Here is a 288,358-nt window from a genome sequence, read left to right as displayed (position 1 = left end):
TTAAAAAAAAATAAAAAACCAAGTAGGTGGCTGAACTCTAATGAACATTCATTTGCAACAGTAGGCAATGACCCAGTTAGCTTGACCTCTGGGCTCAGCTGCCAGAGAAGAAGCAGTAGAAAAGCAAGATTTTAAAAGAAAAAATTAAAGAAATTTTCAAAATTAAATTCATTAACACTGATTAGTAGTACTCTAATTGTTAAGCAAAAATAGTAAAAATAAAAATAAAATCTCAAAGTATAGACACATTACAGTATTGCTGCAAATTTCAGAGAGAGATGACTTATAAAACGGTCCAGAAAGAGAGTGTCTGACTTATACAGGAGGCTGATTCCACTGAGCAACTTTATATCAGCCTGGTCATGCCCAGAGAAAATGAAGTCCCACATGCAAATTGCCCACCTAAATTTAAATTTGAAACCAACTAATTATCATTCCAAATGGAGATAAAATGAAATCAGTTTATAATAGGGAAGAAGGTTAATAGAGTTTAACATTATTGAACATACACGAAAATCTATAAAGCACAGATTTCAGCAAGAAGAAAGTTCAGCACGTAATGAAAGAATGAGATAAAAATATACACAGTTGGTTCTCATTATTCAGAGTGGTTATGTTCTATTAAGTTTCTAAGAACATTGAATTTGTGAATACTGAACCACTGCTCCTAGTGGCTGTGTGTGTGTGCGCACGTGCGTGTGCACATGTGGTTTATAGTCTATATCTATGTCCATACAGTGTTAAGTCCTAAGACAAACTTATCCTAATGGATTCTACCTTTTTTTTTTCATTTTGGAAAACAGAAAGGAAGGTTAAGAAGTGTCTACTAGCTTGTCACCCCAAGAATGTGAGTACAAGCAAGAAATCAGACTCAGTCCACCTAGCCTGGGAGCTAGCAACTTTCTGCAACACAAATACTAACCTGACCATCGTCCTGGGGTCTTTCCTACTAGAGAGCTGAAAAAAGAAGGCAGGGCCCATCTTGTTTGGCCTCAACAGTGAGTGTACTTATTGCTAGGCTCCAATTTCTCCCTATCCTTTGACTGCTGCTGCCAATGACCATGAAAGTAGTGACAGAGCATTTTAGAGCTCCAGGTACTTTCTAGCAAGCAGGCAAGTTACCAGATTTGACATCCTGATATAACGAGGCACAACTGTGTAATGACCCACTTCCTTTGGTATCAATATACCTTGCTGTGATTTGAAAGATAAATATTATGTGGTACATTTTGTTATTTTAAAAACACAAACTTCAATTTTCAGGACGAGAAATGCAACAGAGGCTCATTGTGCCTGAAATATGGGCCTTATGACATTTTAACTTCTGGATCTCCCCGGAGACTAAATTAGAGATATCAAATTATACAGAAAAGTTAACCTAATAGGCCAGGGACTGTTATCCTTAGACCCTTGTAAGGTGAGCTCTTTGCCAGGGTCTGGGAATACCATTTCAGGAAAGTTCCCACCATTCCGTAATTGATAAAATGACTCGCTGGACCGAAAGGATTTGTGCAAACAGTGGTTTATTCTGAACACCTGCTTTCCTTCTGTTAAGTCTGCGATTTTGTCTCAGACTAGGCAGAGGGCACTGGGTTTCTCATGAACCTATGGTAAACATCATTGCACTCTCGTGGCCAGAACTTAATGCTGGAGGATTAGGTGACCCACTGGGAGGAGGCTTGGCAGCATGTGCCCTGCTTCCTCCAGAATGTTCCAGGGTATGCTTCCCGGAGCTGATTTTCCTCTGTGATGCTTTCGCTACAGTAACCAATAGAAGAGAGCTACGAACAGGGCTGCATGCTATGCGCTGTGAGTTCCCCTTCCGTGAACTGCAAAAGCCATCAGTGTTTTTGAATCCGCTACACAAAAAGGAATTGGTCACTTTATTCCATCTTCACCAGGAGGCTGGGGCTGCTGCCTGCAATGACATGGACGAACCTGAAGGAGGGGCTAGGGAGCCCGCTCGGGGGTTAGAAATGCTTAATACTTTGGCAGATCAGAGTTTTCTCCTGGTACATACAGCTTACAAATACCTGTAACTCTAGGTCCAGATCAGACACCTCTGGCTTCTGATACCTCCACTCACATGCATTTACGCACACTCGCATGCATGCACGCATGTACACACACACACACAGGCTTAAACATAAAAAATTTAAAGTATTTAATTTTTAATAGATTATGTATTATTTTGAAACAGATTTTGTCCTCTGCAGCTCAAGATGCCCTCCGACCCAAGATTCTTAGGCCTCAAGCACCTGAATTCTGAAACTACAGATGTGTGACAATTCTCTAAGAGCCTCCAGAGTCTACCATTAAAATTTCTTTTTTATACTTTTTCCCTTCTTCTACTGTCTGTTTAATTGGCAGTTATATTTAATAGTAATATAAAAATTATATTGACACTGATTTTTAATGTACCAATTTATAGAATTGCAAGAATCAACTCTTCAGTGGCTTAATACCCAGCCCCTCTCTTGAATGATGATTTTAAGTATTTGTTAGAATATTTACAGAAATTCTTAAACAAGATACATATTTAAAATGTCCAGAACTTTTTCCAAGTCTGATTTCTCTTCGCTTTTTTTTGTAATTGATAAAAATGAATATTCAAGGTATCATTAAGACCCAAAACCCTGAAGCTAAATTTGAAGATTCCAAAAATACTCAGAGTTCCAAAAACTTGGAGCCTGAATTAAAGAATTCTTGTTTTACCATATTCTTCTTAGCATCTGACTGGTTACCAAATCATGAGAGTTCCATTCTACACTCGATGGTCCAGGCAGATTAAGGTCCTGACTGCATCATACCCCTTAACCCAAGTACACTTTGCTTATTTGAAGAGGAACTCTGTAAAATTAGTCTCAAACACAAAATATATTAAGGGCAGTACTGTTACAAGAGCCCTGAACTGTCACAGTGCTGGAGGTTAAAGAAAACATTATTACTTTTAAGACAATAAAGGACAATAGATAAATTCTGTTGCAATGAAAAATGGCGGTCATGTAAGTAACACCAGCCTGTTTAAAGTGTAAATAGAAAATTTGATTCTAAGCAGATATTGGTTCCTGTTTTCCAGTTCTAAAAATCACTAAAAAGAATTCCCAGTTTCATGCATATGCAAGAGAAGAGAAGAGAAAGTGAAAGACAGAGATGGGAGAGGGAGGTGGGGGAGGGAGGAGGAGAGGGGGGGAAGAGATTTTTTTATTTTTAGTTATCTATTCTAGTCACAGCAATGCTCACTGGCAGAAATACTTTGATTTAAGAGGACAAAACATTCATCACCAGGCAATTCCATTTGAGATCAAACTGTTGTTCTATATTTAATAAAAACATTAACTCACTGGAAATAAAATACATACTCTTAAAATTGTAGTTGTAAAGCCACCCTGCCTCAGTGAACAGTGTTCAATAGAAGAGGGAGAGAAAAATGAGGCATAGAAGAAAAGCTAGAACGGTGTTAATGTTGTCCAAGGAAATGGAAATCTCTTGGAAAGCGTATCTGGAGCTGGTGAGACGCCTCAGAGTGAAAACATGTCCTGCCCAACCTCAGACTCTGATTGGTCCCTGAGCCCCACATGGTAAAAGTATAGCACAGACTCCTACAGACTGTCTGACTTCCACAAAAGTGTCATGGCCTCTGCACCATCCACACACATGCACACAAACACGTACAGACAAATGAGAAAATACACAAAGTGTAAAAATAAGAATTCAGGAAGCCAATCTTTTCGTGGTAAGTAGTCAGAGGCACAGTGAGCTCCCTATCTGACTACTTGATACATTCTAAATAAAGTTTTTTTTTCTTTTTTTTAACTGTTAGCTCCTTTTTCCCATACATGTCATCTCTGTTTGATGTATAATCTGGGCTCCCTTCACTGCCTTAATAATTCCATGCATAAAGTGAGATTCTGCAGTTTCTGCCAGTCTTCCTCCAGAAGATGGACCCACCAGCAGTTCTTTCCATATATCTTCCCATACAGGCCAGCTCTTCCATTTTGAGTTTTCTACACACACACACACACACACACACACACACACACACACACAAACACACCACACACACACGTGTTTTTAAAGTAATACATATATGCTGTTGGCCTTGTAAGTCTGAAGTGCAAATATAAGAAAAAGTTGGCAACCTATTCCGAGGACTCCTCTTCTATACCTCTAAGTTTTTTCAGCTCTTGTAAATTTGACATTTTAGGGTTGGAGAGACAGGTCAGCAGTGAATAGCACTTTCTACTATTATAGAGCACTGTGACCCATTTCCCAGAACCACATAGTAGCTAACAACTGTCTAGAACTCCAGTTCCTGGAATCCATCACCCTCTCCTGGCCCCTGTCAATGTTGCATGCTTGTGGTGCACAAACATAATCAAGCAAAACACATGTATACATATATTTTTTTAATTTAACTTTTGACAGAAATGATGGCATCTTATGACCATTTCTGTCCCTTTTGATCCAATATGCTCAATTAGTTTTGTACGTGTTAGCCTATTTTCATATGATTTTCACAGTTCTGTAGTAATTCATAGTGCCCTGTATTTGTCTATTACATACTCTTACTCTTTGTTGTGGTCTGCAAGAATCATGCAGTGAAATTTCAGCTGATTGATAGAGCAGAAGGCTGATCCACCAGAATGAATGTGTTCTGATGGAGAGAAATCTGATTCACAAGGCGCTGGACCTACCACCGTTTGTACATTGGCGGATACTTACAGTAGATCTCTTGTAAAGCCATAAGCATTCTTTCTTGGTGCAAAATTCAGCAGAGTATAAGTATTAGACACAATGATTTCCCATGTTCTGGTATATTGGGCCATCCTCTCCAACACTGTGTGAGACTTCCAGTGGGAGATTTAGCCATGCAGTCAATACTCTTCATTCCCACAGTCTAATTCCTGCTTATTCCCTGAGACACATTAGACGCCACCTCCCTGCAACTGTCATCCATTTGGCAGGACATGCAGTCAGGAAAGGAGTCTTTCATATAGACCACATTTGGCCTTCAAGGATAAAGGGACGTCTAAGCTCAGAGAATTGCCTTTGTTTTACAGAATTAAAAAGAACAACGGAAGAATAAAGAAACTGATGCAGAGAAGTAAATAGTGGAGAGTTTATTTTCTCCCTCAGATCTAAGTCCCATGCTTGTTGTGAGTCTTCTTCTAAACCCTGAGGGAACACTGAGGCTGGCACTCTGAGGTCCCCATTATACTTTACAAATTTGTATCCACTGTGTTCTCATTAACTATCACTTATTCCTTGATGTCTATGGACCTCCTATAAATTATTCCTTTAAAGTAGTGAATTTGGGCTGGGGATATGGTTAACTTTTCAGTGTCTTAACTCACATGCACGAAGCCCTAGCTAGATCTCCAGCATTGCATAAGCCCAGGTGAGTTGGTAAAATCTGTAACTCTAATCTTCAGGATGTAAAGACAGGGTGATCAGGTATTCAGGGTTATCCTCAGCAACACACAAAATATATGGTCAGCCTTATCTACGTGAGAGCCTGCGTCAGGGAAAAATGTAACAAACATAACTCATATGTATACTTATGATATGACCAGAATCTTAAACACATCCTACACAAAACTGAAATAAAGAAAATTCCTTATCTTGAAAAGATCTCAGGCCATTTATAACCTAGGCTGATAATTTATGGTGATACAGATTTGTTGAACAATAAGAGACTTAAATATCATTTGAGTTTTTTTTTTATCGTTGAGTATCTCTACAGTTGGGTAAAGCCTAAGTTTTCCTAATAAATGTAGCTAAAGAGTTTTGTATCATTAGCACACCACTTTGTCTTTCTGTCCTCTGTTTCTTTCACTTAACAGGTTTAATTAAAAGCAGTTTTGGTCCATTGTTGTTGGTTGTTTTTATCCTTTTACTCTTGAATTTGGAGGTGAAGGGCTTGTCACCCAGCTCCCAAATAAATCACGCATGGAGGCCTATTCTTTCGTATAAATGCTGGACTTTAGTTGGTTTGTTTCCAACCAGCTTTTCTTAAATTATCCCTACTACCTTTTGGGCATTTTCCTTTTCTTATTTCTTTCTTACTTTCTTACTTACTTTCACTTACACTTGTTGGCTGGCTGTTTGACCTCTGATATCCTCCTCTCTTCCTCTCTTGTTTTTTCTTTTTTTCCCAAGATTTTTCCTTCTATTTATTCTCTCTGCTTTCCAGCCCTACCTGTCTTTCTCCTGCCTTGCTATTTGGCTGTTCAGTTCTTTTTTAAAGCAGCCAGTATTTTTGAAAACAATCACAGCTTCACAGAGAGTTAAACAAACACAGTATAAACAAAAGCAGCACATTTTTACATCATTAAACAAATATTCCAGAGCATAAACAAATGTAATACACCTTAAAATAATATTCTACAACAGTCTAGGACTTTCTAGGATACTAACCCGAATCTTGCTTATTTTCTCACAATGATTTGTATCTGCTTGGTTCTGAGGATGAATCTTCCCTCCTATACTTTAGCCTTCTGAAAGAAGTTTGCTTTTTCAGCATTTAAAGTTTCAACTTACAAATTCTGTGAAAAGTTGTATTTTTGCTCTTTCTACCACCTCTAGCATGAGTTGTGGTGACATCTTGTTTTTACAGATCAAGCTTGCTTGAAGATTAGAGGGCGGAGCTAGCCACTAGCTAACCAGAAAGATCTAGAGGTCTGTGTAGACAGACAGGAAGTGAGATGGCTGGGAGGAGAGAGGAAGTAATAGGGCAGGAGGAGTCAGGAACTCGTTCTCTTTTTGGCTGGGAAGTTGAGAAGTAAGGTTGCTATGGTTTTGTTCCTTTGTCTCTCTGCTCTCTCAACATTTTCCCCTATATCTGACTCCTGTCTTTTATTAGTAAGACCTATTAGAACTAAGGCAGAAGGAGACAGGAACTCTCTTTTTGAATGGGAAGTTGAGATAAGGTGGTTGTGATTTTGCACCTTCATCTCTCTGATTTCTCAGCATTTTCTCCTATATCTGACTGCAGGCTTTTATTATTAAGACCTGTTAGAACTTGTGCTATAACCAGTTCATGCACTTCTTGTAGGACACTCCTTAAAAAGGAAAATGATTGGCATTTTCTGTCCATCTTTTGGATTTGTCCATAGTAACAAAGCACTCACCTCCAGAATTATAGGGATAGCCTCTGGCATCCCAGTCTTTACTCTCTCAAATCATGCCTGATCCTGAAACATGATTTTACACATGGGTGGGAAAAGTCAAGCTAGGAGAAGCTATGAACTCTAGGTGTTTTGTCTTGGCCTTCCATGTGGTCCTGCAGTTTACATAACTACCTAGTCATTAATGCATAATTATATAATATTAGAAAATATATTGTTATATTTATTAATAATATATTTTAGGTATAATAGTATATATTATATATTAATGATATATTATAAATAATATAATATTTTATATTTATATATCATATGATATAATAGCCATATAATACCATATATAATTTTATAAGATGTTTGCAAAGTGCCCTTTATCACTGGTAATGACCTCCTCAGCCATGACACACTCACTAGTCTCCAGTTCCTGGAGCAGCTATCACCACCATCAACCTAAAGTTATGTGTCACCAGATTCATTGAAGAAGTAGAAAATTTGGCTCCAGTGGGTTAAATGAGACTAAGTTCTCATGTGTCATGATCGACTTTGCAATATGTAATCTTCCGATAATTTCTTGGATTGATCATGCAAGAATTTATCCAGAGTCTAATCATGAGGTGAAGCTTGATAGAAGAAGGTTGTATAACCAGCCAGTTAATAGTTTTTCCTATCTCCCTTTTCTCTGTAGTACTCTTTAATACACGGTCCATGTACTGTTCTTCAACAAGCAACAGTGATACACTATTCAATACATTTTTAAAAGATTGTATGTTTTTGAGGTTAGAAATCCCGCTTGTTGAGCTGCTCAGACCACATTCCCATCACTTTCCACTAGTCTAAACAAGAGTCTTGAGTCTACTATTTGTAGTATCACTTGTTCAGATAATGGCTTCTATTGAGTGAAAAAAAAAATGCTTCAAATACCAAACAGGTAAACATTCAAGTAATGACTAACAATGAAAGCACTGGTTCATTATCCTTCTCCCTCAGCATGTACTTTCAAGACCCCAGTCTATTCTGTCTCCCTGCTTCCCTAAGACCTCATCTGTTATACTTCTTTTCGAAGGCAAAGACTCACATGTGAATCAAGAAACAGTTCTCCACTAGTCAAACATGGTCTTTTGTTTTATCACACCCATGGAAAAATGGCAAAGAAAAGTCACATTAGTTGCTAGAATATCCATTAAAAGAATAAAATGTGGAATGGTTATGTATAAATCTGCTAGCTTAACCAGTCAACAGTGTTGTCTACAGTACAAGTTCTCAAAATTAATAATTAAGCAACCTTTGCAGAAGATGATTGCCTGAGGCTTCATCTAGCTACTGATGAATGTATGTATTCAAGTGTCCAAATAAGCACAAGTAATTATATGTAGAGATAACACTGAGATTGAATAAACTGAAATATTAGTAGAAAATCAATTATTTATGATGTTATCAAACTTTGTCTTTAATACATTTCTCAGAATTTTCAATTTTTATTGAAATAAATAAAAAATGATAGTATTAAAATACATCTTGTAATATAATTTTATAGATAACTTTGTACAAATTTCAAGTCACTAGGGATGTAATAGAGAGAAAGAAATATTCCAAGTGAGAAACTATTTTCCTGCAAGTATATATTCATGTATGTATTCTGTGAATATACATGTATATGTAATATATGTGTGTATAATGTAGACATACAAGAAAAATCCTCATACATTTAATATCTATAAATATATACTTATACATATATTTGTTTCAAATTTCTCATTACAATTGTAAATCATGATACAGTCATTTCTCTAGGTTAAGAATTTTGTCATTTATTAAAACTCAAATCATTTCTCACTTCCTAAATTTTTATTCCTTAATGATCTATTTATTCTGTGTCTGTGAATGTTTTGATTCCATGTCACATACATACAAGGGTAGTATACGTGTGTAGATGCTTGTAGAGCCCAGCAGGGGACATTGGAGCCCTTGGAACAGAAAGTTAGTTACATATAGTCATGAGCATCCACTCACGACTGAAGGTACTGGGACTGAAGCACCTGTTCTCTGCAAGAGCGGAATGTCCTTTTAACCATCTCTCCAGCCCTTGGATTTTGTATTCTTTAGCTAATAAATTTATGATCTCACAGTGAGTTTTGCTCTGTGATATATCGATTAGCTTCTTTATTCTGTTAATACTGTTTTTCTTTTTCTCCACTGAACTTATTACTTGTGTGCTATGGAACAATCTTTGTACACTGCAAATATATATTACTCTCATTGGTTAATAAAGGACTGACTGGCTTATAGTCGGATAGGAAGAGATTGGGCACGAGAATCAAACTATGAGGATTCTGGGAAGAAGGGTGGAGTCTAAGAAAGAGCAAGCAGGATGCAGAAGCAACATGAGAAATCATAGATGAGGTAAACAAGCCTCAAGAAAGCTCAGAGATGAAAAAGAAATGGGTTAATTTAAATTTGTAAGAGCAACAAGCCAAATCTATCAGCTGAACATTTATAATTAATAATAAATCTCTGTGTAGTTATTTGGGAACTGGCTGTGGGTACTTTTTGGTATTAATACTTTCTGGCACATTTAAATGTAAAGTAAGAATTTACATGGAAGGGCTGAAGAGATGGCTCAGTTGTTAACAACACTAGCTGCTCTTTCAGAGGACCCAGGTTCAATGCCCAGCACTCACAACTGTCTGTAACTCCAGTTCCAAGAGATCTGACATCTCACACAAGCAAAATACCAATGAACATAAAAATAAAAACAAACCATTAAAAAAAAGAATTGATGGGAAGAGAGAAAATACTAAGAATTAGGATGCCAAGGAAACAATGAAACTACTCAAAAATGCAATGGTCCCTGAGCCTGCATGGGGAGGAACTAGGAAAAGAATGCTTCCCAGAGGGGCAAGCTGAAATAGCATGTTCAAAAATTCTGTTGTGCTCAGTAGTAGTTTCAATATTTTAAATTCATAGCTTTTTATGTGTGGTATTTTAAATTCCAACATAAAGGGAGATAAAGCTTATATACTAACTCTGCCTTTTATCATCATGGGTTTCTGAAGCTAGGTGTTAACTATGAGTTTCTGTAGTTTGTACTATCTGCACATTTGAAAGCACTTCCATCTTATGTAATCCCTGACTTTCGGGGTGATTGCTAGCTCTGTAGGAGCACAGAGGTCACACTGCGCTCTTTAGTCTTACTCTGAAGGTTGGTATTATAATGTGGTTTCAGATAAGATCCCAGTTTATTCAGGGTATGTAATTAGAAGAATGAGAGAGGACCAGGGGCTGTATTTTCTGCATCAACAGAAAAAAATGTGGTTTTATTTTTACAACCAACTCACAAAGCCCTGTGTGAATTACAAAAGTTCCTACAGTTAGCATAAAAATAGTTTTGTAGATGCATTTAATGTCCTCTTGGCAAGTGTCTTCTTGATATCCTAGTCTATAAGAAATGAGACTAAGAAAAACAAAAATGATATATGTTCTGAGATGTCATGGGACAACTATTATTTGTACTGAGCAAACGCTTATGCAACCTCCCATCAGGCCAGTGTTCTTTTGTTCCAGTTTATATAGGTTGTATAGATTAACAAAGGTATTGCAATAGGCTTGTATTTGCACCCATAGAGTGGTTATGAGTCAAAGGAAGACACTACTCTTCACTGGCTCAAACATCAGAAACCTGGCATTCAACTTCTGGGGATAGAACACATGAAGAAGAAAAAAACATGGCAGAGGGTTATCAGAAGTCGTAAGTTATGTCAAGACAAATCTTTGAACATACTTGACACCTCTACCCATCTGTTAAATTACTTAAACATGCTTTTGGAGATGAAGGTTACCTTGATGAATTACATTTTGGGAAGACACTAGGTGAAGAGATTTTTTTTCTCTTAAACACCAGGGATCGTATTAACACAGTTGTAGCATTTATAAAGGCACATATTTCTAAGGAAGTACCAGCTTTCAACAAATCACCTAAAAAATAATCTTTAAAGACAAACTTTATAAAACAGGTGTATTAACTCTTGAATAATTTTTATTTCATTTTACAAATGGGTTTTCCAGATTTTAGGAGAAAACAATAACCAAGATGCTGAACAATATTTTTAAAGTAGATAAGCAAGGAATCTGATAGATAGCATGAAATATTTGAGATATTGATAAACTAGAATGGTAGTCACACATCTGAACATTAAGAGTGATGGTATCTGAAATCCTGCTTTCAGAGATTAAATAAATAAAGTTTCTTTAAACAAATGTCACATCCTGGCATGTTTGGACATCTACTACAGACAGTTCTCTATGGGGCAGCTTTCACATTGATAATTGCAATGAAGTCGGCAGTGATATCATTCATTGCAGTACAGATATGTATACTCATTAAACACTCTATTTTCTAAATGAGGTGTGATATTCTAACATTCCAGGTTGTGGTTACTAATGGTGACGAGGCTTGCCAAACTAACCTGAACAAAACTTCAAAATATTTATCTTAATAGTTCTTTTCCTGAAGAAACATTAATTCCAGATTAACCTCGTAGATTCAGATCTGTGTCAGGATATCAGCTATTGCATCAGCCTAGACGTGTGACTCTTTGTACAATGTTAAGGTTGTTAAATCTCCTACCAAGTAGGATCAATACCTCAAGGAGTCCTAGACACGACCCACTCTCCTGGATCAATGAACTCTATGCATTTGTTAATTATTGGGTCTAATTCAATTCATATCACCACACTCCTGTGTCCTGGCTCCCACAGATATCATTTTTTTTTCAGCTAAAGAAAATAGGAAGCAAAACTAATGTAAAATGATGAAATGAAATGTCTTTAATTCAGAGAAACTTTGAAGAATCATAGTAGAAGATATTAAGATTAACCAAATAATTTAATGACTTAGTCCTGTATTGCCCTACATGTAAATAAGTAAACAGCCCAGACCACCAGGTACATGCTACAGATACTCTGAATAATAAATCCTACTCTTGAGTCACAGCAGCCTGGAAGATTCATAATTACCCTCATATATAGCTTGGCTCTTAAAGAAACTAGGCACAGTATCCTGAAGGGATTACCACAGTATTTATCTCCAGATGCCTTCCTTTGGAATAATGCCAGTTCCGGAGTGGCCTTGGAGGCGCATTTTACCCCACATTATCTTCTATTTGAAAATACTGGGGTCCACTATATCTGAGGAAGTTACTAGAACACACCTTGGGGTGTCTGATTCAGTGATTCTGAAACTAAGACAGCTAACAGGTTAAAGATTCCAATACGGTTTCCTCCATCTTCCTCCTGGCTGTCCCTATGTTAGGCTGGAGATCCTGAATTCTCCATATACAGGATGACCAGTGCATCACCGTTGCTCATTCAGTTGTGCCTCTGAAGCAAATCTCCTGGTGCGTATAAATATCACTTTTTCATTGTTTTTGATTTTTATGCCTAAGGGTAAGTTACTACAAGATTGGCTGAATAAGCAAATTCTGTAAACGAAAATGAAGTTATGCTAGATATATTCCTAAAACAAGAATATTTGCCTATCTGTTGTGACTCAAAAGTCCACATCAGTTTTTATGCCCTCAATCTACATGATCTCATGGGTAAAGGTAAGAACAGAACCCAGACTTCAGAGATGAGCTTACGTTGGAATCCTCTTACCTCTGGCTTATCATGTCACATTGAAGTATCTTGAGATCATCCTCATTTTATTTACCCATGAAAAGGAATATCTATAAACACTGAATATAACAAATTTTACCACATTATGATTTTTCAAAATTTTGATAGAATATTTGAATACCTAGCAAATCTTACTAATAAAAATAAAAAAAAGAAGACAATGACATAATATACAATGGCCTAGTGAGATGGGTCAGTGTCTAAGTGCTCTTGCTACTTTCACAGAGGACTTAAGTTCAGTTATCAGGATCAAACATAAGACATCTCATGACCAGTTGTAACTAGTTCCAGAGGAACTGGTATCCTCTTCTGGCCTCTGAGAGTACTTATACACACATGATACAAATGTATACATACTCAGGCACACATGCATACTTATAAAATATTTTTAAAGCTGCATATACTGGTATCAAAATAAAAAGATTTCATTGTGAGAGGTCATGTATATGTCAATTACATAATAGTAAAATTTGTAAACGACTTTGTGCTAATAATTTTGATAAGGATAAAATTGCAAAGTTCTTGGGGAGAGTCAGACTATAGATCCCTGAAAATACCTTGATCTAGTCTCATATTAATTTTCCTCTGTTATTGTAGTTTAGAGCACGAGAACATGGAACCACAGAGGTGAGAAAGAAGTCTTGAACTTAGCTAATACTTGTTGTTGATATTTTATGATGTGTTCTTCATTAATTTCATAAACTTTCTCTTCTTGTTTTTAAATTTTATTAAAGTGATTGCTATGTTGTAATTTTTCAGGATTAAATGGCATAATCAAAAGTTATTAGTATCGCAAATCTTGCTTCTATATTTATTAGATATTTACATTTTTAAATTATACTAATTTATTCACCCATTTTGTGTGTACATGTCTATATCTCTACATACAAGCTATTGGGCACATATGGAGAAGAGAGAGGTTGTATGTTTGGAGGTGTGGAGACCGTAGCTATTGCTTCTGTCCCTCCACCATGTGGGTCCTGTGGGCTGGACTCAGGAGGTCAAGTTTGTAAGCAAGTCCTTTAGGCAGCTGAGCCATCCCACCAGCCCCAATTTATTAGCAGTTGAAATGGTGTTTACATATTTGCATACATGAATAAAATACTAATTCCATTTGCAATCACATTGCCATTGGGATCATAAATCTTAATGAAACATTCCTTCCTCCTCCTCTGCCTTTCCACCTCTACTTTTTTTCACCTTCCTCTTCTTCTTCTTCCTTCTCTTACCTCCTATTTCTCTTCTTCATCCTCATCACATGGGTTCTCACTATGCTGCCAAGGCTTTGCCTCCAGAACCCAAAGGTTCCTTCTCCCTCCGCATCCTCAGTAACAGAAACTACAGATCCATATTTCAGGGTTTTAACCTCAATAAAGCATCCCTTGGCATGGGTTCATTTTTTTGCATATCCTGTGAAAACCCTCTTAAGCTTCACAGTTTTTAAATGCACTCCTTAGTTTCAATTTTCAAACATTTTAACAGAATTTTACATTTCTCTATCTAGAAATGAAATCAGTATCTTGCTCTGCTAGTATACAAGATATTGGAATTATATAACTTCATCAAATGAACTCAAATTTCCCATTTTTATGTATATGGCCTTATCAAGATGAAGTAATAGAAGGACTGCTGAAATAAATATAGATGAGAATTTATTGTGTGATACGGGTGGCATTTATCACTGGATAAATAAATGTTGTTGAGCAAATAATGTTGCAGTAAATAGCAGTCATGAGAGAAAAGTCACTTCACAGCTAATGTTTTCCAGTAAAGCAAAGATTTAAGTGTATAATAAAGAAGACTATAAACATCCTAGCAATAGACATGGAAGGAAAATAATATTTTTTCTATCTCTTTATCTGAAAAAGGGAAGTCAAAGTATGACAATGTAAAGAGTAATATTAAATTAAATTGGAAAATTTTATCATATAAAAAGGTTGCATAGCAAAACTTCACCTTCATGAGTTAGGACAAGAAAAAAAAAAAAATCCCTCAAGCCCAGTAGGAACTGGAGCTGTGGGTTAGTGACAATCAATAGTGATATACCTGATTTCAGATGTGTTTACTGGAGCAGGAAAACAAGGAATAAAATGTTTCAACCTTTTTCCCTTGCTATTTCAAACAGTCATGATTTTAAGATAGGCCTCTATGAACTCTTTATTCAGAATTTTGTATTCCATAGAGTGTTTTCCTTTATAATTGTGGGCCAAAACCTAGTAACTTTCCTGTAGCCAACAGTACACTACAAAGATTTTGTGTATAGATTGGAAAAGACTGTAGGCAGCTCTCTGCTTCCCTTTCGTGATGTTTGCTGCTGATGCAAGATGCCATGTTGCAAAGATAGGAAAATGAGCTGAAAGAAAGTTATAGATGACCACCAAAGATGAGTGAAGGGGTTCTACAAAGAATAAACCCTGCCAACAATCATATAGAGTTGGAAGTGAATCCTTTTCTAGGAGAGCCATCACATCTGGATAGCCATCATTCTCCTTCTTAGGGTGGAAATCATCAAAAGGCAACTATTGGCATTCCTCATTGCTGAGGCCAGACTTGCAACTTCAGAGGCTTATAACTGTAGACCCCGAGAACTAGAAACACAAGGCTCTGAGTTCTCAGAGCTAGAGGAGTATAGCTCTAAGTGTTCGGACCAGATCAAGTTCTAGGTGTTAAAATTTCAGCACTGTACCCCACAGCTGATATTCCAATCCCCAAGATCTAGCTGTGCAGACTCTTCATAACTTTATAAACTGTCCTCAAGGTCAGCCAGTTGGTGTTAGACTCTAATGATTTATACAGGCACAAATCACTAGATCAGGCTCTAAGTAGTTAGGGTCTAGTTGTTAAGGAAGTGGGCTGTTTTGCTTTTTTGCCCCTCCCTTTTATTTTGGGTCTCCTTTGTCTCTACAATGCTCCATTGACAGATAGTAAGGTCAAATCATTGTCAAAGAATGAAGATGTGTTTGCTGTGGAATTGCCTCCAAACTGAGAAAAGGGAGTTGCAAAACTACCAAGAGGGCCTTTGGAAGGCAAATGCATGAAGGATCCCTTGACTTCATAACCAGGACATTGCCTGACTCTTCATCTCACATCTGAAGGTTTGTGGCCCTGCCACATGAGAGTATCTCTATGTCCAAACCCCGATTCAAGAATTTCTTTTTTTTATAAAATTGCTTTTGCAATGAAGGAGACTAAGATTACAGCTGATCATGAAGGCAAGGTTCTTATTTTAAGATTATACCCTGATATGGGGGGAGGTCAAATTACATGTCTGTTCCTAATCTATGAGTGTTCCCTGAGAAAAACAGAATTCTTATATCCAGGAATAGGACTGTCTTAGTTAGGGTTTCTGTTGCTGTGAAGAAACACCATGACCTCAACAACTCTTATAAAGAAAAAATATTTAATTAGGTGGCTTACAGTTCAAAGGCTCAGTCCATTATCAGCATTGCTGGACATGGCAGTGTGCAGGTGGAGGGGTAGCTGAGAGTTCTACATCTTGCCTAGGCAGTAGGAAGTAGTCTAAGACACTGGTCATTGCTTGAGCATATATGAGACCTCCAAGCCCATGTCTATAATAACACCCTCCTTCAACAAGACTATACATACTCTAAAAAGGCCACACATAATAGTGTTTCTCCCTTAGAGAGCCTTTTTTTTTTCAAACCATCACAAGGCCCATTAACAAAATACCTGGTTCCCTGCACTCAAACTTTCAGCCTCCAGACTTGGGAGAAATTAAAGGTGTATTGTTGACATCACCCAGACCCAGCAGTTCTTTAGAGCAGCCTCAGTAGATGAAGAAATAACTCAACAGGCTTCCAGCATTGCCTAACTCTCAAGTGGTGACCTAGAAGGGATGCATACCCAAATCAAACTACAACAACACCAGGCAAGCCCAATGAAACTATCAGGAAGTGAAGAATTGTGAATATGAATACTTGGTGGAGACAATCTGGCGTCCCATGTTCTCGCCTGAGACCGTTTTCCCTTTAGTGATACAAAGGGTAGCCTTTCTAACCTGCCAGGAACAAGGATATTTGAAGAAGGCACTTGTGACTCTTTCCTTTGCTATTAGACTATTGAGAAATGGACCCCAGGAAAATGGAATTTCCCCAAGAAGTTTTTCCGCTGGGAGGAGGAAATGGCCAGAACTCTGGTGCCAGCCAGAGAAATTGCTGGGTCAGAGAAAGAGATTCTGCTTTTCTGACAACTTACCAAACCCCTCCCTTCTAGGATGCTGCAGCCTAGCCCAAAATGGACCAGTGATGGGTGAGACTTCATCTTACCAGGATTGCTTTGTTTTGCATGCCTCCTGCCTTCCATCTAATGTCAAACCTTAGCCGGGTGATGGTGGCACATGCCTCTAAGTCCTGTACTCAGGAGGCAGAGGCAGGCGGATCTCTGTGATTTGGAGGCCAGCCTGGTCTACAAGAGCTAGTTCCAGGACAGGGTCTAAAACTACAGCAAAACCCTGTCTCAAAAAAACAAAACAAAACAAGTCAAACCTTATATCAGTACCCTGAAAATAGACTTTTGTGGGAGGGAGGTCACTGAGGTCTTTGTTCCTCTTTCTAATGGAGGCATATTGAATAAACCCCGTTCACTGCTTTTCGCTAAACCTTCCTGTTTAACCGGTCTGTGACAAAGGCCAAGCCCAGCTTGTTAGGGCTGCAAGGGCCCAGGCTCTGACCCTAGTAACCTCATTGACAGCCCAGACACAGCAACAGATGCTGTATGCAAGGCTTTTCTCACCTCTCACAGACTGGGGATTCACCTCACTCAACAAATAGAAAAGCTGAGAAGTTTAAACCTTCCTTGGAAGCTGAGAATCTCTGAGTCCAGAACAGAAAACGGGGCTAGGATGGAGTCAGGAGAGGCAAAGGAGACTCCTCCATAAATAGTGCCCGACCAAAGAAGTGTGCCCAGCCTGAGAACACACTGGGCAGCCCAGTGTGTGCAAACTCCTCCCATTCCTCAGGAGGCACCAGCAGTGAATGCTGAGCCCCTGCTATGGCAGGTAAACTTCTGAGAGTAAACCTGTTTTGGGCCACAGCCTGAGAGACTGGGCCAGAGACCACACACAATTTGAATAAATAAAATATTCAAAATGAGCCTCCAAACAGAATGGACAAATGTCCAAAAAATAATAAAAATCACCCAATTCCAAGAACCAAATATTGAAGGAAAAGTTATAATTAACTGATGCTAAACTCGGACAAAACAGATGATAAATTGTCTGATAATGATAATAAATGATCATCATAAAAAGGCTCCAACAAAGAATTACAAGTTACAGTGACCAAATAAAAAAAGAAACAACAGAAAGTTATAAAACATTAATATTAAGGGACTAGAAATAATAGCACATTTTTTCAAAACAGCTGGATGAATTCAAAAATACAGAGAATAGAGTTGTTAGATAGTTAATTAGATATAAGCAAATTTGAGGTTCACTGGGACTATAGGTGGAGTTTTCCTGAGGCTTATATTAATTATGAATGTGTAGCCGATAGCTAATACTTGTTACTAACTAGCTCTTGCAACTTAACCTATTTCTATTACTCTATGTGCTACTCCAAGGCTCATGACTTTCTCCTCTATCCCATTTTGTGTGTCTGACCTCATCCTGCATCTGGTTGGCAATTCCTCTCACTCTGCTCTTCCTCATCCCAGTTTTCTGTGTCAGGCTCCCTCACCCAACCTATTCCTGCCTGGCTATCAGCCAATCAGCTTTTTATTAACAATGAGAGCAATATATGTTTACAGTGTGCAAAAGGACTATTCCACAGTATGGGACTGTTGCAGTTTGCTCTCTGCTTAAAACCATCACCAAAAACAAGTTGGAAAGAAAAGGGTTTATTTGACTAAGAGGTTGCCATCCATTGATGGAGGAAGGTCTTTGGTTAATAAAGAAACTGCCTTGGCCCATTTGATAGGCCAGCCCTTAGGTGGGTGGAGTAGACAGAACAGAATGCTGGGAGGAAGTGAGGCAATCACCATGCCTCTCCTCTCTGAGTCACACACGATGAAGCTCCTGCCCAAGATGGACGTATGCTAGAATCTTCCTGGTAAGACACCATCTCGTGGTGCTACACAGATTATTAGATATGGGTTAGTCAAGATATTAGAGTTAGCCAAAAATAGGCTGAAACTAATGGGCCAGGCAGTGTTTAAAAGAATACTATTTGTGTGTTGTTATTTCGGGGCATAAGCTAGCCAGGCAGACAGGAGCCAGGTAGCAGGAATACCGCCCGCAGCTCCTTCCATCACCCAGGGAAGCCAGGGCCGGAATTCCAAATCAGGAACCTGCAGCAGAGACTATGGAGGAACATTGGCTTGCCCTAAGGCAGGTGCTCAGCTAGTTTTCTTATACAGCCACGTCCACTTACCTGTGATGGTGCTATCCACAGTAGGCTGGGCCTTCACATATCAATCAGCAGTCATGAATGTGGCACACACATGCTCACAGGCCAGTTGGATGGAAGAAATTCTTTCAGTTGAGGTTCCCTCTGCCTGGTCAGCTCTAGGTTTGTGTCACACTGATGGCTAACGCTCACTACGATAGAAATAGAGCCTTCTCTCATCATCAGTAATTAAATATAAATGGGATCTCTGGTCCTGGGCAGAGATGTGACATTCTTATCTGGACATGAGAATATTATCTAGCCAGAGACACTCTGATAAAGAACAATATACATATCAATGTGCCCTCCCCTCAGGAGTAACTCATATGAGCCCACCAATCCACCTAGACAGGAAAGCACTTTTGGAGAAGCTGTTTCCTCCAGATCTCAGAAATGACATGAAGCCTGTGGTAGTTTGAATGTAATTGGACCCCATAATCTCATAGGGGGTGGCACTATTAGGAAGTGTGGCTTTGTTGAAGTGGGCATGTCTTTGTTGGAGGAAGTGTGTTACTATGGGGACAGACTTTGAGGTTTCATATACTCAGGACACTGTCCAGTATGTCAGCTGACTTCCTGTTGCCTCTGAGTCAAGAAGTAGGACTCTCAGTTCCAACACCACCTCTGCTGGCACACCACATGTTCCCTGCCATGATGACAATGGACTGAACCTCTGAAACTGTGAGCAAGTTGCCTCAATTAGAGTTGCCATGGTCATGGTATCTTTTCACAGAAATAAGAACCTTAACTAAGACAATGCCTGTTTTGAAAAGAGGTGCACACATAGATCTCTTCAGCCGTTACCTTCTCTATCCCCTGGAAGGTGCCTACATTACTCTGTCTCGTGCCTACTACAAACTCACCTATCTTCTACAGTAGGTTCTGTGCAGAAATCACAAGACTTAGAAGCAAACAAGGATGCAGAGGGTGAGACCACAAACTAGGTAATGGAAAAGAATTAGTGACATTGATTTTAATGGAACACAGCATATCAGGAGACAAAAGAAAAAAAAAATAGCAGAATCCAGAAAGCCTGAAAAAATGGCAGAACATCCAAGGCTTGTATCACTGGAGACCTAGAGAGAGAAGGAAGGGACAGTGTGAAAGGGGCTGAGGGAATGTTCAAAGAAAAAAAGTCTAATACATTTAGCAGTAGATATGAGCCTACTGATTTAAGGAAGTAACAGATGACTAATAGGCTAAGCCAAAACAAATCAATATGAAAGCAAATCTTAATTAAACTCTTAAACCGGAAGGACATGAAGAATAAAGAAAATAGAGATAGCAAAGATGAATTATCTTCAAGAGAACAGCCAGTGGAGTCACAATTGACTTTTTATCCCAAAGAGAGAAGGTGCAAGCCTTTTTCACGTGATAGTAGTGTAAGCAAGCGAGTTAGGAATATGAATGACACAGGTCTGACCGCCCAGGCAGCAGAGGAAGTTTGAATCTGAGGTGGACAGAAGCTGATCACTTTGGCCAAACATGAAAGCAGTCACAATTAACAGAAGAGGAAGAAGAAATGTTTAGGTGTCACTTAGCAGCTTAGGACACCAATATTCTCTTAGGAGACAAGTAAAATACCAAGGTAAGTAAGGAGAGATGAAGATGGAAGCTTTGTCTATGTGCATAAAATACAGATCGCAGATGAAACCCCGGAACTAGTGGAGCATCATCATAACCAAATGTGGTGAGAGAAAGCAAGAAAAGGAGAATATAGCAGAAGTAACTCGAAAGCCATTCTTCCTGAGAACACTGTGTAAGCAAGAGAAGGAACAGTGAGTGTGACTTAGGGGAGAAACTTTAAAGGGCCCCTAGCCCCTGCTACCGACCTGGGGAAGATATAAATGCCTCTCTCTCGTTCTTATAGCTCAGATGAAGCCCTGAAAGGTCAGGGAAAACAGCCCTTCCTGTAATGCTGCTCTTATCCATTCCAGTCACACACCTGCCTGGTCTTAAGTCTCAAGAGCTCAACGGAGGAGAGTGCCACCCTCTGTTTACTTTGTGCAATAACAGCCTTCATCTGTCAGTCAAGGGCTGTTTGAAGCCCAGGTTAACAAATATAAAAAGGAATATGAAAAGGTAAAAAGGTGGTGCATAGATTCATGCTCTGGGGATAATATCCCTGGAAAAGAATTCATTCCTTCCTATGTGCCCAGGCAAACTAAGCTTTTTATTCAACAAATTTAGTCAATAGCATATCAATCTTCATCCTCTCCAGTGATGACTTCGTAAAATGGTATTTTTAATAGAAAAGCAGTGTGCTAATTATTTGTAATAAATGAGGATATTATTTAAGATATCATGCCATATCACTAAATTAATAATAAATATGTATTTGTAAAACACATCTGATGATTTTCTGAAGAATTTGAAAATGCTGGTAATAGAAACTTTTATTACTTATTAACTACTTTGCTGAACTAAATGCAACTGATGTAGTCTTTCAAAGACGCTGGAATGTATGTAACATGATTCTCTAACATGGAAATCAAATTTTAAGATAGAAACAGTTTAATAATGTCTTAAAATATACTAATAAGTACAAAATGAGAAGCTTGTTAGTCAAATATGTAGAAAAAGTTTCTGCTTTTATATACAGATTTCACAAGAAAAGGAAGTTTGGGTTTTTTCATGATAATAAAAGAAGTATATCTGCTAAAACTGTAAAGCAGTTATTTCCAACTAAAGGAAGTGGTGGTGTCATAGCCTGAAAATAATGAAAATGAGGACTGAACAGTTAGAATTCATGCACATACACACACAACACGATAAACACATGCATACACACAAACACATGCTTTGCATACACACATGCATACATACACATAAGGACATGCATTTGCATGCAGACAGAGACAACCATGCATTTGTGCTCTCACACAAATACATGCATTTCACACAAATGCATGATTTGCACAGCACAGATTTTAGTTAGGTTGATGATGCTGTACTTGGAAAATAGACAAGAATGAGTAATTTTCATATATATTAAATTGACTCACTCTTATTGAAAGCATGCGGTTTAGATAACATATGATTCATACAAATCAAATGCATTTGCAGATGCCAAAATGAAAGCAAATGACAAATCAGAAATGATACTTTTCAAAATATTCAATTAATGAAAATCCAAAAGTGTACAAGCTAAGCACCATGTTTTCATCATTCCTCAATCGAGTGTTTACCAAAACCCCCACTCTGTGAGAAGTTACTGGATTAGATATGTTAGCAGATACTTAGCAATCTCATAGGGAACAGTGCAGGGAAGCCAGCTGCTCTGGATCCTCCTTAGCTAAAACTACAAAACACATTAAACTGGAGGGTCCCCAGCACCATCTCTCACAACCTGAAGACTCTGTTCAAGTATCTGTTTATTCCTTCCCCACACAAGGCAGGCCAAGACTGAGAAAGGATCCTGGTGGCCCATCCTAAGTTCTCCAGGGTCCTTCCTGTGTTGGAGAAAGGCTGCTTGTTCGTTTCCCGGTTGCTCGGCCCAGAAATAATCACACAGAAACTATATTAAATCACTGCTTGGCCCATTAGCTCTAGCTTCTTATTGGCTAACTGTTACATATTAATTTAACCCATTTCTATTAATCTGTGTATCGTCACGTGGCTGTGGCTTACCAGGTAAAGTTCCATCCAACTCCAATGGAGCTACATGGTTTCTCTCTGACTCCGCCCCTTTTCTCCCAGCATTTAGTTTACTTTCCCCCTCCTGGCTCTGTTCTATCCTATCAGGCCAAGCCAGTTTTCTTTACTCATTAATGGTAATACAGCATACAGAGGGGAATCCCTCATCATTCCTGTGCCACTGACCACTCAGCTGGAACATTAACCCCAACCGTGAGGTGCTAAAGACAGAAGATGCTGTGCTTCTTCAACGGTTGTCTAAACTGAGAGCCCTGGTGGTTTGCTTGATATTCATTTTGGTTTTTTTAGTTTGTTCTATCTTGGGGGTTGTTTTTTGTCAGTCTCCTGTGTTCTAGGCTGTCTTCAAACTTGCTATTTAGCCGAGGATGACCTTGAATTTGTAATTCAGTTTACTCTATCCCCAAGATGTGAGATTACAGAAGTATTCCCCCATGTCTTCAACATACTTTTATGTATATACATAATATCAATTATTTTTCCTAAAAAAGCTTTATTGGATACTTTGATCTGTTCTCTTTAAAATCTGATTTTTAAATTGCAGTAAATGGAACACATGGGGATTTGTCTTTGGAATAAGCAAGGATTATAAATTGAGAACCAAAAATTATTTCAAAAAGTTAAGATTATTTAGTGTAAATTTTTATTGTTTAAGAAAATAGGTGGCTATGAGGTTGATTTTTAAAACATATTTATGATTTAGAAAATGATTTTTTTCTTGTCGGAATAACAGAAATAACTATCTGTTACAGTTAAGTATAGCATGACAGCAATTTAATTATGACAAGCAACCAGCCCTTCTTAAGGCATTCTGCTAGAAACCAGCATAGCTAAACACTGCTGAAATGTTAAGTCCATGTTCAAGTATTTATTGTAAGCACTTCTGATGTTTCTACTACATAAAGCACTTAGCCTCTACAAGAAACTGTTCCATTCACTGGGCTGGTTTGCCCTGAGTGTAGAGCTGCCAGCCACACCACCAGTGGCAACCAATGATGGCGCTGACCAAACCTGGTCGCTAGAGCCACTGTAGCAGATGCTGTTCATGATGAAGTCAGCACTGCTTGTGAAGCCACTGTCCTCTGCTGCAGAAGACCTTGATCTACTCACAGTGGTTACTCCAACTGCATCAGAGCCAGCAAACATCAGATTTGTCATCCTTCAGTGCACTTTGGGTGACCACAGCTCCTCTGGACCCAATAAAAGGAGTTTTCACCCACTTAATATAATAATTTCAGATTTACCCATTTTCTTGCAAATTCATCTTTAATTGTGTCTGATTACATTACATTTTGTATATACACCACATTTTTATTACCCAATTAGTGATAGACATATGGGCTGTTTCCACTTCATTGCTAGTTACAGCTCTTGTTTTCAATAGAGCAGCAATAAGCACAGTGACCCAGGTGTCTCTGGGGTGGACTTTAGAGTCCTTTTGGTGCATGCTTAGGTGTGCAGTATGTGGTCATACGGTAGCTCTAGGGTCAGCTATGTGAGAGATCCTCATACTGGTTTCCATAGGGCTGCTCCAGTTTGTAATTTTAAAATCCATTCTCGCATCAATGAGATGGAATTCAAAGCAGCTTTATTTTCATTTCCCCACATGGCTAACAACTTTAGAACCATTTTCCCTTTTTGTTTCTTCTTTGGAAAACTGTCCTGTTCAGCTCGTTGACTCATTTGCTGATTGACAGCTTTAGATCCTTTGCTGTTTAATTTTTGAAATTCTTGCTTATTTAATTTTTGAGATTATAATACAATTGCAATATTACTCCCTTCCCTTTCTTCAGATGACTGAGGAGTTCCAGAGAGCATCTGAGGAAAGACTTGAGGAAACCATGCAGGTCATGGTGGAAGTTTAGAGGCTGGAGACAATGGAGAAACTCAGGGCACATGGAAAAAGAGGCTTTGGAGAGCTAAACATGGGAATCCAGATTGCAAGGGCTCAAAGTCTCCATCACTGTAAGAGCTCTGGAGAGCTTAGTCCCCACACCCAAAAGCTGGGGAGCTGTAACTAGTGGCTGGGTATTAGTTTTCCAAAGTTGGAGCTTCTGTCTTGAGAAACCAGAACAGTAAGCCTCTAGTATTCAAAGTTTAGAGCGTCAGGCTTCTGGATTTGGAAGCCCACCTTGTGAGCCTCTAGATTTCCTAAGTGCAAACATTTTTCTCCTATTCGTGCGGCATGATTTAAAAGCCATCTTCATTTTATCAACTTGCATAGAACCCAGGTGATTAGCTCTGATGGACATACACAAATAATGTTTTTGTGATAATGGCTGTACTATTTCATCCTTGTCAACTTGACACAAGCTATGATCACTTGAGAAGAGGCAACCTCAAATAAGGATGGCCTCTATCAGACTAGCCTGAGGACAAGTCTGTCAGTGAGCGTTTTCTTGATTAGTGATTGATGTGAAAGGGCCAAAGGCCACTACGGATAGTGTCACCCCTGGGCAGGTACACTGAGCTGCATTAGAAAGCAGGCTGAGCACCACATGGGAACAAGACAGTGAGCTGCCTCCCTCCATGGTCTCTGTTTCTGCTCCTGCCTCTAGGTTCCTGCTTGAGTCGCTCTGCTAACTTTCCTTGATGATGGGCCATAATTTGTAAGGCACAGTAAAAGCATTCTACCCCAGGCTGGCTTCCACTAGTGCCTTATCAGAGTAGCAGGTATCAACCTACGACAGTAGCGTAACTTAGGGCTCCCAACCAGTGGAATGTTCTACTTCACCTCCTGCTTCCTTATATAATTACACTGCATTATTAATGGTTGAGATGAAAAAATTTTAGTCAACTTGCAGTAGCCGAGAACCTATAAAGTAGGAAAACAGGAAGGGAGAGACTTAAAGATGATGAAAGAGCCACAGAAGGTTTTAGTTCAGGCAATGTTGTCATGGGAATGGGGATCTGAAAGGGAGGGAGGAAGCTCAAAGGGTCTTCTGAAAGTGTTTCTCAGTCTGTTTCCTTGTTACACAGAGAACGCTCAGCTTTGCACAACCATTCAGATGTGTGCACAGTGTGGGGGCTTTTTGACTGTGTGTGTTTCACTCAAGTGTCTAGGGGATAACTGTGTGCTGTCTGGGAAAACGTATATATTATCATCAATCTGTTTTCAGTTTTCTGAATAGAGTAATACTTAGGGTGTCTATTAATTTCACAGTCAAATATAATTTTTCTTATCAAAGAAAAAATAGTTCTTTGCTGTTAAACTTGTGTGTGTGTGTGTGTATGTGTATTTACAATCCCTAGGATTTGGAATAGATAAAACTAACTTGGCTAAGAGCACTCAGATAATAAAGGGCTAGATACAAGACTGAATCCCACATTTAAAAGCAAAGATCTACTCATATATGAATCAGTGTGTGTTTCTTGTTGTTGATTACTTGTTTAGACAATCGTTTCACACTCATCTGATGAGACGGTAAAAAAATTCAATCTTGTTTTTCATATAGTAGAATCAACCCATTCTTATGCTTCCTGGAACATTTTGCTTCCAAAGTAGCTGGCTGTTTTCTTTGGGTTTCAAAGTCAGTTCTACAAATTATCAACCACATCTTTGTTAGCAAAAGCCCAATTGCTCTTCATTTGGAAGTAAGCTGTACTTTTCTTGTGTCTGGACCATGTAGAGTTAAGCTGATGAGTACAAAGATAGAGAAAAGAGAGTTGACATCTTGTATCTGCTGGAGGAGACGCAGAATCCGAGACCAGCTCAACTTTGCTCACACTCATCTGCTCACACTGAGCAGAAGTATCCATGGTAGCATTCCTCTGCTGTTGTATTAGGTTGAACCATTCGCCCTTGCTGGTGCTATCCCCACTCATTATAAATTGCTTAGCAACATCCTTGTCCTCTATGAACTAGATGCCCTTATCACTTCTGCTCCAAGAAGGGACAACCAATATGGCTGGCTTTTGTCATTATCACATGCTTCTTAGGCAAGAAAATCCCCTTCATCCTCACAGAGAACTAGGGAATTAAATTGTAATGCTGCACACTGAATTAATATACAAAGAACACAGGGAATAAATGTCCAGAGTTCAAAGCTATCCCCTCTACCTCAGACTTTGATTGGTGAGAGGCATTGACAGGAACTATAAAACAGTCTCACAGAGTTACGTGGAGACAAGGGTCTCGAGTCTGTGTAAGTCTGCATTTGTAATCCTCACATCAGTATAACAAGGTCTGTGTGGTTAGAGACAGATTAAGTCTCATATGTTATGATTTGTTCAACAAAAACTACAGAAATGTTTTATATGTTATGATGCGAATTTGTGCTACATATGTGTTTTTTTTTATGTTACTATGATATCAACACACAACAAATAACCCAAAATATTAAATGTGCTGGTATCATCTCTAGTTTGTATTCAATGACTGTCACAAAATAAGCCAAATAAATCATGTAAAGATCAAAAGGAATAATCTCTCTCTTCTCTGTTCTATATAACAGTGTTAATCTGTGAGCATGACTAAATTACTAGAATATCTGAGTGTTATCATATCTCCTCACAGCTTAATTTAGAAAATAAATTAATTAAATTAAGTTATTCTCCACTTTAACCATTTCAGGATATGTGGCAATATATAATTTAGAGAATTTTTTCTTCCTTCCTTCCTTCTTTCTTTCCTTCCTTTCTGTTTTATTCTATCCCTTGTTGCTAAAGGGTTTGTTATTCCTCCCCTCAATGCTTCCCTCTTTATTACTTTCTTTTTTCTTCCTATCTTATAGTCAAGATCCATAACCAAATATTAGAAGCTACCAGATACCCGAGTGTGACTTAAGGTACACAGATTTTTCGGTGTTAAAAACATCCTGCCCCCCCCACACACACACCAAAAACCAAACACATAAATCAAACAACAACAAAAATCAAAACCAAAATTCCCAAATAAATAAAGGTAGTTGGAGAAAGCATCACAGATTTGATCTCAAAATTTAAAAACAAATAATTTGTACCAAAGCAAAATAACATACATTTCTACAATGATGATCTGACAATTGAGCCAGGATCTCATCCCCAGCCTGGGTCCATGTTCCATGTGTCCGTACATGAGCTTTCAAACATGCAGTGTCAAATGGTCAGTCCTGAACACATAAATACAGTCAACACTACTTGGACTAAGCAGGTTATATTTAGAAATATAAATGTGTGTGTGTGTGTGTATAGATGTATGCACATACATGCATGCAATAACAATGAGTAAAAGAAAAAGTCTATGGATTTAAAGGAGAGAAGGGAGGAACAAATGAGAGTGGGTGACTTAGAGAAGGGAACAGGAAGAGATGTAATAGTTAAATTATAATCTCAAAAATAAAAAAATTAAAATAATCTTACAAACCCAAACCCAAACTGTGCAGTTCTACAACTCTGTCATACCTGGTCATGGCTCAGCCCCGACACCTTTCCGACAGTCATTGTGCTTATTGGTGTTCACTTCACTAGGCAATTTCCTTCCTATGTAGAATCCAAATTGATTTCCTCCTAAAAGAAAATTAACAAGTTCCAACTATCAGTTGCCAATTCTGTCATAACATTTAATCTATTATTTGGTGCATTTTTCCTGTACCCCCTTCATGTACCTAATGCAGAATCTCTAAGAATAACTGAATTATTCATCATGACCCACATGACCCTTTGGTTGAGCACATCCAAATTCCATATAGAAAAATCTTTATCAGACTCTTTAAACCAATTCTAAAGGCTCAACTATGGCTCATTTTAAAATTTCCTTTTAAATATTCTAAAACCTCATTTGATCAGAACCTCAATCTCAACATCCCTTTCCAGTCTCTGAGGAAATTGCTCTTTTGTTAACTGTGAGAAGTTCCAAGTGACTCTTTCACTGCTATTTGCATGTGTGTGTGCTGTTTTACATTATTTTTGTGTTTGTCTGTATTTAGGTAGTATCATATTCTACATGCTCTGCAATATGCGACTTTTAGGATCATCTGCGTTGGCGCCTGTGAGTTGAGTACTTTAATTCACCGACAATATTCTACTAACTGTGCATTCCAAGTTAGACTTAAAATTCTCTCTGAAAAATACTGGGTTGGTTTTCAATGTTTTGATAGACCAAATAAAGCTACATTCCTTTGCCTTCAGGCATGGACATTTAGAAGTAGAAACCCAAGGTCACAGGCTCAGGAAATTTATGTTTAATTATACTTACAAATTTCTGCCAAAATTGAATAAATTGATGTATTCATATTCTAAAAACAGCTTAGAAAAGATCTGCATTCCATGCATTATTATGCTTTCATTACTAGACTTTTTTCATTTGTAAAGGAATGAAAAATAATCCATTTTGTTTTCATATGCATTTCCTTAATTAGAATAACTTGGAGAGGATAGAACATTTGTGTATTGGTGAATATTGCCATTTATGAATGCAGCACAGTTCTGTATTGCAACCTATTTGTATCATTGAGCAAATTTCTATTACTTTTCCATAAAAGTCCCATGCTTTTTAAAATTCATTGTTATTTTAGCTGAACATGTTATTGTTCTATTATTATTGTAAAGAGACTCTTATTTTTAATTTAGTTGTTAATTTTTATCAGTGGAGAGCAGAAAAAGATAATTTATTATGAAGGATTATATCCAGCTAATCTGATAAAATCTTATTAACTCTATTGCTTACTAGTTGATACTTTTAAATATTCTAGGAAGATTATCTGATAACCCTTTTCTAAATTAGAACTGTTTTTCCCATTGTAGTTTGAATCTCAGTTTATTGTTCATTAACAGAAATGATAAAAAGGTATTCAGCTTGTATTTTTTTGCATTAATGATAATATATTCTAAAATTTAATTACTAAATGTGGTGTTTGAGTATGTATTTTATCATATATTTTAATGAATTAGGGAATTAGTTTTCTATTTCTCAATGTTCAAGGGTTGTTACAATGAATACATATTAAACTTTATAAAATTATTACTATCCATGAAAAATTGTGTAATTTCTCCTGTGGTAAGATAAAAAGGTAGATTATTGAATATACTATTAAAAAGCAAATACTAGTTTTAAATGTTTTTACATTGGATTGGACTTCTGTGTATTGTGTACAAATTTTGTATATTGATATAAATTTGAGATTAATTTTGTTAGAACATACTGTGCATTCATTTCTACTCTTATTTAAGATATTGTACCTATACAACTTATTTAGCAATATAATACAAATTTCTGGTCCTTGAGAATTATTATTATAAACTGTTTAAGATAATAAGGAAATTCAGGTTAATAGTTAATCATCTATTACAATTGAACTTGTAGTCACATTAGGTATGTTTTCAAGGTCATTTTAGACAGATAGGCCATCTTCAAACACTTCAAAGATCTACAATAAATGGCATTTAAGATCTTTTATCAACATAGATTCTTTTCTTTATGACAGTAAGACGTGTCTACTCCTGGCAGTACCAATCTACTTCACGGAAGGTGATGGACAGTGAAGAAACTACACATGAAGTTTACTTTCTTTGTAGTAAATGTAAGTCACTGGGCAAGAAAGGGCTCTTGTCTTGATTGATGATAGTATGCTGTCCTAATGGCACAAGCAGGACACAAAAGAAAGTGACTGCAAAATCTTGTCCAGACAAGAAGGGACAGCCCTTCAGAATATCCTGATTTACAGGAAAGTCTGCTGGCTATGTTAGGCCTATAGGCCAAGGAACCCAGTGCTGCAGAGGAACTTTGGGTGACTGTCTATGCAGCCAGTTGTTTCTGTCATTTCTCACATATTTTTGGAAGTTACTTGCTTGCACGACCTGCTTACTCAGTTAATATTTCCTTCATGGGTCTCTGAGGGAGTTGAAAATTAGGTAGTTATATAATTTTCTTTGTTTATCTGATGCAGAAAGAAAATTATGATAGAAAGTAAATTAGGTACAAGACTTTGGACTCACTAAGATAGGATTTTCTCTGAATTTTTCAAATGCAAATGAAGTAGACATTGTTGATATATTTATTGCCTGTATATATTTTTTATAGTTATTGTACTTACTGTATGTAGTTTTCTTGTATTAATTTTAGCCTTCCTTCTATTTTAAACAAAAAAGGGAAATGTGGTGATATTTCATTTGTGTTTTAATAAATAAAGCTTTCCTGAAAGTCAGTGCAAAGCAGCCACATTAGTTAGTCATACAGGCCAGGCAGTGGTTGCACACACTAGTTAGCCATAAAGGCTGGGTGGTTGTGGTACACACCTTTAATCCCCACACTAGAGAGAAACATAAGGTGAGATGAGACAGAAACGGGCTTTTCTTTCAATGTGAAGATTCCAAAGAGGTAAGAGCTCTCTAGGGGCTTGGCTGCTTTTGCTTTTCTTATTTTCAGGTTGAACCCCAATATCTGTCTCTGTGTTTTTACTGTTCATGCTATACTCCTGTATAAAACTGACAAAGAAAAGCACCCATCCCTCTGTAAGAATTTCTTACTTTGACCCATCCTTACAATATATAGATAAACCCTTTTTGTAATGTGTTAGTTATTTGTTCTTATTGTTATGGCCAAACACCTGAAAAGCAACATAAAGGGCAAAACGGATTTGTTGTTTGAGGGATCACAGTCAGACATGTCTGGGAAAGCAAGGCAGTAAGTGCAAGAGAATCATTATACCACAGACAGAGTCAGGAAGCAGAAAATGAACAGGAAGTAGGCAAGATCATAAAATACCAAGACTGGCCTTGCCTCTAGGGTCCCAGTTACTCCAGTAAAGCTCTTCCACTAAAAGGTTCCACAACCTTCCAAAATAGCACCACCCACCAGGAGCCAAATGTTCAAACACATAAACCACTGGAGAACATTTCACATACAAATAACATGATCATTGTTTCACTGTGGAATTTCATCCTACTAATAATGAGAGAGCCTTAGTTTCATGAGTTGAATATGTCTAGAGTAAAGCAGTTTATATAAAAACTTGTATTTTCTCTTTATAGTATTACAATTGTCTCTACAAACCCAGCTTTCATGTCTTCATAAAGGCAGAAAAATGGAATGCACAAGTAGTACAGAAACAACAATTCCTCAAAGTCACAGGCCACAGTAGTTTTTGGACATTTCCTTAGCCACCAAACCTCAGAATGTGGGGTTAGAGCCATTGCTTGTAGTAAATTCTGGCTGGATTGTGGTCGCAGCTTCTATTAGGTAACTAACAATCCTCCCAAAGTTGTCATACAGTGTCCTGTTAGCACACTGATTTACATGGCTACTGATGGATTTGAAGTTTTCACCATCATGTGTGTAACCTAGGGAATTTATTCAGATTTTACCCATGGAAAAAGCACAATTGGGTCAGGAAGGGCACAGCTTTGTAATTATAATATATGTAGCTTTAGGCAAGTATCTCTGCAATTAAGACACTTTATTGCACCGTACAGCTCGTCTGTTCTATCACTCATAACACCATTGATTTCTACCCCTCCTTAAACCCTGAATGTCAATAATCCTTCAGTCTCTCAGTAATTATGTTATTTCACAAGGATGGGATCAATAAAATCATATGTTGTTTAAAATAGTGTTTTCTCACTCAACATGATTTCCTTCGAGTTCTTGAAGTTATTGTACATTTACGTCATGCAGACCTTTTAATCAAGACTGTGAGTTTGGTGTGTTTCATTAATCATTTATTCAGTGAATGGCATATGGATATTTTCTAGTTAGGGGCTACTAAAATAAAGGTTCTAAGGACATACATGCATGAGTTCTTACAGAAAAATAAGCATTTACCTCTAGTATAAGAAATAAAAAGCAAGTTTCCTAATCCATCAACATATCTGATAATATATAATGATACTTCTGTTAACAATTGTGGGTTAAATATGTAGTCTCCTCAACGGGGTCATGTATTTGAATCCTTTGTCCATGAAAGTGAACCTTGCAGGTGATATCCATTTGCTATTCTGGCCAGTATTCTCAGTTCCTTGATCCATCAGGATGTAAGAAGCCAGGGCCTTCCAACCCTGCTGCTCTTTATGTTTCATTCCACTGCCAGGCTTCATTCACTACAGCAGATGTATCCCTAAAACTGTAAACCAAAGTAAACATCCTTCCTTAAGCTGTTCCTGCCAATTCTGACAAATATGATTACTATAAAGCCATTAACTTATTAACCACTAAGCAAGCTTTAGTGGCCACACATTCAAAAGAACACATGGAAAAGAATCTACCAAACAAATGTTAACAACAACAAAGACACAGTGAGTGCAAGTTTTAAAAATAGTTGTGAAATATAAGAGACAATTTTAAAAATTTAAACCATTCTAAAGAAAAAACAGGAATTGGTAGAAACTCCCTGAGCATGCCTTGGCATTGATCTTCCTAGACAAGATTTGAAGGGGCCACTCAAAGAACAAAGGAAAGTATATCTGAAGAGTAGAGGAATAGCGTGTTTTTATCACAGATATCACACACACACACACACACACACACACACACACACACACAGGAGAGCAGTGAGTATTAAAGCAGAATTTTTTGTTTGTATGTGTTTTTCTACGAGACTGCAAGTGTTCTTGTATTTAAAATGAGACCCAATGGTTCAGATTTGCCTGAGACATATTAGCTATTGTTCTTTCTTCCATTTAACCAGATGGGTTTCTCCAGTCATGTCCAAACACCAATCAATCCTCGTACCTGTGTAATGTAGTCACTGATGGGACGAGCCCATCAAAGCAGCCAACTTCCAGATTACTCTCCTCAGCTTTGAATTCAGCTCAGCCTGAGCTTTGCAAGCCAGTCACCACAGGAATAAATGATTTCCCTTGCTTTGACAACATTGCAGAACTTGTGGAGAGTGAGGGATGTGTCTCATGTAAGAATTATTGGATTGACCCATTTACATGGAGATTGAGACACTATGTATCTAAATTTGTAGCTTGTTGACTTCTCGCTCCTGCCATGCTTCCTGTCAGGCGGATCAGCTCCTCATAAGACTGTCTCACACCAGGAATCCCTCCAGCCAGAAGAGGGCTTTAAAAAATGTTTTCCATGCCAGGTCTATAAGTATATAAAAAGAGGTACAAATCAAATATTTATTGATAATAAATCATAAATGAATTTTTAACAAAACAATTTAGTGGTATACTCATAATTTTCCATGTTAAATGAAAGCAAATTTTCACATAACTTGATAGATTGCATTTTATTTTCACATAAAAAAATTAAATCTTGATCAAACTTTTGTTACTTCAGGGTGCAGGATGTCTTCAACATATTTTTAGAGTTTATGGACATTATTAGTTCATAATCACCAGTGCTAAGATCTGCTTTGTATAAATGCATAGCACAGAGTTGCAGAAGTATACATAGGGGCACTTCAGTATACATAGGGGCACTTCAGAAAGTTTTTGAAATTTGTTTCTAACACCAAGGCAAAAAACCAAGCAGACAACAACAGCAAAAATTATTGTATAATTGAACCCAGAAATGTAAACAGTGATTTTAACATCAAACATTTCCTTGATAGTACAGTATCAACCAAATCTTTGCTTTCTATAATTACATCATTGAGTTTCAATAATGGCAGAAAACTGTGTGTACGTTTAAAAAACAAGCAAAAATTAAGCATGCAAACAAAGAAAACTCCTCTGAACTTCACAGCTTGCAATTGTCTTCATTGTGATTCAGGCAGCATTAATTTATACTGCCTGTCATTTCCACACTCACAGTGCTGAGTGCTCATGGTGTAAGCCAGCCCAAGACTGTGCCGAAAACTTACAAGGCGGCAGCAGCAAACAACACCAAAAAATGCCTCGGAGCCATCACACTCAAATTTCAATTACTTGTGGTTCGTGACATCTTCAGAACCTCTTCCCTGCTACCAAATACTGTGTGACCCCTCCACACCCTGCTGTGAGTGGTTACCTCCGTCTGAGATTCTGTCAGCTGAGGAACTCGCTTGAGCTCAGAATTGAATCTGAAGACCCTGTTTCTCACTATTAAACAGTTCTTCTTGGTGTGACTTTGGGGAGAAATAGTATTAGAGCTCTTTTCTCTGACAATTAGATGAAAAGTCTCAATTTTCTTTTGTATTTGCTAACACAAGTTCAGTTTTGCTCTTTTTTACTCTACACAATTCCAAAGACTTCACTGTGGAGTTAGATAATGATCACTTACATCTTAACATCAATAACACCCAGCCCTAAATTATGTTGGGTCTCATTTTTCTCCAGTCATTGGGTAGACATGTTATTTAGTAAGGGATCTGGTGTTCATGTTATCACATGCTTTTAAACATATTGTGTTTTGGTTAAGACATACGATGTACATGCTCCTACTGACTCATGTTTCAGAAATTGTTCTACCTCTTTGCAGACATTTGTCTTTGAACAGTCTTGAAAGTTTAAAAGTAACATCTATTTTACATACACGTAATTCTGAGGCATACACAAAGTGATTGAGCTAATATATCATTTTTAAGGCCTCATATTTACTTTCCTCATGTCCATTGATCAGAGAGAATTTTAAAAATCTCAGAACAAATGTTTTGTCATATTTTCACTAAATTTGGTTGTTTTGTGGGGTGCATGGCTATGACATCGAGTGTTCACTTTCTCAAAAAAAAAAAAAAACAACTGTCTCTCTTTAGTCCTCTTAATATTATGTAGCTTGGATTCTGTTCCTGGCATTAAAATGTTTTCTTTGTGAAAATTCATGGGAATAATTTTTGTCTTTATTTCCATGATGTGCTATCGGTTTGCATTATGCTGTGCATAATATGGGCGGCCAAATATGAAGAGCTAAGTATTTTCATCACTGTTGTTAATTTGTTTGAAATTGTTTAGGATATCTCATTTGATGTCTGACATTTACAATGCTCTCATTTTCTTTGCAATTATCCATTATTTTCGGGTTACACTCTTCACTCTGTGTACATACAGAAGGTTAGCAATTTCTTTCCCCAGCAGTTCCTTGCTTCATGCTTTACCACAGTTGAAGAATTGGGCGTACGCAGACTCGCTATTTGAACTGTTTTCAGGTTCTTCACAGACATAGCCTGCCATCTTGAAGCCAGATGTCTTTCACAGACATAAGAACTTACACATGGTCTTTGGGGGAGATACATTTTTTTTTTTATGTCAGCAATCATTTACAGCTTTAAACTTCCTCTTGTGCAACTCTGTTTTCCGATCCCAGTGCTATGCTGTGTTCACTGTCTGATTGCTGATGTGGTAAAATCAGCAATGTGATAAGATGGAAATCCCCTACAATTTTAATAGAATATGGATTCAGAGCCAAAACTACACACACCACAAAGGAAATAACCCAGCAGTTTTTTTTTTTTTAACACAGAATTTTTGAGTAATTCGGCTACTTGGTGCTTATTTGAAATTCAACATTCAACAAGATGATACTTCAAGGAAACTATAAAATGTAGCTAAATTATAACATGTAGCTAAATTATATATAAGGGTGAAAGTAAAAATTACCCCTAAAATTTTAACCCAAAATTCAGAGACTCAGGATACATATACTAGGTACCTAATGTGATCCAGGGACTAGTTGTTATACAAAAGTAGACAAAGCAACAGCTAATTGTGATGACTTTAGACAAATCAGCAGAAATAGTCCCAAAAGAGATGAACTATTTTTAGGTTGTTTTTCAATCCTCTTTTAAACAGATGGCAAAACCCCCAACAGAATTACTGCAGGAAGTGGTTTCTTCCTTATAAAAGGTAAAATTAGAGACCCTGATAGCAAAACACTGTGTAAATTAGGTTTCTGGGACAAGATAAAGCAATTTCATATTTATTATTGTTTTAGGTGTTACAAAAAGAGTGAGGTTCTAAAGAAATAGCTTCACCAGATATCACACACACACACACACGCACACACACACACACACACACCAAGAATATAATTTAAGGAAAACAAAACTTGTTGATAAATTATATACAAGTGACAGTGAAACTACTAGTAGAATTTTAGCCCTGAACTCAGAAATTTAAAGTACATTTACTGTGTACCACCTGGTTGTACAAATGCAAACAAACAAAAGAAATATATATATATATATGTGTGTGTGTGTATGTATAGATATATATATATACACACATATATATATATACACACATACCAAGATCTTTTACTACATTTCTAAAATAAATATATCTATATCTATTGCTAAAGTTATAATTACACATGTGTATAGAATGGTTTTAAGGCACATTTAAATAGCAAATTGTTCAGGATAAAAATGTGACAGGTGGGCTTTGCCTTGTGTTGGTGAAAGATATGCCTTCCATATGAGATTATGAACAGCTATGAAAAGAGGAAGCATGTATTTGTTGACATGAACAATTAATTAAATGAGTGTCATTAACAAATAATTAAACCAGTAGAACTAAAGACAAGATCATCAATCATGTAAAATTAATTATGACAATGTTGCTTTTTTTTTTTTTTTTGATTTTTGAGACAGGGTTTCTCTGAAGTTTTTGGTGCCTGTCCTGGAACTAGCTCTTGTAGACCAGGCTGGCCTCGAACTCACAGAAATCCGCCTGCCTCTGCCTCCCGAGTGCTGGGATTAAAGGCGTGCGCCACCATCACCCGGCTAATCACAACTTCCATTTTTGAATTTGAGTCAATATTTTGGAGAGAAAATATATGTCTATCACCCTCAGAGTAGTGATTCCCAGAACCTATTTTGAGTCAGAGTCTCCAAAAATATGTGCAAATTTATGGTCCTACTTCCTGAAATTTAAAATGATTGAAAGCATGGGATTGGTCATATGGTACTTCCCACATACCCCATTTATTATTGATGCTCTATTCAATATAGCAAGGAAATGGAACCAATGTAAGTATTCATCAACAGATGGATGGACAATGACATTCTGGTTCATATGTGAAACAGAATACTGTTCACCTCTAAATAAAAGAAAGTGAATGCAGAAAATTTGCAGGAAAATAGATTGACTTTGTCAGAAAGGAAAACACATGTGCTCTCCCTCATATGCAGGTATACATATGTAAATACATATTCTCATGGATGTGATGGTTAGAAAGAAGAACATGAAATGGAAATGGAAAAAGAAGACAAAGTCTTTATTAATGAGTTTACATATATTTTTTAATTGGTGTAAGTCCTTTGAAAATAAGTCCTTAAAGAGGCAGTGTCTACCCGTCAGTCCATGAGGAGCTGTTGCCTTCCTGGGAAATGTGATTTTTTAAAAATAAATTGTTCAAAATGAATATTTTTGTTGGTTGTAGTTCTTTGTCAACACTTTTAAAAGAAGTGCATTCCTTTCTTTAAGAATGACTGTAAGATGTCCAAATAAAAGTATGATGGTTATTAGAAGTATGTTTAAAATAATCACAATTTTTAAATCTCTAAGCATTTCTGAAAATGCTGATTTATTTTCTCTGAATCTCAGAGTAACACCAAAGGAACTTGAAAACACTGAGAAACTTGTTTGTTTGTTTCATTGTACACTATAACTCTAAAATACATCTTTGAGGATGAATAAGATACTTTGTCTAAAAAATAAATAAAAACCAAATATGAGAAGAAAAATTAGCACACTGATCAAAAAGCAATAAGGATGATATCTTTTATGAGTCAGCATTTATTTTATTTTTCAACTTCCACCACAAGTACCTTTTAAAACAGTCATTTTGCTGCTGGGTAATGAGATTCAATTGATAGTCATATGGGTAAATCTATAGTCCAATAAAACTGCTATAAAATAGGCTAATGTAAGTATCCTTTAAATTGGTCTCCTAATGCAATTATAAAATCATGTAGTAATTCTGAGTCTCCTTCAACTGCAGCCCCAGAGAATCAACAAAGGGAAGATGTTAAGGAGAGAAGAAATGTACAAAACTTCTCTGGAGTGAGAAAAGGGGTGTCTTTAAAATTACAAGTGTATGAATTTATTTATTATGTATACAATATTCTGTCTGTATGCCTGAAGGCCAGAAGAGGGCGCCAGACCTCTTTACAGATGGTCATGAGCCACCATGTGGTTGCTGGGAATTGAACTCAGGACCTTTGGAAGAGCAGGCAATGCTCTTAACCACTGAGCCATCTCTCCAGCCGGTGTTTCTAAGAAATCAGGAAAATGGCAACACTTTAAGTCACCAAATTATCTGAAATACCAAAAATGGAGATTGGTAGAGCTTTAAACTCATAACACATTTCCTGGCTTTTAAAGCTCCATGAAGTGAAAACAAGCAACTAAAACAAAAATCCAAATCTACCCTGCACACAATTCTAGGAAATTAGCAACATTTTGACAGAGAGACTCTAGTGCACACACCAAGAACACTGGACCCATGACCCACTGCTTGTTTTATGGGGATTTGCACTATCTGGGAAGGTGATTCTTTAGGCAGAGCATCCCACATCAGTGGAAATAAGACCCTAGCAACTAATAGTGAGCCACCACAGAAGATTGGAGAGAAGAGATGAAACATGATCAACACCAAAGCTTAAGTTTTTATAGGTATAGTTTAAGAAAGAATTTGAAGGAAACTATTAAACAAATTGAAAAAATAAAGAAGACCACAAGATAAACTGTTTTCTTCAACTACAGCAAGTACTGAATACTGACTATTGATAGACTGACAGAAGAGAAAACAGCATCTGACTGGAGAGACAGCTCATTTAAGAGAGGCTTCCTCACTCGGCTTTAGCTGCAAAATCTTGAAGCTCTCCTAAGAGGCCCTGCCACAAAGTACTTACATAGTGTTGATGAAAAGCTGACTGCATGCTTTTCAGTTTTCAGCCATAGCAGGAAACAAATCTGCACCATTTTAAAATGCTGGCCATTCTGACAGTGCAAACTCTGACTCTTTCAAGCAGGTGGTCTGACTACAGAGAGTTTGAGAGTGGTTTCTGAGCACACTACTGCAGTTTGCTGGCTGGCAGGGACCTTGAACCACCATAGAGTTGTGGCAATAAAAATGGCTCCGGTGGTACCTCTGCCATGAGGCTGGGAAACTAAGGAATGGACTGGATCCAGCAGTCAAAGGCATGGCTTTAATCCTACCCATATTGCTTAGTAAATTAAAGGCTCATGTGGTCAGAAAAAGAGAGAGAGATACAGTAAAGATAGATTCAAAGATGAAGAAAAACTCTAAATGGTTTACTATGTGTTAAAAATATATTCAGGCTAAAAGTTAAAGTCCTTAAAAAAAAGAAAGAGAGTAGTTGGGTGTGGTAGTACATACCTTTAATTCCGACGCCTGGGAGGTAGAAGCAGACAGATTTCTATGAGTTCAAAGTGTGATAGCACACGCCTTTAATCCCATAGCTTGGGAGGCAGAGGCAGACAGACTTCTGTAAATTCAAGGTGTGGTGGCAGACACCTTTAATCCCAGCACTGGGGAGGCAGAGACAGACAGATCTCTGTGAGTTCAAGGATAGCCTGGTCTATGGAGGGAGTTCCAGGACAAAGATACACAGAGAACCTGTCTTAAAAAGCCAAAAGTTAAAAATAAAAATAAAAGAAATAGAGGTTAAAATAAATCCACAGAAAGATGGAAAATACACAGAGAATCATGATACTATGCTATTATGCTTTGAATTGCTTGAATGCTGAGAAAGGAGCAACAGCTGCTAAAAGATATTTCTTTATAAATGTTGCTGAATTAATCCAAGATAGATATTTTGAAAATGCCTTGACTTCAAAAGATATGCTACTTCAGAGAAGAGATTTTGCTTTTGTTTCCACAGGAAATGAGAGGCTATGGATTCATTCTGAGTTAAGAAAACTCAGGTTTGCTCAAGGAATACCACCTGAGAAATCTCCAGTAGGAACAAATGGCCCAGATGTCTGAGTTCTACATCCAGAACAGATTCAAGATGCTGCCTGAGATGATCAAGCCTCACAGGATACTCCAGTCAGGACTTGATCATAACTCTAAATTTTCTTTAGGTCCCCATAAAATTATAAGTGCCCCCCTGCTGGGCGGTGGTGGCACACGCCTTTAATCCCAGCACTCAGGAGGCAGAGGCAGGCGGATCTCTGTGAGTTCGAGGCCAGCCTGGTCTACAAGAGCTAGTTCCAGGACAGGAACCGAAAGCTACAGAGAAACCCTGTCTCGAAAAATCAAAAAAAAAAAAAAAAGATTATAAGTGCCCCCAACCAGCCGGAAGTAGCCTGAAATACTATGCCCACTTTCCCAAAAAAATGGACTATGGATATTTTCTTTTTTTTGTTGTTGTTTATTTGTTTGTTTTTTAAAGAGGGGGAAGTGGTGTGGGAAAATTATTTGTATTCTGTCAAACATGTTTCTAATAAACTCTGATTGACCAGGCAGGAAGTATAGGTGGGTCAACCAGACAGGAAGTAGAGGCAGGGTGATGAGAACAAGAGAATGCTGGGAAGGTGGAAGTCCATTCCTCTGCACTCCTGCCCAGACCACCGAAGAAGCAGGATGTGACCTACCCTGCTATGAAAGGAACTGAGCCATGTGGCTAACATGGATAAGAATAGTGGGTTGATATAAGTTATAAGAGCAAATAAGTAGCCTGAGCTAATGGGTCAATCAGTTTTATAATTAATGGAGATCTCTGTGTGATTTTTTTTCTGGAGCTAAAGAGCTAGGGGAACTGGGCAGGACAGAAACCCCCACAAGCTGGACCTCATGTTACAAAATGTGAGTGCTCTAAGTCTTAGCATCAAAAGACTAAGATTGTCAGAATGGGAGTGAAGGGTATAGACACTTCCTGCATGGTGTTCCTATACGGTATTCTAGAGAGGGTACTATATAAAAACTTGTCAATACAATGAGAGAAACAGGTAAGATGATAAGGTGGAGAGACAAACCACACAAGACAAAATAAAATTTGAATCATTATCCTCATTACAGAAGAATCACACTTCAGGACAAAGAAAATTATCATGTTTAAGGAATGGCATTGTATACTGATGAAAAAAAAAAAAAGAATGGAAGATCCAGAGAGCGAGGAAGTTTGCTGCAAGACTGTGCCTTCTAGATGTGACAGCAAAGCTTTACCCCTGAAATCTCAATAACATGGTTGCCTAAAAAAGACCTGCACAATGACAATGCCAATGTGAAAGGAGGAAATCAATCTCATGGAACCCCACCACTGGATGGATCAATATAGGCAACTAATGCCTATTGAGAGAAGAAGCATTAGATTTTCCTAGAATAAGCCCCTTAACTGGCTACCCAATACCAAGAAGCTCCTAAAACTTATACATATAAGAAAAAATAAGTGGATTCGGCAGGTTGAATTTATATATTCATAAATGCACACATGTCCAATTATATATACATACCAATAATTAGAGGAAAAGAAGCCATGAATTTGAAAGGCAGTGGGGAGTGGACATGGAAGGGTTAGAGGCTAAAGAAGAAAAGGGGAAAGTGATATAATTACACATTGATTAAATTCTAAAAAGAAAAATATCCCTCAACTAATGAAAAGGGTTAATTTTCAGAAATATCTAAGAAGCATTACTGTATCTTCACATACTAACAGCTTACCAAAATTGATAGACCAAGACAAACAGACAAAGACACTGTCCATGCTGAAAACATCTGCAGTGCCCTAACAGTGACCTCAGCAGCAAGACCATAAGTAAGCAGGGAGATGAATTGCATCAGCACACTTGATCTAATTGACATTTAGAGAAAACTGAAATAATAGGAGAACACACATTGATTTCAAGCTAACATGGAATATTCACAAAGATCAAATTTGGAGTCATAGAGATTTCCTAACAATTTTATTAAAGTATAAATCATAGGTACTATGTTCTTACATTATAATGAAATCTAGCTAGATATGAATTCCCCTTCCACACACACAAAAAAACTATAGGAAAATTACATTTGAGATTAAATAAAAATTTTTATTTATAAGTGAGTCAAGGAGGTCTCAAGAGAAATTTAAAATGATTTTGAACTAATTTAAAATAAAAACCATAAAATTTATAAAAATCAATAATTATAGACAGTATATATACTAAGTAACCAAAGTTTCCAGCTTTGAGTATTAGAAAAAGAAATGCACCTTAAGCTGTGACATGCATTTTAAGCTAAAAGTAAGCTTACTAAGAGGAAAATTTTAGCAGAAATCGGTGAAATTGAAAGCAAGAAATCAATAGAAAAAATCAATGAAACCAAAGTTGGTTCTCTTAAAATATCAAGAATAATTTTATAACTATATAAAACATCTCCAAGCAGTTCTTCCAAGACTAAAGCAAAGACACCTCAAATAAGACTTATAAAGAAAGTTCTGAAAGAAAAGAAATGATTCCAAGCAGCTCCTTTGATAGCCAGGCTACAATAAAGATAATTAAATAGGTGATTATAGACTATATATATAAAACTCTAAAATTCATGCAAAATTAACGCATACAACAGTAGCAGGTAAAATAAGAGATGGAGACACATAGTCCAAGTATGCTAGGATCTGGTATCAGAGAAGTAATAAAATCCATAATTGTGTTGGATAGGCTGAATCACACATCTTTTCTCTCAAGATCTCTAAACACAAAAGGACTAGTTAAGGAATATCTATCTTCTCCAGTGAAATAGAGAAAAAAATGAGATAATAGTAAACACCTCTTAATTCAATACAGACAAGAAGAGACTGAATAATGAACACAAGCAGATCTGCACCATATAATGCAAATTACTGTTGACCCATGTATGCCAGTAATTAAACATAAACCAAAGACATGCTTCAATAGATGATGAACACCTCAGAGTTATTGTGTAAGTGACACGGTGATTGAAGAACTGCATCATAATCTGTGACACAGAAGGCTTTAAAACAAGAGAATTAAAAGCATTGCTACAGTCACATCTGAAAATGATGACAGACACGAGCCCTCAGCCTGTGTGCACTCAATTACACACAGGGAAACACGTCAGACACAAAAAGCATAGAACTGAATGATGACAAGACCAATCAACAGTGGCATCATGAGATTTCACCATATCTTCTGCATTAGCTAAGACAACAGTCGCAATTACCCTTTTAAATTCAGGTTTTACTAAAAAGACAACATTTTGAAAATCTAACAAGCAAGACTTTTTAAAGGAATAATTGCGATTTTTCTATGATCTGAACCTTAAATTATAGATGTCAATTCTATCTTAGAGCAGGACTCTGGAGTCTGACTGATATGTGAACTCTTCTATACACTGCCTGACAGGATAGCTGATATTTCCAGGAGGTAAAGTTTTCAATTAATGAAAGAACAACATATTTTAAGGGAAAATATATCAATTGCAGAGAAAAGAATCCGCATGTTTCAGAACAGTCCTATAGAGAGAGGAAATAAGAAATGTATATTGGTCTAACAGAACAAACAGAAGCATATTCCAAAATGAGCAAGACAGTCATGATATGAACTAGAATAAGAGCACACTTATTCTAAAAGGACAAACATGAACTGATCCTTGAGTAGAAGATAGTAGATCTAAAAAGCATGCAACTGTAGATTGTTGAACTGCAATATAAAACTGAGGGAGTATTGGTAAGTCTAGTTACTTAACTAGCTAATTACCCAACTAGAGTGAGGCAATAAGAAACCAGCATTAGCCTCAGTATATGACCAAGGCAGAATTACAAGGAAAATGCATAGGAATCCAGTGCAAAGACAACTTTAAAAATCATTAACAATAATTTCTTAGAATTAAACCATTGAAAAACTAGGAGTAGAGGGCTGGCAAATCTGCTTAGTAGGTAAAAGTACTTACTGTTACAGCCTGATAATGTGAGGTTAATCTCCAGAACCCCCAGGAAGGTGGAAGGAAAGAATGCAAAGTTGCCTTCCGACCTTAATTAACAGTTGTTCAAAAGCATGTGCATGCATATGTACACACACTTGCACATGCACATGCACATGTGTGCACACACACAAACACACACACAAATGGGGTGGCTATGGAGATGGTTTATTTCACAAAATACTTGCCTTTCAAGCATGAATATTTAAATTCAATCACCAGCACCTACATAATGATGCCTAGTACAGTTGTGCACTTTGTCCCATTGCTGGGGAGGTGCAGTGTTGGGTGCTCTCTGGTAGTTTAATTGATGAACTCCAGCCCAGTGAAAGATGCTGGCTTAAAACAGATGAATAGCATTCCCAAGGATGACACTTGAGGTTGAAAGTCCCCTGATCTGCAAGTGTATATGAATACAATCCACAAATGTGCATACATGCACACACACACACACACTACATTTTTAAAAAATAGGAGTAAGTATTTTGTCTTTTTACCCCTTTTATCTTCGTCATCTTCCCTCCTATTCTTATTATACAGATATTTCAAATTCATGTACACAGATATTCTAGTGTAATTAATACCACAGTAAGTAGATTATCAATGATACAGTTGCAAATGACTTCTTGAAAACAAACACCAGAGACATTGAATACTCAATGCTAGGGCGTCCCTACTGGAATGTTAATGCCTTACAATATCTCATTATTTCTAAATAATTGAATTTTAAAATTTAAACATTGACAGAATTCTAATATTCTGGCTAATTCCATCAACTAACTGCCCTTCGGTAGCATTTGTACCACTCTGTTTCAAATAAAAATCAAGGCAGTTCGGTACATAGAACACATACCACATCATGTCACTCTCCTTCCTGTAGCTGTAAGTTTAGCTGCCAGCAGACGTTCCCTAGGGAGTTTTAAAAATGTCAATCAGGTTCACAGCTGGAGAAAGAGAATTTTCTCAGAGAAAAATTTTAGCTACAAGAAACATAGGCTTTGTCATTTTGAACTCACATAAGGAGTTAAATTTAAGAAATTGTAGAAACAGCTTTTTACTCATAACTGAACTGAATAAGAAAAAAATAGAACAGATAAAGTGAAGGCTTTGCTGATTTCCTCACATCCTAGTTAGTCTCTGCAGCTGCCATGATGGTCACTTGGCAGGCTGCTGCCTGGGTGGCCAGCTGTCCAGTCCTGGAGAAAGAGAAGAATCTACATCCCACACTAAAACAAGGTATTTCTGCTTACCATCCTTGTCTTAAGTTGCAAGATCTTAGTCTTAGGTCTGAACAGAAGCCTTTATAGTCAGTTTGCACATTGTGTTTTATTTCTCCTTCTCTTAAAAATGAATGGCTTTATATATACACACACACATCAAACACTGGGAGATGATGGTATTATGAGGCCACCAATATAATTTTATCATGAAGTACATCTCATCAATTTTGTTGTTGGTTTAATTAGGCAGAACAATTACTGTCTATTAATTATATGTCTTCTCTATTTTCAAGAAAAACAATAAAAGCTGATGCATCTAATAAATGTCAGTTACTAAAAATTTGTTTTTAAGCAGAAGATTTCCTTCCCAGTGTCATCCAAAATGCTCTGGTGAAACTGTAGGAGAACTATTCTGTTAGTCAAGTGAGGTGAATGTAAACACATACCATGAACACTATCCCTCTTGCAAACGCTCACCCGTGTACACACAAGAATGTTACCATAAGGAGATTTGAAAAGACAATCCCAAAGAGACACTCGAATAATATATATTTAAACTACAATTCTTTTTAAAAAATAAATTTATTTATTTATTTTACATCCAGGCCACAGTGTCCTTCCCCCCCCCCCCCTCCTTCCAGTTTCTCTCCTACAACCCTCTCTGTTCCATTTCTGTTTAGGAAAGAATTGGTCTCCCATGAGCACCAACAAAGCATGATTTATCAAGTTTTATTAAGACTAAGCAACTCTGCATGTATTAAGGTTGGACAAGGCAACGATCCAGTAGGATGAGGTGTAGAGTTCCAAAGACCTGTGAAGGAGTCAGACAGCTCCTGTTCCCACTGTTAGGATTCCCACAGAGAACCACGCTACACAACCATAACATACATGCAGAGTGCCGTGGCCAGGCCAATGCACCCTCCCAGGTTGACAGTGCAGTCTCTGTTGAACCTCTAGGAACCCAGGTTAATTGATTCTGTGAATTTTATTATGGTGCCCGTGACCCTTCTGGCTGATACAATCCTTTCTCCTCCTTCAGGATTCCCTGAATTTTGTTTGACTGTGGGTTTGTATTTGTTTCCATCAGTTTCTGAAGCCTCTCTAACAATTGAGTTATGCACCAACTGGTGACAGGAGATGGCCAGTTCAGCCTACATATCTGATATTGCTGAGTATAAGCTGTGGTCTTCCATGTAGATTCCTGGGAGATTCTCTTGCACCAGGATTTATCTGACCCCAAAATGTACCCCTCTTTCTATTATTCTTTTCCAGTACTCTCCTCTTCAACAACCCCCAACATGCTCTCTCATATTCCCATCCCCACATGCTCTCAAGGCCACTCATGAAATTTTTTTCTATTTCTCCTTCCCAGAAAGATCTGGGTGTCCTGGAATAAACTTTCCTTGTTACCTGGCCTCTCTGAGGCTGTGAATTCTGCATGGTTATCCTTTATAGCTAACATCCACTTATGGGGGTAAGCACATATCATGTTTGCCTTTCTCAGTCTGGGTTACCTCACTCAGGGTGATTTTTTTTCTAGTTCTGGCCATATACTTTCAAATTTCCTGGTGTCCTTGATGTAACTACTGAGTAATACTTCATTGTATAAATGTACTATATTTTCTTTTTTTTTTTTACTTTTTCTTTGAGTGACATCTAGGTTTATCCCAAGTTCTGGCTAATATAAATAAAGTTGCTATGAATATAGTTGAGAAAGTATTCTTGTGGTAGGATTGAATAATTTTGGGGCATATGCCCAAGAGCAGTATATCTGGATCTTGTGGTTGGTTGATTCCCAGTTTTCTGAGAAACCACCACACTGACTTCCAAAGTGGCTGTACAGCTTTGCACTCCCACTAGCAATGGAGGAGTCTTCCTCTTATTCTACATCCTCTCCAGCATAGGTGGTCACTTGTGTTTTTAATCTTAGCCTTTCTGACAGAAGTAAGATGGAATCTCAGAGTCATTTGTTTTGCATTCCCCTGATGGCTTAAGATGTTGAACATTTAAGGGTTTCTCAGGCTTTTGGCACTGTTCTGTGGAGAATTCTCTCCTTAGATCTATAACCCATTTTAAGTGGATTATTTGGTTTGTTGATATCTAGTTTCTTAAATTCTTTACATAATTTGGAAATCAGCTTTTTGTCAGATGTGGGGTTGATGAAGGTCTTTCCCCATTTCTGTAAACTGTCATTTTGTCCTATTGATGGTATCTTTTGCCTTACAGAAACATTTCAATATCATAAAGTCCTATTTATCAATTATCTGTCTTAGTGCCTGTGCTATTGGTGTTTAGTTCAGAAAGGTATCTTCTATGCCAATGCTTTCAAGGCTATTCCCCATTTTTTCATTTATCAGGTTCAGTGTATCTCAAATTATAATGAGGTCTTTGATTCTCTTGAACTTGTGATATGGGAGGTCCTTCTGTATATGTGTTGCTTTTATTGGTTAGTGAATAAAGAAGCTGCCTTTGTCTGTGATATGGAAGAGTAGAGCTAGATGGGGAAAACTAAACTGAATGCTGGGAGAAAGAAGGCACAGTCAAGAAGAAGCGATGTGTTGGAAGAAGCTGCTTGATGGTTCCTGGCTGCCTGCCTCAAAATAATCATACAGAAACTGTATTAATTAAAAACACTGCTTGGCCCATTATCAATAGCTTCTTATTGGCTAACTCTTACATATTAATTTAACCCATTTCTATTAATCTGTGTATTGCCACAAGGCTGTGGCTTACTGGGAAAAGTTCTGGCATCTGTCTCTGGTGAAGCTACATGGCTTCCCTCTGACTCCACCCTTCTTTCTCCCAGCATTCAGTCCAGACCTCCCTGCCAAGCTCTGCTCTGCCTGCCCTGCTTTGCTACAGATTCAAAGCAGTTCTTTATTCATTAATGGTAATCCCAGCATACAGAAAGAAATCCTACATCAGCCATGTAGCCCTGCTAGAGACAGATGACAGATGGAACTTTACCCAGTAGGCCACATCCATGTGACGATACACAGCTTAGTTGAAATGGGATAACCAAAGATATAAGTGCTAACTAGCAATATGCTTAAGTGATTGACTAAGAAGTGATTTCAAATAATATAGTTTTTGAGTGATTGTTTTGGTTCTAAGTGGCTGGGAACAAATGAGCAGCCTCCCCCAACAAATTAGCACTCGATGTGGTTGACTATATTCTTGTAAAACCTGAGAAAGCTTATAAAGGAATTCTAGACACACACACACACACACACACACACACACACACACACAGACAGAGAGAGAGAGAGAGAGAGAGAGAGAGAGAGAGAGAGAGTTTTACACAGCTTCTTGTTCCATTTACTGATGGCATGCCACAGCTCCTTTAAGAGAGGTCTTCCTGAATCAGTGGCTTCAAAAAGAAAAAAGACAAGAAAATAAAAACAAACAAACAAAAAAACCATGGTGGCTTCCTGAGCCATGCTGCTGGCATGAAGTCTGACTCTTTCTAGAGGTTCAGCTGTGGAGCATTTAAATGGGGTTTGTGAACAGAGTGCTACAACTTGCTTCATGGCAACACAGACCTGCTGTGACCTGAACCTAGATCTGGGGTGAAGAGAATGGCTTTCAGAGGCAATAAATAGACCTTTGACATTTTGGACTGGGGAGAGCCAAAAGGCAAAGCAACTTTAGAATAGTAATGCTATTTGGCATTTTGAAAAGCACTCCTGGACAAAAAAGGGATTTCAGATACACAGTAGGACAGATTCAAACATAAAAGACCTCTAAATGAGATACAGTGTGTTTAAAAAATGTGCATATGGTGGGGAGAGAGAAGAAAAGTGTAAAGAGACAATAAATGTAATATAAAAGAGTACAGTCAGTCATAGATTAAAGGAGTAAATATAATAAAATAAATATTAAATTTCTAGAAAAAGTAATACAGTAAGAAAAATAAGCCACATAAAGACAGAATACACATAGAGAGTCTGGATTATGTATATTATTATGGGTTTTTAAAAATTATTTGACAGTGAAGGATCTAAATACAGAGTCATTTCATTGTATGGGCTGCTAAGCTGAACCCACCTATATGTTTTAAATGTTTCTTAACTTCAAAATTTGAATCTAAGAATATGTTGCTTTGGAAAAGAGGTTTTCTTGTTTCCACAAAGGAAGAGAACCTATGGATTCATTCCAGCCTAATGTGGTTTGATGGACCAAGATCCCCTGAAAGGTCACTGTGAACACTCCCCAAAATACTTCACCTAACAAAATTCAGAAAGCAGTTTGAAGAAAACTATACCCAAATTCCCTAAATGGTTGTTTATAAATTCTGTTTAGATTTAAAGGAGAATATACTATATAGAAAAAATAAGCAATATACTATTGTTTTTGTATGGACCTTGGTTTATTGATGCAAATTTAAGATCAATTTTCTTATATGCATATTTCTGTTCTTGATTAAGGTATTGTATTCATGAAGCTCATTTAAAAATGTAACATATAATTAAGAAATACAGGTTAATAGATATTCATCTATAATAGTCAAGCTAGTAGTCATGTTAGTTAAGTTTTCTAGATTTATAGAACATTTCAGAACATTTGCAGACCAGGACTAAGCCAGCAACCATGGCCAGAGCAGACCTGAGACAGTGAACTCCACCAGAACAGATACAGTGGAGCAACTGCTAAGAGAGTGAGCCAAAGCCAGAGACTGCAGAAGGTCTGGACATAAATCTGGAACCTTCAAGGGAGTAGACCTAAGCCAGGACCCCTGTGGGTCTGGGCATAGGTCTAGGACTTCCAAGGAACTAGATCTGAGCCAAGACCTCTGCAGGTCTGGGTATGAATCTGGGACCTCTGAAGGAGTAGGCAGAAACCAGAGATCTCTGCAGGTTCAGGCATGAGTCTGGGACCTCAGAGAAAGTAGGCCTGAGCAGGGCCTTTGTGGGTCTGGGAGTTGATCTGGGACCTCAAATGGAATAGGCAGGAACAAGAAACCTCTGCAGGTTTGAGCCTGAGTCTGGGACATCGGGGGCAGTAAGCCTGAGCCAGGTCCTCTGCAGGTCTGGGTGCATCCAAGCCTGGGAACCTCAAAGGAGTAGACTGGAGCCAGACTCCTTTACAGGACCAACCACAAGCCAGGGACCTCTGCAGAAACTGATCCAGATCAAAGAGGTTTTGTTACAGGAAGAGAAGGTCCTTTTGTTCTGTCCTGGCCTCCCACCAGCTTGCACCTGAAATTATCACACAGAAATTGTATTAATTAAATCACTGCCTGGCCAATTAGTTCTAGCCTGTTATTGGCTAACTCTCACATCTTGGTCAACCCATTTCTACTAAATATGTGTATCACCATGTGATTGTGGCTTACCGGCAAATTCTAACCTATGTCTATTTCAGGCAGGAGATTCATGGCATCTGCCACACTGCCCTTCTTACCAGCATTCAGTTTGGTCTACTCCACCTATCTAAATTCTGGCCTTTCAAAAGGCCAAAGCAGTTGTTTTATTAAACCAATGAAAGCAACACATAGACAGAAGGGGCTCCTATACCATTTCCCCTTTTCTGTTTAAACAAAAAAGAAAGGCTTGCAATTTACCATCATAAAATTACATATAACAAAACAGTTATCAAGCAAGAATTACAGTATTTATATCTATTTTATCTTTTATCATAACAATGGAAAACTATAACTATTTATCTATTCTTTTTATTTATTTATTTATTTTTACTTAAAAATTTCCACCTCCTCCCCTCCTTCCATTTCCCTCCCCCTCCCCCCATTCTTTCCTGCTTGTGCATGCCTAGTAGAGCAGAAACTGCCACCTGCTGAGGGCTGAGCCATTGGCATAGTCTCAGAGTACTCTCTTTCTGATCCTGAGTGGGCACACAAACATCTGGTCCCATAAAAGCCATTGAAATGTTTCATAGGCAGAGTTTGCACTGGCAGAACAGCCCAGGAAGCCCTGTTTTAATACTACACTGCTTTTTTTTTGTACAGCTGCCTGTGGCACACTGCCAGCAAACAGAAAAACTCTGTTAAACTCTATATTCATTTTGAAGTTCTCTCAGATTTTATGTGGAGTCAGTTGACCATGTTGAGACACCAATTGTTACAGGAGGAGTGGGTCCTTTTGTTTTGTCCTGGCCACCCACCAGCTTACACCTGAAATAATCATACAGAAATTGTATTAATTAAAATCACTGCATGGCCCATTAGTTCTAGCCTCTTATTGGCTAACTCTCACATCTTGATTAAACCATTTCTATTAAATCTGTATATCACCACATAATTGTGGCTTACGGGCAAGATTCTAACCTACATCTGTCTCAGGCAGGAGATTAATGGCACTTGTCATACTGTCCTGCTTCCCAGCATTCAGTTTGGTCTACTACACCTATCTAAGTTCTGGCCTATCAAAAGGCCAAGGCAATTTCTTTATTAAACCAATGAAAGCAACACATAGACAGAAGGACCTCATACACCAACATTTACATAATCAGGTCTGAGCCAATGACCTAGGCTAGAGCAGGCCTGAGAAATCAAACTCCAAGGGAGTGGAGCAAAGCCTGGGAGCACTGAGCAACCTTTAGGAACTAGAACTGTTGCACTGACTGTATCACAAGGAACGACCATCTGAGCCTTGGATTCACTGGCACCTAGAAGATTAATCAACAGAATCACAGACAGCCCCAACCACACCTATTAGAGGAAAAGATGAGTAGAAAAGGTAAAACACACACACAATACCACAAAGAGCAACACAACACCAGGAAAACCTAAAGACCCAACAACAGCAAGACTTGAACCACCAAATATAGATTAAGCAGAAGAAAATGATCCAAAAAATAACTTCAGGAGAATGTTTGAAACTCTTAAAAAGGGAATGAAAAATTCCATCAAAGAAATGGAGGAAAAGACAAACAAAAAATAGGAAGTCATCAGCAAATCCCTTAAAGAAAACCAAGAAAAAGCAATCAAACATAAGAAACAACTATTCAAGACTTGAAAATTGAAATAGAGACAATAAATAAAACACAAGCCAAGGGAATTACAGAAACAGAAATCATGAAAAAATAATCAGGAACCACAAACACAAGCATGAACAGCAGAATACAAGAGATGGAAGAGAGAATCTCAAGTGCTGAAGATACAATAGAGGAAATAGATTCATCAGTCAAAGAAAACATTAAATCTAACAAAAGTTTAACCCAAAATATCCAGGAAATATGGAAAACCATGAAAAGGCCAAACCTAAAAATAATAACTATAGAAGAAGGAGGAGAAGTTCAAGTCAAAAGCACAGAAAATATATTTAACAAAATCATAGAAGAAAACTTTCCCTACCTAAAGAAAAGATGTGCCTATGGAGATATAAGAAGCTTACAGAACTCCAAATAGACTGGATCAAAAAAAAGTCCCCTTGCCACATAATAATCAAAAGATTAAACATACAGAGTAAAGAAAGAATATTAAGAGCTACAAAGGAAAAAGGCCACATAACGTATAAAACTAGACCTATCAGAATTACACCTGACTTCTCATTGGAGACAATGAAAGCCACAAGATCATAGTCAAGCATATGCAGACATTGAGAGACCATCGATGCCAGCTCAGACTACTATACCCAGCAAAACTTTCAATTACCATAGAAAGACAAAACAAAATATTCCATGACAAAACCAGATTTAACCACTACCTAGCCACAAACTCAGCCCTACACAAAATACTAAAAGGAAAACTCCAACCAAAGGAAGTTGACTACACAAACAAAAACACAGACAATTGATGGTCTTATAGAAGCAAATCTCAAAGAATGGAAAAATGCACAAATGAACATGACCAACAAGGAAATCTAAATTAACAGAAGATAGCAATCACTGGTCATTAGTAACCCTTAATATAAATGGACTCAACTCACCTATAAAAAGGCACAGGCTAATATATTGGATACAAAAACAGAATCCATCCATCTTCTGCATACAAGAAACACACCTCAACCTCAAAAACAGACATTGTCTCAGAGTAAAGGGTTGGGAAAAAAATATTCCAATCAAATCTACCTAAGAAACAAGCAGATGTAGGAATCCTAATATCTAACAAAATAGACTTCCAGGCAGGGCCATGGTGGCGCACACCTTTAATCCCAGCACTCGGGAGGCAGAGGCAGGCTGATCTCTGTGAGTTCGAGACCAGCCTGGTCTACAGAGCTAGTTCCAGGACAGTCTCCAAAGCCACAGAGAAACCCTGTCTCGAAAAACCAAAAAATAAAAAAAATAGACTTCCAGCTAAAATCAATCAAAAGAGACATAGAAGGAATTTCATATTAGTCACAGGAAAAATCCATCAAGAATAAACTTTAATACTGAACATCTATGCCCCAAATACAAGGGTACCCTCAAATATAAGAGAAACACTTCTAAAGCTTAAATCATACATTAAACTCCACACACTAATAGTGGGAGACTTCAACATTCCCCTCTCACTACTAGACAGGTCAGTCAGACAAAAGCTGAACAGAGATATAATGGAACTAACTGATGTTATGACTCAAATAGACTTAGCAGATATCTATAGAATATCCCCATTATTAAGAGATCTTATTAGGATTGCCTTAATATTTTTAAAGAAGTTTTCACTGTAATAGATTTACATATACCTCACATATCCCTCAATCCAGATGTCTCTCCCCACATTTCCTCCTTCAATTCTATATCACCCCACCAACTGATCTTCACACTCTTACCCTTGCCCACCCCCTATTCACCCATAAAATTTATCCTATTTCTTTTCTTCAGGAAGATCCATTTGTTTCCTTTAGTTCCTTCCTCAATACCTAGCCTCTCATGGTCTATGGATTATAGTTTCGTTATCATTTATTTAATGAAAAATATCAATATGTAAGTAAATACATACCATATTTATTATTTGGGTCTGGGTTGCCTCACTTAGAATTTTTTTTAGTTCTATCTATTTTTTAAAAAAACTTAGTAATATTTCTTTGTGTAAATGTACCATATTTTCTTTACCCATTCTTTTGTTCAGTGACATCTTGATTGTTTAAGGTTTCTGGCTGTTATGAATATGGCAACAATGAACATGAATGAGCAAATGTTCTTGTGGTAGAATGAAGCATTCTTTGGGTACAACTGGATCTTGAGGTAGAACAATTCCAAACTTTCTGAGGAATCACCATGCTGATTTCCACAGAGGCTGCACACGTTTGCACTCCTACCAGCAATGAATGAATATTTCCCTTACTCCACATCCTCACCAACATGAACTGTCCCTTGTGTTATTGATCATAGCTATTCTGATAGATGTAAGATGGAATCTCAAAGTAGCTTTGATTTTCATTTCCTTTATAACTAAGGATGTTGAACATTTCTTTAAGTATTTCTCAGCCACTTGAGTTTACTCTACTGAGAATTCTGCTTATATCTGTACCCAATAGTTAAACTGAGTTATTTGGATTTTTGATACTAGTTTTTGAGTTCTTTATATATATTTTGGATGTCAGTTCTCCATCAGATGTAGAGTTGGTAAAAATATTTCCCTGTTCTTTTGGATGCTGCTTTGTCTGAATGATAGTGCCCTTTGTCTTACAAAAACTTTTCAGTTTCTTGAGGTCACATTTACTAATTGTTGATCTTAGTGTCTGTGCTCATGGCTTACTGTTCAGAAAGTTATCTTCTATACCAATTAATTCAAGGCTATTCCCACTTTCTTTCAATCAGATTTATTGTATCTGGTTTAATGTTGAAGACTTAGATTCATTTAGACTCAAGTTTTGTGCAGGGTAAAAATTACGGATCTATTTGCATTCTTCTACATTCAGATATCCAGTCAGACCAGCACCATTTGTTGAAGATACTTCTTTTTCCAGTGTGTATTTTTGGCTTTTTTTAAAATCAAAATTTGGGTGTCCATATGTATGTGTATTTATATCTGTGTCTTCAATTAGAGTCCATTGATCAATGTATCTGTTTATATCACAATATCATGCCATTTTTACAAGACCAGACAGCAAGCACAGGTGGTAGGGTGAAGGTGGAACACAGAAAAAGGAGAGAGATTCAACTGAAAGTAAAAAAGAATTAAGAAATGGCTGGTGATGAAAGACAGGCAGAAATAAATATATTTAGGGATGTCATTTATGAAGAATCCTGACTAACAAAATGAAATATTTCATATCCCATCTGTCTTTGCAAATATGTGACTTGAGAGAAAAGCCACTGTTGTCACGAGTTCACCGTCACCTCAATACCTTGATGTGGGAGTCCCCTCTGTGTGTTGCTGACATTGGTTAATAAATAAAGAAACTGCCTTGGCCTGATAAGGGAGAACTTATGTAGGCAGAGAAGACAGAAGTAAATTTGGGGAGGAAGAAAGCATAGTCAGGGAACGTCATGGATCTGTCAGAGACAGACACTGGGAATTTTACCTGGTAAGCCACTGTTACATGGTGATACACAGATGGATAGAAATGGGGTAAATTAAAACATGAGAGTTAGCCAATAAAAAGCTAGAGCTAATGGGCCAAGCAGTAATTTAATTCTGTGTAATTATTTCAGGAGAAAGTTAGCTGGTGGCCAGGAAGAAACAAGCAGCTCTCTCCTTCCTGTTACAATACCTGGAATTCTGTGCCTCACCTACCATGCAACTGGAAAGAAAGATATGAGATTCCTTATAGTGTCCTCATCCAATGTTAATATTGCCAGGTAAGAATAACTGATAGACTAATCAATACATGCATATAACTCCATGTCCTTTGGTTCCCCTCAGAAACTCTGACTTTAGAGATCTGCTTATGGTTCTCTTATTGCCCTCCACTGTTAATTACTGTGTTTGCAGTAATGATAAAGTAAGCTAAAATGACCAGTTTCTACCTACAGAAAACTTCTGACATCAAATGAGCCAGCTTTTGTCTCACACCAACAACTAGTTCTGTAATCTTTCAGACTCTAACTGGGTGTTCTGTGATTTAATTCAATAATAACACTAATTGCCTAAAGTTAGCATTGCATTCCACAAGTGAAGAACTCCAGCCCATGGAACTGCCTCAACAACAGGCATCAGCCACAAATCATAGACCACCAGAACTTGTGACCCTTCCTGCTCTAAATCCAGGGCTTTGCCTCAACTCTCTGTTCAGGACTATTTTTTGCTATTGCATCTAACAAAACTCTCAGGAAAATGTGCCTACCAACTTCTAATCAAAGATGTTACCTAGGATCCTGAGTAAGGGTCAGAGGAAGTGATACATAGAGTGGGCTCTAGGTTTCCAAACCAGATGTTTCTGGCCCATAGGGTGAGGATACACACCATCCACAAATAAGAGTAGATTCGTCAACTCAGAAGTTCTACAGAGGTCATCACTGAGAGTGTTCATGGGGGTTTCAATGTGTAAGTGTGGCAGATTTTTAGTTTTTTGTTCCCTGGAAATTGGAGGCAACAGAATTGTATGTTCTTGACTTCCAATCACAATTTGGGTATGAAAATACATTAAAGATTCTGTATACCAAATATAATGGCTTTTGATTTGGTCTTTTTCATGTAACACCGGGCGAACATAAACCTTGTCCTGGAAAGAATGCAGTTCCTTCCTTCATTCCTCATATTTCTCAGGGTCAGGGGATAACCTCCCTGTTCATTCTTTCCCCTCCTTGATCAGTATAACCCTAGGCAGGTGTACAGTTTCTACTCCTTGATCTGTGTTCATGCAGCACAGTCTGACACTGCTTAGAATCCTGCTACCCTCAAGGTAAGGATGTAAATTCACATCATGTCTATGTGAATAAAGATCTTGGATCTTGTCATTAACCCGAATCCTCTGTTATTTCCACCCTGGGTTAAGCTCGTTGCTACCTTTGGATTTAGATTCTTGCTTTCCATCTTATTCCCTATATGTCCTCAGGTCTGAATTCAGCTATTTAATGTCATGCTTCTCTCAGTCCGATTTTTCCACTTTTTGTTGCTTGGACTCCATTCCTTACCATCCTATGAAAATACCAGGAAAGGAAATTGATTTTAAGCTTAGTATGTTACCAAGTCAGAGCCCGGTTTGCTGGTCCACACACAGACACACACACACACACACACACACACACAGACACACACACACACACACACACAGACACACACACACACACCTAGTGAAAGAGGTGATTAAAACACTATTATGTTAGAAGTGTGTGAAAAGTGATGGGCATAAAATAATAGAGATCCGGTGCTGTTGCTCCCTCAGTCTATACCTGTGATGCTTCAATTTTATGAGGACATGGCAGAAACGCTAGAAATTTCTCTCTCCTGTGAGTGTCTAACAGAGTCAAATGTTGACACAAACTCAATTATGCATTTTTGTTATTACTAGTTTCTCTCTAGAGTTGCAGGAAGTAGAAAAGAGTGGACTCAGTGAAGCTGCTATTTATTTCTCTGAGATTAGTACAAATGTGTTCAGGAGCCAAAAGTTCTATCTTCATGTAGAATCAGAAGTAAGATATCTGAATACTTATTAAAGGACCTCATACTCATAGCATGCCATTTAAGCAGAGAACCATAGATGTGACTAAGGTTCCCGAGGAACCTGTAATGTTGAATACCACTGAGCCAGTGAGCATTATTCGCTTTCAGTATTCAATTTGTTGCTGTATCTATGTGTGTATACATATGTATGTTTCTTTATTGCCTCAGGGGACTGTTATGTGTCTTTCTCTCCTGAATACATGCATATTTAGCTGCATTTATAGCAGAACCCAAGAACATTTGGGCAGTCAAGAAACAAAAAGAGGGTACTCGAGGGCAACTGTGACTCTGTGACCTGAGATTTACGACCTACCCCTTGATATGGAGAAGTGACTCTATTCCCTCTGTTCTCTGCTAGCTGGCGAAAGAGTGTTCAGCAAGAACAGATGTGGCCATTCGACCAGTCGCCCAGTGAAAACAAGAAATTGCCATGGCAACCAGAAAATACCATGTGGGACATGAACTGACCTCTAAGGTTCAGCTTAATGCTGCAAGACTTGCAAATGTATGCTTGCCTGTGGTGTAGGATTTCCTTCCTATGAGAGCATGCTACATGTTAAAACAATTATTTATTTCATCTCCTTCTCGTACCCTCTAGCTCCACTTCCATCTGAAACTGTGCAGATTGGAAAGAACACATAGTCCTTGATGTCAAGGCTTGGAAAGGTACTATTGAAAGAAGTAAATACATGTCAAACAGCATGGGGAGATGAAAGGGGTCCTGGCTGCAAGCAGCTTGGGGAATAAAAAGCTCAGGTTGTTGAGAGCATTTCAACTGCCCTTCAAACACAGTTGCATACTGATTCAAAACTGTATGTTTAATCATCTTTGTTTATTTAATTCCTACACAGACCACAGGTTTTTCAGCTAGAAAAGCAATGACAAAGCAGAATGAATAAAAAGATAGCTGTCACTAGTAGATGGGTATGTGTGATGCAGACACAGTAAGGCAAAAAGGAGTAAACAATTACAGTGTGTAGTGCTCTTACAACAAAAGTTGTGTTCTGAGCCTAGAACTCAAGCAGCAGAATTACAGTGCCATTATTCTGCACTTAATATTTGCCACAATATGAACAATACCCCACACTTAACTAAGGCACATAGCAAAGTGTGATTCGTTCAGCTTTTCTGGGAAACAGTCTTATGGAAGTTGAATTTTGAAAGTTCAACGGATTTCTGCTGCCCAGAGGCTGTAGCCCATGAGAAAAATACAACCTGCAGTTGTATACTATACTAGGTAAGTCAGGCCACTGTCACTGTTGCTTCTCCCTCTCGCCTGTGTTAAAAAGAAATGATGCTATCTCAAATCTGAGTGTCCAATGACTTAGATCTGGAAGAAAAGGAAACATGTCACTTAGGAATTCAACCATATTTGATTTTGATAAGTAGGATTCATCTGTTTCTTCGTCTTGGAGATGTTTTGTATATGGTTCACTGGCAATCGCCCTGAAGAGCTATTACCTGAATACTGAGATTTTAATTAAGATGAAACAACAGTAAAAAAAAAAAAATCACCATTAGCCAGCAACATCATCTCTGAGTCTTTAAGAACTCAAAACTCATCAATGTTATACATCACAGAAGTATAAATGCTTAATAATTATTATGCACTTCTATCAAGGTTATCATTTCAAGCTAAAGTTTCCTTGAAGTTAAAATACTACTTCTCAAATTAAATGTCAAGGAGAAACTACATGTCAAAAATAATTGTAACAATAATTATTAAAGTTACACTTTCACATGAACCAAAAGATAAAAGTATAATGTGCTAAATGTTAATAACTGAAATCAAGTGTTAAACAACTTACCAGAGTATTAACATAGAAGTAACAGAAGAAGAATGTGTTTTCATCATAGTACCAAAGGTAGTATATCCAGAACTCATGACGAGTTCCTACAAATTAAAAAGAAAAAGAAAATTGACACAGTACACACAAAGAATACGAGCAGAGAATACACAGGGGAAAGTGCTAGCACTTAATAAGTGTAGGAGATCTCATTATAAAATCTGTCATTTGTGTTGATCTATGCAAATGTCTGATGTATAGATTGCTTGGCAAACTTGAATAGTCCAACCAATTTGAATTGTCCATATATGACACATTGTTGAAAACATTAAGAGAACCTATCAATATAATAGAAAATTTATTTATTTAAATATTTTCCAATATTCCGTGTTTTCAAAAACTAGCTACATAAAATGAAAAAAATGCAAATCTATTTGCAATTGACAGTCTCTCAGAGAGGAAGAGTTCGTATTCTTTAAGAGTATGGACTCTGCAAGATCAACTAAGCTCACATGGAGGGATACACAACCAAGTGTATGGGCAGAACAAATTGAACTTGATGGCTGAGAGAGAGAATGAGAAAAGGGGGGGGGGAGAAGAGAGAGGGGAGCCAAAAAGTTAAGTGGGGTAGATAGACAATGGGGAGATGGACCTTGGAGGAATTTGGAGAAGTGAGATGAATGATCAAAATATATTGTACTCAAAGAACCAATAAAAAAAGAGAGTGAATGCATTTTATTATAGTATTATTTTAAACTACAGAAACCCTAAAAATCAAAAAGGACATTGTTTAAAATGTGTACATCATTAGCAGCATGGACAGACAGGAGTAAATTAAATAGATCTGTAATTTGGTAAGATACATTTTAATAAAAGTCTGTTGCAAAACAACTGGAAACATGGTATTAACAAAGTTAACACAGCTATATTTCATTTGTTGATATACACATGCTATGTAAAATTACAAAATTAGAAGTGACAGAAGTTAGACTAAATTCACAGTAATCTTGAATAAAAGACATGAAGAAGTGGACAATGAATTTTCTCCCATTATTCTCTTGGATTTTGCAATAGAAACTTTCTACTGTAGCTATAATTTTTTCTTATTGTAACTTACGATGCAAATAGGACAACACATTAGCATTAAGTCCAGGAAGTCTGCAAGCGTTTCCTATATTTCTATACAGTATATTCTATTTAAAGTTTTTGTTTTTAATTACATTTATTTAATTAATTGGAAGTAGTGAGAATTAAGATGTCATGACAATCATAGAACAGTCATCAGGGGACAACTTGAAAGGAGTCCGTTTTCTCCTTTCCACTGTTTGGGGCCAGGGACGGAGCACGGCCCATCAGGCTATGCATATGCCATGTCTTGCAGAGTCATCTTGCCAATACCCTGTTTAATTAATTATTTGTTTAATTTGAAAATTTTTTCATATATATGTCTTCGTGTGTGTCTGCCTGTATACTTATTGCACGTATCTGTAAGTGTTCTTGGAGCTAGAAGAGGTCACTAGGTTCACTGACACTGAAGTTACAAGTAGTTAAGTTATGTAATATTAGTGCAGGGAACCTAACTCTTCATTATTTCTGAAAGGGTAAAAATAATTTGTAGTCACTGAAACATCTTTCAAGGCCCTGTTTAGTTTTTTGAAGTAATTGTTAAAACATGTGATGGATGAATACATTTACAGATGTACATTTTAAGGTATGTACAACATATTGAAATAAAAAAAGTGTATTTAGGTTTGTCATGACATTTAATGTTAGATTCTTAATTATGTATTGAAGTGTTATTTTCTAATCATATAAATGACAGTAAACACTAAACTAAACACATTGTCTCATTACTTAATTTAACTCAGGATAGAATAACTTCATTCAACAAAGCTATGAGAAATGAATACCGGGTGGAAACACAAATGCAAAGAAGGCCAAGAAAACGTCTGAGAATGTTTGACTCCACTGACCCACGCGCAGCTGGGGGAGCATTCTGTGCATATTTCCCTAGTAGAAAATTCTCTTATGACTTTGGACACAATCACAACCGAAGCTTTCAAAATATGTTACATGGGTTTGTTTTTCAGACTTAACTGATCAATTAAGAAACTTTGTTTAGAATAAGAGAGAATGGGAAGTTGCAGTGGTAGGGGGAAAGAGTAATCCGGAAGATCTTGAGAGATGGAGACATGAATGTCATTAAAACGCACTGCCTGGAATTCTCAAAGCATTAATAAGATACTAAGAGAAAGACACTAAAAGTTTTAAAACAAACAACTCAAAAACGCTAACAGAACTCAAGAACATTAGGTACAACTGAGTAAAGTTGTACAATTTTCTGGTGACTTTGGATACTTGTCCTTCTAATCCTTGGAAATTACTCAGCCAGAAAAAAAGTAGAGTTGACCTCCAACTCGAAATGCCCTGTTTAAGAAATTCTAAGTATAGGTTTTGTTTCCATTGCTTCAGAAGGGTAGGGGAAAATATTGTGACTCTAGGATCTTGGAACATCTCTTTGGGTTCTGAATGCTAAACCCATCAAAATAATCAGAATAATGTCTTTTGTAGTAGCAAGAAAAAATACTTGTAGTTTATTTTGAATGAACATGAATGGGTAGGAGGCCATGGAAGTAGTTTTAAAACTTCTTGCCTTTGAGAGTTTACTCGTCAAAAATGAATGAAGCATTAAGCAAGCAAGTAAAGGAGCAAAGGCAGAAGGAGGCATCCAGCAAATGAAGACCTTGACACAGAGTTTCCCTTCCTGTTTATCCAAAACCAAAACCAATAATCTCATTATTTTTAATGTCCTAATGTGTTTCTCTGAACAAGATTAGTCCACTTACAATAAGTACACTTATCTTCGAGAAGTCTGTGCAAGCCTGGGTATTAACAAGTAAACAGTTTTTTCTTAATTGAAACCAGTCATACACAGCATAAGAACAGAGATAAAGTCAAGGAGGGAAAGAGCAGTGCAGACAGAGCAGAGGAAGGTGGGAAATAGAAGCTGTGCTGGATGAGGCACTGAGAGATAGCTTTGAGATGAGTCCAAGCAGAAAACAAACAAAAGTGTGTGGGGACAGAAAAAGATCCAAAGCAAGCAAACAATACAACCAAAGTTGTGCTTCACTTTATATGTGACTAGGAAAACGACCGTCTTTGAAGTAGTCACAACTAGTGTTGCTCAAGAGGAACACAATTCAGATAATCACATATAATTTCCTCTTTTTCCAAATTAAGTCCCAAAGACCTGGAATTAGCAGGTTATGCCATATTTGAAGAATGACAAAGAAAGGACATCAGTGTTTTTGAACCTAAAATTTGGTCTAAAATAACTAGCAGAAAGCTGTTAGTTTGGGGACTTAGAAATTTCTGGAAAGACCCCATAATGCTTTATTACATACAAATAAATACCTTCCTAAGAAGCTTGACATTCAGATCTACCTACACCATGTTTAAAGTTGAAGTGCTTTGAAAGCTTCAGAGGGCTCTAGGTTTTTCTCAATGAAATGAGTTAACTCTGGAAATACTCAATTATGAAAGGTAAAAACTCAGAGGTAGATGACATTTGAAAACTGTAATGGATGTAGGAGAAAAATAATGTGGAGAAAAACCTTTAAAACAAAGAAAGAACATTAAAAACAACAACAACAACAACAAAAAAACAAGTTTCTAGGTGGAGAAATGACTCCGGGTAAAGACACTTGCTGCTTTTTGCCAAGGTCTGGAGTTTGGTTCACAGGGCCCTTGTTGAATAGCTCACAGTTACCTGTAACTATAGCCCCAAAGACCAAATATCCTCTTCTGATTTCTGCAGGTACCCAGGCGCACACATACAGTACACAGAAGAAAAGTTCTTTAAATACTACAAAAGATAGCTGCCTGTGTCTCTTTCTGAAATTTGATTCACCCCTCCACAAACATTCTAATTCCTTCCACATTAATGATCAGTGTTGAACCTGCATTGGCATGACACGGGAACTTCTTAAAACACAGATTCGAAGCTCTACTCAAAAGCCTGTATTTCAGGAATTTTTAGAATCAGATTCAGTTCTCATGGGCTATTGTCTGCCTCTGAAGACTTTGGTTATCACTGGGCAATTAGATGCAGTTGTTAAACACTGTCAATTTTGCAATAGAAATTCCAAGAACATTACCTGGATATTTAAACAGAATTTCTATTTTTTCTTCTTCTAGCTCTCTACTTGCTATAATCATGATACTGGAAAGTGGGTTACTACTCCAAGACAAGGAGGACTACAGTGTCAGAAAAGAAAGATCGTTTTTCCTCACTGAAGGACGTTTCAATACAAAACATCCCACAGAGGATGAAAGAGTATTCTCATATGGAAGATTTACTCCCCACACCCTCCTGGAAGATCTTCACCTAAAACCATTTTAATTACCATAGGCCACTACATGCATCATCTGGGCACAGTAGGGTCCAGTTTTAAGGAGAACTTATGAGCTTAAAGAAGACATTCCAGTTTATGTCGCTTGAATTACTTCAAAAATATTCTTCAGACTAGTGTTGCCTTGTGAAACACCAACTCCAGAGAAAAAAAATCTGAATTATTCTCTGATCACACGCAATTTATGTATTTTTGCAAAAAGATAAGAAACATGCCGAAAGCTTGGAAATGAGCGTCAAATAGATAAACATGTAGATGTTTAACTACAATAAAACTGTATTTCAGGCACCAGTCCTTATACCTGTATCATTCATATATAAATCATTTTCCCAAATGGATCATAAACTCAACTCATCTTTAATATTTTATCATGAGTATAACTAACCTCTGAATTTGAAAGACATTCATGTGTATAGAATACAAAAATCTCTTTTGCTTATCTCAGAAAGCGTATCAGTCATATTTTCTGTGGTATGATATTGGCCAATGTCTCATCTGGTTTCCCTAGGGGTTTGCTTCTGAAAATTCTCTGACAAAATGGAGGGAAGGGAGTGACTGACATCCATTCCTCTATGTTTCTGTTCTTAAAATATTAGCTCAGTAATGAAATGGATCAAAACCCAAGTGATACAATTATCTCATCCCAAAAGTACATACACAAGCCCTTCTTAAAACGCATGTAGGCCTTTATATAACAATGGTGATGTACAGCCTCACCCATCGCTAGGGATGATGCTCACTGGTCCCTGAAAGCCAACAGTGAGCACTGCTTTCAAACTGCATCCACATTGAAAATCGAAACCAGTCTTAGTGTGAAAATGTATACAACAAAAAGCAGAATTTCTAGGTTTCTCAAAAGCAGACATTTTATGCTTTTAGCATGTCAGCAAGTGTCTATGCTGATTGCCTAAGTTGCCCTCTCACAAAGAGTGTGCGATCTGTTATGAAAGCACATAAATCTCTAATTGATGAACTCTTGAGACTGATCCTCAGAGAGTGTCTCCAGAAATGTATGAAATCTCTCCGGTGAAACACAGGTACATTGCACAGAGTAGTGGTGTGGTAATGTTGCAGTGGAACCGCTTGTACATCCCAGCCGCCCAGAACTGAAATAATCAAACAGAAACCATATCATTTAAATCACTGCTTGGCCCATTAGCTCTAGCTTCTTATTGGCTAACTCCTACATCTTAATTTAACCCATTTCTAGTAATCTGTGTATCACCACGTGGCAGTGGTTTAACAGGTAAAATTCCCAGCATCTGTGTCTGGCAGCTCCATGGCATTCCTCCAACTACATCCTTCTTCCTCCCAGCATATAGCCTAGCTTTCCCCACCTACTTCTATTCCTCCCTGCCATAGGCTCAAAGCAGTTCTTTATTAACCAATGAAAGCAACACATAGAGAGAAGGACCTTCTACACCATTTCTTCTTTTCTGTTTAAGCAAAAAGGAAGGCTTTAACTTTAACATAGTAGAATTACATATAAAAACAGTTATCAAGCAAGAATTACAGTTACAGTATTTATATCTACTTTATCTGTTATAATAACCAAGGAAAACTATAATTACAAATTCTTCAACTCTTCAAAGACTCCATAAGAACATAATACTATCTAAGTAAACAGGAAGAACATTGCAAGCAACCTCCAAAAACTCTAGAATTGACAGACATGTCTCACTGCCTGGAGAGTCACCCAAAGTTTTTCGGTTGAGTTGGGGCATCCATCTTGAGCCTACAGGCCCATAGTATCCAGCAGACTTTCCCATAACGCAGGGAATTTCAAAAACAGGTCTGCCCATATTGGCAGTTTGCCAATCACTTTCTTCTGTATCCTGCAGATTGCCTCACAGACTCTTTAATGAAACAGAAACCCTGAAGGACCATCTTACCTTTAGGCAAGGTCAGAAGTCATTTTGCTGTGGGTCCTGCATGTCCAGTTCATCTAACAAACTCCATAAGGAGCCTCTCCAGTGCCCATCTTCCTATTGAAATATTTGGTGCTGCCAGGAGCAAATGTGTCTCATTGTCATCGAAAAGTCCTAAGTTATTAAAACATTTTAAATTCCATATTCTGAAGGTCTCTGAAAGATTTGAAGAATACTTAACTAACTGTAATATATCTCTATACATCTAGAAAATCTGACTAACATGACAAGCTTGACAATTATAAATGACTCTATATTAATCTATATTTTTAATTATACATTACATTTTTAAATGAGCTGCACAATCACAATGTCTTAATCAAGATCAGAAATACATATACATGTACATATAACAAAATTGACCTTAAATTTGTATCAAAAAAAAACAAGATTCATACCAATGCAAAGTACCCATTTCTATAGTATATTCCTTTTTAAATGTAAAGAAACATTTTAAAACAATATTTGGGAATATGGGCATAGTCCATACTGCTTCATGTTGTTTGGGGGCACTGTAAATCAGATCTTTCATGGTGTATCCTGTGTGCTAGGTTCATCTCAGTCAGCAGTTGGTCAAAGTAATTCTTTGAAGGTATTCACAGCAACCCTTTCAGGGGGAATGGTCTATCAAACCATATTGGTCTGGAAGAAATCCATAGGTTCTCATCTTCTATGAAAACAAAGGAGCTGTGGCACACTGCCAGCAAACAGCAAGAATCTGTGTTTTTTTTTTTTTTGTCTAGAATTCCTTTTTAAGCACTCTCAGGTTTTATGTGGATTTAGTTGGCCACATGGGCGCCAGTCTATTGTAGTAGAATTGCTTGTTAGTCCCAGTCACCCAGTACTAAAATAATCACCCAGAAACTATATCTGTTTGTTTACCTCAAAATTGTGTCAAAGACATTAAAAGATAAAACAGCAATGCAAGCTTTAAATAATACACATGGATTTAGAATGCCTGGCATTTCTCATAAGTAGGAGTGACTGCCATGCATTTCCTCTTACCTGGCAATTACATTTAAGAGTAATGCACCTATCATTGTAAGGAAAGAATGCAGGGTTTTCTTCCCTATGTACCCATTCATCATGACATATTTTTCTTAAAATTGTTGTTATTGAGCTGTACATTTTTCTCCACACACCTCCCTTACACTCCACTCCCCTTTTACCTCTCACACGATCCCCATGCTCCCAATTTACTCAGGAGATCTTGTCTTTTTCTTCTTGCCATGTAGATTAAATCTATGTATGACTCTTATAGGGTCATCTTTATTGTCTATGTATCTGGGCTTGTGAATTGTAGGCTGATTTTCTTTGCCTTATGTCTAAAAGCCACTTATAAGTGAGTACATATTATATTTTCATTTCTGGATCTGAATTCAGTTACTCAATATGATGTTTTCTAGGTCCATTCATTTACCTGCAAATTTCAAGATATGACTTTTACCCATTGTGTAGTACTCCATTGTGCAAATGTACCACGTCTTATTTATCCATTCTTTGATAGAGGGACATTTAGGTTGTTTCCACATTCTGGCTATTATAAATAATAGCTTTGAACATAGTTGAGCACATGTCCTTATGAAATGATTGCACATCCTTTGGATGGATATATATATATATATATATATATATATATATATATATATATTGAGAAAGGATCTTTCCTAATTTTCTGAGAAATTGCCATATTGATATCCAAAGCAGCGGTATCAGTTTACATTCCCACCAGCAATGGAGGGGTGTTTTACTTATCCACAACCTCTCCAGCATAAGTTGTCATCAATGTTTTTGATCTTGGTCATTCTTGCAGGTGTAAGATGGAATCTCAGAGTTGTTTTAATTTGCATTTCTCTGATGGCTAAGGCTGTTGGGCATTTCCTTAAGTGTCTTTCAGCCATATTAGATTTATCTGTTGAGAGTTCCCTATATAAATCTGTACCCCAATTTTTAATTGGATTATTTCTTCTTTTGATGACCAATTTCTTGAGTTCTTTGTATATTTTGGAGACTAGTCCTCTGTCTGATGTGGGGTTGATGAAGATCTTTTCCCATTCTGTAGGCTGCCATTATGTCTTGTTGACCATGTCCTTTGCTTTACAGAAGTGTCTTAATTTCAAGAGGTCCCATTTATTAATTATTTCTCTCAGTGTCTGTGCTATATTTTCATAGAGGTAGCCTCTACTTTTTCTATATAGTTTAAAGACACAAGTGAAATAATTTCTGAGTTTAATGAAAATGGATAAAAACAAAATTAACAATATACTACTCAAGGACATAAGACAGAGGGGAATGTGATGAATGATAGCAGTTTACATTTTTCACTTGAACAATTTCAAAATAGGTGGCAGAGATAAGATTACCTACGCTTCACAGTATTTATTGTATCTATTTTCTTTCACTTGCCTCGCTTAATGAACTAAATAAGCCACTTGCTAACTTCCTAGGGCACTTGATTAAATTAACTCTAAAATGTCTTGTTAAAAGTAATTTAGCCAAGAAAAAGCTCAATATTCTATTCATTAACACCCATTTATTCAAACAGGCTGTGGTGGATTTACCTGCAGACCAGACCAGAATACACAGCAGAAGCACAAATCAAAGCAATAAATTGACTAGGGAATGAGGCAAACAAATTTGTTTTTCAATCCTGAACCACCTGCCATTTAGCATAGAATCGAGTTGTGGACATGACTTTTGCAATCAAATTCTTCTCTGCTCAATTTGCCAAAGAACAGCCTTACTTGAGACCAAAGATTCTTCAAATCTATGCCACATGTAAATGTAATTCAAATAATTAAAGCCTGTGTTTTGTTTAAAGCTACTACAAGGATGACTCCATGCAAAAGAAAGGCCTTTGGCAAGGAGAGTTCCAGAAGCATGAGTTACAGAAACATGTCTAATTCCTGATGGTCACAACAAAGTCATCTGCAGTTCTTCATATGCTTGGAACAAACAGTCTGGAGCTGAGGAAACAACTCCATGGATAAGAGTACTTGCTATGTGTTCTAGTTTTCTTTTACTTGCTGGGAGGGAACACTTACTAAAATCAATCTGGGGGAAGAAGCTTATTACATATTGCAGGTTATTGCATATTACATAAGCAGAGAATCTAACTGCTTAAGTCTAACCTTTAAGTCTGCCATCAAGGGAAGTCACGGGAGGACCTCAATCAGGAACCTGGAAACAGGATCTGCAGCAGAGATCAAGGTGGAGTCCTGAATATTGACCTGCTTTCCTGCTCATGCACAGCTGGCTTTCTTACACAGTCTAGGACAATAAGTCCATTATGTCACTGCCCACAGCGACCTGAGGCCCGCTGAATCATCACCAATAAGTCCGTGTCCCATAGACTCACCCACAAGCCATTCTCAGGGTGGCAATTTTCCAACTGAAGCTCCTTCTCCCCGGGTGTCTTTTGTTTGTTTCAAGGTGACAAAAAACTAAGCTATATACTGTAATGGTGTGAATTGGAATTTCTAGATCTACAAAATGAAGAGGAAGAGGAAGAAGATGAAGCCAGATGTAGGCACACACCTATAACCTTAGACCTGTGGGAAGCAAAAGTTGGACAGTCACTAGGGCTTGCTGGGTGTTGTCCCAGCTCTAGGTACAGTGAGAGACCTGTATAAAAAGAGCAGAGACTGATGGAGAACGCACATCGACAGGTGCCCTGACTTCTGTGTGTGTGCATGTATGGCACAACCCCACACATCTACATATACATTCTCATACATACATGAAACACACATAAACAATTCAGCTGAAGAGTGTACTATATATTTTTCTCTAGGTTGTCATTTTTATTTAGATATTCAGTTTTGTTTTGTTTAGTTTTTTGTTTTGTTTTGTTTTTTTTTTGGTTTTTTTTTTTTGTTTTGTTTTTTCGAGATAGGGTTTCTCTGTGGTTTTGGAGCCTGTCCTGGAACTAGCTCATGTAGACCAGGCTGGTCTCGAACTCACAGAGATCCGCCTGCCTCTGCCTCCCGAGTGCTGAGATTAAAGGCGTGTGCCACCACCGCCCGGCTGTTTTGTTTAGTTTTTACACAAAAAGTTAGCTAGTGTATTAGTCAAGGTTCTCTAGAGTAAGGCTTATAGACATGCTTCAACTAATCCAACAATGGCTACCTTCTGGTTCAAGAATCCAGTAATTGTTTAGTCCACTAGGCTGGATGTCTCAGTTTGTCTACTGTATGTACTGGACTCCCAAGAAAGTAGACTTCAATGCCAGTGAAGGAATAGGCTTGCTAGCAAGATAAGAGTAATCAGGCCTTGTCCTTATACAGGCTTCCAGCAGAAGGTGTGATCCAGATGAGAGGTGAATCTTCCATCTCAAAAAATCAAGATTAAAGTGTCTCTTCTCACTTCAAATTAAGTAAAAAAAAAAAAATCACTCACAGGTGTGTCCCACCATTTGGGGGTTTTAGTTAACTCCAGATATTTGTCCTCAAATTGACAACAAAGTATAGTCACCACAACTAGTTTTTACAAATAGCATAGAATTTATGAACTTTTAAAGTATTATATCTGGATAGTGCCTTCAAATTAGAAACCTCTTCACTAGGGTTGCTGACGATAATACAAATTTTCTCTCACTAATTTAATATTAACATTTAGCTCAATAATTCCTGTGGAGAGAGAGATCTTTTTCTAACATCCAGTGCAAGACATAGACATTTATCTTTTCTATCATGGATAGTTTCCCTGTCATCATCTATTAAAATGCCAACCTTTACCTCAGAGGTTGATTAGGTTATTTAATCATATACTTAACTTTTGCATGCTCTTTGGTTGTTTAGGAAGTGTCTGTTCATTCCTGATCTGTTTGTGTGTTCTAGGGGGACTATACTACTTTTCTTCATCTCACTAGCCATTCTTTTCTCTTTTTAATAGTGTGCTTTAAGTATACTTTGAAATTTTAGTACAAGTATACATTGTAACATATTACATGTACTCTTACTCCCAACTTTCAACTCCCCCTAGGGCTCTTAACATAAAACTTTCTTCCAGTTTCATATTTTTCAGTTTTTCTTTGTTCTTCAGAATCTTGTACAAGTATGCAATGAAATATGACCATGTTTCTCCCATGTTTTTTCTATCAAGTTCCCCCCATAACTTCTTCAATATGACCTTCCTTCAGGGTTCCTGCTATATAAAAGAGTCTGCTAGACATTTTTCAGAACACAAAAGAAAATGACTGACAAACTGCCAATATAGGTGGAACTGTCTTTGAAATTTTTTGCTTCATGGAAAAGTCTGCTGGATATTATGGTCCAGTAAGCTGAAGATGGTTGCTCCAACAGTACAAAAAACTTTGGGTGACTCTCCAGGCAGTGAGATGTCTCTGTCAATTTTAGAGTTTTGGAAGTTGCTTACAATGTAGTTTCTATTTACATGGGTAATATCATATCCTTCTGGTGTCTTTGATGGAGTTGAAGAATTTATAGTTAGAGTTTTCCTTAGTTATTATGAAAGATAAAGTAGAAATAAATATTGTAACTCTTATTCTTGTTTGATACATGTTTTGATATATGTAATTTCACTATGTTAAAGTTAAAACCTTCCTTTTATTTAAACAAAAAAGGGGAGGTGATATAGGAGTCCCCTCTGTGTGGTGTGATTACCAATATTTAATAAAGAAACTGCTTTGGACCTATATCAAGGCAGAACTTAGGTAGGCAGGGAAAGCTACGCTGAATGCTGGGAGAACGAAGTCAGGAAGTCAGATATGCTGAAAGTTTGCTGGTAAGCAACTGCCACGTGGAGAAGCACAGATTAATAGAGATGGATTAAATTAATATGTAAGAGTTAGCCAATAAGAAGCTAGAGCTAATGGGCCAAGCAGTGATTTAATTAATACAGTTTCTGGTGATTATTTTAGGGCTGTCTGGAACCAACAAGCAGCCCCCTCCCCCAATAATGACCCTCTTCCAATGTCTTGCCTTTTTTTCTAAAGAATTCACGAAGTCCTATTATTGCTACACATATACACATAGATGTAGAGAGAAATACTGAACATGGACAACGTATCAGTGGTTGCTTCCCACCAAAATATGATTCTCCCTCTCCCAGCAGCTGTAAAGTGCCAATAGCTCTTCAGCTAGATGTGGCTTTGGAAGTCCATCTCTAATGCATGCTGGAGTTTGTAAGTGATGTGATCTTGTGCAATAGCCATGCGCTGTCCAGAAGATCGCATTTCACAGTAGTCAACCCCTTCCTCTGAAGGCCAGGCAGGTTAATATAGATGCCTCAGCCCCACTGAGCATTCACAGTCGCTTATTCTCAGCACTTGGAGTAGTTGCGAGTCTCTGTGTTACTTGCCACTGCGGTAAGAAGCATCTCTTGCCAGGGTTGCAAGCAGCAAAACTCTATGGCATGTGCATTGGGAATAAAAGACAGTTTGGCAATAATACTAGCAAACCCACTGTAGTGGGTTCCCAGCTAGGGCTTGTGACCTTCATAAGCTCTTCTTTAAAAATATATTTCTGATACCAGGCATGGATTACTTCCTGTGGTGCAGACCTCAAGTTCAATCAAGAGACAGGTTGCTTAGCTCATAAGAGTCTTCCCGCTATTGCATCAGTGAGCAGTACTGTGCCAGGTAAGGCTGTTGGTGTTTGTTCTACTCCAACAGACTTCACAGCACCTTCCAGCCCTGCAAAAGCTAGCTGGCAGGGAGAGAGTTCATGGTCTGTTCTAGACTGATTTCTCAGTATCCTGCAATGGAAGGATGTGGTGTCTAGGTGCGTTTTGTTTGTTCATTTGTTTATTTGAGACAGGGCCTTGTGTACGTTAGGCTGGTCCTATGTAACTGAGAATGACCTTCAACTGTTCTTACACTTCCGGAAGGCTAGATAACCAGTGTATACCACATGCCTGGCTTAATGTGGTGCTGAGGGTATGTGAGAGTATGTGGGGGTATGTGAGGAGGGTATGTGAGGAGGGTATGTGAGGGTATGTGAGGGTATGTGAGGAGGGTATGTGAGGGTATGTGAGGAGGGTATGTGAGGAGGGTATGTGAGGGTATGTGAGGAGGGTAGGTGAGGAGGGTAGGTGAGGAGGGAAGGTGAGGAGGGTATGTGAGGAGGGAAGGTGAGGGTATTGTTTAATGTGGTGCTGAGAATAGAATCCAGGCTTCAGATACACTAGGCAAACACTCTGCCAACTGAACTATATTTCCAACCCCTTTCTAAATGATTCCTGCATTAGATTTTCCACATTGAATTTAATATCAATTTTTCTACCTGCATGAAATGAATTTAATGGTGCTTTATTGAATTGTATAAAATTTATACATTTTGGCCCCTTTTCTTGAAGAAGTAGATGTGTTTCCTTTGTACAAACTTTTTATACATTCTGCTCACTGTCCACTAAATTTGGTTCCATGTGTGTTTTTATTTTCCTTGGCAATAGAAAATAGAAATGTCTCTACCACTTTGTTTCTAACTGGTTATTGTTGCTATGAAGAATTATTGGTTTTTTTTATATATTATTCATGCTTTTTCCGTTCTACTTGCTTTTGGACAATATCATCAGTTCTCTCATGTTTCTTGGGTACTCTCTTGACCTTTGACTAATGGAGAGTTTTTACTTTTTTTTTTAATTCACAGGCTGTTATTATATTGTTTTATTTAAAGTACATGATCAAAACATTTACTTTAGTTAAATACTAAAAGGGAATGTGAAAATACTGTCTTTATTCCTAATTTATATATGCTCAATGATCAATACATTTATACAAAATCATACACGCAATCTATGTACATTTTACACTCACACAAACACACATACATGTACACACACAGAAAAAGATAAAGGATATGTTTTAGATTCCTGAAATGAACAAATAAATACTACCATTGTATTGTGGTTACATACTATATCTTCATTAATGTTTACTTATTGTTACAACCTTGTCTGTGTGTGTGTGTGTATGTGTGCACGTGTGTGCATGTGTTTGTGTGTTTCGTGTGATTTAACTGTCATTTCTACATTCATGTCAAAAGAAGTTGGGGAATTTTCTTCATTTCCTCTAACTCAAACCCATCCTGTAGCTTCTGACCACCCAGTTGGAAGGATCTGCCACATTTCCTCTGGGGAATTGCCTGGCTTGTGTAAACTGTGCAGAATTTATCTAACAATTTCAAGTCTTTCTTCTACAGAAACTGGTGTGTTGAAACATTCAGTATCTAATAGGACCAATTTTGATAAAAAAGACTTTTTAAATGAATTTATTATTTGTACATTGTTTAAATCAATTTTCAAAGAGATTTACAAAGTATATTTCCCAACATTTTAAAAATTAAAAAATGTCTCCTCTTTCAATGTTGTTACAGTTATGTATTCCTTTGCATGTCTATTTTCTCCATTCCTTTATTAATTTGGCAAAAAGTGTAGTTTTCTTTTCCAAATAATGTGTACTTTCATTAAAAACATCCATTTTCTTGAAATTTTGCTTTTGTTATTATTTCCTTCTAATGTACTGTATTCTGTTTTACTGCATTATTGACCTTGAAGTTCATTTTAATTGAAAATTTTAAATACTTTGTTAACCTTTCATTTTTCTTGACGTGATCTTAAGGCTTTGTTTTCAATATTTTCCATTAAATCTGCTAGATGGTGTTTCCATTCTCATTATGCTTAAGAATACTTGTATAATATTAGCTGTTCTTTAGTCTTTCACCCTCGAATTGTTTAACAGAATGTTTCTGAAAATTCTGAATAAAAGGCCTTCCTATTCTTTCAGTCCCATTACTAATTTATGGGTTTTGTTATATACTAACCATATAAATTGTAATAATTTTATGAAATTTAACAACATGTATTTGTGGATCTCATACATGGTTCATTGTACATTTGTAAAACAAAATATTTATAAAAAACAAAATATTAGTTACTTTGAGAAATTCTATTTTCTCATATCAATGGTTCCTAAATATTCGTACATTAGAGTAACTATACCATGTAAGGTGTGGAGTCGGAGCACTCTTAAACACACACAAATCAATACATGATGACATATGGCAGGACTGACCCTGCTAGGTTCTGTGTCTTCTTAAATCAACATACAGAGATACCTTAATGTCTTCTGCTGCTCTGCTCTGTTCACACAAGCTAGAAAATGGAAACAACCTGAATGTCTACCTTTATTTCTTTTTCTGTAGCTGTGAAAAAAACTCTGACAAAATAATTTACGGGATGAATAGCTTAGTGTGGCTTATCTTCCAAGGTGCACTCCATCATAGTGCAGAACGGAGCTGCAGGACATTCAGAGAGAAGGCCACATCACATCCACGACCAGGAAGCAGGGATGCATGCCCACACCTGTTCAGTTCCCTTTCTCTTTTGCTCCAGGATGTCTTCCTGGAAAGGGTACCAACCACCTCAGTGGGTCTTTCCACCTCAGTTAATACAGTCAAGACACTCTGCCACAGGATTGCCCAGAGACCCAGTTCGCAGGTGATTCTATATTCTGCAGGTCGACAATTAACAGTAATAGTCACAATGCCCATCAATAGATGATTGATCCTGAGATGAACAGATAAAGAACATGTGGCATACATACCTAATGGATTTATATACAACAACAGGAAAAATAAAATTTGCCCAATGAACAGTTTTTAAGCAACAAAGCCATATTTATCCACTTTTGCATGGATGTGGGTGGGAGGTAAGTTTTATCACCTCTGGTTCTGAGTAGGGAGAAAGCCGATTCAACCGTGTAATTTTTCAGAACAGTTAGCGAAACATGCTTGCAATCACCAAGTTGGTTAGTGATTCTACATGGAAATAAGGTAATGTTTCCCGTGAAATGGAAGTCATGTTAAGTAGATTTTTTTTTCTTCTGAGAACGTGACAAAATGTGCTCTTACAATGTGAGTGAAAGGTTTCAAATTCTCTAGCATTAACATTTGTGTTCACTTCCACCTCCTGCCTTCTGAAGGGAGTGCTAGGCTATCTGAAGTATAAATCTTTCGCAATTATGTTATAAAATATGACCTAAAGAGGTAAAATGTGACATTTTGGTTTTCCATAGTTTAATGCTTTACATCTTTAATTCTGCTTTGATGCCACACATACAGGGAAGGGAAGAGAAACCTTCCTTCTGTCCCTGCAGGGCAAGAGTCCAGGGTCCTTGGGAGTCCTCACTGACAGTGTAGAGATGCAGAAACCACAACCACACTGAGTGAGAAAGAAGTTCTCCGTCTCCCACTTGCTTTTCTTTTTACTTTTCTTTCTTTTCTTTACCACTTTGTTTTCTTTCAGATAGGCTCTCCTGTTGCTGAGGATGCCCTCAAATTTTCTATGTCATTGAGGATGACTTTCAACCTCTTATCCCTCTGCCTTCACATTCCAAGAGCTGGGATTACAAGTGCTTACAATCAAGTCTGGCTTCTACAGTCATAAGAATACAAACCAAAGCTTTGCACATTAGGCAAGCACCTTACCAACTGAGCTTATTCCAAGTCACTGCTCAATCTTTTCTGTTACAACCCTGGTGGAAGTTTAGACCCATATGGCCTTGACCAGCATGTATAAAGAAAGAACAACATGTTTCTTTTTAAAAACATTAGATTCGGGTCTGGAGAAAGACTTCAGAGATTAAGAGTGTCCTCTTCCAGAGGACTCAAGTTCAGTTCCCAGCCCATGCTGAGAACCCTCAGTTGTCCATAACTCCAGCTCTGGAGTGTCTAGTGCTTTCTTCTGGCATCTGTGAACACCTGCACACACAGGGCAATCCCCCAATACAAGCAAATAAAAATAAAATATTCCCTAGTATGGGAAAAGCTGCTTCAAGATAGGCAAGTGTAAGAGTTGTATCTTATTAATGACTCCATTGTAGGAAAGAGTCTTTGAGTATTATTTTGGTTTTGTCCTAATACCCAAGTCCCCAGTAACTTTGCTTTCTTTTTTTTTTTACTTCTCTAAGAGGAAGCGGTGATTCCCAAATATTGTCTATAATGTTTATTTACATTTAAAGAGGGATATGATATAGATATGAATAATTATTATTGGTATGGATCTTCTTTATCAATACAAATTTAAGGTCAATTTTGTTATATGTATATTTTTGATCTTGACTGAGGTGTTGTGATTGTGTAGTTCATTTTAAAAATGTAATGTATAATTAAGAAATATAGGTTGTTAAAGGATAATCATTATAATAGTCAAGCTTGTAGTCAAGTTAGTTAGATTTTCTAGATGTATAGAGATATATTTCAGTTTGATAGGTATTCTTCAAATCTTTCAGAGACCTTCAGAATATGGCATTTAAAAGTTTTAATAACTTAGGACTTTTCATGACAATGAGACACATCTGCTCCTGGCAGCACCAATTACTTCAAGAGGAAAATGAGTATAGTTATGGAGTCGGTTAGCCATTTGAGCAAGAAACTGTTCTTGCCTGGACATGCAGTACTCACAGAAAAATGACTGCTGAACTTGTCTAAAGGTGAGATGATCCTTTGGGGTTCCTGCTTCATAAGAGAGTCTGCAAGACATTTTGCAGGATACAGAAGAACGTGATGGAACTGTCTTTGAAATTTCCTGCTTCATGGAAAAGTCTGCTGGATACTATGGGCCTGTAGGCTAAAGACGGATGCCCCAACGATACAGAAGAACTTTGGGTAACTTTCCAGGCAGCAAGATGTCTCTGTCAATTCTAGAGTTTTGGAAGTTGCTTACAATGCACTTCCAGGTTACATAGATAATATGGAGTCCTTCTGGAGTCTTCGATGGAATTGAAGAATTTATAGTTACAGTGATAGTTTTCCTTAGTTATGATAAAAGATAAAGTATATATAAGTATTTTAACTGTAATTCTTGCCTGCTAACTTTTTTATATGTAATTTTACTATGTTTAAGTTAAAGCCTTTCTTTTTGTTTAAACAGAAAAGGAGAAATAATGTAGAAGGTCCTTTCTATGTGTTGCTTATATTGGTTAATGAATAAAGAAACTGCCTTGACCTGATAGAGGTAGGACTTAGGTAGGTGGGGAAGATAAAACTAAATTCTGGGAGAGAGAGAGAGAGGGAGAGAGAGAGAGAGAGAGAGAGAGAGAGAGAGAGAGAGAATGGATCCTTTGCCTGAGATGGACGCTGGTTAGAATCTTTCCCAGTAAGCCACTGCCACGTGGCGATATACAGATTACTAGAAATGGGTTAAATCAAGATGTGAGAGTTAGCCAATAAGAGGCTAGAGATAATGGGCCAAGCAGTGATTTAATTAATACAATTTCTGTATAGTTATTTCAGGTTGAGCTAGCCGGGTGGCTGGAACAATTAAGTAGCCCTCTCCCTACAACATGTAAGCTAGGATCAAAGACAGAAAGTTGATGGGAGCGTGGACACAAAGATTGAATCACTCTGGTGTTTCTTGATTCTCCCCTAGTCAATTAGCCTCCTCTCTAGATTATTAAAAGTAATTTCAGGATCAGGTATTCACATCTGTATTCTCAGAACTCAGTAGGCTGAGGCAGGAGCAAGACAAGTCCAAAATTCATGTTCAGAGCTAAAGACTCTGTCTCAAGAAACAAAACTATCTTCTTATATTTGATAATGTATGATACCCAGAGTTTTTAGCTGTATTTAACAGGAGAAACAGAGGAAATTTATATAGGCTTTATGCTATATTCCCTGGAGAGGATGTCCCTGTAGATTTCTTAAGTAAATTTAGCAGAAGTCCAGAAAACTAGTTTTGAAAACTAAATATGTTAAAACTAATGAACTTGTTCTTTCATTCATCAAACATTATGACCCTGAAAACAACAACAGCAACAATTACTTTTTTGCATATGTCAAATTGCGCATGTTGAGAATTTTTTATTTTTTTGTTCACGTATGTATTTGCATTCAATAGTGCATATGTGGGGTCAGAGGATATCTTCTGCAGTGGGTTTTCTCCTTCTATCCTCCTACGTTTGTGTGGGTTCCATGGATAAATTCAAGTTATCAAGTTAGTATAGCAAGTGTTCTTACCTGCACAGTCATCTCACTGGCTCCCTGTTCTTTCTTAACTCCTTTCCCATAGGCTTTTATCAACTTTTTCTGATAACCCTGGGCTGAACTCTAGGAAAGATGATTTCCTGAGCACTGATGCCTGCTGAGGTCTTCCAACAAGATGTTCAGGGTGTTTGCTGACCCTACTACTACTCAATAAGTCCCAAATATCACATGCTCTATGAAGAAAAGGATGGAGAGCCCTTGATGTGAGCTGGATCTTGCATTGAGGAACATAAAATAAATACTGAATTATCTACATTATTGAACTTTCATTTTAAGAGGAAAACAACAAATACATAACTCCCTATTATTTGTTACACAGAGTTGTGTTGAAACAAATGTCATGGAAACAGGAAGAACTATTCTAAGGGAAGAAGACAGGGTTTCTGTCTCATGGACTGTCCCCTGCAACAACCATTATGTTGATTCCCGTTATTTCAGTCTGATTAATGAAGTGAAATCTCCAGTACTGAAGGATTTGCAACACTGAAAAGGAATCAAGAAAAATAATAAAAATCTTACATGACTCTGTAGGATTTGGGAGATTATCCAACATAAAAGTAGTGTTAAAAGTGATTGGACTTAAAGAATGACTTACATGATGTTTTTAAAACAATACTATACTTGTTCCAATTTTCTTGACAATTCCTATGACAGATCATGGTTATTAGCAGTAGGCTGTCTACAGATATTAACACATATTCTTTTAGAAAGACTGAAAAATGAGCTACATTTCAAAGCCATCTAAGAGTTATTTAAACAAAATTCCGAATCACTCCTTTTCTAGGGAGTTGAAAGTAGATGCAATGAGCATGCAGTGTAGTGGGGATATCTGAGGTTCTGGAAGTTCTGTCTTTCATTTTAGCAGAGTCATGTTTTGTTTTCTATAAGTCTGTACTTATTGTGCATAGTGCTGGGTTTCATAAAAACATTTTCATATAAACATGTCATGTCATTTGGCCATGTTCTCCCCCATGACCTCGATTCACTCTCCAACCCCTCCCATAACCTCCTTTATTTGTTTTGCTTGTACTTTCGTGGCATATACGCTCACGTGATTTTATGTATCAATATAAAATTTATGATCTAGGAATGAGAGAAAATGTTTTAAAAAGAATATGTATTTGAAAATGTAGCTATAATTATGCAATTTCTTCTGCCAGAGTGAGAAGTATTCAGATGCTAGAGAGAGATTTTCGTATTTGGTCGAATGACAAAACTTGGGAGACATTTTCTAACCTGTTGTCTTGCAAATTAATATTTTAATTTCTTTTCAACCAATTTGCTAAAATTATCAAAACACAACAACTTCCAATTTGCTTGCAAAAACAACTGCCTGGTACTGGGGGTAATGCAGCCACAGTGAATTTCAACAGCTCTTTGTATAATTCCAGAGAGTGTAAGACAATGTGCATCACAGTTTAGCTCTCAGATCCAAGGAGAGTGAAGTTAGTTACATATATCATGGTGAAGCACCTTTTCCAGCCTTAATATTCATTCTGTCTAATTAGGAATAAAATCGGCATTAATTCTCTTTTACTTAGTCCATTAGCTACCTAAATTATGATTACATTAGTTTTATGAAAAATAAAATGTTTTAGTTATGATGTTCTCACTAAAAACTAATATGGATTATTTGACACATTTGAGGGACAGAATAATTATTTGGAATAATGAGTAAATTAAAAAGAGCAAAAAGCAAATAATTGATTTACATCTGGAATTTTTAAATTGTGGATTTTTATACTTGCTAATATACAAACTTGCCACTGTGTGGATTATTGTATAGCACATACAGTAAGTTTGGACATACCATTTTAACTCTTTGGGGTTAAGACAATGAGCTTTACAGTAATTTCTTTTGACCATGAAGGTTCTTCCAAAGGTCTTTCTTGATTGAGGTTGATCATGCCCTAGAATTCCTGGTCAAAGTGAATGGAAAAGAAAGCAAGGACTCCTTACCATAAACTCATAACTAGTATATTGTTGTATGACTTTTTGAAGAGACATGAAGAAGGCTCAATTTACCACACTTAGAAAGGGCACTAACCAACCAAAAGGGGTTTCATCCAATTTCAGTTAAGCAAACCATTGAATTTATAGGGTTTTCTTGCTAGAGCATGAGTGACTCAAAGACAGCTACACCATTGGAAGTATCCTGGACAACATACAGAGAACTGTACCACCAGGGAGCTTCCCTCACAACATGAATGGATTGTGAATCCACTGCACTGGAGTCTGCTGACTGACTTGTGAGCAAGTACACTACCAAAGACTTCCCTCTCAACTGATTGATTAATTTGAAAATAACCTTAAGATCCTCTGAAGACCTTCTGAGCCTCCCCACTGCATCCAAGATGGAATGTTAATAGGACAGTCTCATGAATATCTACTATAGTGATCTCAGCTGCTGTACTTCGATGTAGTCATGGTCATGTCCAAGATGGAGGAATCTGACTGACAACAGCTATTTACACAGCAACACAGATGCAAACACATAGAACAAGTGCGGAAGTAATGGTGCTTGCAATGACCTGGAGAATTCTTGCAGCTTCAGGTTTTGTCTAATTATATTCAAGGTAAAGTACTTGAGATAAATTCTCTTTGGCGTATATTTATATTCATATTCAGTAGTGGCATGTTTCCTAAATACCATCTCTATTTAAAAAGTGAATTTGGGGCACCTGTTAATGTGTAGACATTTAATTGGAAGCTTTTAACAATACTTACCTTGATTTCCTAATTAAATTTGCTTTCTCTCTTCCTCTCCCTCCCTCTCTTTCTCTCTCTGTCTCTCTTTCTCACACGCACACACACTAACACTTGCACATACTCTCTCACATACACTCACGTGTACACATACATCACACACTCTCATATACACAGTTCTTAGTTAGCTATATGTCAAGTAGAATTCATACAGACTAAGACATGTTCTATTGTGACACAGTTCTACTATAGTAGCAATTGTAACAGAATATATTCTGGGAAGAATGCATTTGCAGGTACTATTCATATGCTTCCTATTTTAATATTTCCTTGTTTATTTGTAAAGAGTATGTCAGATTTTCTAATTATAAAAATGCTCAAAAAGTCTGTTGTTGTCTGGGGAGGGGGGAAAGATGCAAAGTATTTTCCACCAAGAATAACGTCTAGAATACAAAAATGTACACAGATTTCTAAAATACCCTTTCAAATCTTCGATGCCTTTAAAGTTCGATTTTATAGATCTCTCTTGTCTACAAATGTATAAAAGGAGATAGAAGCTATGCACAGACAAGAGCCTTCTATACTCAGATAAAATGGTGTTAATGCCATAGTAACAAACTATGCACAGACAAGAGCCTTCTATACTCAGATAAAATGGTGTTAATGCCATAGTAACAAACTATGCACAGACAAGAGCCTTCTATACTCAGATAAAATGGTGCTAATGCCATCGTAACAAACAGAGTGAAAACGGGGCAGCTTATGACAATTCTGGAACCTCACGACATTTACTCTCTGTTATAAAATATAAATGAAACAGTTGACAGACTCACAAAATTATAAAAGAACACATTTGGTGGTATTGATTTAGATTCCAAGAAGAGTTCTATGAATTCAGAGGTGCAAACTTCCCTGGCATTATTTTGTGTTCATTGTACATTTAATAGGGACATGCAATCCTCTCAGAGACTGATACCAATATAACCTCTTCAAAACGTGTGAAATTCTGGGGAAAACCAGATATTGGATTGGCACTGTCTTTATTTACTTTTAAATAAAAATGACTTCCTTTGCAAAAAAAGACTTAGTATTTCAAATAAAGTTCTTTCCTTTAAAGTTCTGCAGGCTGTGGTACTTTTATCATGAGGCAAGTGTTGGGGGTATGAATGTATGAAGAACATTTGATCATAATGAACAGAAACATTTTTATCCAGGAAGTGGTTCAGAAGCTAGTCAATGGAGTACAGGAAGCTGCCTCCTACTCTACACTGCCTCAGAAAGCAGTAATAATTAATCTTTGTATATGTGTTCATGTTGGTGTGGGGTGTATATATGGGGGAGTGCACATGTGTCTATTATGTGAGAGTGTATATAGATATGAGTGGATATCCTGGTTATTGCTCCTCAGGTGTGGTCCACCTATTTTTGAGACAAGGCTTCTAACCTGCCTGGGACTCATCCAGCAGCCTAGACTGAGTAGCTGTGTAGCTCCAGGAATTCACCTGTCTCTACCTCGCTAATGATGGGACTATAAGAGCACTCCACCACACCAGTTTGGGTTTTTGTTCTTGTTGTCGTTATAGGTTTTTTTTTTAACATTCTTTTCTCACACTAGATACTGCTTTATAGCTAGCTTATTTCTCCATCCCCAATCATTTTTTTAAAAAATGACTTCCATTTCTTTATAGTATCTTTTCTCTTCCCCTCAGGAGTTAGCATGACAAACGATAGTCATAGAAACTGCCTGAAACTCATGCTGTCTGTTAGAAATATACAACATACTTCCAGTTAATTTAATAGTACTCTGTCTACTGACTCAGCCCAGACAATCCTACCTTTCAGCTGCTTATTTTATTTCTCATATGAACAGAGCAAAAAAAAAAATCCCACAATTTCCACAATGTGTTCTTTGTGGTGTTGGGTTTCATCTGATTACATTTGAGAACATTATTTTTCTGTTTATAAACAAAGAAGTATTTCTGAAAATCAGCAGCAGGGAAAAGTCTGAAGTACTCCCACTCTTGAGAGATACATTGTCTAAGACATTGCCCATGAATTCAAATTGTTTATCTAAAATTTCACTTCACATCATTAGCTCCATTTTTTAAAAATAATTTCTTTTATGTTTTGAGATTAGAATATAATTGTATCATTTCCCCTTTCCATTTCTCCCCATATCTTCCCTTATATCCCTCATTTTAAACAACTTGCATGTACATATTAACCTATGCCTTCTGGTCATTGATAAAGTTTGGAAGGTGTTTCAGTGGGAGAGAGAATATTTTCAGTAGGTACTGTATAAGTAAGGGGGGAAACAAGGAGAGGGGAGCCTCCTTATACTTTCCACAGAAACCAATTCAGGGATGGATCATAGATCAATTTGTAAAATACAAACTATGAAATATCAGTAAGAACTGATAACGTAAGTGAAGAACTGTTTGTGACCTTTACAACACAAAAGACACAATCCATGTACGAAAAGATGGAGAGATGACTGAGGTAAAGGTGAAAATGTGTGCTCTGAAAAAGTCTCTATTAAGCAAAGAGATAAACCACACATTAGGAAACATTATATGAAAATATATGCACATCAAAGAAATAGCCTACAAGATTCATAAGGAGTTCCAAGTTCAATAATAAAAACCCAAGAATTTGGGAAAAGATGGGTAAATAACATAAGTAAAGTAACAAACAGACCAAAGATACACGGGTAGCAAAAAGTTATGTAAAAAGGATGGACATTATTTATTATTAAGTGTATTCAGGTTTAGTCAGTTACCACACCAATTACAATGCCTAAAAGCCAGAGAGCTGACCACTGCCAGATTCTGGCAAAGACACAAAGCAAATGAACATTTTTTATTCATAGCTAAAAGGCATGTAAAATCGGACAGCTTCTTGAAGACAGTTTGACAGTTTCTTACAAGTAAAAAGGTTTTACCATATGGTCCAGCAATCCTATTCTCAAGTATTTTTCCAAATGAATTAAAAATTAGTCTTCAGACAAAAATAAAATATTTATAAGTGTTTACTCGTTATTGCCAAAAATGAAGCAGTCAAGGTCTCCTTCAATAGACAAAAGAATAAATTGATATGCATTTTAACAGAGGAATATAATTCAGCAATAAAAAAATAGATATTATATCAAGAGAAGAGCTATATAAAACTTAAGTGCCTACTATTAAATGAGAAAAGATGGTCTAACTAAGTGAAATACTTTAGGATCTGAATTATATGATGTTCTGTGAGAAGAAAAATTTAATATATTAAAAAAATAGTTTCAAGGGATTTGCTGGAAAATCATCTGAGTATGTGAGGAAAAATGGATTTTTTAAGACTTGAAAATTGCTCAGTATGTTACTATTCAGGGAAATATATGACATTATATATCGGCAAAGTAGAGTGCAGATTGAGCAAATAATATTCTTTTGCTGCAAATGGGAACCAGCTCATTGGAAGAGAGAGAAGAAAACAGGAATTAATGTGGGAAATAAGTGAATTGTGTAATACCAAAAGTAGCAAGGCCTGTACAGGAGAACTGCAACCTTGCTGTTCCACTCCTTTTCTGTGGGCTCCGTTTTCACACTATAACTGGACTGAGTGAATGCTGGAAATGAGCAATTGAATAAGGAGGTAAAAAGTTGGTTAGAACCTAGATATTTTACTTTTGGGACAGGAATGACTCATTTAACATGGAGGCATCATATTAACGGAGATATTAATATGTAAGAATTTTGTTTTGTTTAACCTAGACACAGATAGTAACATTGATAAATAATGATGAGTATGTGAATATGTGTCACTTAATACTCAAATGTGTGTTTTTTTTCCTTGCATTGTGAAGTAAAAGTTTTGTATCATTAGCAACAAGCCTGCTTACCATGCAGATCTTGCTCTCTTTAGTACTTTTTCCTGCCAAAGAACCAGGATCACTTCTGGCAGAAGCACTGAATTTGAGACTGTAACAGGACATATATATTATAAGATCTGTCTGGAAAAGCTTATAGCATCAGATAGTTTAAAAATAAAAGAAGCAAAGAACTGAGACAAAGATAACAGCAATAACCCACACATACACAAACACATACAGAAAATAAACAAGACAGGGGATGTGGTGTTTTGATAGGTGTGGTTCCATGGTTCCAATGCTTGACCTATAGGGAGGGGCACTATTAGAAGGTATGACCTTGTTGGAGTAGGTACAGTCTTGTTGAAGGAAGTGCATCATTATGGGAGCAGGCCTTGAGTTTTCCCTGTGGCCAGTCCTCCCCCACAATCCCAGTCGACTACATAGGGATAGACACAAACCACACCAGCTGGTAAAAGAGCAGACTACACAGACACAGGTAAAAAAACACAGACACAGGTAAAAACACAAACAGTTGGAAGAGCAGGCACAGGCACAAGCCACACCAGTTGGAAGAAAAGATGAGTAAACACCAGTGTAAGAATATATTCAACAACTGAAAGAACAATACGACACCACCAGAACCCAGTAATCATACAACAGTAAGACCTGAAGATTCCTGTGCAGTTGAAACACAAGAAAATGAAATTAAAATTAATTTATGAAGAATATAGAGGCCTTTAAAGAGGAAATTACTAATTGCCTTAATGAAGTCAAGGAAAAGACAAACAAATAAGTTATAAAAAATCAATAGATCCCTTAAAGAAAATAAAAAATAAAATAAAATAGAAAGGTGAAAGGAATGGGTCAAGACTTGAAAACTGAAATGGAAACATTAAAGAAAACACAAACCAAAAAAATTCTTGAAGTAGAAAATTTGGGAAAGTGAACAACAACTATAGATGCAAAGGTTGCCAACAGAATAAAAAGATGGAAAAGAGAATCAAAGGCATATAAGATACAATAGCGAAAATAGATTCATCGGTGAAAGAAAATGTTAAATCCAAAAAAAAAATCCCTAACACAAAACATTCAGGAAATCTGGGATAATGTGAAAAGACCAAACCTAAGAATAGTAGGAATAGAAAAAAGAGAAGAATCCCAGCTCAAAGGCACAACAAAATCATAAAAGAAAACTTTCCCAATCTAAAGAAGGACTTGACTATAAAGGTACAAGAAGCTCACAGAACAGCAATGAGAATAGACCAGAAAAAAAGTCCCCTTGCCACATAATAATCAAAATGCTAAACATACAGAATGAAGAGAGAATTTTATGAGCTGCAAAAGAAAAAGGATAAGTAACATATAAAGGCAGACCTATCAGAATTATAAACAATTTCTCCATGAAGTGTCTAAAGTCAGAAGGTCCTGGACAAATGTTTTACAGACACTAAGGGACAATGAATGCAATCCCAGACTAATATACCCAGCAAAACTGTCAATTAACATAGACAAAAAAACAAGATATTTCATGGCAAAACCAGATTATAATAATACCTATCCACAAGTCCAGTACTAAAGAAAGTACTAAAAAAAAGTACTAGAAGGAAAACTCCAAACCAAAAAACCTAGCTGCATTCACAAAAACACAGGCAATAAATAACCTCACACCAGAAAATCCAAAAGAAAGGAAACACACACACATACTATTACCACCACCAACAACAACAACAGAAATTAAGAATCATTGAGCAATAACATCTCAGTATTAGTGGGATCAAGCCACCAATTAAAAAGACACAAGCTAACAGAATAGATATGAAAACAGGATCCATCCTTCTGCTGTATAAAAGAAACACACCTCAACTTCCAAGATGGACCTTACCTCAGAGTAAGCAGTTGGGAAAAGATGTTCCAATCAAATCGATCTAAGAAGTAAGCTGGTGTACTTATTCTGTTATCTAACAAAGAAGACTTCAAACTAAAATTAATCAAAAGAGATGGAGAAGGAAATTTCATGTTCATCAAAGGAAAACCTTATCAAGATGAAGTTTCAATTCTGAACATCTATGACCCAAATATGAGGACATCCACCTTTTGAAAGAAACATAACTAAAGTTTAAATCATATACCAAATCCCACACATTAATAGTGGGAGACTTCAACATCCCAATCTCAACAATGGACTGGTCTGCCAGACAGGAACTTAACAAAGAAACAAAGGAACTAACAGTTGTTATGACTCAAATGGACTTAATTGATATCTACAGAACATTTTACCCAAACACAAAAGAATATATCTTCTTCTCAGCACCTCATGGAACTGACCACATCCTTGGTCATAAAGTAAATCTCAACAGATACCAAAAAATTGGAATAACCCCTTTTATCTTATGGGATCATTGTGGATTAAAGCTAGAGTTTAACAACACAAACAAACTACAGAAAGCCTACAAACTCATGGAAACTGAAGAACTTTTAACTGAACCACCAGTAGTTCAAGCAAGAAATAATAAAAAAAGTAAGGACTTTCTAAAATTTAATGAACAAGAATCCAGAACATACCCAAAAGTATGGGAAACAATGAAAGCAGTGCTAACAGGAAAGTTCATAGCACTAAGTGCCTAACATAGAGAATTTGGAGAGATCTCATGTGAATTACTTAAGAGCACACCTTTAAACTCTAGAAAAAAACAAGAAGCAAATGCATCAAGGAGTGTTAGGAGGCAGGAAATAATTGAAATCAGGGCTGAAATCAATAAAATTGAAACAAAGAGAACAATACAAAGAATCAATGAAGTAAAGATTTGATTCTTTGAGAGAATAAAAAATGGACAAATCCTTTTCCAGATTAACCAAAAGGCAGAGAGAAAATATCTAAATTAACAAAACCAAAAATAAAAAGAATTATACTTCAAAAATCTGTACTCCATAAAATTGGAATATCTCAAAGAAATAGAAAACTTTCTTGATAGGTACCACATTTGACGGATAAATAGACCGATTTTAACATTTAAATAGACCTATTAGCACTAAAAAATTAGAAAAAGTCATTAAAAGTCTCCCAACCAAAAAAAAAAAAAAAAAGGAGCCAGGGGCCAGATGGTATCAGTGCAGAATTCTATCAGAATTTCAAAGTAGAGTTAATACTCTTCAAAGTATTCTGCACAACAGAAGTAGAAAGAATACTGCCAAATCATTTTTATGAGGCCACAATAAACTTGATACCCAAACCAAACAGAGATGCAACAACAAAGAGAATTATAGATAATGTCCCTCATGAACACTGATGCAAAAATACTGAATAAAATACTGGCAAACTGAATCCAATAACACATAAAAAAAATTATCCACCATGGTCAAGTAGACTTCATCCCTGAGATATAGGGATGGTTCAACATAGGAACATCTGTCAATGTGATCCACTATATAAACAAACTGAAAGAAAAAGCCCACATGATCATTTCAATAGATACTGAAAAAGACTTTGACAAAATCCGACACCCCTTTGTGATAAAGGTTCTGAAGAGAACAGAGATAACAAAGAACATACCTAACATAATAAAGACAATATACAGCAAGCTGAGAGTCAGTATCTCTCTGAGAAAGAAACTCAAAGCTATTGCACTAAAATCAGGAATAGAACCAGGCTGTCCTCTCTCTTCATATCTATTCAGTATAGTACTCGAGGTTGACCCCAGCTAAGTCTCCTAGCAGTAGTAGAAAGGATGCCTGAACTGGCCTTCCACTGTAAGCAGATTGGTGGCTACACTAATTTTCATCATAAAGTCTTCATCCAGTAACTGATGGAAGCTGATGCAGCAATCCACAGCCACGCACTGGGCCAAGCTCCCAGAGTCGAGCTGTAGAGAGGGAGAAGGATTTATATAAGCAATGGGGAAGGGTCAAGATCATGACAAGAAACCCACAGAGACAGCTGACCAAGCTTGTGGGAGCTTACTGACCCTGGGAAGACAGCTGGGGAGCCTGTATGGCACTGCATAAGGCCCTTAGCGTGAATGTGACAGTTGTGAAGTATGGTCTTTTGTAGAGTCCCTAGCAGTGGGACCTGGAGCTGTCCCTGACACATAAGCTGCCTCTTTGGAACGAATTCCCAATGGTGGGATGCCTTGTCCAGCCTTGATGCAAGGAGGAGGAGCTTGGTCCTTGAAGACGTAAATCACAAACAATCCCACACCAGTTTGGAATTAGATTATTAGAGAGGTTATTTATTTTAAGGGGGAAAAATTTACAGATCACTGTCCCAGACAATAGCCCTCTGCACAATCAGGAATGGAGCCTACTCACCGGAAGAAGAGCTGGAAGCCAGAGCTAGCACAGATGGAAGTGGCCTCCTTTTTAAAGGGAGAGAGACCACGCCTCAGTGGGCTGGTATCTCAGCGGCTATTGGTTGAAGGAGCGGAAGGAGCTCCCGCAACAGGTCCTGCTGGAATTCGATGTGCCTTGTTGTGTTGATTTCTAAGAGAGGCCTTACCCCTTTTGAATGAAGACAGAAGAGGAATGAATGGGGTTGTAGTAGGGAGGTGGGGTGAGAGAATGGGAGGAGAGGAGAGAGGGGAAACTGTGGTTGGCATGTAAAATAAGTAAATAAGAAAATAATAAATAAAGTAAAACCAACTTCCCACCACTAACAAGGGGCCCCAGACAGTTTCTGATGTTCTTCTCTGAGAAATTATTCCCTGGTTTGGAATCCCAACCTCTCTTCACACAGATAATAGCCCAGAGTTTACCTCCCAGATCTCTCAAACTTTATTTAAGGCTCTTAACATTCCTTGGCATTTTCATATTTCATACCATCCTCAGACTTCAGGGAAGGTAGAACAAACTAACCGTTCCTTAAAAGATGTTCTTTTTAAGATGTCACAGGAGCTTCAACTCAACTGGGTAAAACTTCTACTTCTGGTCCTTCTTAGGCTTAGGGCTCTTCCCAAAGCCCCCCTTTTCATCTTGCCCTTTGAACTCATGTATGGACGGCTGGTTTTAACCCCCAGCCTTTCACCTAAAACATCTCTCCTTCCTGATCACCTGCTTACTCTGATGATATCCCATCTTTGCTCCCTATTATAGGATTTTACCGACTTCTCATTACTTCAGTCATGTACTAATTCATACCTAACACTGATCAAAATAGAATATCAGATACTATTCTCTCCCCCAGGCCAATGCCCCTTATCCCCTTCCCCTAAATGGCAGGCCCCCTTTAAAGTAATTCTTGTAACTTTACAGCTGCCAAGCTCAAGAGACTCCCTCATTGGATCCACCTGTCTCACCTTAAACCTTTTATTCTTCCAGCTCAAGATACCCTCTTGTATATAGTATCTCAAACAGGGCCCTGCTCCCTTAAGGTACAGAGGACACCAAGATCAGCCACTTTTTCTCCAGTTCCAGAAAAATTTCATCACTATACTTAACCCTCCTCTGCCAAAATCTCCATATACTCTCCCTCTTCCTTTTTCTCCTGTCTGCTTTACCAACTTCTCTATATCTCCAATGTCATACTTAAATTTCCAGATTAACCACTCAGCTGTTATTACAGGGACCATCATTAAACATAGAGCCAGAGGTACAAGGATTTCCAAAAGCCCAGGTGGTAAGAAACAATAATGATTATGGGGACATTCACAGCCTCAGACTCCAAAAGCTCACAAAACAGACTTGAACATAACAGGTTTCACTGACTGCAGCAGTGTCTCCTGGATGTTAAGGTAATACCATAATGCTAAAGAGAACAAGTGCTTTAAGATTTGCTTCAGGTAAAACATTAAGGGGTCTAATAAATTTCCTTCCCAATAATTCCTTCTTTCCTTTCTCCCCACCATCTTCATTCCAACACTATACCATCATAATCATAAGCTTTTAACATGTCTAAAATTTATTTCTTTTCAAAAATTTTTTTTCATAAGCTCCTGGGAGACAACTGGACCTATCTAAACAGACAAGACTTGCCCAGAATAAGTATCATTTGATTCTTCCCTCATCTTTCCTGGTCTTGGGAACCCTTAGGAAACTTCCTCCTTCACCCCCCAAACCCCCTCTATCTTTCATCTTGGCACTCTCCTCCCTTAATCACTGGGATCTAAAAATTTTTTCAGACATAATTCTCTTCTTCTCCAGCATCTTGCGAGGTCCGAGCTGCCAGCCAGCCCGTTACACAGAGCCTGGAAAAAAACAAATAAGTAATCAGTCACCCCAGGATGTTAAGCATCTCAACTCGCAGATGCCCACAAAATCAGCAGGAAGCAGTCATGAGAGACCTTACAATGCCCCATTTCCACTCATTAAAGTCCCCAGATTTTTATAATAAACAAAAAGGTAAAATGTGATGATTTCAGCTACAATAAGGCTGACACTTTTGGGTTCTAGGGCCATGCATGTGTGAATAAGCCCTCAGGAAGAAGTGCCTAATGGTCCTAGGGATATTAATGGGCCCCACATGACCCACGTGCATGCATGGTTGCATAATCCATGTATGACTCAGCTAAGTCTTTGTGCGCAAATGCACATACATGGTTGCATCATCTGTGTATGACAGAGTCACATAAACCCTGTACATGCACTGTACATGCACTGGGCAGCTTTACTTTTTTTTTTTTATTTTTTGTTTTGTTTTTCGAGACAGGGTTTTTCTGTGGCTTTGGAGCCTGTCCTGGAACTAGCTCTTGTAGACCAGGCTGGTCTCGGAACTAGCTCTTGTAGACCAGGCTGGTCTTGAACTCACAGAGATCCGCCTGCCTCTGCCTCCCGAGTGCTGGGATTAAAGGCGTGCGCCACCACCACCAGGCTACTGGGCAGCTTTTAAAAGCTGGAAATGCCCCCCGCCCCTCTCCACACTGACTTCCCCAGGCCTGTACACGCCCCCCTCAATAAACACCTAAACAGGTTTGTTGCATGTTCCGTGTTTCCTTCACATTTGCGTCAGGTAATTTCAAGCAGGGCTTCAATAAACTCCAAACAAATTCAGAATATTATAAGGGAATATTTTTTAATGTACTTCATTAAGCTTTGGAAAACCTAAAAGAAATGGGTATATTCCTATATTTAGTTAAACCACCAAAAGTAAACCAAGGAGCAATCAATAATATAAACAGAGCCATAACAAATGAGATTGAAATAGTAATAAAATGCCTTCCAGATAAAACAAAGTCCAGGACAGATGGATTCACAGCAGAATTCTACAAGATATTCAAAGAACTATCCAAATCTTCTACAACTATCCAAAATATTTGGAACAGAAAGAGCACCTAAAGCCTTTTTGTGAATACAGTATCACTCTAATACACAAACCAGAGAAAGACACAAAAACAATTACAAAGAAAACTAGGCCAATATCCCTGATGAATGTAATTTCAAAAATCTTCAATATAATAAAAATGACTATATACCTTTAATGAGTTGGCTTAATCCCTGAAATTTAGGGATGGTTCAACATACACAAGTCAATAGATGTAATAAACCACATAAATGGACAAGAATCACATGATTGTCTCAATAGATGCAGAAAAAGCATTTAATAAAATCTAACATGGCTTCACAATAAAAGTCCCAGAGATACAGGGCTAGAGGAACATACCTCAACATAATGACATCTATATGTAAGAAACCTGCAATCGACATCTTCCTAAATCAAGAAGAGCTTGAGACAGCATCACAGAATTCAGGCATGAGATTGGCATGTTCACTATCTCCACACATTTTCATCATCATGCTCTTCACTTTCTCATCATTGAACAAGCTGGTGCTATAAGACAAGAGAAGGACATTAAAGTGATAAAAATAGATAAAGAATTCAAATTGTTCCTATTTGCAAATGGCATACTGTATAAAGAGATCACAAAAATTCTACCAAAATCTTCTACAAACAATAACCAATTCAGCAATGTGACAGGATACAGAATCAACTCTCACAAATCAATAGTTTTTCTATATAGCACCAACAGATATACAGAGAATGAAATCATGGACACATTCCCATTCACAATAGCTTCTAGGAAAATAAAATATTCAGGAATAGGCCTAACCTAGGAAGTGAAGGAACACTACAATAAAAAAGTAAATCTCTGAAGAAAGAGATAGAGGCAAACATTGGAAAGGGAGAGGCATCCCAAGCCCATGGGTGGGTAGAATTAGCATTGTGAACATGGCCATTCTACCAAATGCCATTTACAGATTCAATGATGAGCCAAAATGAAAATCACCACCTCATTCTTTACAGGAATATATATTTGAAAAACTATCTTAAAATTCATATGAAACCACAAGATGCCTCATATAACCAAAACAACAAGGACAAACAGAAAAATGTGGATGGGAATACAATTTCAAATCTTAAGATATATTACAGAGCCATAGTAATGAAAACAACATGACTGACACAAAAACAGACATGGAGACCAATCAAACAGTTAGTTATATTGACGAAAATGGCAAAAACATGTGATGGAGGAAAGAAATTGTTCTGGAGAAACTAGATGTACATGTGCAGAAGAATGAAATGATTCAAAGACCTAAATGTAGAAACTGAAATGCTGAAACAGCTAGAAACAGGCAGTACCCAACATAATATAGATGTAGGAAAGGACTTTTTGAATAGGTTTTCATTTGCCCAAATATTAAGGCCAACAATTACCAAGTAAGATTTTATGAAACTAAGAAGTTTCTACACAACTGAAAAAATAGTCACCTAAGTGAAGTGGAAGTCTGCAGAATGGGAGATTAATCTTTGCCAGCTGTACATCTATTGTTTAATATTCAGAATATGTAAAGACTTCAAAAAACAAAGAATCAATGAAAATAAATAACCATTTGAAAAATGGGTCTGACTCTTGTGTAAAGAATTCTCAAAAGAAAAAAATGGCTAAGAAATACCTCAATCAATCAATCAACCAATCAATAATTTTTTATCATTTCTAGTAATAAGAGAAATGTAAATCAAAGCAATGTTGAGATTTCATTTTACCCCAGTCAGAATGGCAAAAATCAATGCGACAACCTGTAACAAATCCTGGAAGGAATGTGATGGGGGCCAAATGGAACATTCTTTCACCATGGATGGGATTGCAAATGCTGTAGCCTCTACTGAAATCAGTGTGGAGAGTTTCCAACAAGCTCAAAGTAAATTTACCATATGACCCAGCTATACCACTCCTTGGCAAATTCCCCAAGGAGCCAAGATCCTACTCCATAGACACTTAGTCATGCTCATCACTGCTCTACTCAAAATAGGACGAAATGGAAACACAGCTGATAAATGGGTAATAAAATATGACTATATAGATATAGATATGGCAAAAACAAACTAATGCCCCTGTAGTTGACTTGAGCTGCCTTCTTTATAATTCTGAAACCTAGACAATGAAATGCTCCTCAGATCAGGGGCTGAATGTGTTTGAGATGGCATGCCTCAGGAGGATTCTAGGCATTACATGAAAAGATAGGCTGCACTGTGATGACATTAATAAACATCTCTGTCTACGGAAGGAAGTAAACTACAGGATACATCAAGGACGCTTGAGATACTTCGGCCATGTTATGAGAATGAATGATGGCAGATACCCAAAGATAGCACTGCTTAGAGGTACGCATGTGGAGGCCCAGAAATGTGAGTTCATTTTTTACATTGACCAAGGGTCTGAAAGCTGGAACTTACCTCTAGCTCCTTCAAGGTAATAGTGCTTCTACCTCAAAGTTCCCACCCAGATGAAGAGCAGAGAATTCTGCTCTCTTAAGGTTATTGTCAACAAGTGTGGTTAATAGCCAGACCTTGTAGTCTAGGAATAGAGTTGTAGATGTGTTCTTACCTCAAACAAGAGTTTAAAGATCTAACTAAGTTCCAGTTCCTTTAAGAAGATAATACTAGAATCCACCCAGAGAGTGGTTTGCCTACAGAATACTTTGGTCTAGGTTTTAAGAGTGATTTGCTTTGTTCTAGCAACAGAATGCTTAACTGTGGACGTAGCCCACAACCTTCAACTGGTCTGTTTATTTCCTTGTATCATGTTAATACAGTTTTTTATCTTACTTCTATCTTTTAGAGTCAGGGGTATTTTAAGCAATTGGAAATTAAACATGGGGAAAATTTCAGTACTTACTGGAATTCCCTCCTGATACCATCCTATATGTGTCTCCATTTTATTATTTTCATTCAAGTCTTCATATTCTTTACTACAATTTCTAAATCCCCACATCTCTAACCCTGGTGAGAGGTATTTTTGTTTAGGCTGGTCCCCAACATATGTACAGGATAAGGCAAAGAGGAAGGCCACAAAACACTGGATAGATAGCATAAAAGAAGACTGTGGAACCGTGGGTATGACAATAACACAAGCATCTAGGACTGCCCAGGATAGAAACGACTGGAGAACTGTCATAAATGGTCTGCCTATTCATGCTTAAGCATTGCTGGGACATAAATAAATGAATATATATAAAATTATGGAATAGTATTCATCTATAAATAAAAATTAAATAATTAACTTTTTAAGTAAATGAATAGAACTATAAAAGATCTTATTGTGTGAGACAAGCCATAACCAATAAGACAAATGCTGATGGTATTTTCTCTTGGAAGATAGTAGATCCAAATCTTGAAATATGAGTACTTCAGATATTGTAATAACTACAGAAAATAGAAAAGTAAAAAGGAACCATTGCTAAAATAGGGGAATTGAGGAGCAATATAGAGGATACTAGCAGGGTATAAGTTGTTATGACCTGTTACTGACTTGTCCTGTCCCTTTATAAGACAAGCCCCCACCTACTTCCCCCTCCCATAGAGGCAAGCAGATCTTCCTTTCATTTCCAGCCTGGGTCCTCTATTTGTCCTGTCTCTCTTTGAAAGAAGTGGCTGTTGTCTCTTGTCTTCTCTTCTCTTGTCTTCTCTCTCTCTCTCTCTCTCTCTCTCTCTCTCTCTCTCCCTTTCCCTTCCTTTTCATAACCCACAAAATAAACTAACTTTCTCTGAATGGTGTGCCTATCTGTCTCTCACCCTCAGGGGCTCTCATGGGACTGGCTGCCACTCCAACCTACCGAGTTCTCTCACCCACTGTCTTCCACCTTCCTGGGACCCACAGAGGCCTAGGGTGGTGGAACCACCTGGCCCTCGTGGCCCACTGCTGCCCCTCAGGGAACAGTACCATTTTATCTAAACTATTACATTGGTGCCATGACTCGGATTCAGTTTGGAAAATAAACCCTCAAACTATCAGCCCCCCTCCTGTAAACACTCCACCAATGTCCTGCAAGCTTTGCTTTTGCTGTCTCTGGGAAGCCCCTTCCCTACCAGTCTAAAAATGTTCTTTTCCTCTTGCTCCCATTCCTTCTATTCTAAACCTGTCACCTCTACTGTTAGTCCTACAGAAACCGACAAGATATATCAGATCTGCAAGGCAGCTGTTTTCACTTCCAGCCTTTGTTCCCCGCCTTGGCTTGTGGCATGGTGGCTAGGCGACAGGGCAGATCATGCCTTTAGGTCTCTCTTGTGATTGTTTTTAAAACTCCCATGGCTCAAAAAACATGACTTCTTCATACAACACAACCACCACCATTTTAACTCAGGTCAGGTGACCCTCCCACCATCTTAACTGAAGGCCAGGTCAGGTTACTAAGTCCCGCTATCTTTACTGCGGTATTTCCTGCCTAGTCCCCCCAGTGCTGACTCTATTACATGTGTTATTTTTGCAGTGGGGGCCCACCAAAAGCATCCACTTTGCCCAACTCCTGTTCACTGTGTGTGTGTGTGTGTGTGTGTGTGTGTGTGTGTAACTTAAATGTTCCTATGTTTATTGTAAAATGTTATATTTGTCTGCCCATTATATCTCATTCCAGACTAACAAAGTAATAAGTTTCACGTCTTAAATTGGTGTATACTTTTAAGTCTCTTACAAAAATACAGTATATTTAATCCAACCCTGCTTTAAAATATATTAAGCTGTTTTCTACTATTGTTGGTCCTACTGTTAAGCTTGTATTGCAAGCAGCTTTTTCTCATTTCTGTCGTTTACAAGTGTAAATCTTACCTGTTAATTTGAGAGCCAGTACAGTTAAGCTTGGACCCAGTTCTCCACAACTTATCTATACCCAGTAAAGAGCCCTCAACTACTCAGAGGTCTGCGGAATATGGCATTTAAATATTTAATTATTAAAAGACATTTTATAACAAAAAAGACAGGTTTGTTCCTAGGAGCAGCACTCTACTTACTCCCAAGAAGACAGATGGGCACAATACAACATCCATTCACAATTCACTTCAACTGCTAAGCCTTGATCACTGGGCGAAAATGCCTTTCATCTAAACTGAAGATCTCCAGACAGTGGACAGAATTGCTCGAAATGACAGTCTAGCTGCTCAGGTCAAGGTATGCTTGTCTTCCTAGAGATTTCTTAACCTACAGGATCTTCTGGAGCCTGGCAGGACCTACACTAAACAGCAAAAGGAAAATACAACCTTCAGTGACATTGAGGACCCTGAGGAGTAGTTCTAGGTGCCAACCAAGTAAGTTCTCTGTCATTTTTAAATCAATAACTCAAGTAAAATTTTATCTTTCTCAAAGATCTCTGATGCAGTTTGACAGCTCAGAGGTTTTGTCATTTAAAAGGAAAGCCTCACCAAACAAATTTCAATAAGCTACAAGTTAACAAAATTCTCTCTCGCACTGCCTTTCATATCTTAAAGATACTTTTCATTATGCAAAAATATCTGTCACAGTCATTCTGATATAAATATGCTGCTGTTTAAAACTTACATTTTCACAAACCCCCGATTTTTTTTGTGAATTCCAGGGAGCCAAATTAAAGGATCCACCTTAAACAGGTCAGATACACCTCTCTCAATTCCCTGATCCTAAATGTTTTTTTTTTTCTTAAACATAACTTTGTCCTCTGTTCTGCCAGTACCTTGAATAGGTCTAAGAGACACTGGACATTTCCATACCAGAAACCCTGAAAAGGAATAAAGAGACCAGCTACCCTAGGATGTGACCAGCACCTAGTTTTCCCAAGTTCCCCTCAAGATGATGCCCACAGTGATTGAGTATACACAAAATACAAATATCAGTACATGTGTGCCAACAAAAATAAATATGTACTTGTACAAAAAAAAGATGATGCCCACAAATAAGCAGGAAGCAATGAAGAAATGAGAATGTTATGACATGCTACTGACTTGTCCTGTCTCTTTTAGAGACAGTGCTTCTAGCCTGCACTTTCTGCTCTGTCCCATCTCTCTTTGGAAGAGGTGTCTGCTGCCTTCTCTCCTCTTTTTTTCTCTCCTCTCCTCTCCTCTCCTCTCCTCTCCTCTCTTCTCCTCTCCTCTGTGCCCCCTCTCTCTCCCTTTCCCTTTCCTTTTCCCTCTCCCTTTTTCCTTTTTCTTCCATAACCCACTAAATAAACTTACTTTCTCTGCAAGGCCTGCCTGTCTGTCTCACCTTCTGCAGCTCCTCGTGGGACCTGCTGCCACATCTACCCAACCTGCCAAGGTCTGTCACCTGCCACCTTCCAGCCTCCTGGGATTCACAGAGGCCTCTGGTGGTGGGATCACCTGCCCCTCGTTGTAAGCTGCCGCTCCTCAGGAAATTGCACCATTTAGAAAATCTAAACCATTACACAAGTGACTTGATCAGAAAAATGGAAAGGGGTCTCCTTATGGAGGGTACATGAGAATTATACAAAACAACACTGAAGAAAGTAAAGGGGAATAGCAAGATATAAATAATCCAATAATAAAAGGAGAACATAGGGCATCTTTATAAGAGGGGAGGTAAGTACAGAAGAAGGAAGGAACAGGGTTGATGTGGGATGTCCTCCTGTATATGTGTTGCTTTATTGGTTGATGAAGAAAAAAAAAGCTATACGTCAGCCATTCACCAGTGGATGGCCCCACACCCATGAATATATAAAAATTACATACTTAACTTTGTGGGCTATAGAAATAAAATAAACACAAAATTGAGAGTGGGTAGGAGAGGGGTGGGACTAGAAAGAATTGGAGGGGAGTTGAAAGTGAATATGGTCTTATTTATGTATGAAAAATCGAATAATTAATATAGATACCATGGGTTTTGGGGAGTGAGAAACAGATACTGTGGTCTCTTCAAGCCACTGAAAGCAAATGTGACAAGATTTATGCTAAGCTGAAGTTTCTAGGAAAAGAACAGACAAGATAAATACTGTGCTAATGAGTCTCTGGAAGACTTGAAAGCAGTTCTCCAAATAGGTGAAAAGAGCAAGGGCAGCAGTACAGATGAAAAAGTTGAACTTGTCTTTGATGTGGACATTTCCCCCTGGAAAACGCTTCATACATTTTTTTCCCTTAGCAAAAATATGCTAGGGATGAGATTGTTCACACAACATACTGTCTTTTCATCAGCCAGTTGTAATGTCAATGTATGGATAACAGCCACAGGATGGGCCCAGTGTCTGTCCAACAAGGAAGCCTGAATCTGGGCTGAGAATTGCAAGATAGCTGCACAAAGGTAGTAGAGGTAGAAAAAATCATAGTAACCCCATAAAAGCACCCCAACATGGGAAGGCAATATGGCTCATGGAAAATGATTCGTGTATTGAGGGCCATATGGATAACGGTCTGATCCATACTACTGTACCTAACAATTTTTCTCTTTAAAAAAATTACGTATGTAAGTGATAGAAACTTTTCATGCTGATTAATTCTTGCTAATTTTAACAAAGTTGACAATTCAAATGCTGTGCTGATAACGTGCCTCTGGACACTGAATTCTTAGATCAATTTTATTTTCCTGGAATCAATGACAGTCCACTTACAGAAATGCCACTCTCTCTACAAAGGCATTAATGCTAACGCTTGAGTCTTTTTTTTTAATTTTTTTTTTATTGAGAAAAGGAGAAAAAAAAAAAACAAGTTTCCACCTCCTCCCAGCCTCTCATTTCCCTCCCCCTCCTCCCACCCTTCTCCCTCTCCCCCCATTCCTTTCCCCCTCCCTCTCCAGTCCAAAGAGCCGTCAGGGTTTTCTGCCCTGTGGTAAGTCCTAGGTCCTCCCCCCTCGGTCCATATCTAGTAAGGTGAACATCCAAACTGGCTATGCTCCCACAAAGCCAGCACATTAAGCAGGATCAAAACCCCGTGCCATTGTCCTTTGCTTCTCATCAGCCCTCATTGTTCGCCATGTTCAGAGAGTCCAGTTTTATCCCCTGCTTTTTCAGTCACAGTCCAGCTGGCCTTGGTGAGCTCCCAATAGATCAGCTCCACTGTCTCAGTGGGTGGGTGCACCCTTCGTGGTCCCGACTTCTTTGCTCATGTTCTCCCTCCTTCTGCTCCTCATTGGGACCTTGGGAGCTCAGTCCAGTGCTCTACAATAGTGAATCTAAAGAAGCTAAGTAAGAAGGTGAACCCAAGGAAAAACATATAGTTATCCTCTTGGCAAAGGGAAGTAGACAAAATTGCCGGGGAGAAAATTGGGATCTTGGGTGTGGGGCGGGATGGCGGTAAGGGGAGATGGGGAGAGAAAAGTTAGAAGGGAAGGAGGGGGGGCCTTGGGGAAACAGGAGGATTGGGATAAAGGAAGGTTGGACAGGGGAGCACGGAACCACAATTCTTAGTTAAGGGAGCCACTTTAGGGTTGGCAAGAGACCTGACCCTAGAGGGGCTCCCAGGTGCCCAAGCCGAGGTCCCCAGTTAGTTCCTTGGGCAGCTGAGGATAGGGAACCTGAAATGACCCTATCCTAGAGCAATAATGACGAATATCTTGCATATCATCATAGAACCCTTGAGTCTTATAGATTTGGAAAGTCATCTGAAAGAACATTAAAATCAATAACAGGAAGAGTTTGAATGAAGTAAGTCACCCTGCATTGGTGGGAAAAATCACCTACAAGAGCCTTAAGGTTTTCATAAGAAAACCCCATTCCTACTGGTGGGTCACATCCCAACAAGTTGTGGACTAGAGATTCTTAAGATCACACAAAGCATAAAGGCTACTGTCAATGCTATTGGTTGAATGACAAAGCTAGATCGCAGCCCTGTTGATGTAGTAATCACATGCTTTGGATCCAAAACATGGGGAAATGAAGCTGGGACAGGACTGGAACAGTGTGGCAACTGAACTATGAGCTGCCTTTTATGTGCTCAAGGGCAGGCTGTTTTGGAGGAATTGGCACCAACGGTACTATTTGGTTATGGTTACTGTGTGGTACACTCACAATATACCAGCCAAAATGTGCCTGCTGGTATGACAGTGGCATGGCTCTTAAAGGTGCAACCAACTGTTTTCCCCTTGGTCTTGAGCCTCCACATAAGGGAGCTCACATTTGGAATTGTAAGTCATTGGAGAAACCTGATACTTGGGTGGCACCCAGGATGTAGGAAGCTGCTACTGTTATAGATTTGTAAAATGAATGTGCCTGTCAAATCGCCTTCTCAACATTTGTCTTTATAAGCATTGACTACTGCTGTTGTCAGCGCAACTAGGGAGGGAATTTTGCAGTGGGTAGTGGATACTGCAGAGACTCACAGTCTGAAACTGTTGATAATAAGTGACTGTTGCTGTGATTCAGTTACCAAAGGTTAGCCATGAAAAGAAAAAAAAAAGGCAAACTTTTTTACAATAAAAAATAATGTAAACATGTAGATTGCGGTGGTCAAGAAAAGATACCAAAGCAGCCAGAGGTGAAATGATTGCATTTTTGGACACAGGAAAAAGACAACGATGACTGAAGCATTTCGTCATCAGCAATGTAAATGAGAAGGCAGGAGGTAGGGAGGTAGTTGATAGGCACTCCTTACCAACAGCCCTGTCGTCCCCCCTTGGAGGTAGAAGTTGACCACTGAGTATAACATTTTTCTTAATGAAACGTGAATAGGCATCACAACTTTAAAAACGTAGAACGAAGTTAGAGATCTTGAAATCAAATTTTAAAATATAATACACTAATTAAGAAAGTATATCATTAACATCATGACAAACACACCATCAATGAAACTGAGCAAATGGCTTAGGAAAAGAATAGGGGGCGGTTTCAAATTTTGACAAATGTACCAAAAGATTTTTGTAAGGTGTATCTCTTTAGAAAGGATTATGCAGCAACTGAATCTTCACATGTACAGAATATCAAGCTGGGACTCTTAACCTCATACCATAAACAAAATCCATACAATAGTTCAAAACCAAGTACATACCTACTGTAACTCTTCTACAAAGAAACATAAGTAAAACATCTGGTCTTAAATTAGACTAAGTTTTATAAGGAAGTTACAAAGGAATGAGGTAGTCAGTTTTAATCAACATAAAAAATAATCTTTCCCTTTAAAAGTTATTGTCAAGAAAGTTAAAAATATATCATAAAGAGAAACTATCTTTAAATCAGATATTTGATAGTTTATGTTCCAAATATATGAAGAATTCTTAAAACTCAATAATAAAACAACAAATTATGGTAAAAATGTTAGGTAAATGTTTTTATATTTTAAACATAAATTTCAGTGAAGCATAAGGTACCAGTTTGGAAACATATATTTAAATAAGATGCATCAATTTGGAAACTTAAACATACACAACTCAAAACAGGAATTCCACTTGTGGGTATTTACCAAGAAAAATGAAAACATATGTCCACATAAATATTTGTGCACAAATGTTCCCAGTATTATATAATCATCTAAAAGTAGATATATTGTAAATGCCCAACACTGGTGTTGTATAGACAAAATGTATAAACATAGTAAAAATAAACAAACTACTTATACCTACAATAAATTAGACAAATGAATAATATATTAATATGTTATGTTAAGAGGATGTATCCAGATATGGCAGACTCTACATATATGGTCCTATGCACTAGTGGTAGGAGCTAGTTTGGCTTCAAATAGGCTGAGGAAACCATTTTGAAGGATTTGTCAAAGGATTATAACACAAAATTAAGTTTATGGTTGCATAACAACATAAATTACATAAACTTTAATTAAAGTGTCTTAATTTGTCATATTCAAGTTGTTTAAATCCCAGTAAATTGTGAACAGTTTTAATAAAGTACAAATCAGAGAAAAGAGAGAGAAAATAGACAGACATTTATAAGAAATTTAATTTGTTATCAAAAACATGTATACACACCATTATACCCCTACTTTTATCAAGTTTAAGAACAAACTATACTCAATATTTACAAAAATAGTAACATTCTAATAAAACATCATTTACTAAACCATCAAAAAAAATAATAAAGACATGAATCTGGCAATTTTTTAAAGTAACTTTATATTTAATATACCATTGCATTTAAAGCGAATATGGTATAACAGAAGCTGGCATGGTATGTTTACACAAGATTAGGAAAATGCCTTATGTCACTTGGTATTTGAAAAAAAGATTTAAATAAAATGTAACACTTTCACCCTGGGACAAACAGTAAGAACTGTTAGCTTTCCAAAAATAAAATAAAAGGAAAGTTTCTTTAATCAGATAAAAGGCGCCTTCAGCCAGCACATAGCTAACACAACACTTAAATGTAACGAGTCTTTTTCTGTACTGGAAGTCAGCTCTCAGATAATAACATGGAGACTTATTAATTATGGAAGCTCAGCCGATAACATAGGCTTGTTTGTGACTAGTTCTTATAACTTATTAACCCATATTTGCACTAATCTATATGCTATCACTTGATTTTTACCTCTATCCCATTTTATGTACCCAACTCGTTCTCTGACTGGCTGGCATCTCCCAGGTGTTCCTCTCTCTCCCCAGAAATCCTGCCTATCTCTCCTGCCTAGCTACAGGCCATATGGTTTTATTATTATTATTATTCCAGTCACAACAACACATCTTTGCACAGTGTAAACAAATATCCAGCAACACTGAAATGAAACCCTTATTTCTTCACTCCAGAGATAGATATTTGGATGAGTTTTCCACCATATGCCTTCATAATTAAGTGAAAATATTAGCTTGTGTAATAAAGCAAGAAAAATAAAATGCATTAAATCAGAAAAGAAATACAACACAATACTTTCAAGCAATATTAGTGCAAATAATAAATTCTATAGAATCAATGGATAAATTTGGCAAAGTTATAATACAAAAGATCACTATTTTAAAATCTACTAAACACATACAATATTAGTAAATAAACCAAAACTCAAATTAAAATAAAATTTTCCGGAAATGAAACGATTAAGACTTGAGGATAAATTTAAAAGGCTTCTCCAAAGTTAAACATTAAGACTTCTAAAACATAATTTTAAAAGAATTACTGCAATTCTACAAATACAATAGTTTTAGTATTTTTCCTTTGAGTTCCTCAAATAATTTTAACTTCGTTAATAAACCAATTTCAATGTGGTTAATAGAACTATTCTTTCTAAATTGACCTCTAAATTCAAGTTCGTTCATAACGAACATGGCTGACTCTTTAATTTGTACAGAAATGCAACCACCCAGAAAACTCACAAGACCAAGAAAGTATCAGAATTTACATTTTGTTTCAACTTCCCCGCAACGCTTTAGCAATCATGATAGTTTCTTCCTAGTGCAGATAAAATAAACCAAACAAGTAAGTAGAATTCAATAAAAAAGGCAGAAAGATCCACACAGATTCTTTCTTTAGTGTGATAACAGTGTTAAAGAAATTCAATGAGTGAATAAAATCATAAATTACATAAAATATTAGATTTCATCTTGGTCACAAAAATTAATTATGTTTATACCATAGACAAACGTGTGGTGCCTAGAGGAGTAAGTCTGTTTCTTCTTGACCTTGGAGTATGCAAGGATTTCTTGGCAAATGCCAAGCCTTAATCATAACAGAAAATTAAATACATACACTTATATAACTTCATTAAGTGCACCAGCTACCATTACAAACTCAAATAGACAGTGACTGACAGGAAAATATTAAGTCCCACACAAGTCTGAAAGTGCAGAGTCCAGGCAGTGACCCCAAGTGACAGGAAGAACGCTTGGGGTGGTAGGGATATTTTTTCTCTTCCTCTGAATAATAGTTATGAGCATATACTATTGTTAAAGTTGTGACTTGAACCTGAGACCTTAACAAGTTGTAATCATTATATATTACAAAGAAAGAAAAGAAATTGAAACATTAAACAATTTTCCAACATAAGCTATTCCTTTACTGCCTAGAGAAGTACAGAAAACCAGCCACAAAGACCGAGTGGGGAGTGTCAATCTTAGGAAATAGAAATTTAATGAGGGTAAATTAGATTGAAAGGTTGTGGTCTCAGTTTTTTGGGGTCTTCTACTGTATTGATCACCTGTTGGTTTGGAAATGGGGGAGGGTCTCTAGAGAAAAGAAATTTCTGCTAAAAATGTGCATTGATCAAAATTCTTACCAGAATATGATTACCAGGTATTGTGAAAAGGCACGACTCAGTATTTTGACAGGTGAATGTCATAACTAGCTTTGATCCCTTTCCTTGGAGACATCTCATCTAAGTGTGACAAAGTGGTGAAAGCCAGGGGGAGTAGGTGAGCAATGATCTCTTTTTCTGGATCTCTCTATTCTCATACAAAAGATAAATATGCTTGGTTTCACCACCACCCCAAGCTCTTCTGAGGATGAGAATCTCCTGAGAGACGATGTACTCTAAAGAGTCCTGGCCTCCTTTCTTCTGAACTACAGCCCTGTTGCTTTCTTCATTGCTAGGTGGCTCTCACTGAGGTGGCAGTTCCTGTACCCTCTCCCTTCTTTTCTCTCATCACATGCACCATTGCACGACTGGATGTCATTTCCCTGCCACAATGGGTTTCTAAGAGATCTTCCAGTTATTCCTGCTATTTAGCTAATCAATCATGCCACCCCATGGTTACTGGAACTGCATTGGCTAAGATGGGCAGTGCTGTGTCCCCTGCAATAAACTCAATGGGAAAGCAATAGGAATTCTTCTGTTACAAAAGGACCCGTGTCTCCCCCATCCTTTCTGTCCTTCCTTGTAAATGTAGCAAAATCGCTTTAAATTTTCCTGCGAGCTTCTAGTGCTAGGGATACAATAAAGAGGAAGTTACTGTACAACCTAAACAGCAGATATTGAAAAAAAAATTACTGGAATGAATTACTTGTTAGTGATTCCTCTAAAGTTCTCTTTTGGGAAGTCTCTATGTCAAAAGCCGTGCTTTTGTTAAACACAGAAAGAGGGAAGACAGCTACGGATAACACAACCAACATGCCACTGAGCATGTGTAGTTTCTGCGCTAGAACTGTGAATCAGAATTCTAGTCGTCTTCTGGAGCTAAGAACATTCTTTTCACACAAAGATGAATTTAGAAGCATGTAATTTTCCATCTTAGGCAGAAAAAGTGGGATTGAATGGGAGTTTACCTAGAGAAATTTAATTTGTAGCTTTGAAAATAAGCAAAAAGCTGTTGGGCTGCGATGTTGAAATTCGAATCACATGGCATATGCATAAAAAGATACTATCAGGCAAAGCTTTATTTACATTTTCTAAGTGGTTTTTTTTTTTTCATTTTGTATAAACTAATGAGTGCTGCTGTTCGGGAATATGTGTAACCCTTTTGTGTAATGGATTAAGTGTGAGCCTGTTAAACACCAGGCCATAAATCACACTGTGTTCTCTATGCCTAATTAAGGGTTTAAAGGGGGAAGGTAAATTCTTGAATGAAGGGCTCTACTCAGAAGCCTAGTTTGTTATTGCCCCAAGGAAGTGGAGAGATAAAAACAGGAAAGAGAGAGAGAGAGAGAGAGAGAGAGAGAGCAATTTAACAAAGTGCAAAAGAAGAAAGCTACGAACATATTTTAGCTTATGTTTCCCCAATTCTCCTTTGGTTAAAGAACACTTTGGCTGCTAACGGTCTGGATCTATCACAAAAATGTTCTAATTAGTGGAGTGAGAGCCAACAGTAAAAGTTGACCAGAGAATTAAGAATAAGTCTCAAACACCCCTAATTAGTTAAAAACCAAAATGACACGAATTAACAATAAAATAAAGAGTTTTGCAGAAAATAAAAACCCATTGTTCTTTTCTTCATAGCTACCTATGGCAAAACAGAACGAGCGTATGTTGAAATCCCAGTTACTAGACTGTTACAGATTCTAAGTAAATAATAAATAATTCCATTTAATCCACACATTTCCCACTAAAAGCATTATCTCAAGTCTAGATAAAATGAATTGCTGATGTTGTAGTATCAGCTCTTGGTTTCCAAAGCGGGTCTGATGCTAAGATTTGTAGTTTAAGTTTAAACTGGTTTTTGTAGAAATACTGCGTAGGACACCTAGTATTAGAATAATATTCACAAGTCATTAGTCCTCAGGAACTTACAGTTTGAAATATTTGATTATAGATAATTAGTTAAAAATTGTGTGTGGTTCCATATTATTCCTTTTATGTTAGGCATGAAACATTAAGTGAAACCTGGAAGAGAAAGAGAATTGCTACTAAGGCAAAAAAGAAAAAAAATTAAATACTTCTGTATTCACTGGAGCTTTAATTGCCTTCAGAATAAAAAGAATAACTTAGCAAATTTCCAATACTTTAATTCAGTAAATATTTGTACCCTAAAACAAGTAATTCATTTCAAGTTGGAGCTTTAGTGGGCTGAGACACAGGAAACAGGGGCATCCTCTCTTAGCGGGTGTTCCTGATGCGTTTGATCTTTATTATAAACTAAAAGTACTTAGGGAAAATGGAGCCATTAAATGATCTTATTGTAGAATTCTGAGGTCCCCGACCTTGTGCATAATAAAAATATTTGGGAGACAAAATGCCTGATTGTAGAGATGACCCAAAGCCTCCCCTATCTTCCTTGCTGCTCTGGCTTAGTTCTCTCTCGTCTTTTATCGTTTGCAGCTAAACTTTCTGTTCTCTGAAATTCCTGCTATGTTCTATATGGGAGAAATAAAAGTGTTTCCACTCATTCTAGATTTTCTCCTTCAATGTCCAACTAAAGAATCTGTAATGGCTTGTGGATGGACTTTGGGTACCCCACGGTTCTAGACACTCTTTCCATCTAGGAACATTTAAATGTTTGGTAAACTCTTTGCACTGGACCATGGTGAAGTATTGAGTTTCTTAAGGGGCCAGAGACATAGCATAACTTCTGCCCCAAATTCTAAAGTTTGTCTTTGTTTGATGTTGACCTCTCATGTGACCTTTGACCACTTTTCATCATACTATCACCTCTACATTGCTGTAAGTAAATGAACAGTTATTGTTACTTATGTTTGGTATTCACTGTATATTCATTAACTGTTAAACATGTTGTAGTATTTATTTTTATTTATGTGCCCGTGAGTGTTCGTACTCATCTGTGTGTTTGTATGCCACATGTCTTAGATTGTCCACAGAGGCCAGCCAGGATATGGGATTCCCTAGAGGTGGGGTTTCAGGTAGTTGTATGTTGCTTGACATAGGTGCTGGGACCCGAACTCACTGGGGTCCTCTACATATGTAGCAAGTGTTAACTATTAAGTCCTCCATTTAGTTCCCATGTTACAATGTTTGCAAAATGACATGAAACAGCATGGGAATGTAAAGGGTACATGTGCAAAGGAGTATTAGTTCAGAACCCACAGCAACACCGGAAACGAAGAGAGAGAGGCATGCAGAGGGTATTGCTCTGGAGCAAAGACAATTGCTATAGTGTTGGGATGTTGGATTCTAAGGAGAAGACTCTATCAACAGACCCTTCTAGGCCCTGGGTTTGAATTATTATTTCTCAAAAAAGGCCCTTGAGAATCTACATGAGCTGATAGAAGTTTAGCATATTAGACATCATCTATCCACTTAAACAGTCCCCTAGTTTTTAACTGTCACGACTCACTTTTACTACATTTACCTGGAAAGGGCTTTTGTTGTTGTTGTAGTAGTTTGTTAATTGTTAGTCTTACAAAAACATAAATAGTCCTACATGTTTCAAATTCCACTTCTAGTTCCTATATTTCAATTAATTTTACTTGCACACTTCTTGGAAAGTTTATTATACTCTGTTTTTAAAAGATACTCACGTAGGTGCTGAAGAGATGGCTCAATGGTTAAGAACAGCCACTGTTTCTGCAGAGGAAGGACCCTGAGTTTGGTTCCCAGCATCCACATCTGGCTGCTTTACTCACAACTTCCTGTAACTCTAGCTCTAGAGCACCCGAGCCCTTTTCTGACCTCTCACTGCACTCCTGCACACATAACCTCCCCCACACATGTACATGTGTTTTAAATGGTATTCATATAATTTGTCAATCTGTAAAAGATCTATAATTGATTTTTATATAGGCTCTCTGTCTCCTACTCTACTCATTAGATATTTAGAGAATGAATGCATCTAAGGAAAGCTAATGACTAAACAGCCTGAAATACAGAAGAATGGAATTGCTCACCTGTCTGAAATAGTGGCCTTTCCTAAGGTCTGCCTCTAAAGTATGCTAGTTTGGAAGAGATATTCACCAGTCTCTAACCAGATTTACCAGGTCTGTGTGGTTGATACATAAGTATCCCAAAGTAGAAGAAGTGTCTAAGAGTCAGCTCAGAACTGTGGTCATTTACATTGAGCTGTCATTGAAGGGATACAAGACCCCGAGCTTTTTTTGAACATCAGCTTAAATCTGCTTAAGTGAGATAACACACAATCTCCTAATATTAAATCAACATTGCACGTTCTGTGAAATAATTGCTTATGTAGGTTGTCCTGTAATGGGCTCTCAAACTTCTTAAGAAGTACTACGTTTCTGGGAAAATAACAAACTCCATGCTATGATTTGCTTGCTTGAAAGTTTTTTCTGAGCAGAAGAAAAAAACATTATAATGGAAAAAAACCTTGATGTATCAATTACTGTAGTTATAAAGATAACTCTTCGAAATAAAAGCAGATGTTAACAAGACTCAAATTCAATATATTTGAGATGTAAGATAAAACCATGACACACCTGGTTAGAATTATGCAAATCACAAGTGTAAAGTTTCTCCCAGGGAATACTATTTTTGTGCTTTCTAAATCTGATTTTTAAACAAAAGAAGTGAGAGTAAGTCTTTGGATATTTCCTTAGGCTCATGCACAGCTTTTTGTTATTCTAATAAATTAATAAAACATATTTTTAAAGAATTAACATACATGTATCTTTATGATCGTGTAATGACTCTGCTTAATTGTTGGTAATCAACTACCTTTATTACCTCAGTCGGTTGACAGGGCTCTCAGGAGATCACCGTGTGCTGTCTGGCGTCATTCTCAGGCAAATGGGTTCTTTCTAGACTTGAGTGTTTATTTTTTAGACAAGTATTACTTGTAATCACGGCAGTATAGGAGAGCACAAAGTATAAGTAGGACCAAGATCTTGGGTTCCTTATGCCCAGTTCACAGAAAGTTTGCATCCACCTTGGTGTTCTTGGCTCCCTCGAGTTGCACAGTAGGGAGGAAAGTATGTTTAAATGCTTTGCCGAGGATCAGATGAGCCGGCGGCCACAAAGAAACCCACACAGTTCTATTTACATGTCATTACATTCAGGAAATAACTTTAGATAAATAATCCTGTGGGCGTGACCTTTTGTCTTTAGATACTCAAGAAAAATACACATACGATTAATGGGGGGTGGGGTGGTCAAAGCTTCTCCTCGGATTAACAATAACTTTATCAACCTAAACAGCTGATCAGTGGCATAAAAAATTGGAAAGGTACCACAAACTTTATAGACGTAACACATTTATTTTGTAGTTCGCTAATAGTAATATCCCAACTGTCCATACATTCAGAACCTGGAAATCGTATTTAATTGTGAAAATACTGGAACGCTAGTTGGACGTCCCACTGTTGACACAGTCACCAAGTTATGAAGTAGGAATGATGGCTACAGGGTATGTAGAACGTAATTATTGCTATTCTAGCCATAGCGAAGCATTGATCCTCGAAGCCTCTTCTGGTCTCCCATTGTTTCAGACCTGGTAGGTGGCTAGGCACACTATCAAGTTGCTTGTTCAATGTTAGTTCTGTGCCAGAGGAGACCGATTCGGTTCCGCAAAGCTATGGGAATCCATCCCGCCTACCAGACTCAGGGTTAGAGGAGCTCAGAGCTGGGTATGGGGGCCGGAGAGACAGAGATAGAGAGAGGAGAGAGAGGGAGGGAAAAGGGAGGAAAGAAGGGGAGAGAGGAGGAGGAGGAAGAGGAGAGAGAGAGAGAGAGAGAGAGAGAGAGAGAGGGAGAGAGAGAGAGATGCGCGCACGCGCGTGCTCAGGACAGGGCTCCCAGTTGCGGATCGCAGAGCCCCCCAACTTCCCAAAGCCATCGTGGTTGCCGATTTGGTCTTGATGGGACAGAGCAGATCGGAGTGGGCCGCGTTGCCCCTAGCTTGCGGGACTAGCTGCTCCCGGGCCTGCCGGGAAGGAAAAGGGTCCGGCCGGGGCTTCAGGGCGTGGCCGGAGGAGGGGGCGCGCGGCGAGAGTGCGCGGGGAGCGCGCGCGGGGCCGGTGTGAGCGCGGCGCCATTCCCCGTGACGTCAGAGTGTATTGTTGTTCGCGGGGCCGAGCGGAGCATCCCCCGAGCTGTCACTGCGGCCGCCGCGCAGCGCGAGCCCCGCACGAGCCAGCCCGGCCCGCGCCGCCCCCGCCCCCGGCCCCGCCCCCGCCTGGTCCCGCCACCCCCGCCCGGCCCCGCGCGCCGCCGCCGCGCGCCCCCACCCCCACCCGCCGCGCTCCGTCCCTCCCGCCGCCGCCCGCGCCTCCCCCCGCCGCGCGAGTGCGGGTCACCGGGTCACTGGGTCATTGTCTCGGCGCCCGCACCCCGAACACCCGCGGAATCCCCCCCACGTCATCCTCAGCACCATCAATGAGATGCAAACATGAAAGACAAGAGGAAGAAGAAGGACCGCACCTGGGCCGAGGCTGCCCGCCTGGTACGTCCCGCCCCGCCCCGCGCCCCGCGCCGCCTCGGCCCTCGCCCGGAGCCGCCGCCCGCTCCCCCGCTCCCCGGCTACGGCTCTTTGTTATTCCGCGGGAGTGGGCTTGCCGGGGTCCCCGTGTGCGTGCGCGCGCCGAGGGGCTCAGGATTATCTCGGGGACCCCGCGCCCCGCGCGCCCGGGACCGCCCGGGACACTTCTTCTCGGGACTTGGCGCTAGGAGTCCCGCGGCGCCTCCCGCGAACCGGTGAATCTCCGAGCGCTCGGCGCGGGGCACTTCCCTCTCTGCCGCTCTCGAGACCTTTGTGTGGCAATTACCACTCCCTCCCCGGCCCTCCACCCCCTGGAATTTCATCAATAACTCCGTGCACAGTCCGGGTGTCTGTGTGTGTGTCCCGCGTTTGTGAGTTCAGCTCTTCCACACGTGCATGCACCGTGTGTGTCCGACTCGCACTTGGAAGGCGTGTGCATGTGGGCTAGGGCTCTGTGTCTGTGTGCCGTGTCGTGTGCATTCCTTGAGGACACTGTGCGAGAGCATGTTTTGTGTGGACCCGGTTCGCGCTGTTTGTAGGTACTGTGCTCTGCCACGGTGTCTGTGCCTTACGTTCTTTACACGTGTGCAATTCCTGTGTGTGTGTGTGTGTGTGTGTGTGTGTTTGGTGAAGTTGGGTCAGTGACATTTGTCCTGGTAGATTAAGAGTGTGCAGCTACGTGTGTTTTACCGCTGGCTTACTGGGCGGCTTTACTGGCCTGGTATTCCTTTTCTTTAACCTTTCGGAGCTTAGGTTGTAATCATTTTAAGAATGTCTCTATAGAAATGCTCGTTGATAGAGGGGCGTCGGCGTTCAGCTTTTGGTGCATGTGTGTATATATGTATATGTGTGTATTGGGGGGGGGGGTTCTCTTTCCTTATTTTCCCCCATCGTTTAAAGGACAGCTGTAAACGTTTTTATGTGTGTGTGTTTTAAAAAGATATTTTTATACAGCAAGTCTCACGGGAACGCAAGGCATTGCATTCGAAGCTCAGCCTTTTAGAGCTTTAACTGCATAAATCAAATATTTATTCACCAACTTACTATCTGTTATAAATTGGCCAAAAGAAAGCAGTTTGCATGCCTTGGGTTTGGGGATGAGATACTGCCGGAGACACAGAACTGCCTATTTATTGGGTTAAAGATGTTAAAGATTGTCTTAGTAGAACCGTAGTCATTTTTAAAAGGTTCTGAGTAACTCTTATGCTCAAGGAGAACATTTGTCAAAAGTAATTATCTGAGTTTCCTTGAAGGGCCTTGCTGGTATGTCTCTGGATTCTTGCAAAGGGTTTTAGATAATTGGCCCTATTGCCCTGCCAAAAAGTGACAAAAGTCCTCTTTAATTGCAATCCGGTCATTGGGAACGGGAGTGTCCAGGCTCTTTTACTTATCCATCTCTTAATTTGGCCTTGGTGTATATTATCATTTCTGCCCGTATCTGTGATTGTTTTAATCACTAAATCACTCTCTCTGTGGATGAATGGGCAGGTGATAGTCACTCTTTAATGAACTGCCTGGGCTGGGAAACTTCCTTGTGGGGGAAGATGTGAGGAGTAAGCAGTAAGTGTTAAGTAGATGCCAGTTTGACTTATCGCTGGGATTTTTGCCTAGCTTACATTACTTATTGTTTGCTTGGCCATTAATTCAGAATTGTGTGTGGGTGTGCAAGGCTTCTGAAAACGCATTATTCGGGTTCCTTGGAGTAGCAATCAAGGGCTATTATAGAGTTTCAGTGTATACATTTTAAACAACTGCACAATGAGTTGATTTATAAATATTTAAAAATAACGATTCATGAATTAGCCATGCCTGCAGAAAATTATTTAATAGATATCATTATTCTGATGGAATTCAGAACCAGACATTTGTATTCCAGCAGTCTGTGCAAGAATTCTCAGAAGAACTGAGCTTCATTTGACTGAATGGTAACAGAGATATTGATATGTCTTGCAATAGATTTCATAATCTCAGGGTTTTGGGGGTTGTTGGAATTTTTTTTTTTTGTCCTCTCTTGCGAAGTTTATTAATGGGCAAAGATGCATTAGAAGTCATCAACACAAAAGATTTAATGATGGACCAGATGTCTCTATTTTAACCAGGCATATTGAACTAGTAGTTATGGTAATTTTTCAATTTGGTTCAAGTTATTTTTCCCCTGGTAGTTGTACAAATGTTTCTGTGTTCAAAATGAGACAGTTGAAATAAAATACTGGATAAAATAGCAAGTAATTGTACTGGAAATATCATTTTCAGAGATTCGTGATTTGTAAAAGTGAATTATGATAATTCTTAAGTTGTTTAAGTGAATAAAGGAGAAATTGATCCATTGGGGCAACAGCCACATCTTTCCCCTTCTCTTTATGATTGCATGTGGACTTGTGCTCTCTTCCATACTTGCATGATAAAGTATCTTTGCTTTTATACTTAACAGTATTACTTTACACCCAAGGGAAAAATCCTTTTTAATTATTTGAGAGATAGACACTGTCATTCCATATTTTAGGAAGCTCCTGCTGATTTTACTCTTGCTTGAAACTTTGAGCCCTTCTCCATCAAATGTTAAACCAGGCATCTGATTTGAGGAGTGTAGGTTAAGGGATGGGATGAAGAACACACCACTGGGTGTGCGGTTCTTAGCAGTGAACCAACTAAAGATGAAACACTTCAATTAACTTTAAGGATAATCTTCCAGTTCATGCTGTGTGTGCATATAATATACTGGCGTGTGTGCGTGTGTGTGTGTTCTTTAGAAGAAAGACACAAGGGGAGAGAAAATGCAAAATAAGGTATTTTAAGTGTGTCCCAGAGCTTGTGTTTAAAATGTAATTTTGCTTCCATTTGAAGAGAAACAAAAACATGTGGAAGAAGAATTCTTTCTGCAGTGAGAAAAGAATTTTTAGTTGACAACAGAATTTTTGGACTGCTTTCTTTGTGAGAAAAGTGCACAGTGCTCCAGCTCTGTAACTCTTGAGTGGCAGCTCCAGGGATTCTGTTTTAGATAGAGATGCAGGGACCAGCTGTAGGATTTCCTCTGGGTGTGTCATGCTTGTGTATGGGGGGCTCGCTTAGCTTTGGAGAAGAGGAATGGGGTCATAATTTGCCTTCTATTTTCAGGAATGCAGTAGTTATAAACAGGCTGCCATCTTAAGACAGTAATGCCACCCTCCACTCCTCTCCCCTCTCCTGTTTCCCTTTCTCTGCCTGCCCTGCATCAGTTGCAGAATTTCAGCCTTTAGCCTCCTCCCCTTCCCCCTCCCCCCTGGCCTTCTGCAGTTGTAGTTGTTACTTTGCGCATTGCCATTTAATATGGAGTCTGCTCCCAAGCCAGATGCGTTTTCATCTGTTTCATCTGCTCTTTCTGAGGTTGTCGAGTCTCAGAGGATCCCACAATCAAATGGAAGTATTTTCTGTCTTAATATTTGCAGACCACAATAAGAATAAAAATCAAAACCATAACTCATGTCTAGCTGGGGCTTTGACTTTAATCCTTTTGGCTTTTATCTCAACTCTTCACTCTGTTACTATAAATACAGTTTCTACCATTGTGAAAAGATCTTCTTGCTATTTTGTAAGAAATAGGGATTTGACAGGACTTTGTTTCACTGCTCTGAGGGGTTTCTTTGTTACTGGCTTAACACAGAACATACTGTTATTTATATATTTATTCTAGCTTAATTCTTTCTTTTTTTTTGACATGTAAAAATGTTGGGGCTTTGAGGACTGCTTTTTGATAGTTTCTTCTGTTTTGTACTGAGGGGGAATGCTGCTTTTAAGATAATGATTCAATTTATTCATTGGTTCCAAGTTTCCTTCTATGTGTTTGATTTCTTACAATCTTTGTTTTTTTTTTTTTTCTTGGTGGACTGTGAAAATAAGTCTGAACTTTACAGTAGTTCTGTGTTTGGCAGCATGGCTGAGCGATTTACTTAGAGTTTAGATGCCTTCATTCAGACACTGATCAGTTTAGTTTGTCCCATTTATTTATTTATTTATTTTGGTTCAAGGTGACCTTTGGTTACATAATTTTTTAAATGCTAAATTTGCATTATTGAAAGAAAACAAGTACATATCCTTTTATTTCATAGTATGATTACTGAAGTTTTTAAGTAAATTGAAATTTGATAAATCATATAGTATTTAAAATTGCTTCAAAAGTGTAGCAAGCAAAGGAAATCTATGAGGAATCTTTACATAGTGAAGATTCTATTGGACAATAGAATTCTAAATAAACTAGCAATATGCTCTTAAGACAGAGCTGTTAAAACAGAAAACTAAATGATTGTTAAGTTATTGGTTACTTGGTCTTTGTCTTGGTGGAAATAAAATGATTTCTCTGAGATGTGATAAAGAGTTGGAACTTCTCTGTGCACTTTTGTCTTTGTGCTGTTGGACTTTTAATTTGGGGTGTCATCAGGCCTCCTTCAGAGAAAATATGGTTTTGACTTAGGGTTTGGGGTCATGCCATGATGCATATGAATGTGATTGTGCATGCGCTCACAGACTCCGTATTGCAGCTCATCTATTTCTGCAAATGGAGTTTTGTTTTCAATCACAGCAACTTCTCTTGGTTTGATTCAGCTGTTTGCTAAGACTCTGTTTAGCACCATCCTTGCTCGTCTGTCTCTCATCATCTCTTCTTTCAAATATGGAACTTAAATTTCACATTAGAATTTGAAAGCTAGAAAAGAGGATTTGTTTGTCTCTCCATGCTTATTTAGAAAGAAACCAGCTTCAGATTTTTAAGAGCCAAGTGTACTTAAAATTATGAGTCATGGAAACTCAGGCCTAGTATTTAGGTAGTTACTTTTCTTCCCCTTTTGACATGAAAGTGGATTTAAGAACTGTTTATATTTTAGGTTTGTCTCTGTTTTGACAAATACTACCATGGTGGATGATTTACTGGCTGTCAGAAATGGTCTTTCTTCTTGGTGCACCTTTCAATTTGGAGAGCTTGGACCCGAGAGGCTTTGCTCCCCCACAAACACTGAGTTACACACAGCATGCAATAATACAATAGTTGCAAATGTTTCCAAAATGCATTAAAAATACAAAATGTGTCTGGTAAGGTACATGTTGTGGGTTACTGTGTAGATGATGCCAATGCTGGAAGAGAGGATTGGAGGAGTGGAAAGTCCAGTGGAAGATGACTGAGGAGATGTGTTTGTGGTGCATGAGCTGACAGGGCAGGTGCTGGTTTATAGGTCCAAACACCAGAGAAGCAGTGTGGTGGCTGGCGATCTTCAAAAACTTGATGGATGAGTTGAAACTGCAGTTCACTGTGAAATAGCAAGTTTAAATGGGTGAAGAAAGAAGAACATCCTAAGAAGAAAAGGGAAAGTGTGTCCAGTAGGCAGAGGAGTCTAGAAATTTCTGTGTAGTCGGAAAATTGCTGGGAGCTGGACTTGCACTACAACAGAACAGGGTGAACACGTAGGATAGAGACTTGGACGTCTTTAAAAGGCAGAGTAGTGCGCTGCAGTGGGGGAGGACATATAGTTGAGGCGGAGTATTATTTCCCTCTCACCCCCACAGGGAAGACCAGACAGAGGAACTTTTCCTTATAAGATATGGGATTGTGCACCAAAAGAGGGTGCCGGACAGGTGTCTCTAGAGTTACCCACTATTTGGCCCTAAAGGTTCTGAATAACAAAAATAATACAACTTTATTCTGTTGCTTCCTTTATCAAATGAAGCACAGTAAAACTCCATGAGCAATGCACATGTGTGCACTTGCGCAGAGCACTGCTCCGCACTACACTTGTTCCCTAAAACATGCCCTTGAGATGAGTGAGGTAGCTAGAGTTATATCAACCAGTGTCCAAGGACCTGTTCAGCGTTACTCCTGGACCCATAAGGGCCATGGGTGAATAACATTCTAGAAATGTTAAATTCTATCCTGTGTTGCTTTGGTTTTGTTCCTTGATCATATAGGCATTTTAAAGGATGAGGAAGTAAAGTAGTTGCTGCTGGTCGGCATGGTGAGGGTTCAATCCTGCCAGGAGGCTCCTTCTTTGCTTGTAAGGGTCCCTCCTTTTCAGTCCCTTCTCCATGCCCTGTTCTCCTTTCCCTCTCCTTTGCTTACGCCACTCTGAGTCTTCTCTCAATTCATCAGAATTCTGTATGAAGTTGTTGGTAGTGAGGAACTGACATTTTCCACTTTCCCTCTAAGTTGTGAGTCCAGCTCTTGACTCCTCCCTGGCCTTGTGTCTGCAGAACCACTTTGAGCTGTTTGCCTGCACCAAGTGCCTGGATTGCTCTTCTTTTGTCCTTGCACAGTCGGTAGCAGCTGAAGTCTAGCCGGGACTGAAACTTTCTCTGAAGAGTCAGTCCTTAGGGAACAAATAGAAACATTATATGATTAGACACATTGTTTTCATTATTAAACAAATATCTACACAGAAGGGTGGCAATTAACAGCTTTATCTCCTGAACCTAGACACCTTCCTTTCCTCTTCCAGCAGTGTTTCCACTTGAAGTGGTAACAATTAACTGTTGCTGGGTTTAATGTCTGCTGCTGACAATACCAAATTGAGACTAGGCTCTCCTCTAGGTTGATTGACATATAGCTCTCTGACACATTCTTATGTCGGTTTAAGGCAGATTCATGCCCTGGGATCCGAGCCAAAGGGCTTGTCAGAACATTGACTTTAATAGCTGAAATATATAACTTAAATGACATCTGAAACCTTTGCTTCAGCAGAACTTGGAGAACTTGAAGAATTCTCTAAGGCACTGCAATTTATACTTTGTAGACAAGATAAAAATTGTAAGAATTTGCCTAAGAATATGCACATATGTATTTAATTTATGATAAATTTATTTAACATGGATTTATTTTGCCTAATAATCAGGTATAAGCTTAGGAAAAAAGTAGAAAAAATAGAGGAAGATAGTTAAACCTACCTTTAAGAACAATTCTGTGGCTGTTATTTTTCGGGTGAGTAGTTTATTCTTCCTAAGAAACTTATGCAACTGTTTATTTCCAAATAAGTCAGAAAGCTAAGAATGTGTTCCAATTCTCTGTGACTTAGAAGAGAGGCAGCATAGACTGTTCACTGTAGTCATAAGAGAAGGCAATATCTCTAAGATTTCATCAACTAAAATGCAGAACCTCTGCTAATAATTTCAGGGAGTTAGAGTTTGAGGTTGGGTCTTCAGTCTTATTTGTCTGCTTTGCCATTATGGGATCTTGATGTAGTAAATACATTTCTTGTTTTTATAATTTTAATGTCTAAATAAATGCTATGTATATGGCCTTTGTGCATATATCAAAACCCATTGGCCAGGCCCATAGAAGTTAATTATTCTCTGGGTGTCAGTATGCCCTCAACTTCCACCCTCCCTTCACCTTCAGCCTGAAGAGAAAAATATCTTTAAAAACTGCAAGAAAGGTTCACTCTTTAAGGAAAAAGGTGCATGTTGTAAAATCTTCAAGCTTTTGTAAGCAGAGATGGTCACAATGTGTTTCCTATGTACTTTCCATTTCATTTCTTTCACTCTTTTAACTAATTCCAGATTTTCAATTAATTTGCTTAATTAAATATTGTTGCTGCTGTCCTGGTTCTTTTCCCAGCTCTCTTAGCTTCTCCTGCTGGGTCCATGTCCTCCCCTTCTGCTGCGCACTGCTCTTTTAATTAGGCTATTTTTGGGGATTTGTCTATGCCCCTATTTTATTCTTATTGCTCAGCATCTCCACACTTTCTCAAATGAAATTTGTCAGGTGCATCGAAACATTTGTTGAATACTTCGCACAAATGTGCCATGCACAGGAGGAGAGTGTAACAATATGCCTGTCTTAAAGGGACTTATACATGTGTATCTAAGCCTTGAACTTCCTTTTATTCATTATGGTTTGTCTAGTTCTGACATTCCAACTAGGTTTTTTGGTCTTTAATCTCTTCCAAGTCTCCCTGAAGCTGCATAGGATTCTTCCAGGAACAGATCTGCTATGATTGAGTCCTCTGCCTAAAGACTTTTGTGATTGCTTGTAAGTTAAAGCCCAGCCAGCCATACGGAGCCACTTTCAATATAGTAGGGCTGTTGTAAAAGTGATGCATGTTTGTTTTCCTTGACAATATGCAGAAATTAGCATGCTCTGTGTGTTATATGCCACATAAACTCTCTTGTAGTTTAGCATTTTTTGTATTCTTGGGTTTCTGTTATTCTTAAAAATGAAATTAGTCTTCTTTTAAATTAGTTAAGTTTATTTTCAACTTCTATAATAAACTCCATTTCTTCTGCTATACTTCTTCTTCTTTCTAAGACCTTTAACATAAGTTTTTATTTTACTCTTTTTAAAAAAATTAATCTGTAGCCTTCTGGGTCTAAACACACAATCTATAATAGACCCTTACTTAAAATATATATGAAACATTGTCGTTTTGCTGTTTTAAAATTTATTTTGTGTGTATATGTAAGTGTGAGTTTGTTCTTAAGTATGTGTGTATGTGTATGGGAGCAATAGATCAATATAGGGTCTCTCTGTATAGTGCTCTCTATATTATTTTTAAATTACTTTTTTATTTTTGAGATTATAATTAGATCATTTCTCACTTTCCTTTCTTCCCACCAAACCTTTCCATATTGCTCCATTCTTTGTTTAAAATATATGTCCTATTTTTCATTGTTTCTTCATATCTATCTATCTATCTATCTATACACACACACTTATATGTATGTAAGTATATGTCTCTCTATAAATGTATGTAAGTATAATGTGCTACCTCTTCTTTTGAGAAACAATCTGTCACTAAACCTACTCCTTTCGGATTTCACTTGACAGACTAAGCAGCCAGTCCCAGGAATCATCCCATCTTCACCTTCCCAGACTTGGGAATAAGGTGCCTGCTGATTTGACTTGAGTACTGGTGATTTAGATCATGTCTCCATGCTTGTGAGGGAAAAACTTAACTAAGGAAGTCATTTTCCCAGGTCCCTCTTATTGATACACAGATTCACATGACATTGCAGCAATAGGAAAGAATGAATAAAGGGATGCCTTCTCTTTGGGTCACTCATATCCTTTTCAAAAATTCTCTAATCATAAACTGATTATGAATATAGCCACACTTTGATACAAAGGTGGATAAATAGTTTCCTTGAAGTATTGTCTCTCACTTAAAAGCAGTAGAAAAACTTAGCAGAATGAAGAAATCCCATTTAGACACTCCTGTGATAGTTTAGCTGGCTATAAAAGTCAATGGAAATTAACCTTTGTGCTAGAGATGTCTTTTCTGTTCATGCATAAGTGAATGTGGCACCTGACATACAGTGAGCATGTTATGCTTTTTTAGATAATATTCTTTTTGAGTCTTGGAGTTGTTCCATATTTTTTTTCATCCTTAAAGTTTTGAGGTTTTAATGCTCTTACTTCAATGTTAACTTGTACATTTGTTTTTATTCTGTTTGGTACTTAGAATGTATTTGTCCTATGAATTACAATTTCATATAGAACTTAATATAGTGTATTCTTACTAGAGTGTAAGCTCTTTTAAGTCTTTTATAGATTCCCTTAATATTTAATAGGCTTAACACTTGTAGATTTTGGATATATGAAAGATTATATAAGGGCAATATAAAAACAACTTCCTTAATCCTGAACAGGATGCACTGATGAATGTGTTGACTTTATCAGACATAGTTACAGATTTCAAAATGAGAAAACCAATTTTGACAACTAGGTAGAAAAATGGGCATGAGAGGAGCAATGAAATAATTCATATGATATAATTCTCGTGAAAGATAAAAGTCAAGGATCAACAGAAAGCGGACAAGAAGGGCACACAGACAAGGTCATGCTTAAGGAATACTCTATTTGGCATAGTGTTGTGGAGGTGCTTTCCTTGTTGATGGATGCTATTGTAACTCAATGCTGTCACTTTCTTCTGTGCTATGGCAGGTGATCATGAAAGTGTCATAAACATCTGTGTTTTCATCTTATATTCAAGGCTCAAGTGATTAGGCAGAAATTTCTAACAGGCAGACTCTAGGTATCATGGCTATACCCTGTCTGCTAGGGAGTGATGGGGAGGTATATGGCCCCTTTGGCCCCTGTGGTAGAAATATATCTGTTTATATCTTCATGGCAGTAAGGACGTTCAGATGAGGAACACTGAGCTCATTGTCTTTGCATACCTCTCGTCTCAGAAACTCCTGTTCACTTTTTCCTCTTGTCATGAAAGCCACACCAGCTTTACAGTTGTGTTGCTGAAAACTCTTGTCATTGTTAAGACCTTATAGTTTTTCCTTTTAGCAACCTTATCACAGAGTTCTGCAATTTTATAGCTTTTTACTTGAATTTATTTTTTAGAATATAATACATGAGTTCTGTATTTCTATTATTTCCATTCCTTCCTTTTCTTCCTCCTGCTCTCCCATGTTCCCATTCCTTCTCAAATTCATGATCTCTTATTCTTTATTACTTTTACATATATGTACATACATGCAAACAGACAGTATATATATGTGTATATATATTATTACATATATGTACATACATACAAACAGACACTATATATGCATATATCATTACATATATGTACATACATGCAAACATACAGGATATATGTGTGTATATATTATTACATATATGTACATACAAACAGACACTATATATGTATATATATTATTACATATATGTACATACATACAAACAGACAGTATATATGTGCGTATATATATAATTTATATCCCACATATGTATGCATGCTTAGAGCTGATCGCTTAGGATTGGATAACCTATCAGTGGGATCATCACTGGAGAAGTTTATTATTTCTACCTCTTCATTTTGAGGTAGAGCATTGTGAAATTTCCCCATTCATGTTGGCATGTCACCTAGTGTTGTCTTGTTCCACTCTTGTTTAAGCTACCATATTGTGGAGATTTCCTGGAAAAGGTTTCATTGTCCTCTACAAAAGACAAAATTTTACAGCACACACACACACACACACACACACACACACACACACACACGTCCTGGTCCTCTGGTTTCTATAATCTTTCTGCTCTCTCTTCTAGGGTGTTCCCTAAGTCTTAGGTGTTGGGATTGTGCTGTAAATTAATTAGTTGTGGTTGGGTACCCCCAACATCTGTGGTTTTTTTTTTTTTTTTTTTGCATTTTGGCTATTTGTGGATTTCTGTAATAGTATCCATCTCCTGCAAAAAGAAACTCCTTAGATGCAGGGTAAAGAATAGCTATACTTATCTGTGGGAATAAGGACAATTGGAATATTCTTATTTAGAATGTATTTAAAAATTATGCTGGTTTCAGAAAGTGGCAGGAATAGGTTCTCCAAGCTCTAAGATTGGTGACTTTCTCAGCCACAGGCAGTTTGCTAGGTTGACAGTACCAGGTATGCATTCCTTCCTGTTGAGAGGGCCACAACTTCCATTAGACAGCTTTGGTTACCTCCCAGATAAATGGCCTACTATTGCACCACTGGGAATATCTTGCTAGACTAGTCATTTTGGTTCATAGGCTTTACAGCTGGGCAGGGCTGGGGAGGAACATTGATTGCTTTCCTCCCCAGGCAGCTTGCATAGCTTTAGATATCATGAGACTACTTCTCCAGGAGGAGGTTTCCAGGTCCGTCCCAGATTGAGTCCCCTGAGTTCTGTGTCTGTAGTATGAGGTGTCATCCATAAGAAACATTCACCATGGCACTTACAAACATCCTTAGTGTCATTTATACTTCCTTTCCTTTCTTCCATTTGTATTATCCTGCCTCCCAAATCAAAGTCCCATTTCCTTCTTTATATCACTCATTTTTTTTATCACAACAGATTTTTTTAGAGGTTTCTAAACTTACTATATATATATATATGAATGTGCATATGCATGTCTTGGTGTGTTTATGTGCTCGCCATGCATGAGTTTGGAAGATGATGCCAGATCTGTAGTTACAAGTGGTTGTAATTCATTGGAGCTTCTGTCTTATCTTAGCCGCTTATTTCGAAGGAAAATTGGTTCATGGTATCTCTGCTGAGTCTGTCTTAATCCCTGATATAAATAGCTGGCATTCTGTTAAGAGAGTGATGAAAAAAGTTAGGACATAGTATAAGAAGATAGCCATGAGTCATGCAGAATATCAGGGATAGATAGCATCAGGAAGTTGTTCTAATCCATAGGCTTACAGGGTCAAGAAAAACGGAGTCATGACTGACATGAAGTGAAGTGATATTGCTACGACAAGACTATGTGATGAAAATTGTGACCTCGGGTGACAGAGCATAGCCTTCAGCCTACAAGGAGAAGCTATGTAGGGAGACATCCTGACATACTTCATTCTGCGAAGCTATCCAGAAGTTAGCAGGCGAGGGGTCTCGACAGAGAAGTCCCTAGACAAGGCCTGTTGGGATACATAACTACATGGAGAAGGGTAAATTTCCAGTCAGTCTGGAGGTGCTAATGGAGAACGCTCCCATCTCAGGGCCTTTGGGCCTGTCTCCTTATACAGTCCCTGCTTCATTACTGCACCCTCTGGCCGCTGGCTTTCCACAGATCTCAGGATTCATCGTGTTCTCCACACTTTATCTTGACTTTGGACTTGTTATTCCCTCTTTTTTTTAATCCTCTCCCCACACAGTTTCCTTTCTTTTTATTTGATAAAAATTTAGACCATTCTCTTGAAGAAATTCTTTCATATTCTCAACACATTTTGTAATTTTTACAATATAGTATCTTTTTTTTCTTTCTACTTTCTTCTTTATAGTTTTTTCCCAAGTGATACACTATTTACTGAGTTGGTTTTGATCCTGCCTGAACTAAGTAACTAATTCAAAGAAGGTATTTCTAAGGAGTGATCCAGTGAGCTCTTTAACTTTCCAGCTGAGTTCAGGCTCCTTACAACATGTCCTCTGAAGGTTTTCTCCGTGTCACGGCTGAGCTCTTGGTGTTCAAACACATCAGACCTTCCAAGAATCAGTTTCATAGTGTATAGATTTTAAACGTCTGTGTCTGCATTCAGCTAGCTCTCTAGTGACACTTCCTATTTCAGAATTAGTATAATTTGATGGTTTGAGAGTTCTCATTCCCACATTAATATGCTGGATACAATGTGAATGAAATAAGATACAGACCATGACCTTTAGGTAATGGCTTTAAGAAAGAAAAGGAAGGAAAGAGAATAATTCTTAGGTCTCAAATGAGATTAATCTTTATAAATGTAAATTTGGACAATTCAGTTCAAATATTGTAACCAATATTAAAATTCTTATGTGTGTTATTTTAATAAGATACAGTTAAGATAGGCCCTAATACTTTCACATGAAAATAATTGTGTAATAAATAAATACCAGTAATAGTTATTAATTAATTGTTAAAAATAAATAACATTTATAAATAGTGAATTAATAAATAATAAATATTAGTTATGAACAAATCAGGAATATTTTCAAAGTAAAAATCATTTTTGCGCATGCAAATAAAATACCAATGACCTTAGTGTTGCATCCTTCTTTGAGAGTCCAGCATTCACACTGGAAGCAATTTTTTCACTTTTTTAGTTAGTGCAAGCCATTACTGTCACTAAAGTGCAGTGCTGCTCTTTGACCTGGAACATACTCTAGTGGACCATGTATTGGAAGCTTATCTGCAATCCGTGGTTGAGGTGGTAGGGCTTTTAAGAGGTGGAGCCTAATGGGAGACCTTAGTCCAAGGACTGGCATGCCCTCAAACAGGACTGTGACTCCGGTCTCCTTTCCCCTCTTTTTTCCACTGTCAGTTCAATAGAATCTTCTGCCATGCCTACTGTGACATGCTATATGACCACAGGTCCAGAAGCTATAGGGACCAATCAGGGACAAATTGGAACCTCTAAAATTATGAGCCAAAATAACTCTTTTTTTCATTTCAACAAGTTGATAGCTTTAAGCATTTGTTACAGTGATGAGAAGCTGAACTGACTCATGAACAGTGTATCTACTACCAATCAATAGTGATGCCTCACTAAAACCAGTTGTTGGGTGTTTAAAAGTATGACACTGGCCGGGCGGTGGTGGCACACACCTTTAATCCCACCACTTGGGAGGCAGAGGCAGGCGGATCTCTGTGAGTTCAATGCCAAGGCCATCTTGGTCTTACAAGAGCTAGTTCCAGGACAGGCTCCAAAACTACAGAGAAACCCTGAAAACCAAACCAAAACAAACAAACAAACAAAAAAAAACCAATAAAACAAAAAAAATATCCCAACTCCCCAAAAAAGTGTGACACTGAAGTACACAACTCACATTTATTAAAATGCTGAATCCTGTAAACAAACCCGGGAGACACTTGGAGTATCACTCATACTTTAAATGGAAAAAAAAAAACCAGAAATTCAAAGAATTAAATGGTTACTTAAGCTTTTCTGAGTTGTGAATTAGATAAGTTTAACCCAGAATGGTTTCATGTAATTGAGAAATCTGGGTATAGATTTCAGCTGGAAATGGTTAGAGGTTAGAGAATGCCATCAAGGTATTTATTTGATCCTCTCCTCGGTGTCTGAGAGAAGACATGATTGGTCTGGGCCCTACACACCTCCATCCTCTAAGCTGAGCTGTGCTGCTATCAAGCACACCTTTACTCTTTCCCTTTTTCCTTGCCCTGGAAACACTGCTTTAAAATGTCAATCCCAGGGAAGACTTCATTTGTCCTTGATTGGTTGGGAGGCTCGTGGCCAGAATTAAGGTAGTATGATTGGTTGGCAGAGAGGAGAGATCACAGGGACAAAAAGGAAGTACGTTTTTGATATCAAGGAAAGGTAAACAGCAGGTGTGCTTCAGAAACACTATGAGTGCCATCTCCTTGGTTGCATTAATAGTGGGTTAACTCAGTTGTAAGTAGGACAGGAGTGAATTATATGTAGGGTCTGTACAAACTCACATAGCATTTCTGGTATTATTTTTATGATCTTGATCTTGTACTAACCATGTCAGAGTTGAGACAGATTTGTAAAGACACTAGACATTCCTTTGGTGTGTATCTACTGAAACCCAACTTTACTGACTTAGAGGCCAGAGTTTGCTGTAGATGGTTTCTGTTTTGTTCTTCCCCACAGATGAATCTCTTTAGAGTTACCTGCAAGTAATCTCTGCATAGATTTATAGCATAATTTGGACCATCTCGGATCTGGTGTGTTTAAGTCTGAACACACTGAAGTATGCTTGACTGAGACTTCCAGGTACTTTCTGAATACAGGAAACATTTGTTTTCATTGTCCAAAGTGCTGCCCCTCATTCCTGAATTACCCATGGCCATCAGAGGATGCTAAAATAACCTCAGATAATAGTCCCTTCTTCTCCCTGGAGTGAATCCATGCTGTTCTCTATGAGTGGTGAGAAACCTGATGAGTCAGATAAGGGCTCTTTACTGTGTGGGAGTCTGTGGATCCTACAGTATATAGCTGGCATATTCTGCTACTCATTCAGTAACATGTCTCTTCTCCTATTGCCTGGTGAGTCAGATACAGAGAGTCAGAACATTTCTGGCTTTTCTTAACCCTCTTCTCGCAGTTTTGTGGAAATTCCCCAGCTTACTTCTCAGCTAGAGAGAGGTGGAGGTGCTGGGTTTACCATGGATGGTACTGATTCACTGAGCTCTGGGCAGACTTGCTTACTGTGTTTAAACAGAAAAAAAACCCACCTAGATTCTAGATCTACCTTGATCTTTAGAAGAGAAAATGAAAAAAAATAACATAAACAAACGTGTGAAATAGATGAAAACATTTTCTCCTTACCCTGGTGTCCCCAAATGTCTGTAACTGGTCTTATCACTGTGCTCATACCATCATTACCAGCCAAGCTCAACGAACTAAATAGGGAGTAGATGCCTGCAGTGCTAGGAAAAAGAAAACTGCCATGGGTAAGATCAGATACTGTAGTTGATTTCTATCTTTAATGAGTCCACTTTTGGGTTTTTAAAATTCTCAGCTATTGACTCCAGCTTCCTAGTATGAAATAAATTCTTGAAAATTAAATGCATTATTTTTGTTGTTTATTAAAACCTTGGTAGACAATGAAGCCCTTTCTTAAATAGAGTTTGTTCACATAATTGTTTTCATGAAATTCTTTGATTTTAGTGCTAGGTATGAAGGATAAACAATTATAGTGCAATGAGTGATTGGCCTCATGAGGATTATCATACAGAAAGCAAGAATGTTGCAGAAATAACCACTGTCTTATAACTCTTCCCTTCATATATTGTGCACATACCTTTATGTTGACCAAAACCGTCTACATGCAAAGAAAAAGGTTATCTTCTACAAAGTCACTAAGAAAATCTTTGCTTTTAATGTATGGACAGTGAAGTATTTTCTTAGTGATGAACAGTTCTTTAATGTTGCCTCCTTGAGAAAAATTGATAGGATCTACTTCTTGCTGTCTTCAAGTGAGGTATGACCATAATGGTATTCTGTTACTCCTGGTTTGAAGATCTTTTCGGGTCTCTGTTTGATTTATCCATTTCTACCCCAGCTATATTAATGGCAGGAACTTGTAGTTACCCTGGGTCTTGGTTAGAGATAGACATATGTACAGACTAGTATTTATTGAGATACATTGGCAATTGTATATTGTATATACATTGTATATCCTGATTTATAATGAGAGATACAGGTTTTGTAGCTTACCAGTTATTATTCTAGACCACTTCCTACTTTTGTTTATGAGACACTAAATGTTTAATTACATATTTAAGAAGTAGATTAGATATACAAGACTAAGCCTTCTTTTCTTCCTGCATCATGTTAATATAATTTTCAGTATTTTTCTAGGGTTTGCACTTAGATATTTTCAGCCAGAAAATAATAGAGAACTGTTTATTCCTAGGAAAATGCTTCTGTGTTCCTTCTTAGATAATTCTGTTTATATTTTTGCATTATAAAATAATTGCTTTTCTTTCCATCTGTCTTCTGAAGAGGAACAGTTTTGATCCAGCAAGAATAGAGCAATTATTGTTAGCCAGAATTGAATTCCAATATATTTGAGATAGAAAAGGGGCTCTGGGACATTTTTAATGTATTCAGGTTTCCATGAAAAGAAAAAAAAATGTGTGTCTCTTTGAAAAGGTGCAGCCAGATAGATCTTCATGCCAGTGAGAAGAGGAGAACAAGAACTGTCAATCCAATTCCCTCTCTTTTCTCCCTTCTTCTCCCCTTCCTTCCTTCTTCTTTCCTTCCTTCCTTCCTTCCTTCCTTCCTTCATGCCCTGCTTCCCTACCTCCATCCTTCCTAAGTTCTACCCCTTTGTCCGAGATAAGAGTTAGTCAAGAAGCATTCCCACTAACGGGCTTCATTTCCTCATCAGTCTGCTTCAGAGATTCCTGTCCACAGAGAGCTCACTGTCCCTTGGACTTATCCCTTTCAGTCCCATTCTTTCCTAGATACAGTAGACGACATTCAGTAGCTGCTGATAGACTCCCTATTGACCATAACTAATTCAGATAAACAGTCTCTACCTCTTCAAGAAGCCTATAGCCAACCCCAGGACTCTACACCAGGGAATTTTCTCAGGAGGGGTGGAGTTACAAATACACAACCCCTGACATGTTACGTTGTACTTTAACTTTCAATACTGGCATAGTTTATTGCAGAAGGCATTAATTTTCACAGCAAATTCCTTATATACAAAAATATTGCTTTTTGTACAACGGTGCAGGCACTTACTCATGATTCTTATGTAAGCCCAGCTCTCACTGTTAGGGCCACACCACCAAATTTCATCTTCCCATTTTGGTTTCCCATCATCCACCCTGCATAGATATGGGCAGAGATAACCATCTAACATGCTCTGTATGCCTCACATTAGGCAGTTAGATAAAGCTTGGGAAAAAAGACTAATTATTATCGCTCTCAAAATTTTTCTGTGGATAGCTTGTACTGGGGGAACTGGTTCCTTGAGAAACCCATGCTCACTGTCTGTAGTTGAGTGGGTGTAAGAGAACGGTATCCAGTACAATTTATCTTTGAGTATCATTGACTAATGAATGGCGAGCTGTAGGAGCAGTGTGAGAAGGACTTTCTGCAGGGGCTAATTCTGAGTTGGCATATAGTTAACTCTTTCTATATAGTTCCTGCTGGTGCTAAAAAGAGGTATTATAGAGCAATTAGCTCTCAACTTGGTGGCAAGCGGAACTTGGCTTGTAAAACCAGCTTAGGGAGGCTTGGAGCTATTTGATTTCATAATGAGTCTTGTGCTGGTGTTGATACTTTGTTGTTTCTTTAATGAGACCTAGCCATGTTTCATATCAATAAATATTGATGACTTGCATGATTGATGATTAAAGCAATGCTCCTTGCCATGTGCTCCTGTCAATGCAGTCTTCATCTTCCCAGCACGTGGCTTAAATGGCAGAACTAGAAACCAGCTTAAGACAGAGAGGACTGGAAAACTTGGATAGCACTAAGGTAGCTGGTAGAGAATGTAGCATATAAGAATTGTCTTTAAAATTCCCATTGCCGATCACACACAGTAGACTTATTTTCTGAGCCTTTTTTGTCCACATGGATAGGAACATGAGCACCGTGATCCCATTCGCTATCCCATGACATCATTGTCCAAATGTTTTGGCTCACATACCGTGGAGAAGGTCAAGGACTGGTCCTCCCCTGGTACCCTACTGCAGCCATGTCTCTATTCGACTGTTAGTCATGTCTTAAGTACACAAACATGGCAGTTCTCATTCGGATGGAAATGGGAAAAGACACCCTCAGAGGGTGTATCAAACAAATTGAGCCATCAGTTCTTCTTAGTTATATGCCTATCTTTTCATTTACTAGGCAAGCTTCTGTTAAGAACTTGCCCTGAGTGAAGCGTGGGCATACCCTAGTGAACACACAAACTCAGCTTCCATGCTGATCACATTTCATGGCAGCTGAGTAACATGACAACTGCTGGTCACCAGCAAGACAGGCACCCTTTCTACGTGCTTAGATGAGAACTCATTTTGAGTGGGGTTGAAGGACAGTTGCCTTGTTTCTTTCCTGTGATGCTCCCCTCCTTTCCCTGATTATAGTTAAGCCAGGGTCTATAGAGATTTATTTCATTATGGCGTATGGATCATGAATTGCTTGTGGTGTGTGATGCAATAGTCAGGATTAAAGCCCACTGTGAACTGCAACATCATAAGCTCTATTATCTTTGTCCTCTGTCAACATATAAGTGGGTGGAATCACATAATTCCATATAACAGTTACTTTATGTAATTATCTGAAGATCCATCTTCCTGCTAATTCTTTCCGGCAGATGCATTTGAATGCTGCATCATTTCAGACCAGTGCTCAGGAGTAATGCTAAGGCATTTCCCTGACTTAGACAGAATGAAGATTGACGTTTGCTTCAGAGACGAGTCGATCCACCTTCATTTCCTGTTCTCTACTGTGTATCATGGTGTATGGAATATGACTTTCCGTTTCAGAGTGTTCACGTCTGCTTACATTGGGAACTGATTTCAAATTAGCTATTAATCATCACAAAACCAACGCAATATATGGATAATTAGTATGTTATATAAATAAATGTAATAAACTTACCTTATTTGTTTTTGTAAGCATATAAATTAAATAATTTAAGAGCCATTTATATATTTAAATACAGAGTCATGGTACGAGTGAAATTGCTCAGTGATTAAGAGCATTGGCTGCTCTTCTAGAGGATCTGAGTTCAATTTCCAGCACCCACGCACTGACTTCCAGCTATCTGCAACTCCAGTTCCAGGAGATCTGATGGCTTCAGACTTCCTCAGGCATTGCATGCAATGTGGTCCATAGGCACACAGCAGGCAAAACACCCATACACATAAAAAGAAATAAGTAAATTTTAAAAGTATCCAGAACTCAGGGAGCAGCATACACCATCACTTTCAGCTCTTTTTGTTTGCTTTCCTCAGTAGTATTAATGAATGCTCAGCATTTTCATGTGGCATGAATGCTGTTTTGATTTTTGGGTGTGTTTGGGGGCACGGTATACATTTGGATGTTGGTTTGTATAAATGTTGTTTGTGTTTAGGTCAGAGGTCATCATCACTTGACTTCCTTAATCGCTCTCCATCTGACTGCTTGATGTAAGGGCCAGTTTGCTTTTCTGTTGCTGTGTAACACACTCTCATCAAAAGCAACTTAGGGGAAGGAAGTGCATTCTTCTGCTTACACTTCCAGGTCACAGTCCATTGCTGAGGGCTGTAGGGCAGGGTCTAGAAGGAGAAGCCGTGGGAGAATGTTGCTTGCTCACTGACTCTCTCTGAGCTAGTTTTCTTACAGTCCATACTGCCTGTCATGGGATGGTTCTAACCACAGTGAACTGGGAATTCCCACACTCAGCATCAGTACAGAAAATCTTTCCTAGACATGGCCATTGGCTTGTCTGGTTGGGATGATTTTTCATTTGAGGTTCCCTTTCCCTAGATAACTCTGAGCTGCTACTATTAACACTAGCACATTTTAATGATTCTCAAATTCTCCAGAAATTTCCACCTCAAAACAACACCTGTTCAGTGGCTGACTTTGAATATGGACTCCTCTGTGGTCTAAATCCACATGCACAAGCTCTCATCTCCTCGTGGGCACACATATGTGATAATCTCCTAAGCCCATCATCTGTTTTTAGAATTATATCCATAATTAGTAATGTAAGCAAACTGTAATTAGAACATATTTTCAACGTTTAATCATATTAGATCTTGGGAAGATCTATCTGGATTGGTTCGCTTGATATTTCCCATTATATTTTGTGTCATGTTTATAATTTTATGAGAGGTCATGCAATATAGCTTGTTATGGTCTGTGTTTGATTTAGGAAATTCTCATTGAGGATATTTCTACCAGAGGCCCTGAATATTTTGGCTTGAGACAATTCTGTTACTTTAGACATAGGAAACCTTTAGCTGATTCGGATAGACTCTTATTCTTTCACTCACCTAATTTGAGTTCCCAGATCTCCACTTTAAAATGGTCTTGATATTAGGACAAGACTCAAGCCCCATCAGAGAAACTGCATCATCAGACAGTATTTCTCAGTTTTGAAACATTCTGTCTCAGTTTGAAACAATCAGTGCATTTTTCTTAAAAAGAGCTCTAGCAAGGAAAGCAACGCTGAGGGATGTGACACTAGCTGCCGAGGGAATGAGAAACAATGAGGGAATTTACTGATGGCCTATTGGGAGAAGGCTGCCAGAGATCCAAGAAGAAATCAGTGTGTGAGACAGGGTCCCTCACTGAAACTGGAGCTCGCTGGTCTGGCTAGAGTGGCTAGCCAGCAAGCCCCAGGGATCCCCATGCATCTCAGCACTGGGATTCCAAGTACACACAACCACATTCAAGATGTGGTCAAGATTCAGTATCAGGTCCTGATGACGTTCAGTGAGCCTCTTTGTAAGCAAACCTTCTCAAATTTTTACCTGTCATTTTAAAACTGAGGTTGATAATGGCTGTATGTGATGGAGATATTATTACAAGGACTAAACGAGGTCACATGAGGCCTGATACAGAGTAACTTCACTATTTGCTACTAGGTTTTTAAAGGTGTGTGTGTACATATATATGTGTGTATGCACATGCTTATATGAGTGGGTACAGGATCACATGTTCTGATGCACATTAATGGAAGTCAGAGGACTGCCTCAAGTTCTGGTCCTTGCTTTTCACTTTATTTAAAGCATGACCTCTTTGCTATTCACCATGTGTACAAGCTAGGTGGTCCTCAAGCGTCTATGGATTCTGCTGTCTCCGTCTCTGGTCTCCTTTCAGGAACAGACGACCGACATGTACTTCTATGTCTAGATCTATGGGGATTTGAACTGTCATCCTTGGACTTGTGCCACAAACATTTTACCTACTAAGCCACCTCCCCAGGCCGCTGGTATTTTTTTTTTTTAAGAAAATAAGAAGGCTAAACTTTTTAAAATCAGAACTATTAAGCCTTATCTCAACTCTAAGTAAAATTCTAGAAATTATTAAACAGATGGCTGTAAGCACTTACAAATGGAAGTTAAGATCCCTGGAAGGCATGATGAATTCTCTAAGCTAATTCATGTCAAACTAAATTAATTTACTTGTGATAGGATTATTAGACTTACACATCAGGAAGATATGCCTGTTAGAGCTAAATTCCTGCCACTTATTTGACTTGATTCTATTGTGAGATTCTTTTAGGAGTGATGGCAGTGGACAATTATGAACTGGCAGATAGTATAATTAAATGACTCTGCAGCAGATTGAACATCTATATCCAAGAATATTGATTGAGTGATCACGATCGGTTTGGAGCAGATCCCCCACGGCAGCCACAGACTTTGTTTTCTCTCACCCCGCTTTAGTCCGCTGTAAGTGATGCAGCGGTGTGCATCCTGTCACTCGTGCCAGACATGTGGGTCTCTCAGGATGAAAAGGGAGACTGGACAGCTGGACCGCACAGTGGCTGCAGAGGAACGTTATAAGCTTAAGCCAATAGACTGCAGTAAAGGAATAAAATTACCCAGGATCAGTGGCTGCGTTTTCGAGATTTTCTTCTGGGTCCACGGCAGTCTTGTGGAGGAGATTTCTGGGGGTAATTTAGCAATTATATTGGATAGGAATATTTGTGACTAGTAAGATTTGAGAGGCTACGCAAATATTTAAACCAACACACGTAGGTTGCAGAATGCATATATTTATATACACCCATATAACATATATAGAGACATGTCAGTCAGTTTGGGAAAATATATCACCACTTTCTGACTGTAGCTTTAGAATCTCAGGTGCAAAGTTCAAAAGACCTAGAAGTTTTCATCGAGTGTCCTCATGAGATGGCTGCTGACAAGAGCAGGTGTCACTAGCTTGTAGTCATGTGCCTATAAAGAAACAGACGTCGCTTTATACTTTCCCTCTATTACCTACTTATTAAACAAAACAATTTATTTCTCATAGGACTTAGTTGTATTTTAATGAGTATTATTCTGAAAGGTGTACATTTTTGTGATGTCGGAAAACGAAGATTATAGAATTAAGGGTGATTTGGATGGTAGAAACTCAAAATACTTTTATATGTTATTGATGAGAGAAGATAAACTTCCATTAACTTAAAAACTAACCTTAGTGATGTTAAAATTGCACAATAGCATATTGTGTGACTAATAGAATTAGTGGAAACTATTTTTGAAGTTGTTCAGTAGTTATTTGGTTTTAGAGATTTGTGTGTGCCCGAACATGTGCATGTGCACACGCACGCACACACACACACACACACACAGGCTAGAAGAGGTCATCAGGTCCCCTGGAGCTAGAGATATAAACAATGGTGATGTTCCCAAAGTGGATGTTGGGAACCAAATTTAGATCCTCCGGAAGAACAGCCAGCACACTTAACCAACTTAGCCCAAAAATGTTTTTTTAAGATTACATGTTTAGACAGTGATTATAATTTCAAATTACATAATTCTAGTATATTCAAATGTATCAAGACTATTTGGAAGATGTAAAATGAAAGCAGAAATTTTGCTTGATGCACAGAAAAGGTGTTTTAGTAACCAGTACACTCCACAAAGAGTAGACTGGCTGCAGAGTTCTTTTGTAGGACAATTGCTTGCTTATAAAAGATTTATTTCTTGATACAGATTATATTTAATCTCTCTCTGTGTGTGTGTTTGTGTATGACCATTTAAACAATCATTATCACTTTTGTTTGTACCTTCTAAGTGTCTTTCCCTCTTCATTCTTTTTTTGTAAAATGCAAACATCACACCTGGCGTGGTGACACTAGGAACTATGCATTGCAGGGTCCCTTGTGAATCTTGTTAGGCCATGACCAGAGGATGAGGGCTCAGAGGATTTGGCTAACATAATCATACCTATTGCTCATAATTTTCGTAGAGCTCCCCCACTTTTTTTGGTGTTGGGTAAAAGTATTGACAAAATCTGTGTTTCAAGGCTAAGCACAAAGTGCCTCCCCTCGAATGGTGTTAGCTTATTAACTGTCATTGCTGTAGGAAGTCATTTGGCTCATTGAAATGATAAGTGCTTCCCATTCATTATCCCATTCAGTCCTCAGGACATTTTTATGAATGTGAGTGAATGAAAGTGAAGAAACTGAGACTCAGGGGGTTAAACATATTATCTAGCAGCAGTGGCTTGGGGGATCCTGGTTTATCTGACTCTGAAACTCATAACCTACATCATTATTCTATAAAATATCCCAAACACAGAATTAATCAAACCTTCTCTGCAAATTATATTGGCCTTGATTTTTTTTTTGAAACCTATTTAGCAATGCTACAGTCTAGGGAGGTAGACGTGCATGAGGAACAAGGTCCTTGATCTCATGGGGCTTGCAGCAGCGTGTTGGAAAGAATATCATTAAGCTGGTACACTAATTAGTGACAGGTTTGGCAGGTGTACTGAGGAAGCATACTGCCTAAGCCATTATCTGAGGGCTCAAAGGAATGGTGAATCTTAAGTGTAAGATGGCTGGAGAAGTCTTGTGAGGTGGATCTGGTATTGAATGTCTCAGTTATAAAGACTCAGGTTTGGAAAATGCCATGTGCTTGCAGAAGTCTTAACTGGTAGAAATAGTAGACACCAGCATCCAGAAGCTTTGTCCAGGTACTTACTGTGGAATTTTGAAACATACTGTCGCCATGCTGCTGTGGGGGACAGTAGGGTTGATTCTCAGGGATAGTTTCATTATATATTCTTTGTTTTTTTATATCACACACTCATAAATACTGCTGCAGCATGTAATTTCCCCATAAAACACATTCAAGTAGAACAGAAAATGTAAGCATCATCTTTAAACCCTTAATTAGGAACCAAATATGCTAGGAGTTGAGTACAACCTTGCTGAATTGTGGACACATGGCATTTGGCAAAGTGCTGTGATATTTGATATGATTTATTTTCTTATATGAATACTGCTGGTGATCTAAATCGTAGTTATAACCAAATCATTAGCTCATTTGAAGTTTTGTGTAGTATAAACAGGAAAAAAACTATAGGAATTCTGGGGTCTGTTCTTACAGTGTGAAAGTATACTTGAGAACATAGCACACGGGTGTTCCTTAGTAAGGGTTAGTTGTTTTTCCTAATTCATCATTTTTGTCATTTCTGTCACTGTCTGTGTAAGCTCTGTTCATCCACTTCGTAGTTATTGTCCTGAGCCTGTTTATTCAACCCTGCACATTTCAACAAATGTGTGTGAGAGAGTGTGTGTGTTCTGTGCATCTCACAGAGTTGTTTTAAAAATTAAAATAATGTGCCTTATGCAGACAAATAAAATAGTATATGCTATGTGGAAATGCCCTGTAGCTTCAACTCCTTAATCCTTCACCCAGGATACAAGGCCTCTAACATCTGAACCCTGGAGTGAGCTGACAGCGTGGATTAGGGAAGATGCACTAATGCTGACAAAAGCAGGGAAGGAGTCTGGCCATTGATACCCATTTAGGATCACACAAAGTAAACTCTGAAATGATTTCTAAATTGTGAAAGCTGTTTTGTTTTGTTTTGTTTTTTTCAGTCAAGTAAGTAATTGCTCTCAGAAGGTTTTATGTAGGGATCAAGGGACGAAAATGTTAACCTTCAAGTGGATATCGGTCTAATGTGTTTATCTTAGAGACACTTAAAATGAGTTTTCCATTTGAGAGACACTCAGTAGTTCTGGAGGAAACCATTCAATGACTGGCTTAGGATTTAGGATCAGAGAAGTACTTAAACACAGCCCCAGTTTTCACATAGTTCAGTTCATACCTTAGTTGTTGGCCCCCCATCATTTTCCTCCCTAAATATAGATGTGATTTTTCTCCTCCTACTGGACCATAGTTGTCTGCAGGGGTCATCTGTCACGAGATTGTTTTGGAAGTGCATGAGCTTAGGGAAGTCAACGTCATATTTACCACTTCTGTGAATTTGTTCGCTTTCCATGAAAATAAAGCCAATGGATGGATGATGTGTATGTCTTCCATACACATCCGGGTCATGAAGGGTCACTTTTCTGAAAAGCCGTGTTGTGTTTGAAACCTTTTTGCTTAACAATGTGAAAGGAAGCAGAGAAGTGGAAAGACTTGAGAAAAGCAACTTAACTCCCAGAGTGTGAGCGTGAAGTACAATCTCACATGTAGCTACAACATGGGCCCAACATCTATTTCACAGAGAATTAGAAGGACAGTGAGGTAAAGATTGACTCCAGAGACAGGCTGGTTCCCACAGAGGGGGTGGGCATCTGGTCAGTTGTATCTGCCTCAGTGCTCATCCTGATCCCTTTGAATATGGGTTTCCCAAGCAAAATGTAGGGATGGTGAAAACAAACTAGGTGATAAAGCAGTTCAAGTTGTCATCACGCATTGTTTTGGAATGTGTTACAAATGTTCACTCTCTAGCCAGGGTAAGCAGTGTTGGAAAGAGAGATAAATCTGCAGAGTTCAGAAGGAGAACAATTAATATTATTTCAAAACACAAGCAAACAAAAAAAAACCCTAGTCCATTATTGTAGTGCTGTTGGAGCTATTAGGAGTTTAATTACCAGTTCATATAGATAATAACTAATACAGTTAAGTGGCTTTTGTAGCATTAGCAATAAAGTGTGAAAATATAGAAGAGTTTACTCATAGTTTAAGCTGAAAAATATGACAGTAGCTTATTAAAGATTTTAAAGTAAATATTAAATTAAATACCAGGCCTTAATTCCTTCAAGATTTAATCAAATATTTCAATTTTAATCTCAGTTTCCCCTAAAGAGGTAAGCAATTAGGCACTTAGTAAGGAATCATGAACTTCCAGTGTTCTGTAACACTGAAATCTTTTGAAATGTTACAGCTGTTACAACAATTGTTAGGTTACTGGAACTAGCAGCAACCTTGGGCAAACCCCCAGAACAGTGGTTTCCAGTAGAGGCCTTCAGGATTCCAAGATCTGGGAGTGAGCATGGGGCTCTGATTGCTCATGTCCAGCCCAGCAAGGTTCCCCTCCCTCCCTCCCCGCTCTCTTTCCTCACCACCCACTCTCTCTCATGTGTGTTTTATGTAGCATTTCCACATTGGAAATACACTGTTCCACATGGCACATGGCAAAGGACATCTCACTATAACCATGCCTGACTTCTATAGCAGATCAAATTGGAGAAACATGGCTGACTAATAATAAGTTAGAATTTCACCTGGGTAAAAATAAATAAATAAATTTACTCCATACTAAAATACAGATTGGCTTAGTCTCGTACTGGTCTTGTGCAGGCGTCCACAGTTGCTTTGTATTCAAGACTGCAGCAGTACTGTCGTGTTCAGAAGACACTGGCTTACCCGGTCGTTGGCTCTGAACCTCCCCAGTCTATGGCTTTAACAGTCCTGCTATCTGTTCTTTAGAGATGGTACCTGAGCTTCAGAGAGGGGTTGTGATATAAATGTCCCATTTGTGGCTGAACACGCCATAGTTAATTATTCTCACCAGTCACCCGGCATTGGATGACCCCATTCCTAAGCCAGCTAGATGGTCAGCACAATTGGGGTAGATAGGTTATTAAAATAAAAAAAGAAGATATGAACTTGGGGGATAGGAAGTGGAGGATAGATCTGGGTGGATTTAAATGAAGGAGTTGTGGGTTAATATGATCAAAATACGTTGTGTGGGATTTTCAAATAATTATTCAAAATGGTTATTTAAATGTAATTAGTAAGAAATATATTAAAATGTACATATGTGAGAAGCTTTAATAAGAAACGGAAAGCTTGCATGTATAGTGAAAAGCTCTTAAATAAATTGATACAAAGGCAAGGCATGCTCATGGTCTAAAGCTTGCTGGAGTGATATGTGTGAGCCTGAGAGCTTGGGATGCACGTATCCTCCAAGTGAGGCTCCCCCACCTCTAACACTGTTCAGTATGCTTTGCCTAAGTCTGATCGTATTTCTGTTGTGTGATACATCATTTTGATGGTATCAATGTTGTGTTCTCTGAAGACAGTTTTTCCCCTATCTTGTGTTGGTATTTATTTAGTAAAGCTTGATCACACCCAGGCACCTTGTATTCTCTCTTTTTTTTTCTGTCTTTCAGGGATGGAGGGTGGCTTCTGCTGTTCTCTGTGGTTTCATCTCCTTCCTGCCTCCCTTCAGTTTTCCTGATGTAATTCTTGGCGTTTTACTTCCTTTGTAGATAGGAAGTATATCATAGAGAAGGGAACAGGGCCATCCATTTTTTCTCAGTTGCTGGGAGGAGCTGCCCTGGTGTGCTGAGGGGCCTGTACTGAGGAAGAGAAACAGGGGATCCTCCACAGTGAGTAAACCACACTTGCAAATGCACCCAGATTTTTGTTAAAACACCATGCAGGACAGGATAGCTCCATCTCAGTCTGCTTAGATTGGATGAGTTTGCCTTTAGATGACACCAGTTCAGCTCAGTATTCCTCCCTTGCTGTCTTGTCCTTCTTTCTCACCATCCTGTCTTCCATAGTTCCTTCAAATAGTCTTGATTAATGTTCTGCCCATATCTGCTGTGAGAGCTCATTAGGGTCCCAGCATCACCTGTCCTGTGGGGTGACCCTAAGCTCTGTAGAGTTCCCATGACCTTAGCCTGCCCTTCAGGAGTTCCTAATCATCCACCGTCCTGCTTACAATTACCTTTATCATTCTTGTTCCTGTTTTCTCTTCCCCTTCTCCATGAGATCGAGTCTACCTTTTCAGCTCTGTCATGTAGTTTCCTTATTGTCCTTTCCTCCAATATTTTTGTACTTTACTCTTCTCCCTGTACGGCTGTCCCTAAACTTTCCCCCATGCCTTTCCCATTTTCCCTCCAGTGCCATCCCCTGTGAGGACTATTCCTTTCCATGACATACCTGTTGCCTTTGCTTAGCTAACACCCTTTAAAAGGCTGCTAGCTGTTGTCATGGTGATGATCAAGAGTTGGGCAATGGGAAAAGTGCCTGAGAACTGTAAAGAGCAGACCAAGGAGAGGACTGGATGTGAAGAGCGACTACCTGTTCTCCACTCATAAATAGGCCCTTATGTGATCAGTCTTTGCGAGTGGAATAATGGAAATTTGATCATTGATGGTAGAAGACATCACAGACCTATTCTGAACAGATTAGGAGAACTATTAGTGTGACTCTATTTTTCTTAGTAACTGTGATCTTTCTATTAAATAACGAGAAATGAGAACTTTAGTGCCACTAAGAAGTGCATGGCCATAGCTTATGCATGAAGCTCTACTATAAAATCTTTAGATAGTTGCCATCTACCTTTGGAGAGGAGGGCACTGTAAACTTGTACATATCTAAATGTGGTCCCAGGGTTTGTTGAGGGTGAGCAGCATTTCTGCTGCTGCATCACAGCCTCGCCCACATGGACCCAAAGCCCTGAATAAATAGATGAACTTGCTTGACACACTGATACTGATGTCTGCAAAGTAATCAGTGGTCTCATGGGTGCTCTGGCTCCTTGTTTAAGACAGACTTCTCCCCAAAGATTGAGTATGGCGGAAGAGGAGGGAAAGAAAATGGGGCTGAGTTCATAAGGCCATAAGGATTTGATGAAAGGAGGGAGAGGCTCACTTGGCATTAATCGGGAATGGCAAAGGCAAGGAAACCGAGCTGAACCAGCAAAGCGCACAGCGAGCAGGGGTTTGGACACCTCTGTTTTTCTCAATGTTAGTTTTTATCTTTTCCCTTTAAACATCCCGCCAATGTTTGTCAAACTGAATCTCCTATTGTTGTTTCTGACTTGATTTTGTTCGTTGCTATTGTATTTGGGCTGTGTGTTCCATGGCTCTAGGAATAAACAGTTTATCAGCCCGAAGATGTGTCTTTAACCATGTACAGCTGATATTAAGGGACAGTGGCAGTTTTGTTCAAATGAAAAACATTGCATGTGTTGATTGACTTGTTTTTCATGGTTTACACATCTTCTATGACATGTATGCCTTTGTGACTTGTTTTTTTGAAAGAATTCCCCAACCCCCAATCTTGCAGAAGTTGTTGATTTCATAGTGCTGATCACGGGTGAGGGGTGTCATTCTCCCTTTGGTCTCCTGAGCTGTGCAGTGAGAACTTATTTTGGCCTGAAATTCCCTTCCTCTTTAGAATTTAAGGAAGAGAACTTGTGCTTCCTGTAAAGCTTCCATTCTGCATGCTTCCATGCAATAATCTGGAGTCTCATGTCTTACGCTCATTTTTATTTTTTTAGGCACTAGAAAAACACCCCAACTCCCCAATGACAGCAAAGCAGATTCTGGAGGTCATTCAGAAAGAAGGCTTAAAAGAGACAAGGTCAGTATCCATCTTTAAGTCATTTTCTCTTTCGCTGACTAATGGTTGCCACTAGTGAAGCAAGAAAGACATCTCTAGTTAACACTGTAGTGGATGGTGAATTAAATAAGTATCCACACATTCTCTTGTGATTGCAACGAAACGCTGTGGTGACCCAAGCTTTCCCCAGAGCTGCCTGTTAACTTAATATATCACCTTTGGTGGATTGATACCTAGCAGTCGTTGGTAACAAAGAAAGGCATTGTGGTTTAGCCCCACATCAGAGTTACTCCTCTTTCCCTCAAGAGGAGATAGTGTTTCTGAAATTAAGCAGTACAAGAGAAACACTTTTATAGGCTTAATAGAACCTGGGCTATAAAGATGAGCAGACTGATAAAATTCAAAGGGCCAATAAAATATGGCTGAAAATGTAGTCCTCTTATGTTGAAGACCTCAACTCAGAGTGACTTTTATCAGATGGTGAGACTTTCTATTTATTTTTTAATAGTGGCTTTATTAAGATAGGATTCACCTATAATAAAGTTTGTCCTTTGGTGCCTTGTCTCTGCAGCCATCCTCACTTCTGTAGTCACCTTAAAATAAAATCCTATACTTATTCTTCTCCAGTTGGCACCCCTCAGTAGCCACTAATCTTTGTTGTCTTTATGGATTTTCTATTCTGACATGATCTATAAATGGAATTCATGTAAATATAGCCTTCTGGCTCCCCCTTTAGTGCTATGATTTCAATAATGATTGTTGTTGTAAAATACACCAAAAGTTCATTACTTTTTGTTGTCAAATAATTTTCTGTTGTATAAATATACCACATTGTGTTTACTCATGATGGTCATTTACATTTATATATTAATTTTACAGCTTTAGTTTTGACCACACAGATGATACCACCTAAGGAAAAAAACATATTTTTTTTACATAGCACAATAATCATGTTGATTTATATCTTTGTTATTAGCTGTGTTATATCGATTAGAATTTGTGTGAGTTGGCTATCTGAAAGCTATAGAAATAGCAACATTAGAGTCACAATGGTTATAGTTTGATAGACATTAAACTTACTGACATACCTTTTAGTACTTTGATATTGAGATAGACAGGTAGTGAGGAATGAATATCCGCAAGCCCAGCTTTTCTTAGACTCGAATTTCACCTGTGATTTCTGTTGAATTTGAAGTGTGAGTACCATTAGTCTGCAGCTGTCTAAATGGCATCACAATCAGTGGGGTATAGGTGCTCATATTTTCATTTCCATTTGGGGAACTTTTTTCTGGTTCCCATGAAGAAACACAGTGAGATAATATAGCTGCACTATTTTATCAGTCTGTTGCCACGGTGGTGGCAACGGTAGGAGACCATTTGCTCATAGTGCCCAAAAGCCCCACAGTAGGAGATCCTGGTTTATGCCGGATGTCAGCATGAGAAATTAGGGAATATGATGGGGGAAATTGACAATTTTTCTCTTTGCTAACCTGTCGATAAAGCTAAAAATATTTATTTTATTGAGAAAGCATTGAAAATGTTCATGTCACAACCAAAGGAGAAGAGGGAGTCACGATCTACACATGTCAAAGGCTCGAGCCTTGTCCCAGGGCAATCTGCTATCACATTTTTGAATTGTATGCCTAGAAGTAGGTGACTGAAACTCGTTCATTAAGCTGTCTGCCTCAGGACCGGGGCAATGGCTCCGTGGGGAAAGTGCTTGTAGCACAAGCATAAAGAACTGAGTTTGTTCCCCACAAAATGAACAAAAGCCTGGGGATGGTGGTATGTGCCTATAATCTTAGGGCTAGGGAATTTGAAACAGGAGGCTCCCCAATGTTCACTGGCCAAATAGCCTAGCCTAGTCCATGAGCTGTAAGTTCAAACAGAGACTCCGTCTCAAAACATAAAGTAGAGAGTGATAAAAGAAAGCCAAATTTGGACTCTGGATCCCACATGCATATGCACTTACACACACACACACACACACACACACAATTTATAAGCATGTACATTTATGCACACCACATACACACATCTATTCTTATGCAAAAGAGTTACTACCACTGTTGTTTTAGCTTGCAATATATGGTTCCTGAAAAGTGGTTCTCAACAGTATTTGAATTGCCATTATGATCATCTTGCTTTCGAAATGTTCTCTTTTGCAGAGTTGTGCTTTAAAGTATCTCATAGTTATGCTGTTAGCAAAGCCAGTCAAAACTCCAAAACAAAATGTCTTCACAGAGTAATTAAGAACACTGGAAAGGAATATACAACTCTGTATGCCCCTAAATTCATCCTCTCTCAGTTCCTTATTAACACATCCTTTTGTGTGGAAAATCATTGTGTTACAAGTGCCGATAGACTGGTGCTGTTATTTATTGAACCCCAGCAGGCAGTTCCCATGTGCGTGAGCCAAGGGAAAGGCAGAGAGAGATATTGCCATTCCTTATTGCACGGTCATCTGTAAAGCCAGTTCTGTTTTTGAATGGCCTCAGACATGCATTTCACGTTTTCATGTATTTTCTCTGTATCTTTCATTTTCTGCTCTTTGGTCAGCTGTGATCTGTTATTTACTGCTTGTGTGTTTCTGTTCACTCTTCCCTTGGTTTCTAGTCTTCGCTTGCCTGTTAGAATTATCTCTAACGCAAACCTCCACAGACTCTGTGTGAGCTTGGAACCGTCTTATTCTTTCTGTGTGTTGTTTCAGAGAACAGGTGCTGACATTTCTTTTACCTGCCTAATGTACTGTTTTGCTGCTTTTGAAGTTTTTAGATGTTTCCAAATATTTAAAGTAGCTGAATAAATGAAGTGTAACTGTATCTATTTTCCTTAGGTAACGTTTACAAATTCCATCATCAGAAGGTCAACCCTGGATGATTAATTGTTGTTATTTATTAATGTTGTGTTTTCCATTAAATACAAGCAGCTTAGATATGCTTGATCAAGTACAGGGTAGTGATCCTGGGGTGACTGATGTGTCTGTAGCGCTCTGAGAGTGACAGTCCTCCATTGTCCCTAGCATTTCTAAGTAAGTGTCGGCAGAATCTCTCAGTGTTTCAGGTGCTCAACTAAGAGCATTCCTATAAAGCTGTATGAGGTCTTTCCTTCCTTTTCTGTGACCAGGGTCACCTCTGCAGCTTGTGTAGCTGCACTCCAGGGTTGCACAGTGTTCTGAGCAGGTGCCATGAGCTTGCTAAGGACAGAGAGAACATCTAACTCTCCTGGCACTCAGAAGATACTCAATAAATAGTTGTTGAGTCTTCTTTCTTACCACGTTAATTTTCTGGCTTCCATTGATGACTTTGGCCTACAGTCATGTAGGCCAAACCAACATAATGTGGTTTATATCCTATTCAATAACTTGTTTTAAGATCAAAAAGGGACTCACTAGTCTGCAGCAGCCCTATTAAATACTTGTGCGTGCATCTAAAGAAGATTACCCATGAACAAGGGAAGCAGGGTTCTGTGGCTTAATTCTAGATCCTTTAAAACCACTGGTTTAAATTTATAATTCCAGAAGTTCACAGTGTCCATCATTTGACATAGCTAATGTGGATATTAGAATAGATTTAACAGTGTTACTTTGACACTCATGACATTTTATACTGACTTTTCTTCTTTGTAACACTTTAAGTTATGTATTTTTAGGTAGACATGATAAAAAGAACACAGATTTTATGTGCCATTTCCATGTTTATTTATGAAATATCTAAACCATGATTAGAATTTATCTGAAAAAGCCAGAATGAGTTTTTAAGGATATCTGAATATAATAAATTGTCAGAATGTGGTTAGAAAGTTGATTAATGCAATCCCAGTACCGTTTCTGTAGACCAGGTTCCGTTTTTCATATCTATGGTAAACTTTGCTCCCCCTTCATATACTTGAATGAAGGAATTTATCAGTATAGTTTTGTGATATAAAATATCTGGTCCATCTGTGTTTATGCTTTACTGATTCTGATGATACTTAGACTCAGGTCTTTCAGGGCTATTAGTTGTCAAAACTAATCAGTCACAGTTGTGTGGAAGACTATTCAGATGGTCAGAATCTTGCAATCAAATAGTCATGCTGATTGGACAGAGGGGATGGTGGGCACATTCCTCCATGCTATGTTGTAGATGAATGTTTGATACACTGTGAGCTCCTCAGCTGGCCATTTCCAGGTTGTCAGAATGCGCACTGGCCTGCAGTCAGAAATGACAGCTGGACCCAGTTCACTAGTTTTGGAAGGTTGCAGGCTGTCTCACTGTTGATTTTCTGTACTTGACTTCTTATTTAGGATTTGCCTCTCTAGGAGGAACACTGTGGTGGTTTTGGTACCACAGGGTATTTCTTGCTGTCCTGTGTCATGTAATTTTTAAGGCGATGCTCTATCAGTAAATAAACGTTCTGTTAGCAGGGCATAGCTAGACACTTCAAAGTGATTTGGACTTGTATCACTCACCCAACAAGAGCAAAAACAAGCAACCAGTCACAAATGAGTACCAATCACTTATGCACTATCAGAAAATACCAGTAATTAATGAGACATGAGTCTTCTTGTAGTTTTGATACTATTTGAGAATAGGTAAGTAGTTTATAATAGAGCTAATAGGGTCATTAGGAAATACATACACACACACACACACACATACACACACACACACACATACACACACATGCTTCCACACAGAGAAAGTATCAACTCAATCTCTTAAGGGTCAGAGACAGGCCAGTATTTCTGAATATGTTTTAACAATGCTATAGATGCCTTACTATTTAAAAATATGTTAAAGTTTTCATTAAAATTTTACAGAGTAGCAGCCTGTAATTATACATCCTGGTAGGGACACTTGAACAGTTTTCTAAATAATCTCTATTTGTTTTAGTGTTACTCAGAAGGCAGACACACTTTAAAAATTGCAATGTAAAATATTCTTCTGAGAAACCAAGGTTTTGAGATTATTCTAACATGGATGAAAATCTTTTTATCGTCACTGATTATTTTCTGAATAAATTTGCTTTTACCTTGTGCTTTAATGCATTTTATGTTTTCCTTTCTGTGAGTCTTAGTGATGATATGTGGAAATTGGGATCCCCACTTTAAATTGAGGTTTATTAAGGATTTTGCATTTTAAGGATAAACTGTCAAAAATTCAATTACCACATATAGTGACAAACAATAAAGTCTTTTGACATTGCTCTTGGTGAGATTTACATTGCTAATTAGCACTATAGGAGGCGATTCTTCCTGGGTGCTGAGATGTTTTGTCTAGAGATAAGAAACACAAATGATTTCTATTACAAAATCAATCCTTATCTCCAGTGTCCATGTTAGCAGCCTTCCCTTCACGCTGAAATGGTGGAAGAGTTTGTTTGTGTTGGAGCGTTCTTAGAATTACAGTGTTAGCGCACGGTGTCAGCCCTGCCATTTCTTAACATCTAATTCTCTCATTGTAGAAATGTTGTGCACAGCCAGCCTCTGAGAGAGGGATGTGTGAGACAATGGCATGATTAGACAGAGACCCAGGACAAATTTGCATATGGTTATGTGTGTGGCACGTGTGTATAGGGAAACATTTGCAATATAATCTGGTTCTTGGTTGGTATGTAATTTTACTTACTCATTGCTCAAACTGGAAATTTGCATACGAGTCATTCTTAGCTCTTCTCCCATCCTCATATGCCAGGTTGTTTCAAGAGGCATATCAGCTTCATGTCTTGATTACATCTCCTTGTCTGTATTCAGATACTTACTTTTGATATAGGTTATTGTACCATTTTCTTTTTTTAAAATTTTTTATTGAGAAAAAAGTTTCCGCCTCCTCCCAGCCTCCCATTTCCCTCCCCCTCCTCCCGCCCCTCTCCCCCTCCCCCCACTCCTTTCCCCTCCCTCTACAGTCCAAGGAGCAGTCAGGGTTCCCTGCCCTGTGGAAAGTCCAAGGTCCTCCCCCTCTGTCCAGGTCTAGGAAGGTGAACATCCAAACTGGCTAGGCTTCCACAAAGCTAGAACATGAAGTACGATCAAAACTCCGTGCCATTGTCTTTGGTTTCTCATCAGCCCTCATTGTTCGCCATGTTCAGAGAGTCTGGTTTTATCCCATGCTTTTTCAGTCACACCCTCATCCATTGCTGGTGGGAATGCAAACTTGTGCAACCACTTTGGAAATCAGTGTGGCGGTTTCTCAGGAAATTCGGGATCAACCTACCCCTGGACCCAGCAATACCACTCTTGGGAATATACCCAAGAGATGCCCTATCATATGACAAAAGCATTTGTTCAACTATGTTCATAGCAGCATTATTTGTAATAGCCAGAATCTGGAAAAAACCTAGATGTCCTTCAATGGAAGAATGGATGAAGAAAGTGAGGAATATATACATATTAGAGTACTACTCAGCAGTAAAAAACAATGACTTCTCGAATTTTGCATGCAAATGGTTGGAAATAGAAAACACTATCCTGAGTGAGGTAACCCAGACCCAAAAAGATGAACATGGGATATTGTACCATTTTCTTATCTGAACACCTGATCCCAGAAAAGAAATCTTCTTTCAAATCCACTTTTCCTCTACTATCATCTGTTGTAACATCTCTTAGCTGATACTGCAAGATATTCCAGGGACGGTATGATAGTCTGTGAATTAGTCAATAAAAAAGTTCTAAGTTTATTCTGTGAAAATTACATGAAACTAGGACAGTAGTTTATTGCTAATAATATGTTTTTTTTGGATAAATCCAAAGCATTCTGATAATACATAGCTTATAAATGAAAGAAGAAAGCATGTTTTATACTTTATAAGTAGGTAAAATTTTGGATTTTGGATGATTATCTATGTGTCTCAGCCCCCAAATAATCATTTTAAATGTTGTGTTGGCATTTTGTTTTCTGTTTGTAATTAATTTTTATTAAATGATATAATATGGATTATGTACTCAGCTTAAATATGAGTATCACTGTTTGAAAATGACTATAGTCTGTCAAATTAAACTTAAAAATTTGCCTAGTTAGCATAATTGAAAAGATTCTTTAAATTTTTATCACATTTATTTGCATATTTATTAGGTTAGAGCGAGCGGGAGAGGATGTGTGCTTGCACATGAAATAGTGGAGTCCACCAGGAGGGACCCAGGAACCAAACTTAGGTCTTGGGATTGGCAGCAAGTGCTTTTCCCCATTAAGCGTCTTACTTGCCCTTAAAATGACCCCTGAGAAAGACACCTTTACATCTTATTGGTAAAGCAGTTCTCAAGCTAACACATGATTATGTGCAATGTTTTCCTGGAAGCTCAGAGCTTCTTTGAACACTCCTAGCCAAGCTGGGCTCGGGCACTAGTAAGCACTCAAAGCAGGCATCTGATGGTACTACCATAGTTGGTTGGCTAACTTTCATTATGCAATTTCCCCCTTGTTCCTGAGAAGGTAGGGTTAGGCACCAGGACTAATCTGGACTACACAGTGGGAGGCTTCCTCTAATTAATTAATTAACTAATGGTGAATGATAGAGCCCATAAGGCATTCATAAAGTTCTGTGTGTCCATGTGTGTGTGTGTGTGTATGTTCATCTGTGTATGAGTATAACATAGCATTCAAGGATACCTATGTGTCATGTGTCTGAATGTGTGTGTGGTACATGTATGCATATGTATATATGTTTATATACATATGTATAAATATGTGTTCAGTGTTCATGCGTATATGTATGCACTATGTGTATATGCGGTGTGCATGTGTGTATATATGTGTGTCTGAGAGAGAGAGCAAGCAATATTTATGTGTGTGTCTAATGCACTCTCACATGTTCTACTGGAGTTTTTCACATCATTGCTGTGTAGTTGGACTGTAGTACTGGACAAAGGCAGTTCCCCACACTGATGCAGTAAGTTTCCAAGGTTCTACCTTTCTGTTCCAAAATTAGAGTCAGATCTAGAGTAACTGCCTCTGCCATTGCTGCTGAGTCCCGAATTGAGGTCTGGCGGTGTCTTTTCTGGAGCCCCCTCCATCTTGTATCTCTCCCCTTTTACTAGTCTTCACCCAGCCTTTCTTCGATAGCCACATGGGTAGCCACAGACTCTTGGATTACTTCCTACAAGGGTACCAGCCAACCGTCTCAGATCAGAACACCAGTCATCTTATAGAGGTGCCATCACACTGATTTCTACAGGTTCATCCTGTGGATAACTGGGAGACAGCAACACTCAATCAGAGACAATGATTCAAAATTTGGAATATTCCCAAAGTCTCTGAGATAACAGCAAGGCTGTTTGTTTTCTAGGACCAGACTCTCTAGCTTTTGTTAGAAGGTATCTATAACAATATGCTCACTCATTGCTGTGTCTCCATCAAAGTGCACTGAGAATGTGTGTTTTCCTGTGTTGTTCCTAACACAGCATAAGAAGGTTCATGTTCAAACATAATATGTATATTTAAATAATATGGATGGATTTGGATTTTATTTGCAGCCTTTGGTAAAAATAGCTGTGGCGACTGCCTACCACCCTGAGGGCATCAATATCCACTAAGCTGTGCAATTACAGCTACGAAATGGCCATTGCTTAATACATTTTTATTCTGTCAAGCTTTCTTTCTCCATTCTTCCAAGTAATTGAACAAAAAAGGTAATTTAAGTGATTTCAGCTTTACCAAGATCTAGGTATAATTTACCCCAGAAACACTGAATACCCTATAAATATTTCAGTGCAGAAATAGAGCCAGAAATGGCTGTGAAATTACTCTGAGCAAGAGCCTTTCCAAGTACTCTGTGCAGGTAGAAGTCTGTCCGAGGAATGGCGCTTACCAGGTGATCTTATTAATTCTCTGCCAGCGTGCTTTTGTCTTCCTCTCATTCCATTGCTCTGCATTCTTAACTGTCACGTGCCAATAGGAGCTGCAGTTCTGCTTCAGTGTTTTGAACTTGATGGTATAATTCAAATGCAAAACACTCGGTATGCTGACATAGGGACTTCTTTTTAGCATTGATTTGTTTTTACAGGCAATAAAAGGGAAGAGATTTTTGTGGAGCAACGATTTCTAAAAGCTATAGTAAATGATTCCTAATCAGTCTCAGCCCTTTAGTTAGAAATGATTATCGTATACTTTCTCCTCCATACTAAAGCAAAATCAAATTGATAATTGTTGTCTACAGTTCTGTCTCAAATTTAGGAGATCAACACATATGTGTGTATAATATAGATATTTATCCACACATGCCTCCTCTACATGTGATGGGGAACAAAGTTTCATATTTGCTTTTAGAGCTCTTCAAGCTGCCAATAACCAAATCCTCAACTGATTTCAATCTGCATTGTGAGTGGAAATAGCGCTTAGCATTTCAGTTCAAAAAATATTAGAGAAATGAGAAAAGAGAGGAATGTCAGAGGGATCAGGGAAATGAGTTCTCCAAGACAAAGATCATCACACAGGGGGACTCAATTGAGAGCCTAATCAGTGGTTACTTTAAATGCCTGGATAATTCGGAGGGCATTTAAAGACGAAGGTTGGCTCTCCCCACATTTCCTAGGATATTTCTGTGTTCTTGAGACTTAGAGGTTGTTGTGGTGAAGAGGTGGGCAAAGGTATGCTCTGTTCTTTGGGAGTTAGTGGTGTGAGTTTTCTTTGTGAAGAGAACCTCTTGTAAACACGTCCGAAACACAGTGCATACTATCTCTTCTAAGTTTTTGTGTTTGGGAACATTTTTGGTTTTTCAAAGTGTTCGTAAATGTATGAATATGCTAGTTAGTATTTGTCTAAGTGCTGCATTCATTAGTTTATTAAGGAAAGAGACTCCCATGCTTGTACCCACTTTTTTTCTTTATATTTTGGCATACGGCTGAAATAACTCTATTTCATGTAGTTATGGCAAGAAAATTAATGGAAGAGTTTTGATCATAAAATGAATATTAGCATTTGTTGTTTTTTTCCCTGCTATGCCTAATGCTAAGGGCAATTTACATCAGTTATTAATAGCTTTTAAAGTAAGGTTTGATTGGGATAGATATACTGCGACTTCCCATTTTGGCAACCAAGACATGGAAGCAGATGAAGCAACTTGATAATGTACATTCAGTAGCAAGGAATAAACATGGATTTTGAGGTTCCAGGGTTAGATAGCACAGCCACATAGCCTTAATCCTTTTTAGTCACTTGGAGCCTGAAAAAAAAACCCCCAAAACCTTGACCTCTTGAGTTTAGTACTAGCCATGCAAGAGTGAAGACATCGGCAGGCCTGGCAGGGACTGCTGCACACCTGGAATCCCAGAGCATGGGAGCTGGAGATGGGCTCCCATAGGCAAGCTGGCTAGGTAGACTAGCCATATAAGTGAGCTCCAGGTTCATCAAGACCCTGCCTCAGGCAATAAAGTGAAGAATAATTGAGGAGGGTACTTGTATTCAACTTCTGGCCAAAACCCATACACACGTTTGCAAGTCCACCCACACCTACATGTGTGCACGCATGTAAACACACATGCATGTATTCAAAAGTTACCAATGATTTGATCCTATCACACATATACACATGACTGCATACACACACACACACACACACACACACACACACATCCTTGGTCGCTGTTTTGATGCAAGATTGGTGTCTTCTATGTATTAGATTATATATAATACTGATGTTTATTACTGATTTTCAAGACTGTCTTGAGATAAGCATGTTCAGATAGTTTTACAAGTTATGGCTGCATTGTTACTGAAATAGATGGGTGGGGGAAGGATATGTCATAGGTTACATAGATTTCATGGATTCTCAAACCTTGAGCATATGTTAAAGGCCATGCTTGATGCATGCAGAGGTCACACTGACTTGCAGTGGGGACCTGAGCTGCTAACATCAGAATACACATTTCAGATACAACTTCTGTTTGTCTGAGAAAGTAGTGTGCTACAAAGGCGTAAAATGTGCTTTGGGGAAAGAGATCTAGGACTCTGTAAAATTACCACTTTTTTACTGTTATCTTAGAATTTTTTCTAGGGAATGAACTAATTATGGTCAAAGCATGGTTGCTAACAAAATGAATATATAATGAAAAACTGATTTTAGATGCCTGTAGTCTGGATAGTTGTGGGGAAAATGAATGAAAATGGATGGTGTTTATTTGAACCACATGTAAGTGGAAGTGGGAGGGCTGGGATCTTGTTTTTTTTTTTTTTTAAGAGATGTGGATAGGAAAACTAAAGGGGGCCCCAGTGAATACCTGAGTATAATCTTAGAAGTGGCATTACTGCCTTCTTAAGGACATCTCCATGTTCAGAGAATCATCATGTAATGTTCTCTTCATTTATAGTCTCTATTTGGACTACTTGTCAATGACCCTCCTGTGACCCATTTACTTTTCTCCAAGGAGGTACAGAAACAAGGCTCTCTTCTTTCTGATACATGCAGAATCCTCGGGCTGTGGTTATCTAGGATTCATGCTTGAGTTGTTCTTCAGCATTCCTACATGAAACATAGTCATTTGTGTAATGGATTTTGTTTAGTTTTCTAGTTCATGTGTGTTCAGTGAACTTGCTGATTACTAGAAACAGAATAGCAGCATTCACTAAGAATGACTGGAACACCTTGTCATTAATGAGTAGTTAAGGGAATGGCTCAGATCTGATTTTGTTCTGTACTGGAGTTGGCATTGAAGCTTTCTTTGGAATCTTCAAATTCCTTTGGAATTCTAAGAAGGAAAGTGATGAATCAGGAACACAGAAGTTCTGTTAGGAGTTGCTAAATGCAGTTATTACTGCTAACTTTTTATTTTGGTTTTCTGTTTTTCTTTTTGTTGTTGTGTTGTTGTTTGTTTGTATTGAGACAGGATCTCGTGGGCTGGCATCAAAGTTGTTCATTAGACAATACCAAGGTCGCCTTGCACCCCAGTTCCTTCTGCATCTCCCTCCTAACAGGTGTGTGCCACCACTTCCAGCTTACCGTTCCCAATTAAAAGCCTAGCTTTAGTATTAGAGACATTAACTTGATTGAAATCAATATATATTTATTGTCTTTAGACATCCTTTTTTCCATATTACAAAAAAAGCTGTAACTCCATTTTCAGTATTTTATAAATTTCTTTGTATGCTAGGTTAGTTGTGCTTTTTCTGTATGAAAGGGATGAAGAATTTTCAAAGAAATCTCAGAGACATTTCTGGACAACTAGAAACAGATAAGTGCCCAAAATTTAAAAGCCACTCTTTCCTTTCCCTTCTGTCCACCTACCCAAGCAGTTTCGAGCCTTTTTCTAGAGACAGTTTCTTTGCTTGAAGAACATAGGAAAGGCTGATTCTAAATAACAGAGTTCTGTCCTTGCTAAAGTGACAGGGTCAGGACTGAGTTCTACAGAAGCCCTCCTACTGAGGTCAGTACTTTTCCAACTTGAAAACGGCTTGGAAACTTAGTATGGGGGCAAACTCCCCTTTAGTCAGATCATTCAAAGCCCTTTCTGCATCAGGATAAACTAAGCTATGAATGGATTTTAACTTGGCATTATAGTGACTTATTTCTAGTCTTGGCAGATTGTGTAGCCATAGGCTCTTGTGTCTAAAGACAAGTAAACTTGGGCTTATAAAAAGGACTGCTCTGTCTCCACCAGCAAAGCTGGCAAATATCTGGCTTTTCTCTCAACCAGTTTTGTTCAGTGTTCATTGGGTTGGACTCCAGTAGTATTTGCATGTGAACTGGTTGGTAGAAGTTAACGTCAATGAGATGTCACATTGTAAATGTATACATGTAACTAAAATTCTGGCTCTAGTTTTGTGGACTCTTCTTTATCTTCGAGATGTTGCCCAAGGGAAGGCCAGAATAGACGGATGATACTGATTCCTTCATGGACTGATTCAGAGAGTCAGTTGAACCCAGCCAGGCTTCGTGAACCTATCATATTGAAAGAGCATTTTTCTGACCATCCTTAGCCCAGTTCCTTTTTCAAGGACATATGAGGAATATATGCATGAGTCATGGGCCAATACTTTGACCTGCAGACAGACTGAATCAGAAACATCCTACTGCATCCACATTTTCTTCTTTTTCTCAGATTTTCCCACTGAACCTGTATGTGATTTTTATGTATTCATGTTTTACATATTATGGTATTATTTTATTTGTACTTATATCTTTCTTGTTGCTATATAAATAAAATGAAGACCAATTATTTATTTAGATATAATAATATTAAAATAGTAAAAAAAATATTTGTTTTTTTATATGACCTGAAGAGCTCAACAGGTAAATGGAAATGTGTTACCTAGTGAAAATTGAGGCAAAATCATTTCTCAGGTTTTCCTGGTAGTAACAATCATTTGAGTCTTTTTATGAGTGAATTTTTAGTTATTAGCATGGTATAGAATATATATATATATATATGTGTGTGTGTGTGTGTGAGTGTGTGTGTATATGTATGTGTGTATATATGTGTTAGTATATATGTGCATGTGTGTATGTGTGTGCATACATACATATCTCATACCACACTGACTTTATATACATATATATTATATATCATTTATCTGATTAAATAAAGCTAATTTCAGTTTCATTTGAGGCTATCAAATCTCACTTATAACTAATTCATCATATACTGAATAGTTCCTCAGTTGTGGAATAAAATTGATGCTATAATTTATATTATATGTGGTTAATATAAATTAAAATTTAAAAATAAAATTTAAAGCACATTATAAAGGTTTATTGCTGAGTTTATGAAACCATTTGTAATTACTACTTCCAGAAAGTTTTTTGTGGATTTTAAAAACTAAGATGAAACAAAAAGGTTTCTGATTGTTCTTTAAGCCACAACTTACAACATTAAGCTAATATGTAGGTTTGCTATGCTATTGTGGGCTACTAGAACAAATGGGTTAGGCACACTCCCATTCACTTCTCAGGTTAGCATCTGTAGAGGGCATCCAAGGGACAGTGAGGTAAATAGCTCTGTTCTTTCAGCATACTCCTACAGCCGGGTCCTTGCATTGTGTTCCTGCGGCATCTCCCTTCATCTGCTTTAATCCTAACAGATAAGAGAACCTATAGCTGAAAAGAGAAGTGCATGAGATCCCTTTAAAGGCTGTTCTGGAAGTATGTTTCAATTGCACCTGTGCCTCATTAGCCAGACACACCTTTTTAGTGACCTGAAAGGGAAGCTGGGGGATATATTTTGTCATTCTCCTGAGGGAGATAGGTATGTTCCGAGAGAGAAATGGAGAGAGAAGGAATCTTAAAGAGGGGCTCTAATCTGGAAATAGTGCCAGCCTCCATCACATCTTATTTTTCATTCAGTTTATTTCTTGTGCTTGTTTTGTATTAGACATGTATCAGCAATTTTACATTTAAAAAACGCTATGCATATTGCATGTTCTTTTCACGTATTTCAGGTCTATCAGACTCTACTCAGCTTGTAAGAACCCAAACCTTTCCATCTCTCCTTCAAGCCCCAATACAAACAGGATGTTTTCCTCCTCTAGCCTCCATTCATCATTTTATCCTTGCTAATGCATGGTAATTTGATGTGTATGTTCCTTTGCTGTGGTGTCTAATAAGCTCTTAAATTTACCATGTTGTAATAGGACTGCCATTCCATTGATGGTGGAATTTATGTATCATTGATTTTTCTTTCTCCTGTGGTTCCCTTCATATAATAAGCTGATGAAATTTTCTGATTGACTGAATGGAAATGCAAATTCTAGCTCTTCCTCTGCTTTAAACATAATGTCTTAGCCTAGATAACTCACTCAGTCTTTTTCTCTTGTCTTTCCAGTAAGATAGGGAAAATCCAACTTTATTTGCATCATAAGGTTGTTACAAAGATAAAGTGATTTGGAAACTCTTGGAAAATGTGCTGCCAAGTTTAAGATATTTGGTATAGAAAATTTTACTGTTGGCTGCTTTGTTTGTAACTTGGAAACAGTTAATCATGATGGAATGGCGTCCAACTTGTATTTTGAAATAATATACAGTAGCATTTTGGCACGCTGGTTTCAAATGCTTGACATTTCAAAAGGAAATATATGATAGTTTCTTCTTATTTTCTATAAAACTTTATCAGAATTTAAAAGGGGGATTATAATTAGTTTTATTCTTAATTAAGATTCAATAACAAGATTTAAAACAATTGTTTCTTCATGGAACAGAAGACAAGTGTTTTGGAATCTCGGAGAAGGGGTTTTCCTGATATGTAGCACAGTGGCAAGTACATCCTTCTTCATTTAACCAGATTCTTGGAGCCATCCAAGTTTAGCTCAGAATTTGAACATTAAGCTTTACATACAGAAAATGAAATTTTGGGGAAAGGATTTCAAGAGAGAACAAGAACACCATCTTAGGAAGTCTATATATGTGTAGGGTACAATTACTTGGTAAATCTATGCAGTTATTTGTGTCCTGTCATTAAGTCTCACATTTTAATATGCTCATAATGTGTTGTGTTTTCCTTTATACCGAAATAGATTTACTGCCTATTTAAGAGCATTTAGCATAGAATATATTTTACTTGGAGTAGTGATTTTTCAAGTTCTGCTAAGGTGCATAGATCCTAATGCTTTGGCTGGTCATTATGACCACTGTCACCATAATTCCCGTTTGTCATTTAAGATCCAGGTTGTCACCTTCCCTGGGGAAACTTTTCCATAATACCTTGGCAGAAACTAATTTCCTTTCTTTCTGTCCCATGGGAAGCTTTAAAGTGTTGTCGTTGTTTCATTTACATGTCTTTCTAAAGCCAGCTAAATTCTTAGAAAGCTGTTGACACAGCTTTTTCATATTTGTGTTTTCCACGCAGTTCCTAGATCATGGTACACATCACAGCAGACATTTATTTGATCAAATATCTATTCTCTTAGACACCTATAGCTTGTATCTGCCTACAGAGTTGTTTTAAAAGATTTATTCCTTGAGTGTTTCTGTGGTCAGAACCTTGGACTGTGCTGCCAGGGATCAGTCATATGTCAGATATAACAACTTACAGTGTGAGTGGCGTAATGCAAAGTTCCAACTTGATTGTAAATTTAAATATGCCTATTAGACTTTTGCTGTTATATATTTATGAACTTCAATATATTATTTCCTGGATTTTTTTTCCATCTAAAGGAGTCAGTATTTCTTCTCATGAATCTTAGTGAAAGCCATGTCACTTTCTATGAGAGATGGAGTTTGGAAAGAGCACGCTTACAAATGTAACGAGTACTATATTTGGTAGAAATCTCAGGTCCAGAACTGTCTAAAAGATCTCTGGATATTTGACATCTACAGAATAATTGTGTTGTGAGAGAAAGTATCTATGAGGTGGGCAGCAGAGGCAATATAGCAGATGGTCATTTTAGAGCTCTTTCATTTTAATGTAAACTGAATGTTACTGACAGGAATGAGACGAGCCTGGCCAGTAGAGGAAGTGAAGAGATGGGGAGGCAGGATTCCATTAGCTTTAAAGGAAATTGAATATAACAGAGTTTGTGCATCACAGTTCACTTCATATAAAAAAAAACAATAATTTAGGGTAAGTACATAGACAATGAAGCTATGGTGATCCAAGTCACTTAATTTTATTCTGAATATAACCTTGGAACAGAGAAATTATGTGAAATTTGTGGTGGGACTGGAAGTTATATTTAGTTGTCACCATTTAGTGATTTTAGACTATGGGACATGCTGAAAAGGAGCCAGGCTCAGTCTTTTGACAAAGGGCCCAAGAAAATACAATATTGACCTCTCTGGCTAATTCTTGAGAATTCCTTGCAGCGTCTTTTATATTGTTTTTGAGAAACCTATTCAGTTAGGAGAAAAAAAATGATTTTGTTTTAGTTTTAATTCCTTTTCCTTTTTAAGGCTCGTGGGGTGGCTCTTGATCATTTATACTTCTGAAGTTGTTGTGCAGTCCAAGATTATGAGCCCTGTGCCCATGATAAGTCTAGAACTCTTCACAGTTGGCAGTCCAGGAGTGCAGTGGAAGCTGTGGTGGTGACAATTATGGAAGAGTTGTCCACACAGTGAGATTAGGGCAAGTCAAGAGATGCTTAGTAAAATCAAATGGAGTTTCAAGAGTTAATGTGCCACTGCCATTTCCTGAGACAACTAAGACTCCTTAGAAATATATAAGCATAGTTTGATCCTGTTTAACGAGTTTAGAAGATCAGGCTTGGAAACCTACATTGTGTTTTCTCTCTTCCCTTCAGGACAAAGTATGTTCCATTTGGGATCGCCTCACCCGCCTTACCGGGCAGCACCAGGTCTTCCTGGCTTTACTGCGTCCCTTCTACTGGAAAGAACCTTTCTCTGAGTGTTCTTATCTCCACCCTGAAAAGGCAATATATATATAGAGATGGATTCAGTGGCTGTAAATAAATATGACATAGTAGAAGAGTGGTTTGTGGGGAGTTTTACTATATATACACATATATAATATTTTCCAGTCTGGTTTCAGACCCCGGCATGGCTTGGAGACAGCGTTGGTGTGTATGAAGGCTCTTCCTCGAATGAAGGATTTGGGACACCTTTCCATGATGATTGTATTAGAGCCTCAGCTGCTTTCGTGGTGGTCATGAGGTGATGCTGAACCGAATGCTTGAACTAGCAGGAGTGGCTGGGATTGCAGTGGAGTGGTTCCGTTCATTCCTTCCGGGTAGGTACCAGCTAGTGTTGTGGGTGAAATGGACATTGGGGGTCTTCCTGTATGGAACCCCGTAGAAGTCGCTCATTTCTTTATTCATATTTAGTGGACATGAGAGAGTTACAGGATGCCTGAAGGCCAGGCAGTGTGAGCTGAATGACTGGGTCAAAGGTGATGAGAGAGATTCCCCAATTGAAGTCACTCACATCTGTCACTTCGGCTGCTCTAGCGTGACAATGCAGACTAGAACAGAAACTCAGAAAGCGGGGTGTGTTGGGAAGTGAAAATATGAAAGGCTATAGTGTGCTTTTTAATTTTTCTGCTTGAATTATGGTCTTTGTCAACTGTGGCCATATAATATAAACACGTTTATCTAGAATCATAAAATTCCTCTGATAATATTGGATAGCAATATTTATTTTACCCCCTGGAATATCTCTGAGGCCTCTTCCCTGTGAATACTGACTACATCTCCATGGTCTTGGTGGAAGGTGTAGTCTTTTATTCCCATTTATTTAGGACTCTTGGACGAAAGTAGCCAGACTATTTGAATAATTTACCTTTGCGGCTAAGGATAAATGAGTTGTTTTGTCTTCCCTGAAAAGCACCTCATTATTCTGACTGTTGTACTAAGAACTGCATTGGGTTCTGCTTCTAAGGAATACAGGAGCATGCATACTGCCTCTAATTTTTCTTGTGCTGCTTAAGCACTGTAAGATTTTACAAAGAATTTGCTAGAGTTTCTTCCATTTTGGATATGTTCCTTAGGAATTTGGTGCTTCTTGGTTTCTAATTAATCATGTGATATTATTTCAGTTATTTTCATTAGGGAATGAAGTGTGTTGAGTGCTGAACATACAGGAAGTTCAGGTAGAGACCTGAAAGGAAACACAGATGTGTGTGTGTGTAAATATCATTAGAGCCGCTGGTTGAATGTCATCCTGGCAAAAGGGCAGGAAGCTCACATTTGTGCAGTAAGTGATCAGTGTCAGGCACGGGGCCAAGCGCTTTCTAGTTTTTAGTTCATTAAATCCTCACAGAACCATTGAGAAAGAGGGTGCTGTTTCTTCATTTTATAGATGAGGAAATTGAAGCTGAGCGAAGTAGGGTATGTTGCCTAACTTCCCACAATTCAATGGGAAAGAGACGGTATGTGAGCCTTGGCTTGTTTTTCCATTAAAATAGGCTACAAGAAAATGTTGGATTTGAAGTGGGGGTCCCCAGAGAGAAGGGGAGGGGAGGAAGAAGAAAAACATGCCTATTAGGAGGCAAGAACAAACCAAGGAGGAAATGGGAGACACAGGAATGTACTAGCTTAATGTTTATTCTGAAAACTTGCAGGGTTTGCTTAAAACTCCCCTTTGACAAGCCCAGTGACAAAAGGAAGGATTTCAGGGTCAGCAAATGTTTACCCTTTTAGAATTTGGATTTTATGTCTTTTCTCTGACATTTGTTCACTGTGTGTGTATTGAAAATGAAGTAATGATAGCTTATGTTGTATCCAAGGGAACTGCTTTAAAAATCCATGTGTGAAGTCGATCAGGTAGTCATTATTCAAGCAAATGCAGTGCTAGAAGGCAAGCACCAAGTATTTACAGTTTATAATAGTGTGTGCTTTTGTTTCTTAAAAACATTTCTGCACTGTTTTCCCTATGTGGAGCTGTGTGGAACAAAGTGTAGAGAATTCAGCTGTTCTGCTCGCAGATGTCATAATGGTTCTTTCCATTCTCTTGGAGTTTGGAGCTCTCCTTGTAGTTTTTCTTTGATGTGGTTGGGTAACTATCAGCATCAGATGAATTTTTCCCCCAACTAAACCAGAACTGATATATGCTTATAAGCCATCTTTGTCAAAAGGGAGGTGTTTGTAGGCTCTTTAAACTGTGATGGTCAGCCTCTCCCAGTACACTGATGTTGTTTATGCAACCAGTGCCTAAAGGCACACAGCCTTCACCCCAAAACACTTTAACTGGAGCTGTGCTCAGCATCCACACTGTCTTCGCAGTTCATGAAGCAGTGTTTAGAGAGGAAGGCAGTACCTAAAGATATCCTGCCTTAGCTGAAATATTGATTCCATGGAAGTGGGTGGCAAGTATCTCAAGGAGCTATTTCCTGAAAACTTAAGTAAGTGACTGTCCGGAGCCTCCAGAATATTAATACACATTTAATGAGTGGACTGGAGCTTTCCTTGCCTAATTTCTGACAAATACCCAGAAGCTGTGATCTTCCCATTGTTAAGAATATTACACCATTGAGGGTGGGCTAGGTCTCTTCTTTAACATAAACGGAGATAGTGTTCCAGAGCATTCACAGCTATTGAGTCAAGTGCCATTTGGTCAGTGACGTGGAAGCATAGGTTTATAATGGCTTTTCTTCTTAACTTGCCATTCTCCTGCTCTCTGTCTTGATCCCTTCATCCTGGCTGGAGTTAGTTGTTCTCTGGGCGGATTCTTTGTGGACCTGGTTGGAATGTTGGCATTGCTGTCAAATTCAGTGTTCAAAAGTCTGTTTTATCCAGAACTACATTTCTCTTCATGGGACTGTCAAAATACATGTTTTCCTAAGGAATATTTTGTTATAATAAAGAAGAACTTTATTTATACATACACAATACACACACACAATTTGCTACATATGCTCTTTTAACATTTGCACTGATTTTTATCCATCCCCTCCTTTGTTGTACTAGGTACCTCCCCCAGAATTAAGACTGTGTATTGCTGTTTATTTGTACCACGCCTAAGCACTTCTGAAAACCCTGCAGACTTCTGTCTTTTCTGCATCACTTTCCATGATGATAAAGCTAAAACAAGAATAATGTGAACTGCATCTATGTAGACCTGCTGCTGATACTTAATTGCTGTTTCTATGTGTCACATACTAAGTTTGGGGACGAGAAAGAACACATGAATGCACAAGTCTTTGTATTAATGCTTCCTTTTCAAAATCTAATTTCCGGAAGAAGCCTTATCAAAATTAGGTCTTCCATAAAATGGTTTGTTGTTTAACTATACATTTCTAACCATTTTTACAGATGTATTTTATACCAGCATAATACTATAATATTTGAATTTCAAGAAGCATTTTATTAGAGTGTTTATTAAATATGTTTATATGCCCAATCAAAGATATCAGTAAAAGTATCTTGAAAATATAAGTGGTTAAAAATAAAAAAGTTAAATTAAATCATTGTTATGAACACCAATCTTAAACAGCAATGACTGTCCTAATTATTTTTAGATGTTTCCTTTATCAAACATTTAAAGGTAAAAATTTTCTCATAGCTAGCAAAATTCTGAGCTGAGTTTTCCTGACATTCTGCTGATGAAGGAATTTTGGATGAATACAGCCAGAGACAGAATGAGAGGGGGAACAGAAGTGAAGCAATGGCCAGGGGAGCGCCTTTCTTCCTTTCTGAACTATAGGGAGCTATGGCAAATTATAAGTATTTATTGAACTATTGTGCTAGTGTGATTGATGTGTAGAGTGATATAGATGTGGCAGAAAATTCAGATACCAGACTCATACCATTGGGTAAGAATGATAAGAATTATAAGATCCCTCCTAGATAAAGAATGGATGACCTTTAGCAGCTGAGAAGAACAAAGGGGAGGATAAACTTCCCCGGGCTTCTCATGCATTTGCCCATGAGGAATAACAGCAGATGACAATTAACTCACAGGGAAAATATTTTAGTGAGTATGTTAAATGCCGTAGAAGACATTATTCAAATACTAAGGAAAACCGTAAAGGCCTTGGAGCTTCATGATCGAGGCACATGCACAGAGGTGTGCTAGTGGCTAAAACAAAGGAGTAAAGAGGCGTGCGAGTCAGCATTTGGTCTTACTAACAGTAATACAAATAAGATAAACCTGTCCTTGGTGACTTCGCTGTTTCTGTGTTTGTCTAATTAATTCATCAACCCATGCATTTGATTTATCTCCACGTGATATTTCTACCCAGTCATTTGATACTCTTGAAGGTGTGAACCAAAGCAACTCTTTCCAAATCCCCTTGGTATTTTTCACAGAGGTCTTCATTAACCCATGTCCTATGAGTTAATTATTCCATCTCTACAAACATACACTAAGATTGTATGATTAGTTATAATCAAAAATAATGATTGAGAGATTCCTATTATCACTGATTTCAATTGTGCATAAATTTAGATGTCCACAGATGGCATCAGTGGGATACTTGACTGCCAGCAAGGTCGCTTAGAAAGGTAATAGAAAACGTCAATGCTTGGACCTCCATGATATTTTGTTCTTGTCATTGATTAGTAGGTATAGAGCCCCGAAAATTGGCATTTATAAAATTCCCCTAAAATTCTACTTTACAGAAGTGTTAAGACCCCTGTATAGAGCAAGGAGCTAGAGTATTTAAACAATCAACATTTTAATATTTTATTTATGGTGATTTTTATAACAGCATCAGAAAGAGTGTGTTGTAAACATGAAATATTCTTGCATGGTACTTAGGTGAATTTTAACTTTAAAAGAGGAGCTAGAAGTAGGCTAGAAGAAAGTTTATAAAATGCAAAGTTGTAAATATTGGAGGAGTTGTGATCTGGAGTGCTTTTTCTCTTTCCTCCACTGGCAAATATTTACTTATGTTCTTATATTTTTTCAAAGGGAAAATTATATTAAGATCTTTCTGGCAAGATCTTCTAGGTTACTTCCTATTCATAGGTTATTTGTACTGGCAAATTGAGAGTTATTCCGGCTTCTAAAGTGATCATGTGCTTAGATTAGGGTGTATCTAATAATATAATGGAATCTTTATAATATTTTCCTATTTCTTTGATGCCAGGAATATTTTTAAGATTTTTTTTAAAGTTGGGAATAGAATTAACTCAAGAAAATAATTTTCTCTGTTTTTCCTCTGTCGGACATGGCTTAGGTGTCTCCACCCTAAATGTCTTCTGGATGTTGATGGTCCTAAGTGTTCTCCAATCCCAGCATCAACTCCGATGTGATAATATGCGTTTTGTGTAGCTTCAAAGTTCAGAAGTGAATTTCCTATTGCATCCAACCCTTCCTCTTCTGTGTTGTCCAACTTAATTAATTAAGCTGCAGTTTATCTCCCTGAAGCAATCATAAATCCCACCCCCAACAATGATCTGACATCCCTAGTCAATGCCCTTTTCACTTACTTTTTTTTCATTAGATGCTGAAAAAGCATTTGACAAAATTCAACATCCCTTTATGATAAAGGTCTTAGAGAGATTAGGGATACAGAGGTCATACCTAACTATAATAAAAGCTATTTATAGCAAGCCGACAGCTAACATCAAATTAAATGGAGAGAAACTCAAAGCCATCCCACTAAAATCAGGAACACGACAAGGCTTTCCACTCTCTATACCTCTTCAATGTAGTGCTTAAAGTTCTAGCAATAGCAATAAGACAACATAAGGGGATCAAAGGGATTCAAATTGGAAAGGAAGAAGTTAAACTTTCATTATTTGCAGATGATATGATAGTGTACATAAGCGACCCCAAAAACTCCAGCAAAGAACTCCTACAACTGATAAACACCTTTAGTAGCGTGGCAGGATACAAGATCAATTCCAAAAAATCAATTGCCCTCCTATTCACTTACTTTTTGTAGGTGATAAAACCCAGGGCCTCCCCCTTGCTAGGTAAGCACTATACCATATGCTCTCTCTGAGTCTTGAGCTGTCCTTCATCCTTCACATCCCTGCCCTAACTCATCTCTACCATGGCTGTACTGGTGAAGTTCTTACCATCTCTACTGCATGCCAGTAGTATGGGATCCCATTGGTCTATGTTCTTTTAGGTTTACCTGAGTTGAAATCTCTCCTTATGCTAACAGATGTTGAAAATCCTTGCAGGCAAACTGCAGGAAGAATAATCTGTTTGCTATGATTTTAAAAGAGCATACCATGTTAACTGGATGACGTGGCACAAGCCTGTAATCCCAGCACTCGGGAAGCAGAGGCAAGTGAATCTCTGCCTTCAAGACCACCCTGATATATAAAGCAAGTCCAGAACAGCCAGGGCTACACAGACAAATTCTGTCTTGAAAAAAAAAAAGCAAATGATTATACCATGTCTTTGCTAGCCCTTGATAGTTGTCTAAGTTTTCTGTTCTGATTTTCTTCATGTTGAATGAGTCTTACGTCCAACTAGAGAGATCATGGTTACCACCAAAGTATGTGTTCCAGAGAAACTCTCAAAATGCAGAGTTGCAGAGCTCAGGCCCCAAGTTACATCTACAAAATAACGACTGAACTGAGCCTTAGGGAATATTGCAGAAGAGGGGTGGAACATTATAAGAGCCAGAGTAACAGGGAGTTAACTGTGAGGTTGTGTCTCTTGGAAATGTAGAAGCTATACGACCCATATAATCTCAGCAGTGCAACAGTCTAAACAGGAACTGAGAAAGGACAGCAACAGACATGCTCTTGTGAATGGAGGGAAAGCCTAGGACACCTCAACCCTATAAGCAACAACAGAGGCTAAGAGTAGGAGAAATAGTCGTCCCTAGGAAAGAAGACACTGTCGGGTTAGCCTTGAAAACATACACATAAGTAACATACAGACAGAGTATTTGTGTGTGTGTGTTTGTTTGTGTGTTTGTTTCTCCTTTATTGTTTTCCCTCGATTTGGAGCAACCCCTTTACTCCCAGCCTTGATTAAAGATTCATACTATCCATCACTAACTAGGTACTTTTGTTAGCAGGTACCTTTCAACATTTTTAAGGGATCCTTCAAACTAAAATCTCAACTTTTGAAATTTGTTTCTGAAAGATAACAATACTAAGAATAATTAATATATAAAAGACTCTCTGACTTCGCTGTATGAGCAGCTAGGATGGAATGTAAACTGAATGTTATTACTTCACTGTTTAAGTGTTCTATAGTAAACAATTAAATTGTTACACAGTGTGTCTAGGTGAGAAGATTTTTTAAAAACGATCTAAGATTTTATCACTTATTAAAAGCCAAAAATAAAGAAAAATTTCTAACTGGAAAATGTCTCAGTCACAGAAAAGAGAAAAGTCAATGTTATGAAATAACTAAAAAATTTGTCTGGTTCTTAGTAATGAATGTATGGATTTCAATACACAGATGAGGCCGTTGATGGTGAGGGGAGAAGTTTGGAGGACATTTTAAACCATTTATAATAAAGTTTCTTTACAATTCCCTTGGTAATACTTATTTACTTGTATAAAATAATTATTAAAAATAAAATCCAGAGAGAAAATGTGACAGAACTAGTCACAGAAGTGTAAATAACTAGTAATAACAGTAAGTCTTTTTTCAAGTTTGAAAAAAATGAAAATAAGTAGAATTCTTATATACTAAAGAAAAAAAATCTGACTTGTAATTAACCTGGAGACATGCTGTCATATTTATCTCTGATTTATTTTAAAGAAATTCCAATAGAAAAAAGTTGAGATCTCTTTGAACTCCTCTTTCTCTTCAGAAGCAACCAATATCAACAATCAACTTAATATTATTGTACTTTAGATCCCATATTTTGCTGTGATTACCTACACAAATATTTATCTGTATTCATAGCTATATCTTAGTAATTATGTCAATCATTTATAATTTTTCCACAGCTAGTATCTCTCAGTAAAATTATGATTTTATACCCAAACATAGAATTGTTGCTCTACAGAACATGCCGTTTCTTTTCACTAGCTATTTAAATGGTTTTCCTGATTGGGTTATATTGGCTTACATTCTCAGAAGAATATTTCACAATTCCCATGTCTGGATAAGCTCACCCAATTCTTGGGATTGCCAGGCTTCCAGTTATATTCTTCTCTGTGAATTATGAAATGGTAGCTTATCAACAATGCCTGAATGCTTCCTGAAACTCAAGGTTAACAGGGCCTGTGGGGGGACCATAGAGAATGGTTAAGAGAGCCAGAATGCCAGCAGCGACAATGTAGTGTCAGTGTAGCTAGAAGCTAACACTGTCAGTCAGGGTGAGCTACAATGCTTGTATGTAGTGGGTGGGGAAGACCATGATGGACAGGTAAAGCCATTAGAGCATTGACATGAGAGAAACATGCAGACAGGTACCCAACTGGGATACACGTTGAAAAGCCAGTAGTGTAATGATTACAAATTAACTTAAAACCTTAGCTATAAATGTGTTAGGGGAGCCATAAAACACTCCCCTGTGTTGGCCTATTGAGATGGCTCAGTGGGTAAAGGCACTTGCAGCCAAACCTGATTACCTGAGTTCAGTTTCCATGACTCATGTGGTAGAAAGAGAAAACCCACTATTACCAGTTAACCTGTAAGTTCCACATGCTTAATGACACACATTCACACACATATACATACACAAAATGAATAAGTAAGTAAATATAATAATTAAAACAATCTAAGCTCACTATGTGACCAATGAGGAGGAGGTCATAGCTTGGATGAATTTAGCAATTCTGTCACAGGATTTTGGTCAGTCAGGGAAGAAGGTCAGCAGGGAATTTTTGCTTTATTAAACTGAAACATGCCATGGTTTATCTTTAGTACTTGACAAGGTGTTGCAGGGATTTTGCTTTCTTCCTTCTTCTCCATGATTGGCTCCACTTTACTCTGGCTAGCTTTATTCTCAGTCGGTTCTGTTTTTGTGAAGACAAGTTATATATGAGCTATTTATTTTTATGATTTTACAACTAATATTCCAACTGAAAATTACATGCATTGCCTCTGTATTTGTGTATGCATGTTCCAAAAAGTATGCAAAACTTGCAGACACTATGACGACAGAGATATTTTCAGCTAGCTGTTATTCCTGGTGGGGAACCAGAACTACTTCATTGATTGTTTTATTGGAGTCACATTAACAAGGAGACTGTTTCACCATTCGTTATATTGGAATCGCATCATTAATAAGGAGGAGAGAGCCCAAAAGGAAGGGCTGCAAGCATCTCATGTCCACCCTAGACTGCTTGGTGCGTAGAAAGCTGGCCAACCTAATGGTAGTTATTTAAAAAAGGAATATTGGTGAAATCCATTCAGGGTTTATGTGCCTTACTTTCTGTGATTGCAACAATAGAGTAATAAACACCTTCAGAATATGTTGAGGTTTCTGGTCAGACAGTATAAAGATAAATTGGCATTTTTTTTTCCCATGGAGTTTTCATACTAGCTGGAAGTGGTCAGGGTGGGAAGATAAGCTGTATAAACTGCTTTTGAAGCCAAGCCGTAGGAAGAGATGAAGTGTTGAGACATCCCAGAGGAGGGGGGATCTCCTGGAAGCCACAGTTGTCTCCATGTGAATAGTTGTCAAAATCTCTTTTAGAACTTGTATTTTGAATGCAAAAATGGAGCATTTTTGGTGAGAGTGACAATTCCAGCCCCACGGTTTCCCGCAGGCCAAGGCAGAGCTCTGAGAGTGCATAAGGTGCCGGCTTCCTGAGCATAGTCTGAGAGTTGGAGCAAGCATGTGAAGCTGAGATAGGTGCCGAGTGCATTCTCTGAGACTCGATTGCCCATGCACTTTGTTTGGTAGCGAAGGGAAAGTCATTAGTTAACAAAAACAGTCCCTGATTGTGTAGCTCAAGGAGAATCTGTACGTTCATTTTAAAGAAGCAAAATTTCTTGGCCAAGTATGGAGAGAAAATTGAAACAGGAGATACTGAAGTCAGGGAGGACAGTTAGAGACAATGGAATATTCCTCTTGTGAGTAAGGGATAGAGTGAATTAGAATGCTTGAAGGTAGAAAATGTAAATCTAAGATGAGCTTTCGTGGGGTTTGTCCAGGAAAAGAAATGGAATAATCTAAGGTACTTTAGTTAGAAGTGGTGAGGAGGAGTCACCAGTGAACAAGAGAAAGGGATTTTCTTTGTCCAGTGTGTTCCCTGCTCATGCAGTTTTGAAAACACACCATTCTCAATTTTACATAGGAACATTTTTTTTTCCGTTGCTACCTAAAGTTCTTGACTTTGTATTTTGAGTTTTAAAATCTGTATAAGGAAGAAACCATTGCATTATACAATGTTTATGTGACAAAACAGATGTTTAAGGAATGGGGAGACTGCTCAGTGGTTAAGAATACTTGGTGCCCTTACAGAGGACCCAAGTTTGGTTCCCAGAACTGATAGAGAGGTTCACAGCTCTCCTAAACACTAGTTCTAATAGAACTGCCATCCTTCTCTGGCCTGTGGAGGCACCAGAAACACATGTGCATATACATACTTGCAAGCAAAACACTCATACACAAAAACTAAAAGAAAAAAAAAAAGAAGAATAAAAAGGTTTTAAAGGTAGATGTCTTATATATTTAAAAATAAAATTATCAGCCGGGCGGTGGTGGCGCACGCCTTTAATCCCAGCACTCGGGAGGCAGAGGCAGGCGGATCTCTGTGAGTTCGAGGCCAGCCTGGTCTACAAGAGCTAGTTCCAGGACAGGAACCAAAAGCTACGGAGAAACCCTGTCTCGAAAAATCAAAAAAAAAAAAAATAAAATAAAATTATCATTTGGGCAACAAATTAAAATGTCTCTGGGCATGATTATGTCTTAGAGCTTTTCCTAGTGATTCCAATCGTGTAAATATAGATGGGATTGTTCAGTGGAAACTTCTGGCATAACACAATAGGACACAGCTCTCAGAGATGTGTTTTTGAGAAATTCCTTTAGAATATGGATATGAAAGAAAGTTAAAATGTATTTTTTTTTAATTTTAATATGTATTGTTGTTATATTTGGTGAGTGTGGAGGAAGGAACATGAAGAGTGTTGTGTTCTCTAAAGCATCTTTTTGTATAACATCCCAAGAGTGAACTTGGTACTGCTGCTATTGTAACATCTCTTACATGGCGTTGGAGGATGGTCACCTCTGGGTGGAGCCAACATGTGCTTACAGTTCAGTATGGCACTAATCTACCATGCTGCTTTTAATGCCTGCTCGTTGGTATATGAAATTCAATATTTTACTTTTGGAGGACCAATTTTTGGAAATATGTCCTTTGACCTTTCGTGGGTGGGAATGATACAAAGTGTCCATGGCTTAGCTGTTGCTGCATGTAATTGATGGCATTCATCCCCTTGGACTATACTAAAGACAGTATTTAAATTCCAAATGATTTTCCTCTGCTTTGAAACATGCCTCAAGGCAGCCTTTCTCTTCAGTCCCTTGTCCTTTTATATGCACTCAGGAAATTCATCTCAGCTCAGCATACATTTCTATTATGTGCAAAGGACTGGCAGAGTGCAAATTTATTTGAGGATTAGCTTGACTTATATAGGGTTTGTGTAAATGTTTGTTCAATGAATAGAATTTTTTTCCTGTAATGATCTAGTTCTACAGAGGCGTCTCAATTATGGGCCTGAATTCTCTGCTCTGTTTTCTGGAAGTTCTTTCTCTCTTAATTTTCATGATTAGCAGCACTACCTGAAGAAAATCAACCATTACCTTCTACAGTCCAGGTCTTTATTACATCTGAAATCCACCCTCAGGAAGTGGTCATCATCTGCAGTGTTAGGTGAATATGGGCTCAGCTACCTTCACATCTACAGCATCTGGCTTTTGTTTGTGTCTTTCCTCCCTCTGTCTAGTATTCAGGGGAAGGGGCAGTTCGGTGCCATGAGTGTCAGATGGTGCAGAGAGCATGGGCTTGGGAATGAAATTAGAATTTGGCCTAGTATTTGGTTGTTATGGGTTGTTTTTTTTTTTAATCTGTGGACCTCATAGACAGCTATAGATATGAGAATGATGATGACACTCTGTGGTGGCTGTAAGGAATATGGAGACTGCAAAAGCCTAGACATGCCATAGATTCTCTGAATAAAAGATAGCCAGAATAATAGAGAGCCATTGCTTTCTTTCTCCTCACTTACTTTCTAAATCACATAAAATAGGCTATTCTCCACGTCTTCCCATGTGCATGTGTTCTCTTAATTTTTACTATGAGATAAAAATAAAATTAGAAGTTAAATAAAATTGCACCCTGCCAAGTTTTCCAATGAACTTTGAAATGCCAATTTCTTCCCAGATGACAGTATTTGAACACCGAGCTCTTGCTTACTTTGAGTAGTAATGATAGGACTCGTATTCATAGCTTAGACAGTCCTTGAACCCCTGCAATGTGCCAAACATAGTCTTCAATTCTCTCTGTGCTTTAGCTCAGTCTCAGCGTAGTCGTATATGAGATAGTAATTTCTGCTCATCAAGTTTTGTATTTGAAGAATCAAGATCAGGATGGACCAATTAAATGTGATACATTTAATAAAAAGTCCAGTCTCAGTTCTACTTAGACTGACTATCTCATAAGTCCAGAGCCTTCCATGCATCCTACTGCCTTCCTTACTAGTCCAAGCGCCACGACAGTGCATGGCATGCATAGTTGTATGGAACAGTTGCCAGAATCAATTGGCACAGGTGGCATATAGCCTTCAGGGTATCTGTAACGTACAGGGACAATCTTTTCTGTTTGACAGTCTTTGAAAATTTCTATAATATAGATTTTATCTTTTTTATACTTAGAATAGATTTAGAAGATAATGTGCTGTCACATAGATACTAAGTTAAAACAATAAGTAAACTCTTGTCCTTCCATAGAAGTTTTACTTTCCAAGATGAACTATCAATATAGTAAGTGTCTATATGGATTTCTGCAGTCCATCGTGCAGCGACTTGGTAGTCTTTATAAAATAAAGTTCTAGTCTCAAATATCTAAGGATACCAAATATTCTAAGAATGTCCATGTAAGTCTGGGCAGACAGAGATATGTGTTAAAGTTTTTAAATCTGAAATCTTTTCTTGAAATTTACGCATGAAGTTGAAATAACAATCATGTTTCTTGCAAACTGTCCCTTGCCTTGGTGGCTCTACTTGGTAACAGAGCATTCAGACTATATTTCTAACTTTCCCTTAGATGTAGACTGAATCCTAAAAGGCATGGTAGGGCTGGGGATGTAACTCAGTGGTGGAATATTGCCTAACATACAGATCTCTGGGCTTGATATCTAGCACTGAAAAGTACGATGTAGATATGTTCACATATAAATTTATAAAATGTCTTTCTTTGAGCCATCTCTTATTGAGGCAGTTGGTTCCTATTTATTTTATATTTTTCTAAATTCCAATCTTGTTATTACCCACCTCTCAGATTTTATTGAACTCTCTAGAGAGTTTCTTCCACAAATCATGATGATGTTCTCAAAAAGAAAATGTCAGAGTTATTGCAGTTCTGTGAAATGCGCAGTCTGTGCTGGGATTATTCGTCTGTCATTTCCTAGATATTTTACATGCATAGCTTATTCACATAATGTATTCACAGGGATCCAGTTTTGAAAAGATTTCAGTTGCTACTGCCAGTAATCTTTCCCAGCAGCAAGTTAGTGTGATCTTGATTTTCCAGGGTGTTTTCAATCATCTAAGTTATGGACTTATCAGTCACCATGGACTCTGTTACTCAGTGTGCCTAGCAGGCACTACATTCACCAGTAATGTGGCTAATCCTTCTCCATTGGCAGGCCTCTGCCTAGAAAATATACAAATAGCCAAGTAACCTAGGATACATTATTCATTCTTTAATATTTCAAGAACATAATTTGTAAAATGCAACATAGAGTTAAGTGTACACTTTCTGAGTATAAACAGTTCAGTTTTCATAAAATTAGCAGAAGAATCTTCTGTCTGCATTTAAACTCTCACTTCTAGCAACAGATCTAGCATAAATTATTCTTTAAAATGTTCTTTATAAAATGAGTATATTTTTTAAAGCTTACAGTGGAAATATTTGCAAGAAGCTATTATTAATTCCTTTCCAAAAGGAGAGTGAGCATATAATTATTTATATTAATAGTACTTAGCATACTTTCTAATAAGGGTTTCTCATAATTGCTTATTGAACTGTGGAGTTTTAGACTTAGGTCGCATAGCATTAATTTTTCATATTCATATATTTGAAAATGAGATTTTAAAAACATTTACCAGAAACAGGCTCTAACAGTTTATCAAAAACCACATTGACGAAATTAAAGTAGTTTAAGATCTATGTGACTTGAATATTCTTCTGAAAGACTATTTTTAAATGTGAGGGAATAGGCACCTGTGATTGAGATAGTCTCTGTCAGGTCGGCGAATGTTCTTTCAATCACATTTCCCAGCTTCTTTCCTAGTTTTCACATTACTTAAGAAGACAAGCTGCCCATTCTTTGCACTCAGCCTTCCCTGTTAGTAAATTTTATGTGTTCCATCAGCAATTTGATGATAGAAAGAAATGATTTTTCTGTATTTCATGTAGCACCGGGGCTCTGCAAAGTGTCTCTGGGGGTCCTTTGATGTCTAGACAGTTTAAATTATGCCTGCTCCCTGACTCCAAATTCCACCCCTGTTCTTCCTCAGGAGTTGTGGGAAATGAAACAAACCAGAAGGGTTCCACAATCCTAGAGTTCAGGGGGAAAGTAACCACATAGAATAGGTCTACTCTGGCAAGTGTATATGAAACGGCACAGAAACAGGGCCTGTAAAGAAAAGGAATGGGGCAACACCCTGCACATTTATTTATTCTTGTATTTTCCATATGGAAATACATACACATTGTTAACAAATGGCCACATCTAGAGTTAGAGGAGTCACAATCACCCTATAGCCTAATGTCCCCCTTTCCTTCCCAACCTCCCACAGGAGTCAAATCCAAGATTTTAGTCCCATTCTTGAACATTGCCTTGTTTGTTGACATGGTGAAATAAGTCGTTCTTTACATGAGAAAACTAACTTTGTTTTCTTCTTTGTCCTTTGTTTCCCTTTTATGAATGGATGTCACCGTTCCTCCAACCCATCCTGTTAGAAAGTAAGTAGCTCTTGAAATTACTGAGATGCTTTGTTAAGACATTGATGTTAAAAAAAAAAAAAAAAAAGACAGGCCGGGTGATGGTGGCGCACGCCTTTAATCCCAGCACTCGGGAGGCAGAGGCAGGCGAATCTCTGTGAGTTCGAGACCAGGCTGGTCTACAGAGCTAGTTCCAGGACAGGCTCCACAGCCACAGAGAAACCCTGTCTCGAAAAACCAAAAAAAAAAAAAAAAAAAAAAAAAAAGACATTGATGTTTTTATGGTTCTACCCACAATGCATGCTCCCATTCAGAGCTTGTGCATCCAGTTATAGTGGACAGGACTAATCTTTGTATCAGCTTTACATGTCTGAGAATGCAGATGTGGAAAGTGCGTTTGCATCACCCTCCTTCTTAGCCACAGATGTGTGCACAATGTCTTGTGTTTTATAAATATAATATGATAAAATTGCACAAAGAAGGATTTAATTTATACTTTTTGTAGAGCAGTTAAGTGAGATCCCACACTTGGTTTTCAAGAAAAGAAGGTTGCATTATCTAGACTATGGAATCAAGATTTAATAGCCCCAAGTAAAGATGAAGGTTAGACCATTTTTAAGGTGTATTTTCATATTGTGTATATTACATTGGATTGATCGGCACCTTTTAAGAAGCATTGGTATCTTTAGAGGAAAACATTTTATTGATTTTTAAATGAGATAGACCAAAATAATATTTTTTGTATAGAAATGCAACTAATGCCTTAAATCTTGGTGGCTAATCAGAGTGATTTGACCTGCAAGAATATTTTTTTCAAAAATATGAATATAATGTTATTTTTAATCAAAACAATTTTATATGCTTCTTTTTGGGAAATATTTGGAGAAATTAACTTAGTTGTTTAGACATTTAGAGCTATATTATCTTACAATTGTAAATTATCTATTTTAAGATTTTCCATGGTAAATCTTGAGCTTATTAAGTTAATAAACAGTATAACTTAATAATGTACTTGTGTTCATTAGAGCTTATCACTTGTAGGAGATGAAGTCCTTAATGTCTATGCTGACATTAGCCATAATCAAACTGCAGCAGTCATTTAGTATCATGTGTACCTTGGAAAATGTAAACTAGAGTGGTGTTGTATTTATTTATTCTGTATTCTTTCTTCCCTTTAAATATACATTTCTCGTAAACATTCTAAATCTACATACTTGGAAATATATAATTTAGAGATGTAGTATGAAAGACAGAAACAGTATTGTAAGATTTCATGTAAGGGGGACAGTTTAGTAAGCTATGGTTTTAAAGATCCACATTGTGTAATTTTTATGGGTTTGATTCTATGTGATTTGTCACATTAACATCTTGTCAGATCCCTGCAGAAAGTCTGCATTTCTGACAGTTTTCCTAATTTAAAACTCTCCAAATCTGGCACAGTCATTCCCAGCTTCAAATTTTCTGTGCTTTTGTCTGGAGAGTAGACTATAAAAATTACATATTTTTGCAGTGTTCGGTATAACATGTGTTGCATTATTTATCTGAAATTCATTTGTAGAGAGATAGTTCTGGGGAGATGAATCTGTTTTTCTTTATAGCTATGGCTGGGCCCACTTACATATGAGCAAACATTTTTCACGAGGCAAAATAATGAAATGAGGCCAGTGAGCTGCTTGTAGGATCTCCATGAGGAAAGATGTTGCATCAGGCCATAGCATTGTTCCCACGTGAGTCACAATGTTACAGCTACATTGTTCTCTGACCAAATTTATATTAGAACTCTTGTTTCCTGTCAAACCCAATGGAATTATATTTATATGTTGGCACAGACACGCTGCTTCCTAAAATAATAAAGAATACTCACATAATTACAATGCTCCCAAACCTTCAGGACCACAGTGCATATCCTTGCTGACTTGTGATAGTATATTTCTGCAGTTCCACAATTTTGTCTGTTTCAATTCATGAGAAAGCTTCCATAGTAAATAAGAGATTTGATAGCCTTCGCTTTTAGAAACATTAGTACCATAAACATGTAGTTTTACCTAAAATTCAAAATTTGAAAGTTTCCTATCTTAAAGGCTTCTTTGTTTAAAAATATTTGGGGTTAAACCCTTGTAACTCTTCAGGGGTTGGTGGAGTAGGGCGGGGCTTCTAATAAACACTGATTTGACCAAATACTGATTTTTTTTTGGAATAGTAGAAAATAAATGCACATGGAAACAAAATTAACTCAAGCAATATTTATATTCTAGCTTGCATAACTATTAATCTGCTAACAAACTGCAATATACACACAGTATACTTTTTATTATCAACTTTGTAAGGGTCTGCATGTAACCCACAAATGTTTGTACATGTGTGCTCTCATATTTTCCCTTTAATTAAATGTAGTTTGCTTTTTTAAAAACACTGCTTTAACATTTTACTTCATTACATCTTTACTACAAATGTAATTGTTATCTGGGAAGAATGCTCCCACTCACATTTTCTTTTCACATATTCAAGGAAAGGCTGACAATGTAGAAGCCATAGCAGAGATATGAACATAGATGGAAGTCCTTGATCGGCTGTGTGAGCGATTCAACACCAGGAGCAGCCTAAATACTTATAATTTCAAATCAGTTCTCCCTTGGTTTCTTATTATTCTTTTGTTGTTTTCAACCTATGAGATAGAGCAGGCCTGGAACTTTTTTTTTTTTTTTTTTGATCATTCAAGTGCAACCACCAGTTGTCTGTAATATTTTAAAACTGAGGCTTCATCGTGTTATCTTACAAAATAACACCACATAAAAGTTTGAGTTTTGGTTTCCTTAAAGTACAGTGTTGGTCGCTTTGTGAATAAAAGCATAATTTGAGTTTGGGAGACTTTTTGCTTGAAGCCTGTAAAACAGATGAATCTGATTAACTTCAGGGAGGCTGAACTGGCCCTTTATTGTAATGTAGATGTTTTCAAGGATGGCGATGTATTTTAAAAGGCATGTAAGGAGGTGGGTTTTGTTTTTTGTTTTCTTCTCAGACTCGCAGAATGGTTTGGCTTAATCTGTTGTGTCTCAACTGGGCTCATGTTTTGCACACTTTTCTCTTTCTAGTGGAACCTCTCCCTTAGCCTGTCTGAATGCCATGCTTCACAGTAACACTCGAATAGGGGATGGAACATTCTTCAAAATCCCTGGAAAGTCAGGCCTCTATGCTCTCAAAGTAAGTTGCATGGTTTTGCATACTGTGTGTATTCTTACTGTGGGTCACACATAGTTTTACATACGGTAAACACAGAGTTTTGTGAAGGACTTCTGTACACATGAAGGTTTTCATTTCCTGCACAGATGTGTGGAGAATAAACAGTGATGGATTTCTTGAAGTAAAACCCATGGTTTTGCTTCATAACATGGGATAATGAAAACTAGCTGTGGCTTTCTTGCAACTTCTTCTTGATTCTTTGAGATTTATAGGGAGGCGTGGCACAGAGCTTCAGCGGGGAGCTTTAGTGAGCACAGTTGCCGTCCAGTTTGGGACTCTACTGCAGTTGGTTAGGTACACTTTGCACCTGTGTGGCTTCAATAAAAAGAAGAAAATCTTACCTTCTGCATGAAATTGCACTGGTTTAAATCAGATATTCAATGGGGTAGCAAAATGCTCAAGAAATTGATTTTTTTAAAGCAATAATAAATATATTTTATAGTTATATAAGCAAAATATATCTATAGAAAATAAAAATTTGTTCAGCAGTGGTAGTGCACTCCTTTAATCCCAGCAGTCAGGAGACAGAGGCCGGTGGATTTCTGTGAGTTCAAGATGAGCCTGACCTACAGAGTGAGTTCTGGGACAGCCACGGCTATTCAAAGAAACCCTGTCTTAAAAAAGAAAAAGAAGATAAAAGAAAAATTAAAAATATGAGCTATAGATAAAATATTAGAGGAAGTTTTGGATGAAAGAATCTTAATTACTTGGTGGATTCCTCATTGCTCTTGAGAATGGGAAGTGGCATCTAAAATAGAAAGTTCATCAGGACAAGAGCTTTTGCTAAAGCAACTGAGAATATGCTCTACCAGAATAATTATTACTGAATAGAATCATTGAAGTCAATATGTTTTAGTAGATTGCCCAAGATAAAAAGAAATTATTGTAAGTGATGGATTGTTTTTAAAGTTCATCAACTGCCTTTGATAAGTTTGTTTTAATGCCAGGACTCATACCTGACAAAGAAATTCTTTCATAAGTAGGAATTTTTTCTATTCTTATTACGTTGTGTGTTGTAGAAAATAGCACAAGTTCATTAAAATTACTTGTATTTTTTTCATTTGTTTTTGATAGTCGTGGGTGTTTCATTTATTGGTCAAAAATCTGAGTTGTCAGTCCTTTGTTCTTTCTTTACATTGGAAGGAACATAGAATTGAAAAAAGAATGCACTCTGTATATGTCAGAAGGAAATAATTGTGTATAGGTTATTTCATTTATTTATTGTTTATTTGTTTGTTTCTGAGACAGGGTTTCTCTGTAGCTTTGGAACCTGTCCTGAAACTAGCTATTGTAGACCATGCTGGCCTTGAAATTATAGAGATCTGCCTGCCTCTTCCTCTCAAGTGTTGGGATTAAAGGCATGCACCATGACCACTTGGTTTATGAATGGTTTTATTGAAAATTTATTTATGTATTTTAGATATGTGGGTGTTTTGTCTTTAGGTATGCCCACCAGAAGAGGTCGTTTGATCTCATAGTTAGTTGTAGATGGTTGTGAGACACCATGTGTTTGCTGGGAATTGAACTCATGACCTCTGGGAGAGGAGCCAGTGCTCTTAACCACTGGGAGGGACATCCAGCCTTCCAGCCCTGTGTATAGATTTTAGAAACTGTCCACAGATATCAACCACAATGGTGGTCTTTTCTCAAGGCTTTAATTTTTTTTTTTACATCTTCCATCCAAAAGAGTAACTTCTATATTAAAAGTCAGTCCGTATTACATTTCTGAATCATTTATCTCTGATAATACATCAGGATTCTAAAAATATTATTCAGTTGCTGATACATCTCCATAAATCTTTTGTTGTTGTTGTTTGTTTTCAAAATAATACAGAAAGAAGAGTCATCATGCCCAGTGGATGGAGCATTGGATCTAGTCTGTGACGTAGACCTGGACGGCACAGAGATGGCAGAAACCAGCGCCCATGGAGCGGAGAACAGGGGTGAGTGACACCAGCAAACACAGCCTTGCTCTCTTCAAAGTTATTCCATTTCCGTGTTCACTATTTGCTTTCTTCACCATTATAGGTATGATTTTTTTCTGTAACATTTTTGTTGCTTAAGATTTATTATCTATCATTTTTGATTTAAAAATCTTAGCACTGAAGAATACTTTTCTTTTTTATTCAATGGGATATTTCCCTGAATAACTTTCTTGGATATTATCAGGATCTTTATATTCCTCCCACATAGTGAGAGAGGGTTCCTGGTTGGTGTTTCTACTTTATTTCTATGGCTGGACTAAGATCTACAGTGTCTTATGACTGATGGGTTTAATTTTTGTTTCTCGTAAGTTAGGGCTAGTTTCTCTATTCCTTGCTGAATCAAGGTGTTAAAATGTGTTAAATGATCAACAAAATTCAAGGGCAAGATTGGGTGGAAAATGGACACCTGGAGATTTTCCATTGACTGGAATCATTTGTAGACATGGAATTGGTTGAGGTCACTAAAGGCAAATCACAAAGAAAAGATCAAAGACTGGTCTTGTGGGAACCTGAATTTCAGGAGATTGGGGAAACTTGGGAAACAGGTGAATGGGATTGCAGATAAAGAGATATGGTTCATGATTTCTGTATGGGAAGATGGAACAATATGTTTCTTAGAAGGCAGAGATTCAAAAATGACCATGCTTCTTCCCGTATAAGCACTAACCACTAACCCTGCTTAGCTTTGTACTGAGACAAGATCAGGTACACTGTCGTCCTTACCTACACAAGATGCTTGGTGCCACTCTGGGCTGGAAACCTTGTCTTGAGATGGGCAGAGATGGGGAGGAAGAATGTGAAAGAGGGGTGAGAACCATGGAGAAGAAAGGGAAGAATCCATTTCTCTTGGATTTATGCTTCATTGATGCACGTTGCAAGGACAGAAGCAGATCTGGGGACTTTGATGACAGCCTGCATGTGACTGGGCCATGAGCGTGTTGAGCAGAACATACATGTGACTGGGCCACAAGAGTGTTGATCATAGCCTGCATGTGACGGTGTTACGAGAGTGAGAAAGAAATCAGAAAGTAGTACAGACAATGCCAAAGATTCAAGGATTTTTGAGGTGGAGAAAAAGAAAGTGGGAAAATCCTTAAAAGAGGGATATAATGGATACTTTTTTTGGCTTAATGGACAAAAATATAATAGAATCATTGTTTACTGGTAGGAGAATTCTAGTGAAGGAGAAATGGATCTAGTGGGAGAAATGTTACACTGCCATGTGCTTAATAACACCGGAGAATGTTGAGGAAGATGGACATCTGTGCAGTTAAAAGACTGATTTTAGCTAAGGGCACAGATAGGATGGAAAACAGTCAGTAGAGACCTGAAGCTGTCTGAGTAGAAGCAAGGTGGGTGAGTACAGAGATGCGGAAGGGGCCTGAAGACGTTGGCCCTTCCTGCTGCCACTTTTTCTAAGTAAAGGACGTCAGTTCAGCAGCCAACGTTTGGATGGTGGAAGTACTCTCGGAGACTTAAGGAGAAGAATTCCTATGTTTGCCGAGTTCTGCCAATGCATCTGAAAGTGTTAAGGCCACATTCGTAAGCTTATCAATGCTGAATGTACTAGACAGCAGTTCTACTGAGATTTCTCACAGTTGTGTTCTGGACCACTGAACAAATGCACAGATAGATTTGTCTGCCATTGAGGTCTTGACACATGTGGTCCAACATGGGAATGAAGGAATGGAGGAGAGATGTACAGTTTCCATAGTGTTTAAGCCAGAGGGATGGATAGGTCTACACAGAGGAAAGATAAGCTTTTTAAAATTAAAACAAAGATATAAAAACTGATAAAGACCCTGGTTATAGGGTTTAAGAGTAACCTTAACTATTAAAGTAAAAAATATAAGAGAAATAGTATGGATAAGGCATACCGAGTAAGAGCTAAAATTGTCCAGAAATGGAGGGTAACTCAAGAGTTAATCAGAGCATATAGATAAGAGTAGTAGGAGTTGGTGATCCTAGCATACCTATTTTACCTGAACTGTCCATGGGCAGGGATACATTGAAGTAGAACAGCTGTAATAACCCACAAGCAGTGTCCACGCTATCCTAACTCTAACCCTAACCCTGACTCTAATCCTACCAAGCCAGTAAGAGCAGAGAGGAAGGCCAGTGGTGTCTCTTTTCTCTTTAAGAGTCTGGCAGTCACTCTATAAGAGGTGAGGGGGGAGAGGGAGGAATGGAAGAAAGGGGAACTATGGTTAGTATATAAAATGAATAGAAAAATAAGATGTGTATTTTTAAAAAGCATATTAAGCTCTAAAAAATGAACAAAAAGAGAGCTGAGTGGCTGGCAATGGGCTTACTTTGTGCTCTAACTACCTTTTGAGTCATCTGCCTCCTTGTAGTTAGTTCCAGTAAACTTGGGTTTATCAGGTTGGACTTGGACAGATCAGTGAATAAATTAACCTTTACATGCGCCCAGAGTGAGTCACACAAGATACACAAGACACATATGCTTTGATGACACAGAATACAGTGCTGGGGGCAAGAAAGGAACAGGGAGGAAGAATGGTCCAGCGGAACAGTGAGGGTTACATGGGTCACTTACTCGATTTCCAGGCCCAAGGGTACAAGACATGTGACAAAGACAAAAGTCTGCCACGTGGCGAAATCTCAGAGTCCGGTTAAATGGGAGAGAACCAAGGTTTGTCAATCAAGAAGCAGAGTAATGGTTTGGAGAAAATGTTGAGATTGGAAAAATTTTGCTAATGACCAACCCTGACTTCCGGGGGAGACAAGGATTGGGCAGGGACAGAAATAGGGGAGGAGACCTCAACCAGCAATTAAGTCAAAGCAGGGATAAGCAGACTCCCCTAATTTGACATGTGATTAGGTACTTCACAGAATAACTCAGACCCGCACATATCCAGCTAATGTGACCCAAATTAGATTTCCTGGCCTCTCCTTTGAAGTTGCATTAGGGAAATTGCTTTGGGGAAATCACTGAAAGAATAGTAAATAGCTTATTTCCTTGAGTACTCCTTGGCTCACCCACCTTTGTATCTTATTGCAAGCCATAATTGCTTCTTGCAGGACAAGCATATTTCCTATCCACAAAAGTGCCCCGTGTAGCGTGGAAAACCTAGAGAGTGAAAATCTACTGAGGCTGATGGTGCCAGCCTTTGCAAACAGCCCGCATTGCACATACTTTGATATTCACGGCATTCCTCGGATGCAGATGGGATTTATCGGTTTTGTTGCTTGATCTGATGACAAAGAATAGTCTTCGGGACCTCTCAGATAGTATCCAAACCCAGATGTGTATCTGACACCAAAAGCCAGGTTCTAACTATTCTGATACACTGCCTGGAACAGTAGGGAGCAGTTTTTGCCTAGCGGTAGAGGTAATTTGCCCTTCCAGTGTGAGCCGTCAATGTTCTCATTATCCTCCCGAGAAAGTTTTCTACATGTGTGCATGTGGACCTGAGGGAGCCCCCACTATTGCTTCTTTGGTGTAGAGCCTGGGAAGGATCTATGTGAATAATAACCAGTGACTGGTAAGATACCTTTGGCACAATTGAAAGAATCACTCTGGCATAACCAAGTCATTTAAAATTAATAAAGATTAATTGTTACACCATCAAAGAGGGGAACAAAGATATATAGGAAAAAGAAATGCCTTGCCTTGGCTGACAGCAAACTGGCGCTGGAGAGAGGACTCACTGCTTAGGAATGCCTACTGATCTTGTAGAGTTCACTTCTCAGCGCTGGTGACCCCAGCTTCAGGGGCTGCGACACCCTCTTCTTGCCTATACTAACGTGAACAAATGCATACACATATACTCACCTTAAAAATAAATCTTAGTGATAAAACTCTACTAAGCAGCAATCTATAGTATCTGAATGCCAGTCCCTGTGATAGAGTTCCAATCAATGAAGTCCTGCCTTAGCCCTTCTCTTGGCCCTTCTCAGCTGACCACAAGAACAGAGTCTTAGAAAATGGCTGCTGCTCTGCCAAGATACTTTTATTAAAGTTCACTTGAAACAATCCACTGTGGGGCAAGTGGTATATTTTTGATGGTGACATTTATGGGACAAAGAACTATGACTGTGTCCATGCCTCCTTGACTTCGGAGTAGTCTCCCACGTGAACAAATATTGAACATACAGACTTGAGAAAGTAAACGGCTCAAATTTTATAAGCTAAGCTCTGGAGATCAAAGAGTGATTTAGGTGAATCGGTTGATTCTTCTGTGTTGATAAGCCATGACAAGTTATACCTATATAAGTATAGATCTGTGTCACACAAAGAAAACATTATGAATTTTATGGCCTATTTTAGGCAGAGATTTATGTGTGTGTTTGTATCTGAGTTGTTTTTTTGTGCATAATACAGAGGTATATTATGGCTTTCCTCACGTGTTAAGTTGGTTTACAATGTATTACTCTCTTACATAACCCACAATTTTTATGTTAAATAATATCACTAGTAGACAATCTTTACCCTCTTCATCCTCTACTTAATAGTTGTTATTAATAAGAATAAAGTATCTCTTTTGTATCTGTAATATGCTTAATACTTAAGATAAACAGAAAACCACCTCCTCCCTTCTAATGAGGAAACTGAAGAATGTATAATTTTCATCTACAGAGATCAAAAAAAGTTCTGCTTGCTATTAGCCCTAATGGCTTCAGGGAGGAAGCCACACTAAGGCCAGGGAATTAGCATTTTTAAAGTCTACTTTTACAGAGAGGGAGATCGAAAGGCAAGAGAGGAGAGAGAGGGGAGAGGGAGAGAAGAGCAATGAGAGGGAGGGAGGGAAGGAGCGAAGAACAATGGGAGGGAGGGAGAAGCAATGAAGGGGAGGGAGAAACAGGAACACATATCCAATGTTGTTTAGACCTGAAATCCCAGTATGTATAATGATTTCAACATTTCAAGAATTTTATTTGACCCTTTTTCATTCTTCTTTGTAGCCAGTTTTCTAAGTGGGTTTCTGATTGTGTGATTCTTGGCAGAGTTGTGTTAACTTAATGAAACATTATTCAGCTCGCTCTTTATTTTCCTTGGCTCAGAGGTTACAGTTAGAGGGGGTATTTTTTTATATATCAAAAGTGAAAGTTGTTTTAAGATGGCTCGTGTATGGGTACGATCTCTGCTGATGCATCAATTACACAGATACCAGGCGTTTCATGGAGAAAGTGGGGGAGTTTCCAGGGAAGGCTCAGGACCCCTGGCAGAGTGTTCACAGTGTGTACTTATGTAGCCTACTCACACAGGGAAGGGGAGGACAGAGGGTGGCATGGTACCTAGGAGAATGTCTTGAGTAGTTGGTCTCTACCTACTGCATTAGTTCCCTTTTCCTTTTGGAATGACAAAATACCTGAAAAAGGCAGCTTAGGAAAAAAAAGGGTCAGTTCTGCTTTCAGGTTGAGCAGGGAATGCATGGCACAAGGCACTCCCACTGTCAGGAAGACAAAGATAAGTGCTGGTGCTCCCTCCCTTCCTTCCTTCCTTCCTTCCTTCCTTCCTTCCTTCCTTCCTTCCTTCCTTCCTTCCTTTCTCTCTCCAGATCTCAGTCCATGGGCTGTGCAGCCCACATTTAAGGCAGATACTCCTCCTTAGTTAAATCCCTATGGAGACACCCTTACAAACACACCCACATGTGTGAGTCCAAGTGAATACAAATGAATCAGGCTAACAATCTTAACCACCCCTCAGGGTCTTGTTTTTCTATTTGACTGTGATGCCCCACTAAGATGCTTTGCAACATGCTATGTGTCCACACACATGTGGGGTTTTTTTTGGGGGGGCGTGCAGGGTGTTGATTGCAGGCTCCCAGTTGTTCACTAAAGAAGACATAGCATTGCCCCTGTCTACTTGGCACCCTTTCTTAAACTTTTGTGAGCATGAGAAAAAAAAATTCCTTGAGACTTTGTACCAGGCCACCTGGTTTCCTTGGGTTAAACAAACTTGTCCCATAGCCCACATCTCTGCATTTTAGTTAACAACTTGTTAACCAGTGGAGGCACCTGCTCTACTCTGGTGGGCTGAAGAAACTGAAGCCTGTGAGGACAGTGTTGTTTCAGGTACAGATGGAAGAAAGTACAGAGGGAAGTGAGCACTCCTCAGAGAAATGGCCACTGGTGGGGTGTCAGACTTCCTCTGCCCACTCCTTCCCATTCCTCATGCTTTCATTCCTGCCCACAGTTTCACAGTTTATGAGAAATAAAAGAGATTTCGAAAGATTATTCTGCTCACTTTCCTTGTACCCAATCCATTTAAGAAGATATTTTCCTAGCAACATGTCCAGGGAGAGTAGGAATCTTAAAATCCAGCCCTCTTACTTTTTCCCCTCTGTGTTTTTGATAACCTTTATAGCAAAGAAGGATTTCCTTATGTTGAGTCTTTGTGCTTTTAATTAAAACAATTTTCTCCCTTCTTCTGTGGCCCCATGATGGAGAACAGCTGGTTACCATCGCCTGACCACCCCCTTCGCCTTTTCCAAATGACTCACTCCCACTCCTTCAAACATGACTTAGATATTACTTCCATTTCTTTTATCCATCAGGGGCCTCTTTTTCTTACATCTCCCTCCTTGAACTGTGAACTCGGTTCTTGTATAAATGGGTTTTAGTCAGTTTTAACAGCTTGGAGCCATGGGGGAAGAGAAAGTTTGCTTTGCAGTACAGATAAATCTCTCCCGCTACATATCATTTTCTAAGTTCTCTTGTGTTACAAGAGCAAAATTCCATAATAATGATAAAGACAAGAAGGAGTGTGATCTCATAAGAAAAACAAGCTCACTCTCAAATAAAAATATAATTAAAGGTATTCCCCCAATTATTCATCTTAACGAGCTAATTTTGATTTATATTGTTAGAGACATGTACATCGGAACAAGGCAGACATGCTCTTTAAAAACTGTATGTTCTCACTGCTGCCAGATAATCCATTTTCTCTGTCTGCAAAGTGACTCTTTACAACTGTTTCTCAAACAGCTATCTGTGTACTTTGCCTGATATTTTACATCCTGACATACAAAGTAATTAGCAATAAGCCCATTAGTGAAGCTCTTACCCTTGGCCCTCACTAGCCTTTTGCTCTTACATTTTTTTCCTGGACATTTCTATGTTTCATTTTCTGGGTCTATTGTTCTATTTCTCTGTGACTATTTCATGAAATGGAGTAGCATTGAAGATCAGGGTTGTTCTGCCAGTATAAGTGAAATAATTTGGGAGATGGAGTGCCAACTCAGGTGGTGAAGTGCTTGCCTCACAAGCATGAGGATTACCCATTACCCACATGAAAAGGTGGGTGTGTGGCACACATTTGTAATCCCAGCACTGGGAAGGTAGAGACAGGCAGATCATTGTGGTTCACTGGCCAGTCATCCCAGCAGAATCAGTGACTCCCATGTCCTAGTGAGATACTTGTCTCAAGAAACAGGTGGGCAATCTCTGAAAAAAGACATCAGAAATTGACTTCTGTTCTCCACATACGTGTACATATATACATAAGTTCATGTAAATACAAACATGTACAACACAACAATTTGCAAATTGTTGTTATCATTGTTTTTATTTTATCTCCTCTCATACAATACATCTGGGCCATAGTTTCCCCTTCCCTCACTCCTCCCAGCCATCCCCCACCTCTCCTCTCCCTCAGATCTAATTCTCCTGTTTCCCTTCAAAAAATAGCCGGCCTCCCAGGGATGTCAACTCAACTCTGCAGGACAAGTTACAATAAGACTAGGCACAAGCCATTGTATCAAGATTGGACAAAGCAACCCAGTAGAAGGGAAAGGGTTGTAAGAATAGGCAAAAGAGACAGATCCACCCCCACTCCCACTGTTAGGAGTTCCACAAGAACACCAAGCTACATAACAACAACATATATGCTGAAGGTCTACACTCATACAGACCTATCACTCTCTGTGAGCTGCTATTGGTTGATTATGTGGGCCATGTTCTGCTGGTGTCCTAGACCCAGATAGCTTCTACAATCCTTCCTTCCATCTTCCTTGGGATTCCAGAGCTCCACCTAGTGTTTGACAGTGGGTCTCTGCATCTGCTTCCAACAGTTGCTGGATGAAGCCTGATGACACTGATGATTAGACACTGATCTAGAGCTATAGCAGAATATCATTAAAAATCATTTCACTCACTTTTTTTCCAGTTGTGGTTGGTTCTATTCTAGGTCTCTGGGCTATTGAGCCTCTGGTGTCTCGCCCTGCAGGCTGTGTTGGGCATGGGCTCCCTCTCATGATATGGGCCTCAAGTTGAACAAGTCATTAGTCAGCTACTCCCACAGTTCTGTGCCTCCATTACCTCAGCACATCTTTCAGGCAAGATGTGTTGAAGGTGGAAGGTTTTGTGGCTGGTTTGGCATCCCAGTCCCATCACTAGAAATCTTTTCTAGTTACAGAAGACGGCTGGTTCTGGTTCCATATCCCTCGTTACTAGGAGTCCTCCCTAGGGTCCCCCTATAGGTTCCAAGTGGTTTCCACTGCACTAGATTTCCACATTGCTCACCCCTACCCCCCAAATGCCTATGGCGTAGTTTCCCTCATACAACAGAATCTGCTTTTCTTCATTTCCATTTTTCTGTGTCTATGATAGGATGGGGGTCAGGCAGCTAGAAAGTAGAACTCCTTAGGTATGCTTTCCTTGTTAAATATGTCATTTTAGTTTGATGCTTTCTCCATGTCTAATTCGTGGTTAAAGGGAATCTTTGAAGGGTATGCACAGCTATTAGCAGAGTTAAATCAGAATGGCTGATTAATCAAGACGTTTAGAGTACATCTTCCATGTGGGAAATGTTCTCAGTTACCTTTGCAGCTTCAGTGTTTCATCTGGTCAACCCAAAATGTTCATTAACCTTTTGTTGACTTTCTAAATCAGGTAAGGTATACCTAGTTCTGTGATAGACAACTGCAATGTGCTAATCAATATCAGCCCAAAATCACTAAGGAGATTCATAACATTGTGCTTTATGACATAAGTTCATGTACATACATAAATACAACATACTCATGTATACACAAGGACATATGCATATATACATGCATACATGTATGTTATAATTAGTTTTTATTGTCAATTTGACACACTTGGGAAGAAGGAACACCAATTGAACAATTAATTAACCTCTTTTGGGTTGGCCTTTGAACATGTCTATGGGCCATTGTCTTGTTTTCTAATTGATACAGGGGAGCCCAGACCACTGTGGGTGGTGCCATCCCTAGGCAGGTGGTCTTAGCCTGCATAAGAAAGCTATCTGAGCCAGCCAGAGAACAATCTAATAAAGAAACTTTCCTAAGGGTTGTTGCTCTGGATTCCTGCCTTGACTTCCTTCAGTCAAGGCAGGAATCCAGTCAAGGATCATGACCTGGAAGTGTAAGATGAAACCTTTACCTCCTCAGGTTACTTTTGGTCATGGTTTTTTATCATTGCAATAGAGAAGCAAACTACTAAAATATAACAGTAGCATCTTTGTTCACTATTACTTTTTTTTCTTTTTCCTTTTTTCTGAAGTAAGGCTAACAGAGCTAATGAAGCAGGTTTTGGAAACATAGTAACAATTTCATTCTCTCATATATTTTACTCATATATATTATTATGTTAAATAATTTCAAGAGCCCCAGTGCTTAAAATGTCAAGACTCTGTTTTTTAACGGTTTCTTGGGAAAATTGCTATTTCCGTTATTTTATTGCTAACAGTTCTCTGTTGCTAGTTTGTTTTGGCATATCATACCCTTAGAGGTTTGTTTTTGTTTTTTTTTTTTTAAATGCAACAAGAGAGCTTCCTTTGGCCGAGCTGACTGTACCCACTTTGACCCAGGAATCATTTTAGAGAAGATATCTCTCCATAGGCTGGATCCAAAAAGGACTAAGGAATTACCTTTCTCTGATAGAATTGGAGTCCAGGAAAATTTTAATTGGGGTCAAATGGGTTTCCTGTTCTTTTTTATGTCAGTTTTTATACTTCTTGGCATGCATTTAGTTGCTGCATTGATCCAGAAGATCTGCTTACACAATTTCAAATGTAAGTACTATACACAAAACACATTGTAATCCAAGCTGAAACCTTTGGACAATTTCCCATGTGGGCTTTACTCTGGAATCACTTGCTTATTGATCTTTCAAAACAAAGTAGAGTTATAACTATTATGTTTCCATTGGCATAGTTTTTTCTGGATTTAATTGTTTTACACCATTGTGTTTTGAAAAAGGGGATAAATGTTAAACCTTATAGTTTTATAATGTGTATATATACATGTGATCAGCTTTAAGTATGAATAACATCTAAAAATCCAGGAAGAAGACGATCAAGAGAGAGCAATATTAAGTGATAAGGAAGGATGGAGTGGGTCATGGTGTGTCAGAAATGAAGGAGGAAATGTGTATATCTCTGGGAAGTAAAGAGTGGGAGATGGGTACAGGGAGGGAAGGATACAGATAGGAAACACAAAAGCATACTTAATCAAAAATGTCATGATGGCATCTAACACATAATATGGTGAGTTGAACAAAGATAAGTCATAACCCCACAATTGAATCATGGGCATTCTTGTATGTTTTTTAAAAACTCTTTGTTCTTCATTGTTTGAGAATGGTCTACAGTTCTAATTTCAGATTATCATATCAAGCAACTTAATTCTATTCAGATAAAACAAATGTCATATGTGTTCTCTCAATTTTCAATCCTATTATACATACATACATATATTCATACATACATATGTACATAAATGTAGCTATGTCATAAACACAGCAGCAAAGCTGTTTTGGAGAACAGAGGGAACTAGATGGAAGGATAAAAAGGGACTATGGAAGGAAAAAAGGGAGGGGAGGGGATTGAAGGGGATCTGCTCAATGTATAGTGCATATATATGACAATGTAAAAGTTATATGACTGAACTAGTGATAAATAAACAAGAAAGCCCAGCCCACTTTGGAGTATTAATGAGCCCTAATGGGTAGCCATAGTGTTGTCCCCAGTCCTCTGATATGATGTCCATTCATTGTGAAGTTTTTCAGCTTTTAGATCATAGTAGTGGTGTTTCTATAGGAATCTGTTGGTGTTTGAGAGCATCATCTGTGATTATTTTAGGAAACTAATAGGGAGAATTAGAAGAAAATTAATAGAAATGAAAGTGGTTGAAGTCCATACCTTTTTTCTTGGGAGGCGCTTGAAGTAGAGCTCTCTCAAATAGCTGTTGCCTACGTGGGTGGCTTAGTGGGGTACACAGCAGTGAACAGAATGAAAAGGCTTTATGGCAGTGCCTGAGTACTATCCACGCCCTGGCATGCACTGTGGTCTGTGCCTACACGGCCCTTGCCATTTTATGTAGCTTAATGACTTTTAGCTTTGACTTTGAAATCTTGTTTTTATTTCCTTATGCAAGAACCATAAAATTGTGGCTTTTCTCTTAAAGTAAGACAATGAGTAAGGTGACACAGAGAAATATATCTGTGCTTATTCCCATCCATGTAACTCCCCGCCTCTTTTTGTTGGGCGGGGGGGATATCCTTTAAGTTTGCTTTCCTGTTTATCTTAACTGACTTTAGAATAGATGTATGTTTTAATTTTTCCTAATTTTAAGAACTTCTATGTATGCTTTTCCATAATACAAACTACATCTGTTTTTCTCCTTTCTTCAGTTCTTGATAAAGGCAGTAATTAAAACTTAACTTCAATGATAGATACTTTAAATTAATTTAATGAAAGTCAGATTTAAAAATCCAATGTAATGAGCATAGAACAGCTTTTCTTTGCGCATAAGTCCTGAGTTGCTTAGCCTGGGGCTGCTGGGGCAAGAGCGTATCCCATCACTGCAGAGACAATCAGTAGTATATCCACTAACTTTTGAGAACATAGGTTAGAAGAAAGCATGGCTTCTGCAGAGACATTTAGGGGAGCTTTTGGAGAAACTGTTTGAGTTTGATCTTTTAAGGTAAATTTACAAGACTGTGTGATTGGGATGACTCCTTGGGAGGGATCCAGGGAGAGCCAGTGCGACAAACAGCAGGTGTTTGTGCTCCAGTATTGTCAAATGCCTTCTTTGGCTACATTGGATGTGGTAGGAGTTGTAGAAGCCAGCAAAATATGAGACTAGAAATACATCAGAAATAAACGCAGATCGATCACATCTACTTTTTGATTTTTCCCTAATTTGTACCTTGAGTTGAAGACTAAAGCTACATTCATGGGACATTTGTTCTTCTGCCAGGGATCTGCCAAGTGGATTAGGAGAGGAGCTTCATGGTACTATTACACTTTAACCACGTGCAAGTTGTATGACATCAATGATTGTAATAGCATGTTCAAGGTAAATGGAATAAAAAAGAGGCCAGACAACAACTTGGAGACACCTAGAGAAAAAGACCAGTTTGCTGAGACACTGTCACCTTGTTTCTGGTCATTAAGAATCCTTCATGGCTGCCTATAACGTTTGCTCTCAGCCATTTTGAGTGAGTGAGTCACTTGTGTGTGAAGTGATAGCTAAGAGGCAAGTTTAAAACTAGAATATTAATTTAAACTATGCTTTCAGTTTGCCTTATTTGGAAAGACAAGCAAAATGTGGGATGCAATGGTATTGCTGTGCCTTTTAAGAAATACTGAACACCAACTCAGCCAGCAAAAATTCACATTCTTATTTGTTTCTTTATTTTCATTTTTTTAAAAGAAAAAAAAAACTACCTTTTTTCATTATACATACCAATCAAAGTTCCCACTCCCTCCACTCCTCTCATTCCCTCCACCTACCCTCCCACCCCACTCCCATCCAATCCTCAGAGAGGGTAAGGCACATTGCCTTGGGGAAGGCCCAAGGCCCTCCCTACTATATATAGGCTGAACAAGATATCATCCAAAGAGACTAGGTTCCCAAAAAGCCAGTACAAACAGTAGGGATGAATCCTGGTGCCACTGCCAGTGACCCCTCAGTCAGCCCCAGCCATGCAACTGTCAACCACATTCAGAAAGCCTAGTTTGGTCCTAAGCTGGTTTCCTTCCCAGTCTGGCTGGAGTTGTTGAGCTCCCATTTGCTCAGGTAGACTATTTCAGTGGGTGAACCCACCATCATGTTCTTGACCTCTTTGCTCATATTCTCACTCCTCCCACTCTTCAGCTGGACTTTGGGAGCTCAGTCATTCCAGTGCTCCCATGTGGGTCTTTGCCTCTGTTTCCATCAGTTGCTGGATGAAGGTTCTATGTACATCCTTGTTTTTGTTTTTGTGTTTTCAGTGTGTTCATCTATTTCATCTATGAGAAGGACAGACTATCTTTTTCAAACTTTTGTGGGTTTTTAATATGCAAAGATCTGTCATTAATTCTGTGATTATACTGACATAGTTTAATAGTAAAGAAAAATCCCAGCTCTCATTCTGTCTTAAATTCCAAGAGGATATCAGGTTCTAGGCTACATGTCAAGGTTTGATATTTATTGGATAAATCATTTGTCCCCATTGTTGGATTTCCTGGCTCCTGTTGTAATTTCACTTACAGGGAATTTCCTCTGACCTCTCCTCTAACATTAATTTATCTTCAGGTTCTATTTCACAAATCAAACTCCACCTCTTAGATGAACACTCAGACCTCCAATTATTTATTTATCACATCTATTCTTAAGACAGCTGTACAATAAGTGTAAAAAAGTAAAAGCCTTGTGTTTTTTTCAGAATATGAGTCTGTATAACCTGTTTCCTCGGCGGATGGGGTATTTTCCATTCTGCTAACCTTCTGTCATATGTTTGGCAAAAGAATGAAGAAATTAACTCAGGTGCTCATAGTAAACTTTAGGTTTACATTTGTCAGCACTTTACAATAATACAGGTTCACCCCACCGCTTGGGATGTAGGTTTACACCTATCCCCAATGCCAAGGCACAGTCGTTTATAGATTTTATTGTTAAGTGCATTTCCTTTCCCCATTTTAATAGTGTATTTTTTTATCCAAAGTAGATATTTGGAGAAAACCATTTTGACCCAGGGAATCATGTCCAGATCAATGGGAGATGTGAGGGGGCTGTAGCTGAAACAGGTGCTACCCTGCATTTTGAAGGAAGGGTAAAGAGAAAGCTAGTAATGTGGACTCCGAAAAGGCCCAGTTTGAGAATGCACGTCATGGTATTTATAGGGCCCGACCCCACCCCCAACACAATCTCTTTCATTTTGGGCTCTGCATTGAACATCCTCTTGTAAATGGCTGTAAATAACTGCAAATGAACACAGGACAACAACAGAGCTGAGACATACTCGTTGACCCTAAAGTAGATTTCCTGATATTCGGGGCATCCCGGGTCAGAGGGCAAGAAGGAGGATAGTAACAGCCACAGCTGCTCTCTTCCGGAAGGACACACAGGTGCACTCTGTTTTCACAGCACTTAGATGATGAAAAGGATGCTAAAGTTTAGGGGCATTTAGTCAGAACTTGTTACTGTTTGATCCCACTGCATTGAAGTTTACGTCTGGAAGACTGACGATTCTGGGCCAGCGAGATGGTTCACTAGTAAAGACATGGATTAGTAAGTCTGAGGACCTGGGTTGGATCTCTAGGACCCACCTGGTAGGAGAGAATTGACTCTTGCAAGTTGTCCTGTGACCTCCACACAAAGACTGTAAGACACTTGCACAATATACGTATAGACAAAGTAAAACAAGAAAGATTTTATAGTTTTTTTTAAAGACTTACTAGCAAAAGTATTTCCTAAACAAATTGATAGTAAATTTGAATTTATATGTTCATTGCACTAAAGCAATTTCATTTATTCTGTGAGGTTCTCATTACCTGCATTTTGCATTTGGTTCTCCATTAATCCAGTCAGTAAATGTTCAGTTTCCTGAGTGGAGATGGCACCCAGAATGTAGCAGCCATAAAGCATATTTGCTGATGCCTACTTTACTTTGAGCTGGACTTTTATAATGTCCATGGCAGTTAGTTGGTCCAACTAGGATGACATATCCTGTCTACCACCTCTCTGTCACCTCCTTCGTTGGCCACACATTGTAGAGGCTTCAGAATATTATGTATGGATATTTTAAGTGTGATCTGATAGGTATCTATGGGTAAAGAAATGTTGGTGAAGTGTCAGCAACCATACCAGTGCAGTAGTCATTTCAAGGAAAGCAGCCTGGTATCCGGTGTTTACTCAGGATGTGTTATAATGGAGTCGTTACTAGAACATCCAGTCTGTCTTCGTGAAAACTGTCATACTGTATCAAGCAAAATAAAGCCGTCTGATCTGTAATTTAAAGACTTCTGTCTCTATATGTACATCCAAATCTCTCTCTCTCTCTCTCTCTCTCTCTCTCTCTCTCTCTCTCTCTCTCTCTCTCTCTCTCACGTGAATGTGAATGTATGTGAGCACTTGCCTGAAGAGTTCAGAAAGGGCCATCAGACCCCATAGAATTGGAATTATCCACAGTTGCACTCCAACCCTCACAGGTACTGGGAACCAAGCCTCTGTGCTGTAGAAGAACTTTAAAAAGCCCATTTAACACTGAGCCACCTTTCCAAAAGCATATACCAAAATGTGATTGCTTTAGTGCTTCCTGGGTAAGGTATTCCCCAACTCAGTAGCCTAATCCTGTAAACCTGATTGACTTTCTACTTAGTAATCCAACATCATGCAGCTAAATTATAATTCTTAAAATGTGGATTTTCTGCATCAGATCTTTGCTTTGGGAGGCAGGACTTTTGGTATCAAGCAGTCAGCAATAGGACTGGGCTAGCCTGGGATCCCAGGTATGAGCTCATGGGACTGGTTTAGCCTGGGGTCTCAGGTATGAGCTCACTATCTTTAACAGTGTATGCCTTTCTTTGCTTTTCTGAGCTCTAGTTTTCTCTTTGCCCTATATGGAAATGACACATTTTTCTTATAACAAACAAACTCTAAGAACTAACTGAGCTCCCATATGAAAAGTTTCTCGAAATGTAATTAGCAGTAATTAACATATTTTGCTAAATATGTTCATTTTGGCTTCCTAATTACTTTCTTTATTAAAACAAAACTCAATTAACTCTGGTTTCAGCAAAACTTTTCAATTAATTACATGTTCAATTCTAGGTAGGATATGTTAGTCTTTCAAAAGCAAATCTTATGTAAAGCGTGTATCCATTTTGCACTACAATAACTATTTTTCCTTCTACTGAGGGTATATGCTGTTTATTGATAACTAAACAGTCTTTATTCTGTAGTTTTCTTAAAAAGTCTGTTCCACACCTCCTCCCTCAAGTTGCCACCATTGGGAAAATAGTCTTGACTTTTCTTTTACCCGGTGCCCTTAAAAAGCCTTGTTTTGAGCTTTGACAATATGTTCTCGAGTTATTTTCTTCCCTGCAACTTCCTCTTGCCTCCTGCTTTTGACATATGCCTCCATTCTGCCACCTACCCTGCCACTTCCCCATTTTGCTTCTGCTAATCTCGCCCCTTCCTCTAGTCCATGGATAGCGGACTCCTGCCCAGACCCTCCCACATGGAGGACGGCTGAAGGAAGAGCTCCCAAACAAATAGTTCACAGAGCAGTGGGCCCTGTATGTTCCACGATCACCCACTTCAGAAGGACACAAGTTACCAATAACAGTGTTAAGAGAGAAAATTCCCTATCTGGGATAGGCCAAGCGAAGGCCTGGACCGAACAAAGATGGGCAGAACTCATTGTTATCTGCAGAGGGTAAATTGAATTGATAGTAAGCATCATGGATCTTATCCCATAAAAAGAGAAGCACAGCCTGAACCACCATGGATTCTCCAGGGGGCGGCTATTGGGCAGAAGAATGAGAGTTTTAATCTGTAGACCTGAGTTTGCTTAAAACAATTTCTCTCACTGAGATGTTTCCACTGTAGGATCTGCATATGAAGATAGATTTAGGGCCCATTGACCACCACACTGTAAGGCAGGTACGTGGCTGTGTGTATGTCAGCCACAATTGCCAGTGGGAACCAGAGCCCGGCTGCCTAAGCAGTTAAGTGGAACTGTGGCCACCGTTACTAAACGATCCCTTCTACTTGAATCCAGATACGTCTCCTCGTACTGTGCTATTTTGCTGTATTTTAAGTATCCATTTTCAACCAGAGAAAGCTCCAAGTGAGTTAATTACAGTGGGTGTAAAAAAGGAATTCAAATTAGTAATATCATTATCTCTCTCTGCTTCTAGTGTGTACGAAGCAGGTAGCGGATGAAGTATCTTCCACTCGAGACTGCAGCCTTACGAACACGGCGGTGCAGAGCAAGCTGGTGTCTTCCTTCCAGCAGCACACCAAAAAGGCTCTGAAACAGGTAAGAGGCCATCTTCTGTGCGTAGCCCTTCAGTTCTGCCCACAGAAGGTTATGGTTGTGGTGCAGACGAAATAAGGTAATCAGGAACCTAAAATCAGGAAGTAACAGAAGTTCTCTGGATTTGGCTATTTCTGTAATATTAAATCTAATAACCTTACTATATATTAAAAATTAGGTGAGGATTGGACTAAGAACTCTGATATAAAACAGATAAAACGGAATAGAAAATGTTTTTGGAGTCATGTATGAATGTGTGTGTGTGTGATTTATAGTAAATCTAGTTGGGCTCATAATTATGTTATATAATTTGGAAATTATATTTGTTTATGATCATCCCGTTTAGTTAGCCATTGCCACAGTAAGGGGTATTATTTGATACTGGATGGAGTCTCATCTGTTTATCATGGAAACTCCCTTACCTTGGTGGCCTTGACCTGTATGGCCTATGCTTTGATGGTGGTAGAGGTAGTGGCTGTGATACTGGTTTCTGGACACTCACGCAGCCTGGTTTAAATCACTTTTGTTCTGAGAATCTGGAAAACCCAGTTTCCTCTCTGAATCACTTATGTCCCATCAAAACTGGGAGCAGTGAGAGTACTTTTCCCATAGATTGAGCTGAGGAATAGTCAAGATGATGTGTAGGAAGCTGTGATGGAGCGTGGTTGTCCCAGGATCCCCACTGGGTGAGTGTCAGCTGCTGTCCCACACCGGCAAGTGCTTAACTGCGAGGAGAAAGAAAGGAACCATGGTTAGGTAGGCTGTGCAGTGGTGATTACACTGGGTGTGTGAGCCAGGGTTAGATAGGCTGTGCAGTTGTGGTTACACTGAGTGTGTAAGCTATGGTTAGATAGGATGTGCAGTGGTGGTTACACTGAGTGTGTAAGCCATGGTTAGGTAGGCTGTGCAGTAGTGGTTACACTGAGTGTGTAAGCTTCATCCTGCTCTCCTGCCCAACTGTGTTTAATGCACTCCTCCTGCAGTTCCACCAAGTCAGGAACAGAGTTCCTGTTCCTGTAATGTGTGTATAACTAGGAAAAGAGAAACCGTGTTTTCCAAAACCAACAGACAGCTTTTTCCTTGATGTTCTTGTAGCTTCTTTCTCCTTTTCCTCATCTTCCTGTCCTCCCCAGTGTGGTTGTTTTTGTTGTTGTTGTTAAGATGAAAATGGAATTTGAAATGAAATGTATGCCCTGGCAATGCTGAAACATGCATGGGTAGCCTGTATATGACGGGTTCTGTTGAACTTGAACTTGTCCATATTGGGTTTCATGGTCTAAGTTGATGAGGAAAACTGACCAGGTCTCTTCCTCAAGAGGGCACCAGATCTCAGAGCTGGCTGTGAGCCACCATGTGGTTGCTGGGAATTGAACTCAGACCTTTGAAAGATCAGGCAGAGCTCTTAACTGCCAAGCCAAAGACAGACTCTCCTATTCACACTTGGCTAGTCTTCAGCTCTCAGCAACCCCACTACTCCTGCTGATATTCCACATGGGGCTGGCCATACCAGCTAATATTTACTTGTAGACTGGGGATGCTTCTGCTACCTTCTCTGCTTCAAAGAAGGAAATACAGGAAGAAATAAAAACTGAGCATTTTAATACTGAGTTACGTTGCTTTTCTATTCTCTATTAATTATTGAAATTATGGTCTTCCAATTCATATTTAAGGTTCTGACAGTATTTTTCCTTCAGACAGCTAATCTTCTTGGGGTAACTTTTCATTCATATCATGAATACTATGAGACATTTTTCAGATGCCGTAGAGAAAAACTGTGATCAGCACTGATATCCCTTTTTAATTTGTGAAATAAAGGATAGAGTTGGTAGGCAAGCCCAAGCAAATGCCCATTCAAGCAGCAAATAGGAAATAGCATGTAGGCAATAAAATACTAAACAGCACAAAACAAAGAGTGCAAAATTGGACACTTGTGGTTGTGGCATTTAAGAAACATAAATTGGATCATAAATGAAACGTGTGAATCCAAAGTGGTCTGGAGGATGTGCACACTGTGAGTCCTGCTGGGGATGAGTGGGAAGAGAATGAATCAGATATCTGGAGTGTTTAGTGTCATTTTCCCTCAGTTCCATTGTTTCAGCTTCATGTCATTTGAATTTTTTACAGTTATTGATGGTGTACAATTTTGACTTAGCGGTGTTGTTGCTGGTTACTCTTTCTTCCTTTCTTTTTTCTTTCCCTTTTTTGAAGAAGATTATGTGTTCATGAGAAGCACAACTTGCTTATAGTTTAAACTTTGTCTTTAGAAGTGTGTGTATGAGTTTTTCAATTATAGGAAAGAATTGTTTATTTCTATCTTAGAACGTCTATCTTATAATCAAGTAGCAAATTAGCAACGAAGTAGCTATGGTTCAATATAGGTCAGATATGCTAATGTCCCATTAAAACTAATTTGTATTTAAATAACATTCCAAAAAAAAAAAAAAAACTCCCCGGGCAGAATTTTACTGAGATCCCTGCAATTGCTGAATGCCTTAACACGGCATTTAAAACTTGATTGAACTTACAGCACTTACATTGTAACCTCAGACAATATGCACTTTTCATTTACTTTAGACAGTTGAAAGATTATAGAATTTTTATCCATGTCTACAGTGTGAACATGTACAAATGTGTCTGAACACAATTCCATGCATGTCAATATATGTTCCATGTGTTTGTATACAATCACAAATCATAATCATAGCATGGGAGACAGCTAAATCACTTTAGTGATGATTGTGTGAACTGCTGTTTACATTATTACTTACCCTTTGAAGTATGCAAACAGTTGTGAGCCCATTTTGATTTTTCTTTGTTGCTGTTGTTTGAGAGAGGGTCTCATATAGCCCAAACTGGTCTTGAACTTAGCATATGCCCTTGAACACCCAATTCTCCTACTTCCACATCCTATGTGTATCACCATCCCCAGCCATATACCTGCTTTTCAGATAAACCAAGGTCCAGAGAAGTAACCTAAGTTGTTCAAGACCATCACATCTCTATAACTCTCAGAGACAATATTTGAATCTAAAAGTGCAGTTTCAAATTCTATCCTCATCATCAATATTTCCTATCAACATATGGTGTGCCATTGGGCAGGTACTGTTTTTGAAACTATCTATGGAAATATCCATACTTCAATTTATGTATTGCATCAGAAGAGCAACACAGTGGGGTCATTAGGAATAGCATTTCTGCAAACAGACTGAACTGCCTATGTTTGAGTACCTGCACGTAGTGATGGCCCGCACTCGGCTATATTAGAAACTACAAATTTATGAAAAATTCTCATTCTTGCCCTCCCATGGTTAAACATCTTTGAAGCTCCAGTTAGTATTTTTCCCGAGCTTTATGAGAAACCCAGGTGCCAGGGGACTTCCTCCATCAGCACACATATGCACCAATGAAGAGTCTGAATCCTCAGAGGACCCCAGCTTCATTATAATGTCATTTGCATTATGATTTCAGCCTTCTCGTAGGCTTTTCGAAAGGATAATGGGATAAAATGCCCTAAAATAGAGAATCTGATCTACCATAACTAGGGAGAGAAGATCACCTTATCCCCATGAATGTCAACCCACTTCATAAATATTTATACAAACTTAACAAAAAGTCCCACACTACAGAACCCAATGTGTTGCTAGTGCCCTTTTGGGTCAGCATGCCCAGTAGGTCTTTGGGTATATGAATGTACTGTGCTTTGCTTAATAAGCCTCTTCTTAAAGTGTGTGTGTGCTCTAATTCAATAGATCTCTAATGCAAGGAAGTAGTTGAAAACAAATTCCTGCGAGCCCAGAAGCCTTTACATCACAAATGTATAAATCAATAACTAAAACAAAACTCTTGCAAGCAAAGCCATACACAGTGTCCCAGGTCTAAGCTCCTCACTGTTTGATACAGGATGCCATTTTAACAAGCAAGTTTTCTGACCTCAAACTGCTGATCACAATGTAATTGTAGGTTGGACCGTATAGAAGGTAGAGAGCCTTGGCTATTGCATAGCCTTTTTTCATTGTTCCAAGATATCTAATTCCTTTTACCTTCAAATTATCATGGGGTTAGTGAATGTGATGGACGTAATTGCATGGATACCGTTTTATTCCCCTACAGTTTTGTTGTTATTACTCCGTGTAAGCATTCTCAGAGTCCTCCACTATGACCTGGTTTCCTGTTTCCGCTCTGCTGTGGTATTTGGTTTGTAAGATTCTTAGACACTGCGGAATGATTAGATTTCTCAAAGAAGCTAAGCAAGATTATATTTTGGAATCTTAACCAGCAAAGGACCATGATCGGACGAATGAGAAGAGGGTGCACTGTGTTCTGGCATGGTGTGGAAATGCCAGTCACCATGTGTTGTCTCTGTTAACCTGACCTCCCTCGCTCTCTTAGGATGGTAGAAGCTGCAGACCCTCCATCCTTGTGCCATGGCAGAGCAGATACAGTGCTGGTATTTTGCTGTGTTATGGTGGCAGCAGTGGTTTGCTATCACCAATCACAATGCTTGCTGTTGTGCCCAGCACAGACAGCTGTTCCCAGGTGCGCATTTCTAGTTATTTTAGTGTTAGCATTCATTGCCTGTGAGACTTTCAGATTTTCAATAAAAGGGCTTACTGCATTCTGCGCATTCTTAAGTTACATTGTTGGTCTTGTTTCTCTATTAAAATCCAGTCAACATTCATTGTTTACAGTGCCAAGTCAACACAAAATCTTCTGCTATTCAGTTTTAGTTCCTTTACTCCCATTAGAGTAGACATGACAGTGGTTTTCTTTCTTCCTTCCTTCCTTCCTTCCTTCCTTTCTTTCCTTTCTTTCTTTCTTTCTTTCTTTTTCTCTTTCCTTTTCTTTCATCTTTCTTTTTTCTTAAGCATTATCTAGAAATCTTTCTATCAAAAATGAAATGTTTATCTAAAATTGTTTTCTTTTATTTTCTAAAAAAAACACTATATTTCTGTAAAGAAAGTATATTCAGCTAGCAGTTTCCCTTCTCTTTCACAGAAAGACACAACTAACTTGAAGTGAGTGCTGAGTTATTTCTCCTTTGTTCAGAGACATTTTTAATTAATTTTATATTTGTATGCATGGCTGTTTTCCCTACATTGTATGTGCTCCAATTGTATGCCTGGCACCCCTGAAATCCAGCAGAAGGCATCAGATACCCTGTAATTGAAGTTACAGATGGTTGTGAGCCACCATGTGGATCCTGGGAATTGAACCTGAGTCTCCTGAAAAAGTAGCAAGTGGTCTTCACCAGTGATTCATTTCTTTGGCCTGAGAGCTCACATCCTGAACCAAAAGTGTGAAACAAAGAAAGTCACCTAGCCATACTGGGGGTTTCCAGTGGCACAATTCTTTGAACACAGTTGCACCATTGAAGCCTCCCCAAATGGTGTCACCAGATGTTGACTGTGTGTTCAGATGTCCACTAGGGTCAGTTCTCATTCAAACCTCTGCACCTCCTATCATGGACACTGGAAAATGTACAGCTTTGTATGGGTGACCATGTCAGAGGTTCTAGACTCCCCATCTGCTTATTAATTTAGATCTTAGCTTTGCTTCCTTCTGGGTTTAAAATGATTGGATGTAGAGTTGTTCACTCCAACAATCTATTTGCATTTCAGAATAGAGGTTAGCCTGACAATTAAAGGTACCTCAGTGGCCTTGTACTCCTAAAATGAATGTAGACTAATGTGGAAGACTGAGTAGTTAATGCTGAGGTCAGAGTCAGTATAGATGAATAACTAGGGCCACCACTGGCCTACAGGAGAATAAAACAGAGTCCCCAAGATGGCACAATGGAAAAACATTTTCTCTCTTTTAGGGGACACTTGTATGCACCCCCCCCATAGGAATCAAAAACAGGTTTTCCTTATCCCTTTTTTTAAATCTGTCACATAGATGTATTTTTAAGTTAAGGAAAATCCATTCTAAGGAAAATATTCTATTATATCTTTATGCTAGGACTCTTCATACACACACACACACGCACACACACACGTACATATAAACACACATACACATGTATGTGTATCAAAAACTCTAAGGGACGGGTACTATGAAAAAAGCACTCCTAGTTTGAAAGAAAACCAGTAAGAACTAAGAACCCAGAGGAGTCAGTGGTAGGAGTCTGGATGTGTTTAACTTTCCTTGGTATACAGGCAAGTTCATGGTACGTAGTAGATGGCACATATTGTGGTCTGTAGTTACCTTTTTTTTTTAAAAAAAAAGAACACATTATTCATAAACATGAAAACAGACCTAAAAAATTAGATTTGAGTCAGACATGATTAGTGGGGTGGGGGCATTGAAAGTCTGAGGACAGACTGGGAAATGTGGTCACACCTTGTATCAAAAAAAAAAAAAAAGTACAAAAGGCTGAAATGTGGCTTCATTGTTTGAGTACTTGCATAGAGTGTGTAAGGCCCTGGGCTTAATCCCATTACTAATAGAAATAAGCAAGCAAGGATTAGATTTGCTGAATCAGCTGCTGGCCCTCTAGGGGGTGTATGGGCACGTGCTAACCTCAGCTTCTTTCTCTGCTCTCTCTGTCCTCCCCACACCGCCAGTGCTCACTGTCTCCCCTGCTCTCCTCTGTCCTCCCCACACCGCCACTGCTCACTGTCTCCTCTGTCCTTCCCACACTGCCAGTGCTCACTGTCTCCCCTGCTCTCCTCTGTCCTCCCCACACCACTAGTGCTCAGGGTCTTCCTCCACCAAGGGCCCAGGTACCTGGTAGGCAGGAAGCATGTCTAAATTCCCTTACTAAGAGATATCTGGGTATCAGATGGCTCTCAATGGAAACAGCATTGTTTTGTCTTCTATTAATGTTAGGGTGTATGTGTAGGGTGCGCAGGCACCCTCATTATGTTGTATGAATAGTGTGCCCTGGAAAGAGTTGAACAGGACAGTTGCTGTTGGAGTCTAAAGAGATGCATTGTTGTTTGTGACATCAGGACCCCCCTTTACAACCAGATGCCACAGAAAACAGACACCATCCCTTCAATCCCTTTTTTGTTGTCTACCCTCTGGGTGCTGTTTGAAATTTAAAATAATGTGTGTTGAATATTGTGTGTGTGTGTGTGTTTCCAGGGGCATGTGCCTATGTGCATGCATATCAAGGCCAGAGGAGGATGCTAGGGGTCTTCCTCTACTGCTATCTGCTTTATTCTCTATCACACAGTAATGGTGTGTGGCTGTGTATGGCTTTTACATGGGTGTTTGAGGATTCAAACTCAGGTCTTTACTCTTGCATAATAAGTACTCCTAGTCACTAAGCCATCTCTCCAGCCCCAGTACTTGTTTTGCAAGGGCATAGCAAAGAACTATGTATGCTTCTCATGTACTTAAAATTATTTTGTTTTTTATGTTATGGATGTACTTTGCGTTTCCTAGAGTACTGAGTGGGGCATTTCATCATCTTTAAAAATATTGTTTTGGGAGGTATTGTTTAAGCTTACATGTTTATGAAATGTCATTTGAATAAACACCATGTTAGTTTTTCTTTATCCCACCTGACAGTAATTCACAGTAGCCATAGCTTTTATTCTCGTATTCCATCTGCCATGGTTTCTATCCAGTTAAATCTTTGGCTGTAGAATTCACTTAGCTCTAGAAACTAAAGGTGTAAATTTTTCTATGTTTTTATTATTACTGATCACAGATTATAAAAGAAGCATAGCATCTTTGACTTTCCGTACAGAGATCTAGGCAATTAGTTAGTTGATTTTTTAATAGTTAATCAACATTTTCCATAATATAATCCCCTAACATGACATGCACACACACAGAGGGTATTTTTAGAAAGTTAATATTTCTCTAAGAGAATTTGAAATTGATACCTTTACTCATAGAGATTCATTGCTATATTTACTGGCCACCATTATTCTCTTATGGAGATTGCCACTGTGGGTGAAAAAGACTTCAATTGTAATTGGAAGCACTGATTTTCCTAATTCTTTTGTATTGTTAGGCTAATGTCTGTAGAGTGCTTGGCATGCTTATATAAATGATAAGAAAGATTTATGGAAGTATGTTATAAAATTTATGTCCAATTATATACACAGCTTGAAGAAAGAGTAAATCCTTAAATACTTTATAGCACACTTGGCCTCATTAAATCTATTATTGACAGCAGGCTAGGTGAAATGAATGGCTAATATGAATTTTTGTATCTCAGGTTCCTCAACAGTGCCTGGGATGTCACAGAAACTATAAATATAAGAATCCTAGTGGGTAATCATTAGTAAATACATCATTTATAATAAATTCTCCAGCTCTCCTTCTGTATGTGGCTTTAAATCTTATCTGAATTTGCCTCTAAGTATTATTTAATTTTTCATTTCTTTAAGTATAAGTATGTGATTGCTAAATCTTACGGTCAACAAGTCAAACATACAGCTCATATACTGTGTAAATAAGATTACATTATTTTTGACAGCCAAGGAATATAGAGTCAAGGCAGTATTTCAGGAGATTATGACAACTGTTGGTCAAAGCACATTAATCATTTAACTGAGACATTGTAAAATTAGGAGAAATTGCACACAAACCAGGAATAAAAAGATTTGAGACCAGTTCGTGGCCAGCCTTTTAACCTTTTGAGGAATTTCAACATTCCTACAGCTTCAGGTTTTAATGGCTTTTCCTGTTTCGTGTGCTTAAAACCCTTTTTATTACAGGTAATTTTCTGCATAAAGCGATCTGCTAGATAAAGCTGTATTTCAAAACTTTTAAATGCCTTTTATTATATTACCATCACCATGGTAGATTCATTTATGAATCACAAAGCTTTCCCATTTTGAAGAGACTTATCCTCCTATCTATTTTTTCTTGGATTTGCCCAAACCCCGTCATGTTCATGTTCTGAAGGTTAATGCCAAAGTCAAGCAGACAGAAGCCAAGGGCTGCAAGCTTTCCAAGATTAGGACTGATTCCCTTCACAGAAATAAATGATTCCTGCCATGTTCGCTGATTTTGTGCAGCGCTCCCCACGGCTGAGTGAATGCATCAATACAGTAGTCCTTACATGCCGTACATACTGATGACACCCGGTGTTAACTGATTGACTGAGCAGCGCTGGAGACGAAGCACCTGCAAGAGAAGTGCAGACACATATATTTTTATCCTGGTTTCGAAACATTTATTTTACATTTATTTTACTTGGGAGCCCTAGTATCAAGTTCTATTGGCTTTCAAGCCACACTTCTAAGGTAGAATAAACCATTCCATGGTGTTTTGTTATCAGAATTAGACCGAAAATGGCCTCAGGCTTAAACCCCTTTGCCAAAGCTCAATTTTCTGCTTTGGAGGGAAAATGGACAGAGGTGATTACTAAGGATTCTGACAAGTCAGGGGCTTTGGGGGACTGAAGATAGTCATGAGCAAGTGGATCATGTAATTCAATAACCAGAAATCACTGTGGATACATTTTTATGTTATATTTTATTATCATGTTTTATAGGCTTTGAGGCAGCAGCAGAAAAGAAGAAATGGAGTCTCAATGATGGTGAACAAGACTGTTCCTCGTGTTGTTTTGACACCATTAAAGGTGTCTGATGAGCAGTCGGATTCGCCTTCAGGTAAAGATGGCCAGTTCCTCCCGGGAGACTTCCTGACGGAGTGAGATGGCTTTTTTTTTTCTTTTTCTTTTGAAATTGAAAAGATACTTTCATGTAAGGGTCAGTTTTATATATAATCTATAACATATATCTGTCTTATCGATGTGTACATTTCATTGATTTAAAAATGTGGAACATTTCCCAATTGTGGTGTCAGAAAGCCACCAGCCTATTTGTCACCAAATGCCTTAATTTGCTAATGTCGGTAGGTGTGAGCAAGTGGGTCCTGATGCTGGTGGGTTTGCTCTGCTTCCATTAGCTTCCTCTTGAATGTTGAGCTTGACTTCTGGACCACATGCTGGCGTGCAACACCATGGGAAGGAGTTATTTCTCGGAGTGTGAATTTGTTTTTCGTGCTTGCCGCAGAGCCTAGCAGCCCTCATGAGTTTCTGTGTTCTGTGTGCAGCATCCTTTTCACCCCCGTGAAGCCCTGACCCGTGCTTCTCATTTGTCTCTGGCGCTTTATCAGCTGTGAACTCTCGCATTCATTATGGACGAACGTTCGCATTTTCTGTTCCTGCTTTAGCATAAAGCTGTTGATTAGGGTCTGGTTCTTCCTTTTCTTTCACTTCCTTCTTTCTTCATTTTCCTCTCTGTCTAATATCATCTCTAAATGGCATCGCAGTGGTGAATCTTATTTGAGTATTTTTACAAATATCCGACTCTTTTATTTAAAAGCTATTTGATCAGTGAGTGCATGTCAAACTCTGCTATTAGGCCATCTGCTCCTGCTTTTTGTCCAGGTTGATTGATTGATTGGCCTATTCTCTTTATATCCAATAGGGGAATCAGATTGTAGCTAAGGTAGTATATTAACTCAGGAAAAGAAAAAGGAGATTATATCTGTGGTTCTTAAAACAATTTTAGATGTTTCTTGTCAAGGACAGGGAGAGAAAGATAATGGCATAATAACTATTTCCTTTTTTAGGATCGGAGTCTAAAAATGGGGAAGCAGACAGTTCAGATAAAGAAATGAAACATGGGCAAAAATCTCCCACTGGAAAACAAACAAGCCAGCACTTAAAACGCTTAAAGAAGTCAGGTTTAGGTGAGTACCAGTTCACATTTTAGAGATGTGTGTTTGTAATAAATAAATAAATAGATCTTTTTTTAGTTGTTAAACGGGAAACTGAAAGTATCCTTCATTCATCTAAACAAAAAAAAAATACTAAATTGGGAAGCAATGTAGTTTCAGTTGAGTCTCAAGCTTGTAGCAAAATGTGATGTTATTGGATAAAGCAGAGAATAAAGATAGCAAAATTAATATGAAATGTGTATTCAGGTAATTACCTGTATAGTCAGGATTTTCTCTAGTGTACAATGTTGTATCGTGGCCTCCCTTTATTAGGGTACTCTAGGCTGAGGAAAAGGAGGCTCTTCAGAAGCATGCATTGAATTGAAGAATGTGCTGTCATGGGGTCTGCTACAGTAGGGTTGCCCTGCCTTTGTTTTTGTTTGAGATGCTTGAAATATTCGGTAGTACCTGTCTACAAAATTAAAATGGTGTATAATCTCCTAGAGGTATGGGGGCCATGGTCCAAGGGTCTTGCTCTTAACAATGGATTTTGTCCCGAATGCTTGCTTTGGCTTTAATAAAGACCTACAATGAGTGCACTGAAGTGTGACAATTAAGACAAATACGAGTGTTCCCTGGGCTGACTATTGCAACTCATGCCATCCACACTCCATGTGTAGCGACCTGGGCCCACTGATCTCACCTTTGAATAGACACAATGATGATGTAACCTAGATAGAACATTAGAATATTTGAGAGAATACTGTGATATTATAGTGCTCAAATATCTCAGTGGATAAGTGCCTTCCACCAAAGAGTAAGGATCTGAGTTCAGATCCCCAGGGGATGCAGGAGGTCTGGTCATGGTCTTGCATGTCTGTAACCCTAGCACTAATGGGGAGAGTAGGTAGAGGCAGGCACATCATAAACTTGCTGGTCATTCAGTCTAACCAGTCAATGAGCAGCAGCGTGTTCAGTGAGAGACCTTATCCTTAAAAGATATAGTGAAGAACAAAGAAGACATTGCATGTCTGCCTCTAGCTTCGCATGCATGCATACCCATATGGCGTGAGGCTATGCGTGTGTGCATGTGCATGTCCACATGCTGTTCCAGTCACTCCTGTTGCCACAACTGCCTGTACACACAGGGATATTTGATGAGTAGAAACAGTGAACTTACCAACCTGAACATGTTCTTACTGTACTTGGCACCTGCTTGGCAATGTAGGACTCATTTGTTTTACAGAGTTTTTCTTTTTGGTAAATTACAGCCAGTTTTTAAATGGTTGATTGATTGGTTTGATAGCTTTATTTATTGCCTACTGTATGCTAGAAAATTTACTAACTCCTGGGACATGCTTTCACTAAAAGCCATTGGGATAGGATTGGTGAATCTTTATGTAAAATAGTGTGGGAAAGGAGTAGGGATTTTTAATTTAACTCTTTAATATGGCCTGCTTATATATTCTCTATCATTTCTAAGGTTTTTTGTGGTTATTTCCTATAACCGAAAGTATGTCTCTGTGTGTTGGGTAATCACCATGCATACATACATACTGATAGGTTTTTCTGGTCTGAATAGTTTAAGTAACTCCTAAATTGGGAAATTCTGAATGACATGTACAGAATGACATCTGAACCACATCTACACACATAATATGTATGAATATATTCTCATGAGCAACCCAGCAATGATTTAAAGATCAATGACTTTGATTAAAAAGAGTGTGCTATCCATGAACTGTAGCACATCTATGTAATCCCAGCACTTGGGAATTCAAGCCTGGAGCTTTGCCAGCATTTCAAGTGCAATGCTAAGGGAAAACCTAACCAGCCATGATTACATGGCAAGACTATCTTTCAAGGTAAAACAAAGCTGGGTGGGTGGTGAATGACTTTGATTCCAGTACTCAGGAAGTAGAGGCAAGCAGATCTTTGTGAGTTCATGGCCAGCTAGGGCTACATAGTGCATAGTATCACAAAATTAATTAATTGATTAATAATCCACTACAACTTCAGCAAAATGAATGCGATACAAGGACAGTATGCTATCTTCCTTGGCATGCCTAAATTTGGTCATGCTATGTTATCAGACGCCCCAGCCAGGTCTTGGATATTTTCCATCAGGAACTTGTGTTGTGGTCATCACCTTGATGTCCACACTGAAGTAGAATCAGAACTGCTTTGGGGTTTGTTGCTTTATTATTTCTCTTTTACTTTGAGAGTCAACTGAAATATGGGTGGCAGGAGGTTTCTCTAAGTAATCGTGCACATCACTGGCCATCTCTCATGTTTGAACTTGTGCTGGAGTAGTTTCTTAGACAATTTAGCTTCATGCAAGGACAACATAGTAGAAATAATGATGTTATTTTCTCGGAAGGCTTCAGAGAGTCATAGTCCACGGTTAATGGATAGGTTGACCACATGTGTCAACCTTTTAAGGCTGGGACAGGGCATTGTCCTCTACAAAGTTTACACTTAAGGACTGTGTTCATAGTATTTTAATTAACTTTATTATTTTATGTTGAGCTCTATTGAAAGCTATTCTGGACCTGTTAGTTAGACTCATCTGCTTAACTTTTGATGATTTTTCTCATTTAATTCTTTAGTTTTATACAATAAAATGATTTCCATTTTCAGTAAAAAAAAAAAAAAGAAAAGAAAACAACCTCAGAACCAGAATGTTAAGAAAGCTAAGGCGGCATGCACATCTGCAATCTGAACAATTCGTGTTTGACAGACTTCGAATGGCAGGTGGACCCTGCATCCAGTGGCTGTAGTCATGATGGGGGAACCACCCCCTTCTATATAACCTGAAGAGTCTGACTAAGTTAAAGTGCAGGCACTCTAGCTGCGTGTGGACAGAGAGATAGCTCTTTTAAGAGCTCTTGGCATACCCTGTTTCAACCCAAAGAAGAAACTGGTAGGATTGAAAATGGGTCTGCTCAAGTAGAAACCAGGCAAATGCTAACAACCTGTGATCACCAGGGAAGCAACTGTGACTGCCTAAGCTACCAAGCCTCTGAACAGAGTGGCTTGTTTAGTGCAAATGAAGTTAGCGGTGCTCACTAACCTCCTATTATACACCAAAAATTACTAAAAAATGAGAAGACATAGAGGAAAGAACCCTCAGGCTGACCATCTTCTGAAAACCATTTCATCCAGATTTTAAAATTATTTTTAAAATTTTTTTATTACATTAATTTGCTGGATGGTGGCGGGTCGGTGCACACAAGCTGTGGCATGCATGTGGCCATGAGAGGACAACTTCCGGTAGTTGGTTCTCTCCTTCTAGCATGCACTTCCTGAGGGTGGAGGGCAGGTCTTCAGGGATGGTGACAAGCACCCTGACCTGCAGAATCATTTTCCCAGCCCACACAGTGATTTTTAAAATCTTCCATTAGAATTAGAATGCTTGGCGTTCTCTTTATCATGGTACTGCACGCTCTGCGAGAATAGAGAGAGATTGCCCTGGCCTTCCTTGCCATCCCTGCACACCTTTTTATCCCTTCTGTTTGGTAGCTGCTGTGAGAATATTGGGCTGATGAATGAGTGAATATGTCAACTGAATGTGGTCTCAAGTCAGTCCAGATGAATGAGGAGCAACTTTTCAATGACTTTTTTTTTTGATTTTTATTGAGATCTATATTTTTCTCTGCTCCCCTCCCTGCCTCTCCCTTCCCTTCTCCAGCCCTCCCCCAAGGTTCCCATGCTCCCAATTTACTCAGGAGATCTTGTCTTTTTCTACTTTCTACTTCCCACGTAGATTAGATCTATGTATGTCTCTCTTAGTGTCCTCATTGTTGTCTAAGTTCTCTGGGATTGTGATTTGTAGGCTGGTTTTCTTTGCTTTATGTTTAAAAACCACCTATGAGTGAATACATGTGATAATTGTCTTCTGTTTCTCTGGATGAATCTGTGTCTTCAAGGAAGAGCATCCTAAATAAACTCATGTGTAAGTGCAGAATCAGAGGAAGGAATGCCCCCTCCCAAGCCGTTGGCCAGTCAGCCTGGAGCACCACTCTTGCCCACTTCTCCCTCCTGACTCAGATGCACTGCAGTCTCAAAACTGGCTTGAATCTATGTTCCCTCCTTTCAGTTTGGGTAGCAGTCCTCCTGTGCTGAAGCTATTCTAAATTAGAACTTATACCACACGTTTCTTCTAATTTAAATTAGTGATGATAAAACAAAGTGCAGTCAAAATTGGGCTTCAAAGTAGAAGCTTAAATTTTAGTTTTTGTGGTAAGATTCCCCTAAAGGAATAAGAAGTCACTTCTAATTATCCCATTTGCACTCACTCTCCCTCCACCCACATATGCTCAGCCCTTTTCAGAATTGACAGCAGTAGCGTAGCAATCAGTGAACCTGGATCAAAGGTGTCTGCCATCCAGATAGCTTGCTGGACATTTTCTCGGTACCACAATATGAAATTATGTTCATCTACCAATGATGGATTCTGTGTTATATATCAGTTGACTTAAATTTTTTTGTTGATGTTTCTTCTCCCTCCTCTCTTTTGTGTTTCCTAATTTCATATATCTTACCCCCCTAGGTAAAATGTAAGTGACGTAAAGTCAGGGACACTGACCTAAGCCAATTTTTAATTGTACCTTCTACCGAGTCACACAGTAGGAGTTTAAAAGTGTTTGCTAAATAATTCCAAGCTTTTAATGGCTGTCTCTGAGGGAGTTTTAATAATGTCCTCATTGAACCTAACTTCTGGGATTCATTCCAACATTAATTTTTGTTGTTTAATCTTTTTGTAATAAATAATCAAAACTCTGCTGGTTTTAAAGATGTTCCTATTTTGAAAAATAAATTTATGCAAAAAAATAAAAATGAAAATTGGATAACAATTCTATGTCTCATTCAGATATTTTCAGTGTTTTCTGAATATTGTTTGGCATTCCTTAATGTTACATATTTTCTCAGAGATTATATATACCAAGGCTCTATTTTAATTAAATTACTAAGTTTAATTAATTTTTGGATAAGTGAAAAACTTCTTTTTCTTTTTTATTGAAAATAGATTTCTTTCATACATTATACCCTGATTATTATTTTCCCTTCCCCAACTTTTCCAAGATTTGTTCCACCTTCCATTCCATCAAACTCCACACCCTTTGTCTCTCCTTAGAAAACATACAGACATTTAAAGAATAACAAGAAAATAAAACAAATTGGAATAAGACAAAGGGAAGAAAGAGACCCAAAGAAGAAGCACATGTAGATGCAGAGACACGTGTTTTTATACACAGGAATCCCCACAGCACATGGGAACGAATGCCATTATATATATGCAAGGGAACTGTCGGGTATGGATGAAACAAAGAACCTGCCAGTAAATTTGTTTTGTGTTGGCCATCTACTGCTGGGCATGGGTCTTAAGAGTGGTTTGTATCCCTGCAATTATCAGTCACATGTCTCTTAAGAGAGAGATGAAGTAGGGAACATAGAAAGCTGAAAACCTCAAAATGTTAAACACTGCCTTAAGTTCTATCCATAGCTCTCCAAAGTCAATAAAACTGAGACATCCTTGGCCATGCCATCAAGATGGCTGAGCAGGTAAAGATGCCTGTTGCCAACCATGTTTTGGGTTTCTTTAGACATGGAGTACACTTATTTGTTTGGATTGGGCCTATCCCCTTGTTTTCCTGGTGTGAAGTGTGTGTGTGTGTGTGTGTGTGTGTGTGTGTGTGTGTGTTCCTTCTGGGTCTTTCTCTTGGAACATTTGACACCTACTTCTTGCATATGTTGCATCGGGAAGTGTGAATCTAAACCAGCACACTCCTCCTGATCCATAAATCCCACAGGTACCCAAGTGGGATGTGAGGGCCTTGGCTGGACACATGTCCCTAATTTTTATCACAAAATGGACCCTCTCACATAGCGCTGAGTCTTTTTTGTGTCTTCCCCTGTCTTCTCTGCCTGCCTCTGCTGTCATAGCCCTCTAGGCAAAGCGTTTGGGAAGTAGACACTAAAGGGACTTCATACTTTTCCTTCTGTGGGCACTGTAGGGAGATGTGCAGTGCCAGCTTTAATGAGGTAAGACAATCATATATAATTGGATTGTTCTAAAGCCAATTAAGAATACATGTGTGAGGATAGTTAAAATGGAATTAAGCGTTCTTATAAGAGCAAATTTGGTTAAGCTGTTCTGTCTTTTTCTCAGAATTATAAAACATAGCTTCACTTAGGTGGACATTTTGAACATACATCTTTAGTTGGTTTAGTCATAAATGACTCTGTGCCACTTGGGAGAGAGGGGTAGTGGTGATTCCTCCTCCTCTTCCGCCTCCTTCCACTTCCCATAATTTCTCCTCCTCTCCCTTCTTCCCCATGCTCACTCTCTTCTTCCTCCTCCTTCTCACCTTTCATTAGGAGAGGTTGGCATAAAAATAAAGTTACCTACATTACATTAATTATTAAGCTGTTTATATTTTGCTCACTATATGTACGTGAGAGAAATCTTACTGATAACTTTTATGTTTAACTAGTTTCTATCTTTTTTTTTTTTTCACGAATGGCATCTCAGGCTTCTCTCCATCCTGAAGATCTTCCCGCGTTTATTATACAAATCACCTTTTATCCCCCCAACCCATAAACCAAGGTGTAAGCTCATTAATATTCTCTTTCAGGGGAACACCTGGCTAGGGAAACACCTGCAACTTAGTCACTGGCTTTAGCAAACACCTCTCCCCAGGTGATCTACATTTTTTTTAAATTTATTTATTTATTAAGGATTTCTGCCTCCTCCCCGCAACCGCTTCCCATTTCCCTCAGATCAGGGAACCCTGATTGCTCTTCGAGCAGATGAGGGAGGGGGACTTGATCGGGGGAGGGGGAGGGAAACTAGTTTCTATCTTAAAGTTAACTTAGGAAGTGTATAAACTTAAAATAGTTTAGGGCTTGCGGATGTGGTTGAGTGGATAAAGTGTTTCCTGTACCAGCCTAAGGACTTGAGTTTGCCCTTTAACACTCATGTAAAAAGCTGGCCATGAAGGCATACGCTTAGAATCCCATCCCATAACGATATGTGGGATTCACTGCCATATTCCCTACCATCAGTGAGGAGAAACTCTCCTCAAAACATGAGGTGAAGAGCAATTGAGAAAGACATCCAGTGTCAATTCTTGTTTCCTCCCAAATGTACATACATGTACATGTGTACCCACATACATGCCTACCCCCACATACATCAGTATGTGCATACAATAAAATCAGTTTATCTTTATTCAGCACTATTGTCAAAAATCCACAATACTGTATTGGTCATTAAAAAAATCTACTTTTAATTATGTCTGCCTGTTAAATCGGTCCTGTGTCTAGAACTGTGTCCCTGTTTTTCATTACTATTTATGTTTACGCAGTTTCTTCTCAGGAATTTCTAACTTCATTAGCTTCATTTTAAAAAATACAACCTCTTCATATTGATAGCCATTATTATTTCTTTCTACACATGGGCCTCCACTCTTATTTTTATGTGGTTAACTCCTTTTTTTGTGTTTTTATTCAGTGATTATTTTATTAAATTCATGATTTGAGCTTTTAACTCTTTCATTTTGAAACTTTTCCCTTCCCACTCTAAAATTAGGAATTTAATTTTAAAATCAATTAGCATAGAATTTTATAAATACTGGCATGGTTTTTCCTCTGTCTTCTATAGACTCTATGGAATGTCCAACCATGTACTAGATGTGAGGAGGCTTGAAGGGTAACTGGCCTTGGATTGTGAAGCTTAAAGCCAATCTTTTTCTTTGGACCGAGTGATGTGGTTTTAGGTTAATGCGTCAGTATTTATTGAGACTCACTCGGCAGTTGTGGTCTGTTTCCTTGCTATTCCTTGAGTGACGAATAGTGCGATGCCTGCACCTAGTAGCTTAGTGCAGGTCACTGTCTTCAGTTTATTGCATGCGAAGTGTTGATTTATAAAAGCTTTCTAAATTTGATATGTTAGTTTTTTTCCATGTCTGTTGAGATTTCTACCACATCTGTAATGACAGTTTGTTTTCTTATTTCTCTCCCCTTTATGCTGTCCTGTTTATTCCGAGACTCGGGTCATTACTCCTTACACATGTCATGGATGTACAGTTTCATTCTCAGCAATGTTGTTTACATTTATGTTATCTTGACAAAATCAATACTGTGTTGTTTCTTTTGTGCTGTTTTAAATTCATTATTAGTGTTTTTCAGTTTATCTAGGTGAATTTTTAACTATCTCTTCAAAGCAATAGATATATGGAAGTTTTTACATTTTGAATCTAATAGGAAAATTTGCTTGTGTTTATTGTGATTTTCTTGGACTTAATTTTAGTTTTTCTTTCCTCTTTTTCAGTGCCTACTCTTTGACTGATGTCTTCCTTATGTTAATTAATTTGGAATTTTGTTCTTTTTCTGTTCTTCTGAGGCTTCTTTTAGATTTTTAATAAAACTTATTCTCAGTGCCCATGTTTTATGGATATTCTCATTACACATGTACCTTATTTCTCTATACGTAATTTTATTTCCACTCTGATTTAACTTCTGTTAGTCATTAGTGTTATTTCTTAAAGTTAGTATTTATATAGAAGCACTGTGATTATTTGACCTTTGATTCACCATTCCTGCTACAGCTGTGTATTCTGTTCTTTGGTAGAAATTATTGGTCAATAACATCTGTCAGCAAGATTTTCGTAGGAACAGAATTTCTGTTGGGATATTTAAATGTTCTTGGATGCTGCCGTTCTAAAATGCACAGCTACTGATGAAGTTCTAAGTTGATCTTTGTTTCCATTCTATCTTATCTGCTAGAAAGTTTCTGTTCATCTCATCACTGATTCTGATTTATTGAGATTTATTTCTTGTATAAAATGGCTGCAGAGAATTTTTATTTTTGATGTGTGGACAGATTTCAACTGGGTGGAGATGGGAATGAGTCCACAGTCTTCATGAGATTTGGTGTTCTGCTTTAACTGAGAGCCCTTATATTAAAAATACCTCACTCAAAGATTTCAGGCATCACTTTCTGCCATCCTCTGCCTTTCTCATTCTGAAACAACTGCAGATAGGCATTCTGACTACGTATAGCAGTCCCTGTAGTTCTTTGTTTTTAATTTATTATTTGGAAATTTCAGTATGTGTATCATAGTTGGAGCAAATCCATTCAAATCCCTTCCTCCAACTTGCCCCATATACCACCACCATCACTTTTCCTTCCCAAATTCATGTGCTCTTTTGTTGCCTATATGCGCACAGATGTAGGACCATCCATGAACACATGGGAAGTCTATCAGTGGTTACAACTATGAATAAAATAGAGCAAAACCAAACCAAACAACTTTCTCTCCAAGTGCCATTAATTGCTGATAACTTCTCACTCTACTCCACAAGACAGAATTCATAGCTGGTTAGTTAGTAGGTCCAGTCCCCTGTGGCTGGGTAGTCATAGGCTCCAGGGGAGAGGGGAGAGCGTACTACCATTCTTCTGCTAAATGAACATAATTTTATACTGCCTCCTGAATGCTTGTCTTTATACCCATAGATTACTTCTGTTCTCAGCCCTGTTCAGAGAAGCTCTTTTTACAGTAGTGATTAACACGGAGGCTCACAGCTGACCAATATGCCTTGTATTTTTGTCTTTAGTCTTTCTTTTGTGTTTAATCATGTAAAACAAAGATCAACACATTGTGCGTTTATTATCTATAAAGGACCAGTGAATAAGTAGTAGAGGTTTCACACTGCCCTGAATTTCTGCTACAGCTCTTTCACTATGAAGCATGTTGTGAAAACAAACCTAAACAGTCCAAAAACTACCAGCAATGTATGTGTCCTAGAACAGAGTGTACTGACCTTGATTCAGTGCATACTCTATAATCACAGGTAGCTCAAGTACCCAACAATTGTCCTCCTGTTGTACAGACCAGCTGACAGTACCTTATAATTGATTGTTGTTTCAGTTGTTGTGATTTCCATTTATGCAGCCTACACACAGATGCCACAGGACACCAGAGAGCCTTGAATTGTGGATTGATTTGGAAAAGTATATTTGCCCTACAGATCTTGCATCTGAAATTTTTTGTTTATTTTGTTTTGTTTTGTTTTGTTTTGCCAAGACAGGGTTTTTCAGTAGCTACAGAACCAGTCCTGGAACTCACTCTGTAAACCAGGCTGCTGGCCTTGAACTCACAAAGATCTCCCTGCCTCTGCCTCCTCCTGAGTGCTGGGATTAAAGGTGTGTGCCACCACCACTAGGTACAGCTGGATTTTTTAATCAACACTGCTTCTTAAGTTATTCTCAAAAACACCTTGAATAGAAATCTTGTAAAAATTATCTGCACTTACTGCTTGGAACATGGTGGGAACACACAACAGCTATTGCTGTCACCTGTTTATTAAAAATAGGAGTACTAATCAGGGCTATAGCTTGGTGGGAGAGCATTTGCTGAGCATATTCAAGGCTCCTGTGTTCAATTCCTAGTACTGCAAAACAAATAAATAAATTTAAATGAATGAGGTCTTGCTATCATTGGAGTGAAGTTCTAGAGAAGATACATAAATTTTTGTTTGTTCATGTAAATGTATTGAAAATTCTGTCGATTTGCAATTTATAATCAGTTGTACCCACATACTTAGGAGCCTTAGATATGAGGAATGCCACAAGTTCAAGGCCAGCTTGAATTTGTAATGAGATCCAGGCATGGCTGAATTGCATTGAAAACCTTCCTTGCTTCAGAAAAACAAAACCAATAAAAAAATAAGACATTCATAATTACAAGGTTTTTTAATTGGACCTAATTTTAATAAGCTAAATATTGATTGAAATATGACTGGGTTGATATAAACCAATAAGGGTTCAGTTTTCTGATTTGGTCTCTGGAAATCATTTTAGAAGCAATGGATAAACATATTCCTGGATATACTCATGCTCAGTGAGTATGTATAGACATGTGTTGATGTACATGTGTTCCTTCACTCCGTAATAAAGTCATACCTCTTGCTTTACCCATCACAGGACACTTGAAATGGACCAAAGCTGAGGACATTGACATAGAGACCCCTGGATCTATCCTTGTCAATACTAACCTGAGGGCATTAATAAACAAGCACACCTTTGCTTCCTTTCCCCAGCATTTCCAGCAGTATCTCCTGCTTCTGCTCCCAGAAGTGGACAGGCAGGTAAGTGGGGTTCTACACGTTTCGTTCCCGTCCCCATCATACAGTGCAGTGGTTGTCTGTTGTCAAGGTGACTGGGTCTGATTGGATGGCTTTACGAAATGAAGTACGTAATTTATTTGTTCTGTTTAGTTACTGCTGCTGTTGGTTTAGTTCTTTAGTCTTCCAAAACAGAACTATTATTTTTAAAATTCTTAGTAATAAGCCTACTTAAAATTTTAATCACAGTGCACTATAGTAGAATGAAGCCTTGGCCTACCCACACTGGGAAAGGAAAAGAAAAAAAATGAAGCATTCCACTATCAAATAAATATTTGAAGTACCTGCTCCTTTGCTGAGAGAGAATAATGCAATTTAGTAATAAAAAAATGGTTTCTGAGAAATTATGTTAATGTTTTTATTCTGACTCCTTCCAAGTGGTATTTAAAATTTATATTTGCATTTTCTTCTGAGAGCTTATCATCAAGAATATGGTGCCTATAAATAATCACCTTTTATCTTTTTGCTATAACTAGAGATGTCCTAAATATATTTTTAGAAAGCTTCTAAAGTAAAGAAATACAAATATAGACATGAAAAAAGAAGCATCAATCAACTTCTAAGCTGTTCTGTTAGGGAAGAGAAGGGAAAAAAATCTTCACATAGCTTTTATTAAATGTCACAAAAATTATTAAGTGCTATCTTGAAGACATTTTTCTGTGATCTTATGGCATAATATATTCATTGTTCTGTAATTCTTATTTCAATAAATTCTAACAATATATTTTAAGTTCATACACTTAATAATATATGGATAATTATGAATTTTTATGTTGAATAGATACATCCATCTCTGAGCTGAATTATGCACCTTTGGTTCCATACTTCTATTCCTTTCTGAGTAACTTCGATAGTTTCTATATGGTTTAGTTTTGTACTAACTTGACTACCTCTTTTTATATAAATTTCATTTTGATAACTAATAGTTTGTTCAAATTCCTACATATTTCTTTAATACATTCATCTTTTCAGAAAGATTAATTTGACTTCAGATACATTTTATTGGGGGTTGCCATTGTCGAACCAAAGAATTCATAATCTTTTATTGTGACTCTGATATATTTTAGACGCTTTAAGGTGGTAGACAGTAAATGCTTAATCAGTGCTCACGTCATGAATGATTAAATGCACTCTACTTGGGTGCATGTTCTTTTGATGAATTACCAAAGCATGAGGATAAATGGACAAGCTTAGACTAAAAGAAGCTCACAGAGCTTTTCTAAGCACAGATGCAAACTTAATAGTCTTTCTTTAGCCTGCAAATACAGACAGAATTGGAATAAAATGGGTAGGAAATTAGGGAGAACAAAAATCCAGAATTACAAAATCAAGAGTTAACTAACTTCTGGCAGTCTTATAAGAAGAACAGTAGAAATGACTATGTAAAGGCATTAGAAATAGAGTCTGGAAAATTCCTTTAGTATCTGTCATCAGATACCTTGAAGTCTTTTGAGTAGAGGGTAATCTGATCATACTACTGCTTTTGAAGACTTTGTTAGGTAACATTTCTCCCCTCATTATTAGTGTATTCTGATTGTACAAAATGATGTTTTCCCTTATTTAATTTCCATATGCGTGTGTAATAGCATTTATCATATACATGCTCTTGTCATCTGTCAGATCCTTGACCCACCTCTTGCTGGCCGGCTATCTGTTTGCAAAGAGTCTCCCTTCTATCTCATGTCGTTCTAAGAGCACTACTTTTTAAGAATGTAATTTCTCAGTACTGCAAAGGAATGCCAAGCATGGGAAACATGAGAGCAGAAATAATCAGTACACTATTTTAGTTCCCAAAGTGGAAGAATGGAGAGTTTGAGGGGGATCGGCACTGAAATTAAAAATGAAGAAATTATCATCATTGTTATTCTTGTTCTTGTGCTCTTCCTCCTTTTCCTCCTCCTCCCCCTCCTCCTCTCCCTCCTCCTTTTTCTTGACCTCTTCCTCTACCTCCTCAAAAATATATAATTTCAGTTTTGATTCATAACCTTTGAAGGAAGTTTTAGGGAAGAACCATGGATAGTCATTTTATTTGTTTGTTTGAGAATGGAATTCAGGAGTCAAGAAAAACTTTGGAAATTTATTTATTAGCATACACGGTTATTTTTTCCACTTGGTCATGGATGTGATTTATCTTGTTTACAGTAATGTGTAGCATACACCACATCCACAGTAAGTACTGGTGAAATAAATAACAAATTGTCTTAGATTTAACCAAGGATGTACTAACCCAAGAGACCATGGTGTGAGCCTGATATTTTATTCAAGCTACAGCAGTTTCTCTTACTCCATTTATTTCTGAGCTACTGTAAGAAAGAAATATAGATGAATTTGGCACAATACCCATTCGTGAATAACATTTAGCCCTTTGGGAGATTATTTATTCAGAAATATTTACAGAGCATGCATTGAGTGTTGCTTACTTGATGAATGACGAAACTATATGTGATTTATTTGTGTGGGTCGGCGTAACAGCAGAAAACCTCACATTGTAATGCAATGCCCTTTCTTTATAATTAAGGAAAAAGATTAATGGATGTATAGGTCTACACCAAATTTAGCAAGATGACTGGGGCACATAATGTCAAAACAGAAGCATAAAGTCCTCTAAAGTCACTGAAAATGGAAACAGTTAACCCAAATGCACTCTGTAGTAGGGACAAGCGGTGAGGTTAAGCCTAAAGCACTGGAAAGTGCATTTAAAGTAACAAGCATCCTCCAGAAGGAGAATGTGGCATTTGCAAACTGCCCACCCAACTTTCCAGTAGATTCTGTCCTTCATTGTGACTGACATTGTCCAGAGAGGAATCTAGGAGACCATGAAGAAGGACACCTTACCCTGCAAACGTTAAGTCCTGGTTGCAGGCTAAATAGATTTTTGGAATTTTATGTGAAACTGGTGGTAGCCATCAAAGGTTTTTCAATATGGTACTGCTCTCTGAGTTTAGCTTTAAAGTTTCCAAATTGCTACAACATGGACTAGAATAAGCGGGGAAGGCAGAGGAATGCAATCTGATTGCGTCAGTTTATTTGGGCCCATGAAAGATCTATAATTATATAAAATCCCTTGGAGTTTTATTGGATAAAGACTCCTACCCAAAGCTTGAAATTCCTAACTCTCATGTTTTGCTTCCCTGAATATTCCAAATTTATGCCTCATTACCAATCTAAAACAACCCTGTAGGATCCCTATCCTTGGAGTTCATTACCTGATTGCATCCTTAAATACAAAAAGCTAAGTCTTATCTTGCCACTGCCAGCTGCCATGAAGTCACCTCTTCATCCCCGTGCCCTTCTGCGTTTCCCCCACCCTGTTCATAGACCTGTTTGTCTCCAATCATAATTTAATCACTTCTAATTGTTTTATTACGTTGTAACATCTAGTTGACATTTGAATTTACTCTTCATATCGTATACTGCAAGCAACAGAAAATCCATCTAAACTGACTTAAGCTTTAAGGGGATTTATTGGTTCTGGTATGTAAGATAACAGGTGTTAGTGCATTGTGGCATGCTTTTGGTTATTGATCTTGGGGTTCAGTTATTGTGAAGGAGCCATTGCACTATTTGGCTAAGTAAATTTTGTAAAATAGTTGATGTTTTAAATATGTGTCCCATTGTGATAGGATCACTATCTGAATAAAAAAAAATGAGTGTTTACCTCTTGTCACACTTTAATGGGAAGAATACATATATCCCAGTATTTAGAACAAAACACCAAGATTCACATTCATGGTTGCTGCTGAGGTCACCTGATCTCTTATCCAATCATGAATGCCGTCAAGAGAATGAAAGACACAGAAAGGATTGAGCTAATGAGAGCTTGCTCTTTGAACAATGTTTTTACCGCTACTGCCATGAAGTTCTACACTTGTTTTAGGGTCAGAGACACATTGAAGTTCTGTTTCTAAGTTGCATTAGAGGGTACACAGTAGGGATGAATAGATGCTTGCTACATAACTAACCATACCCTCAGAAGAGAGGGTAGATTGAGTTTGCTTTTGTAATACATTGGATTGAGACACTTCCTCTATATGAAAGGGGTTCTGTCCTCAGCTGGAGACTCTAGGTGTTGAATTGGGTTAAGTTGACAGAATTATTTATGTAAACTCTGACATGCAATGACAATGGGAGGTATCTTAGTCTCTACAGGGGAAACTGCACATTAAAGGATGTTCATAGAAAGAGTAAGGGAAGGCATGGGGCATGGAGAACCTATTCAATGTAGAGGTTATAGTTAGATGGACGGAAGGAGGGTAAGAGGTGGGAACTAGAGACTATTAGCATTTTGAAGTACAGGTAAAGGAGGCTCTCCACTGTTACACCCAGAAACCTGAAGAATTCACCCTAGACTTTTACAGACCGTGAATCCGAGCAAATTAGGATTTGTGAATTGAATTCTGCAAAGATGTCAGAACTAGCTGGTTTATGAAAAAGAGTTGGGGATTGTATCAAAGATACCAGAATATAGGCTGCAGCAGGAGGATGAGGAGGAAAAACTGAGATCAGAATAAAGCAGGACTCGAAGGAGATTTTCTGCCCATTGTTTTTACTTGTCATACATAGGAATATATAGGATTTTGTTAAATTTCTGGATATTTGATAGCATAAAAATGGATCCTGGAAAGTGGTATATCTTTACTGTAAACAAAATTAAGTTTGAGACTCCTGGGCCACCTCTGTGGAGGAATGGGGCCCCACCCAAGATCATACAACTTTATGACTTAAGGATGGGGGGGGTCACTGACAGTTTAAAATAATATTTATATATGATGGAAATCTTAACTCTGTGTGGCAAGCCTTTGCAACAGGCTTTAATTGTGCTAGAGTTCTTATTTGAACTAGGGAGAGGCTTCTATTGGATTCTGGGTTGAGGAGGTTCCTCCCACTTCTTATATGCAGTTTATAACCATACCACCCCGAATGAGCCCAGTCTTGGTCATTCTCATACCCCTGGAATTTTCATGACTTTATATCCTCTCTCAGGACCAGGAAGGGGGATCCTTGGTTTTTCTTTCAGCTCCATGCCTTCACCCTCATTTTCTCTGATTTTCCTCAAAGGTAAACCTTAGAACAAAGACTGCAGTCCTCCCAGGGTTGTTACATTCCCTTCCTCCCTTTCTTCCTTGCCCTCTTCTCTGTCTTATCCTTTATAACCCTCTGCATCTTCCTCTTTTCTTCATTCTCTTCCTTTCTTCCTTCTTCTCTTTCTCCTTCCATTCCTTCTTCTCTAGTCTCTAAAATAGCCATAAGCGCTTAGAAGGTACGTTTCAGAGTGTTTCTGGGCTGGTGATTTACTCTTCCTCCCACCCAATCTGTTAGGATATTGCAGTTAGTGGAGTCTATATGACAGCAAAGCAGAAAGGACTGTTTAGGCAGAAGAAGATGAGTAGGGAGAGGTGAGGAAGAGAAGAGATGAGACCAGTGGGAGCTGGACCAAAAGTACAGTGGCATATATGTATGATAAAAATACAGAAATGAGTTCTTCCGTACCGTAGACCTAGTGTAAGCAGTGGAGATCAGAGGATTAGAAGCAATGATTTCTTTGTGATTTGAATCCTACTCAAATTTAGCCAGGACTCCCGGTGAGATCTCTTTGATCTACAAGATCACGTACAGACCCATAACTATATTGAGTGTTGCTCTCCTCTGTCTGCAGTTGACATTAGTCTTCTCATGATACCTTTGAAGACTGTAAGCAAATCTGGGCTGGTATAGTATTTCCTTGTGATCAGATTTAGATTACAGACTTTGGAAACAGGCAATAAATGAATCTGGGTTCTTGCATACTGCTGCCCAGTTTCCCTAATGAAAAACTTACTGCTTCCCTCTTTGAAATTAAATAGTATTTTTGAGGAAGTTAATTTTAGCCATGTAAATATCCTGTTGCTCTTCAAACATCCCACTTACTAATTCGTACTTGTACAACTTTGTGGCTTTCTGTTTTTAATAGGTTATTATGCTTAAATTATCCCATGTCCGGGGAGTAGAAGATCATTAAAAGGGATTCTGGGCTCTTAGACCTGTCCCTGTTATTATCTGATCTCTTCCTTACTATGAAGCATACCAAGGTCAAGGTGGTCCAGTTTCATTTTGTACATTTTTGGTACCTGTCCAGGATGAACCCTACCACCAGGAGACCAGGCTTTCCTTTAGTGCAAGCTGGAATCCAGAAATCCAGATTTCATCACTGGTGTGCTCTACAGATGGGGCATTGCTTCTCCCAGATCTGGGAAAGATTTGGGAACTACAACTAGACACAAAATACATATGTTCCTGCACACATGTGGGACCATCTCTTTACCTCTGCATTGACTTCAGGAGCATCATGTAGAGAAGTATGAATCTGGTATGTGACCAGTACAAAATCCACATCTACATCTCTCTCTAGATGTAGCTTTCTATCTTGCAAAGCATGAATTCAGACTGATCTAATTTAAACTGGTTCATTTTAGTGTTACTCTTTCAAGCTGTCTCTCTTCTCTGATAGTGAGGAAATTATATGTAATATATTTAAGTACTTGATGTCATCTTTGTATAGGCAGTCATTGTTCTGCACTAACCAGGTAACCTTCCCATGTTGATCAGTCCTTGGCACAGCAAGGCCCTGACTTGAGGACAGGCCCTACCACCTATTCACCTACCTCATCTGGCCCCTTCTCTGTCCTAACCAGCTACACGTCAGGACACTCCTCCATGCAGGTACTTCCTCACCAACCCCAAATTTGAAACTTTGGTCCAAGTGCATTCTTTACTGACCTTCCCCCACCCCACTGCATTATGTTCTGTTCTGTTGCCACACTGGCCCCTCACCTTACTATACACACACACACACACACACACACACACACACACACACACACAGTCACTCACTCATATACACATAGACACATAGAGGGGGTGTCTATCAATCTAAACTTCAGGCCAGAATTATTCAGAACGTAAGAGGCCTATGTTTCCTGGTTGTTTGGGAGCCACAGTGGTGAAGTAAATAAAGAAGAATGAATCTAATCCCTATACCTTCCCTATATGACCAGTACAGGTGGTATTCTTTATCCATTCCTGAAGGTAGGTCCTCACCACAGACCCTTCTCTGTGCAGAGTTCTGGAAGCATCTCCTCTAACCACATCAAGGCACCATGGCATTCTATTAGTCCTGGCTTACTGTACCGTCTTCTGTGAGTTTTCTGCCTCTTGTCTGTGACTCTGCAAACCTTGGATTCAGTATTCTCTCATCTATAGTTCAACCTTGAACAAAATGAACTATCTGTGCTTGCTGGTACTCTTGATGGATAGACCTCTTAGGTGTATGGGTTGCTGGCTACTGAGCCCAGGACCTCACACATGTCAGGCAGATGTGCCGCACTGAGCTGTACTTTCAGGTACTTGACAGGCTTTTTTATTTATTTATTTATTTTGGTGTGAAGTTGAATTATTTGGCCGTAAGCCAATCCTAGCTTTTGGAGTAGGCATAGGTTATATATAATTCAAATAATTATTCAACCAATGTTAATTTGATATTTATTTATGTATGAGGCTCTGCTAAGCACTGATGACTTAATGTTTAATAGTCATATTTCTTGTCCTGAGAGAGATGGAAAAGTCTGTTATCATGAACTTAGGCTACATTGGTATTGTATGTATCCTGCAATGGGAACCTAAAGGAACTAATTATTGTCAGTGGATAGAGGGGCCTAGAAAGAGATATGTATGTATCAAGCAAAGAATCATGGAGAAAGTCCCAAACAGAGGCAAAAATATGTGTCAGCAATAGTACTGAGCACTTACAATGCTCAGCTTTCCATATATGCAATCATTAGCCCTTACAATAAAGCTTTACATAGTGTCATTTATCTCCAGCTCCTATACTTGAAACTCAAGGGTCAAAGGCAAGAACCAGAACATTTTAACTTCTTCCAAGTACAATTATGGGAGTCAAATTCTGAAGACCAGATAATCCAACCCCAAGTTCATGGTATTTCCCCTCAGGGTCTTCCATGACCCCAGTAAATAAAGCAGAGAAGGTAATGAGGTCTAGCTGTACCTGGGAAGGTGGGGAGATCAGGTGAGGACCTTGAGCTATGAAGTTAAGTTGGAAGAATGTCTTCAGAAAGATATAGGGGTCCCTAAACAGCTTAAATTAAACCAGGTTTGTTTTCATGAGGCATGGCATGAATAGGTTTACATTTAGAGCATTGGAAGAGAAGCAAGGGAATAGAGGATTGAGGTCCCCACAAACTGTTGTGTTAGGCCATCTTCCTTTTGTTGCTCAGGCAGTAAGCCTGGGCTCTCTCTTATGCCTTTGCTGTCATCTTTGATCAGGCGAGCTCACTCTCACCCGTCAGAATCCAACATTACTGCATTACAAAGGACTTTGTTTTTCAACTAAATTTGTTTTTTTAACAATTCCACTTCTACATAATACAATCTGGTCCCTCTTATCACCCCACACTTTTCTTATCTCTTTCAGATCTGTTATCCCTGACTTCCCTACAGGTTCTTTCCCCATGTTCATGAATTTTGCCTTGTTTGGTGACTCAACCCATTAAGTTTCCCAAGGGCCATCTGAGTGACTATAAATATGAAACTATTCTCAGTGGTTGAACATCTATGGATTCTGACTCCCCTCCCCAGGAATCCATCAGTAGCCAAGAATTTAGCAGGTAGAGGATTAGCCCTATTATAAGCCCTCGCTTTATCCACAGCTGTTAACATTGAGCAGACCTGATATAAGCAACCACCTGCTGTGACATCATGATTTCAATGGTTATATTATGGTTAGAAGATAAAATTTTGCATGTACATCACTTTTTTGATTGATTTGCCCTTTAAAGTGGCCTCTTTAGTTCTGTCATATGTTTCTGTTTATTTTCTTCCAAATGTGCATTATATGGCTTCATTTGCATAAAGATTCCAAAATAATGTCTTTATATGTTTAATGTGTGTGGCACTTAAAAAGAGGGTCAGTAAATAAGGATGGCTGGATGGGTAAATGAACTAAAGGAAGAATAGATTGATGAATACGTGGGTAGATTAATGAATGAAAGAACTAGGTGAATTAAAATAGGAACAACTAGATGTGTGAATGGGTAGATTAATGAATAACTAGGTGAAGGAATGAAATGAACAACTTTGGCCAAAGATATTACAGGATTTAAAAATAACTAGATTCATAAGGTAGAGAACTAGATTAGTTGATCTGCTGTAACATACTATAACAGACCAAGAGTCTCAAAGAATCAAAAGAAAATCTTTTCTCATGGTTCTGGAGGCTGGAAGAACTGGTATATGATTCTCCAATACCTCTTACTGTCCTTGGTGCACAGATCAGCCTTCATGGTGAGGATGTTCTCCATCATTCCTTCTGCTTCTGAAGGTGAAGTGATACTAGACTAGAAAAATCTTCTTGGTGCCCTCAACAACACTGAGAGACCAGTCCCAAATAAAAATCACATTGTGGGGATGGAGAGATGACTCAGTGGTCCTCAGTACTTGCTGTACCACCAGAGGACTTGAGCTCAGAATCCAACACTCACACTGGGTAGCAATTCCAGATCCAGGGCATCCAGTGCCTTCTTTCTTCTCCTCTGCAAGCAGCTGCACACACAAGACAGGCACAGATATGGAAATGCATAAATGCAAATAAAAGTCTTTAATTAAACAATAGTCACATTGTGATTATAACCTCGGCAATTTTAGAAATAAAATTTTGAACATTTACTAATTGGATTGAGCGAAGAAGAGTTTAAGGATATCAGATATGACTTCTTATATAATTGAGAAAGTAGGCTTCAACATGTTTTGGCCTAAATAATGAGATTACTGATGAGGGAAATTAAAAATAGAAGAGATATTTCTATTTATTGACCAAAGTTTTAGAATTCAAGGAGGCTGGATTATGAAAGAAAGGAAAATAAATCCTATATGTATGAGTAAACCTAGATCTCAACAGGTATTAGAAAAGTTCTGTTCTATAATTCCACATGTCCTCTCTCCAGGCTTTCTTTCTTTATTTATCTTTAGACAGTCTGGATTTGGGAGTTCAGACTGGTTTTGAATTTGTGATCCTTTGGCTTCAGCCTCCCAGTAATAGCTGAGATTATAGCTTGTAACACAAGGGCCGCTAAAGAGAAGGCTGATATGGAAAGTATGTTTGTATGTGTGTGCACATGCGTGTTCTTGCATGAACATGCATAATGCATGCATGTGCTGATTCCTGAGATCAAAGAGGATCAGGAAAAACAGTGCTGACATAATGAAGTGTAGAAGTGCAGTGCAAAGTGATTCTGTCTTCTCAGAGCGTGGAGATGTGTGGTAAGGCAGCATGGTGGGCCAGCATAAGGATTTAGTGTCCCAGAGGAATTGACAACTGAGGCCAAATGGTGGTTGACAAAGCTCTTCCCCTTACCTGTTTTCACCCCGACAATGCTAAATAATTTCTTTGCAGTTACCGTGGTAACAGATGTGCCAGAACTTGGGTTTCTCCAGACTAATACAGTTTTCTACATCTCAATGACTTTGTGGTGGGAGAGGGGCAGTTTGTGAGATTCCTGACTGACTACGGGGCTCAGGCTAGTAAGGTTGAAAGGGTGGAACTGCACCAAATGAAAGTGTGGGAAGAAGAAACTGTAGGTTTTGAGGAAGAAAAGTATGTTAACTGTGAAGTGTCAACGTGCAGAACAGCACAGTTTGAACATGATCAAATAGATAAACATAAACCACAGTTCTTCTTTTCAGTCACATTAACTTTGATTCTGACATCAAGGGAGAAAAACCCAGAGGGTCAGGGTGGTATTACCAGGGAAAATGAAGAAATAGAAGTCACCCACCCTTCATCCAGTTCTCACATGAAAACAAAATCTCCATAATCTCAGTGCTTGGCTCTTTGACCAACTGTGCATATCTCTCTCTCTCTCTCTCTCTCTCTCTCTCTCTCTCTCTCTCTCTTCCTCCCTCCCTTTCCTCCTCTTCCTCCGTCCTTCCTTCCCTCCCTCCATCCCTTTCTCTGCAGATGTGTGGGAGACTTTATAGAGACTCCCTGATGATGCATGGCAAATCTTCCTTTAAGAATGTGCACTTTATCGATGTATCTACATAGAACAATTTTGTGACCTTTTAAAAATATATGACAGCTGGTGGAATAAATGTCACCTAAAGTGGAGTCATATTTAGCCTTTTATTACACTTTCAAATTGAAGCTTACTGATGAATAGGTTGTTGTCATTCCTGTCACCTGACTCATATTTAAGTGATGATCTTCACCATCTCCATTTGATGGCATCGGGGCACCAAGGGCTGTCTACAAATCTTTATTAGACCATCCCCCAGTGGCATCTCCAATAAATGATAGCTTTTATTTTTGACCAAATGGTAATTGCAGCATTTCATTCTGCTCTGCTGTTGTTGTTTGTTCTGGGTCTGTATCTGAGTGTCTATGGTCTGCTAAATGGTTAGCTTTTGAAAGATATGTACAGTATAGGCACTTTAAAATCCTATCTGCGCTCACTAACGGTAATGCACATAATTTTAACTGTGGAGAATGTCATTAAACTAAAATGGAACATTTACGCAGTCCTTTTACAGAGACTTTTGGACCAGGAAAATGAATGTGTATGTCAAGTATTTACTGCAGCCGAGAATGTGATTTATTGATTTCTGATGGCTATGTTGGCATCAGCGTATATATTTAAAGAAGCCTTTATAAATGCAAATGGGAAAGGGCTTCTCGTTCTTTTCCTTCCACGGAAATAGCTCATACATTTTCAATAAGCCAGGCTCCTATTAGAGATCGCTCCACGTACTGTATATATTGATTTAAAAATTATACTGTTATTTTATTCTACAAATAGCATATATAAGGAAATGTCAATTTACCTAAAAGATTATAAAATTCAAATGTATTAAAGATATGAAAAGTACTAGTGTCTTAAGCCTTTAGGTAAAAGTAACTTGAGATGTAATTATTTTAATGGAATGGACACATTGGCTTTTCCCCTGCTTCTGAAAGCATATCTTAAGGTACTTAGAAAATCCATTATTCCTTCTTGCCTAAGTCACTTACTGGGGATACTAAATCATATGTAGCCAATGATATCCTTGCAATCGGAGACTTGCTATTCCCATTCTTGCAATTCAGGCTGTAAGGGAAGCATGTAGGTATACATAGCTTATTTAATAATATGGAAATGACTTATGGAAACAGCTGATTTTTATCTACATTATTCACTTCTTAGCTCACTTGAGGTTAGCATCCAATTTTATTAAGCATTATCTAGCTTCAGCTTATGTCAGATGATGTACAGATTAGACTGAGTTATAAATAATGGACAAGTCAAAAAAAAATGGAGCTCCTTTTGTTCCCGTGCACAGGGAGGTTAACAGGGGAACGCAAACATACTCAGCCTGGAAAACACCATTGCATATGACAAAACCTGTTCTGCATCATACATACAGACATGGTGTGGTAATTGCACAGCATGCAAGGGTATCTTCAACTGTGTCTAATCCACCACCACTACTATATTTTATTATGGATACATTATGCTGCCAAGTGATATTTGTATAGTTACCCTTTGCTTTCTAACTCACTTAATAAAATATTTATAGCAAAACTCTCAGCTTTTTTCAGCCAGGGAAAATGAGAGTCTTGTAGAAAGAACAGATTCCCACTAGCTTTGCTACAGATGTGGAAAGGAATAGCATCGGGGTGAGATGGTGAGAGTTAATTCAGATGGCAGGGCACCTGTTGTTTGAATGGTAAGGAAAATTTTCATATCAAGGCAACCATGGACTCTTGTGAATAGATATCATGTAGAAACTCCTAAATTAAGAATGACAGAAGAAAAAACTTAATTAAATTATGAAATCACCTTTAAATCTCTAGTGATTATTCAGTCCTACTTAAAAAATAAATAATTATATAAAAGCGTCCTAATTCAATACATTGGAGATGACATGAAAAAATAAAGACTCAAAAATAAGCAAGGGATAATGAGGAATCGTGTTTGGATCTCTACATCAGTGCACATATTAAATTATTTTCATATTTCTAATATCTGAAGGCAGTTACGGGGGTAACCTAAGGTAATTTGCTCTAATGAAAGGTTGTATCTCCAACAGAAAACTGTCAGTGGATTATCTGTTTGTCTGTATATAATTAGCTTTGAGTGATGGGGGCCAGCATTAAACACTTCTGCTTTCTGGAATGTTCCTCGGGATGTAGTATCTATAATAAGAGCCCACTGCAGAAAATGTTCCAGGGAAGTTTTTATTCTGCAGTTGCCTTGTGGTCTAAAGAGACTATTTTGTGAGTTGAAGGAAATCCATGCACATTGATGTGTCACTAAGTATATGATTAAGATGTCTCTTGTTAAAGAAATAGTCCCTACTATTCACAAGTGCCAGGCTCCTCCTAGGTCAAGCATGGACTTGGTAAACATGTATCTTTTCCTGAACTGACCAGAATGACTTTTGTGAGGTCCAGCTGATTTCCGGACAAAAGCCACTTCCATAGCAATGTCCGATTCAGCATCTACTGAAAATGATCTCAATGGCACCCGTTCACACACTGAATATCATCTGGAAAATTCATTTATTTTACAAATCAGTTCTACCATAGTAGGCTGAACAATGTGCTAGACATGAGGATATTCTGTTTTATGAGCTGGCCATGACTTCACAGCCTAGCAGAAAATATACACTGAGTTCCTTTGAAATATAAATTAGAGTAAGGAGGGAAAGAATAAGAGAGAGATTGAGAGAGAACAAAAGTGAGAATGACATATTTATCTAGAAGCAGCTTTGATATTTTGGAAGCTTAAGATCCCAAAAGCAAACATAATAGCACTTAATCTACAGTAAATTATACTTAACCACAAGGACACATGCTTTTCCAGTCTGAATGGTGGGAACAGGCATCGTTCAAAATTCTGCAAGAACAAAGGTCACTGCTAACTATCTATTTCAGATCATTTTTGCCCAGTCTTTCTCTGTAAATTCTACATATCATTTTTTTTGGTTCTCTCAATTAATACCAAGACTTCAAAACTCATTTATTCTTCACTGAAATCAATGAATTTCTACTTTTCCAGTGAAATTCTAGAATTTGTTTCACTTTACAGCCATTCTGATTACCTGTTCTTTTTTTTTATTGAGTAAAGGAAAAAAAAAGTTTCCCCCTCCTCCCAGCCTCCCATTTCCCTCCCCCTCCTCCCACCCCTCTTCCCCTCCCCCCACTCCTCTCCCCCTCCCTCTCCAGTCCAAAGAGCAGTCAGGGTTCCCTGCCCTGTGGAAAGTCCAAGGTCCTCCCCCCTCCGTCCATGTCTAGGAAGGTGAACATCCAAACTGGCTAGGCTCCCACAAAGCCAGAACATGAAGTAGGATCAAAACCCCGTGCCATTGTACTTGGCTTCTCATCAGCCCTCATTGTTCGCCATGTTCAGAGAGTCCGGACCGGACTCTACATATCATTTTATCTGGAAATCTCAATAACATACAATAAGAAGCAAAGAAAGATTATTTCAAATCTAAGAACACTGGCTTTCTCATCAATAAAACTCTGCAAATGTATTGCGGGGGGGTGGGGGGAAGGAATCCTTCAGCATTTTGCAGAAGAACTCATGAATTTTTCATCCAGAGCTATCTCCTCCTCCTGTGAATGTTAGTTACCCAGCACTCACCTTCAAGCTTCATTTGTCACAGTGAATGAATGATGCTGCTTTCTGAGCTAGGTAAAGCTGAGAGAAGAATGTGTGCTGTATTTGGAGTGTATGTGTCCATCCAAATCCGTGCATTTAAACCTGAACCTGTGATGACAGTATTAAGAGGAAGAGCTTTCAAGGAAGTGATTAAATCCCGAAGATCCTGCCCTTGTCAGTGGGATTATTGTCCTTGTAACTGAAGCCACAAATCTTCTCCACCCTTGGACTTACTCTACCAGTGACAACCAAGCAACACAGTGTCTTCCTAGAAAAGATCCACCTTCATCAGACTCAGTGTTCACTGGTGCCCGGAGCTCCAAGTCTAGATTCCATAAATGAATACATTTATGTTCGTTATCTATTACCTTGTCTCTGGTAGTTTGTTGCAGCAACACAAATGGATGGAGACAGAAGATTTTTAAATTTCAACATATATATTACTTACATTTTAGAAGTCTATGTACATGTGGTAAAAACACGTTTGTAGTGGCATTTCACTTGTATTTTAATAAACAAAGCTTGTCTGAGGAACAGAAAAGAAAAAGAGCCATTGTGGCCAGCCTTATAGGTCAGGCAACAATGACACACATCTTTAATCTCAGTAGCCACACCAGCTTGCCATAGAAACCAGGCAGTAGTGGTGCACACCCTTAATCCCAGAACTAGAGAGGATTATAAAATGGGAGGAGACAGCTCTCACACACAGTCTCTTTCTAAGATTCCTGGAGGCAGGATCACTAATTTCGGACTGAGGTCAAGGTAAGAGCCAGTAGCTGACTGCTTTGCTCTTTTGACCTTCAGGTTGAACCCCAATTTCTGTCTCTGAATTTATATTAATCATGCTTCACATGTTAGCTGTAGTGGTTTGGATGTTGAACTACCGTTATAGGTAGAATTTAAGATAAATGGTGCCACTTATATATGTGCGTCAGTTAATACCATAGATCAAGCCTGGGGCTGTAATTCAGTGGTAGAACATTTGCCTCGCCTGTGTGAAGATTTGAGTTCAGTCCCCAGAACTAAACAGAAACATTTGGATATAAATAGCACGGGTTATAAAGTAAGAAGATGAGGTGACTAAAACCTGAGCCTTCTACATCTTAATGACTGCATAAAGGTAAATGGCTTTTCAAAGATGACTGAGCAGCAGCAGCCAGGTAAAGTGAGGTAGAGGAAAGCCAAAGAGGCATTGCTGAAGCCAAGAGAAGTGATGTGGCTCCAGGAGGGCATGCCCTCGTTCATATGCGAACTGTGGATTGAGCAAGGAAAGGGCCAAGAACTAGCAGTCACCTCTCAAAACAGTTGGCTGGTGATCTGAACTAGCCAGAACGAGTTAGAGCTGTGATGAAAGAAAACAAAAAGAGTACTTGGAATAGAACTCATTAATCTGAAAAAGCATGGGGAATGAAATAATAGTCTTTGGTTTTCTTGTTAGGTACATTGACGGTGTTTTAATAATTGCTATTGTAAAGGGGTCTCCTCTTCCACAGTATGTTAGTTATATTTGAAGTATATAAAAAAGTCCTCTTTTACACGTTTACTGTGCCACTGATAATTCTTCCCTGATTTTTATTTTACATGTCTAAGCTTTCCGGATAAATAAATAGCACACCACTTACTAAGAATTATGGCTTTTATCTATTTCTTTCTGATTTGTGTACTTTTTGAAAACCACTTAATTTATTTGATTGGAGAGAATTCACAAGAGCATTCAGTAAGATAAGGCACTAATCCATTCTTAAGGGTGGATACTCATGACTAGTCCCCTTTTCAGATTACCACTTCTCAGGTGTTAGAGTTGGCTATTCTTCCAGAGGCTCACGGTTCTATTCCCATGGCAATTCACGCCTGTCCATTACTCCAGTTCCAGGCAGTACCCTCTTCTGGCCTCCATGGGGCACTATACATATAGGTGCACAGATATGCATGCTCTCAAAGCACCCATACACATAAAAAATTTTTAAATTTAAAAAAGACACCACTTCTTAGTATCACTGCAACAATTAACTTTCAGCCTTAGGATTTGTTGTTTTATTTTTGTTTGGGAAATGATCAAACTATAGCAGATGTATAGTACCCGTTGATCCGCCGTCAGTGTTACTGTTTCTTCCATTTGCCTGTTCTGATTTAGTATCCAACTCCTCTAGAAGATTTCATTTTGCTTATCTTACTTTCCAATCTAGCATTTTTATCTGCTTGTTCATTATAGCCACTACCTCAATATCGCTGCTTCATATTCTTCATGGGATACCATTACTATGACTGACTTAGTTAATCATGTCTTGTTTTAGCTATTTAAAATCTTTTTATATGTATCATGTTTCACCTACATGTATGTGCACCACTTGTATACCTGGTGTGTGCAGAAGCTAGAAGAGGAATTCGTGACCCTGGAAATGAAGTTTCAGATGGTTGTGAGCCACCATGTGGGTGCTGGAACTAGAACCCAGGTCCTCAACCCTCATCCCCCCACTTCCTTATCTTTCTGTCTCCATCTTTATTTTTAAAAGTAAGCATTTAACATTACGCCATGTAGCCCACCTATATATTGATGCCTGACCCCCATACCCAGGACTGTGGTCATTGATGTTTTCTTATTAATTTCATTTTAGTTTAATTTTGTTTATGTGTCTGTGTGAAAGTTTGACAGCTGTGTGCAGATATTGACAGAAGACAGCAGAGAGGCCCAGGCTCCCTAGAGTAGGTGTTATAGGAAGTCCTAATCTACCCTGTATGGGTTTGGGGGATGGAACTCTGGCACTCTCCAGGAGCAGCAAGTGCCCTTAGCCACCCAACAACCTCTCCAGCCCCTTTCTTATTGTTTTGTGGAGATGTCCTTGGACTATTTTAGTACCGTGGGTTTCTTCCCTGTGTGCAGGCTGGGCGTTTGCTTCTTCTTTTTATTCTGCTTTGGAGCATGCCTGGAACTCACTCTGTAGACCAGGCTGGCCTTGAACTCACAGAGATCCACCTGTCTCTGCCTCTTGAGTGCTGAAATTAAAGGTATGCACTGCCACCACCCAGCTCGCCTTTGCTTCTTGGCAAATACATAGCTGTGGCCTTTAGCATGGTCACCCTAGCACTTTCTTTGTCCTTGTATCTGATGCTCGGTTAAATAATAATAAACAACTGTGGTAGACATAGTGACTACCTAAAACCTTCTATCCTCACAAAAGGAAAATGTTCCTTTTGCTTTTAACTTTATTTTATCCTTATTTAAAAAGACTTTTTAGGAGTTTGATTATATTTGTGTGGAGAGGTATAACAGTTAGTTTGTATGAGGTAGTCAATAGTCCCAGTGTCGTTTCATCTGCCATTCACACACATTGTAATGCTATCAGTCATTCTCTTTCCTTGGCAAGCGGTGCGTTGATAGGACTGTGCTCAAGATTTTACAGTCCTCTTTGATATTATACACAGTTCTTAGGGTCCATTAATTGCTGCCCAATTACTCTATTGTTTTCCACCGTGCTGGGGTTCACACTCTAAGTAAATTAGGACTCTTTTGCTTGATGATTCTGGGGTCCACCTTGTGGTGGCTCAGATGCCAAAAGGCCTCTTCTCGGTCATCTTTAAAAGAAAGCACCGGACTGAGCTCCCAAGGTCCCAATGAGGAGCAGAAGAAGGGAGAACATGAGCAAAGAAATCGGGACCACGAGGGGTGCACCCACCCACTGAGACAGTGGGGCTGATCTATTGGGAGCTCACCAAGGCCAGCTGGACTGTGACTGAAAAAGCATGGGATAAAACCGGACTCTCTGAACATGGCGAACAACGAGGGCTGATGAGAAGCCAAGGACAATGGCACGTGGTTTTGATCCTACTTCATGTTCTGGCTTTGTGGGAGCCTAGCCAGTTTGGATGAACGGAGGGGGGAGGACCTTGGACTTTCCACAGGGCAGGGAACCCTGACTGCTCTTTGGACTGGAGAGGGTGGGGAGAGGAGTCGGGGGAGGGGGAGAAGGGCGGGAGGAGGGGGAGGGAAATGGGAGGCTGGGAGGAGGCGGAAACTTTTTTTTTCTTTTTCTCAATAAAAAATTAAAAAAAAAAAAAAAGAAAGTCACTGGTCTGTAGTTTAGATTGCTGCTGTCAGGGTGCTATCAGTGTCCTGCTGAATGTTCCTCACTACAGTGTCATTGTATAGTGCACAAGCTCAGCCTCCCCTGCACATGGTGCAAGCGCACTGTAGAGTGCAAGCTCAGCCTCCACTGTAGAGCACATGCTCAGCCTCCACCCTCCTGCATGAACTAGCTTTTCAGGGGACTTTAGGAACTATAATTAAGGAGATTTTCTTTCTGCACAGGTCACTGCTGTAGAGCTAGGCAAAGAGTGACACCAAAACTTAGAGCAGGGCTTTCACGGGGGGAGACAGCCTTGAGTTTGCTCAGTCTCCTGTATTGTTAGTCTCCACTACGTGAACAGTGATATCTAGGACCCCAGAACTAATGGAACTCCATGCCACTTGACTGAAATAGCCAACATGTTAGCTCCCATGCCCATGAACTGGAGTTAGGATGAGAAGGGTGATTGGAAGGCTTCTCTCATTCCCTTCCCCTCTCTGCATTGCAACTGAGCTGAGTCCTCAAAGCCAAGGTTGCCTACAGTCAAGCCTGGCCCATGGCAGAGGGTGTGGACATCGGCTTGTGGATGCAGATCATACTGGTTACCAAGAAATAGCAGGTTCTTTGAATGAATGAATATATATATATATATATATATATATATATGTAATATATATATATATAAATATATTCTTCACGTGCTGTATGTAGCCTCTAAGTGACTGTTCCTTAAACTAGTTGTCACTCCAGCCTCGTGTTCCTCATGCCACCAATCTGCAAGTCAAATCCACTCCCTTTGGATTTTTCTTGTCACATTTTATTTTCAGTATCAAATCTTGGTTTATTTTTTCTAATAGTATGCCAGAGCCATTTGTTAAATAAACCACCCTTTTCTCAAAAGCAACTTAATAATGCATGCTTATTTTCTATATGTGCAGTAATGTAGTTGGTGTTCAATATTAATTTTTTGAAAGACACTCAGAATAGCATCTTATTTCTAAATAAACCCACCCCAAACTGCTTTATATTCTCTCTACATCATATTAGTTTATAGTTTGCATTTAGATGTCACAAAGGAATATTCCAGTATTGCTGGTATATTTTATATCATAGAAACTTCTAATATGGGTTATCAAAGGACAGTTAATCTAAAAACAAACTCAGGAGTGTGACTTCCCACGGTAAGTACATGTATGAATACTATGCTGTTTTGCTCTGAGAAGAACATTTTTCTAGTTGTATATTTATTGTATCATCAGTGGCACTGATTTTGAGGGGCAATTTTCTATTTTTTTCTTTCTGACAACATGATATTCCTATTACATTTTCAGGAGGCATATAATAATTGCACTTTGCTAATGTTAATCCTTGAGCTTATTAGTTTTGTGTTTTCTTTGCTCTTAATGGGAACAAAATTAATAAACAGATCAGTGCCTTAACACATCTGGAAAGAGAGTCAGAAATTGGCGTGGTAGCTTATGAGAGGGAAGCTTGCTGCCATTGACGATGAACCACGTCAGAAAGCTTAGTGGTACGGGGAGGTTTTTTTTACATAGAGCAAGCTTGCATCGGGGCTTGACAGATTCACCTCCTTACTTGTGTATTCATGCTGAAGCCTGTGTGTTGTTATTAGAGGAGTTAAATAAAGGCTAAGTGATTGTAAGAAGGACGCCTTGATGGAAGACCGAGGAGAGGCTTCCAGCACTGAGATTTTCCACTTATACAAATCTCTTCTTGGGAGCATTTCCAGAATGGCGCTTTCTGTACCCTGTGTTCTCATTTAAATTCTTCCTCTAATGCTCTCTCCATTTAGAAATTCTTTTGAAAGAAAAGCAAATTTAAAAAAAAAAGAAAAAGAAAGGAAAGGAAACAAAACAAAAATCTATTAAAGCATGATAAAATGAACTAATCTATTATGATGCTGAGTTTACTTGGTGAGGTTTGTGGCTTCTATTAGATCTATAAAAATAACTTATTTTTATGTATTAGTACATGTGATTCTTAAAAATACACACTTTTTGATTTCTGGATATTTTATGATACCTGTGAAACTTTTCTATCACAGAAAATGAAGTAAGCTAATAATAACGGTATTAGCTTTATTGATTCAGATGTCTGTTTTAAATATATTTCTTCAAGAAAAAAAGGATTCTAGGATATCATATGCCAACGTTAGACAGGCTTGTGTTCCAATCTAGAGAATATGTTACAATAGTTTTTATTTAATTGAAAAATACTTTTGTGCTGAGCATGGTGGTGCACACATTTAATTTAGAACCCAGGAAGTAGGCAGACAGGTTTTTTTGAGTTTGAGGAAACCCTGATGTACATAGTGAGTTCCAGGAGACAGCCAAGGATACATAGTGAGATTCTGTCTCAACACAAACAAATAACAACCACCAAAAGAAAATATTTTCTGTGTACCTGATATGTATGATAATTTCATTGAATTTAAATCATGATTGAGTTCTATAAACTTTTAATTTATACAAATGAGCTATTTTACACCAAAATAGTTTTAAACTCTAGATGTTTAGCTTGTTACCACAGAAAGAACAGGTAAATGTATAAATATTAGAAAAAAATTAGGATTTATTTTTTTTATCCATGTAAATACGAGTATATCTGCTTGGGTGTGTGCCCCATGAATGAGGGCATCTGTAAAGGCCATCAGATCTACTGATATTAGAGTTAGAGGGGGTTTGCAAGTCACCTGACCTGGGTGCGGGGAACCAAACTTAGGAAGAGAAACAAGAGCTCTTAACCACAGAGTTTTCTCTCCAGCTACAGAAATATGTTATTATTTAATGTACGTTCTGTAAAACTAAAACCTTCTACTCCTCCTATAACTATGGTCTAGTTCCACCACCAGAACATTCTGTCACTCCCGTCAAAACACAAACACAACTGCCTCCATTTGTAGACACCATTTATGCTGCTATCAAAGCAGTCCAGTCCTTCTTGTGAGCTTGTCACATAGAGGCAGCTCATCTGCTCTGTTCACTTTCCTTGACTGTGGTCCTTAGAGTTTTCATAGACACTTTGGAAGAAGCTCAGAATTTTCCATGCAACTTATTTCTATTAGAGAAGCCATATACCATAGACTAAGCTAGGGGAGAATTTAAACTTAACCACAGTGCATCTAAGAAGCCATGGATTGAACATTTAGATTTTCCATCATTTTTCTCAGTGATATTCCATAGTTCCCTTGGGGTAGGCCTTGGAATATTTTAACATCTGTCCCTATGGATTTGTGAGTCCTTGTTAGTCTAAGTTCTTTCTGGGTTTTGTTACTGTAGGCATTAGCTTTATACATTTATTATTTTCTAGGGCATTTTTAATTCATCTACTGTATTGCTTTCATTGGTTGAATAAAGAAACTGCCTTGGCCTTTTGATAGGGCAGCAATTAGATAGCCGGAACAGACAAAACTGAATTCTGGGAAGAAAAAGGCAGGGTCAGGGATTTCTGCCATGGAGCCAGCCACCAGGTCAGACATGCTGAATCTCTCCCGGTAAGCCACGACCTCATGGTGAACACAAATTATGAGAAATGGGTTAAATCAATATGTGAGAGTTAGCCAATAAGAGGCTACAAATAATGGGCCAGGCAGTGTTTTAATTAATACAGTTTCCATGTGATTATTTTGGGTATAAGCTAGCCAGGCAGGACAGAACAAGGGGCCTGCACCTCCCTACTACAGAATGTAGTGGTGCGAAAGAATTGTCTGTATTCTGTCAATCATGTTTTAAATAAACACTGATTGGCCAGGCAGGAAGTATATGTGGGTCAACCAGACAGGAAGTAGAGGTGGGGCGGGGTGATGAGAACAGGAGAATTCTGGGAAGCAGGAAGCTCCCTTTTTCACAGTCCTGCCCAGACCACCAAAGAAGCAGGATGTGACCTGCCCCACTGAAAAAGGTACTGAGCCATGTGGTTAGCATATATGAGAATAATGGGATAATATGAGCTACAAGTGCTAATAAGAAAACCTGAGCGAATAGGCCAATCTGTTTATATCTAATGTAGACTCTCTGTGTGATTTTCTTTGGGACTTGCCTGCTATGGGAACTGGGCAGGACAGAAACTCCAACAAGCAGGCTCTCATGTTACAATCTACTCTAATAGCACACATGTTGGTTAGAGATTCTCTCAAGAGATCATTGTCACTATGATAATTGGACTTTTATTCATTATTTTAAGTTCTTGTACTTTATTTCACTATGTTCAATATAGGGTTAAATAGAAGCATTGATACCTAAATTCCCCCACATATTTAAAAATTTTATTGTTGTTGTTTGTACGTGTGTGATTGCATGTGCAGGTATGACACTGCATCCATGTGGACATCAGTGGGCAGCTAGTGAGTTTTTTCTTCCACCTTATGGATCCTGGGGATTGAACTCACGCTGCCAGTGACCTTACCTGCTGAGCCTTCCACTGGCCCCTACCACACCCTCCAGTCTCTGGAATAAGGAGTCTTATTATTATCTTAACACAAGTTCTGTTAATACTTTATTTTATGAAATTTTTATTCCATTCCTAGATCCTTTTTCACATTTAATCATAAATATTTTATGCATCTATTTGGATAGTTTTTTATCCTTTGTTATATAAACAGTAAGAAGGTCTGCTTGTTTCTTAGATACTGAAGAACCTTCTAGTTCCCAGAATAAAGTGAGATCTGCATTTATATGCAAATTAATATTTGTTCATGGTTTTCACATTTTTAATAGAAGAAAAATTACCCTGTGTAGTTTTTCATGTCCTTCATGGGTTCAGGTAGTGAAAACGTTAACCTCTTTCCCTTTTCTTTTAGTTTCTAGGTATCAAGGATTAACAAAGAATGCTAGGCAGGTTTTGTACCACTGAGCTACAAACTTTACTCTTTGTACTTTTTAGCTTGAAACAGAATTTCCCTAACTTATGTAGGTTGGCTTAAAACTCTCCTGAATTTTCTGTCTTCCTGCTTTGGCATCCCAAGTGCTGGGATTACAGGCCTAGACCAACAAACTTGTATAAAAATTATATTTGATGCTAAGGTTTATAGAATATTTATTTTATAGCACTTCAGAATTTTACAAGAAAAATCACTTGAAGTGTCACCAAGGCCCAGAGATTTTCAGAAAACTTGGAGATTCAGTTCCGTCAGCATTTGCAGAACTTGGATATCTTTTGTTAAATTTAGTCCATTTGAAAATAATTTTGAAGAATTAAAACAATAGCTTCATTGATAAATAGCTGAAATAAAATAAACCAAACATTTGAAAATGTATGAGTTGGTTAATGTTGACCCAGAACTCCACTCATGGAACCATTATCACAGTCAAAATAATGAGTGTATCTGTCTCACAGATGTCTTGACATCTCTGATGTCTATCCCGAATTCCAGGCCAGAAGCATCAGAGAGCCTACATCCCCATCTACATATGTCTACATTTTAGAGTTCTATGGTCACTAGAGGATACTCAGCCTCAGCACTAACATTTTGTTGATGTGGGATTCAGCTCACTCTTCTGTGTATATAGGATACATACTAGCACAGTTGTTTGCTACCCACCAGATGACACTAGCATCCCCTTCCTTCACCCCTAACAGTCAAACATGTGCCCTAAACATTGCCACATGGGCTCTGGGGACAAATTCCCAAAGCTGAGAGTTTCTGAACCACTCATGGGTACTTATATCTTATATTTTTTTTCATTTAAATTTATTCATTCAAAGTATTTTGTACTATTACATGTAATATCTTTCTAAATTTTCATTTCCCTTGGATGATGTTGACATTTCTCAAATGAAATCACAATGTGAAGGGCCATTGCCTACTCAGGGAGATGGATGTTATGAAAACACAAAACCATTGTGGGGGTGGCAGTAAGAGAAACAGAACTCTCTTCGTAGTCAGAGTAATGGTGTGTTTTGAAAACGGTTTAACAGCATTTACTACAGTTGAGCCTACATTTGTGTTCTCATGGCCACACAAATCATATGTATCAAAAGATTCAAGCCACATTGCAGCGGATGTACCACTGCCATAGCCAAAGCTTGAGCATCTCCAAATGCCCATGAGCATCAGATTAGATAAAACAAAACAAAAAAAAAAACACTTTCTACACAGTATTCCTTTACTTACATTAACCACAGAAGCAGTGAGCAGGCTTGTCTTTGTAGCAATATGGAGATATCTCATAAACACAATGGTGGCATAAGTGTTGGTTCGAAAAACCCATGTACCACATAATTTTATTTTGCTGAGGATTTAAAGGAAACAAAACATATATGTGTGTTTAAATATAAAAAAAATTCTACCTGCTCAGTCTGTTTAATGTTAGTTGTATTTATGTGATTTCAGGACAAACCATTTGGTATTGGATAACAAATTCAGTACTCATCTCTAGGGAAGACTGTTCTCCCTCTATGGGGATTCCTTAGCTGACTATACTTCTTTGGCTAGGAATGGGGCTCCCTGATATTCCCCCCTTCCATTTTAACATGTCTGTTGATGCTGTGCTTCTTCAGGTCCTCTCTCAGCAGCCATATTGTCAAAATAACTTCTTTAAAAAAGGAGGGAAATGGGAGGCTGGGAGGAGGCAGAAATTTTTTTCAACATAAATAAAATAAAATCTCAAGCTTTATTTCATTTAGATCTTCCATTTTTGTTTATTTTTATCTAACAGAGCAATTGTGTCAATATAGAATGAATGCAGATATCATGGTTTTCCTCAAATTGACTTCTAAATAAGCTAAATTATATTTTATTTTGTTAACAGATGTTTATATTTGTTTTATTGATATGACTTCTCTACTACTTTTGAGGACATAAATTAGTTTTTATTTCTAATGTCCATAACAGGCATTCATGGTTGCTATCTTTTTTATTCTTTATATGCAAATTTGATGAATATCTTTTCATTATACTTTTTTTATTTGATGATGTGCCATATGCCTAAAACCAAATATGCACAATCTTCTAAAATTGGATTGGCTTCCCAGTTATGCATACTGTTTATATTAATTGCATTATATTCATATTATAATGTGTGTACCATACCATGGATAATTCAAATTCCCAAATGATGAATTCTCCGCTTGTCAGAATATGGTTATTATTTAATTAAATGAAAGCAGATTTCAGTTATTGTGATAATGAATTGTGGCCTGGTAACTGATTTTTAAACAGCTTGAATTCTCACATCTCTTCCTCCCCTTTATTGTTTGAACAAAATTAGATGTTGCCTTGATTCCTCGCATGGTCAGATTGCTGCATGTGTCCTGTGGGTGAGAGCACATGATGTCATTAGACAGCTGGGTCTCAGTCAGGAAGCAGCGTGGGTATCCAGGGTGAACCACACTGCATTGCTTCATATCCCTGCCTCAGGAGGTCCTCTGAGGGCTCATACTAACACATTTGCAGTACAAAACTTCTGTCAGAAAGCTTAAAATTCTACACATCCCTGCAGTTGCTGAAAAATGGCAGTGGATCTATATAGCACATGACAGCCCACCATCCCTGTATTTTAATTCTGTGTGAAAGGAAGGAGTTCTCCCTATGTCTCAGATTCCTAGTTTATGTGACAGATGATCTTTTAGGTATCATTTTTTGCTTATTAAAGTGAGATATTGAATTAAAATCAAAATGAAAAATATTTTGGCTAGAACATGAGACTCATTTGTAAGCCTACGTTTGCTGTTGTCTTCCTAGAATTTTTATATTCCTTAGACATATTTTCATGGTATTTAATCATAAAGAATGATTGTGTCTCTTTGTTTTACAGATCATTTATTGTAAAAAAAAATGTTGGCTTTAGAAATCTACCTTTTAATTAATGACAGAAATAGAATTTGAATAATAGTGCTTAATGATTTCTTTCCATTTAAAGGTGAATAGCATTGTAGTCTTAGAGTCTAAAATGATTATTGCCCCTGGTATTTACAGCGACACACTTAAATAAGTTTTGACATTCATTAAGATTGCTTGCTTGCAGGCCTGAGAATGGAGATGAGATATGGAAGAATTTAGGTCACTGGGGGAAAAGCCAATCACTGAATTATGCTTTGTCCTGCACAGTGCTCTCCCATTCCGCCTGTGTGCTACAGTCTTAGCTGGCAAAATGAGGTTCCTTGTGACTGCTCCAAGACAAAAGCCTCCCTGGTGTCTCTTTAGCTAGTTCTCCCAAACATCCCGACTGCTTCTGATTATCACGAAATGTTTATCTCTGAGTATTAAGAAATGATTCAGAGCTTCAAGAAACTTCTAAAACTGTAGCCAGTCTTGTAGCAGTGGGGGAGGGAGTGGATAGGAGGTGTGCATGCGTGCTTGTACATTTGCTTATTGGTTTGTTTCATTGGTGCCTTTAGTTAAGATGCAGGTTACATTACTGTAACAAAGAGTTCGCTCAAATGTTGTCTAAGACATGGTGGCAATTTTCCTCTCATACTAGCCCACAAGTAGACAGTGTGACCATGGTGGTTCGTTTTTTTCTTTCCTGTTGAAACATGATCTTCTGAGTCTTCTCTCCTCTTGGTCATCACTGGATATACTGTTGTCCTCACTTCTGTAAGAAATGCTACAGTTGAGGCTAGGGAGATGGTTTAGTGGAGAAAGTGCCTGCTCCAAATACAGGATGCCTGATTTTGGACCCCCTATACCAATGTAAAAGCTGGGTGTGGTAACAACGATGTATAATTGCTATACTGGGGAGGGAGAGGCAGCCAAATCCTTGGGATTTGTTGCCCAGATAGTTATCTGAACTTGAAGACTAATAATTGGTAAGAGACCCTATCTCAAAAATTAAGGTGGAGAAAGATGGATGGGGACATTCAGTGTTGACCTCTGGCTTCCACATGTGCACACATAGGTAAGTATACTTGCACACATGTATCCACATGCGTTGATATAACACACACAGTGGTGTGTATTGCAATGTCATTATTACCCATGAAGTTTTGCAAAAGTTTCTGAACATATGGCAAAGTACAGTTTTTTTTAAAAAAAAATACAGATTACATTCATTCTCCTAACATTAAAATTCAGTATATATCAAACGGTGCAGAACTCAAGTTTCTATTCTGGTTTCTGACCACAGCAGGCATTTTCCTTGCATGCATATCCCCTGAGTCATTTGGAAGGCATATGGCGCATGAGCCAGTTCCCCCTGGTGTGTGGCTGTGTACTCAAAGCAGGTCTTTGCTCTCCCTTCTCTTTGCCCACCTTAACTGTTCTGGAAACTAATCCCACGAATATTTCCAAGCGGCATTTTTTATTGTTTTAAAGTTTTTCTCTTGAAAATCATTGCCTTCTGGGTTTTCCGTAGGAACTTACTCTGGAGCCTCACGTTGTACCATCCTTTGCATGCTTTAGTGCAACACCCAGCTCAGATAACCACCCTTGTCAGCAGGTCACAGAATCACCCCAGTTATGCACTTGGCATTGAGCCTGTGTACACCTAGTTTCTTCACCATTTCCAATAAATGGTGCCTCTTTGAACCCAGTGACTCTCGCTGTCCTTCCTTCAGTTTTACTCCCATTTTAGAACTTTGGATCTGGAGGAAATATTAGAAACCTTGTATTTTAATTGCTTCCATATGGTCAAAACAACATGCCCGAGGACATGTGGTTGGTGCTAGCCCCCAGACAGTCCAAGTGTCTCTCTTATTACCCCAATATTTCCCTTGAAAAGCAGACAGATATTTTTACTGTGTCCAAGTTCCTTCCCAGTCAGCTGTAGACCCTTGCCTTTTCTTCTGAGTCACAAGTCTTCTCTGGAAGCATGACAGACATGTCCCTGGCCCCTCTTCACTCTTCAATTACCTCCTTTTTACTGGCCTTTCTACCCATATGACACCCAATGGACTCAGAGGACCTACCCCTGTTTATTTCTGTTGTCTTGTTAATATTGCCTTGAGTCAGGTTTATTCTGAGAACGTTGGAACCTTTTGGAGTCTCTGGTCCATGTTTTGAGAACATGTTTAGATCAAAAGTTGTGATTATCAAACTTAGAAACAGGTTGAGTGAAGCCAATAAAATAAAGGAGGGCAGTTATCACTCATAGAGTGTTTTACAGTCCCTACCGCAGCTTTTCAGTATATGACCCACGTGAGAGTGAGGGTCATGTGATGTCACTGATCAGTCAAGTCTGACTTCACATCAGCTGAGCATGAACACATGAGTAGCTTGCACATCCCCCATGTCTGAATGTGTTTTTATTGGTCCTGGGTCTGTGTGCGCCTACAGAGATTTCTTAAGCTCTTGTTGTTATTATTATTATTATTGAAAACAAATTCTTTGAAAAGGGTCTCAGGTAACCCAAGTCATTCTGAAACTTGCGCTGAAGTCCAGGATGGCCTGAAGGTATTGATTCTTTGAGTCTTGCTCAGCATCTCTGGCTGGGCTGGAACTCACTGCTAGGTGTGCCAAGTTAGCTTTGAATTCAAAGCGATTCAATTTCCCCTACCTCCCGAGTTACAAAAAGGCACAAGCTACTGTGTCTGCCCAAGGATAGGCTCTGCTTGAGCCTCCTGCCTCCCTCTGTCCTGCAGCTACTGGGAATAAAGGTATACACCACCGTACTGCTTTAAGAGGAGTTTTCATAGAACTTGTTCGTTAGTTAGAAGCAAGAAGGAAGACCAAAAAAAAAAAAAAAAAAGAATCCTATAAACTCCTTTTTCTTTTTTTTTATTTTTCCATTCAAAAATTTACACTTCATCCCCTCCTCCCATCCCCTACCCACTCCCCCACTCACCTTCCTCCCTCCCCCTCCCTCCTTAAGAGGGCATGGAACCCTGCCCTGTGAGAAGTCCAAGGCCCTCCCCTCTACTTCCAGGCCTAGAAAGCTGTGCATCCAAATAGATGAAGGTTCCAAAAAGCCAGTACATGCAGTAGAAACAAGTCCCAGTGCCTTTATTAATGGCTTCTCAGTCAGCCCCCATTGTCAGCCACATTCAGAGTCCGGTTTGATTGCATTCTCATTCAGTTGGGTTTGGTGAGCTCCCATTAGAACAGGCATACTTCTTCAGTGGGTGGACCAACCCTTTGTGGTCCTGACTTCCTTGCTCATCTTCTCCCTCCTTCTGTTCTTCAACTGGACCTTGGGAGCTCAGTCCATTGCTCTGATGAGGGTCTCTGTCTTTATCTCTATCCGTCTCTGGACAAAGATTCTATGGTGATTTCAAGATATAAACTCTTTTTTCTTAAAGGAATTTTGTTCTTTCTCCTGCTTTTGAAGCTTCAAGCTTCCCAAAGGTTCTTCCTAATCTTCAGACACCTGGGCTTGCACAGTTCTCCCCCCGCTGGGGAGCGTGCCATGCTGCTCCCTGCCCACCCTTTCCTTGTCATGTTACCTTATGTAAATGGCATTTATGGATTTCTCACATTGTATGCAGCCTTCAGTTAGACTTGAAGACACAGAAGCTGGATGGAAGGGTGATTTGTTAGAGGAGGCAGGCCCAGGGCTGACTTGTCATTAACTGAAAAACTCAATCGGACTTTGACATTGCTCATTTTTGTGTGACAAAAAGAAGTTGCTATTGTTATGTTTAGTTTTAAGAACAATAATTTTTAATTAACTATTTGAAGACAACCTAGGGTGTTATAATTTAACTGTCTTACCAATAATTTACTTATATTTAAATTTTTATATATTTTATTCACATATATATATATATTTAACTATAGAACTTTAAGAAATTGGTAAAGAGAGCACTGTCAGGTCATAAAGAGGAGGGGCCAGGTGCAGCCTCTGTGCCAGGGATGCTTTGGATGAACTCTGCTATATTTGATCGCACATTTTCTGGACCCTGCATGTGATTTCACATTTCCTGCAGATGTTCCAAGAACAAGTGAAAATGGCAAACAAAATGGCATATGCACAGAGACCTCATGTTTTCTTAAAATGAATCATTAGTTTGCACATCAGGATGCAAACACTTGAATAATGCTTCAGTGATAATTCTGTAAATATTCAAGGACTATCCATAAGGACTGATTTTAATTTCACCATAATCAATAGTAGGATGCTCATTAAATTATAGTTTATAAAGATGCATGCATTTAGTGCTTGACTGATAACGTCTGTTCTAGGTCTGCAATTCTCTGGGGCTCCAACCTGCTATGGTTTGGAAAATTTAAGGTAACATTTCCTACAGTGAGCCTCTCATTCCTTAAGCTTATTCAAGGGAAAACCTCTTCAAGAACACCCTGGAGTTTGAGAAATGCTGTGCTTATTTGCCTAGGGAAAGCCACTGATCTCTCTCTCTCTCTCTCTCTCTCTCTCTCTCTCTCTCTCTCTCTGTGTGTGTGTGTGTGTGTGTGTGTGTGTGTGTGTGTGTGTGTGTTCGCATGTGCAATTGAGGAAGCCACACATTGACTTCATATGTTTTCCTCGATTGTTCTGCTCCTGATTTTTGAATCAGGGTCTCTCAGTGTGCCTGGAGCTCACCCATTTGCCTGGGCTGTCTGGCCAGAAAGCCTCATGTACCTTCTTGTCTCTGTCTCCAGGACTGGGATTACACACAGGTTATTTACATGGATGCTAAGACATCTGCTTAGCCTCAGCTTTGGAACTTGTTGTCTCATGGAAGCCCCTTCTCCCCTCCGAGCATCTCACAAGTATGCTGTTCTAGGAGCAGTTTGGAGGAATGGGGAACTGGAGAAACAATGGCCTGACATGCTATCATTGAGTTAATTGTGGCATACTATCAAATGAGGTGATATTCTCTATTACAAATGGAAGTAACCATTTGGATGCTTGTCATCGGCCCCAGTTAGTGTTTCAATCTGAGAATTTAAAGGTGTGTTTTGGTACTTGGAGAATGTTTACCTCTGTAAGATTCTTAAACTTGAACCCTTAGTTTGCTGTTAGTTTGCAATCTGACTTTCTTCATGGTTTTGAGTTTTCTTTGCAAATGGAATTTCTTACTCCAGTGAACATCACGCTATCTTTAAAGTGGTAAGCATGTGATAGATAATTTTGTGTACCACTTTCTGGTTGTGTTACTGTGGCCTGGTCCAGTTGCAAGAAATCGAGATTTTCTATCTGATTGGTAGTAGAGTTTTAGAAATGCATCGGCCTCTGCTCTACAGCCGTGTAATGCTAGGACATCGCTGTTTCTCCCCTGACTCCTCTTCTGGTATTTAGACGCTGGCTGTTTCTCCTGCGCATGGAAGAGGTAACTGCCTGGTCATCTTATGTTATAGAATTCCTCTCTAGAATAACTAGTGGCCTGAGCACTGACCTCAAACCCAGCCCTCGTGGTCTGGGTGGTAGTTCTCAAGGTTAAGGATTAGAAATTCAAAAGATAGCAGTAGAGATCATGTGACCAGGGAGCAGTCAGTCAATTAGAGATTATGGAGGTGTTCAGTCCCCAGCCACAGCAGGTTACAAAGTAAATTCTCTTAACATTGTTTTTTTTTTTTGTTACTCAGTTGCACATTTCCCACATGTGAACTTTGTGCATGAGAATATAATATATCAATGTCAACGTTAGAAACATCTGATAGGCACTCTGACTGTGTTAGCTACATCCACACCTTATCGTTCCTTCAGGTGGAGTTTTATTTAGATTGCTTCTCATCTCCATTAGGATTCAGAGACATAGTTGAAAGCATTGATATTGAAGAAATAACAAACCAGATTGGTATGGTGGTACACACTTGTGATCTTGGCACACTAGGGGCAGACACTAGATAGCTGTTAGGAGATGGTGGCTAGTCCAAGCTACAAGATGAATTCAAAACTATTCTGGGTTACATGCAAACCATGATGCTTTTTTCGTTGTGCTTTAAGAAAAGGAAGACCTGATTCTTTCCTCTAAATTGTTCTAGGTTTATTAGAAGGAGGGTTGCCTTCCAGTTTCAAGATTACCTGTAGCTGGTTGACTTCATTGGAAAACACAGATGGTCCACGGTGGAGTGTTATATGCAGCAACAGCAGCGAGTGTTGGTGATAGAGGCAGACACTGGAACTCATTTCTTTCTGTTTTCTCCTTCTTACTCCACAGAAAGGACAGTAGTAATAGTAGCTTCTGATATCTGGATGTTTTTTATGGGATCATTTAACTAAGGTACCCGGTAGACAGGATTATCCAAACACTGGGTTGTGTTTCATGATGTATCAGATAATGGCACATTTTAGATACACAGTAAGTGAGTTAATTGAATGTTTTTTTTAAAAGCTCCTTGCCTCCTAGAGGTTAAAACCTGCTGTTTATAACTCCTGTCTTTGGTAGATTTTCCATAGGTCTTGAATAGCTATATTCTCTCCCAGTATTCTTTAAATGTGAAGCACACATACCCCAAAACAGACCTGATAAAGGAGAAGTACTCAAATAAGTTTTTCTTGTCTGCCCGGCGTTGCCTCCACCACAGCATGCCCCCAGCTCTGCAGCTTAAGTGTGTGCAGACATCAGGACTCAGACATAGGCTGCTTCTCTTGTTCTCATGGCTCAGGGGGAAACGGACACCTCCTAATACCGTCTGTCAGGCCAGCTTCTTGCCCTTTTCAGTTGGTTCCCTTCTGGCCCCGAGTTTGTCTGCTTTGTCCCCTCTTTCAGCCTTCCTATTGCAGGCATTTACCCTGTTTCCTTCCTCTCCCAAGATCTCACTCTGGCTTTTCATGATACCCTTTCTATCTCATATCTCACACACACACACACACACACACACACACACACACACACACACACTTAAATCTAAGTTCCTTATGTTACCAGGTGAAGTGTTTGTTTTTCTGAGTCTTTGAAGCCTGCAGCTCTTAAAGGGCTACCCCTCTTCTTAGGGAAATAATAGTGTGGATATTCTTTTCTTAAATGACTTCTTTTCCTCCCTTCCCTCCTCCTTCCCATCCTCCCCTTCCCTTCCTCCTTCTCCTCCGTCCACTTGTCCTCCTCCCCTTCCTCTCCCCTCTTATAAGTGTTCCTTCTCTTTCATCTCTTTGACACCTACAGCCTTTCACATACTCTACTGTACTCCATCTCTGAGCTACATGGTCAGCCCAATGTTTACTTCTTACTTTGAGATGAAGTCTTTTCAGGGTATCTTAGGCTGGTTGTCTACTCAGCTGTATCGGAAATCCACTTGAATTAGGTCATCCGGCCTCAGCGTCCAGAGCATCTGGGATGATGGGGCTTTCCATCAGCATGGGATGACTTTCACTTCATGTAACCATCGCCACTCCCATTTTGTGTCAGTTAGAAGCAAATTATAGTTTCTTCATGCACAAAAGCTGAAGGGAATTATACAAGCTTTTGACCCATTAGATAAGTGGTTCTCAGTCTGTGGGTTGTGACCTCTTTGGGGTTTAACGACCCTTCTACAAAGCTTACCTAGACAATTGGAAAATACATACTATGATTCATAATAATGGCAAAATTACTGTTATGAAGTAGCAGCAAAAATAATTTTATGGTTGGAGGTTACCACAACAAGAACTTATTAAAGAGCCGCAGCATTAGAAAGGTTGAGGACCACTAGAGGTACTTTACAGTAGTACGGAGTGTCTGCCACACCCTCTAAACAAATTGATTTACTTTAATATAAATTTTTGAGGAAAAGATCTCACTATGTAACTGGTTTTCTCAAACTCACATTTTTCTGTCACAGCTTCAAACTAAATAATTATTATTATTCTGAATTGTTAGATCAGGATGGACAGAGTTCACATGGACATAAAAAAAAGCAGACAGGCATCTCCAGAGGTAGACTGCCTTTTTTTTTCCTTTTTTATTGTTTTTATTGAAAAAAAAAATTCCGCCTCCTCCCAGCCTCCCATTTCCCTCCCCCTCCCCCCACTCCTCTCCCCCTCCCTCTCCAATCTGAAGAGCAGTCAGGGTTCCCTGCCCTGTGGAAAGTCCAAAGTCCTCCCCCCTCCGTCCATGTCTAGGAAGGTGAACATCCATACTGGCTAGACTCCCACAAAGCCAGAACATGAAGTAGGATCAAAACCCAGTGCCATTGTCCTTGGCTTCTCAGCAGCCCTCATTGTCCGCCATATTCAAAGAGTCCGGTTTTATCCCATGCTTTAATCAGAGCAGTGAAGGGCACCAGGTTCTCCTCAGGAGTAGTGTCTGTGCCGGTGAGGCTCAGGGAACTTGGGGCATATGGTGCAGAAGAGTTGGTATGGAAGAGTCCTTCAGTTAGTGAAGTACAATTAATAAAAGCACAGGGTCAGAAACTGGGGTTCGTATCTTCCTGAAAATACAAAAAACAAAACAGCGAGCCACTGACTCTTACCTCAATCTCAGTCTGAAATGGCGACCCTGCCTCCAGGAATCCCAGAATGAGACTGTGTGTTGAGAGCTGTTTCCTACAGTTTTATAATCCTCTCTAGGGCTGTGATTAAAGGTATGTACCACCGTGATTAAAGGCATGCAATGCCCAGTTTTTATGACAACTAGTGTAGCTACCGGAATTCACGGTGCGTGCCATTATGGCTAGTGGGATTAAAGGTGTGTGTTACCATAACCTTGTCTGTAAGGCTGACCAGTAGGAGCACTTTACTCTCAGATCTTTAGGCAGTCTTTATTTATTAAAATAAAATTGAAATGCCACTACAAGTTAGCTCCTCTACAGTTGCAAAGTGGTAGATATGATGCATCCCAATAGTCTACAGGTGTACACTGGAGAGATGCCTGCTGCATCCCAACAGTCCACAGGTGTACACTGGAGAGATGCCTGCTGCATCCCAACAGTCCACAGGTGTACACTGGAGGGATGCCTGCTGCATCCCAACAGTCCACAGGTGTACACTGGAGGGATGCCTGCTGCATCCCAACAGTCCACAGGTGTACACTGGAGGGATGCCTGCTGCATCCCAACAGTCCACAGGTGTACACTGGAGGGATGCCTGCTGCATCCCAACAGTCCACATGTGTACACTGGAGAGATGCATGCTGCATCCCAACAGTCCACAGGTGTACACTGGAGGGATGCCTGCTGCAGTCCACAGGTGCACACTGGAGAAATACCCGCTGCACCCCAACAGTCCATAGGTGCACACTGGAGAGATGCATGCTGCATCCCAACAGTACACAGGTGTACACTAGAGGGATGCCTGCTGCAGTCCACAGGTGCACACTGGAGAAATACCCGCTGCACCCCAACAGTCCACAGGTGCACACTAGAGAGATGCATGCTGCATCCCAACAGTACACAGGTGTACACTAGAGGGATGCCTGCTGCATCCCAACAGTCCGCAGGTGCACACTGGAGGGATGCCTGCTGCAGTCCACAGGTGCACACTGGAGGGATGCCCGCCGCACCCTAACAGTCCACAGGTGCACACTGGAGGGATGCCTGCTGCATCCCAACAGTCCACAGGTGTACACTGGAGGGATGCCTGCTGCATCCCAACAGTCCAGAGGTGTTATCAGTGAAGTCAACTTTTCTTTCAAGAACATTTCAGTCCACCTGAGGCTTTCATGTCATTAGCCCCTCATTACCTTCCTGGGACTGTTGTCCAGACCAGGGCCATTTGGGTGCATTTTGTGTGTGTTTTTTCACTTATCCATCACTAAAGCTCTGAATTAAATTGCTAGTTATTCCAAGTTAACTGGTGATGGAATTGAACTGCAGCGAGATGAATTTTGTGGGCTACAATTTTCCAGCCAAACATTATTAAAGCCACAGTAGCAGCAAGGATGTCCTTGCGGCCATGCCTTCCCTCCTCTACCACACAGAGTCCTCACTTCCCTGACTTCTAGAAAATCAGCCTTGGCCAAAAGGAAGAGCTAGAACAGCCTCATGTTAAAGGAAAGCACTTTAGTATCTTATGAAAGGAAGGCTTGTAGAGGCTAGATCCTGCCTTGATACTTGGTCTGAATGTTGGTGTCCCTCCTGCACAATTATGATATATATATATATATATATATATATATATATATATATTACATTGTAAAGAATAATATATTATAATATTTTACATATCAGTATTATATATAATATTGCATATGTTGAAATCCCAGCAGCTATGATGATGGCATTAGTTGTGACCTTTGGGAGCATGATAAAATGATAGATTTAGCTTGTTTGACGTTAGATAGCAAAATGACACAGTATGTTAAGCAAGATATGTGTCTTTCCAGACCCCAAGTCTACAGATACTGTGATATTAGACCCTCTAGTCTCAAAAATCAAGAAATCAGTTTTGACTGTTCATAAGCTTCGTGTTTGTGGAATTTTGTTATAGTCTTGAATACAAAATGAGACCAAGGTTGTTGCAAGCACTAAATTAATGACAGTTATTATTATTGATTCTAGGTTTTATTGCACAGTAAAGTGAAGGGGCCATTACTAAAATGAGGATGGGGGAAGCATGTGAAGTAGGGAGAAAGTATTTTATAAGCCACAAAGAAGGAAATAAAACCAAACCAGTGCCAGAGTCGGGGGTTTCTCCTAATGTCCATTCTGCTCTGAGGATTTCTCTTACTTTGCCAACACTGTATCCTTCTTTCCTTTCCTACTGTCAGGCCCAGGCTCTTGTGGAAACAGAAGCCGTCTGTCCATTTCATGGTTCCTGGCACGTAGTTGATGCTTATGAAGTGTTTGTTAAAGAAATGGGTGACTAATAGCTCGTCATTTAAACACAGCTGTTCAGAGTATTACAAATAGAAACACTGACTCACTGGTTCTCACTACATTATACCATAACCTTATTTTATCTCTGAGAACATGAGCTTGAGTTTCACCAACTAGAACATTCATGTTCTGTTTGATGACTGCGTACATTGAAAGTCTTCTTTTCCAAACCCCTTCCCTCCCACAGAGGGAACACTGGAAAAAAATAAAAGAGACATAGCCCTTTAATACATAGGCACAGGCTGAGGGTGGATGTGCAGACCTGTAATCCTAGAACTTTGGAGAGAGAGGTCACAGTATCAGGGGATCACGTTCATCCTTGGTTACACATGGGATTCAAGGCCAGCCTAGACTACATCAGAAACCCGATCTCAGAAAACAAACAAAAGTTATATGTACACATTTTCATATTTGCTAAGATTGTTCAGATCTTATCGTCTGCCTTTACATCGGTTTGAAAGCACCGCTTCTCATAAATGTCTCTCAGATGGCCTCGAGGTGTGGCCAGCAGTGTCTCCTGATATGTCCTGAAATAGATGCTCCGTGAATAGCAAAGCAAACTATTCTAACGTTAGGCTCACCTTTCAGAGGACTTATGTTTATCTTTGGATGTCTTTATTTGTTCTTACTGATTCTGCCCTAGGCTGCCTTCCTTCTGAACTGGCTGATGAAACACTACTGAAATTAGCCCATGGCGTGTGGCCAATGAGGGCAGACTACTTATTTAAAGGGGGCTCAGAATATGAAAAGAGAAGAGCAGTGTCACTGGACAGTAATTATTGTTTCTGATAAAGCAGCTGGGGAGAGTCCCTAAAATCCCATGCACATTTCCTAGTGGAAACCTAATAACTGAGCCCGTGCACAGCACAAATTTGAGCTTCTCCTTTGACATTTGTTTTCTAGGGCCTTCTAGAAGAGTCTTTCAGACTCTTGTCCTCATAGTATGTACTAAAATTCAAAGCTAAAATTATGAAAAGAACTTTGAATATTCCTGCTAAGAAAAACTTCTTTTTCTTGGTCACGGAGGCCTACAGAATTCCTTTCCTATGTGTTTTGTCCTAAAGAATGGCCTTCCCAACATCTGGCTGATCATCTTAACAGAGTTGAATGCTTGAGCTGGAAGCTGTCATTTTAGCTAGGTGATTAAGTTGTTTACAATGTGAATTTCCATAAGGAAAACAAATATGTGTGTCTGTGTATAATATATACTTATAAATGCATGCATTCAGAAAATAAATACCCATAGGAATTTATACATACGTACATATAGCACACATGCACACACACACACACACACACACACACACACACACAATATTTTTTTTATTTTGTGAGGAGAGAGCATAATTTCCCACAAGTCTATTTCCTGTTATGCCACCTGAGAATTGACAATCCTTTTTGCTTTTTGGAGCTCTTTTCAATGCATATATTCAGATCTTAATAAACAGATGTTCTCTACTCCTGGCCATGCCTCTGCCAGAATCCTTCTAGTTCAAAATGACAGCTAACCTCCTCCTGAGCACAGCAGATCTAGCTCCAACCTTCTCTGCTGAACTTTGTACCTCCTGAGTTCGTCCTGGTGTTGAGTGCCTATCACAAAGGCAGCAGGCAGTGGGAAGACAGGCAATCATCTCAGCAAAGAACAGGAGAGGCTTTTATTATGAAAATCAGCTCTGAAACTCTGTCATAACAATTATGACACAAAAGCCTTCCACTTTTCCATCTAAATGTTGATTTTCTTCATAATATTTTCTCTCCAAAGTTTCTCTTTTGTTCATTTTACTTTGATTTTGTGCATTTTTTAAATTGGGTGAAAGGATGAAAATGACATAACTTAAAAAATTCTTGTATGTCTTTATGTCTGTATAATGAAAATCTCATTTTTAAAGAGTTGCTTGTACATGTAAAGATTAAAAAAGAATAGAAAATAATGAGACTGCCTGCATTGAATTTAAATAATATTTTAATTTATTTGTTGAGAATTTCATCCATATGTGCAATGGCTTTTTTCATATCTACCTCCTATTCCCCCTTCCAACTCGCCCATGGTCCCCTCTCCAATGTACCTCCCTCCCAATTGCACGTCCTCTTTTGTATAACCTGCTGACTCCAATTACTGCTGTCAGTGTTTGCATGAGTACAGGACTCAGCCTACCCGGGCTCATTTCGCTGAATAAATCTGACTATCCATTCCCAACACCCATCAGTTGTCTATAACTCCTTAGATAGGGGCTTCTTCATGACCTCTTCCCCTACCCATGTTAGAATGCTGACCGGATTTATCTTGTGCAAGTCTTATTTAGGGAAGCACAGCTATCAAGAGTGTATAAGTGTGACAGACCTGCCATATCCAGGAAACACTATTTCTCATCAGTCCCCAAACTTCTGTTCCTTGCAGTCTTTCTATATTTTCTTCCATGCTGTTCCCTGAGCCTTGGGAAGGTGGGCACAGGAGAAAGATGAGCACTTGGTGTCCGTTAACCCTGGTGCTCTGGCCAGCTGTGGCTGTGTCTGCTGCTGTCTATAGCCGGGTTTCACCTTGATGTCCTGCAAGAAGAAAGAGTTATGATACCATTTTTTCATAGTTTTTCTTCAATTCCATATGATTACATTGAATGTTTCATTCTGCCATTCTGGAAATATGTTAAAAAATTATTCCAAGTCCAGATCTTAAGATGTTTTCATTTATTGGTTATCCAGGGATTTCATAAGAAGCACAAACATGGTCATTTGATTTAAATGGTTTGTCTGCTCCCGACCTCACACATTGCTGTGTGTAATTTTCCTGACTATAGTCTCAGAAAGTAGTTGTCCCACAAGACACTGATAATTGCTTTATGAAAAGATTACAAGCTGATACATTTTGTAGACATTGTGTAACTCATTCTTATGCATAAGAACCCATAAAAATACCAGGATACTGGAGAATGTTTATGCTAGGAAAATAAATAAGTAACTACATTTAATAGTAGACACAAACTATTGGAACTGTACCTATTGGAAGAAAATTTTCTCTTAGATGCATTTACCTAAAGTTATCTACTATATTAGCTGTTTTGGAAAACACAGTTTGGGGAATATTGGCTTAGTCTATATCTGAAAGTAATTATCAAACATCACTTGCAAAACATTATTTAGCACATTCTTATCCTATTTTTGTATCCTATTTCTTTTAGTGATGCTTTTTCTCTGTTTTACTCGTGTCTCTTATGCTTGTGTATTTCTTTTTTTTTACGTTTAGAATATTACTTTAATTAAGAAAAAAAATTAAAATTAACCCTCAACAATAAGGAAATATTTATGGCTTTGTGGCTTTTCTTTTCTTCCCTTTCCTCTCGTCATTTTCTTTTTTTTATTTTATTTTATTTTTTTTAATTTATTTATTTATTAAGGATTTCTGCCTCCTCCCCGCCACCGCCTCCCATTTCCCTCCCCCTCCCCCGATCAAATCCCCCTCCCTCATCTGCTCGAAGAGCAATCAGGGTTCCCTGACCTGTGGGAAGTCCAAGGACCGCCCACCTCTATCCAGGTCTAGTGAGGTGAGCATCCAAACTGCCTAGGCTCTCCCAAAGCCAATACGTGCAGTAGGATCAAAAACCCGCTGCCATTGTTCTTGAGTTCTCAGTATTCCTCATTGTCCACTATGTTCAGCAAGTCCGGCACGAATCTATGAACACCTGATTTTCGATAAAGGAGCTAAAAATATACAAGTGGAAAAAAGAGAGCATCTTCAACAAATTGTGCTGGCGAAACTGGATGTCAATCTGTAAAAGAATGAAAATAGATCCATATCTATCACCATGCACAAAACTCAAGTCCAAATGGATTAAAGACCTCAATATCAGTCCGAACACACTGAACCTGATAGAAGAGAAAGTGGGAAGTACTCTACAGCACATGGGCACAGGAGACCACTTCCTACGTATAACCCCAGCAGCACAGACACTAAGGGCCTCATTGAATAAATGGGACCTCCTGAGACTGAGAAGCTTCTGTAAAGCAAAGGACACTGCTTTGTGTATTTCTGAAGAAAGAAATTCCTTCCTGCAAGGGAAACCTGAACATATATATTCAGTCTCCTGAGCTGTCTACATCCCACTGAGTGATCGGTTATAAAAACGAGAACTCGCTCTTTAGGGGAAGAGTGTTCTCACTTTAATTCACACCAGAGTTCTTGACCAAATAGGATGTAGTGACTCAGTGGCAAGAGCTCAGAGCTCATTGCTCTCCAGAATGACACTGTATTAGAATCAGTGTCCTGCGAGTGTCCCCCTGTCTAAGTTGCCTTTCCTCTAAAGATCATATTGATTATTTTTAGTGGAAACAACAGCTTGCACAGTGCTCTGTATACTATGTTGACCTAAATAATGCTAAATGGTTTGATGGGTGTTAGCACATGCATGATGTACATCATCCCCTCCCTTACACCTGTGCTAGCTCCTCATCTTCCCACACTCCCTCCCCTTACACCTGTGCTAGCTCATCATCTCCACCACTCCCTCCCCTTATACCTGTGCTAGCTCATCATCTCCCCACACTCCCTCCCTAACACCTGTGCTAGCTCATCATTCCCCCACACTCCCTCCCCTCACACCTGTGCTAGCTCATCATTGCCCCCACACTCCTTCCCCTTATACCTGTGCTAGCTCATCATCATCATTCACCCCACACTCCCTCCCCTTATACCTGTGATAGTTCATCATCTTCCACGCACACTCTTCCCCTTACACCTATGATGCTGCTTCCTCTATTTTCCTACCTGACTCTGTGGTTTTGTTTCATTCTCTAAGAAGTGTCTCCTTCTCCACACACTTTCTGTCATAAGCACTCTTCAGCATCCCACTTGAAGCCCTCTTATGATTCAGTCATATTCCTTGGGTAGTCTCATACACACATTGTACACATGTTTATGATTAAGCCTACTCTTCAAATAATTCCTGATTATTCTCATTGCTGTCTTACTATTGAGATCTCTGCCTTTGTTCGTGGTGGGGGATGCTTTTTTCCTGGGAACAAACTCACTGACTGAACCTGGGGTCACTTAGGTTAGGAATAAACCCTAGTGATCCTTTTGTCTGTGAGGAGGGAGGGTTACAGATGAGAACCACTATACTATTCATCACCGCCTGTCCCAGCTCCTCTCATGTTTCTAATGGATTTCAGCAATCGCAACATATTAATGATTCTGGGTAGTATGAAGCTATACTTCTCAATATGGTAGCCAGTTGCCAGTCATATAACTGCTCATGACTGGAGATATGGCTGCTTTGTGTTAAGATACCATGAACAGAATTACAACTGAATAACAAATAATTTTCAAAGAGAATATAAAATATCTCACAAACAATATTTAAAATAATTACATGTTAAAAATAAAAATTTAAGTAGGTCAAATTAAATAAAATGAATTTTTAAAAATAGTTTCATGTTTTCTTTTTCTTTTGCAATGTAGAGACAAAACTAAATTCACACATGAAAGTTGTTGGATTGCTGCCAGATAGCTCTGTTTTACAGTATGTCCACACATAGAAGTCTGAACTGTCCCTTTCAGATGCCAGATTTTATCATGACTGGCTAAAGATCCCAAGGTTTCTGACTCCATTGGGCTGGGGCCTGAATGCTGTATAGAGTACAGGGCTCAGGAGGTCCTATTGCTGGACATTCTGCCCATGGTATTGACTACCTTGCTTCCTCTCTTCCCCTCACCCACAACTCAATACTCTGTTTTTATTTCTCGCCTTGCTCTTTCCACTTCTTCCAGGTGTGGTGACAGTTAGTCCCCTATTAACAGTGAGTATGAGGAGGGCCGCCCTGCACTGTTTCAGCCAGCTCTCTACTTGGCTGCATACACTAACTTGATTCTTTTTGTCAGGTTTTTGCTTTACGAATGAAATCTAAGTTGCGTGTGTTTCTAGGTGTGAGTTGTTGTTTGCCAGTTTTCTTTATTCTCTACACTTCTCTCTGCTCCTCTAGTAAGAGTTCTCATTGTGTTGGGAAATCACCTGGAAGGGAAACAAAATAAGACAAAGAAAAATAGTGTTAAAGATTATCTCTAAGCCAGGCGGTGGTGGCACATGCCTTTAATCCCAGCACTTGGGAGGCAGAGGCAGGTGGATCTCTGTGACTTTGAGACCAGCCTGGTCTACAAGAGCTAGTTCCAGGACAGGCTCCAAAACCACAGAGAAACCCTGTCTCGAAAAAAAAAACAAACAAACAAACAAAAAAAAAAGATTATCTCTAGCTTGGTGGTCTTTTTTGCCAATGCTTGGGAGATGCTAGAGGAAGAAGAGGAGTTCTAATTTCATCATCATTGACAAGGAAAGACCATCCTGGACTATATGAATCCTGCCCACCCCACATCTTCTCACGCAGACATAATTTAAAAGATTAATTTATTAAATGTGAGTTCAGATATTAGATATTATTGCATAGTGTTTATATAACAATGTTTGTTTAATTCTTTGAATTCTATTTGACATCCATCTATTCCTAAATGTTTTTGTCATTGTTTTGTTGGTTTATTTAAAGGGAGGATTAATAGAATCTCAGTCTGGAGACCAGGATGAGCTAAAATTTGCTATGTATGTACCAAGGCTGTCATCAAAAACTCAGAGCAAACCTCCTGCCTAAACATCCAAAAAATATGATTACTGACATGTGTTAATACAACAAGATAAAATGTTTTAATAAGCAATGTCAAAGGCAGATGATAAACTCATCAAGAAAGATTAAATCTTTACATTGTGCCAGGATCTGTATATTAGCATATTTCTCTCTACTCTTATTACTTACCCTAGAGAAATCATATTGGTCAATTTTTCCCTTTTTAATTTAAAAGGAAGAATAGCTGATCAATAGTTTAGCTAGACACTTCATTATGAGAGAAGTTTTTTCAGAATGAGTGTTTCTATCATGCTTAATAAAAAAAAACAGAATTTATAGTTCATCAATAAATAACTAACCTTTCAGAAATGTTTATTGTTCTAGTTCATTAAAGTGTTATTTCTTCCAGACAGTATTTTTAAAGACCATAAAATTAATAGTGCATTTTAAAAGTTTTATTGGCACGTATTTCCTAAGTCTCTTTCAGCTGTGGTGGTTAATTGTGCTGTCTTACATAGGCCAGGAACCTTACTTTTCGTGTACTTTCTATTTGAAAAGAAAATGATTTTCCTCTAGGGCTAGCTTCCACGTTCTAGAATGTGTTTATATCATACTTACTTTTTCCTGTGCTCAGATCTTGAGAATCTGTCAGAGCTAATCTGGTCTTTGTGTCTCAAATTTAGTAGCCAAGCCCCCAGCCTGGAAGAATATGTGAAACAAAAATTCTGTATGTGAGCTGCCAGAGATAAATTCCAAATCTTTCACTAACCAAAGTAAGGGTAGCGAGGAAACCATTATGGAGAACACTAGAGATTCTGAACATCACATAGGTGGTTGAAGATGCATCAGCTCCTTACATAACCCCAAACGCAGAACAAGTCAGACCTGCCCTTCTGTGTCTCATGCACACGTACTCCTCAGTGCACAGGTTCCTTTGCTCTGTGTGGAACTTGCCCTGCACCTGCTAATCTTATTTTAAATCCACCTTTGAAACCAGGATCTGAATCCATTTTCATGTCTCTCAGTGGATTAGCTTCACCACCAAGGTCCTCTGTCCATGTTTTAGGCATAGAAGCATATCCCTTAACATACTTGGCAACATTCTTGGAAGATCTTCTTGTCTTCAAGGGTAGACATTAACTTACTCCTGTCAGAGTGAAACTTGGTGTTTCTGATTTTCCTCTAAAATGCTCACGGTATGTTTACCTCTTTAATCCTGAAGACCTTCACACATCCAAGGTCTACCTTCCTTTGATCATCTGTCTCCTAAATTTTCCAATGGCATTTTAGTGATATCTCCATATCTTCTGCCCCTTTCTTTCTCATCTTCCCACATTCCTGAAGCTATCTTTGTAGGCATAGATCTTTTAGGCATTTTTTTTTTTGAGTCTTCAACATTTTGGAGTTTTCTGTTACTTAGTGTATAGTGCATAGGCTTCATGGATTGTGACTCAGACTGAAAAGGGTCATGAAATATAGAAGTAAAATGAAGACAAAACATAGACCTGGAAACCATTTACCTAGAATTTCATATCTACTTGAGAAACACTCAGTAGGTCAGTTTTAGGAAGAATTTAAAGCCTGAGTTCCTTGGCTTATGTCTTATTTCTAATCATTCCTGTTTCCCATGGACCTGAGTTGTTCCCAGGTTGATTCTACAGATTGCCTTGAAACCTTTGATCTTGAGCAGAAGTCCACAACTGTGCAGACATGGGTGGGGCTAGGGCATGCAGTTATCCTGGCTGGTATGTATTTCATAGGTCTCTTGACACAGATGGAGTTTCACCATTGCTTGCTCATTCTAACACTTGTAGCACCTTTAGTGTGTCAGATGAAGACTACTCAGTCACGTATCATGGAGGGGGATAAAGGAATGGAAGGAAGTAAGGGAAAGGGAAAGAAAGAACAAGGATGATAACATGGGTTAGCTGCAGTCTGCAGTAGTCTTAAGCTGGACTTAATCTATGTTTGATATCCTTTCTATCTCCCCTTAAAACCCATTTATGACTATCCTTAGGCCAGCTTTTCTGCTGGTAGGCCTGGTAGCAGGACCCAGGCATCACCCCTAAAGAGTCTGAGCCCATGGCCATCTTGGCATGAATCATTGCTGTGATTCTGCTTTGCATGCACCAAGATATGCCAGTGAATGCTCAGCATTTCCAGCATCCTCCTACCCATCCCTCTCTGGAATAGCAGCACTCTGCCTCTGGATGATTCCATCTGTGTAGTAGATCTTCTTTGCCTTGTGGTCCCACCATATGAGAGATGCAAGGTATCCAGGCAAATCTTAGCTACCATAGTCTTCTTAACTCTATCACTTAGACTATTACTAATGTAGAGATGGTTGTGCCTCCATATTAAATTTAGGAGTATTTGGAGATACTTTCAGATACTGCATCTTAGAAAGGGGTTGCTACTTATAACTCGTGGATCAGACATGCTATTAGTTTTCCAACAATGCACAGAGCATTCATAACCCCATATAAGAGTAGTACCAAAGTAAGCAACACCTCCCAGTAGAAGTAATTCACCTAGAACGGGGGTTTATAATCTCACTCAATCTAAAATTTAGATAACAAGATGCATGGAACAGGCTCTAGCTCATCCGACTTATTCTTAATTCTCAGATCCGTGCATACCAGCCATAGGCAACTTATCACCAAGTGGCACCTAGTTTTTTAATGGTTAGAATAAATTCCAAAAATGCTATTCTAAAATTATCCAGTCAAAAGATAGAATGACTTGGATGTTTTCGCAAAAGATAGGACCTTGTCATGCTGACGATGAAGCTATACCACAGCTACTATATTACTTATTTCACAAGTCCCTATAATCAAATACCCTATAGGAAGCAACGTAGGGAACAGAGGCTTCATCTTGGCCTCATAGCTTGAGCATACAGTTCATCACGGTAGAGACATCATGATGGTGGCAGCAAGAGGCATCTGATTACAAAGCCTCTGAGCTAAGAGCAAGGCAGAGATGAATTTTGGCTCATAGCTTGTTTTCTTCTCTGCATTCTGGCTCCCAACCTATGGAGTGGTGTCACACACAATTAGAGTGGGTCTTCTTTATTAATTAGCCCAATAGAAACTCCTTCACAGGGTTTCCCAGAGGTTTGTATCCTGGATGATTCTGGATTTTGTGACAGTAGTAATCATTCCAACCACACAGAACCCAAATAAATGGAAAGGTTATAGAAGAACAAGCATTTTCTCTATGAAAACTGTATTAAAAACTTAAGGAGAGGAGTTTTTCTTCATTGCTAACACCTACACAAGGACCAGGTGGGTAAACTTATACTGGTGACCTAAAAACTATCTGTTAAATACTGGTAAAAATGGAGAGTAGACAAGGGATGGATGAAATACTGCGTTTGTGAATATTTTAGTGACTGCCAGTTCCTTCTTAGATGGAGATGGCCTTGTTAGTCACCAGCACACGTGTGTTCCTCATGCTGCCTTCTCTTGATTTCATTTTCAATGATCCAAACTTGCACAGACAGTATGTGTTTTGAGACTCCACATTCCTCTTTTCTCCTAAATAATACCTTATCTGTATATTCATGCAGACATTGTATTACATATTTAGGATTGTTATCATTTTAATGGATGAAGATAGAGTTTAGAAAAAATAATAAAAATGTATATATATATATATATATATATATATATATATATATATATATATGTGATATGCAATTGTGGGCTGGCAAGATGGCCCATACTTACTGCCATGCCTGATGCCCTGGGTTTGATCACCAGGAGCCACAAGGTGGAAGGAGAGAAGCAACTCAGCAAGGCATCCACTGACCTCTATTTCCATACCACAGTATGCATACAGTATACGCATGTATATACATATATGCATTCTCTCCCACTACGTGCATACACATGCATACACTCAAATTATTTAACAGATCCTTGTTGTATCAGCTATATGAATTTACGTGCTTGCTCTTCATATGGGTACTAACAAAATGGAAAATTACCCTGTCCTTATGTTCTTCATTCCACACCATGTCTGCTTTGTGCAAAGGATTCGTCCGTCACTGCTCATGCCCTCCTGTGCATTCCCTTAGCCTTTGTCTTTTAACTTCCTTCATTCCCCATCACTTAATGCTTAGCTGCTTGGCTCTGCTTCATCTTTTTATCTTCTATAGGCAATTCCCAGTTACAGTTGGGGACAGAACTAATTGTCTCTGTGCTGGAAGTCAACAAGCAGAGTGCATGTGATTGATGCCCCGGAGTCATCTTTTGTTGAGTTCCTTTTCCTTTCCTTCCTTCCTCCTACATCAGGCATTAATACAAACACACACACACACACACACACACACACACATCCTCTTAACACTACTCAGTTTCTGTTTATCTTTTGCATGCTTTCACTTTGAATTATTTCTGATGGACTATTGTTTTGTCCACTTATTTTTTAGATGGGAAGTGATGGAATTTTACGCCTCAGTACTTCAGCTCTAAATAATGAATTCTTTGCATACGCAGCACAAGGGTGGAAACAGCGACTGGCAGAAGGTAAATTTTAGTATCTTATTATTATGCAACATGCTATAGCAGGTACACTGTGTTAGGATACAGGTACTATGTTACAACACACACGCTCTGCTAGGCACATGCAGTGTGTTAGAGTGCACACACTCTGCTAAAACACATAGACTGTGTTAGAGTGTAGGTGCTGTGTTAGAGTGTAGGTACTGTGTTAGAGTGCACACACTCTGCTAGACACATGTACTGTGTTAGAGTGCACACACTCTGCTAGGGCACATGCACTGTATTAGAGTGCATACACTGCTAGAGCTATGGACTATGTACTGTACTATGCTACAGTGGACATATTCTACTAGAATACACATATTATGCTGAGTGCTCATGCTCTGTTAGAGCACATGTACTATGTTAGAGTACACTCCTGCGCTGCTGTGCATGTACTGTGTCAGAATACACATGCACATACAAACACACTGCTAGAGCTCATGGACTATCTTGGAGTACATGTACTAGGGTAGAATGTACTATATGTTCCCCACTGAAGCACACATACTATGCTAAAGTACACATGCATTATGAGAGCACACACGCTAGTAGTGCACTGTTAGAATACACACCCACACTAGAATACACATGCTTGTTAGAGTAGAGTACACGCTGTGCTAGAGTACACACACTATGGTAAAATATGCTATACAAGAGTTTACACACTCTGAAGAGCAAAATACTCTAGAGTACACTGTGTGAAGTACACATGCTATGTGGAATATACAAACTGTAGAGTACACATACTCATTAGAATACACACATTGTAGAGTGCACACACTCTGTAGATTACACTCCGTACAGTACACTGTGTAGAGTACACACACTATGTAGAATATACAGACTATAGAGTACATATACTCAGTAGAGTTCACACACTGTAGAATACACACACTCTAGAGGGCACACACGCTGTAGATTACACTCCATACAGTACACTGTGTAGAGTACACACACTATGTAGAATATACAGACTATAGAGTACATATACTAAGTAGAGTTCCCACACTGTAGCATGCACACACTCTGTACAGTACACTGTGTAGAGTACACACACTATGTAGACTATACAGACTATAGAGTACATATACTCAGTAGAGTACACACACTGTAGAATACACACACTGTAGAGTACACACACTCTGTAGATTACACTCCGTACAGTACACTGTGTAGAGTACACACACTATGTAGAATATACAGACTATAGAGTACATATACTAAGTAGAGTTCCCACACTGTAGCATGCACACACTCTGTACAGTACACTGTGTAGAGTACACACACTATGTAGACTATACAGACTATAGAGTACATATACTCAGTAGAGTACACACACTGTAGAATACACACACTGTAGAGTACACACACTCTGTAGATTACACTCCGTACAGTACACTGTGTAGAGTACACACACTATGTAGAATATACAGACTATAGAGTACATATACTAAGCAGAGTACACACACTGTAGAATACACACACTGTAGAGTACACACACTTTCTAGAGCTCACTCTGTACAGTACTCTGCATAGCATACACTCACTGTAGACTACACACACTGTAGAGTGCACATACTCTGTAAAGTACACACTGTAGAGTGAACCTTCACATGCTGTATTGAGCTTTGTGTCTTCCTCTGACTTCCATGTTTCCCCTACTCCTCCCTGAAATGCAAATACATTTTCACTTAGTGCAGTTTCACCCTTTTCTAAAGGAGTTCACTAATTCTTTGATGATATTGGCCATTTTTTATTATCAGACATTTTTCAATAATGTGTAATATATCATAGACATTTCATATTCATTCTGATACATAATATCTTTGAAATTATGACATAGTTTAATCCGTTGTATTTTCTAAATCTCCTGAATTCTAAGGAAACTCTGACATTCCTTTTCCTGAAGGTTCTGTCATCATTTCCTTCCTTTGAGGTCAACCCAAGGTTTTGGAAAGACTAAAAGCATGAAATGCAGCACTTTACTCCCTCACTCCCAGTTCCTGGCCCTCTTGGATACCCACGCTACTCCTAGCACATTCTGATTGCAGTGGTTCACACCCTCCTCTCGGTCCTCGTGTGTCACCTCATTTCCTCAAACTGCGTTTTAGTCTCCTTAATTTACACTGTTACCCTATTTCATATCAAACGACATACCTTATGCATTCATAGTATATTTCAAATTGATCCTTGGGCCTGTATCTTTCCAGACCTTTCACACTTCCAGATCTCCTTTTTCCTAAGAAATGATTACCTCTAACCTAAGGTTTTCTTTTGAGCAGTACCTGTCCTCCAAGCAGCCCTGTTCACCACCTAGGTTTATGCTACTGTCTATAAGCTTCCAGTTCTTATGGGTCCCTGCCCCTCACCCCTATCTTTTTCCGGTGTTTGCAGATCTTGCTTGTTTGTTTCTCACACTCTTGGTTCCAACCCAAATGCTCTGTACTAAGCCTAGGATTTTCCCCTTACTTTTCGTTTTTCCTTCTGCTCTCTCCAAACTGCCACACCCACCCTCACACTTGGGTACTTTAATAGTATCTGCAACTCTACTTTTAATCTGATACCTATTGGTATCCTGACCGTTGCTGGCCCACTTCCGCATGCATCTATCCCTCCATGCTGTTTAGGCAGGAGTCCTACGATTTCCCCACCCTCCTATCACCTGTCTTTCCACCCTGTTTACTTGGCTGTGCTCTTCCATCATGGGATGCCATCAGGAGCTCCTATCTCCGGAGGTGAATGCTGATCCCCCTTTAGAGTGTGCATTGGGTAGTTGACTCTTGTCTTCCTTTCTTACTTAATATAATCCAATATTCTGCTCAGAATTAGCCACTTGAAAGGACATAAATATGCATATTCATGTCTCCATGCCTTGTGATCTAATCACTTGCATAAGCCTGATCATCCTTTAAAAGTGAACTCAAAAATCAACTTCTGAGTGTAATCCTCTTTAATTGTCTTAGGAAAAATTAAGTGCTGCCCTATCTTTGCTTCCAATGCATATATTATTCTTATGGCCTGTACAGGGCTTTTTGACAAAATTTCGTAGTCCATTATGTCTCTTCCGCTTCCATCAAGATGATTTCTTTCAGAACAGTGTACATACAGTTCCATTTTCAGCCCATAGCATGTCATAGTTAGGAGTTGGTCTAATGTGAAATGACCATTTGAGCAATGTTCATAAAAGGGGCAGTATCAGACATGTGATCATTGCACTTCTTACCTTTGATATTCAGTGAAGTTTACTCAAATGAATGATACAAGGTCTTTTTGAATTGGCAGAAGATATGATCATTTTAATTCAATTTATTGCCAATTTCTTACCAGGAGAATTTACCCCAGAAATGCAATTACGAATAAGACAAGAAATTGAGAAGGAAAAGAAAACAGAACCTTGGAAAGAAAAATTCTTTGAGAGGTTTTATGGAGAAAGGTAAGTATTAGAGCTTTTCTCTCATTTCTGTTAGAAGAAATGAAAATGTAATTCTCTGCTTCACATGGCACCCTCATACGCTGTAAAACTTAATAAACCTGTGATAAAAGGCAACGGTCCCCCAGTGTACGAAATTGGAGGTAAAATTATAGTGGCATATCAGCACTTAAAGTTTAAAAATGGGTTTTCAAGGTTTATAGCATGTTCATGAAAATTCATCTTATACCAAAAATTACATGTGGAATCCTAAAGAAATCAATTGTGATTTTCTTAAGTGGGTTTTGATCAAATTCTCTTAGTTTTATCGACATATTTTTCACTAATGAGTATTGCAAAGACAAGTAATTTTAGACACATTTACTTCTCAGACTTGTCCCTTCTAAACATTGACTTTATATGTCCATTGTGGTATATGTGTGCTGGAGAGAACCTGGGGGATTATGTTTCACTTTATCTGTGTAGCCTGATTTTATTTTAGATATGCTTGTGAGTTGATTTAATTTTTTAAACTTTGTGTGTATTTGTGTATGATGTGTGTGTGTGTGTATGTGTGTGTGTGTGTGTGTATGCAGTAATCTCATCATAGCAGCTGTTTAGAGGTCAGAGAACCACTGGCAGGAGTCAGCTTTTACTTTCCAGCTTGATGACCCAGGGTCTCTGCCACTGTATTGTGTATTCTAGGCTAGCCTGCCTAGAGCCTTCAGTTGAGTCACCTATCTGTCTCCCATCTCACTGTAGGTGTTCAGGGATTACATGTGCACCCCATTCTATCCAGCTTTTTGCATGGGTTCTGAAGATCAATCTTTGGTCATTATGGTTGTATGGCTAGGACTTTTATCTGCTGAGCCATCTTCCTGGCCACGCTTCTTTATAAAAATGCACAATAGTAATCACGTGCATATATGGTAGCAACTGAACTAACCGAAAAGCAGTTTCCCCTCTGCATCCTGCTTAGCAGAGAGACATTCTTTGGGAAGAATCTCTGTCTCAGACAATCATGTTTCGAGGAAAGGAGATCCACAAGCTATTGATGGTAGCTGCAGGTCTTTGTAGAGGAACTTGTGCTGACTAATGCTTGTATAAAAGGCAAGAGATTGTCACAGGTAATGTCTTCTGTGCCATTTCATTTCCTAAATTTCTCTAGTCAGTGAATAAAATAACCTAGGAATCTCACTTGAGCTTTTCTGCAGAAGAAATCCCTTTAAAGGGGCTGATTCTGTGCAAAGCGGGTAGCCTGATCATAAAGCGCTTCCTGGGCAAGCACGAGAGGCTCAACCAAGCTCTGGAACCAATGTGAAAGGTGTGTATGATGGCACATTTACAACCTCAGCACCTGGAAGATGGTGTTGTTTGTCAGCTGACCTTATCTGTTTCCTGTTTCATCAGCTCAAAGGTCAGTGATAGAACCTGTATCAAAAACCAAGTAGCATGCATATGCATACACACACACACACACACACACACACACAAATGGCGGGAGGCAGCTAGATGACTCAGCATTTAAGGGCATTCGCTGTATAATCATGAGGCTCCTAATACCCACATGACAATCTTGGCATCCTGAAAATACCTATAGCTCCAGCTCCAAGAGATCAGGTGCTGTTTTATGTCTTCTACGCATATGCCTGTATACATACATACTCGCATGTAGACACATATAATTAAATAAATAGATAAAAACTAGATATAATAAAGCCAATGTGAATAATATCTAAGGAATAACACTGGTGGTTGACCTGTAATCTCTGAAAACACACACACACACACACACACACACCAATGTGCTCATGCACACACATGCACCTGCACCTACATGAAACATAGCATGCACATATACATGTTCATATACACACAAATGGCTTCTTACTTAGCATGAGCCAGCTTTGGTGAATTGTCCTCAATAGTTATATTCTTAATGAAGACTCTTTCTTTGATTGCTCTAGAAGGATTCCTAGATTCACATACAACAAGCAAAACTAAATAGAGATAATTAATATATTTTCTCAGAACTCAAAAATGAGGCAGGCTAATACTATGTCTTCATATGTTGTCACCAACAGAATTACTTAAGCCAGCTACATTAGAGTCTGCAATGAAAAATTTAAACATACACACAGATTACAAGACTCTCTTGAGATACATTGATGTAGCATCTCTAGGAGTTGAACTCAGAAATTCACAGTATTAGAAACTAGGTCATACCAAAGGATGTCAGCATTAAAAAAAGTGAAGGAAAAGACTGAAGTCCACCATAGATGCATCTACTTTGTCGTTATTGTAAAAGGTTAGATAGATAGCAGGGAAAGTAAAAATAAGTAAGATTATAGTTTATATAATGAAGTTCAATAAGTAGAATTCCATAAATAATTCTCATAAAAATTCACAAACATGCACATTTTTCCCCAAGAAGTTTAGCTACTTCCCAGATTCCCAAGAACATTAGATAAAGAGGCAGAAGCCAACAACTAAAATACCATGAGTAACAACTTCCCACTGCCTTTATCATGCTGTGAAATACAAGGTCTTTCCCTAGACTAGTGGTTCTCAACCTGTGGGTGATGACCCTTTCACAGGTTCCATATCACATACTGTGCATTTTAGATATCTGCATTACTATTCATAACAGTAGCAAAATTACAGTTATGAAGTAGTAGTGAAAATAACTTATTGTTTGAGGTCACCACAACATGAAGAACTGAATGAAAGGGTTGTAGCATTGGGAAGGCTGAGGACCACTGCTGTAGAGCAACAATTGGTTGCCCTCGCCCCACATGACTTCACTAGGCTTGTTCTTTGCTCTTTACTATCTTAATTTCATCTTGGATAACTGACACACTTCACGAGCTTCCTCTTTTATTTCATTATCCCTACACTACTTAGGCTCCTTGCTGTAAAAGAGATCTGCCATAGCACCAGACCTTTTTTGGTTGATGAACAACGTTTGTCTTTTCATTGGCCTAAGTTTGTCTGAGAATATTGCTATCCAAACCTTTTCATTGCCTGTACCCCAATTTGGTTTCATTTATAATGCCTTTCTCTAACATCTGCTGCTGATGCTGCAATTTAAAGTGAAGAAAACAGTGACTCATCACAAACTTCACTAGAATTCCACTTGGCTTTGGCTTGAGAACAAGTGTTAGGATTGGTTATCTTGGGATTTTTCTCTGCTATCCTGTATGGAATAGCTCATAGCACGGCATTCAAACACACTTGATTGACATAAGTATCATTGGGTAACATAACTGTAATAACTCCGTGTTTTATTATTCTTCATATTTAATTATATGATTAGATTCTAAGATAAAGATTGGGTAACATTTTTTAATTTTTTTGTAACCTGACTGCTGTTTCTCCTCCTTCCACTCTTCCATCCCGTCTCCCTCCAACCTCCCTCTGTCACCCACATCCACTTCTCCTCCATTTCTATTCAGAGGAGAGGAAACCTCCCATGGATAGAAATGAAACATGTAACATTTCTTAGATTTTTTTGATTTATTTTATTTTAAAAAAGGAAAACAAACCATCTTTTTTTTATTTTACATACCAATCCCAGTTCCCACTCCCTCCCCTCCTCCCGTCCCCTTCACTTCTCCCTCCACCCCATTTCCCATCCATTCCTCAGAAAGGGTAAGGCACATTGCTTTGGGGAAAGTCCAAGGCCCTGTCTATTATATCTAGGCTGAGAAAGGTATCCATCCAAAGAAATTGGGTTCTAAAAAATCAAGTACAAGCAGTAGTGATAAATCCTGGTGCCACTGCCAGTGGCCCCATAGTCTGCCCCAACCATACAACTGCCACGTACATTCAGAGGGTCCAGTTTGGTATCATACTGGTTTCTTCCCTGTACAACTGGAGTTGGTGAGCTCCCATTAGCTCAGGTAGACTGTTTCAGTGGGTGCCCCCATCATGGTCTTGACCTCTCCTCATTTTCTCATTCCTCCCACTTTTCAACTGGACTTTGGGAGCTCAGCCCAGTGCTCCACTGTGGGTCTCTGCCTCTATTTCCATCAGTTGCTGGATAAAGGTTCTACAGTGCCATTTAAGATATTCATCAATATGACTACATATAAGCATCCTCTTCTACTTATAAGCATCCTCTTCTCTATTGCTTAGAGTCTTAGCTAGGGTCATCCTTGTAGATTCTTAGAAATTTCTCTAGTGTCAGGTTTCTTGCTTGCCCCCATAATGGCTCCCTCAATCAAAATATCTCTTTCCTTGCTCTCATCTCTGTCCTTCCTCCATCTCGACTATCCAATTCTCTCAAGTTCTCCTCTCTTCTCCTCTTCTCTCTTCCTCTTCCCCTTTAGATTTTTTAAGATATCTAATCTTTCAGAAACCCTGTCTCGAAAAACAAAAAAAAAAGATATCTAATCTTTAAAGGTAATTTTGATTTGAAAATTTGATGTATTTCATTAAACTCCCATTCATATTAACTATTTCTATTATATCCATTAAAGTCTCTATAATTTTTATATTATAAAGACATCTTTTTACTTTCTGACTTCAAAACACTTAGGTTTTTATTTATTCTTTGAGTATCTTCCCATATTTTCTGGTTCATTTTTATTTGTAACATTGAAATTCTCTTTACAAATACTTGGTAAGATTTATAACTCTTTGCTTATAAAACAGAATTTACAGAAGCTTCTTTTAGTTATAAAGGCAGTACTGAGGCTATGTCAGGAACTTTTTACCATAAGTTAATCATATGACTAGGTGGTTTTATGATTAAGTCGATACATTTACCTCTATTGCATACTGAACTTGTAAGAGTTACAGTATGAGCCATTTGCTTTGTGGCTGTATAATGATATCTCTCTTTTCTGCTCAGATTGGGCATGTCCAGAGAAGAATCCATAAAGCTCACTTCTGGACCAAACCATGATGGAGCTGAAGGGTGTTCCTCACATGGGAACTCTGGCATTCCGAGTGCTTCTGCACAGACTGCATTAGAAGAACAACAACCCCAAATCATGAAAGGTTCAGCTTCCTCGGAGCCTGGCTTCTGCACTACCGTTTGTCCTCTGCTAGAGGTTCCGGTGAAAGACATAATCACAGAAGCAGAAGACATCTTTATCCCCGAGGAATCTGTGATTCAGGAGGAAGTGGCAGAAGAGGTGGAGACAAGTATCTGTGAATGCCAAGATGAAAAGAGCATGCCAGAGTTTTCTGAGGAGTCTGAAAGTCCAGCCACCTCTTGTGAGGAGCCCCAGTTGGCAGCCCCTGAAGATAACTTGGAGTCCTGTGTGGTAATGAATGATATTTTAGAAGCTTTACCTCATATTGAAGTGAAGATAGATGAGAAATTGGAATGTCCCCAGGAGGAAATGTCAGTTGTTATTGACCAGCTAGAAATCTGTGACTCTCTTGTTCCTTGCACTTCATCTGTCCCTCACATCCTTGATGCAGAGCAGAAGGAACAAGAGACTTCCATAGAGACCAGCACTGTAACCCTGAGAGCAGGGCCATCTTCTCTGGAAAGCCAGTTTCCAAATGAGGGAATTGCTGTAGACATGGAACTCCAGAGTGACCCTGAAGAACAGCTCTCAGAAAACGCTTGTGTCTCTGAGACTTCCTTCTCCTCTGAGAGTCCGGAGGGAGCATGTGTCAGCCTTCCATCCCCAGGTGGGGAAACACAGTCCACGTCTGAAGAGTCATGCACCCCAGCCTCTCTGGAAACAACGTTCTGTTCTGAGGTGTCCAGCACTGAGAATACAGAAAAGTACAACCAGAGAAACCCTCCTGATGAAAGCCTTCACGTGTCTTTGATGTCAGAAGCATCTCCACTAGCCACCTCACCCGAAATCTCAGAAGCATCTCTCATGTCCAACTTGCCTCTGACATCTGAGGCATCCCCTGTGTCCAACTTACCTCTGACATCAGAAGCATCTCCAATGTCTGATTTGCCACTGACATCAGAAACTTCCTCCGTGTCTTCCATGCTTATTCCCTCTGAGACGCCTTTTGTATCTGGTTTGCCTGTTCCTGCAGAGACTTCTCCAATTTCTAACTCTTCCATGAACGAAAGAGTGGTGCATCAACAGAGAAAGTCACCGTCGGGATCTGAAGAAGCTCCCTCTCCCCAGAAGGATGAACCTTCTGTCCCCAGCAAGCCCATGGGAGAGAACCTTATCTCCCACCCTAAGCCTTTGTCCAATGTCCTGGAACCCATCAGCATGAGTTCTTCCATTGTGCCTGAAGCTCTTCCACCTGAAGAAGTGCACAGCCAGTCTCTGAGTCAGCCGCCTTGCCAGTCTCATATTGAAATGGAGAAGCTCTACCCTCCTTCCATCCCAGAACTTCCTTCTCCAGAAATGATGAAAATTAAAAACCACAGTGTCCTGCAAAGAACTGAAAGGAAAGGGGTGTCCTCACCATTAGAAGTCCCTGTCTTTCCTGAGGAGACAGAGACTAAGGGAAATGAGATTCCACCAGCTAAATTCCAGGATAAGCAGTATGTCCCATCAGTAGATAAGGCTCCATTTTTAGAAGGCTCAAGAAACAAAGCACATAAGCAGGCAAGTACACACAATTCCAAAACATCAGAGCCCTCCAAGTCACCTGATGGGATAAGAACTGAAAGTAGAGAGTCAGAGATATCAAAGAGGAAGACAATGGAGCATAGCTTCGGAATCTGTAAAGAGAAAAGAGCCAGGATAGAAGAGGACCAGTCATCCCGAAGCCTAGCATCCAACAGTTCACCTGAGAAGGAGCAGCCTCCACGAGAGGAGCCTAGGGTTCCCCCTCTCAAGGTATGGTATTTTAAAACAGTTATAGAAATGTGGTACCCTATTTAGAAACCTAATTTTCAAAAATTAATTAGATATATCCTTTTTTTTTAGGCTTCACATAGAAAACTAAACTAATCTATTCATACCCACTCCAACATTAACTTATCTTTTAAAAACTCCGCCTTCGGAGGTGGAGTGGTTTCTAAGAACACTTACAACCCACATTCACTTCCAGAATCACCATCCCCTATAGCTCCAGTTCCAGAGGATCCAGTGCCTTCTGCCCTTCATGGTACTTGCAAGCACAATGTGCACACACACGTATTTTTTAAATCATAAAAAACTTCATTAAGCCCATGCAAGACGATCTCAACCATCCATATGATTTTGCAACAGGATTTAAGAACAGCAGGACATAGGGGATTCTACACAACATGGAGAGGTCTGGACTTTTGAGGATTTCAAGATACACAAGGAAAACCATGAAAGATATGTTAAAGTTGCACAGGTTTGGGGAAGGGGTCAGAAGCCAGGCCAGGGCTTAGATGAAGGTCTAACAAATGCTCAACACCCAACTTCCAAGGATAAGGAACATGACCTATGGGATATCTTTTGGATACTACCTAAAAGAATTAACAAAATTTCTTTATTAACTGAGAGAGAATGCAGTAGATGTGCCACGAAATCCAAGATTTAGTTTCTGAGATATTAAAGAGGTGTCAGATGTCAACAAGTCATAGAACTTTTTGGACAGATAACCCAGTTTGTATACATTTGTTTTATCCTGGATCAGTTAATCTTCTAAGAAAATACATATGTTAAATAAGTTGTAGCTGTGTAAGGAAACTGAAAATTGAGGATGATTCAAAAGAAATCACTTGTTTCAAATTTGGTTCTGCTTTGCTATATTTATTTGTGGTCTTTTTCTATATCAGTTTATGTTTATACAGTGGATAATTTCTTCATCACATGTAGTTATTGAATTAAGAACATCTTAAGCTTTTAAAAAGTACCAGCCTCTTATTTTGCTCTGTTACACCTTATTTTATAGGTGATTCAGGATCTTTACAAGCCTGTGTTTTAAGAGTTTAGTTGTAGTTATTCTACTTAATAGAGCTGTGTCTATTAAATAAGTTTCTAAACATTAAAAAGGCTACTGTAAATGCCAGTTAATAAATCAGTCTGCTGTTTAATTTCTAAAACTTAGAGAGGAAAACATTGATATACTTTTTGGAGGAAGTATTTTTTAGATATACCAATACTATTTTTTCTAATCAAAATGTAAATGCTGTGTGCTTTATATAAATACATATATTGATGAATTAGGTAGGTATATGATTGATACATGTTAGATGATATATGTCTCCAAAAAGACAGAAACTAAAGATGTACTTAGTATTTGACTGTGATCTCTTGGTGAAGCAAATTTAGGTAGAATTTTAATATATTTAATTATTCAGACTAAGGGAAATATTAAAAATGGAAAGTGTAATCACTTTAGCAAATAGGTGATTCTTGGCTATGGATTGGAGAAATTGCTCACAGAAAAGAGTTGTTTTAGTAGAAGTCCAGAAATGCATCCCAGGTAGAGAGATCCTGTACTTGTATTTGATATATCTAAATATAGACATATCAAGGCAACATTTTACAGAGGTCAACAGGGTTCAAATTAATTCAAAAACAAAGAAAGTTACCATGTCAATATGCTTCTGTTTGGGAGAAAGATGAAAGTTTCCTAGGAAAATCTTGCTGGAATGGGGAAGGGAAAGACGTAGAGCAGATACCTGTGAACCACAGAATTGGGAGTCCACAGACTCCCTGTCACTGTCTGACTGTCAAATCCCTAGACAGATAACATCCGAATTTGAAAAGAAGGTAGCAACCAGAGCCCTTCTAGCCCCCATACAGTGACTCTGAGAATTTTCTTAATGATCAATTAGGTCATCGCAGCCTTACCATGGGATCCTGCATGCTAGCGCCTGTGTCTCCCAAATGAGTTCGTGGCTGTTTGGCCTATGAAAGAGCAAAGCTAGGAAAGCAGGGTAGAGTGGGACAGGCACAGTGTACCTCTAGATGATCAGTGTTCAGTCACCCAACTCATATTTTTTTTGAAACACAAAAGTGGTCAGTCTTCCACCCCTGCTTTTATGAAACAGCCACGACAACACTGAGCCCAAGTCCAGCATCCTCTGTCTACATATAGATAATGTGTGAAATAACTGATTTATAAAACTTCCATAGAATGCTTATTACATACATGTTAGCCAGCATGCCGGCTGTTATAAAAGTCCATCAAAACCATACCGCCTTCCATCCCGGAACCACTGAGGTACTCAATGATCCTCCAGGGGACAGTCACCTTTACACAAAGCTAGATGAAATCTATAGTCTTTAGGCTTCTCACGCAGAGCTATTTTCTTTTGAACTAAATGAGGGGAGATTAAAACATCTCAGATGGTTTGTTTTTCTCTAGCAGGGAAGATAATTTTAAAGGTAAGTATCTCTAAGTCTTTTTGTGCTCTCTCTCTCTTTCTCATATCTATCTCATTCATATCTATCTATCTGTCTGTCTATCTATCTGTCTGTCTATCATCTGTTTTTTGAGGCAGTGTCTCCCTACATTGCCCAGGTCTCACTATGTAGCATAGGCTAGCCTCGAACTCTCATAGTCAGTCCTCCTGCTTATAAGTGTGCTTGCCCATGTATAAGCGAATCTCATGCTAAGAAGCACGGTATTTGCTCTATTGACATATGACTTTAGGAAGATTCCTTAAGTCCTGCTAAATGAAATCACTTGTTGATATCTTCATAGATGAAAATGTCATTGTCACATTCAGACTGCATTTACTTTTTCTTTATAACCCAAATGTACATTTAGATATCTCAGATATTGAGATAGCTTTCAAATTATGAATGAATGCAGCTTACCCCCATCCACTAACTACCTTTTTAAATTTTTTTTTATTGAGAAAAGAAGAAAAAAAACATAAACAAAAAACAAGTTTCCACCTCCTCCCAGCCTCCCATTTCCCTCCCCCTCCTCCCACCCTTCTCCCCCTCCTCCCAACCTTCTCCCCCTCCCCCCACTCCTCTCCCCCTCCCTCTCCAGTCCATGGAGCAGTCCGGGTTCCCTGCCCTGTGGTAAATCCTAGGTCCTCCCCCCTCCGTCCATATCTAGGAAGGTGAACATCCAAACTGGCTAGGCTCCCACAAAGCCAGAACATGAAGTAGGATCAAAACCCCATGCCATTGTCCTTGGCGTCTCATCAGCCCTCATTGTTCGCCATGTTCAGAGAGTCCAGTTTTATCCCATGCTTTTTCGGTCACATTCCAGCTGGCCTTGGTGAGCTCCCAGTAGATCAGCTCCACTGTCTCAGTGGGTGGGTGCACGCCTCGTGGTCCCGACTTCTTTGCTCATGGTTTCTAGCCATAAATAAGGGCCACGGAGTCTACAATAGGTGAATCTAAAGAAACTAAGTAAGAAGGTGAACCCAAGGAAAAACATATAGTTATCCTCTTGGCTAAGGGAAGTAGACCAAATTGCCGGGGAGAAAATTGGGATCTTGGGGGTGGGGTGGGATGGGGGTAAGGGGAGATGGGGAGAGAAAAGGTAGAAGGGAAGGAGGGGGGACTTGGGGAAACAGGAGAATTGGGATAAAGGAAAGGTGGATAGGGGAGCACGGAACCACAATTCTTAGTTAAGGGAGCCATTTTAGGGTGGGCAAGAGACTTGACTCTAGAGGGGCTCCCAAGTGCCCAAGATGAGGTTCCCAGTTAGTTCCTTGGGCAGCTGAGGATTGGGAACCTGAAATGACCCTATCCTAGAGCAATACTGACGAATATCTTGCATATCATCATAGAACCTTCATCTGGTGATGGATGGAGATAGAGACAGAGACCCACACAGGAGCACTGGACTGAGCTCCCAAGGTCCCAATGAGGAGCAGAAGGAGGGAGAACATGAGCTAACTACCTTTTTTAAAATGCAGATGTTCTCATAGAGGCCAGGCCTGCTTTAAACTCAATACATAGCCTAGGATGAGATCGGATCTCACTGTGTTGCCTGGAACTAGTTGGCTAGACCAAGCTGGCTCCAAGGTCACAGAGAATCACCGGTTTCTGTTTCTTGAATGCTAGGACTACAGAGACATAACACAGGACTTCATGCATGCTAGACAAGAACTCTACCAAGTGAGCTGCCTCCATAGTCCTCATCCTCCCATTGAGTTACCGTACCCCACATTCCTCCTCACTTTTTACTAAGTATTGTTTCATTCTTCTTTCAGATACAGCTTTCTAAAATTGGGCCACCTTTTATCATCAAGAGCCAGCCAGTCTCCAAAGCAGAGTCTCGAGCATCCACTAGCACAGCAGTCAGCAGTGGTAGGAACACAGGAGCCAGGACCCTTGCAGACATCAAGGCCCGTGCCCAACAAGCTCGTGCCCAGCGAGAGGCTGCTGCAGCTGCTGCAGTTGTGGCTGCAGCCAGCATTGTCTCAGGAGCCATGGGAAGCCCAGGAGAGGGAGGGAAGGCTAGAACGCTGGCCCACATCAAAGAGCAGACCAAAGCTAAGCTCTTTGCGAAGCATCAGGCCCGAGTCCACCTCTTCCAGACCTCCAAGGAGACCCGGTTGCCTCCTCTCAACTCCAAGGAAGAAGCTCTCACTATGGAAGCCTCTTCTACCCCTGAAACAAAAATGGAAGGTTCCACTGGTGTCATCATCATCAATCCCAATTGCAGATCTCCTAGCAACAAGGCTGCACACCTCCGGGAGACCACCACTGTATTACAGCAGCCTCTGAACCCACCTCAGATTCCAGACACTGCCACTGACTTGTCTGTGCATAGTTCTGATGACAGCATACCTGTGTCACATTTAACTGAGAAAATTGTCTCATCTACCTCTTCTGAAAATAGCAGTGTACCCATGCTTCTTAATAAAAATCCCATCAACCCCATCCCCATGTCTGTCTGCAGCACTGCTGTGTCGGGAGCAATTAAAGAGCATCCGTTTGTGAGTCCTGTTGACAAATCTTCTGTCCTCATGTCTGTTGACGGTGCAAACAGTACGATTTCTGCTTGTAATATAAGCATGTTGAAATCCATCCAGGGATCTGACACTCCGTGCATAGCCCTTGTACCAAAATGTATCGACAGGACTCCTATACCAGCTGCTCCAGAAGGTACTGGAAGGTCTAACTCCATGGATGGTAAGACCCTGCTTGTGCCCAGCAGCAAGGCTGCTAACTTAGTGTCCAGTCAGTACATCTCTGTGCCAGCTCCCACTGTTACAAGTAATCTGCCAAACCATCTCTGCACTAGCTCTGTCTTGATTCCCCCCACGGGGATTAGTAACAGATTTACTTCTGAGAAGATAGCCATGTCTGGGAGTGAAGAACAGGCGACTGTGTCCATTAGTGCCACCATGCGAGCAGCCCTCAGCTGTGGCGATTCAGTGGCTGTCTCCGATCCACTGGCTTCACGCCCACCCATCGCAATGTTTTCAGGAAACATGCTCACTCTAAACTCTTACGATAGTGCTCCCAAACCAAGTGGGGAAAGCTTGGACAAAAATTCAGGGCCTCGAAATAGGATGGACAATTCTGGAAAACCTCAGCAGCCCCCGGGGGGCTTTGCCCCAGCAACCACAAACAGATCAATTCCCTGTAAAGTCATTGTGGACCACAGCACGACCCTGACCTCCAGTTTGTCTCTGACTGTCTCCATTGGAAATGCAGAAGCAAGCATGGATCCCCAGAGTAGGCCAGTGAGGACAGATATAGCCATCCAGCCTGTGGCATGTCCCCAGGTGTCTGTCATTAGCCGACCTGAGCAGGTCACAGGTGAAGGTGTTGACCATGGTTCTGTTTTCATTGCTACTCCTACAGCCAAACAGGACTGTAAGACACTGCAGGCCACTTGCACCAATCTTAGGGAACTGCCCCTCGCTCTTCCTGATAAACTAAATGAAGTGACTGCCCCTAGTCATAGCTTTGCTGAGCAGGCACGAAACTCAAACACGTTCAAGAGTGAAGCAGACACGACCTGTGGCAATCAGTACAGTCCAGGAAACCGGATTTGCTGGAGTGAAGACCCAATGAGAAACACGGGCCAGCCGCTGGTAAGTCACTCAGGTTCAAGTAAACAGAAAGACTATTCAGAGCAAAGTGGACTGAAGGCTATCAAATCCGAACATGCCAACTATGCCCACGTGTCAGAGCTCCACCCTAGGACACTCATCACGAATGTCAGTCTTCCTGTGAAGCCCGAACCTCACGAAGTAGACAAGAGTTTTAGAATGGACACCGAGGATTTCCCTGGCCCAGAGCGTCCTCCCCCAGCCACAGACATGACAAACAGTGCTAGTGGGCCACAGACACAGGCCATGAAGCCTTCCGCCACAAGCCCCGCAGAAGAGGCTATTTCTTTGGCTACAGACACCCTGAAAAGACTTCCTAGTACAGGCAGCTCAAGCTGCCGCCTGTCTTCCGTGGAAGCTAATAACCCACTGGTGACGCAGTTGCTGCAGGGCAACCTGCCCCTGGAAAAGGTGTTACCACAGCCAAGACTGGGAGCCAAACTCGAAATCAACAGGCTCCCTTTGCCCCTTCAAACTACCTCAGTGGGTAAGGCAGGGCTGGAGAGAAGCATGGTGGAAATGCCGTCCAGCTCCCCAAATCCGGACAGTAAAGGCTATTTGGCAGGAACTCTGGCACCACTCCACATGAGAAAACGAGAAAACCATCCCAAAAAGAGAGCAGCCAGGACCGTGGGAGAACACACTCAAGTTAAATGTGAGCCAGGGAAGATGGCGATGGAGCCAGATGTCAAAGCGGTACCCTGCGTCATCAGTCCAGGCATGAGTCAGCTAGGACACAGCCAACCGTTTAAGCAAGAACGGCTTACCAAGTCCTCCATGGCCAATAGGATAATGCCCAGCCCCGAGGTCAAACAACAGAAACGCCTGTTGCCTGCATGTAGCTTCCAACCAAGCCTGTTCCACGTGAGCAAAAATGATGGTTTCCATGCTGACACTAGTACCTCACACAGACAGCAGTTCTACCAAATGCCCATGGCTGCCAGGGGACCCCTTCCCACTGCTGCTCTGTTACAGACCTCTCCCAAGACCCCAGTGGGCTGCAATACATTTGCCTTCAATAGGCACCTTGAACAAAAGGCATTGGGAGACGTTAATCTTACTTCAGCACCTCACCAGCTAAGACTAGCCAATATGCTGTCCCCCAGCATGCCCATAAAGGAAGGCGATGACGGGGGAGGCACCACACACACGATGCCAAGCAAGGCAGTGGTCCATCCCCCACTGCCACTCCCACCACCCCCTCCTCCACCGCCCCCTCCACCCTTGGCCTTGCCCCCACCACCCCCTCCACCACCTCCGCTACCTCCACCTCACCCAACTGTAGAAGTCCCATCCGATCAAAAGCAACCACCAGTTACCATGGAAGCCAGTAAGCGACTTAGTTGGCCCCAGTCCACCGGCATCTGTAGCAATATCAAATCAGAACCTCCTTCTTTTGAGGAAGGCTTAAGCAGCAGCTGTGAACTGGGCATGAAGCAGGTTCCGTATGACCAGAATGAAGTCAAAGAGCAGCTGAAAGCATTTGCATTAAAGAATGCAGATTTCTCTTCCTATTTGCTCTCTGAGCCTCAGAAGCCTTTCACCCAATTAGCTGCTCAAAAAATACCAGTACCCCAGCAGCAACCACTCTGTGGAAGTTACCCGACCATACACTTTGGGAGCACAAGTTTCAAAAGGGCAGCGTCTGCCATTGAGAAGTCCATTGGGATTCTGGGAAGTGGCTCTAGCCCAGCCACCACCACAGGCCTGGCCGGACAGAACACTCAGATGCCAGTTCAGAACTTTGCAGACAATAGCAACACGGATGAGTTAGAGCTGAAATGCTCTTGCCGGCTCAAAGCCATGATTGTGTGCAAAGGCTGCGGGGCCTTCTGCCACGACGACTGCATAGGTCCTTCCAAACTTTGTGTAGCTTGCCTGGTTGTCCGATAAAGAGCTGAGTGAAAGATACAGCGCCCCACCCCCCATTTTTAACATGAAAAAAAAAAGCGTGATTAGCCAGGAGCCAAATAAGGCATTGGCTTCTGTGCTGGCATATTTCATAAGGAGCAAGTCATCTGTTTCTTCTAGGTGGTTATTTTCTCACGTGTCTCCTACAGGGGAAGATGCAGACATGCGAATGGCTTTTGCCTGTCCAGTCACCGCTCACAGCTTTGATGTGTTTCTGTCTGCGTAATCCGGTCACTGCCTCCGTCTTTTTCTTTTTTTCTTTCTTTCTTTTTTTTTTTTCTATTTCAGTCCAGGCCTAGACAGAAAGGGCAGCCTGAGTTGTCTAATCACCCCATATGCAGATGTTGAAAAACTGACAAGCATGACCTAAGTTGGCCAGGTGTCTTTCCATAGATTGGATGTCACAGCAAGCATTTCTTCCGTGATTCTGTGGGACCTACCTGTACCCAGTGGCTCGAATCATAGTAGGAACAGGAGCCTAAAGATATGTTTCTTTCTATTTACCCTGATGACAGAAGGTACAGGAAGGATGTGTCGGTGGAGTCCACTGTCCCAGCTCTTTCCTCCTTTCTTACTCTTTCTCAGAAACTGGTAGAAAGCCTGAATTGACTTTGGATTTTGTTTGCAAATTGTGGCTGAATCTGCACTGCATCTGAATTGACCTAGGAGCTTCATGCTGTAGATGGTCTGATTCTAGTTCTTGGATAGCCAATAATATAAGATCCATTGGCTGATAATCATGGAACCAGCGTACTGTGGTGTTCCATGTGTGGTTTCTAAGAGCAAATATGAAAACCCATGCCCTAATATTAAAAATAAACAATAAAGTGCTCTACATGCATGTATAATGAGGTGATGATATAAACTATTAGCCATTCTAAACACTAATCCAGTCACCACATGGGAGTTGGGAGTGGGGAAAGCAACTATGGCCTAGTCACACCAGTGCACTCTGACCTTTGAAGAGATGGGCCTCTCCTTTTGCAAGCGTCATTGATGATAGGGACTATAGAAGGCTGAAGAAAGGGTAATGTTTTTCCAGAACCATTTCTTTCCTCTTGATTCCCATTCTATACAGTTATCTTTAAAAAAAAAATGTTCCCTCTGCATGTGTTGCTGTTGCTTTCCTCATACCTAGGAGAGTGGAAGTGGAGAAGGGATACTGCATCTCACAGTAATCTTCAGTGTTTATCCAGTGAAAACTGAGGATTTGAGCTGCGTCCATATTCTGACTACTCTCTGACTGGAGACAGCTGTGCTTGACAAGGCTCTATTCCCAAAGCAAGCACAGAAGCACAGGAGACAAAAGAAAGGAAAAGTACACCCACTGACCTTCAGATTCAGAGCACAGCATGCAGGGTGCCATTAGACCATTGATTGTGCCTGTAGAATTAAAAGTGAAAGGATTTGGAGGGAGATCACCTGTGTCTGAGTAAAGGTGAAAGGTGTTTTCACTTTTTTGGGATGGTCTTGTCAATGGAAACATTTGTGACATTCCTTAAAAATGTATCTTAAAAAGTGAACTGGAATGAGTAAAAAATACATTCCCGAAAGAAAACAAACCCACTATGTTTGGAAAAAAACATAACCAAGTGGGGTGGGGTACTTTCCTTTAAATTTACTATTGTGATGTTGCCAAATGTCTGTAGGTGACAGAGACATTGTTCTAACAAATTACTGAAGGTGCAAGATCCTTCATCTTAAGAAAGAAAAGCAAAGAAAGGCCTGCCTGTGGCAGTGACTCCATGCTTCATGTTCTGTCACTGCCTTTCAAATTAAAACTAACAATTGACGATGGAAAAGTCAGAGATGCACTTAGCTCTGTCCCAAGGACCGCAACCCTAGGGCTGGATTGTGAGCTGCCTGCCTGCCCAGGTGTATCTGCACGTTGTGCTTCTCAGTGATGCCCTTATGGTCTGCTTGGGTATAATATCATCTTAATTTTGAAGATTGTGCTCTTAGCCTCACAGCGGGGCACCCCAATACACTTGCATGCCTACCCCTTCCTATTTAATCGCT

At 38.8% G+C, this 288,358-nt stretch overlaps 1 protein-coding gene across 1 annotated transcript; it reads left to right on the top strand.

The window, feature by feature from the left end:
* Positions 1–142,972: 142,972 nt before the first annotated feature.
* LOC121453516 (putative Polycomb group protein ASXL3) lies at positions 142,973–286,811 on the top strand. The gene is made up of 11 exons (XM_041660364.1): positions 142,973–143,049; positions 178,457–178,565; positions 180,439–180,547; positions 197,706–197,827; positions 207,282–207,399; positions 208,367–208,486; positions 219,444–219,607; positions 268,010–268,106; positions 271,452–271,557; positions 276,389–278,309; positions 282,575–286,811. The coding sequence occupies exons 1-11, from the start codon at positions 142,994–142,996 to the stop codon at positions 286,319–286,321; spliced, it is 6,669 nt and encodes a 2,222-aa protein (XP_041516298.1). The 5' UTR covers positions 142,973–142,993; the 3' UTR covers positions 286,322–286,811.
* Positions 286,812–288,358: the final 1,547 nt, after the last annotated feature.

This window comes from Microtus oregoni, unplaced genomic scaffold, assembly GCF_018167655.1.
Source record: "Microtus oregoni isolate MIOR12 unplaced genomic scaffold, Mior012 000011F_ref0000422, whole genome shotgun sequence".
Classification (NCBI taxonomy): Eukaryota; Metazoa; Chordata; class Mammalia; order Rodentia; family Cricetidae; genus Microtus; species Microtus oregoni.
Note: the sequence above shows the minus strand (reverse complement) of the source record. Positions and strands in the feature narration are given on the sequence as shown.

Excerpts from the sequence above, each read along its gene's own strand:
- LOC121453516 (XM_041660364.1), top strand. The coding sequence starts at position 142,994 with ATGACAGCAAAGCAGATTCTGGAGGTCATTCAGAAAGAAGGCTTAAAA. Across the intron at positions 208,487-219,443 it reads CTTAAAGAAGTCAGGTTTAG|GACACTTGAAATGGACCAAA; the intron begins GTGAGTACCAGT and ends TACCCATCACAG. Across the intron at positions 268,107-271,451 it reads GAAACAGCGACTGGCAGAAG|GAGAATTTACCCCAGAAATG; the intron begins GTAAATTTTAGT and ends ATTTCTTACCAG.